We start from the raw sequence: 235,126 nt of genomic DNA, 5'->3' as shown, positions 1-235,126 counted from the left end.
CATTCTGCATGCTAGATGGCACCAGAGGTCATTTTCAGATTTTTTTTTTTGTTTTTTTTGGGGGGGGGGGCTGACCTTTAAATATTCATCCTGTAAGTGATGTGCTAAGGAAAAAAAAAGCTAATTAGCTTTCAGATGCAGTGCACCTTTGGAGTGTAATATATGATATGAATCAAAGTTCTGTTCCCTCACAGCATGCTGCTTTTGTCCTCTTTGTGTTTTCATTGGGTGTGTGGGGGGGGTGGGGGGGTGGCAGGAGTGTGTTTGGGTTTTTGTTCTTTGTCACTGGCGTACTGCTTTGGACTCTTTACTGGTATCTAGATGTTGTTCACTAACATCAGCTGTGTTTTGTATTGGCTATGACTTTGGTTTTTTGGGGGGGTGGGGTGGGGGGGAAGCATATGTCGTGTCTGTACTGATGTCAAAGTGAAATGAATAAAAACACCTCAAAGGTCTGTGGCTTTTATCTGTTTACTTTCATCTGGGTTAGAGCCCCCCCCCCCCCGACCCTGCAGCCCGCACTGAGAGGAGGATTAAAACGTATCCTGATAAAATGTCTAAAATAACAAGATTTGACTTGAGAGGCTGCTGTCTGTGATGGTGTTTGGGTGGGGAGAGGATTATAGTTTCTAATTTTAGGTTGGGCCCCCACTCTTAAAAACATGGTCTTAGTGGGTACATGCTTATTGAACGCCCACTCCCAGCCTGTGTGCCATTACATAACCGAATGAAAGCCGCACAGCAGTAACTCTGCACTGAAACATTTGAGTCAGCTACTGTGTGGACATGCCCTGCCTGTAGCATCAGTCTGTAAAGCAGTTTATTGGCAGCTGAATGTCCTCACAGAGCAGCTCTGCTCCGGTCCTCCAGCACTCTGCAGCAGGCAGCAGCTGCCGGGTGAGGTCAAACAACGGTTTCATGGTAAGCTGCTAACTACAGGAAAAATCAGGAACAACTAACCTGTTATTCCCCTTTAACAGAAATTATTTACTGATCAGTATCAGCCAGTATGACTGTTCTTATACAGCGTGCCTCATTCACACACTCGTTCATACAAACACTTGTTTCTACATCTGAGTGCTTTTCTAACATTCACACTCCACTGAACGCATCAGGGAGCAGCGCAGGGCTCAGTATCTTGCCCAAGGGTACTTTGGCATGCAGACTGAAGCAGCCAGGGATCGAACCACCAACCCTCTGATTAGTAGGTGACCTGCTGAGATGCAGCCACCCCAGACTCTATATCAGTCTGTCCATAACACTGTTAATACTTCTGTTGCTGAGAATCAGTGAACACCTGTGGTGTTCAGGTGGGTTGAGGTCCTGTGACCTGCTGTTATGTTGTATTTATAATGCAGGTACACTTGTTTAATTTGATTCATTTGCACAAAGACAGGTAATAAACTGGACTGTGGAGCTTTATAGTGACTGTTTCACAGTAGGCCTAAATATACTAATTGATATTTTTTCTACCACTTAACAATTCTTGAATTTTATTGGTGATATATTTGATTTTTTTTTTTTGGTTCCATAAATTCAATGGTATCCCCTCCATAAACTGGCATTTATTGTGGTGGAGGGGTTTGTGTGTCCCTGTTGTCCGGAGGCTTTTGGCCTGTGGTAGGGTCTCCCAAGGCAAGTCCTGGGTGAGGGGCCAAACAAAGTGTGAGTCCAACAACCCTTATGGCAGACACACCAAAGAACAGTTTACCCTGCCTGGGATAGAGTTACCGGGGCCCCACCCCAGGCCCAGGAGCCAGGCCTGGGGTGGGAGCTTGAGGGTGGCAGTGCGTATTGGGCGGCAAACAAGGGCAGAGGCCCTTCCAGACGGATCCCCAGCTATCGAGACTGGCTTTTGGAACGTCCTCTCTGTGATGGGGAAAGAGCCTGTGTACTTGCGTGAGGTTGAAGGTGAGGTGGTTAAATAGCTCCTTGGTGGCAGGGCCCCTGGGGTGGATGAGATTCACCCTGAGTTCCTGAAGGCTCTGGATGTTGTAGGGCTGTCTTGGTTGACACACCTGTACAACAGTGCATGGAGATCTGGGGTGGTGGTCCCCATCTTCAAGAAGTGGGACCAGGGGGTATACTCCTAACTATCAGGGGATCACTCTCCTCAGCCTCCCTGGGAATGTCTATGCCAGGACGCTGGAAAGAAGAGCTGGTTAGTCAGGATATTCGAGTGTGCTGGCGAGTTTGCCCATCCAGTCTACAGGTGCTTTTTGGACCCGGACAAGGCATTCGACTGCATCCGACTCGGGGCATCCTGTGAGGGGTGATGCAGGGGTGTAGGGTGTCTGGCCCGTTGTTATTGGCCATTCAGTCCCTGTACAACTGCAGCAAGAGCTTGGTCCACAGGGCCGATGGACTTGTTTCTGATTGGTGTTGGACTCTGCCAGGGCTGCCCTTTGTCACATATTCTTAATTTTTATGGACAGAAGCAGTGGGAGATAAATTACTGAGAGAGGCAAAGATAATATTACAAACTTTGTACTGGAAGAAAGAAGCAAATTCATCACAATTAATTGTTGAACGAAGTGCAGCTGGCACGGTTTTGGAGGGATTAAGTCATTTATTGATGGATGAAAATAGAAAAGCAGGATCAGACTGGTTATTGCTAATTAGTTGGGGGGTGTAGGATTGTCTGCTTAACTGATGTCTGTTTAAATAAATAAATAATAGACTCCTGAAAATATGCAGCAATGATCAGAGACAGCCGTGACAGCGTGTGACCTTTTGCATGGGTGGGTCCGGACCAAAACAGTCTAATGAACTGATGGACAGTTTGGTGTCAGAGTGGTTGAATACTGAAATCACATGAAATAATAAAATGGTCATATTTGCTGTAATTTTGGAAAGTTCACCAGCGTCTTTGAGGGACTCATGTCTCCTTCCAGGAGGATGATCGAAGCCAGTTTACTGCTAGTAATGATGTCATTCATAATTAAAGTCTTATTTGCTAATGATCTGATATTAAGAAGCACCACTTTTAAATTACAGAGAGTGAGACAGGGTGGGTTTAATGTGAACAAGAGCAGAGGGTCTTTGAGGTTTGCTCACTGGCTTGTGGGCACTCCTGTGGGTGGATGTGGCTCAGGAGGTAGAGCAGGTCATCTACTAATCAGCAAGGTTGGTGGTTCGATTCCTGGCTGCTCCAGTCTGCATGCCAAAGTGTCCTTGACTGAGATATTGAACGTGTTGTATGAAGTGCTTTGAGTGCTCGTGTAGAAAAGCTCTATATAAGAACCAGATTACAGTGACTCCCTGTGTTGTGCCAAAATGTGATGTTTGTGTTTTTGATGAGTAATATCTCGGCTTGTTTTGGTAAACAGACTGCAGTCAACAGGATTTATGAAGGGTTTCTATATAAAATGAAGAAATTACATGATCTGCATTATTGTATCTTCATTATAAAGATCCCTTCACATATCTTAATGAGCTGTGATGTTGTGTTTGGTGCAGTTTCTGCTGTCCTGTTGGCCTGATCTGTCCCCACAAAGACATTTTTAATGTCAGTCAGCGTTTTTGCCGTAATACGTGAAGGATACATAAAAGCCACAAACTGACTGCAGCTTCTACCCTGTGGCAGGAGTGCTGTTTCTCCCTCAATCCAACTACTACTATAACTCTGACATATGCCATGATGATGCAGAGAAGATCATCCTGGAAAAAACAGATTTTGGCTGTGACACCTGGAGCGGGTATGCATTGGATTTGGTCACAGTTTTTAAACCCAGCTTCAATGCGTTCTTCAGCCCTGGAGGTTTTATGTAGTTCTTGTACTTTTGAGGCTATGAAGGATCAGAAATGCTGGACTTATAGTTGAACTCATTTCTTATGCTTTCAGCATCCCAAACGACATTTAAAGTGTCAGAGTCACTTTGAGCCCACTGTGTAGACATCCAGCACACTTTATTTGGAAAATAAAAGTCTTACAATTGTACAAATTCTCATAGAAAGACGGCCTCGCGGTACTGAGCATTTATTCAAAGACCACAGAGGAGAGAATGCATATGTCACATGTTGGCCATGTACAGATGAAAGGTGAGGAGAGCGTGAAGAAATAGGAGGAGCTGAGTCATCGCTCCCCACACAAACACAGTAAACACACACACACCCAGGCACATGCATCACATCTCACTTAAACAAGCCTCGTTATTCTTCTCACTGTAACTCATTTTCAAATATAAGTGCTGTGTCAAACCTCTTTATGAGAGTCATGGTTATATCCAAAAACACGAGTGCATGACTATCAAGATTCATCTGAACTCATTCTTAGAAAGTGTGACACTTTAGAAAGGAGCAGTCAGGAATGGGGCCACTGACAGAACACATCATAAATGCTGACATTTTAAAGACAACAACATGTCGAGGAAAAAAATCATAAGTGCTGAATATCATTATACAAGCTATTAAGAATAAAGTCATATTCACTATGACAGGTGTAACATACACTGTGAAAAGAATTGTTAGAATAAATTACACTCACCCGCCACTTAATTAGGTACACCTGTTCACCTGCTTGTTAACACAAACATTTGATTAGCCAATCACAAGGCTTTTTTTCCTGCACAGCCACCTCTGGCTGTGAGCAGCAGCTCTCTGGGAGAAAATGCCTCGTCGATGCCAGGGGTCAGAGGAGACTGCTTTGAGCTGATAGGAAGGCAACAGGAACTCAAATAATCGCTCCTTAAAAACAAAGGTTGCAGAAGAGCATCTCTGAGCAGCAGAAGACCACACCTGTCAGCTAAGAACAGGAAACTGAGGCTACAGTTTACATGGGCTCGCCCAAACTGGACAACAGAAGATTGGAAAAGCGTGTCAGGATCTGATGACTCTCGATTTGTGCTGCGACATCCAGATGGTAGGCTCAGAAATTCTAAACAACATGGAAGCATGGATCCATCCTGCCTTGGTGGTTGGCGGGGGCAGTGTAATGGTGTGGGGGATATTTTCTCAGTTGGGTACCAACTGAGCATCACTTAAACTCCATCACTTAACCTCAGCGTGCCCATCTTCTGCTGAATAACACACCGAGTCACAGAGCTCAGATCATCTCAAACTGAACTGCTGTACTCATGGCCTCCACAGTCTCTGCTGTGGTGGAAGGGGGGGGTCACATCATGGATGTGCAGCTGACAAATCAGCAGGAACTGTGTGTGATGCCATCATGTCAGTATGGACCAGCATCTCTGAGGAATGTTTGCAGCAGCTGGCTACATCTATATCATGAAAACCCAAGGCAGTTCTGAAGGTAAAGGGAGTCCAAACCACTTCTAGCAGACTGTACCTAATCAAGTGGAGTATGCTGGTATTGCCAAAAGTATTCATTCACCCGTCCACATCCCTGAATTCAGGTGTACCACTCACCTCCATGGCCGCAGCCTTACATCACCAAGCACAATACAAAGCATCAGATGCAGTGGTGTAAAGCATGCCACCACTGGACTCTAGAGCAGTGGAGACGTGTTCTCTGGAGGGATGAATCACATTTCTCCATCTGGCAACCTGATGGAGGAGTCTGGGTTTGGTGGTTGCCAGAAAAAGAACTCTTAATGCTTCAGCATACCAAGACATTTGGGACAATTTGATGCTCCCAACTTTGTGGGAACAGCTTGGGGATGAACCCTTCCTGTTCCAACGTGACTCCACACCAGTGCACAAAGCAGGACCATAAAGTCATGGATGAGCCAGTTTGGTGTGGAAGAACTTGACTGGCCTGCACAGAGTCCTGACCTCAGCCTGATAGAACACCTTTGGGATGAATTAGAGCAGAGACTATGAGCCAGGCCTTCTCATCCAACATCAGTGTCTGACCTCACAGATGTTTCTTCTGGAAGAATGGTCAAAAATTCCCATAAACACTCCTAAACCTGTGGAAATCCTTCCCAGAAGAGTTGAAGCTGTTATAGCTGCAAAGGGTGGGCCCACATCATATTAAACCCTCTGGATTAAGAATGGATGTTACTCAGGTTCATGTGAGTGTGAAGGCAGGTGAGTGAATACTTTTGGCAGTATAGTTTATGTTTATGTATACTGCTCAAAAAATTAAAGGAACACTTTTCGATCAGAGTTTAGCATCAGGTCAGTGAAGCTTCTGGGATATTGATCTGGTCAGGTAAGTAGCAGAGGAGGTTTCAGCTGCTTTGGTGTTAATGATATTAAATGCACTACATGGCCAACAATGAGACAAAACAGGAATGGTTTTCCAGGGGGAGGACACTCACATTTTTTCCCTCCTCATCTTTTCTGACTGTTTTTTCACTAGTTTTGCATTTGGCTAGGGTCAGTGTCACTGCTGGCAGCTTGAGGTCATACCTGGACCCTACAGAGGCTGCACAGGTAGTTCAACTCCTCCAGGATGGCACATCAATACGTGCCATTGCCATCTTTCCCAGCACAGTCTCAGAGCATGGAGGAGATCCCAGGAGACAGACAGTTACTCTAGGAGAGCTGGACAGGGCCGTAGAAGGTCCTTAACCCATCAGCGGGACCGTATCTGCTCCTTTGTGCAAGGAAGAACAGGATGAGCACTGCAGCGCTACACAATGACATGTGACAGACACGAGAGGGTCTGGAGAAGCCGTGGAGGAAGCCTGTAACATTGTTCAGCATGACTGATTTGGTGGGGGGTCAGTGATGGTCTGGGGAGGCATATCCATGGAGGGACGCACAGACCTCTACAGGACAGGCAACAGCACCCTGACTGCCATCAGGTATCAGGATGAAATCCCAGGTTGCACCTCAGACTGTTCAGGAGCCCCGATGTCGTCAGGCATGCATACAAGAACATGAGGGCCAAACAAACTGCTGAGTACCGTTCTGACTAGCTGCAATGAAATTCCAACAAACTGCATCATTTTACAGTTTGTGATTTTGGGGTGTCTTAAATTCAGGCATCTGTTCATTCCTAACACTTTACCCAGTCCATATCAGTGTACATATGCAGTATGGTTTTTCCCATTGACGTGTTTAAAAATGTTCCTTTAATATTTTGACACGTGTGTGTGTGTGTGTGTGTGTGTGTGTGTGTGTGTGTGTGTGTGTGTGTGTGTGTGTGCGTGGTGATGTTTCTGCTGTACAGTTTTCTAATTTGACTTTTTCTGACCTCACATCAAAAAAATACTCATTTAAAAAAAAAAAAAAAAAAGTAATATTTTTAAATGTTTTCCACAATCAGACTTCAGTTTTTAAAAACAGTGGCCCCAGTTCTCATATTTCATATTTCTCTCACCTGTACAACCAATCCTGACTCTTACATCAGAACATCAACAGCCTACGTGGAACAAATGAAAAGGGCTGTTGGTGAAAACAGAATCCCTGAGGTATAATTTCCAGGTGAAGAACTGGTTATGGCAGACTTTTCTTTTCCACATAATTAATCTTCAGTTTCCTTTGTTGCATAAACTTTGTCCCGTGAATTCAAAATACAAAGCAGTACCAGAGCTGGAGCAAATGTTTCAAAGTAAAGGCAAAGGTTCAACAGGCTCTGCTCCAGCCACTGAAGAAAAACGTTGTCTCGAATAAAGTAGAAAAGCTGTATATAATTAGAAACAGGGACTGTACAAACCAGGCTGCATCAAAGTGCTTGTATAAAGAAAAAAATAATTCATATTTTCATATATTTACATATTTTTGTGCAGCTTTTAGCTAATAAACGGATGCAGGCCGATGCATGACACAGAATACCTTCGATAACATATCTCATTCTAAAGGGTGGGTGAGAAGAGGGCCTCCTCCTCCTCCTCCTCTGTAAACAACAGATTCAATGGAGAGGTGTGAACCCAGTGACTGCACGCACTTCATTGTCTTCAGCAATAACATCAAACAGTCTCATTCTGATGGAAATTTGGAGTTTAGTACATTTTTGGGGACAAAGTGCCGAGTCACCTCACTACACATGTTCTGATTCACCTTGACGTCTCCAACAAGCACTCGGTTTCTCACTTCCTGAGAGAAGACTCAGGCCCCCAGAACGCCACGTGTAAGTGCTTTAAGTCCAGATACTCCTTAGGTGTTGAAGGAGATCTTTACCATAGCAAACAGTTTGACTTAGAGCAGGAAAAACAATGGCTCATTTATACTAAGTCCTGCCAGTGTGCAGCCGTTTTATAGAAGCATCTGGCCTGTTGTCTGTCTGTGAGAAAGACACTGAGCATTATGAAACTCGGGTGGGGAGATGAAGCACGGCAATAAGAAGAAGCTCTTACATTTTATTGCATATCTGAATCCCTGGATAAGCAGAAGAAAATGGATGGATGGATCTGAATCCCTTTCTTTAAAACTGCAAAACAGGCCATCGGTATTCAAAGTCCTCTCCCGGTTTACCTGACCTCTGACGAGCCGACACGTGAAGTATTAAAGTTTAAGTACTCCACATTCTCATGTACTCAGACCATGAAGCTACTTGTGTTTTTCCTGAAATGGCTCACGTGAGACGCACTAAGTGAACTGCGACCTCAGAGGCAAAGTGGCATTTGTGGGTTTTGGTGCCATGCTGGGACGTTTCCATTGGAAAAAAAAATCGATGTGCTGTTTGCGCTAAAATCTAACAAATATTACTGATGCTAGGAATATTTTAGGTAGTACAAATGATAAGAGACCCTTGGTGAGAGCTTGTACGGTGTTAGCCTGGAGGTGACATCTCTACAAGCAGCAGCTCTACTGAGCTAGCTGGAGGAGAACAACCTGCCAGTTAGCAAGCTCGCTAATGAGGCAAAAGGTTATTGAGGACATAACTGTGCCATTATTTTCTCTCATTTGTGGAAATGATGACTCTGCTGCGGGGCACTTTATTCTCCAGAGGAGCAGGTTCAGCTAAAGCTGAAGGGTGCAACACAGCTAATCTCCTGCAGTTCAGTTTGATTTAGATAGCGCCAAATCACAACAGTCGCATCAAGGAGCTTACAATAATTACAGGGAAAACCCAACAGTCAAAATGACCCTCTGTGAGGAAGCACTTGGCAACAGTGGGAAGGAAAAACTCCCTTTTAGCAGGAAGAACCCTCCCTGAGCCTGGTTCTGCTGGAGGTTTGGTTTAGCGTGTGATTTGGCGCCATATAAATAAACCCAACTGAACTGAATTAAGTCCATGCATTGGTATGAGCTCAGGAGAGCTGTGCTTCTGAGATAAGCATAACTAATAGATTTGGTTGCCATCATAAATGCTGTTCTGTATGCGCCCGTACCCGGGGACCTCGTATGATCCCAGGTATCTGATCCAGGATTGGTGGAGCTGAGGGAGGCTGCTGTGTAACAAATCTAACAAATCCCACCTGTGTGACGCCTTTAAAAGATTAAATCCTAACCAATCGTGTCTCTGTCAGGAATAATTAAAGTGCCCCTGTTTTCCTGTCCTTTAGTTTGTTACACTGATGTTCATTTGAAGAGTTTGCAAAGTGAAAAAGTCTGAGCTAAATTTATTCTTCTCCCACGGAAAAACGCTGCTGCTGAACTGCCTTAAACACTTTGTATTCCAGGCTTTTCTTCCATGACTTTACTGCTCATCACGCTGGCATAATGTCTCCTTAGCAGGTAGTTTGGCCCACCCGCAGACAAAGAATGAGGAGCAGACTAAATTCATATGCAGCTAGCTGCCTGGCAGCTCACTATTATTTCCTTTTTAGAGCCGCTTCTCCTAACTCCAACTCCAAAAATGTCTCCGCTGGAAGCAAAGCACAGATGTTCTGCTGCTGGCTGCCAAAGTGAACAAAAGACACATCTGTTCTTGGGGGGTGAGAAGCTGAAGACCCAGTCGAGTATGTCTGTGTAATGCCCCCCCCCAACAATAGCAACTTCAGTATATGTTTAATGTTAGCCACATTAGGGGTGGCTCAGGATGCAGAGGTTGTTATCTAGTAATTGGAAGGTTGGTGGTTCGATCCCTGGGTGCTGCAGTCTGCACGTCGACGTATCTTTACTGAACCCTGAGTTGCTCATCAGCCTGTGAATGTTAGAAAGCACTTAGATGTAGAAATGCGCGCTTGTGTGAAGCACTTTGAGTGCTCAGAGTAGAAAAGCGCTATAAGAACCAGTCCATCTCCCATTAGCAACAAATGTGGCTACTGTAACCATGTTTCGCTCTCTCCTATTCTATATGGGATTTTAATACAGCCTGATTCCCACTAACACGGTTCTTATTCACACATTTTTCCTTATCTTATAAACCAGTGTTGATGTTCAGACAGGGGTGTAGCTGTTTTCCATAAAGAAGCAGCTTTCAGGATCCCCTTAGATCAGTAAAGATGGTACACACATGGGTTCTTATGCAGTGCTTTTCTACTCTACTTAAACACTTTATCCAACATGCCTCTGTCACCCATTCACAGAAGCACTTCTTTCTACGCTTGACTCTTTTCTAACATTCACACTCCAATGAACAGATCGGAGGGCAACTCGGGGTTCAATATCTTGCCCAAGGATACTTTTGTGTACAGCCTGGAGCAGCCAGGGATCAAACCACCAACTGTCTGATTAGTAGATGTCCTGCTCTTCCTCCTGAGGTGCAGCCACCCCCCAAAAGATCAAATTAGTCTCATTTAATTTCTCTTTAACCTACTTTTTGAAGAGTATCTTGTCATTACTGTACAGTTTTCAGTGCAGATTTAGGGGTTTTATCATTGCTCCAGAGTACTACCCACTAAAGCCAAATGATCCACGATGATTTTGTTTTTATAGTACCTATAGATACAAAGTTAGGAAATAAATACATCAGCAAAACATAAATTTTGTACATTCATACCAATAACTTCTGAAAATCTTGTGAGGTCCTCAGGTAAAACAGGCGATGTGCAAAAAAAGCTTTAGTTTCAAATGAGTGGCTGCACTTTGAGTTTTCTCTTTAGGCTGTGTGATGTTGTTAGATTGTGTCATTTCCTGTGTCGCAGCTGTTAGGTGTCTTGTAGCCACAGCAGTACTCTCAGATGCAGACTTAAAGGGAAATTGCAGTGTTTTACAAATTACAAATACCCAAATTTCCCTTCAAGAAAACAAGTAGAGGGCTCGTTCTGAACGGGGGCTCTGTGGGGGGGGGCCCCCTCTCTAAGTGCCAAAGCGTGTCGGTGTGGGAGCCAGCTCGGTATGTCCATGGTCCCGGGGCGAAAAGCAGTCATCAGAGTGGATGAAGTGCAGGGCAGCCTGGTTGTAGCTCTGCAGGGCCTGCTGTTTCTCCTCTGTGCTGTAATACAGCGAGTGAGGGTGGACCTGCTGAATGTGTCTTTTAATAGTGCTGACCTTCAGTGTGGCCAGAGTGGCTCCACACACCATGCAGATCAGCCCGTGCCTCCTGCAGTCGTAATCCATCAGGTAATCCATCCGCCAGCGCACCTGGTAGTTCCTCCTCTGGTCCTTCCCGGGGTAATGACCGTGACGAGAAGGCGTGGCTGCAACGCTGCCATCCTTTGATTTGCCCCTGCCTCTGCTCACACCTTCCTCCTTTATCACCACTTTGCTGGGCGTTTTGACATCAGGGCAGGCGTCCTCGTTTGTCTCTCCTGCGGCGCTGAAGGTACCGACTTCACTGGGGTTGACTTCTGTGGAAACAAATAAGGAGTAAGGGGGAGGGGGTGCTAGATTCTTGCCCATTTCCAGCACAAGAACAAGCCACACATCTTTGTCACTCACTAGTATCTTTGCTTGTTGTACCTAGAGATGCACACGTGGAAGGTTCTGGCATTTATACAGCTCTTTATTAGCCTGACTGACCACTCAGTGTGCTGATGCAACAACATGAGAACCACATACAGCAGGAGTTCATGAGACTGCTGGAGTTAATAAACGAGGACACGATCATTTTCCTTTTGCATTAAGACTAACAGAACCACCTGGACTAATGTCACACTGCTAATTAGACGTATCTGCTACAGTAGCTAACTTACTAGCTACATTGTTACTTGGAATCTCACTGGAATCTTTTACCGGCCGGGAAAATTTCAGTATTGGCTGGACTCTGTTGATAGTTGCAATGTGTCAGGATTTGTATGTAAAGATGTTTGTTTCCTCAGCAACTAGTGAGGATGCAAAAAAAAAAAAAATTCAGCTCTTTGCTGAAGTTTGGACTCGAGCAGAAATTCATCAATAAATGATCCGTCCATAATAGCAGAATTTCAACAACCAGACCAAATAAAGAATGAAAAAAAAAAAATCATGTAATTGATGCAAAAGTTTATAAAAGCTACAAGTAAATCTGTGCCTCAGCAGTCTGTGCTGATCCCTTTCTTAATGTAAAATCTTTGACTAGCACAGAGCTAACGCGGCGCTGCTCATGCTTTGTGTTCTGTGTGGAGATTTGTCTTAAAATAAACTAAACTGAAGCACCATATCACAGTAGTCTGGTGCATTTGAGTGCATGTAGCTTCTGAGCCCATGTGTTCTGTTCCCCTGACTCTTCTCACTGTGGATATGTGAGTGAGGGCTGGAGGAAGCGCTGGCTGCAAAGTAACACAGGAGCAGATCGAAGAACCGCAAAGCTGACAAAACAAGAAAAATAAGGTTTCTAAAAACGGCCTCTCTGCAGCTGATCCTGTTAAAGAGCCCAGCTAACAGTTTTACAGTGACAGCGGCTGGAAGCTTCTCACCATCTTGTATTTGTGTGCCTTCACTAGGATAGTCTTTGGTCCAGGCTGCAGCCATGGCTTCCCTTTCTTGTCGGCTCAGGGTTGTGGTCTCCGGGTGACATTCCTGGATGTGGCGGCGGAAGCTGCTAACCTTGGTTTCATGCAGGACCTGTGAACACACCATGCAGAACGTGCCCTGGCCCTGAGGCCCGTAGGCCACTAGGTAGTCGAGGCGCAACCGCCACGGGTCGCCCCCGCGCAGCCTCCTCCTCTTAGGCTGCCGGAGGGGCTGGAGACCCTGCTGCAGAGCTCCAACACCTCCGTCCTCACCAATAAGACAAGTGTCCTGAGTTAAAGTGCCATCGTCTTCTGGGTACAAGTCAGTGTTGATCTGGATGGTCTCCACGTCCTCAGAGAAGAGGCCCACAGCGCCATCTTTGGTGTTGGTCTCTGATTTGCTTGAATGTTCTGCTTCTTCTGGTACAGGGCACAGAAACATACACATAACATACAGTTTATTCTGTGACATCTCAAACACATTTCAACTGTCTGCTCACAAATGACAGCTTTCAGTCAGACTTGTGTCATCCTGAGTGTTCCTCACAGCTTCATTCAGGCAGAAGCAGAGGGACAGCGGAGAGAACAGGCCACACGTTCTGGCACAGTATCGCACACCGTGAGGGATCACAGTGACATATGCTCGAGGCCAGAGCTTCCTTACAGTGGTGGCTGTATTCTGATAGTTAATTTGATCATTAGAGAGGTCGTGTAGTGATTACACACGTCTCTGCGCTGTCTGCTCGTTTGTTTTTCCTTAACATCCTCACTATCCTGCTCTCTCACTCTGTTTAGGTTCATCCCTAAGGCTGACTGGCTGTGGAGGCTGAAGTGGATGCAAGATAGAGTGCTAGGTCTCTGACTCTGCCCTCCATCAGCACCATCCCTGCAGTTTGTTGAACTGGGAGTCACCAGCATTCCCATTAGACATGCTAATAAACTTTGACTATGCGGCAGCTCACCTGTCTGAAGTCAAACGTCACCTGCTGTTATAATGTGATAATTTATTAGACATAATTGATGGAGTTCCCATTGTTGTGCTTCCTATACAAACACATGCATCTTTCTCACTATGGAGAAGGATCCATTCACTAATGAACAGATCCAGCAGTTTGAAACGTTGCTCCTTATCCGCAGCGCTAGCTAGATGCTTAAGTACCGCGACCCCCCAGCTTTATTGACATCTGCGCCATGAACGCATCACGGGAATGAGAAGGAAAAAAGAAAGTGTTGAGGGTGTGAGCAGACTGTGGGATGACATTACTTTCATTATCACTGTGCAAACATCTCCATGCTGTCAGCTGGAAGCAATGCCGGGCTGCAGCACATGAAAAATGATCTCACTTGGCATCCATGTGCTAATCTGCCTGTTCTGGATTTATTTGCTCATTAATCGACCCACTTTAACCATCTGACTACAGATGATATTACTGATGGAACACGGTGGACTCAGTAATCAGGATTGCGGAGGGAGCGGGGATGTCCAGGCTGCTCGGCTCTCTCTGTTACCATGCTAATGCTGACCTAATAATCAGTGATAATAAAGATCAAATGACACAAATGAGAAGATAAATTCATCACTCTCTATAATACTTACTACTGTTTTCACTTGCCTAAACCAAACCAATCAGCATCAAGCTCGGCCTCACCAAGACTCCGTTTTGTTTGTGGGTGTGTGAGATGTTGTGCCCACGGTTCTCACCGTGAGTCTGAGCCCAGGCCTGAAGGATGCAGTGTTTCTCCTCAGAGCTGTACACCAGGGAGTTAGGGTGGGTGTCCAGCAGGTGGCTCTTTATGTGGTCCAGGTGAAGCGAGGGCAGCGCTGCTCCACACACCATGCACAGCAGCCGACCGGCGTGAGACTCATATTCCATCAAGAACTCCTGACGGAACCAGGCGTGCAGCGAGTCGTTCAGGTAGCGTTCCAGGATCTGCGCCGATGGTTCGGGCAGGTCCTGCTCCTCTTCTTTGGGCTGCGGGGTTTCACCCTCCACAGAGCAGGTAGACGGGCTCACGGGCTGCTGTTTCTGCTCCTGGGCTGCCACGGGGTCTGCAGATTCTGCTTATAGTTCAGACAATAACTATTAAGATACAACCAGCAGGCAGAATTAAAGCAATGATCACAACAATCCTCTGAGTTCTAACTGCGAGTACTCAGCGTGGGTGTGGTACTGAAGCACCTGCCTTGCTTACAGGTAATGAAGGTGTTGGAGGTTAGCAAAGGGCCTCAAGAAAAACCTTACAACCCTACAAACAGCATGGAGAAATGAACCTTTTTAACTTTAACTGTGAAAGAAAACTGTCGTATGATACTGTGTGAACTTTGTTTCCAACAGACAGGTAACTTGAGGTGTGTGTGTATGCTGGACACATTCACATTTATTCCATGGACAGCATCCTCAATCAGCCTTTTTGTCCTAGTGACAATAAAAAAAGCTGAAAAACGGTCTGTTTGTGAAGCTTTTTACATTTGTGATATTATTTTTCTGCACTCATCCCAATGTTGAATCTACAGGCTGAGGGAGAACTGTCGGCCGGGCCTCGTGCAGCGCTGCTGCGCAGCGAGGAAGGAAACCTGAAAGCTTTTGTTGGCTCGTGCGCCGGAGCAACAATTTTTATTAGAGCGAGCTGGAGCCATTTCTGATGGAAAGACTAACACATGTTTCTACAGGGTTTACAAAAACCCAGACTGCACAAGCTTTTTACTTATTGCTTTATCACGTTTAGCACTTGTATTTATCGGTGCACTTTTCTGCCACCTACTGTGGGAATAGTGAGACCCCCCCCCCCCCTGACAGTTGCTGCCTGACAGGGACGGGGTGATGTCATGGCTGCTGTCCTCTCTTACTGTGTGGACACAGAGTGTATTAGGACTTCCTTTAAAATCTCACTGCAGCCAAAATCCCAGACTCCATGATTATTTTGGGCTGCGTTTGTTGCCTGGATACCAGACACAGCAGAGAGGCTCATCACTAATTACAGGGTTGGGGGTTCAGCCCCTGCTGTTTGCATTTCACAGTATTCTTGCACAGCAGCCCCATTGTCACTGGTGTGTGTGTGTGTGTGTGTGTGTTAACTGTAAAGCATTTACTCTAAATGTGGACCATATGCCATTTCAGATGTCACCAAAATCTGTGCAGCATTATAATAATGGATGTTTTTTTAATTAAACAGAAAGCATTAAAACTTATAGGAAATTTGCAGCATCATTGTCACATTTTAAAATGATTCTATTTTGTCTCCGTAACATCAACTATGCAGCTTAAACTACCTTCAAACGGTTAGATTGCTAATCCAATCAAACATGCCATCATGGATCATTACATCATCCTCTCCTCACACACAATCGTGCCATGATATAAACTTGTACTGCCACCAAGTGTGAGTCTGAGAAAAAGCCATTCTGTGTGGAGTCCTACCCACCGGCAGTATGTTGACCTGAGTGGCTCGTGTCCTCTTCTCCCTGATGTGACGGTCCAGCAGCAGAGCTGTATGACTTCTGGCCTCCCCCCAAACTCAGGTGGCTCTCCCACCCTGAGCGGATCACCTCCTTGTCGGCGGCGCTCCACAGCAGGGAGTCTGGGTGCTTCTGTCTGATGTGCCTCTTGATGGTGCTGAGCTTCAGAGTGGCCAGTGAGCTACCGCACACCATGCAGATCATGCCGTGCCTCTGGGGGTCAAAGTCCATCAGGTACTCGCTGCGCCAGTACTCGTGGTAGTACCGGCGGTGGTCACGGCCTGGAATCCGGCTCAGGCCTGGACGTGAGGCTCTCTGCACCCTGGGTTTGCATCCAGAGGGCCCAGGGGCCAGGGAAAGGAGGAGGGGGTGATTTGGGCCCTCCGTGATGCTCCAGTAGCTGGTGCCGGGAGAGCTGTCAGGTGTGACCACACCACTCTTTGATTCCACCTCACCATGGCCATTGGAAAGACCATCTTGTTTAGACAGGAATGAGAGAGTACAGATCAGACTAGCATGTTTTTGCTGCATGTTGTTTTGTTAATTACAAATCTTTAAGACACGTGCAGGCCTCATTAATACACCCAATCCTTCTAACACCAGGTCTCATAGACGGACTCCTTGTTTTGGTCGATACGACACACGTCCTCTTTGTTTCATATGATTATCTCAAACACAGTGTTGAGGTCTTTGTTATCTCGAGCTGGTACGGGCTCAGAGTTGGTTCAACATCCTTTCTCAGACTGATGCTGAAAAGCTCATTAATGCATTTATTACTTCTAGGCTGGACTATTATAATTCATTATTATCAGGCTGTCCTAAAAGCTTTCTGAAAAGCCTTCAGCTGATCCAAAATGCTGCAGCTAGAGTACAGACAGGGACTAGAAAGAGAGAGCAGATTTCTCCCATATTGGCTTCTCTTCATTGGCTCTCTGTTAAATCTAGAATAGAATTTAAAATCCTTCTCCTCACATACAAGAATAATCAGGCCCCATCTTATCTCAAAGACCTCATAGTACCATATCACCCCAACAGAGCACTTCACTCTCAGACTGCTGGCTTACTTGTGGTTCCTCGGATACTTAAGAGTAGAATGGGAGGCAGAGCCTTCAGCTTTCAGGCGTCTCTATTGTGGAACCAGCTCCCAGCTTGGATTCAGGAGACAGACACCTTCTCTATTTTTAAGATTAGGCTTAAAACTTTCCTTTATGATTAAGCTTATAGTTAGGGCTGGATCAGGTGACCCTGAACCCTCCCTTACTTATGCTGCAATAGGTCTAGGCTGCTGGGGGCGCGATTTAGTAATTAGTTATTATTAATCTCTCTTCCACAGCATGTCTTTTTTTCACTCCTCTCAGCCCCGACCGGTCGTGGCAGATGACTGCCCCTCCCTGAGCCTGGTCGTGGAGCATTCAGGCCACTATCATGAAGTCTTTTTCTGATTGTTTGAGACATTGACACCAGTGACCTGCTGGAGGTCTTTTTGTAGCTCTGGCAGTGCTCATCCTTGTACAAAAGAGTCCTGCTGATGAGGTAAGGAGCTTCTACCACCACTGTCCAGCTCTCCTACTTCCTAACTGACCAGATCAATATCAGTGTTCTAACCAGCAGTTTATTGCCCAGCGCTGCAGCAGGCTGACGTTGTCTCTCGCTGGGCTGACAACTATGTCAAACATATTCACAAAAACGATCGATAATTCACCCGATTTCGACTTTACCTGATGTTTTCAGAGGTGTAGTGTTATTTCACTGCAATTTGTAATCTACCACTAGGCAAGGCCATTTTGGTTCACAATGTGCACGCTTAATCTCACAGTTCTCCTGTTCACGCCCATCTATCTGGATGCAGCTTCATTCCATGAAGCTCTCTCTGTTCCTGAGCTCATTTGAAGGCCACATGAACTTTGGAGGTCTGTAATGACTGTTGGTGACCTCTGTGCACTATGACCCTCAGCATCTGCTGACCCCACTCTGTGTCTTTCCCAATCACTTCCACTTTGTTGTAATCCCGCTAACAGCTGACTGTGGAATATTTAGTAGTGAGGAAATTTCACACCTGGACTTGTTGCACAGGTATCATCCTATCACAGTACCACGCTGGAATTCTCTGAGCTCCTGAGAGCGACCCATTCTTTCACTGATGTTTGTAGAAGCAGTCTGCATGCCTAGGTGCTTGGTTTATACACCTGTGGCCGTGGAGGTGACTGGAACACCTGAATCATCACTGCACAGCTGTGGCGTTATCACCTTGATGAATAATAGCTGTGGTGAATAGTCCTGATAAAACTGAGACACACTGAAAAACTAAGAATTTGTATCGGAAAAATTCTGGCAGCAACTTCCCAAGTACAAAATGCTTCCTTCTCACACTCGCAGTGTAAAGACACCCTGCACTTCTGATTTTCAGACTAAATTTGGGAGCATTTTATAATTTGGAGTTGGAGGAGGCTGTGCTTTGGTGGCATTTATGAGAGAACCATAAATCCTATCACAGTGAGAAGAACACTGGATGAAAGAGGACAACTCTGGCTTTATTTTGAGGTAGTGTGTGTATTATGGATGTAGATGAAAAGGTTTGGGCATGAAACAAACAGAAATCAATTTTTCAGATTATTTTCCCGGGCTCAGAATTTACAGGGGGTGATGTCATCAGACTGTGGCGGGAAAATTCAAGGAAAAAAAAAATCTAATTCTTCTTAAAACGTAAACAGCTGTTTAAACCATGAAAAAAATCAAAACGGAGATTTAATCAATAAAATACCAAAGCTACGATAAAGTACGTCTAAGAGGCGGGGCTCCAGAGTGCCCCGGGTTTGTACGCTCTTTGGGGGGGCTCTCACTTTTAAATGAATGGGAAAAGTTTTCAGGTCTTTTTGCAAAATTTGTAAAAACCTGTGTAAGGAATTGCCTTTCTGATGAAGCCACACATCATGCTGTAACATTTGTGGAGGTACTCAAAGACAAGTTACGCTTTAAAGGAAGAAGGAGAATAAGGAGAGTGCATTTCTTTAAGAAAATCCAGTGCAGATACTGAAAGCTTTGAGTTCAACTGTTATAACTGCTTAAATCATAAATGCTGCTGAAATGCACTGAACTGGTCGGCTAACAGGAAAGTTACAGGAGAGCTGAAAGCTAAAGTTTGCATCCAGAGAAGCGGGAAAGACAGTGACACTGCATCACTCAGTAAAACAAGTGGAAGGAAAACAGTTACACACTGTTTCAAGCAGAATAACACTGCAGGTCACCTGCAAGTCAAAGTGTGAAACTGGTGATAGCTGATATTTGAACTTGTGTTAATGTTTGATTTGTACTTCACGGGAAAGAGACTCAGCGCGTGCTCTACCAAACAGAACAAGCGGCAGCAAAGCACAGCTGCAACAGTCTGATGCAGAGAGCTGCAGGAAGAATGAACACAATACATCAGAATATTAAAAGCTTCAGAGTTGGAAATAATTTCAATATATTTAAAATGTACATTAGAAAAATGCTGGAGAACAGAAACCTCCAGAAAGAAAATCAGCTGTAAGCCCACATGCTTTTAACCCCATCCATGGATCTCGGCACAGCTCTCATTTTAGAGCTTTTTGTTACACCTGATGTAAACAACACAGATCGTTTGCCTGGAGTGTAACCCTGCCAATCAGAACCATCTGACACTAATTGGTTCAAATTTACCAGCTGATCATAACTGTCTGAACGAGCTGCTGTTACCACGGTGACCCCCTTCAAACCATTTGAGGATCATCAACTGAAAGATTTCCTCTTCATCGCTGAAATCTTTCTCTAACTTGCTGTAAGCTGGTAAAAGAAAGGGGAATGCTGCCCTACAGCCGGTTAGTCAAACAGCTGTGGCTCAGGAGGAGGAGGTCATCTACTAGTCAGAGGGTTGGTGGTTCGATCCCTGGCTGGTCTTAGGAGCCATTTTTTTTAAAAAAGGGCTGCTGTTGAAACAAACTCCTCACTGAAAACACAAGTGTGTCTCTGTGCTTCAGCTAGAAGGAAGTCCCTCTGCTCGGATCCACACAGATCCAAAAGTTTGCATCTGTCAGCTTTGAGAGGCACACTGTTGGAAAGAAGACAAACGGTCCTACGATTTGAGGGTGAAATGATGGCTGTAGAGTCAGAACTGAGGGCTCCATCCAACACACACACACACACACACATCATAATTTCACAAAAAGAAGCTTGAAGCTTAAACTGGAACTGAACAAGAAGCATTAAATAGACTGAAAGATGAACACAAGTTCAGTGTCCTGGCATGTTTTTAGAGCTGGAAGTGGAGGCGGGTGAACGAGGATTTGAACATTTCCTCCAGGGAAATACACGGTAAAATTCTGGTGAAGAAATATTTTAATAAGTATAAGAGTTAAAAATGAGCACATTTGTCCAAAAGAAGCCAAATCTAATGGTGGCTGAATGACTTTAGTAAATTAGATCTGCTGAAGTAGTTTGAGTCAGAATAAAAGATCTTAATAATAAAGATCTGCAGCTCAATAATAAAGCTGATAAATAATAAATAATACACCTCAATGTTATTGTGTTGGCACACTAATTAATAATCTTCTTCAGCTCCTCCCTTTAGGGGGCGCCACAACAAGATCATCATCCTATCCCAGCATCCTCCTCTGTCACACCAACTCTCTTCTCTACATCCATGAACCTCCTCTGAGGTCCTCCTCTTTTCCTCCTGCCTGCAGCTCCATCTTCATCCTCCTCTGTGCAGTATATCCTGTCTCCCTCCTCTGCACAGGTCCAAACACTCTGAGCCGCTCTGACTCTGAGCTGTCCCTCTGATGGACTCGTTTCTGATCGTGTCCGTCCTGCTCGCTCCCACACCATCTTCAACAGCTCAGTCTTTGTGTCAGTGCCACCGTCATCACAGCAGGTCTCACTACCATCCTGACACTCGTCTCCACCCACTCCACTCTGCCTGCTCTCTCTTGTTCACCTCCCCTGTGCACTGTCTGTTGCTTTGAATGGTTGACCCCAGGTGTTTAAACTCATCTACCTTTACTACTTCTGCTCCTTGCATGTTCATCTTTCCACCTCTCTCTCTCTCTCTCTCATTCCCACTCATGTATTCTATCTTGCTTCTACTGACTTTTATTCCTCTTCTCTCCAGAGCATACCTCCATCTCTCCAGGCTCTCCTCCACCTGCTCCCTGCTCTCACTACAGATCACAGTGTCATGTGCAAGCATCATAGTCCACAGAGACTCCTGCCTGACCTCATCATCTGCTTTTTTTAGAACCACAAAGACACAGTGAAGCTCCTTCTGACCTTCTCTAACGTCTCCATCAACACTCTCAGAGCAAACATCACATCTGTGGAGCTCTTTCTCAGCATGAAGCCACCCTGCTGCTCACTGATCATCACGTCTCTTCTTCATCGAGCTTCAACAACTCTTTCCCACATCTCCATACCTCCACAGGTTGGTCACCTGGATCAACCGCCTTTCTACTCTTCATAGCTGCCCTCACTTCCTCCTTCCTAATCCTCTGCACTTCCTGATCCATCCTCCTCTCTCCCATTCCATCATCTCCTCAGTGTACTCGTTCCATCTTCTCAATACCCTCTCTTCACTCATTCCATCTCATCTTTATTCACACTAACCTGCTGCACATCCTTTCCACCTCGACCTCTCCTGCCTTAGTGTCCTTTGTCACCTCTCTTTGCAGTAAACCTAGCCTCCCAGCACTCCTGTCCCCTTTCTCCTTGACTATCTTACTTTTTATTTGCTAACTTCTTCCTGTTAAATATTTTCCTGCACTTCCTCAGGAAGTAGACAAGTCTCCTTGTCCTCTTTCCTCTGTCACCAAACACCTTCTTGGCAGTTCCCCTCCTCACTACAGCTGTTCCTTCCCAGTCATCTGCTAACTCTTTCCCACCCCCAGAGCCTGCCGCAGCTCCGTCCTGAACTCTGTGGAACGTTCACCCTTCTTCAGCCTCCTCCATTTAATCCTTGCCTCCATCTTTCACTCGCCTCCTCTTCTTGATGTCCAAAACCCTCCCACAGACCGCCAAGCTACACTCTCCTCTGCCGCTCGCCTGCATTAGTCTTCAGTCTCTTTCAGCTAGCATACTCAATGATAACTGAGAGGAGCACTCAGTATGTATGTGCTGATACTGCGCTGCAATAGATCCCACCCACTGCCGTCACACTCCATCATAAATTATTGGATTCAAATACTAGAAATTCATTTTATTGGCTTTTAAAAATTGTCAAATATAGTTAATTTTAGATCCACATGAGCAGACGATGGCATTTTATATACGGCATGTATATATGCCATTCATACAAGCAACCTCGTTCTGTCTAACATTCACACACCGATGAAAACACTGGGAGCAACTCGGGGTTCAGTATCTTGCCCACGGATACTTTGGTATGCAGCCTGGAGCAGTGAGGAATTGAACCATCAACCTTCCTGATGAGCTGATGACCGCCTCTCCCTCCTGAGCCACAGCCACCCCTAACGTGGTGCTAGAGCAGAGATCCTCACATCCAGGCCTGGAGAGCCGGTGTCCTGCAGGTTTTAGATGTGTCCCTGATCCGTCACACCTGAATCAAATGGCTGAATGACCTCCTCGGTATGCATTCAAGTTCTCCAGAGTCCTCCTAATGACTTCTATCTAAAACCTGCAGGACATTGGGCCAAGAGGCCTGGATGTGAGGATCCCTGTGCTAGAGGAAGGTAAAAGTGTATTTGATTTTCACAGAAAGGTCTGTGTTCTGACCTCGGTGAGGCTGTGTGTGTTGAAATGATAGCGATCTAAAAAGAAAGCAGAGGGATGACCTCAGAGAAAGCAGGAGTAACCTGCTGGGTCTAACACTGGTACAGATGCTGGCCTTTTGGCTGACAGCCTGAGGTTTGACTCTCCAGATAAAGTCATGTTTTGGCTCGCAGACTTTCAGCGTTTATTCCCGTCACTTTATTGCTACGGTAGGTGACAGGCGGCCTGCGCCTCCGCTGTCTGCCCACCAGGGGTCAGCAGTGTGCGCCTCGCCGCCTGCCTGCGTGCAGTTGAGCCTTTGTTTATAGGAGCCACAGAGACGGAGGGGCCATGCTGCTCCATGGCTTTGTCCCTGACACGGATTAACTGGCTGCCTGACAATGGCTGTGTCTCTGACAGCCACGCAGACCCACTTAGCGGTGGGACAAAATCAGGAAAATTAACACTAGTTGTTTTTTTTTCTTTACCTCCCAAGTCGCTCTCCTCTTGCGTGGCTTCCTCTTGTCCGCTTATTATTAATGAGAGCAGCTCCGGCTGATCAGCACAGCGGAGGTTCACGGGCTCCCTCTCCCCCGCTCCCTGCTCTTCCATCACCGGCTTGCTGCCACCGCCGCCGCCGCTGCTGCTGCTGCTGCTGCTGCTTTGGTCGCGGCTGGCGGTCCTCCTTCCTTCACTGGGTCGTGTCGCCGTAGCGGGGCATGTCACCCTCACAACAACAACACGTTCACGCCGCTCCGCAGCGCTCGGCACGCATCTGCCAGGCGCCCTGTACCGAGCCCGTGCTCCGCGGTCCCCCACGCGGGAGCCAAGTTAACTTTTCACAGGATCACACAGTCATGTATCCCACCGGCGGAAAGGGCCGCTGCTCCGCGCCGCTCGGCTGGAAGCGCCTCAGCACAGGCCTCCACTCATGAATTTTAAGGCTCTTGCTTGTCTTCAGGGTGGGGAGCCGGACTAGGGGCCCCTGGGGCTCCTTAAGGGGCTCCTGGGTAAATTTAAAGAGACAGTAGCAGCGTCGACGATGCACACCCACCCCGGGGGGGCAGAGGGAGCAGCAGGCGCTAATGCCGATAAGCTGCTGCTGCTGCCGCTGTCCCACAGCCCTGACATGAAGGCAGAGCGCTGCGTAAACGCGTCGCGGAGGAACCGGGCCCCGACCGCCGGCTCCCCACGGCCTCCCTTCACGTGTCCAGGTTCCGGCTCAGTGCCGCAAAACAAGCCGCTCATCGCGATCTGAGAGGAGCGTTTCTTTCCAACGCTCATTCATTTCTTCTTTATTAGTTGTCCAAGTTGACACATGGAAGCCCACTGACACGCGCATTACACTAATAAAACACACACCTTTCTCAAAAATGAAAACGATGACTTACTGAATTGCCTCTAAATAGTATTAAACTAGTATTAATACTTTTAAAATGATAAATCTTTAATTATTTTTTCAGACCATATCTACATTAAAGGAGATGTTTCTTATTTACAGATTTTAAAATGGAGACTCTGCATTATTATAGAGCTGGTTTTCAAACCCCGGCTGTGGGGCTCATTGGTCACTGTGCGTAACCCAGAAGCTGAAGCGTGTCTCTGTGCTTGAAGCGTGTGCGCATCAATTGAGGTCATGTGTAGAAACAGCCAATAAATCAATGGACCTTTGTGCAGCTATTCCAGATGGGGGAGCTTTGTGGGCCCCTGTATGCCGGCACGGCACTTTGTTTGGCCCGGTCAGGACATGAGTCCTGCCCCGCTGTGAGGCTCACTCAGCCGGGATGGAAGGACCTGCGACAGGTTTGTAAAATCATTTTTAATGCGACTGGATGAATGGATGTGGCATGGCATGGAAAGGAGGGGGCGTTGTATACTGCTGTCTCTATGCACACACACACACACACACACACACACGCACACAGCATCCCACATCCTGGTACTTTTCAGCGTTGTCAGAGCAGCCTGAGCACGGCTGGCAGGCGGAAAGTAGCTGCAGTGTCCGGGCAGAATATCTGTCCAAAAACGTCCCCCAAAGTGTCCCGGAAAGTTAGGCGGAACTCAAAGGTAACGGACGTGCATGTTTTCTGTCGCTCGCGCCTCCACGCGCGCTGCTTTGCGGCTCTAATTTGCGTCTTTCGCACTCAGACAGGCGCCAGTCCGCGAGGACAGGAGCAGGAAGATGTTGTCCATTGTGGCGCGGAGAGACGCGCACATTCAGGCACCATTTCCGCTCCAGCGCGGCTGTTTTTCGCCGGCGCTCCGCGCGTTTGCTTGCGGTTCTTCGGCCAGGTGGCCTGGTGTTGTTTCGAGTGAAACACGCCGAGAATAAAGAAGAAAAATGGCAGATAGACTTTGCGATAGAGAGGGACAGCTTTAAAGGGACAGCGACACGCTGTTTTTCTTCCTGCTTTCTGGAGCCAAAGCATTCCCACACACGACGCCGTCTTCATTTATTTCACAGTTGGGTGATGAAATAGGGCCCAGAAGCGCGGCCCGCGGCGTGTTTCAGTGGGAATGTGCAGATGTGACAGGAGGTGGGCGTTGTGCGCGTATTTATTGTCTCCTGTCTTGCACTGAATCCTGCGGGAGGGAGCGCGTCGGTGCCCGCTGGGAGCACCTCAGCCTGAGGAGGGTTATCTGACCGGAACTGTTCTAGAGACCCACGCGAGTTTGGATCGAACTTACTTGGTTCATAAATAACTTCTAAATTTAGGAAATACTTATTAATACTGTTTTCACAGTGATTACTAATATTATAGTTGGCGTGTTGACATCAGCACGCATACATACAATACTACATGTGTGCCTAATCAGTGCGCCGGTCCTAATGCCTCTCACTGCCAGAATCACACGGGCCCAAATCCCAGCTGTTTACATGTGGCTCTATAGCAGACCGGGTAACCCGCAGAACACGTGTTCAGCGCTCTGAAGCTTGAACCATGGCCACCTCACCTGCCTGCTTATATACTCCTTAAAACAACTATTATAAACGCCAGCCTCAGGTTTGGAGCAGCAGTAGATGCTGCACATTATTTATTAATCATAAACAATATGCATCATTCCATTGTTAACAGCTGTATGTTTAATTTGCTGTTTTACAAAGTATCACCTGGTATTTAGGACCTTTTCATCAGTCAAATATTGGATATATCATAATGCCAGGTTCACTGCAAAGGTTGTTTTCTATTCCACAGGACACCTGCGCACCAATGTGACACCTAAGAGCTATGACAGCCGCTCAGAAGCATCATATAGAAGAAAGCATGCAGTCAACGACAGGGAGGGTCCTGGGCTGAGGGGCCGGCCATTGCTGCTGGGTGAGAACTGATGGGCTGTCTAACCTGGCAACAGCATGCGAACTGCAAAAGGTAAAGGTGGCTCGGCGTGCCACCGTTACCGGCCAGCCTCGGAGTACGATGATGCCACGCTCGCCCTGAAGAGAGAGTACTGGAGAAACAAGAAGCGAGAGCAGAGGGCGCGTCTGTCAGAGCGGAGAGGAAGGCCGAAGCACAACAGCAGCCGGGGAGAAAAGCAGCTCAGTGCCCCCGCAGGGGACATTTCCTCTTTGTCCCGGTCCTCGGGTGCTTTGTCTTCTCCTTTGCAGACTAATGATGATTCGTGCAATTCTGTGTCAAAGCACGGAGACGCGTTAGGGGACGCTTCAGTTGAAACCACCGAAAGCCAAAAGGAGAAGTGGCTCCAGACAATAAAACTTAACAAGCTTCTGCCTCAGTTGCGAACATCATGCTCCTTCTCAGCCAAATCAGCTGGCGGCAACACAGCCACAGGTAAATGTCAGACAGAGAGGGATGCTCTGCACAGAACCGTGTCCTCTCCAACATCCAGTGGACCCCAGCTGAACACCACATCCTCAGTGCCTCCGATCAGAGTGACCAGAATAACCAATGGCAGCTCCACTAAAACAGCACCTCAGCCATGTGTGTCTATGCAGGGTGCATCAGTCCCCAAAAGCCAACGTAAGGCACAAGTTGTATTACCCATTCAGCCCAAAGTCTTACCCACAGGTCTCATTCTCGCGTCCTCTCCACGTGGCCCCATTTCTATTAAAGCAGAGAGCAAAACAGCCATGACGACACCTCAGAGTGGAACACAGAGTGCCTTGGTCACCACACAGAGGGCTAAAGGTGTCGGGAATGCACAACCTTCACTGGAGTCAGATGAGGAAAGAGCGGCCAAGCGTCGGGAGCAGTGGCGGATTAAAAAGCGAGAGCAGCGAGCAAAGCTGGCAGCTCGGTTAGCTAAAGCCAGAGAGAGGACGCAGGGTGCAGAGATGACCTTTCAGAGGCTGGCGCCACCGAAAACGGGACTCGTGGGAAGCGTGGCTCCCCCATCGCAGCCAGTTTTGAGGGGCCAGAAGCAGTGTCGTAACCGGGTCAAAACATCACTGGGGTCGTCCAAAAGTGAAAATAATAAACTGCAAAGTGGGGCAACAACTGTGGCTGTAACTACCCCGCAAACATCTGGAACTGCATCTGTTAAAAAGCCAGCAGACTCTCAGAGAAAGCTTCCAGGTCATTCTCATCTTTTCAGTGTTACCCGGGGCATCGCAAGATGTAGAACATCTAGACAGAGGTTCATCGAAGTGCAGAAAGGTTTCATGAACCAGAGGGGCCTAAGATGTAAATCCCAGATGCTGGGCTCAGCTTTTGGTACCAGATCTATGCCCAAAATCAACCCCGATAACACGCCCGAGCAGATAGTAGCCAAACGCAGAGAGTACTGGCGGATTAAAAAGCGCGAGCAGCGAGCTAAGCTGTCCATGGAGGTGAAGGTTCGGCTGAAAGAGAGAGACTCTCTGATGAGGAGGGTGAAGCGTTATCAGAAAATCCTTGAAGAGATGAGGAAGACTAGAGTGCTGACGCACTCGACTGGAAGTGCCCTCGCCCACGCCTCAGAGACCATCGGAGGCTTCATCAAAGAGGACGGCACAGTGACTGCTAACATCCCTCAGACTTCTGCAGATCACAGCACAGCTGAGGACAAACGTGAAGAAGCTTCTACGAACCCTCCTTTGACTGAACAGCAGCATCGGCCTGATGCTAAACTCAGAGGTATCGCTTCCATCAGGATGAACCGCGCTCCCCCTCAGCTTTGTTTAGCTCAGGTGAAAGTCTCTATTCCTCTTCCTGGGCAGCCAGTCAACAAACCGCCACGACTGCTGACAGTTAGACCACAGGCTCAGCTCGAAAGCACAACTGTGCCTCATTTGCACTCATTAGCAGTCCAAACTGTGGGCCAGCTCACACTTACTCATCCTCAGAGCCCTCAGAATACAGCCTCTGAAGGATCAGCAGGTTCGAACCTTAGCGGTTGTGTCATGAAAATGACCGTCTCCAGCAGCGCGCCGTCGCTGTCAGCACTGTCTCTGGACACGGGGCTGACAGAGGAGGAGAGGATGGCAAAGAAGAGGGAGTACTGGAGGATAAAGAAGCGTGAGCAGAGAGCAGCTCGCGCTGTCCGATTGAGACAGGGTGTTTTACATGCCAGGGCCAATGCAGCCTTACAAAGGAGGAAGGCTCAGAAGGTGTCAGTAACCACTCTGCCGCAGAGCAGAAGTCTCACTGACTACACAGGAAATGCACCACCTCTTCCCAACAGCAGCGTGCCTTTTCTGCAACATGCAAATGAGATCAAACAGGAGAGTGAGTCCATGCCACCGGCTGACCTAAATCCTCGACCGGAGCAAGCCATCTGTCCAGATATCAAACCCCCTACTTCCCCACCTCCAGCGCCTCAGCCGGAGTCTGATCCCCCTCTGAGCGCAGACAGCCAAGCTGCCACTCTCCTAGCTGTGGCCTCTATGAAGAAGCTCCTGGAGGAATCTCTCAGCACAGTGACTGAATGTAAAAGTGAGCAGGATTTTATTAAAATAGAGACAACAGAAGAGGCTTCACAGCAAGATATGAAGCCAAACTTACCTCAGCTAGCTTTTGAAAGGGATGACATGGCTCCTATTGCTGCTGACCTCACTCTGCAGATACAAAGCTGGCAGCCGGATAGCAAGGTCTCCTTAAAGGCAAGTTTACAAAACCATCAACTCAAGAGCTCACCACAGGTGGATGAGCCACTTCCACCTCTTCCTGCCTGCAGTGAGGCAGGTGTGCATCCTACCTGTGAACACTCATCCCAGACCCCTTTGAACTACATAGTAAACACCTCCATGGAAGCACCACGCAGAACCCAGAGGCTTTGCGCTAAAAAAGCAGGATATAAAACCTGCTGCTCTCCAGAGCCCCCGAAGCTGCATCACATCACAGCCGCGGCCCCGGATAACCTACAACAGCAGCAGCAGCAGCAGCAGTGTGAACATCAGCATCAGGCACAAGAACACAACAACTGCTTCGAGTCAACGCAAAGGTGCAGCAGTGTGGCGACGGTGCAGAGCGGCCTGACCAGCTTGCAGAGGAAGAGGGAGTACTGGAAGCTGATGAAGAGGCAACAGAGGGCCAAGCTAAAGGCCAGGCAGAAAGAGGGAGAGGGGGAGTGCAGCAGCCGCCTCTCGCCCAGAAGCATCCAGGTGAAGTAACACGTAGGAGTTCTGCTTCTGCCCGATGTGACATTCATGTGATGCTCATACTGTGTTGGTGTGCAGCAAATAGCTAAGACTGAACATGTTTGATACTGTGTGTAGACGTTCAGCTCTGTCTCCTCCTCCTCTCCATCATCATTATCATCATCATCATCATCAGATGACTCTTCATGTGCACCTGATTTTGCAGAATGAGTCCTAACTCTAACCCATGTAGCATTCAAAACTTTTTTACCTGAAATTGTGCTGCTTTTGTGTTCAGGATCTGAGCAGAAATTAAACATTTAATACCAAGTACCAAGCTTGGCTAAGACTACTGAAATATGCTGCTGAGTGCCACCAGATTAGTGCAGCCTTAGTTTGTATTTAGCTCAAATGATGGGCGCAAAACCCAAAAGAGCATTTGGGGTCTGTGTCTCTGTAAAAGATATTTGAACAGGAATAGTGTTAAAAACTAGGAGCAAGCAGGTTCTGCTGTGATTGTTCTGCCTCAGACACTAATCTGTTCGTGTCTTCCTTCAGGCCCCAGGGCTCGTCATCCCCAACAGTCTTAAAGGGGCGAGTCCTCCAGCAAAGCGAGCCCTCCAGCCCAAATTGTCGGTCACGTCTTTGGACTCGACGAGCAGCATCCCTACGGTCCTGGTTGTCAGCCAAACAACATGTAACGCTCACCAGTCAGCGTGCACGCTCCAGGTCAGACCGCCCATCACCAGCAGAGAGCAGAGCAGCATCAAACTTGGGCCTCCACATGTTGTATCCAGCTGTGCAGGAGCTTGTGAGTCTCCACAGCTGTCACAGTCCTGTAGAAGCACAGACTCGGCCCCCATCCTCTCCATTGTGAAGCCACCGAACAACCCGCTGTCCAGCATCGACATGCAGACCGTCGAACCCCTTGGTCAGAGTCCAATAAAAATCCCCTCTGCTCCTACGCACAAGATACAATCCCCCAGCCAGCTGGCGCCAGTTAGCACCATGGCTCCGCCGAAGCCTATCCCAGGGGAGGCTGAGCAGGACTTTCTGAGGAGGAAGCGGGAGTACTGGAGGATAAAAAAGAAGGAGCAGAGAGCCAGGAAGGCAGTTCAGGACAAAGGAATCACGCCGGTGAGAGCTTCCAACAACTGGAAGGCTATCCTGCCTCCCCTGGATCTGCAGACAGACGTGAGAGCTGCACAGTTACACAAACCGCTTGTAATGATTATAACGCTCATATCACATGGTTAGGATCACAAATGACAATTAATGTTAATGTAATAATAAAAGAATGCTAAATCCTGTCCTCTCCGTCTGATCGCTCCAGGAATCTGGTCACTGGGTGAACTCCTCCGAAGAGTCGGAGCGTCTAATGAGGTGAGAACTGTGTCTCGCTCTCCTTCTTTTGCCCTCGGCATCATCAGCATTAACACAGAAATGTCTCTTTGACAGCGCTTCAGCGGACACAGACTCAGGATCCTTTACATACTCAGATTACACAGCACCAATAGAAGGTGAAGTATGTCACTTTGAACCTAAAGGAATGGACCTAAAATTGTGAAAGTGGCCAAAAATAAACTGTTCTTTCGCTGCCTTCACAGATGAGTCAGAACTTCTGTTTGCCGAATGTGACGACGATCCCGTCTCTGATGCTGTGTGGAGGAGCCGCTACCTCATGGACTATGACCCTCTCAACCAGCTGCTGGTGTGCATGGTGTGTGGGGAGCTGCAGTACTCCCACAGCCTGGAGGGAGTGAAGGCCCACATCGACGAGGCCCACCCGCACACCCTGACCCTGGAACCCGGGGAGAAGGAGCGAATACGGGAGGCCTGGGACGAGCAGGTGTCCCGGCGGGAGCGCTTCTTCACCAGCCAGCTGCAGCAGCACAGCAGACCCGTGGCAGGTACAGAGAGCGGAGGACAGAAAGCCTCAGCAACAGCTGGCTGTGTTCATCACACCTGTTTATGAATATTAAATTAGGAGAAACATTTCTGCTTTGAGTCAGCACACTCAGAGGCTGTCAGCTTCAGTTATCTTCATGTTTTTATGCTGACTTACTGTTTGCTATTTGGCTATGATGGTTTGTGTCTAAATACACACTTTCACAATATTTAATACTTATTTCAAAGTTAGATTTTGTATTTAATGCGAACGTGAAGTGAAGGTTAATGCACCTTAAACTAAAAGAGAGAGGGCCCGCCAGCCATATTAATGGGAGTGATTCCCAATGATAACTGCTCTTTAATGGGCCGATATCATTTGACACAATTGCTGAGTAAAGGTGAGAGCAGAGAGGAATCTCTTTAAGAATAAGAACGTTGAGTATGCGTCACAGTGTGCCTCTAAGCAGCACTTCTGTACGATATTTCAGCTTAAACAGAGCGACAGAGAGGAAGGAGACCTTCAGATCAGGGCAGTGTGCAAACAAAGCCGTCTGCCTTGTTTTGCAGAACCGCACAAGAACTGAAAAACAGAAGAGAGGACTGCAGGAGGTGACTGAAGCCCGCGGAGCAGGAGACACAAACCCTCCCTTCCTTTTTTTTGTCTTATTTATTTTTATTTATCAGTGTGTTTACCTCTGCAGGAGGACACCTTGGAAAAGAACCCCCCAGAGCAGCTTTACCTCATTTCCTGCCAGGGTGACGTGTGTTTGACGTCATCTACGTCCTCGCCCTGTCCTGTTTCTTGTTTTTTCTCTCTTCTCTTTCCTCTCACCCCCCCACTCAGTTGCTGCACCCTCCCAGAAGTCTCTTCCTGTTCAGAGGGAGCTCTTCCTCCCTACTCTCGCTGCTCACGGGGGAGCATCTGATCATTGGAATCCTCTCTCTAATATTTTAGGGTCGGGGTGAACAGCTACTATAAACAGCACTGAATTCCTGTAATATTTAAAGGAGAAGCACTCTGGGAAATGCATGCTGCAAGGCTAAGCTAACAGCATTCCGGATGTATCTGCTTATCAGTCCACGAGCCCGATCTTTGGTTCCTTAATTTATTGATCCATTCACACAGACGCACACAAATACTTTCTTTGACCACATGACCTAACCTGAGGGTTTTCTAGCTGGAGCATAATCGGAACCACTTTGCACACATGCTGCTGGTCTGCACTGTTGGATTTTCCTCCAGGTCAAAGCACTTTGGCATTCTGTGAGGTCACGAGCATACAGTGGATTACAGGGAGTGCCTGGAAGCTCTGCGTAACTGAATCACAGTGCTGCACTATGCTGGACTATTGCTATATGATCTCATATGGGGGCAGAAGTCTTGGTGCACAAGTAGCTCAAAAAGAGAAAGTTATAAATTTACCACCAGCCTGGCTGTTAATTCCACAGTGGGAAGGACAAATGTTCTAGCCCCAAATCTGAGGAATAATCTTGACCGTATGAAGTTCCTGCTGCTCAGAGCACAAACTGACACAGAAGTGCACAAAATCCCTGAATGTACTGAACTGAGCAACATTGTGTTTGATTGCTGAAAATGTTTTTATTAGAGGACGGAGTCGTTTTCTTCTTCTAATGTTAGCCTGGCTTTTAAGGCTTAAAAGGCAGTTAGCAGGTCACACACCCCCCCGTGCAGTTTAAGGTAGAGAGAAACACTTCTCACTGATGAGCAGCTGTGGGCTGTAAAGCTCTCACTGCAAAAATGTGTGATATTTACAGTTAATTCAGCCCCGTGATCAGCCAGCTATAGAAAAACAGGTGTACAGGTGAAGGTTTTCCTACTTCCAGACTGCCGACAGACACCCAATCCCTGCACAGGGCGTCTGGACCTGAGCTGCAGCTTTTTCTACGTGCTACCGGAGCGCACTCTTCTTCTAACCCTGAACCTTTACGACCTCTACGACCTTTTGTATCGAGACTTTTTTTTAGGGAAAATTTCTCAAACCTCTGCAGACGTCTCTTGCAGTTCATATCAGCTTTGTGTGACGTGAACTCTGCACTGTAAATAGATCAGATATAAAGGTGGTTATGACATGCCAAATGTTACTTTTTCTGTGCCGTTCCATAATATTTGGAACACCTTTATTTATTTATTGAATCGTTTCTTCTGTAAGTGATCGTCGATGATGCGTCATTCATATCCGTAGATGTTAGAGAAGACTCTCATTTGTGAATGTTATCAATCCACGGCATTCCTGCTTAAGTTGTAAATGGTGGAAGCGGATGAAGTGCTCTGGAGTGCGTTTCTATGATTTTTGTATAATTTTCACGAAGAGTACAACACTGAAATATTCTTGTATTTGAGCACAAAGCTGTGGGGGGTGAACACTGCCCTGCGGAGCCACAGCGCGGTGAAACGAGCTCGTGGTGACCGAGCGGATTCACCCCTGAAAGAACATCTGATTGTTTACCAATTTAAAAGGAATGTTTGAATGCTTTTCAGTAATAAACCTTTTCTACTGTTCGCTGAAATCCTTTTTTTGTCGCTTTTATTTTTGTGCTGTGTCGTCAAATGTGTCATATTTTGATGCAAGTCAGAAATGCTGAGGGTTTATTAAAAAATCCTCAGACTACAAAGAGCCGTCTCCATCAGGAGCTTCTGGTAGGAGGAACTAGTGGTGATTTCAGGAGTCTCTAAAGCATTTCTCATATATCTGCAGGATGATGGAAGAGGCCAGTTTACTGATGAACTCCAGGTAGAGGTTAGCAAACACACCTCAAAAAACTGCAGAGAGACCAAAGAAGCCACCTGACCTCAACCCCACTGAACATTTATGAAGACCAGCAGCTTTCTGGACCATTATCCAGGGTTCAGTTATCCTGAGTCTGTGGACTGAGCCCCTGCAGAGCGGCATTAAAGCAAAAACCAAAATCCAAATAAATTACATTTTATTTCCACAACTGAAACAACTTCATCTGGATACAGACGCAGGATTAATGAATGTTCTTAGTTATTATTTTCATAGACAGCCTGATGTAGTCGTGCCAGTGCATCTTAAGGGTGTAAGAGATTTGTGACCCAGTGAATTGGCTGAGAGAAGGTAAAGAGCACGCTTATCCGTGGATCACTGCGAGCTCGACACTCTTCCTCCAGTCTGAGGCAGAGCTCTGTGCTCGGGATGATGCGCAGCTACACAAATAAAACACGCTGTGACTTCATCTCCAGCTTGACTGCAGCACACGTTACATGGTCATCCTCACTTATGAGTTAGAAAATGAGGCTGGAATAAAAATGTAGGTAAAAGGGAGGCTCGTTATTATCCTGTCTACTTTGAGGGCTTGTGTGGACCAATAACTTCCCGGCTGACCGTGAAGGGGTCAGGTGGAAACTTTTCCCCACTACTTCACGCCCTGGCTTCTCCTGGGCTCCTCTTCCACTGTAGCCTCATCTTCTTCCCCAGGGTTCGGCTCTTCTCTTTGGATCTCGGCGTCGGCCACGCCTCGCAGCTCCCGGGGTCCGGTGTCCAGGCGGAACAGGGTGGGGATCTGACCCAGGATGGGGTTACTCTGTTGGAGGCCAGAGATCCACTGATTGAGGGTAGCCTGGTCTCCCTGGCTGGTCATACACATGGCAAAGACTGGACCTTCATCCACTGGACACACACACACACACACACACACACACACACACACACACACACACACACACACACCTATGTTACACCCTGGAAGTGAAGGGTTGTGGTAAACAGCAGCGGTGTGAGGAAGGCTGCAAATATCTTACAGTCTTCCACATCGAAGCTCTCGTCGTCTCCCAAGTCGAGGTCCAAATCCAGGTCCAGCTGCAGAGGATAGCTCAAACACCTCTCTGGGTCAGAGGGCTCTTCAACCTGGGGAGGAGGAACAGGCGCAGTTCAGGAGACTACAGGAGAGAGCAGCACATACTCATGGGAGGAGACTGTTGCTCATGGCAACAGATGGATGCAGGGAGGATCCTACACCCTACACAGCACCTTCGTGTGACTGCTGTATAAACAGAGCTGAACTGAATTGAAATTAAACTGAATGAATGAAGGTGAACAAAGAAATATTAGAGAATAAATAATAAAAACAGTTTTATTATAACAAAGAAGATTTCAGAGGGACCCAAGAAACTCCAGCAGCAGCTTGGTTCATGAGGGGTGAGTAAATCTATGAGGCAGACAGGAACGAGCCCATGTAAAGCTATAAAAGTCATTAATATAGGTTTAATATCAACTCCACATCCATCTGGCAGCCAGCGTGGTGCAGCGACAGCAGTGATCCTGCCTGATTCGTGATCACTGACCTGAAGGAGGTTTTATGAAATCTGACATTTAACAGAAAAATTAGAGGCAGTTCATTTCTTTGGAAGTGAGCAAACACAAACCCAGCAGGGGGGTCAAACTATCATTTCCTCCACTGGATCCAACACTTCAGTCTGATCCCTGTGACCTCAGTGAGTCTGAATCTTTACGCTGCAGAACTGACTCTGAATCAGTGGTGTGTGTCACATCTCCTCACTCTCAATTTATCAATGGCACAGAACAAAAACAAAAAGAGACCCATCACCGATGGGGATCTCCTCCCTCCACTGATAAAAAAATAATTAACGTTCAAGTCTGATAACAGAAAACCCTTCAGCAGACGTCTTTTTACCTTCTGCAAAACTGTTTTGTCCAGACGGACATCGCGCTGCACATCTTTGAAGAGTAAAGAACACATTTGCCTGATTTCCTGGCTCAGCTCCTCGTGGTCCGGGGGGTGTATAGACCGGAAAGATAAACCCTCACAGACAGACGCCCGGACGCTGTGACACCAATATCCTCCTGCCTTCTATCAGGCGGGAGGTTAAAAAGTGTTTTCTTGCACCTAAATCCCCAAAATAGAAAGAGAGGATGTGGTTTTCAGTTGCTGTACGCGTGTGTGCTAAACCTGCTGAATGTTCACACACAGTTAAAATGATCTCACACTGTGCAGCGTGCACGCTCTCCGCAGCACTGACCACCACAGCTGACTGTTTCAAACAGATCCCACTCGTATATATTTAAGAACAACAACACAGACTATTATATATTTAATTCAGATCATTCTGATTGCAGAGAAACCTGCTCAGCTGCCATTCAGCGCCTTCCTCGTGAGGTTTGTCTGAAAGGATCTTTGGGGTTTTGTGCTAACACCAGCTCAGACTTTGGGGTGAAATGGTTTGATTCTGTGGAGTGAGCTGAATAAAGATGGGCCAGAAATGTCTCTAAAGGCTGGTTGGTGTCTCATGGGGGGGGTGATATGGATGCCAGTTAAGCTGCTGGCCTGGCACAGCTCCAGCAGAGATGCACTTACTCTGATTACAATCCAAACTGTAAGCTAGCAAGCAACTCTTATTCTCTTTCACCCTGAGACAGAAACAGCATGTTCTTAAAAATAAACTTATTCCCTACACTCCTTAGAAAAGTGCAATCATTTCATAGGTCATCAGCTGCCCCCCCCCCGTTAATACTGTTCTCCCACCTTCTCTTCAGGCGGGGTGGGGTCAGCTCTGAGGACGTAGTAGTGAACACATGTCTTTCTCAGCCACAAAGGGAAGGGGCCCTCCACAAACACCGGCCTCTGAGGGTTGTGTCTGGCTAGCTGCTCCGTCTGGCTGGGGCTCTGGATCCCTGGTGCCAACACAGGAAGGAAAGAAAACAAAGAGTGAGCAGAACTCGGAGTACAGATGGAAATGATGCCTCTAATTGTATTGTTGTCATATTTTTAGCATCCCTTTTCTGATGAAGACACACATGTACCAGAGAATAGCTGATACTGTATATTTCTGTAAGCACATTTATGACATTTTTTTAAGATGCATTTTTGGCCTTTATTCATTTTATGACAGGACAGAAGAGCAGACAGGAAATGAAGGACAGAGCGAAGGGGGGGGGTTGACATGCAGGAAATGACCCGGGGCCCTGAAGTATCCTTTCAGCATATAGGCCACCTGTTCAACCCACTGAGCTGTACTGGCACCCCAACATTACAAACATGATTAAAGTCGTGCTTCCATACCTACTATATGTGGAAGTGTGACCTCAGCCCCGCTCTCTGTGATGTCTGTACAGGGCAGCTGGTGGGAAAAGCATGAACACAGATCGCTGTAAACACTCAGTTCACATCTGATGGCAAAAAGAAGTCATGAGCATCATTAATGATGGTCTCTGCCATTAATGATGGCATCTCAGTTCCAGTAAAACTGAGTGGTTGGCTCTGACAGTTTCTCTAAGGAGGTCATCACTACATCCAATCACCTGCTAAGAACCTCAGGGTCATCTTTGACCAGCGCCTGAATTTTTGAATCTCACGTCTCAAAGCTCATCCCGTCCTCTTCCCTTCACCTCAAAAATCAAACTCTTAATTGTCATTCAATCATCTGGAACTTTTAGCGCACACCTGACTGAAACTCTTCAAATAAACTGTTCCTCTGCAGATGATCAGTTAGCTGTTTAACAACTACTCTTTCAAAAATCTTTGAGAGAAAAGGACTTGTGTCTGAAATTACTATTGCATATATTGAGAGACATAAATAAAGATTCAATATATTAGCTTTAAAGATTATGATGGTTATTTTTAAAAGAACAAAAAGAGGCTAGCCGTTCCCCCCGTTTCCAGTCTTTATGCTAAGCTATGATACCCACACTTGTACCTGGTAGACGGTAACCTTTGCATCAAGGTCATTTGCGATGCGAGTGAGGCTGAAGCGTGCCAGGTCCACTGGGTCTTCAGGCAGTTGCGTGGGCAAAGGAAAGGGGTTTATGTGCTTGAACTTAGGGAACCAGTACATGATACGCTGGTACTTTCTCATAGGGTGGCTCTTTTCTCCAAAGATCCGGACCAGCAGCACTTTGGTCTCAATGTTGGGCATGATACCTGAAGCACAGACAATGACAGACAGATACTGAAAACTGTGCACAGGCTTCCTTGACATCGCCAGAGAATTTCTCAAGAATCTCAACTAATTCAGTGACATTCCAGGTCTTCCACAATCTAACAGACACCCACCAAAATTCTCCAGCTGCTCCAGTAGCTGCACTCCACACTCCTGCTGACGGGGATAGTGGTTGAACATTCGCTGGATAAAGTTTCGGGGCACAAATACCTCTTTGGGAAAAACGTCCAGCAGCTTGTTGTAGACAGCGAGGTCTTTCTCCACGCCGAACTCCGGCATCTTCTTCAGAGCAGCGTAGATAAACTCCACATGACCTCGCCGCCTTATGTCTCCCTTGGTGTAGAAGTCTATCACTTTGTTAAACGTGGCCTTGGTTTTGGCCTCTTTAGCCAACTGCTCAAACAGATCATCATGGGTGACCAGAGACTTCTGCCTCGTCTTGTCCTCCTCGTTGTTAACAAACCGTGCAGGCTGGCTCTTGGTACACGCTGGGCTGCTGTGGAAATGCCTCAGCCCCTAAAACAGACATTTTTTTTTCTTTTGAATCCACATGAAACATTCATTATATACATATTTATTAGAATTCATATGACAGAAATATTATTATTTCCATGGACATGGCTCTTTTGAGTATTTTGGGGGGATCAGATACAGAGGAAAACTCAGACATGTCAGGGTACACCTGGACAGGTCGTCAGCCTGCCGCAAGGCTAACACAGAGAGACAGAAAACCATTCAAGGGCAATTTAGAGTCAGCAGGTCACCTAACCTCACTGACTGCATGTCTTTGGACTGTGGGAGGAAGCCGGAGTACCCGGAGAGAACCCACACAGACACAGGGAGAACATGCAAACTCCACACAGAGGCCCCAGCTCAAACCGGGAACCTACATGCTGTGAGGTCACAAGCACTGCACCACCGTGCCACCACCTTGTCAGACCAGTATGAGCCAAAGCCCTCCGGTTCAATTGATATCATTAGCTGAACAGGTGTGGCCACGGGTCCTCTATTGCACCGTGTTTCTTTTAACTGCTTCCGTTTGTGCTGCGTGTCAAGTGACAAAAAAAAAAAAAATGCAACAGAACCACTAACACTGCTGCTCCCTCAGCGGTTACATCAGTGCAGTGAATGAGTTGCATGTTGGAAAAAGTCCGACTGCTGCTAGAGCTCACCTGGCGCTGCGGCCGGAGCAGAGCGCCGTTCCCGGCAGGAGCAGCAGGAGGACGAGGCCACAGCACCGGCGGCCCCGGCCTCCCGGCGTGTCCGAACAGCTGCAGCAGGCGGCGGCTGCTCTTCATCGTGGAGCCTCACGCTGAGCGTCAGTGAGCAGAGCCGCGGACGGACATGAGGTTCACGAGCTTCACAAGTCTCCGGTGACCCTCAGCAGGGTGGCGATACCTGAAACAAACAAGACGTTTCTGAGTGAAGCTCCGCATACGGACCAAACAAAGTGAGGTTAGTTATTACTGAGAAACTGCATCCAGCAGATATACCTGCGTTAACCCCCGTCAGTGTGTGATTGTCATCATTATCAGCGCAGAGCGTGTAACTGTTGACAGGCGTGAGTCTCCTTCAGGAACCGCTCTCCGGCATCCTGGTCCGTCACTCATCTCCTTCCCCCAAACACTGACAGCAATTATGGTTCCGCACAGATTCCCGGTAGGCCGTAAAATCTGTCACACTTTGTTCTAAAATGAACCCGCAGTGGAGGCGTGTTTAAATTAGTGCCATTATTCACGCTGTGGAGGCAACAGGCGAGCTGTGGCTGTCTCAGTGTGACCCTCGGCAGGTAAAATGAGCTTTAGTTAAGGTGATGGCCAAAGGGGCTGGCTGTATTTAAACTGCTGTGAGTGCCTCGTCGTCCTGTAGTCTGAAATGTGAGTCTAACGTGTCTGACTGGGATGATCTCAGACCCTCTGAGCCAGAAACAGCACCCCCCAAGAGCCTTCATTCTCTCACTTACATTAACCTGTTTTTACAGACAGGCCCGGCCAACAAATGCAACATCACAGCGCTAAAAGGATGATTTAATGACCATAAAGGACCGGACTGCGGTACAATAACAGTCAGAGACTGGTCACCTATAACACATCCTGCTGACTGCAGTCTGTTACCAACATCAAAAACACCCAAGCATCGGAAATCATTTTTTTTGACACATCACCGGAAGTGCATCGAAGTGTGGAAACATGTGACACCATAGACACCGACTCCACAGCGACACCTGCTGGCCTATCTGACAATCGCCGCATGTAGACGACGCTGCCCTGTGAAACTGATGCAAAAACCCTGCGCTGCTCCAAACCAGACCATCCCGATCAGACCGTGAACGCACTGTCGGGGACAGCAGCGATCACACGCTGTTTGCTCCCTCTGTGAACATGCTTCAGTTTCCCGCACGGAGAGGAGGCTGCTGTGGGCGCAGGCCGCCTCCTCTCTCTGAGTTTGGATGTTGGTCTCATTTGAAGCTTTCTGGGGTCACTGTCAGCAGGTTTGTGCTACACTATCAAACAACGCTAGAAGATGGCTCTATTTCCTTTCATTCAAAAATAAATATCTAATAAAACAAACAGACTAAATGTGTTCTCCTGATAAATAGAATAGAACAGAATAAAATAGAATGCCTTTATTTGTCACATACGGAGTGCACAATGAGATTGGAGGACCACTCCTGTTCAGTGCCATGCAGTAGAAAGTCACTTTCTAAAAATATAAAAATAAAATATAATGCATAAAAATATACATTATAAAAAATAAAATAAATAAGTATGTGTATGAATAATATAATATTGCACAATTAGAGTGGGTGTTGCACAGTTACAGTGGGTGAGTGTGAGAGTTCAGGGTGGTGATTGCTCTGGTGAAGAAACTGTTCTGGAGTCTGTTCTGGCTTTGATGCTCCTGTAGCTCCTGCCAGAGGGCAGCAGGTCAGACAGGTCAAAGCCAGGGTGTGAGCTGTCCTTGATGATGTTCCTGGCTCTGCTGAGGCAGCGGGAGGTGTAAATGTCCGTCAGGGAGGGGAGAGGGCAGCCAACGATTCTTTGTGCTGTCTTCACTACCCTCTGAAGCCTGACCCTGTCTGCCTCAGTGCAGCTGCCGTACCATACTGTGATACAGCACGTCATCTCTCAATGGATGAGCGGTAAAAGGTCAGCAGCAGGTTTGAGTCCAAGTTGTTCTTCCTGAGGACCCTCAGGAAGTGAAGTCGCTGCAGAGCCTTCTTGATAACAGCTGTGATGTTATCTGATCAAGAGAGATCAGCAGAGATGCGGGGGGCTGGGTCAGTCCTGTGTTTCCTGAATTCGATGATGATCTCTGAACACCAGGCTGTCAACTTCAGGATCTCCTCTCAGGCTGCCTCATCGCCCCTTGAGATGAGTCCGACCACTTTGGTGTGGTCAGCAAATTTGATGATAAGGTTGTTATTGTGGGCCGGACTGCAGTCACGGGTGTAGAGGCACAGGAGGGGGGTCAGCACAGCCCTGTGGGGAGCCAGTGCTCAGTGTGTGGGTGGAGGAGAGATGGGGGCCAAGTCTCGCAGTCTGGGGCCGTTTGGTTAAGAAGTCCTTGATCCAGGAGCCTGTGAGAGGAGGGAGGCCCAGGGTGTGCAGTTTGGTGGTGAGAATGTCCGGGATGACGGGTGTAGCTCTGCTGCTGCTCCAAGTGCTCCACTGATACACTTTAATGATAAGTTACACAAATAATACAATTTGGTCATGAAAAACTGAAACACGCGTCCCGCCGGTAGGTGCAAGCACTGAGCGGATGGGCCTGTGGAGGTCAGAGCTCATTCATCAGCTGTGCAGCTGGTTATAAGGCTCAAAAACTGCAAAACAAATAGAAATGTGTCGAGACAGTCAGCTGTCCTAGTGCGTGCTGAGTTCACTGACGCTCTTCTGCATCAGAGAAAATCTCCCCCGTCCTGCCTCTGCAAGGCATTTTTACACTTTTATCACTGTGGCTGCATTTCTCCGTGGACTGTGCGTGTATTGTTGTAAACATGAGGGGTTTTTTTTCTTCTTTTTTTTTCAAATGCCCGTCCAGGTCCTGGTCTGCAGCGACCCTGCGGTCAGCGGGAAGATGAAGTCACTCAGTGCTGCAAATATTTTCTGGTGAAAGTAGAGAATAAACGGAGTTACAGATAAAAACACGTTTTATTCTCCTCCTTGAAACCGTGGGCGGGTTTTAATGAGATAACTGATGAGTGAGTGGAGCGCAGCCAGCAGCCTCTGTCTCATCCCTGTGACAGCAGTCATTATTTGGATCTCGGTGTTTAAGTGAGTGGATAGCATATACTGGCCCCTCACAGTCCACAGCAAAAATAATAATGATTTACACGCGCGCGCGTGTCCGCGTGTAATAAAGAGCAGCGGTACCTGCAGGCCGTGGGAACGGAACTGCAGCAGGAGGGGAAACACCAAACACTGTTTAGCCGCGGTCACGTGACCTGCGTGTTTTGTTCGGAGTAGAGCATCGAAACCTCTGCATGGGCGTCCCGTCCTATGTCAAAGGTCACGGGAACATAAAATACACAGAGCCTCTAGTCAAATGCTATTCGAGACCTCTTTAAAGGTTTTATGAGCTATAGTGTTTCCCTGAAACACGGATTATTTATGTATTATTCCTGGTGATGACTGCGGTGCTGGGTTCTGTGGCGGGGCCGGGTCAGGGTGGTGATGGTGCCGCTTCTCTACCCTTCGTGGGGTGAGCTGCAGCGCTGCATGCGGAGAAAGGTGGATGTGAAGGGTTTCTGGTATGCTGCAGTCACGCAGGAGTCCTGTTACCTGAGTCACCGGGACGCAGGTAACTCAGGTGCCTTCCCGCCAATAGTGTCAAGTTAGCCGTAATAAGGGGCTTCACTTCCGGAACAGGTTTTCAGTCTTGTGCGTCTGGTTGTTTTTTGTTATTAAATTATTTTGTCCTTATATTTAAAGTAATTTCAGGATATATTGCACATGTATCCGTCGTTTATTCCTCGGTGTTTCTGTGTGTGTGTGTGTGATCGGCTGCAGCGCTGCATGTAGCGGAAAATTCCGTTTCCGGTATTCTTCTCAGACCTGCTGGTCTCCGGAGTGAGACTGTCCTCTGTCAGCATGGAAAACACACCTTAGAGCTGCCGCTGCTCTACGGAGGAGGCACCGTGTGAACGTGGGTCATGGACTCGTCTACGAACAGCCTGGGTGAGTACGGCCGCGGCTCTGCGGCTTCGCTGGCGGCGCAGGGAAAGTTCAGGGCGCTCTAAGATGGCACTGTTCAGGCTGCCACAGGGTCCCGCACTCGTCTTGCTCTGCCGTACAAACGTGTCGGCCCTCGGAGCTGCTGCTGCGCTCTCCGGGCGCACACAGGCTGCGAGCTGAACGCGTAAACGCAGTTTTCTTTAGTTTGACCGCCGCAGTTTTTGCGTCTGTCAGCGGACGGTGGGAGTAGCAGGCGGGCTCCCGCTCACTCCTCACTGTAAAGGGGATTTTGGGGCTTGACTGGAGCGAAAGGATGTGGCTTTCCCAAAGTTGCCCGTGTTTCGTTCAGCGTTAGCAGAGACAGAAAGTCTCCGTGAACGTCGGCGGAGGCTGTAGGTGGGACCGGCAGCGCTCAGCCCCGTGTCTGCGTTACTTTTGGAGATTCACACTTGTTTTGATTTTTGCCCGAGCGATCAGGATTCGCCCGTGACGGTTTGATCGTGTGTTGCAAACGTCGCTGTGCGCTGCTGTCAGACTGCTGTGTTTATAGCTGCGGCATTGACGGACCACCAGCAGCGCTTTCAGGCGCGCAGCGGCCCAAAGAGTGTAATAAAAGTGCGTGAAACAACCAGCCCCTCAGATTGAAGCGGGAGCTGCACGTCCTGCTCTCCAAGTCACACGGACTTTTTTGCAAGCGAGCAGCAGCTGTGGGTGTTTGAAAGGCTCCACCCCATCTGCCTCCGCAAAAATTACTGTGAGGCAGAAGCTGGAAGCTTGTCGCCCAATGCCGCTTTTCAGTCACATCTGTAGACCCACGACCTGCCTTACATGCTCCCGGTGGACCGCCAAACACCGGGAACTGTAAATATCATTCGGGGAAGTTTAACAGCAGATCTATTGTGGCTCAGTGCTGAAGGGGAACCTTTAAGAAGCAGCCATTTCTCTTAATAAAGGTAATTATGTTTCATAATGAAGATGGTCACTGTTGTGGGTCACTGCGCGCTGAGCTGGAGCTTCGGAGAAACGCGTGTGCTTCAGTGTCAGCTGACTGACTCACGCCGTATCATGAGTTAGATCCACTCCACTCAGTAACATGCAGGGACTGAGATCCACTGATCCAGCCAAACATGCTGTACAGGAGTCAAACGCAGGCGCACACTTTGAAGTAGACAGAAAACAATTTGAACAAATTCATCATTTTTTAGGGAAGAGGAGTGGAAGAAATGTGCAGATTCCAGCCACACAGAAGAAACCGTGTGGCTTTTCTAACAGCTGAAGGACTTTAAAGATCCTCACTTCAGTGTTATTACATTTCATGTGGAGCCCGATGCTGGGATGTTAGGACTGACACCATTTTTAGGTGTTTAAAAATGTTCTATCAGTGCTGAAAATATAAAACATGCCTGTTTATCTTAATGCCTTTTCATCTGTCATACGTTGACTCTTATTTCCATTGCGTGGGCCAGGATTTCTATCAGTAACAATAACCGCACCATCACCAAGTGGAAGCTGTAGCTGGCAGCAGTTTGGGAAACCACCAAAAATCCATCCAGATTTGAGGATGCATTGTTCAAGCTGCTCCCACCGGATGAGCTTGAACACATGCACGCTTTGAATGTGTGCCCAGTACAACCAGAACAGTGACATTAGCTGCAGTTGTGGGCCTGTAACTGTGTGTGTTGTGTATAGCTGTAGCCTGGTATTTTCCAAATGACAGAAACTGTCTTTGTCATTTGCTGCTCCTCTGACATGTCATCAGTCATTCTTTTCTGTGCATTTTTGACAGTTTGCACCACGTGGGCGTAAACCTGGATTTTTGTGCGTGTGCGTCACCCTTCTGCTAGTCTCCGCTTTGCACCCGTCACCTTATCAGACGCCGTCGCACAATCCACAGAAGGGTCCTGCTGTCTCTGCTTCAGAGCCTGTGTGTTTTTGAAGTGAGCGTACTTGTTGCTGTCAGTCAGGGCCTGTGATGTGTCACGCTCCTGAGCAAGTGCATGACTTTAGCTATTACAGCCCAGGTGGATGACCTTTGTTTCAGTGTCCTGTGACAGTCGTGCTGAGGTCTGTGATGTGTGGCTCAGGTGGTTTTTACTAACCAGAAGGTTGGAGGTTCGGCCCTCTGATCTTCAGCTCGTGCTCAGGGTGTAAAAGCACTTTGGTCAGGCCAGACTAGAACAGCTCCGTAGACATGGCAGTAGATGTGATTTATGTCTGGGGTGTAACCTGGCCTTACCTGGTCCTAGCCGCTGCAGCAAGGGTGGAGGATCCCACCCTCAACCCTGCCTTGTTGTTTGTAGCGTGCTGCAAACACGCAGTTGTTGCCAATGCTGGAACGGGAATTTCTCCTACAGGAATTTTCACCACTTAATCAGACTTTCCATCATCTGAGGAGACATGCCGCCTTCTGTCACGGGTTTGATTCTCAAACAGCAGAGGTGCACAAACCTGCTATCTCTCTCAGACCCGTACTGTTTACTGTACCCCAGTAAGATCAGCTGGAAGTTTAACACCTGAAAGGCGTGACTGCGCTGACACACACACACACCTTTACACAAGCGTTATGGAAGCCATCAGAGGACTCACAGCAGTTACAATGTAACCGGTCATACGTACAGGAGGCTGTGGAGTGTAAACTACACGCAGCAGCATAACATCCTGTTTTTGTTTATTGTCTATGCTGTAGCACAGACACACTTGCTGCATGACCGTACCTCTGCACAGAGAGGCTTAGACCTCCAGCCTGTTGATGGTCAGAGCCTGCTGTGTCTGTCAGGGTGGTGCAGTAAACACCACACTGAGAGCGGCAGTTGAAATTGGCGCATACGTCAGGTAATAAATTAGCGGCACCAAACTGGGACCGGCGCTTCGGTGCGTTGCGGTTTTGGTGTCTAGAACGCGTGTTGTGAGGATTTGGGACGTGGTGCAGTTGTGCAGAGATCAGCAGGAAGTTGCATCAGCACATGGCAGCTATTTCAGTGTTTTTCCCAGAATGTTGTAATAGTGCTTCTTTTCAGAAACACACACACACACACACACATGCTCTGTTGCTGGAGTCTGGAGGTAAACACTGTTTGTGTCTCAGGGCTGGAAGTTAAGCTTCAGTGCTTTCTCTGACAGACGCTGAAGGACGTCTGGAGCGCAGGAAAGCTCAGCGTCGGTTTGGCTGCTGATCTAAATAAAACTTTAACTTTTCGAGCGTTGGCTTCCTTTGGTGAATGATGCCCGGCGTGACCCCTCAGCTGTCAGTACACATGTAAATTAGGATAAAAAAAAAAAAAGTGTGAACACAAACTTCCGCCTGTACGGTTAAAGGAGTTCTGATTAATAAATCAGTTTGCCTGCCTCCCTGAGACCATAATGCAGCAGAGATTTATGTTCAGGCGGGCTCACGGCTGTGTTGTGTGTATGCAGAGCAGGCACGGGCTTGCGTCGTGTTTGTGTTTGCTTCAGTCGGGCCTGACGGTTACGTTTGTGACAGCATGTCGGCTCGCTGGCAGCGCCGTAAGCCGTACCATCTTTCTGACAGTTACTTCTTATTTGGTTTTATGCTCTGAGATCGCAGCGCTGGCTTAACCGGTTTCGGGGCCCCTCTTGTAGTTACAACATTTTTTTATCAGTGTGCGAGCACAGTGGAAACAAAATAAAACGAATCCAGCTTTTTATGCTGCTCATAATGTTTAATGACGAGATAATGTTATTGAATTGGATGTGCGTGTGTGCATAAAGATTTTCTAATGTGTATGTTTAGCTGGTAGGGTGCGGCTGAGCGTTATTATTGTACTTGTATCTGTATATTTGTTTAATATTGTGTTCACCTGCCCAGAGCCTGCAGATGGAAATGATCTAGCAGCTAAATCTGGTACACGGGATGTTTTGTGTGATGAGCTCGGTGTTTCTGCTCGTGGTTCCTGACCAGTAAAAAATAGAAATGAAACGAGGCTGAAGGACTGTGTTCCACTAAGGCCCACACGGGAAATGAGACAGGCCAGACGTGCTGACATGCTTTAGCACAGCGCTGCCACACTGTCAGCTTCTGAGCTACTTTTAAAATGAATTCAGAATGATCTATACTGATTATACCTTATTATTATTATTATTATTATGGATGCTGTTGCTGCTGTTCTTCTTCTTATTACCACTGGATATTATGTATTTGTGTCTTCAAAGTATTATTGATGAGGATTGATGATGTATGTACAACAGATCTCTTCCCTCAGTGCCCTGCATAAATGCATGGACCCATATGGCCCAGTCTAACTCAGTAACCCTTTTTTGACCTTTATATGGTCAAAATATAATTTTCAGCATATTGGCTCATTAGATCCAGACTCGTCCTTCAATCATGAACAAACTTTGCTATTTGACAGAACATACGGTCGCGTTTCACCCTAATTCTTCTTAGAGAAATCTGACCCGTCTCACAGAGTCTCGCTCAGGGCTGAATGTGAAATCTTATTGTTTTTGTGGGAAACGTGCTTGCAAAAGGGAAACATAAATGATCTGTGACAGTTAACTGTAAATAACAAAAGCTAAAAACTGCAAGTCATCGTCGCCTTTCTGAAAACGCCCGAGTCATCTGTTCCCTCTGCTGTGATGAAACTTGCTGTCACAGCTCGTCTGCAGGAGGCTTGAAGAAACGCTTTGTTGTAAGAGCGTCTGTCATCACTGTTCACCTACTTTCTGCAGCCTTTGTGGAGCCAAGGACACAGATGGATCCTCTGAAAACACGTTCTGGTGCTCCCACTTCTCGTGAGCTTGTCAGCATCAGCTTTCAGTTTTCTCTCGTTCTGTGTCAGCTGGCGTGTTGGCTTGCAGGTTTAGTGTAGGAGTGCCTACCGCTCTGGTGCCCAGGGCACATTTTGCTGTGCAGACTTCAGTTGGTTAGTTTCAGTTATAGTGTGATCCTTTCATAAATTCTCTTACTACAACTGCGGCAAAGGAGCGTACCCAGAGGGAAGCCGCGCACGCGCAGGGAGAACGTGCCGCACAGAAAGGCCCAGGCAGCGCCAACCACTGTGTCGCTGCGCTGCTCATTAGGTGTAATTCAGATACAATTAACAGCAAAGCGCTCCATAACAACAGCAGTGCTGTGCCCTCCCTTATCTTGCTGGTGGGGATGGGCACTGCGTGCTGTTGCCGTCAGTGGGGTTACTCATTTGCAGAAATGTTGGGGTGTAACATCCATGCATCCCCGCTCCTTGCTGTGGTCATTTATTTATTTTTTTTTCAAAGGCAAACATATTTATCCCTCAAGTTTTTCCACTTCTTTGCTCATTCCCTCACATCCATTTGATAGTTTCAGCAGTCTCCCTCCAGGGATTTGCTGACATTTGTGAGTCCTTATACTGAGACGGTGATTGTTATGCTCTCACGGATAAAGCCAAACACTGCAGTGAAACAGTTGTGGGAAATGCTCAGGAGGCATCGATGGTCGGGGGCTGCACTGACCTGATGTGCAGTTACATTTTGGGAGGTGTGCGTCAGGTTACGGCGTAGTCCTCAGAGGGGTTTGTGGTTAAAGTGTAGCTGCAGCATGAATTTCCTGCTGAAGCGTAAATCCTGATCCTGCACGAATATAAACAGACATCAGAGCTAACGTGAAGGCCTGTAATGGAGGTCAGCTCATCTCTAATGTATGGTGCTGATGAAGAGAGTGTGCAATGACACAAACTGTGCAGACAGTCAAATGTGTGCAGCAGAGTGGGGGGTGGGGTGGGGTGGGGGGGGTGTTTCTCACAGATGCTGCTGCTCTCTGTTTCACTTCTCAGACGGGACCTCAAACACTTGTGCAGGGGCGTGCAGGATGTTGAGCAGCAGCAAAGCATCTAAACCAAAGCAGAGAACCAACGCAGTGAGCGCCGTGCTTTGGGACAGGCGGCAGCCGTAGGTGGCTGAGGTCATCATGCAGCCTCTTTGGGGAACAGGTAGAAAGAGTGGGCGGCCACTACGAAGATCTGTTTCTGATCTGCTGCGGGAGAGACATGATCTGTTTAACAGGATTTGAATACACGGTGCATGCAAACAACAAGGAAAGCAGCTCTTTGGGGCATTTTTCAAAAGCGAAGCCACAGAAGAGCAGAGACGTAATCTCAGATTAACTGTAGATTATTAAACAGGAACTTGAGCTGGGCTGATTATTGCTGCTGGTTTCACTCTGAGTCTGGCTCTAATCAAGCTCAATGAAGAAGTGTTTTGTTTTTTTTAACTTGTGCACCAACAGGAGGACAAAGACTGTGTAGCTGAGACTCAAGAGACTTGAATCAGACCAAGACAGTGCAGCTATGCAGCTGTCCTGGAGCCAGCTTCCACGAGACCTGGAATGACCCTGAGCCTTTCAGAAAAGTGAAAACAGGGTATCTTTAAGGATCATTAGATACCAACAAACCCTCTGAGGCCTGACTCTCATACATGCAGGATGTTTCACACGCCACTCAAAGCCTGAATCACAAATTAACTATAACCTGGATTAAACTTGTGGGTGGCAGTGGACAGGTGCTCACCTTGCAACCGGAGGGTTGCATGCTGTCATGGTGTCCCTGGGCAAGACACTTAACCCACGTTGCCCAAGTGTGAATGCGTTTGTGTGTTTGGTCGGAGGGGCTGTAGGTGCAAATTGGCACCCACGCCTCTGTCAGACTGCCCCAGGGCAGCTGTGGCTACATTAGTAGCTTACCACCACCAAGTATGATTGAGGTGTGAATGAATAGTGCATGAAATTGTAAAGTGTCTTTGGGTGTCTAGAAAAGCGCTATATTATTATATGCATTATTATTAACCTGCGATAGAGGTTAATTCAACTCAGTTTTATTTACAGTACCAGTCAAAAGTTTGGACACACTTATCCAATGGGTAATCTTTGATGCTTTATACTGTAAAGACCATGCAGTAATATAGAGAAACCCCCTATGAGCAAGCACATAGTGACAGTGGGAAGGAAAAACTCCCTTTTAACAGGAAGAAACTGGTTGGGCCTGAGGAGAGAGAGAGACCGGACAAAAGACACACTGTGGAAAAGAGCCAGAGATTAATAATAACTAATGATTAAATGCAGAGTGGGGTATAAACAGAGTTAAAGAGGTGTGAGAGGTCAGCTGTAGTGGCTCAGAGTGGGGAACAGAATCACAGCTCACAATAATTTCAGGTTTTCTTGGTGTGCAGCTGTGATCAGCTGAGCTGTGCTGCTGCTGCTGCTGCTCTGTGTGGATTTAAACAGCTGAGTTCAACAAGACGTAAAGCTGACCCCCCCCCACACTGACACTATACTGTTGGTATGAAAGTGGAAGTCGGTGACTGAGTCTCAGCACCATCAGCTTGAATTCAAAGCCATCTCTGCTACACGTGATAGCTGCAGTGAATGTGATGTGGACCAAATTCCTGCTCCTCCTGAGCCGTTTCCAAACAGCTATGAGTCACTCAGTCTTGGCTTGTATGTGAAAAATGAAAACAAGAAAACCAGACTCTCAAAGCAGAGCGAGAACGTGCTCACTTATGCAGATGTGTGCCTGCGCAGCAGCTTTTACAATAGTTTTCAAATACAGTATTAATAAGTCTGATGTTGGCCTTTTATTATATCGATTTGATATTAACTGTAGAATAGTCCTGAGGAATGGCCTCAGGATCTCTTTCCAAGTACAACTGTAATACCAGAATAATAAAGAGTTCTTGGGTAAAATAGCCTTTATTACAGTGCACATTAAAAAAAAATCCAGTCACTAAGCTTAAAGTTAAAATGATGTCATGTGAGCTGCTAATTTTGGGCTCAAGTTAAAGATTACGTCATTGAGAAAACAGAATCTGCAGATTCAATGAGCCCACATGGCAGCAAGTGGAGTGATAAAGCATTCTCGAATTGATCTGATCCAGATCAATTCGAGGACGTGGGGCCCTCAGGCCACTTTCATGAAGTCTATTTCTGGTTGTTTGGTCAGAGACATTCACACCTGTGGCTGCTGGAGGTCATTTTGTAGCTCTGCAGTGCTCATCCTGTTCCTCCTTGCACAAAGGAGCAGATACCAGTCCTGCTGATGGGTTAAGGATCTTCTACGGCCCTGTCCAGCTCTCCTAGAGTAACTGCCTGTGTGCTGGAATCTCCTCCATGCTCTGAGACTGTGCTGGGAAAGATGGCAGTGGCACGTATTGATGTGCCATCCTGGAGGAGTTGGGCTTACCTGTGCAGCCTCTGTAGGGTGCAGGTATGGCCTCATGCTGCCAGCAGTGACACTGACCCTAGGAGGGAAAAATGTGTGACCTCCAGTGACCAGATCAATGTCCCTGAAGTTTCACTGACCTGATTCTATTAAATTATTAAAGGAATAATTAAAGTAACATTAAGAAGTGTTTCTTTGTGTTTTTTGAGCAGTAAATGTGATGTAAAGAATTCTGAGGTTGTCATTACAGTAGTACATTACAGTACTACAGTAGTGGTAGTAAGACAGCATCATTACATTAAACACTGTCTAATGCTTTAGTGCTGATGAATGAAATCTGCAGTGATGACATCAAAAATGTTGCTACAAAGTGTTTCTTACATTTATAGCAAAAGAAAACGGCATATAGACAAACCCCTGTGAAAGGATAGTGAGTCATATTTATAGTGCGTATATTAAAGGCTTGTCGCTCTCTGTGGCTGCCCAAACATGCACTTTAACAGAAATAGCGCGAACTAAAAAAAGACTGTTCAGAGCGTGAAGAGACTCTTGTGTTCTTCAGTTTTAGTTGTGTCACTTTAGTGTTGGCCCTCCACAAATTCATTTCCAACCGCCACATTTCCACTTCCACAAACCAGTAAAACCAGACGATAAAACGCTCCATCCATCTAGTCCATCTATAAAACCGGCCTACTAAGTACAGGATCCCGCTGCCAAAATCGGATCCTGTGAAGATGTTCTTCTCCAGCAGCAGTGGGTGGGGCCACCAAACTGCCAGTCATGGTCTCAGCAGAACCGAGATAGACGGCACAGAAACAGAACTCGTTTATGGATCATTTTTGTTGGCTCATGTGATGACCCAGATATCACGGAGCTTTAGGCCTCTCTCTGTATTGCTTCGCTGGCTGTTGGATAATTACACGAGTGACCAGCAGCTGCACATGGATCCAAGCTATGATGTTGTGCCCACATGTTTCCAATTACCCGCCATAAACACGAGTCTCATCGTAACATTTCTAAAACCTTCATACTTTTTTTTTTTTTTTTTTGCGAGTGTAACTTTTTGAAAGAAAAACTATGTAAGAGAACTTAGTTTTTTCTTTGTCGCTCGACATGACACATGGAGAAATGGCATCAAATCAATGTCACACTTTCTCCTGTTCAAGCCTGCAGAGCACTTACAGCTGAAAGGGCGACAGAGTTAATGATTAAATGCAACTGTGGTGTATAAACACATGGGATGTGAGGAGATGTGAGTGGAGAAATGCTCAGTGCATCATGGGAAGTCCCCCGGCAGCCTCAGCCTGATGGTTCAGGGTCACCTGATCCAGCCCCAACTGTAAGCAAAAAGGAAAGTTTTAGGCCTGATCTTAAAAATAGAGAGGGTGCCCGTCCCCCGAATCCAAACTGGGAGCTGGCTCCACAGATTTTAGTGGATCTCTGCTGACTAGATCGAACCTGATTGTTACATTGGGGGCGGGGCTTGTTTTAAAGAGAGTGGTACTCAAACCGATCATGCATAACATTATGAGCACCTGCCTAGTATTGTGTTGTCTTGACCTGTTGAGGCACGAACTCTACTAGACCCCTGAGGGTGTGCTGTGGTATCTGCACCAAGCTGTTAGCAACAGATCCTTTGTGAGGTGGAGCCTCCGCGGATCAGACTTGTTTGTCCAGCACATCCCACAGATGCTCCATTGGATGGAGATCTGGAGAATTTGGAGGCCAAGTCAACACCACAGACTTGTTGTTTTGCTCCTCGACCCATTCCTGAACCATTTTTGCTTCGTGGCAGGGAGCATTTTTCTGCTGAAAGAGGCCGCAGCCATCAGGGCATGCCCTGGTCTGCAACAATGTTTAGGTAGGGGGTACGTGTCAAAGTAACATCTACATAGATGGCAGGACCCGAGGTTTCCCCAGCAGAACATTGCCCAGAGCATCAAAAACAGCAACTGAAGGTGACTGCAGTAAAGGCCTGGCAGAGCGTCTAAATACCGCATTTAGCCACATTCATGGCTTCTATACTTCAAGCAGTTATTGACTGCCAAGAATTTCCGTCCAGTTATTAAAAATGATCCTTATAAATATGCAATTATGTTAGTTTGTCCTATTATTTGTCAGCTTCTTAAAATGTGCGATAGTGTGTAAAAATTGCTGTAACTGCTAAAAGGTTAATGTAGTACTTAATTATTTGATTTAAATGTATATCTGCCTCGTATCCATGGCCGAATTTAGACTCAGCAGCTAGCTTAGCATGCATGTCTGTAGACTGTGGGAAGACATACCTGGAGAAAAGCCTGAGCATTTCCTTTGCTGTGCTTTTAGATTAGCTCCAGGTGTTATGCAATAGCACTGATGATGAAACGCCTCTCCCGCTGAAAAGGTTGTGCCAAAGGAAGACGTTTTTAGAGGTTACGCTGTTTTTATAATCCTGACATGCCACAACATCCATGAGGCCTCGGGCTGCTTTTACATCACCCAGCTGGGAAACAGAGTTGCACCTTCTGGTTTAGTCAGTCAACTGTGGGTGAATAGCAGCCTTTCAGGCTGACCTTTGAGTTTTTCAAAATGCCACCATTTCATAACTTTATCTAATTTTTGTGAAATTTTAGCATAAATGGGGTATGAATTAGTTTGGTGATCACTGACCACCAAATCAATCCATTTTTGAGTCCGAGCCTGCTTTTTTCCCCCAAATTTGGAGAAAATCCCTCAAGATGTTCATGAGACGTTGCTTTAACAAGAGCCGTAAGAATGGCTGGATTACAACAGCTTTGTCCTGGAGGCGCCTCCAGGACAAAGCTGTTGCCAGTCGAGTAGCTTAATTATTGCAGTGTAAACTTACTTTTTTTTTTTATTTTAATGACATAGTAGATAAAGTCATACATCTACAAGAACAGACAGGTAGAGGCAAAGTCACAATAAAAAGGAAGATCATTTGTTGCCAAATGCAGATTGGGGCTTGAATTTGCAACGTTTGCTAAAGAAGAGAAAACAGAAGACATGCTAGAGTTGTTTTTGTCATATGTTTAAAGAAAATTTAAAGAAGTGGTGTTTTGCCTAACTAGGAAACATAGCAAAAATCAAAGCTATATTATAAGCCAATAACTTCAAACTTTTAGTACACAGTTTCTTTTTTTAAGCAGCCAAGCTGAAAAATAAATTTCAATAAAGCAGATGGCAGAAAATGAAAGTATACAGTGATTGCATATCACACCTATCATAACTGGCTCCACTGAAATTTAGAAGTCATCTTAAAATTGGATTAATCCCATACTAATCGTTAAGGTTAGTGTATTAAATCTCACCACTAGATATCAGTAGATTGCAGTCAGCTGTTTCCTTACGCCTCCCAATCCAAGTGCATAACCCTAGCTACTGTAGCCACTGCAGGACAAACGGCTCTGGTTGCCATTCATCTGTAGTGAGCGCAGGCTGTCAGGTCACTCCTTACTCTGGAGGAGGCTGGAGATCTTTACGAGAGCAGGCCGATATGAGTCAGTGAAGCTTCTGAGCGATGACAGCTAGTTGAGTTCTGGAGGATATCTTGCGCTGCTGTTTTGCCGCTGTTAGCTGTGTTAGTGGAACTTCCTGTGACGTGGATCTAACACTGTTGGACTCGGACACTTGGCGAATAAATTCTCATACGATGTGAGAATGTGATCAAACTGTTTATCAGAGAGAAGGTGTGTTTTTTTTAGGACACTCGAGCCTAACGTTAGCCGGCATAGAGTTCATTATATCAGTGTTGTTGTTGTTTAGCTGGCTGACTGTAGTTCAGGTGAGGAGGTTTGAGGTGAGGAGGAGGACGTTTTATGCAGATGCAGTTGGATCGTCCCTTCCCTTCACATTTTCACTTCTTTGGTGAAGGGAGCCTCTTTGTCACATGACAAAAACAAAGGTGTGATCCTTCATATCTGAAGTCTGAAGGTGCAGACACGAATTACAATTCGCCTCCGCGGCGCACGAATGCCCACGAGTTCTCTTCCCTTCCGACTTTGGTGAACTAGGTATGTAACCGGTCTCTATCCACATACATAAAATGTGATTAGGCAGAACTCGGCCACTGTATTCAAGATGGCGGGTCAACATATCAGCTTCTGCACATATGAAACATTTGTTGGTTCCTTTGTAGATGATGCGTCGGCCGACAGCAGTGCTGAATTTCCAGACCGGGCGTCCATGATGGAGGTGCGTCTGCAGGCACAGGAGGATGAGATCACACTGCTAAAATCCTCGCTGGCCGATGCCCTGCGCAGGATCCGGATCCACGATCAGGTTCTGCAGCTGCTGAAGCAACAGCTCGTAGCAGGTGGGCGATGTTTACTGAAGACCAACATTAGTGTCAAAATTTTCCGAAGATGCTCTATCACACACCGTCTTTGGCTCATCCATTGTTCATATAGAATAGCTAGACTTGCAGAGTACAGCAGAACACTCAAAAATAACTAACAATCTGTTTTTATCCACTCAGCGAATCCAGGTGCTGCACGGTTACTGAGCCAAGCCTGCTGTCCAGATTGTTGCACCAGCAGCAGGAAGTTGTCCTCCAGCTCAGCCACCGATGGGATCCGCCACCCTGCTATGAGGTACTGCACCTTCCAGCCGAGGGCTTAGAGGCACAGGAAGGATAACAAGGGCCTGTTGTGTTTCACCTGATGCGTAGCTATTTTGCTTGTCCAGTCAAAACTCTGGTTGTGTTCATGTGTCTGTGTGAACTGCCTGTATGACTGCTTTGTGTTCTCAACCTCAGCCAACTGTCAGACACAAATGGCCAAGTAGGAAGTTCAGCATCTGTGGAGCTCCAAATCAGACCAGCAACACTGGACAGGTCAACCCAGACAGAGTCCACCTTGCTGGACCGGGACGCTGAGCAGGACAGGGTCCCTCTCCACAGACGGGTTCAGAGCCTGTCCTTGGAAGATGCACTGCTGGAAGGTGAGCAGCCTCCTGAACCTGAAGGAATCCGGGCCAAACTCCATCGTGCCCCAGGTATGGAGGAGGAGGAGGAAGAGCTGGAAGAAGATGAAGGGGGACGAAGAGGGGAGCACGAAAAGGACCTAACTTGGGTGTCATCAGTTGAGGAACCCATTCAGCCCACCACTATCAGAGGCCTCCAGAGCGAGGACTTCCTGGATGGAAGCTGCTCTCCTGAGGAGCCAGGCTCGGCCTCGTTCAGATCTTCAGACCAAAACCCGAGCCCCCGCTCTGGACCCCTGTCTCCCATCCACGAAGGACAGAAGCCTCTGTGCGTGATTCTGCCTCATTGCCGCACTCTTCATAACCTTAATCATCTTTCCTAACGGCTGATTGCATGACTTTTAAGAACAAATCAACTCTAACACTGTTTTTCTGGTCCTGACTCTGCAAAGCCCAGTTCTGCTTTATGAATCAGTGATCCTCAGGTTGCACGGGTATGTTCACGCTGTGTTAGAGCCTGCCATCTCCTCCGGCTTTCCTATTCTGTCGTCTTGGTCGCTGAAGCCTCCGTGTGTTTTCGTTTCCGACTGTTTGAGCAGGGAGCCGGGAAACCGAAAGCTGAAGTGGATCAGACTGTTTGGATGATTCGGGTTCATGGTTATGTAAGATGACAGTGCCAGTAAGGATCTCAGCTGGGTTTTGCAGAGTCGCACAAACTGCTTTAACATTTTTTTTCGACTACAATTCTACTGGAAGCTTGTAATCAATCTTAACATCTTTTCATAAACCATAATCTCTTGCAGCAAATAATTTCTTCTCTGCAGCGAACTTTTCAAAGGACTGCCTTTCTAATAATGAGTGGGAACCACAGTGCAGGAGCTCTGCTTTTGTTTACTTGCACATGTGCACTTTCTTTTTCCCTACCTCCCTATTGTGGCTTTTAAAAGGGTTTCTGAATTACAGACCATCAGTTTGGCCCTGCCGCCCCCCTCTAAAGAAAGCTCAGTCTGGCACAAATCAGCATTCACTACTTTATTCAGTGATTAGTTACAGGGAACACACAAGAATGCAGCTTTATTTGGTAGACTTTGGTGTGGCCCTCCCACATTAGATGTTGGACTGTGGATAGAAGCGTCAATAGAACTCGCTTGAGTTTCACTTCCTCGTTCTGAGGCCGCTGACGTAGATAGATGGACTGCAGAGCTTCTTTTTTTTTTCTTCTCTTCCTCTGCTGATGCTTCTTTACGATGGAATGTCATCAGGAAATGGGGTGTGTCCTCAAAACCATTAGAAACAGTAAGAGGATGACTTTTATTTTATGACTGCATTTGCATTGCATATGCAGTAAATTAGGGCATCCAGCATGGCTGTTACAGGCGAGCTTTTATTCAGACTGAAAAAATGTAAAAATTGATGCAGGAATCAAGTTTTTGAAAAGCTGCAGAGCTTCTGCTCATTGCCTGATAAACAGACATCGCCCGAATGTCCACAGCAGCACTAAGGAGTTCATTCATTTACTAACTCCACAAAAAAACAAAAAAAACAAACAGAAAACAGCTGTTCTGCCTCTCTGGCTCCGCCCTCTCTGTAGGTGTTGACAGAATGATAGGCGTAGGAGGCGGGGCTTGGCAGGAGTTATTTACATTGGTGTTATATTTCCAAAAACACAGAAACAAATTTATCTTTGATGGAGAAAAAAAATCTTGTAAAGATTCCAGGCATTGTAAGACAAACACGCCTCCTCCCGTGTGTGAATGAGTGCAGTCTTGCTGGTGATTTATGGATGCTTTGCATGAATAGTGGGATGATTACGTTCATCTGTGTTGAGTCTGTGTGGATTGTTTGGCTGTGGAGGCTGACTGTTTGTTTCTGTGGTGCTTCAGGGTTCGTAGAAACAGTGAGAAACTAGGGAACCCGGATAAGCAGAGAAAACGTCTGGACAAGAAGGCGGCGTCTTCGGCAAACCTCCTCACCCGCTCCCCCAGCCTGGAGAAGTGAGCCCACCCCGCCGTCACTCACAGCTGGCACCCACCACACACTCACACAGCTCACTTTTCCTGTGGTTGCTGCAGCCTCACACATCTCACCAAAGAGACACTTGCAGTCCAGTGGCTCCTGTGACTCACCCTGTGAAACCCTCACAGATAAACACAGTGTGACAGTGAGGTCAGCAGCCAGCGGATTAAATGGTTTCTAACGTCTCGATTTTTCTCTCCGCAGCCGAGCCAAGGAGCTTATCGCCAGTGCAGGTGAGGTCATCATGCTTCTTCATTAACACAGAGTTTGGGCTCTGGAGTTTAGTGCTCTTCTGCACAGCACACAGCTCAGCTGTTACACACAGATTTCAGGTTTACAGTAAACGGTGGTATAGTGTGTAATCCTACGCTCCACCTGAGCCTCAGTACTGAGGACTGCGCACAGCAGTTTCTGTCAGAAGAGATCACCTTTGTGTCCAAAACACAAGGATCGGAACTGTTTGCAGAGAGTTATCCTGCAGAGGTTAAAGTTGCAATAACTGTATAATAATACAGTGTGTGTTCTGTGGGTTTAGGCTCATGGTTAGGGTTAGGGTAATGCACTTGATTTTATATGGTGCTTTACTGGCCGTACTGACCAATCAGAGCACTTCAGACTGTAATTTTCATTTTTTCTGACTGATTTACAGTCACCAGTTAAACTAACCTGCTCGTGTTTGAGCTGTGGGAGGAAGCCCACACAGCCACAGGGAATTCTCCATACAGAAGGGCTCCAGCTGGGGGTTCAAACCAGGAACCGCTGCACCACCGTGTCGCCCAACAGCGCTTTGTAGAATTCAAAATGGCGTCTGCGATCACTATCACACGCTTTTGTGTTTAATAGAGGTATTTTTCCCACGTGTTGGTGTGGCCCGGCTCCAGTGCTGGACGGGCCTGAGCTGGGCTGTACTTGTGTAATTGTGCCAAAGCCGACCTCATTGGTTCACACATGTAGTCATTTGTGCAAAAATGAGTGGATTTCCCCGCCAACCACACTTGTGGTTTGCACGGCATTTATGAGTGTTGGCCTTCAGTCTGGTATTGGCTGCTCATTCATTCCCTCTTCCAGTCAGGCTCAGTCACTAGTTTCTATCTGTTACAGCCTGTACAGTGTCCATATCCATCTCTGTAAAAGATATTTTACCAACATTTTTTTAAAGTGAATGACACCTTATATGTTAACTGAATAAAACATATTTTACTCAGTATACAGGTTAAATACTGGGGGGTGACCCTTTTGATAGATGGAGCCTTTTAAAGTGTCTGTCAATCTAACGGTTTTTGCAATAAAATATTCTACACATTTCATAGACCTCAGACAAAATGAGGTATTTCATTCTGATTGTGATTGTGTGTTTGTCAGACCCTTTCTGCTGATTTGCACACTGCACTAGGAGAATGGCCAGACTGCTTTAAGCTGATAGGAAGGCAACAGTAACTCAAATAGCTGGTGTCCAAAATCCAGTGGGTGCAGGTGTGCATTCAGAGATGCTCTTCTGCATCAGTGTGTGCAGAAGAGCATCTCTGAATGCACACCACATCGAATCTGAAGAAGGTGGGCTGCAGTAGTGGAAGACCACCCCGGGTGTCACTCCTGTGAGCTAAGAAAAGGAAACTGAGGCTACAGCTTGCACAGGCTCACCAGAATAGGACGATAGAAGATTGGTACGGGCGGCTGCTTGTATAGCATTTTTCTGCTCTCTTTGAACACTTGAAGCACTTTCTTTATTCAAGCCTCATTTACTCATTTACACACACACACACGTTCATACAAACGCTTTTGTCTGTGTGTAAGCACTTTAAATCAAACATCCACATTGATGGATGCATCGAGGGCAGCTCGGGTTTGCCCAAGGATGCTTCGACCTACAGACCAGAGGAGTTGGGGGTTTAACCATCACCCTTCCAACTGGTAGACAACCTGTTCTTCCTCCTCTGCCTGATATTAATAATAATACTAATAGTAATAATCATAAAGTAGTAATAATAATAATGGTTATTACAGTAAAAACAGTAATTATAGTAGTAATAATAATAATAATAGTGGCTTATGGCCATGCACGCCTGAGCTTGTCTGATCTCAGAAGCTAAGCAGGGTCAGGCCTGGTTAGTACTTGGATAGGAGACCGGCTGGGAACACCAGATGCTGTAAACTTTTCACACTGCTGGCTTACTTGTGGTTCCTCGGATACTTAAGAGCAGAATGGGAGGCAGAGCCTTCAGCTTTCAGGCCCCTCTTCTGTGGAACCAGCTCCCAGTTTGGATTCAGGAGACAGACACCCTCTCTATTTTTAAGATTAGGCTTAAAACTTTCCTTTATGATCAAGCTTATAGTTAGGGCTGGATCAGGTGACCCTGAACCCTCCTTTAGTTATGCTGCTATAGGCCTAGGCTGCTGGGGGGTTCACATGATGTGCTCAGTGTTTCTTTTCATTCACCTCTTTCACTCTGCATTTAATCATTAGTTATTATTAATCTCTGGCTCTCTTCCACAGCATGTCTTTTGACTTGTCTCCCTCTCCTCACCCCCACTGGTCACAGCAGATGACTGCCCCTCCCTGAGCCTGGTTCTGCTGGAGGTTTCTTCCTGTTAAAAGGGAGTTTTTCCTTCCCACTGTCGACAAGTGCTGCTCATAGGGGGTTGTCTGATAGGGTTAGGGTCTTTACCTTACAATATAAAGCACCTTGAGGCGACTGTTGTGATTTTGTGCTATATAAATAGAATGGAATTGAATTGTGTAGTAATAATAATAACACGCAAGATTGAAGGGAAGGAAAAACAGGGAGAAAACAGCCTCAACACATGCCGCAGTCTTAGCTCTGACCTGAGATCAGTGTAGCTGCAGTTTGACTCGGGTTGTTTTGTGCTCAGTCAAATTTGATAGACTGTGACAGACCCTGAAATGTTTCCACAAATGTATTCTAAAAATGGCATCAGGTATAGCTGAGAGTGCTACTGCAGTACAGGGTGTGAATACTGCACGACTACCAATTAACTGTAACCACAGGTTGTATGTCTTTAACAAGAACAAATGTAAAAATTTATATTCTAAAGAATTTAAATCTGTCTCAGCTGATGTCCAGCTGAAGGTTGTAGGGCATTTAGAGGCTATCTTCATGGATTAGCATTCCCTTTAACCTGTGGAAATGTCACTGAGTTTCCTCTCTCCTTCTCACGGCCTGCTTTAGTTCTTTTTTTTTTTTTTTTAATGGGAGCGCTTGTGAAGTCAAACACTGCAGGGCCTGTTTGGAGCGTGGGCACTGCCTGGAATCAAGTCCACTGTGGTTAGCCTGTAAGAACGAATGATGACTCTCCTGTGTAGGATGGCAAAAAGGTTTTTTAAACATAGACTTTCAACTGATTTCCGCTCCTGTCCATGTGAGTGGAACTTGTAGACAGCGAGATCTATCTTTTCAGATTCCTGACAGCATAGCGCATCAGGACTGTTGACTGAGGACTTATTACAATGGTGCCAAATATGTTTAATTACTACCCAAAAATGTCAGTGGCAGAGTGTTAAATATTAGAGCTTTAACTGCCTGTAGGTTGTTTTGAATGCCTAAGGGTTGGCTTATTGAAAAGTGAAAAACAGCTACTTCTGTCAAAGCTCTCAGGGTGTAATCCCCATTCACAGAAGGTGAGGCCAACTCAAAATGTTAGTGATTAAGATCTCTGAACAAAAACTGCAATAATTTTGAGAAATGATCTCTAGCCTTTCTCGCTACTTTCTGGGCACTCAGACATAGGGTTGGACTCAGTCTGAACATTTATATTTCATTCATCTTTGCTGCTTACTTTTACTCTGAGTCCTATAAAAGAAACCAGCGGTTTACAAGATAACAGAGGCAGATTAAAAGCCCCTAAAATAAATGCAAAAGGGAAACAGGACCCAGCCTGGAATCCAAAGTTTGTGACTGGTGTTAATGGCGGATAGATCCTTACAGTAATGTGGGCTGTGATTTAAAGCACAGGGGGGGGGATCTGTGTGTTTGTCTGGCTAACCTCATGCTTTCATTTACACACAGGATCCCCTGGCTCCAGAAGAGGAACCTACAGCCAAGGTAGACTTGCTATTACGTTGCCTTGTATCTTTACAGTCTTTTATGAAGGAAAGTGGATAGGGCATGCTGTGCTTTTCCAGCAGTATCCCACTCAGTGTTCTGCTGCTGCCAGTTGGCAGCTGTAACCACACTGAGAACGAGTGAAACCAGAACTGAAACTCCTGCCACGAAGCTCCCAGCACACAGCACACTCCTTTTTTCTTTTTTTAAACTGATGTTATTGCCAGAGGAGGTTTGGAGCGCTGCAGTTACTGACTAATACCATCAATACCAATACCATTAACTGCAATAATACCACTTACAGCTGGTTGTTGAATATCTTGCAGGGAAGCAGTAGTGGGCAGCCCACTGTAGGTCTCACTAGTGTGAAATGTGGGGGCCCAAGTAGGCCAGTGGGATAGCCCATAGTGTGAGCTGCTCACACTTTGCAAAGAAGGGCCCATTGTGGACTTGCAGTATACCCACAGTATGGCCGTACTCCAGCTGTGGGCTGCTTCGGTGTGCTCCACATTTCATGCTGCTGCCAGAACCCACAGTCAGGACCCCCCCCCCATGGTACATTACTGCTGTAAATTGGTCTGGAGTATGGACCCGAATGTTACTTCACGAGCTGTAACCACAGTTTTATTGTTTTACTGAGGTTTTGAATCCGTCGCGGTTTCCCAGCTTCAGATTGCTGACAGTGTAATAAAACATGTTCTTTGGTTTCATCTTCTCCACAATAGTCATATTTCCCAGTGTGCTGTTTCCTTGTTACAAATAAATGTGCCAGCAAACACTTCTGTGCGCGCCCACCTACCTGAGTGGGTAGGTGTGGGTGAACTGTGGGGCTGTTTGGGCAGGGCAAACCCACACTTGTCCCACGTGGGTCCCAAGTGTGTATGCCTACACAGGGCCAACATAACAGTTTTGTTTTGGGGTCCCTGTGAGGGTTTTCTATGGGCAAGCTGATGCCCTCACAGGGACCCCAAAAACTCCAACGGGCTCCACATGGGTGGGCCTACATTGGGCCCACATGGGTTTTCTGTGAGCAATCCTACTGTATGGTGCCCACAGAATTCCCCTTTTGGGTGCCACAAAGGTCAAAACTGCTGTGGGCTTTATGTGGGCACACCTTTTTGGGGGTCATTATGAGATGTGTGGGCTTGCCCTGGCCAAACAGCCCCTCAGTTTCCCCACAGCTACCCACTGTGGGCCTGCACTAGCATGTTTGCTGGATTAGAGCAACCCATTCTTTCACAAATGCTTGTAAAGGCAGACTGCATGGTTTAGGTGCTGGATGTTGTGTACCTGTGGCAATGGGAGTGAAAACACCTGAATTCAAAGATCAAGAGGTGTGGCTCAGTACATTATAATGTATTCACTAGATGTGGTGTTTGCCAACCCTGTCATGAAAACAACCTCAGAAAATTCACTTTGTTGGAGGCACCTGGAACTCATATAGGGGAGAATGAAAATCCCAAACAATGATCTGTGCCAATGATTGGCCTTCACCTCCCTCATGTGCTCAGGGTCATCAAGGGTGGCATCAGTTGTGTTGCAGCACACACATCCAGGGTCACTCTGCAACCTCCTGATACCCCTGCAGCTTCAGAAGTGCTTCCTCATCTTTGATTTGGCAAAATAAACAGCATCACCAATTAGAGTAAAGAAAAAACAAATCAAACTGGGGAAATGAAATGAGCCAATGTGAAGTAAAGTCACGTAACTTGGACACCTCTTTTGGTCTCCTCGTGTGTCACCTACAGCTGCATCACCGCTGTGCTTGTTTTTCAGGACAGTCAATCAAAATGTTCATCCGAGGCCGGCCCATCACCATGTACATCCCCTCTAACATCCAGAACTATGAGGAGCTGAAGATGGAACCGCCCTCTGAGAGACTCGAGCTCGACTGGGTGTATCCTTCTATCGTCCCTCTGTTCATGACGGCGGTGTATATTGAACAGTCTGGTATTTCTGAGTTCACAGTGAGCAAGAGAGAAGCTTTGAGCTGTGAAGATGTGGGTGCCGTGTATGTGCTGTAACTGCTGAACTAAAGCAGTCGTGTTAGTGTTGTTTGGTTCTTTCTTGAATCACCTTAACCCTGCTCTGCTAGCTATGGTTACCGGGGACGGGACGGTCGGGCTAATCTGTACTTCCTTCCGACGGGCGAGGCAGTGTACTTCATTGCCTGTGTCATTGTGCTTTATCACATCAACAACCGCACACAACGCCACTACCGGAAACACACAGACTGCGTCCGCTGGTCAGTAGAATGAATGCATATGTTAAATAATATGTTATTGAGCAGACTGATTATTTTAGCTATAAACCAACCAGACCTCAGAGGCTCGAACTCATGGGTTTAACTCATGGTAAAGAAAATGTACTGAGTTGTGGTTTTAGGTGCAGTTACAGGCTGGAATATCCATCCATCCATCCATCCATCCATCCTCCCTCCACCAGCTCATCCATTCCCAGGCCAGCCGAGAGATCTCTCCAGCGTGTCCTGGGTCTACCCTGGGAGATCCTTCCAGTAGCACATGCCTGGATCACCTCACCCAAGAGGTGCCCAGGAGGCATCCCAGTCAGATGCATGAACCACCTCAGCTGGCTCCTTTTGATGTGGAGGAGCAGCAGCTCTACTTTGAGCCCCTCCCAAATGGCTACGCTCCTCTAATGGAGAGGCCAGCCACCCTCTGCTCATTTCTGCCGCTTGTATTTGCAGTCTCGTTCTTTTGGTCACTACCCAAAGCTCATGACCACAGGTGAGGGCAGGGATGTAGATCGACCGGTAAATCGACAGAACAATTTATTTATTTATTTTTTTTGCAAACCAGGTGGAGTGACGCTGTGCAGCTTTCACAGTTAGGTTGTCAGGTGTGCTGCTGACAGTCAGACAGAATAGCTTCATTCAGCACTCACTGACTCCATAGTCGGCCCACGGTCACCAAAGCATGATGGAAATAATGTTAGCAGCAGATGACATTTCAGTCCAGCAGCACGCTGGTCCCTGAACTTCTGCTGCTCAAGAAGTGCTCAATAATAGACTGGTAGGTTTAGTCTCCCCCTGCAGGGAACAAACCTTCACCTGGACTCAAGAATGAACTGAGATGTTGGTGGTCAGAGGTCAGAGGTCAGTGTGATGTGTTTTTACCACCACTCAAGAATTCATTATGAAGAAAACGTAACGCAAATATTGGATATGATTAAACGCTGAAGTGATGACACTTTATATCTTAAAGATTCACATGACTCAAAACCTGCATAATGAATAATGCAGGACAGAAATGTAATGGAGAGAAAAACATGAAACCAGGAACAGACCCGACTGTCTGCTTAACCTGCGTCTGAGCTCAGCTCTCTCATGTTGACACTTGAGTATTTGCACTGGAGCCTTTGGAGGGGACCGGCGTGCTCTCATGGTACTGCACGGCTGTTAAACTCATCAAGCACACCACCAAAATACTGAGGCCAATGACGTCTCTCTCAGCAGATAAATTAAAATGAAAACATTTTCTGCAAACAAATCGAAACGAATCTTCAAAAAAGGAGGAAACTGGTGCAGGCAGTGTGAGAGAGCAGCTGGCAAAGACAGTGGAGCACTGAGCAGCTGAAGGGTCTCCAAGGGTCGTGTAGGTGACAGAAATATTGCCATCTGCCAGGGTCAGCTCTGACTCTGTCCGTGTTTAACCTGTGTATCAGTGGAAGTCACCAGTCAAGTCTGAAGATAACTGTGTATTTTTTTTCCATTGTTGGAGACAAAGATGGAGCTAATGGGAAAGTGTAAGTCCAAATGAATCTTAATGAGACTTTGTGTCAGCCCGACATGTAAAAATCACCATATATCTGACAGTAAGAACAGGTTTGTCATTTCGCCGTGATGGATGCGATCCATCGCCCTCGTGTTTCTGTACGGCGAGCATACAAAAGCTTTATTCAAGCCCTTCTTCTCACTGAGTAAGTAAACGATCTGCTTCTCTGCAGTCTCACCATCCATCCTGACAAAGTGCGTGTGGCGTCTGGGCAGACAGCAGGGGTGGATAAAGATGGCAAGGTGACTACAGCCGCTTTTAAAATACCATTTAAAGCCTTTGAGTACTGCATGTGTTCATGTCTCGATCATCTAACTATTAAAGCGACACGTCTCGCTTCCTTTGACCTATATTCACACATTTAGTGCAGCTTGGTTTGTTCTTAAAAACAATCTAAAGCCACAGGAAGAGTCAGTGTTTGTGTGCTTGTGTGTTTGTGGTGTGCATCAGCCTCTGCAGCCGTGTGTTCATATCTGGGACTCCACCACGCTGGTCACCCTGCAGCAGATCGGCCTGGGGACCTTCCAGAGGGGAGTGGGATCAGTGGCGTTTTCCTTTGCTGTGAGTTGATTGCAGCGTGACGTGCTGTAAATTCCTACTTTCATTTACTCCAACTAGAACAAGAAACCGGCTTCTTTTGTTTAAAGGTTTGCTGACCTTCATTCTGTGGCAAGAAAGTTGTATTTTTCAAAACTTCAGGATGAATTTAGAGTTATAACAAGCATATGAATAAAACTGGGAGTCTTTGATTCAGACTCTTATCTCAACATCTATAACGACTTCTGTGAATCACTGTTAGTGATTGTGGGGGTTCATGGTGAGCTCCCCTTGCTTGGGGGCTGCACTGTGACTCTCCTGCTGGGGGTGCCTGGTGTGTTTCCTTCGCCGTCCTTACGTGAGAGCGGTGAGGATGGCTCAGGGTTGTGGTGCTGACAGATTCAGTATCGTGGCTTGGATTCAGTATGATTTCTTTCTTTTTGAGCCAAGTGCATTCTCTGATTCTGCTGTGATGTGTTTTAGGACTCTGGATCCTTCCTGTGTGTAATCGATGACTCTAATGACCACATGCTGTCGGTGTGGGATTGTGCTAAGGGCACCAAGTACACAGAGATAAAGGTAAAGGAAATACAGACTCTGGGTGAGCTGTTGATGAGATTATTGAATTACTGATCTATGCTGATGCTAACCTTTGACTCCGCTCACACAACTTTCAAACACGGTTATTCAGCTGTAAGTTGGATGAGAAGCTGAGGACACATCATTCTACTGTACATAAAATTTTGCTCATGGTATGTGCCATCTGGAAATTACAGGAGAGCAGTTCAGTGGATTTTTCTCAGGTTTGGCAGAAACACTCTTTGGGGTTCTGATTGAGTATCTGGAGGCCCCACGGGGCCCTCAAAAAGAGTAAAAGTAGCACATTTTCACACATTTAGCTTAAATAAAGAAAAACTTTTCAATAACTTTTTTCTAAGTTGCCCTGATTTGGGAATGGGAAGTAATAGGTTGGTGTTTGAACTTGTTAATTAGCTTGTTTCAGGATATTTTGTGGACTGTAGCATGTAGAGTGCACGGACTGAAACACAATGTATAAACATATGAGTTCATTAAACAGAAAAAAAGATAAAGATACCCCCCCTCCCATGTCCACATCAGTGGATTATTCCATATGAATCATATAAAGGAAACTTATTGTTGCATTTATTGTATGTAAAACGTTGGATCTATGCATTAAAAGTGGCCAATTTATGAAATTCAGTTAAATTCAGTTCAGTTTTATTTATATGGCACCAAATCACAGCAAACAGTCGCCTGAAGGCGCTTTATATTATAAAGACCCCCCAAGGCGGAGAGACCCAACTTTGTGAACACAAATTGATACCGTGGGTACATCTCCTAGAAATAAGTTCAAATCTCAGTCACCTTGATCTTAAGGTCAGAGGTCAAGTTTGTTTTTTGCTTTTTTCCCAGCCACACTGTAGGTGTGTTTACTGAGGAAGGATACAAGCTTCTCATACTGATGACTGAGCTGCATCAGAATGATGACGGGGGGGGGTCAAAGGACCCACTCAGATGGTGCAGATTTATGTGTTTTTTGACTACTTGTCACCAGTTACAAATAAGGAGGCTTAAATTGATTTTTGAAAAATAACAGGCGAGTGTGAAGTTTCCTTAGTTTAATTTTTGTTTTTTAATCATGACTGGTGGGTCTGAAAGTCACCCGGCAGGGTCACCAGAAGCTGAGTGAGTTTACAGTTATTAGGATAATAACACTCATTTCCTGATGGGGTTTGAATTACATATTTTTATGTTCCTGCATGCATCAGTAAACATGTCAGTTAAATCTTGAACACCTGGTGAAAGATATGAAAGGAACAGTAACACAGTATCACTGCTTGGACATTTAAAGTGGCGTGATGATGCAGTTAAGAACGCAATGATACCTGAGGAATATTCTTTTTTCATTATTGTTTATTTGAAATGTCACTGCCAGAAGGCTGAGGAGCAGCACTTTCTTCATATCCTCGCTGTTTTATTCCCGTGCTTTAGAAAACACAGGAGACTCGTGGAGCGAGGAGTCGAGACTCGACTGATGCACTCAGATCATTTTGTACTGCAGTCGTGCTAACTCTGTTTATGCTGCTGTGTGTTCAGAGTACCAATGAGGCTGTGTTTGCTGTGGAGTTTAACCCTCGCGACAGCACCAACATCATCACCTGTGGAAAATCCCACGTCTACTTCTGGACGTTAAGCGGAGGACAGCTCACCAAAAAGCAAGGCATCTTTGGAGTAAGATGAGCTTAAGCCTTGTTTATCCTGAAATAACGTTTAGTATCCTTTAACCTGTTTAACTTGCCTGACTGCACTGGTATGAGGAAGTACTGGAAAATGAAGTTGATAGCTTCCTTATTTAGAGGCCAAAAGAGGAAGAAACATCGGCAAAAAGAACTGAAAATTTAGAGCAAATATTCAACATCCTGTATAATGACAATGACGGCATTCTGTTCTACATTTTATTAACAATAGTTCCAAAAAACTGTTTATTATTTTCAGAAATACAAGAAGCCCAAGTTCATCCAGTGCTTTGTGTTCAGCCTGACCGGAGATGTTCTGACCGGAGACTCTGAAGGGAACATCCTGACTTGGGGAAAATCAGCTGCAGATATCAAAACTCTTGGTAAAGGAGCCAAAGGTTGGTACTGTAGATCAGTGCATAGTCTGTATGAACCTCATCTTTATGGAGAAAATCACTGTCAGATGTACTAGATTGCTATTCTTGAAGCCTGAAAAAAAAAATGAGGAAATTAATGAACGTTTAAAATCCGTGAAGGGATCTCAGGACAGTAGAAATACTCTCCATTGTATGGTTTCTAGTGAGAAGGCAAGCAGCAGCATTTTGGGCCCAATGAAGATGTGAAAGAGAAGCATAATTCACACCAACAAGGGCATTATAAGTCAGGTTTTATAAAAAGCATATATAACTCTCATAATTGGTAAAAGATAGGAAGGGTTTGACCTCGGGAAGAAGCTGTAGTTGGTAAAAACCTGATTTTTACAACACAATTAAGGAGAAGAAAATTGGCCCCAAAATAGAACCTTGTGGAACTCCACATTAGAGCGGTGCAGAGGAAGAAGCTGAGCCTCTCAAACTGACCTGATGAGTACAATCTAAACCACTCTATAAGTGTGCCTTTGAGCCCAACATAGTGCTCGCAGCGAGAAATAAGAATACTGTGGTCGACTGGGTCAAAGGCGGCTGTAAGATCTAAAAGCATTAAAATAACTGAGCAGACAAAGCTAGCATGACATATCACTGTCAGCAAATGAATGACTGACTTTGAAGGTAGGCGTGCATGTCCACAAGTGCGCCTTCATTTGACTCAAGTGATGCGTGTTAGCTACTCAGAAGCTTTAAGGGTCAGTAAATTAGAACTACAGTGTATTTGTGGCTGTATTGTTTTTAATTTTGGAAGGGTTTAAGTTCTTTTTATTTACCAATGGTTTTTCCGATTAAGTGAATTTTTGTGTGCTGTGACAGCCTGTTTTATTTGGTCCCACAGAAACCTTCCAGATCATGCGACAGACCAAAGCACACGAAGGCAGCGTGTTCACCCTGTGCACCCTGCACGGAGGAGGTCTGCTCAGTGGAGGAGGGAAGGACCGTAAGATAATCCGCTGGAGCGCTGACCTGGCACCTGAGAGAGAGTGTGAGGTGAACTACAGCTGTGTGTGCGTGCGCGCGCGCGCGTGTGTGTGTGTGTGTGTGTGTGAGACAGCTAGAGAGCTTTGTGAAGTGCCTTTCAGACAAGAGGGAAGAGGCTTGTTGATTAATAGCGTTTGTCCAGATTCCAGAACAGTTCGGGGCAGTCCGCACCATTGCAGACATGGACGAAGAGGAGCTGCTGGTTGGTACGACTCGAAATGCCATTCTCAGAGGAACCTTCTCAGACGGCTTTGTGGCCATAGTGCAGGTATGCTAATAACATTAGTGTTCAGTTTTCACATGCTCGCTGAGAATTGTTGTAGTACCAAGAGATAAAATTGCAGATAAGCAAATACACGGTGCACAATTAAAGCCTCAGTCAGTCTGGTTGGCAACCTCCGGCCACTGGGGAAAATGTATACGCCCCCTAGGAGTTGGAGAGGGGTTATGGGAGGTGCCTGGCTGTGAAATCAAAGAGGGTGCTGCTCTAAAAAGCCTCCTTGCAATTCCTTTGGGCACTAGCAGATTGCCACAGTTGCCCATAGTTTGCATGGAAGACACTGACCTGTCTGCAAACACTCACCAACTCTTTGCCGTTCGACGGTGAAACTTGAAAAAGTGTGACTGTAAATGGAGAACAGGGAACGTTTGCTCCGCTTTTTAAAGTAAAAATGTCAGAAGGAGCAATTTTTTACTTTGGAGCCAAACTGTCTTTGTTCCTGGTTTGCGTCACACTTTCCAGTGAAATACAGGCAACCGTGGCCTAAGCAATTGCAACCAGGTTTATGGTGCGAGACTGTACAGCCACCAGCAGCCCAGCAACCAGTTGCCAACAGGTTAAGGAATACCCATTTTTCTCTAGCGAGGACTCCCTAACATAGTGCGTCTCAGGATGCCGGTGATACAGGGAGCAGTTCGCGTATAGAGGAGCTTTGAATGGGAGTCTGTGTTCTGGCTTTAATCCTGCTGAGGCTCTTTTAGAACCACTTTGCTGCATTTTTTTAGTAAAATATTTACTTTGGGTGAGTGAGCTCTAACAAGTAGTGTTTTTGCCGGAGTAACACTCAGAGCTTCGGTTTCCGTATCACGCAGTGAGCTGAAAGTGAACGCATCATGGTAACCGTGCTGCAGACCATGGTGCTTAATTAGGAACATGGCGTCGTGAGAGTTTGTCCTGCAGCATTTACAGTCCCATCAGCACCGTGTGCAGCACATTTAACAGAGCAGCGTCACACGTTTGGCCCCTTTGGGTCCCAGTTAATCTCACTTAGCGTCATTCTTAATGTGCAAAGTGATCTTTAACGTAACCACGCAGCTGTGGGGCTCAAATTCAAACCTGTAACACTATCAAAATTTCTTTACTGCTTTTTACTTTCTAAAACGATGACCCAGCATCAACCTCGCTGTCGGTCAGGCTCTGACATTTAGCCTGAGACATTTCAGCTCATATGTTTGCTGCACGTATTAAAGGAAGCCTCATTTTAGAGCTTCCTGTTGTTTGCAGTCTTACAAAGTGGGACATAATAAGATTTGCCTGAATAAAAGTGTAGGGGGAACACGCTGATAACATTTTACATACTGTTGAATATTGTAACATTATTCATCGAGCATGAGTCACTTTGACAGGTTTGTACTGTTGTGATTGGATGGAAAATTCCTGTAACTGTGGACTGTCCCAGTCACCACTTCACTGTGGCAAATACAGCTTTATGATGCTCCCTGAGCTTAAGTAGCTGTTGGCCCAGGGCTTTCTGTGCACTGTGCTTTCCACGTAATGGGATAAGGGGCGAGATGAGTACCTTCTGCCTGGCTGACTGGAGTTATTGAACAAGCTTATTGGGAGGCATTAAGCACAACTGCCCATGACACCAGCAGCTGGTGTCCTTCTTCTACCAGTCTGGTTGTTGATGTCAGGCTCCTGGGACACCTTGGTACATGTGGCTGCCTCTGCAATTAACCAGCCCCCACCGCTCCCCATAGCCAGTGATTAGCGTGTGTGACAGCTGGGTCAAAATACTGTTAAAGCTAACCCGACATTTGCCGGGTTAGCTTTAACAGCTAGAGGTGGCTCTCCTCAACAGGACAGCTGTCAAACATGCTGTCACATCATACAGTTTTACTGATGCTATGGATGTGTCAATTATGGGAGCCTGAAACCCCGACCACAAAGCAATAATAATATGATAATGATAACAGTAACAACTTTATTTGTAAAGTAGTGGGAAGGAAAAACTCCCTTTTAACAGGAAGAAACCTCCAGCAGAACCAGGCTCAGGGAGGAGCTAAGAACGTCTGTAGTAATTTTGAGCAGTGGGTGTTTCTATATATAGATATAAAACCTGGTTTTTATAGGGGGTCAAAGTGGCCCTTTAGTACATGTAATTGATGCAGTGTGTTGAGACTGCAGCTGGCATCAGAATTTTAGAAATGTCTCAGCTGACCACTGGAATTTGGCCCGCTGAGCACAGCTCGGTGTATTTGTGGAAAACAAACTGCACTCTCACAGTACACAGAATGCTGTAGCCTAAAGCACCACTGGCAAATCATTAGAAACCACCGTGTCATAGAAGCCACTCACAGGTTTAAACGACCAACAAGGGTGCTCAGAGAGGTGTCCAGTAGTACAGCTCTCTGCCTATGAGATATTTCTGGAGCAACATTTAAGCCTCAGTGCTGATGTTGTTGCTTGTGTGCGTGTGTGTGTGTGTGTGTGTGTTTCTCAGGGGCATGTTGATGAGATGTGGGGACTGGCTACTCACCCCTCTCAGAACATCTTCCTCACCTGTGGCCATGACAGGCAGGTGTGTTTGTGGAACACAGAGACGCACAAGCTGGACTGGTGTATCACCCTGGAGGTAGGGCTCACTGCTCCTGATGCAACCCTGATTCTTGAAGTTCTTCTTTTATATTCAAGACATTTTCAGTTTGGATGAATTCCTGCGTGTCTCTGGCAGGAGTACGGCCTGTGTGCTGATTTCTGCCCCAATGGATCCGTGGTTTCAGTCGGCCTCAGCACAGGAAGGTAAAACAGCAGCAGTTACACATTAAGTGCTCTAAGCTCAACACTGAGAACTGCGGCATTGATGGTCACCTGCTCATCCTCTGAGTCACCCCAGCACCCCAGAGAAAATGCAAAATAAGTTCAAATCTGTGCACCCAGTTCTTGCTTTTTAAAGTCCTTAAAGATTCATGCTGTACAATCACCACCCTGAAAAAGAACAGTTCAAAGGAATCATTAAAAGCCTAAAATGACCACAAGTCCATGATGAGGGTAGGTAAACTTCTGCAGCACTGTTACCACGCTCAGTTTATCGGTTTATAACGGTTGCTGCTGTTGCTGCCGGCAGCTGTCCTTCCCTTCTCCCTCTCACCACGTACATGCCATCAGACAGGTCCTTATAGACAGTTGATTGGGTGCCAGTTTAGCTCACGGGGGTGAGCAGGCAGTCTGACCAGAGGCCCATTGCTGCGTTTCTTCCCTGATTCTTTCTCCTTGTCTTCCTCTCCACTCTCCAATATCTAATAAAGGCAAAGGGCAAAAAATATATATTTAAAAAAGTGAATGAATACAAGCTTAATCATGGCTAAAAGAAACAAAATATTTAACCACCTTAATCAGTTTAACATGACTGAGATGTTGCTCTTCTGTCTCATATTGATTTTTTTTTTTTTTTTTAATGTCAAACCCAAATGTTTCCAGGCGACATCAGAAAGGGATTGGCCTCACCGAGTGTATGTGAGAGTAGGGACGTAGATCACCTGGTAAATCGACAGAGTAGAAAAGCTCTATATAAGAACTGATCCGTTTACCATTCAGCTCTTTCAGCAGTTGTACAAGGACCGAGTGGCTCTCAGCAATGGGCCGGACAGCCCATACTCTCGAAGAACCCCAAACAGGATACACTGAGGGACACAGTCAAAGGCTTTCTCTAAGGCCACAAAACACTTGACACTGGGTGGGTAAACTCCCACACACACTGAAATATCCTCGAGAGGATAAAGAGCTGGTTCTGAGATACAGGATGAAAACTGCACAGTCTCCTGAATCCGAGGTTTGACTAATGCAGTGTTTCTCAAACAAGGAAGTGTTAGCAGGTACAGCGACTAGCAAAACTCTCCACAGTCACCGTCTGCTGCGTACATAGAGCCTCTGCCAGGTGTTCCCAGTGCACCCTCACGCTGCGTTTAGGTGCGCCCAGGTCAGTCCAGTATCTCCCACTGCTGCCTGATTCAACTCACCACCAGGTGGTGATCAGTCGACAGCTTAGCTCCTCTCTTCACCTGAGTGCTCTGAACATACGGCCTCAGATCTGATGATACGATTATGAAGAAGCCTAATGGACTTGCCTCTAAACGCAATACCATGAGCCCCTTCTCAGGGTGGGGTCTCAGTAACCCTATCCCAGGCAGGGTAACCTGCTTTCTTGCTTCTTATAGGGGCTGTCTGAAGTGTTCTTCATCTTGCTCCCCACCCAGGACCAGTTTGAAACTGAAAAATCCTAAAAATACTTGAAATATTCTACCCTAAATTGTACACATCAGACAGTAAACCATGTCCCAAATGAATTCCAGAAATTAGTCTTACAACAATGACAGAAGAACAAGCAGAAGCAGTAGAAAAGTCTCCCCTGCAGAAGAATTTCACAAAGCCCTCATGATAATATGTCCAGATGGTTTCCCTTCTGACTTTTACAGTCTCCCTGTTATTTCTCAGAATGACACAATAACTCATACAAAATGCTAAAGTTCCACCATACACTAAAACTGAGAATATTAGAGTAATACTCACTAGTTATTGCCTCATATCTGCCCCATATACTGACATAAAAATCATTAACAGAGCACCGTCTGCCAGAGTTGGAATTGTGACTCCACCTTTAATCCACAGAGAGAAAAAGTTAATGAGCCATACCTTGGAGATGTGGGAAAGAGTTGTTGAAGCTTGATGAAGAAGAGAGGTGATGATCAGTGAGCAGTAGGGTGGCTTCATGCTGAGAAAGAGCTCCACAGATGTGATATTTGCTCTGAGAGTGTTGATGGAGACGTTAGAGAAGGTCAGAAGGAGCTTCACTGTGTCTTTGTGGATCCAGAGAAAGCTGATGATAGGATGAGGAAGGCAGGGGACGTATGTGAGGTTGGAGCAGGACATGTACGAGGACAGAGAGACAGAGGTGAGGTGCGCAGTAGGAGTGACAGATGGATTCAAGGTGGGGGGTGGGATTTCATCAGGGATCTGCTCTGAGCCCCTTCCTGTTTGTGATGGTGATGGACAGGCTGACAGATGAGGTCAGGCAGGAGTCTCTGTGGACTGTGATGTTTACAGATAACATTGTACTCTGTAGTGAGAGCAGGGAGCAGGTGGAGGAGAGCCTGGAGAGGTGGAGGTATGCTCTGGAGAGAAGAGGAATGAAAGTCAGTAGAAATAAGATAGAATACATGAGTGTGAATGAGAGAGAGAGAGACAGGTGGTAATAGTGAGGCTGCAAGGAGTAGAGGTAGTGAAAGCAGATGAGTTAAAGCTCCTGTGGTCAACCATTCAAAGCAACAGACAGGTGCACAAGAGAGGTGAAGAAGAGAGGGCAGGCAGAGTGGAGTGGGTGGAGATGAGTGTCAGGGGTGATGTGTGTTAGTAGGACTGCAACAAGAGTGAAAGGGACAGTTTAGAAGATGGTTGTGAGACCTGCTATGATGGATGGTTTGGAGATGGTGGACTGACAAAAAGACAGGAGGCCGAGCTGGAGGCTGCAGAGTTGAAGACTGGGAGTGAGCAGGATGGACAGGATTGGAAATGAGTCCATCAGAGGGACAGTTAGAGAGGCAGAGCTGGTTTGGACATGTGCAGGGGAGCGATAGTGGATGTATTGAATGAAGGGTGATGAAGACGGAGCTGCCAGGCAGGAGGAAAAGAGGAAAACCCCAGAGAAGATTCATGGATGTAGTGAAGGACATGCAGAGAGTTGGTGTGACAGAGAAGGATGCTGGGATAGGGTGAGATGGAGGAAGGTGGTCCCCTAAAGAGAGCAGACGAAAGAAGAAAACTCCTCCAACAATCCCCATTAATCAAAACAGGTTTCATTACAGGAAGACGAGCCAGTAATTACACCCCCAGATTGTTCAAAACACCGAGGACCAATAGTATTATCACGAAATGCAAAAAGAGCTTTTCCTGACACATCACACAAATTTGGATTTGTGGTAAATCTGCCATTAATTGGATCAAAATCACAAATAATGTGTTAACATCTTCAAGCTTCACACTTCAGAGGCCAAGAAAAGAAACCTGCCCGTTCTCTCCTGTTTGCTGTCTGTGCACCGAACACCTCACTGCAACGATTACAGTGAGTCATAAAATAAGCTTATGTGCAGATATTTTATTTTTGTTATGACACGTGTTATTACAGGAAATCATGGAGCTGTTCAGCAGATTCTCCAAGGTTTCCAATTATTTTATCAGCTGATCAAAAATCAATTCTGTTGCAAATCTCCAAAAACAGCTTCGAGACTGTAGCACACACACACACACACACCGCTGGACTCGCTATGCTCGCTTCTTTATTCTTGTGTTCACACGCTGCTTTGAATGGCTCTCAATATGTTGTCCAGTCTGCTCGGTCAGCCCTCCGGCGACTCCACACACACCCACACACCCACCCGCGGCCCCAGCGCGCTGCTGCATAAATAGGAGAGACGTGATGAGATAATGACCGACAGCTGTGGCAGCCGGCCTCTCCTGGCACTGCCCCGAACCCTCTGCTCCACCCGTCCCCTGCAGCTCAGCCAAAACCACAGCCAGTGAAAACTGGCTGTGAACGTCTCAGTATGGACACACTTTTATCACATGACCAAAAACTGACACCTTCTGTCAGTTAAATACATGAGTTTGTGTGCAGGCCTGGGAGCCGTTCCTCAGTTCACTGCGTGAAGAATGACACATGCACACAGAACTAAACTAAACCCTTTTGCTACAAGCCATCCTAAACCTGCTCAGCCACCTGATAAGACGCAAAGGATGTGATAAAGCACGTTTGGGGAAACACTGATCTGTGCCTGTATCCTGCTGACCCTCCTCCACCCCCCCCTGTAACACTGACAGGTGGATGGTCCTTGACCTGCTGACCAGGGAGGTGGTTTCTGAGTCCACTGACGGGAATGAGCAGCTGTCTGTCATGAGATATTCACCAGGTCAGTTGTCATATCTAGAGTTACACAACAGACATCAGGTAGGAGATGATCCGAGCAGGCTGTGTTCATGTCCAAGCATGTGGTTAATGAGCTGCTTCACACAATAAAAACATGCATTTTGAAATATTCCTGCAAACTTTAAGGTGTTTTTTTGTTTTTTTTGTCAAGCTATTGTTCCCAGATAAGATGCATACTCTAAAGCACAGTTTTTTATTTATTACTGAAATTCAGGAAGCCAAAGAAATGATGGTCATAAACAAAGCTCAGCCACAGTTATTTGGGCTCTGGTTTCGTTTATTTGTCAGAGTAGACACCAGAGAGATGACAGGAAATGAACAGAGCGAGGGGGTTGGCATGCACCAAAGACGGGGTGGAAATCCCCTCTCCGTCTCTGAATGACCCCTTGTTTTTTCAGATGGCAGCTTCCTGGCCGTGGGATCTCATGACAACTTCATCTACATCTACCATGTGACGGAGAGCGGCCGACGTTACAGCCGCTGTGGAAAATGCAACGTGAGTTAAACTGGTACATTTATTTCATGGATTTTCACTTGATCCGAGGTTGTCGGCCAACAAATTAAAGCACATCACCATCAAATCCAAGTCCGGTCGTGTGCAGTGTTTCCCCTTCTTGTCCACAAATGTGTGCAGATGTAAAGCAACGCTCCTGCTTTGTGCCACAGAGTGTTACTGTTGTCCACATATTATTACAAATCACAGCTGTCGGCGCAGTGACGTCTCCCTTCATTAACACAGACACACACTCCGCAGGCTTTCATACATTACCTGCTCCCAGAAATACAAACTGGAACACCAAGCGGGGATTAATCTGTTGCTGGAGACCACAGTGCTCCTCCTGATGGAGTGACGTTCATGCACATTAGCCTTCATCTCCAGTCAGCCCAGCTTCCTGTTAGCTGCCCCACACATGAACGGTCATGTCATTGCAGTGAATGGATGAACCTGCAGCGTGTCCTGCTCAGAACAAGCTAGAGCTCTACTGCTACTGTATAAACAGGATGTGTCATTAGCTCTTGGTTTTATATTTAAAACAAGACGTGATGAGCAATGAAGAGGGTCTGACTGCAAAACTGAGGCCCACTGTGTACTCAGACAGTGGAAACTTGTAGTCACAAAGTAGACCTGCCCTAAATCACCTTTACCTGCTCAAACATGTTTTATTAACCTTAATGGGACCATCATTTACAAAGTGACCCCATTGTAGTGAATGAGACTGTAAACTAAACACAGTTGGGTCATTTACTGTGTGAGTCGTAAATGATTGAGTCACCTGTGCTGGCTGTTAGAAAGAATGCAGGTTAAGGCACTTCACTTTTAGTGCCATGGAAACTCCGTCCACTTTTTATGTGTAATTTATGGTATGGAGCAGTAAACCAAAGACAGTATGGGGGCCTATAAAGCTACTTCATGGAATTTGCTGACAGCGAGGAAAATCCTGAATAAATGCTTTGCCAAAAGCTCTAACAAAGGTGGCACTGTCTGCTCTTCTGTCCAATCAGGGCCACTCCAGCTTCATCACTCACCTGGACTGGTCCAAAGACGGGAAGTACATCATGTCGAATTCAGGCGACTATGAGATCCTTTACTGTGAGTGAGCATCCAGCACTTTACAGGAAGGCCATCCATGACTGGATGGGAACAAACAAAGCTCGCCCATCTAACTCTGACTGTGTTTCACCAGGGGACATAGCATCAGGCTGCAAGCTGCTGAGGAACCGCTTTGAGAGCAAGGACAGAGAGTGGGCCTCTTACACCTGCGTGCTGGGCTTCCACGTGATGGGTGAGAAACACCAAGCAAAATGTTTGCTATTCATCAACACGGTAGAGTTCTGTGATCGCGCTGAGTGTGGTGCTGTGGTGTTCAGGTGTGTGGCTGGAAGGCTCAGACGGCACAGACATAAACGCGCTGTGCCGCTCTCACAGCGAGAAGATGGTGGCTGTGGCTGATGACTTCTGCAAGGTTCACCTGTTCCAGTACCCCTGCCCCAAACTCAAGGTAACACTCCCACGTCTGCTTTATTTCAGCTTCTTCTTTAAATTAAAATAAAATAATTAAAGCAAGCCTGTTTTAAGATTTAGGAACATTTCAATTTATCCTCCTCTGGAAAGACGAGGAGGTGGAGGACGACCGGCTTTCCTCTAAACCAAAGCGGACTCGTTTGCTTATTTTCTCTTCAGGCACCGAGCCACAAGTACGAGGGCCACGGCAGCCACGTCACCAACGTCTGCTTCACACACAGTGACTCTCACCTGCTCTCCATCGGCGGGAAGGACACCTGCATCCTTCAGTGGAAGGTGATCGGAGGCGTGGTGGGGAACAGCCAGGAAAGGCTGGCCTCGGCCTCATCCACCTCCACCAGCTCTCCAGAACCTGCAGCCAGCTAAGGCGGGCGGGTGCTTTTAAGAGTGAAGGAAGGCGGGCTGTTTTCTCAAAGCCACAGAGGCGGAGAAGTGAGTTAGTTCTGGGCTCAGTTTAGCCTCTGCTCTGCCGCTGCCAGCAGTTTCATGCAGGACATGTAGAGGAACTCTCTCCAGGAGGAACATCCATATTAATGTTGTGCTTTAATTCCATGAATCCTTGTGGAACTGGACAGATTTCCCATAACACAGATGCCTTGTCATTCTGTCGTGTGTGTGTGTGTACGTGCGTGCGTGTGTGTGTGTGTGTGTGTGTGTGTGTGTGTGTGTGTGTGTGTGTGTGTGGCGAGGACCATTCCTGTGGGTTTGCTGGTACAGAACATTCCTGTCTTCTTTACTAAAGTGCTGCACGGTGGCGTTTGCCACGGTACTCGTGCAGATGTTTTAACCAATGTTCGGATGATATCTCAGCTTTTAATGCTTAAATTAGACTGTGACAATCCTGTCCCGTGGAAATCAGCTCAGCATCTCCTGCTAACTAATCTCTATAACAGTAGATCAGTACACTTGAAGATGATTACTTTAGTGCAGTTGTGTATGTATTTAAGAAACATCAGCCAATACTGTGATGTCGTATCAGCCGAGCTCCCAATAAATGAGTGAAGACTGCAGGGTGTGTTGTGTGTGAAGTGTCACTAGTGGGCAGTGCCACTCCAGAACTGGTGAGTGTGTTCTTAAACATCAGGTCCCAAATGAGATCATTGCGTCCCCCCCCCCCCCCCCCCCCCCCCCCAGGCTGAGGTCCTAAAAAAAAAATTGGTTTTCATGGAAGACAGCAGGTAAGTCTGTGGTGTCCTGTTTGGGATACATTAAAGGTTACAGCAGCGGTTTAGTGTAGTTGTCCTGTAAATGCTTTCAAGTATAAAGGCAGAGAAAGTAATAGTTAAAATATAAATCATTTCTAACAGCCTAACGGTACTTATGTAAACCGACTTGCTCTCACCGCTGCCATCCAACATTTGTGTTATATCTCCTTTTTTCTATGAAATATTCCCTTTCTGCTGGAGCTAAAAAATATCCAAATCTTTTCTTGTATTGATCAAATATCAGATGTTAGTGGTTTTGCAAATCAACATTGTGGGATACCAAGTCATAACTTCAATAAAGACAAGAGAAAGTCTAAGCAGCGTTGTGATCATGATTTAAAAATATTCCCGACTTGCTTTCTTGGAATATTGAGGGAGGAAATCCACTGACTGACCCCGTTTTTTTTCTGTCCAGTGGTGGACTTGAACCCTGAGCTCTGCGGGCACACTCCTCACTTCATGTTCCTCATCCTCTTACATAATTCTCACTGTACAGACTTTAACAGGATTTCTTAGGTCCTTTGAAGGTTTCCTGTTGATGCGGCGCGTTTGCTGTTATTACTACATTATTACACACAGTGAAGGCTGTTCATGAACCTCCTTCCTCTGACCGACTCTAAATAAGCGGCAGTTCCCCCGTAAGCGCCCCGAGGCTCTACAAATGGTTTAACAGCTGATGCGGTTCGTGACGGTGACGTGTCGGTGATTGCCGACAATCTCCGAAGATGACGATTTGCGCACGAGCGAAGGGGGGCAGTGAGCGTGTGCGCGCGCGCGTGTGTCTGTGCGCGCGCGCTGAACTGAGCGGAGGTGAAGAAGAGGAGGATGAAGCTGGGAGCGGAGGATGGGAGGAAGAGTGGAGTAAGAGACAGGCTAGCTGAGTGTGAATGAGTGAGTGAGTGAGGAAGAGGAGAGGAAGGCCGTCCGAGGGAGCGACAATAAAGACCCGTGTTTTTGGAGACCACCTCCGGAGCATCGCCAGCGGAAACTTTGAACTTTTTACCCGCCACAGCCTCGCTTGTTGTGCCCGGAGCCGGCTTTGTTTCGCGGCGGGGGTGTTTACGATAAATGAAGGAATAAAACAGACCCCCATCGACCTGTTTCTACCCAAGCGGGGAATACCCTGGGACTGCTTTTGATAAAGGTTACGAGAGAATGGCGGCCAACATGTACCGAGTGGGAGGTAAGGACGGTGCCCGTTTTTGAGGCAGCCCTCAGCGCGATTGTTCGCCTCTACATCGCGCTGCTAGCTAGCCGCTAGCTGTCTGAGCCGTTAGCACGTAGCCTCGGTTAGCCGCTGTGCGCGGGTCCCGTCGGCTCTGCGGAAACAATGTGCGGCGGAGTTTGCAGGCTGGCGGCGGTACCGTCACCGTCGGCTCGGTTTTCACTCGGCTGTAGTCAGGTGGAGCTGCTTCTATGTTCGGATCTAATATAACACACTGAACAGTCTGTATTCATTCCTTTAAATTCAACTTTTAGGACAGATCTGTGTAATATCCCAGCCAGCTAGTCCCCCCCCCCCATGCCCTACCGGAGGGCGGCTGTCGCGCAGCGTGTACCGGTTCTGAAAGTTTGCATCTACGTGAGTCCCTGCAGCCGACCGGATCCAGCACAGCCAAACATCTGTCCCGGTGATAAGGGAGCGAAATAGCAGCCATCTGCCCGGCTTTCTGGCGTGAAGTCTGCACGTTTAGGAACGTCCTCAAAATCAACTCAGTGCTAGCTCGCGTTAGCGGCTAGCTGTTGAAGCGAGCACCCAGCTGCGTTTGGTGACGCTGCTCCGCGAGCTGTGGCAGCAGGGCCGGCTCGCTCCGTCACCACCTCCGCCATAGCGCTTACCTCCGACCAGCTAATCCTGTTAGCTTAGTGCCAGAGCGTCACTACCCGAGCCTAGCTAACATTGGGGCAGCTAAGAGTTTCAAACTAAAATCTTAACTACGAGTTTAGTTTGAAACTCGTCGCTAAGACTTTCAAGCCAAACTCTCAGCTGCCTCCAGACTGTTTTTAACACCGGCAAGTGAACGGCTGAATTATTCCAAGTTAACTTCACTGCCTGGAAGCGGGCATGTCGGCGATATTAACCTTGTAATTAGGAATTATAGCTCCCCGGGCGTTTATAAGACGGTAAGATCTGAAACGCTGGGATATCTGCTGTTTACTGCCGCACGTCTCCCGGCTGTGTCGGGCGGATCGTGGGGACAGTTGATGGTGTGCTTCGCTGTGGATTGTCGGGTCCTTGTGCTTGTGGCCATCGACTGTAGCCTGTAAGCATCCGTAACGATGCTAGCCCCGGGTGTCTGCTTTAGCCGGGGGCAGTCCAGTCATGAGTGTGGAGTATTTGGGTCATACCGATTAAACTTAACGTGCTGCATAATGTCTGAACAGCCAGAATTTCTAAGACCACACTACAGGGTCAAGTTTCTTTGTTGTTGTTTTCTTGCACTGTGCAGCAATTTCCAGTGCACCGTTAGTTTGATGGTAAGAGTCTGTTGTCTGCTGGCACCCTCAGCAGACAACCTCTCATCACTTGGAAGTGTCCCATTGGCTTTATTTGAGGCTTCAGGGAAACGGGGATTTTATTGATTATTAACACAGCTGTAATGTATGTGTCATATGTCTCTGCAGAGGGCAAACCGAAAAAAATGGTTCAGTAAGCATCCAATTTAGCATCCAAATGGGGGGTCCAAGAGAGGCTCCCAGCTGATACTTCCACTGACTCTTGTTGAGTGCTGCTGTTTTTTTGTGAGCTCTGTGCAGTTGTGTATTTTTGAAAACAGAATGAATGTTTCCGGCACAACTTCCACCTACTTCCCAAAGTGCAAAGAGCAGAAGGGTTTAGGCCCTTGGCCTTCATCAGGGTCATGATCAAGTAATAAAGCTGTCCTTAATAAGAGTGCTGCAGGAGCTTCAGTTTGTCCCCTCTGGTTTCTGTAATGTGGCGTCATGAGTGTGTGCATGATGCTGCTTTAGAACCCTTCCCACTGCAGCTATTATCTGTGTAAAGATGTGCGAGGTTTTATTTGCTTGGAGACCAGCAGAGTGGTCTCTGGAAAGAGAGGCAACTTAGAAATATCAGCTACAAAACTGTGGTAATTATTGTATTAGGGGGTTTGTGGGGGTGGGATCCTGGAAATAAATGATGTTCCTTGGAACTAATTATTAGAGCTATTCAAGCTATTCATGTTTAAGCAGAGATGAAGGTTTCCCTTCTACAGTGTCAGACTTTGATGCTTTTCTTGCCCGACAATGCTGCATCACACATTCAACATCTTGAAGGTTTGGACTGTTGTGTGGACAAAACCCAGCATTGTATATTCTCTCATGCTCTGGGAAATTATGATTTTTTTATTTTTTATGTTTTATAGACCAGCAACTTTGAAAATGAATTGGTGTGAAATTGTTAGTTACACCCCAGCAGTTGGAAACTTGCAGCTTGTTTAAAGTGAACAAAAACAGGTGATGCACCTTTAACCCTTGTAGGGTCAGGTGACTGAGACCTGTTGAGCTGGACAGAAGCAGAGGCTTGCTCTTGTTTCTCACACTGTAAAGGACCTATCAGTATTATATTGTGGGGAAACAGTCAGTTTGTGGTTGGACTGCGGGGTGGCTGAAAGTTGCTGGATCTCTCCTACGTTTTGCATCACAGCCACCTTGCTGGATCAGGTTTGTGCAGGGTAATCTGGGAAATAAAAGGCTGCTGTGTGATGCCACCGAGCGCTGAAGCAACGACTCCCAGAACCTAGACAACTGGCAAAGGTTATTCAAAGCATCACTATCAGTATTTTACATGAGTTATGGGGTAAAATTAAACACCTGTACAATTGTATTTAAAAGTTATAAAGCTAAGTTTTAGCATTCCAGTTTTCTTACCAGTATTACCAGTTAGTTACCTGTTAGTTTTAGGCATCTGGTGAACTGGTCTGGCCCTCCCTGTGCCTGCATTGGTTCTCTCTGGGTACTGGCTTCCTCCCACAGTCCAAAAGGCATAAGTTAATTAATACACAAACTGGTGATTCTGATTGGCCGTAGGCGTTCTCTCTGCGTTAGTCCTGTGATGGACTGGTGACCTGTCCAGGGTGCAGCTCGGCTCTTGCCCAGTGATACCTGGTAAAGGTTCAAGCCTCGCATTGCTGAATTGAATAAGCGATTAAGAAGATGGATGAATGTGAACTTGGACATTGCTGCTGAGCCTGCTTTCACCCTCTGTCTGAAACTCTCGGTTTGAGCTCGCGCCTTCCCCTTCCACAGTGTTGGCAGTTTGAAAATGAAGTAAAATTAGTTACACACATAATGGCCGTAGGCTAAAGACATGTCAACTCTGAAACTTCAGTATATCTAAGACTGAGCCTCCACAAGCCTTTAGACTTTCTCTAGGAGTCATTTAACATGTGAATATAGCCAAAGTCATGAAAAGAACATGGTTTGAAAGTGAGTGTGAATTAGTTTTAATGGGCTGTGTGTGCGTGTGTCATTATTTTGTGCTCGTACAGTGGTCTGTACATACATGAGAACAGCTTTAGTGTTAATTCAACTGGACTGTAGTTGATGTCCATCTATCCATTTTCTTCTCGGGGGGGGCAGCAGGCTGAGAAGAGAAACACAGACCCCCCCCCAGCTGCCTCCTCCAGTTTATCCGGGGGAACACTGAGGTGTTTCCAATCCAGCTGAGAGATATCATCTCTGCAGCGTGTCTTGACATGCCCAGGAGGCCTCCGAGCCACCTCAGCTGGCTCCTTTGGATGTGGAGGAGTAGCAGCTCTGTTCTGAGCCCCTCCTGAATGACTGCACTCCTCACCCTGTCTCTAAGGGAGAGGCCAGCCACCTTCAGAGAAGGCTCATTTCTCCCTTTTATATCCGCGATCTCAGTCACTACCCAAAGGTCGTGACCATAGGTGAGGGTAGGGCCGTAGATTGACCAGTAAACCAGCAGCAGCCCTGATCTGTCTGTCAATCACCCACTTCCCTTCCCAAGATACTTAAACTCCTTGACCTGGGGCAGCAACTTGTCCCTGAGCCGGCGTTCTTCTTTTTTTCTTTTTTTCTTTTTTTTTTTTTACATTTTTGGCCACAGTGGCTTTATTTGCAGTAGAGGAGAGACAGGAAATTAGGGAAAGATACGCAGAAGACACGTGGGAAAATTGGCGACAGGCCGGGACTCGAACCTGCGCCATCCGTACTGCAATGCGGCATATGTATGTGGTCGCCAGCTTTAACCACTAAACTTCAAGTGTTAATTCTTTAGTCAGTTTCAAATAAATAACGTAGGTGTTAATACAAAAAAAAATCTCAGGCCATACTGTATCATTTCTTTTAAGTTGTTAGGAAACAGCTCCACAAATAAACAAAAACATTGTGTATATATATATATATATATATCATCTGTATAAATTCAACAAACTTTCACATGTAAACAAAGGAGAACATAAATAAAACTGATATTCACTAGCTGTGGCCCGCTCGTGCTCCAAGGCAAAACTAAACAGAGTTTCAAACAAAGGCACAAGTACTGCAGTCCTGTCTGCAGTGAGGCTCATATGTGTGTGTGACCCGACCACAGAGCCAGTGTGTTAGCAGAGTGTGACACAGCTGTCCTGCTGCAGGTCTGCACTGTGTGTAGCTGGGAACGCGCCGTGTCAGAGAAATGTTTATGGCCAGGGAGCCGGTAACATTTTAGCTCTGCTTACTGCCATCATATCTTCTGCAGTAAAGTAGACTGTTGCATTTGTCATCAGTGTGTCTCTTCATTTTCTGTTTGGCATGGGAGAAGGTGTCTGGGAGTGTGTAGTTGTATGTGTGCTCAAAAGGATGGCACTGCTTCTTAAGAGCTTTAAAGAAAGATGTCTCATCTGTCAGCAAAGAGGCTTCTTCAGTTCCAAAACCAAAAGGTGGAGAGACCCAGGTATTTAAATCTCAGTGGGGTTATCTCCTTTGGAGGTGGTTGTTGACTTGCTATTAACCACGTGACTCATCACATGACCTGAGTAAGTTAGTGAGTTGGGGTTGAGGTGCCCTAGGAAGGGCTCACAAGACTGCATTGTAGGTGTCTGACAGCTGGAGAATTTTCTCCCAGCATGCTTCAGACCCAGCCACACTCTAAGACAAAAACTGCTCCATCCCAGGGACAAAACTCAAACACAAGCTAAGCAACACAGTGTATGCTGTGCAGTGCAGCAAGGAGTGCTTGGACCGCTACACTGGAGAAACCAAACAGCCCCTCCACAACATTGCACTTAAAGGTTAAAGGTCAATCTCTTAAGGATGCCAGTGTTCACATTTTGGACTGAGAAGACAGATGGCTTGAAAGAGCAGTTAAAGAAGCGTATTTATTCTTTGTGTTCTGTTGTGCATCTGTATGTTGTATAGTTTGGTGACCTGTCCAGGGACTACACCTGTAAGTGACCAGTTTGGCCTTGTTCTTTCACTGATCGGCTAACGTGCACTGTTCCAGCTGAATAATGAGAGAATGTAACCTTAAATCAATGAAGCTGCATTCGCTCGTGAAAATGATCTTGCTGGGTAAAAAACTGTCAGTGGGTATCATGGCATTTGATTTCCCACAGAGATAATTTTCTGCAGTAATCAAAATAAAAAAAACTTCTTTTTGTTGCTGATTTGAGTTGGCCTACAAAAACCTCATTCTGCACCTTCTTTTTAAGTAGCCTGCACAGTAACAAGGTTAAGTTGTTTGCTTATGTAATGCAGAAACAAGTGAATTTTATGACATGTGCATTACTGGCAGTTTTTCTTAAGCTTCCTTTAAGCGTGTTCATATTCCTAAAAGCATCTCTATGGATTTTTTTGTTTGGTCACAGCAAGCAGGCGCTGGCAGTTCAGTATGAGCTAGTTCCAATATTACTAGTCCTCCAGAAGCACTTAGTGTTCAGCCTGCATAAGATCATTATCCTCCCCAGAGATTAGTCAAAGGGCTTCCTCCTCCTTATTCACCCTCAAGCACCTGACAGACTGCACCACTCCAGCTGCAAATGTCCACAGCGTACACTCACGGCTGCCTCCACGCACACCTTCACTCTTGATCCGTTTTCTGCTTTATCGTGTTTACATATTACCCGAACACAGAACCAGCTACTCTTTTGGAGTGCTGTGCTTTTGAGGTAATGTGGCAGGCTGAACTGAGATCTGAGTAGACGCTAAAGTCCAGCATGTCTCACCCGGATCAGTGATCCACCAGCTGGCCTCAGTGTAACAGAAGCATTATTATTTTTCCTCAGGGCAAAAAGAAGTGAGAGATGATTTTAGCATGAAAAAAAAACAAACCGAACCCGCTTTCACTACGTCGATTATTAGTCACGTTGGGCACATGAGTGCTCATCCCCATTTGGTGTTTCAGCCACTGTTATGAAATGCCGTGATGTGTTTTTTCACTCTGAACAATGAGGTGATGCCTCTCTTTTCGGGCTCCCCGTCATTGTGCTAAGTAGAGCAAGAAATCCTCTCCCTGTCTGAGTCTTTTCTTCCCCATCTCTGCTTGCAGCGCGGCATCAGAAACCCACTGATATCCTCCTGAGGCGCTCTGTCTCTGCTTGTGGGAGGACCAGATGGAGCTTGACTTGAAGGAACGCTGCTGTTAGTAATCACATCAGAAGATACAAGGAAGCACTGTGCCTGTTGGTAGTGGTATGATGAATGACAAACGACTCAAAAGTTTGATTAACACCAGCTCGTGTTGCTCAGGTCATTCTGCTATTCTGAGCCCACAGCGGTGTTTAATATTTATTCAGAAGTTAATTCAGCTGTTCTTGAAAATCACTAATTTGCACAAAATCAGATGACACTGAATAAAGTCAGCCTTGCTGCAGTGTTGGATTAACTGTAAAGCTGTTTGTGCGTGAGCAGTGTTCTGCATTTTTGTGAGTTACAATTACACATCAGTGTATTAAACAGCAATAAATGGGTTCTTGGACCACGGTCATATTCAAACCTGACCTTCAGTTTTATTTCACGATAGTGTCGCACTGTTGTGGTGCTGTTATACATGGTACAGTCCGGGGAGCTAAGCTGAAAATGCTTCTTCAGTACAGCTGTGCATTTTATCTGTTCTCTAGTCCGTGGCCAGTAGGGACGGGACAGCGCACCGGCATTAAATTGGTTCTATGCTGGTAAGTAGTGAAGCAGTCTGTACTGCTACCAGCATTTCTGTAGTATTTCTCTGCTGTAACACTATCCTCCGTGCAGCCTCCCAGCTCTGATGCTGATGGGATTTGCTAAACTAAAAATGATCAGTGGATCGCACTCAGACACACAAATCTGTTCTTAATAGATAGGTACGATTACATAACATAGCTTAGATTACTATAAAATCAATAAGTCAGGAGGATGACTGACAGTAGAGCGCGCCAACCCGGATCAACTTTTGTTTTCAGTTACCGTATTTTTCGGACTATAAGTCGCTCCGGAGTATAAGTCGCACCAGCCAAAAAATGCTAACATGCGGTTATTACGGTAATTTCAATCAGGCTGTTGCAGGAAGCCCGCGGACGCTGACACATCTGAAAAGCATGTAGTAGGTCCTGGTAGAGCCAGTGGGTTAACTGCAGTTATACTTGAAGCACAGAGATGTAGAAGAACATATTTTGCCTGCTCTCATCCACTGTTGCTGTGTTTTACACAATAACTGTGGTTTGCTGGCTGATAGTTGTTAAATGGGCAGGTTCTTATAGCACTTTTCCACTCAACTTAGACCTTTATACAACATGCCTCATTCACCCATTCACACGGACACTTATGTCTATGCCTAAGTGCTTTCTAGCTAACATTCACACGCCTATGAACACATCGGAGAGCAACTCGGGGTTCAGTATCTTGCATGCAGGGATTGACCCACTGACCTTCTGATTAGTAGGTGACCTGCTCTACCTCCCGAACAAACTCACCCCAGGGTCAGACCGTGCAGAGCTCAGTCATGGGGTGGACGTGGTTTTTCATGACTGAAGAAGAAGAAGAAGAAGAAACATCCTTTATTGTCCCACAGAGGGGAAATTTGGGTGTCATGTGGAAGCTTTCCTTTTCTCATTACTGTTGAGTAGTAATAAGTAATGGTATTAAAGGCATTATTAATATCAGTACTGATGAAAGCCTAACATTACCTGTCCCTACTTGTGGAAAAATCTGTGTGCAAATTTAATAGGTGGATCAGGTGAACTGATAAAAGGACTATTTTAGCTTGTTATGAACGCCCTCTGCTGCTGTTTAACGTGCATGAAATATTTTCAGTGCTTAAAAAAAATTAAAATGACCACTTATGACCTAAAAAAGCTATTATTAGCTTATGTGTGAAATAGACTGGGTTGATGGTAGTTGGTGGCAAGCCAGAAATTTTCTGTTTGAAATAAATAAAATCTAACAAAAAAAAAATGGAATCTGCTGCTCTCGGTTCTTCTTCCCAGTGGGAAAGAGGAAAGGGAATGTTAGCTCGTTTTCACGTGTTTCTGACAATAATTAGAGAAGAAAGAGGCGGAAAACACTTTGTGGACAACTTCCAAAAGACCTGCAGATATCATCCATCCCTGCATATCCTCCTTTACATACTTCTCTCTTTACCTTTTTTTTTTTTTGGAGTAATCTCTAATCTGTAAGAATCTGAAAGTCTTTACTTTCAGATTTGAATTTCCTCATCATTAAATGATGATTTTTTTTTTGACTAAAACAAACAAAACCAGAACTTTTTTATTCCTTACAAACCATAAACAAATAAAAAATTGAATAAAAGAAATAACTGTTATTGTTTCACTGCTAAAACTCACTACTAAACATGCAGTAAGCAGTTATTAACAACTGATATCTAATTTATGCATTTTCTGCATCCTTTCTTGTGATTGTGTCATAAAAGCGACACCTGAATGTCTCTAAGTGGAAACAACATGTCTTGTGAAAATATTCAGCAGTAAGTTCCTGAGGTGTGGGTATGCTGTGTATTCTGAAATGCAGCATTCATGTGTACTGCAGTGCTGATCCATCAGTTTATCTTCACTGGCAGTACACACGTGCTTTATGAGAAGGCACACCTGGCTGCAGGTGGAAGGATGGTTGCGACAGCACAAATCAGGTCTGGCAGCAGAAGTGGGATGTGGCAGAGTGGAAGGTGTGCCCATTACATATTTATGCTAACGACCCGTTTTAAGCTACCTTCAGTTGGTAGCTACCAGAGAAGTCAAAATTTGTGAAGAAAGCAAAGAAATCTCTTGGTGACACTCAGCAGGGAGAAGGGAAGGGGTGTGTTCATGGTGGGAAGTAGATAAGCTCCAGGAGAAGGGGGCGGGGCTCTCAGTGGTTGGGAGCCGGCTGGGAGCCGACAGTTTTAAGTGGCTGTATCTGTAAGAGTTTTTCATCTGCTGCTGGTGGCTTCAAGTATACGTTCATGTGGTACTCTTTAAAGAGTATTTCTCTGGGTTCATGCATTCATCGTTTTGTCTGAGGATCTCTGAATAGTACTAGAGGCTTGTTGTGCACAGCCATTTCATATTGTCTGCAATAATACGGGTATAAATTTTTACTTGATTTTAAAACGGGACCATGATTTCATTGCTATAGCAATGCCATGCCTTTTTTATTGAGTGAGGGCAGAGCTGTTGTAGCAGCTGCACTAGTCGCCATCTTCCACCTGTATTTTTTAGTGTTTGTAGGCTTCCTCCTCCTTCAGCATATAAGGATCACCTAGAACATGTGTAGGTGTGTGCTGCCTGTGGGCTCCAGAAGAATTGCAGCCTCGGTACCTGAGGTACTTTAAAAAAAAACAAAGGTTTTCTGCATCTCTATCTAGCATTCTCTGAATTTTTTATATTCAGAGGAATCATAAGTATCTGTTACAGTGACATCCTGCTTTCTATTACTCCTCAGTCCAGCAGTACATGCTGTGTGCTGCATTATCTGCTCAGCAAAGTAGTGCCGCTTCACTTGGTGTTTGACAGCGTTGATACGGTTGTATTTTCTGCTACAGAATTTAATCCTACTTGTTATCAGCCCAGTCATATAGTGCAGACTGCCGGTTTAAACCTAAGGGCCGTGATGTTACTGACACAGCTGCCTGCCTTTCTGTCTGAACTGGGGTCAGTAGTTTAAGCAGTGATTTCTGTATACATTACGTTCCAAGTGTATTTCAGTCGATCTGCTTCTGCCTCATTGGCTTCACCGCCGCAGCTCAAGTCTAAACTGTGTCAGCACTCACTGTGACGAGGGTTACTTGTGGTTAGCATAATGGGCTGTGAAGAGCTCCTGACTGAACCAGGAAGGCAGAGGCTCGTTGACACTGTCACACCTTTGTGTGCAGCATGTTTGGGTAATATCTAAGCTGTGTGTAATACTGGTCACTCCAGTGAGGCAGAGACTTAGGACTTTGAAGAATATTAATAATACTTGCTTTTATGAGAAAATAGTGTTACAATATTAGGACTTTGTTGTTGAACATCTCTGAAAACACAACATTAAAAACATCTGCATATGCCACCCACTGCCTCACTCTAGGGACTGTAAAAATTTTTAACAATATCTGTAATTGACAATGTATAATAAAATTTTATAATTTTTTAAAAAATAGTTTAAGGACTGCCAGGTCTGTTTTCTCTGCTGTCACCAAGCCTCATTTAATATTTTTAAATATCTTCAGCATTAAAAAATGCAGAACCTGCCGGTTTAGCTTCTGCTGCGTTTTGAAGGGTGAGTTCAGATTTAGTTTGGGCTGTTCAGCCTTTATAGGCGGGATAAGAGCAGACAGGAAAGCAGGGAGCGAGCAGGGGGAATGATGTGCCGTAAATAACCCGGTGATGATGATTTTGGATTGAACAGTGAAAGTCTTCAGCAGGTTTCTGGCCTTGCTGCCGAGGTGACATCAGTCAGGAGATGGTTCACAAACAAAACAGCACACAGTCTGAGTCACGTGGGTTCTGCCGGTTCTCGGCCCTTTTGGGAGACCAGCAGCATGGCCTGTGTGTACTCGCTCCAACCGGAGCAGATTCTAAAGCGCTCTTTGACCTCCTAGTCACCGTAGGATATCACACGCCTGTATTTCACAGCTTTGTGAGAGACCACTCTCAGTCTCAGCAGCACACTGCTGCCAGATCTGCCAACACAGCTCCTCCAAAAATATATTATGCTAATAAATCCTAGATTTACATGAAGTCTGACGTTTACGCGTAAGCCCACTTCCCTCTACCAGTGACATCATCTTGACACACAACCAGAGCTACTTTCAGGCATCCACACAACATTGAGAGCACAGCCAGTCGCATTATATGAACTCAGAAGGCACCTAGCACAAGCTTAGACAGTTGCGGCTAAATTAATATTTGAGATCTAGTAGGGATATCTGCTTCTTTGGACTCACCTGAATCACATTAGTGTTACCTGTGTGAGGATCCTGAGGGTGAACACTGAGCTAACTGCTGTCTGGTGTGTGTTTGCTCTGTGCGAGTTCCTCGTTAGTTTAGCTAGCAGCTCGTGTTTGCATGCCTCTAACTTTGCACCACGGGGTGGGTGGTTGTGGCTCGAGAGAGAGCGGGTCATTGGGGTCGGTGGTTCAATCTCCTGGCTCAGGCGGCTTTGGGGGGAGATCATTAATATGAATGCTTTAGACCGGGAGTACAGTTTGGCATGTAGTCACCTCACCCAAACCGGGTTAAAATGACACAAAACTGGAGCAGGGGTCGTGCAGTGCGGGAGGGCTTGGTGCAGCACATAGTTAGAGCAGAAAAGCACTGTAAACATAGCAGCAGTCCAGCCTACTTGTAAAAGTGTCGTAGAACACTGAACTGCTTTATAGGTATGAATCCATTCACCATTAGCAGTTCCATGTTTGTAGTCTGTCTGTGCATGCTAGCAGGCCTGCCTACGTGGTGCTGCAGAGGGAGGGAGAAAGCTCACTGTACTGGATAGATTTGCAGGAATCAAAGTATGTGGAATGTGTTGAACCCTTCACCAAACTTGAAGCACTGGCTGGTTGTGTGGAGCTGGGGGGGGGGGGGGGGGGGGGGGGGGGGCTGAAGCTGGTTAGCTTGCTTTTTTTTTTTTTTTTTCATTATTTTATGTTTACAAGACAAATAACAGCATTGGTATGATGTCATATCCTCTACCGGCCATGGATTTTTACAAAATGTGGGAACCTTAATGGAGCAGCAGCACTTTTTAAACTAAGAGCAGGGGGCTTGTCCACTAGTAAATCAATCACAGATGGCTTCACTCTAACTGTGGAGGGACTTGGTTGGCCGTGGCAAAGTTCACGCCTGTCCAAGCGTAAATGTGTTTGAGAAACACTGCCGAGTCTACGGTGTGCAGGTTTAAACAGTCACATCAGAGGGGAAGGATCTGTGAATGAATGTGAAAATGAAACACGGCAGTCACATGAGAGCGGGCCCATTACATGGAACTACAAGTAAAAACAGTGGAGCTTTGTTCTCTGCTCTGGGGTGGTAACCCTGTGTGGTTCTGCTTCTGTGCAGCAAATGGACCGGCACACACAGCAAAGCGTGGAGGCCTGGTGTTCCAACACAGACCGATTAATAACACAAAGGTGGAGTCCAGGGGAGACGTCGGCTCTGACGTGTGTTTGATGCTGCTGTGAAGTGTACCGTTATGGTCGCTATACTTTGATGAATATGGGGTCATGGGCTGGCATGCGAACTGATGTTTTTCCCCCTTTTTGTTTCAGATTATGTGTACTTTGAGAACTCCTCCAGCAACCCTTACCTGATCCGGAGAATAGAAGAGCTCAACAAAGTAGGTTGTCGCCTTCCTTCTGCACACTGTTTTTGTTTTTCCATCTGTCTGTACTGTACAGCCGAACCATAACCAGGTGCTACGCAGAACTGTCAGTCACATTCATCGTGAGTGAAATCTTGCTTCACGTGTTGCTGGAAGGTGCAGCACTTGGCGCCACATGTAACGCTGCAGACACACACACTGAGAGATTGGTGCTAGCAGCAGTAGCCTTGGTTTGCTACGTAGCAGCGTCCACATCTGCTTTTGTTGTTTTGTTTTTGCATTAACATCAAATTATTGCAGAACCGTTCTGGTTAGTGCTGCTGTCATCTGTTTACTTCCCCCTTTGCTGTTCTCCAGCTTCCCTACACCGGGAGAGAGAGCGAGGGGCTCAGCCGTCTATTAGAGCTGCAGCTCATCTTTGAATCATTAACTAGTATTACACATTAATAAAATAAGAATAATACATTTAACCATCTAGTAATTCTAGTGTCAACAAGCAAGAGTAGCAGTGTTTTCAAACCTCTGTAGTTAACTGCACATGTACATATATCGTGTATGTCCCTAATTAGGACACGTTAAACATCCTGTACACACATCATCAGCCTCTCTTCTTTCCTGAACACTGGTGTCCCAGCTCAGCACTGGTTTGTAATTCGTAGCTGTTGGTAGAAGCTGCTTATATAATGTTAGCAGCAGCAGCAGCAGTGGTATATGACACAGGCTTGTTTCCCAGTGAAAGGATTAAGCTCATTTATGTAACACTCTTACATTGAAGAGCCTGTGCTGAGCACCAGGAGGACTGCATCATCCTGAGTGCTAATGACTGTTGAGTCCACTGACTGAGAGTGGCTGGTTGACCATGCCCAGGCTGGAAAGCACTGTGATCAGTTAACCCAAGGAGAATAAAACCTCTTGCTATCTCACCTTCATTGCTGTTGTTACAAGTGTCATATCGCACTGCTTCAGGGCAACATACAGTACTGTGCAGAAGTCTTGAGCCACCATTCATTTCTTTATACCTTGCTTCCAAGGAGCCAGACTTTGTTGTACTTTTTTAATGTGGTCTTGAGCAATAATTTATCAGACTTTCTGAAGGTCTGATGAATCTTCTGAAGGATGGCACTGCTTTAGATGGTAAAAACCATTTGTGGTGTTTCCTGCCTTTGTGGAAACATGCTTTCAGCACATGCTACGCATGCTTTAAACTCTTTGGACATTGGCTGCTTTTTTTTTTTACTCATTTTCAGTGCGGTCCTTGTACCTGACCACGGGGAGCTTGTCAAAACTGATAGATATGAAAGCAGAAAAGTGTCATCAGAGTTTGGTCCACCATGCAGTACCACCTAGAAAGCATCTGATTGGCAGCAGCTTCATTTTTCAGCATGGCAATGATCCCAAACAAGCTGCCAATTAGGGTTGTGCCATATCATACTGTCCGTGATAATACTGGTATAAATTTTGCATGATATAACAGTGCCATATTGCAGTTTTGTTGCTATAGCAATGGCATGCAAGAAGCCTGAAGAACTATTCCTGAAGACTAATAAAGAAATTACAAGAACGCTGCCTCAGAGTTCAGGCTGGGCTGAAGGGCAAAGGTGGTCATATTAAATATTGACTTTCAGGCTGCTTAGAGTCATACACACTCTGTTTTTGCCTTATATTGAGGATTGTAGACAGGTGGCCTTGTGACCTTGTGACCTTGTCACGTTAACTACTTTGCCAATTGGACATGTGGTAATAATGGTGACAGTCATGGTGGGTCAAGTGAACGAGACCCCAGTCACACAGGCAGAGCAAAATCACTGACCTGCTGGTAACCTGGTAAAAATCTATAATCCCAGACCGGTTGGCAAAAACCTTGTTGGGATTGTTTTGGTCACTAGCAGATTACCACGGTCGCCCGTAGTTTTTGAGGAAGTTGCCGTCTCAAAACACCAGCCAGTTACTCTATGAGTGGCAGTGAAAAGTGTGACCCAATATGGAAGCTGAGGCCATTTCCTTTCATAGTGAAATGTGTGCCTTTTGAAATGTGTTGGCTTCAGAGCTGAGGTGCAACGTTTACTTTGAAGGGGAACATTAAAATTTCCAGTTGATGTCACACTTTTTCATCTTTCATGCAAACTAGAGCCGACTGTGGCAATCTGCTGGAAACCAAAGCGTTTTCATCTACTGACAGGGCCCAACACGGCAGACAATGTGCATGACATCATGTGAGAAACCTCTCTTTCCTTGTATGTTTGCACGTTTCAGTAAATTCCCGCACCTGGTTCTCCTCCTCCTGGCAACATGTAAAGAAATGAGGGGTGGCTCAAGACTTTTGCGCAGCACTGCACACTTTTTACATCATATTACGATTAAATTTAAAGACTGCCGAATTTGGCTGAACACCAGTGCAGCTCCAGTCCTGGTTTATACAAAAATGCTCCAAGAAGGAAACACTTGAGCAGGGTGAAAGTTCAGAGGGCACAGCGCAGTGTTCCTGACAGAAGTGGATTGTGTTTGTGGAGGTTCCTCCGGTTCCAGCTCCACCACAGTTGGAGAGCAGTTAGCGGCGGCAGCGCTCGTCACGCTCTGCAGACTCTGCTTCCCGTCTGGAGGTGCTTGAACCGGTTTTACACCTGCTGCAGACGGGAGGCGCGTTAGCAGCAGCTGAATCGATCAAATATTTGTGAAGGTGCTGTTTGCTGGTGATTTGGACCGTTTCAAGAGAACTGGGTCAGGACGTTTTCCATAGCTGTCCTTTCTCATATTTAGGGATGCCCAGCTTTAAGCATCAGAGAAAAAGAGCACACGGCTACGTGACACAGCAAAGGCTACACACACACTTTGGTTCGCCAGTCTAAACAAAACATGCCAACAGTTTATTCAAACTACTGCAGATAAACTGTTGGCTTGGATCCAGCTGATCGTCTGTTTTCCCCACAGCCCAGCATTTACTTTGAGTCCAGCGTAATCATGACAGAGCTGTCGTGGTTTACAAGCAATAATTTAGTCTTGATGACGACCAGATTCTGAAACAGACTTTAATACTTGCAGGATTTGCTCATAAAAGTAGAGACTGGGTGACTGTATGAATCTGATGGAGAAAAACACAAGAGTCAGAACGGAGATGAGAATGTATGTCCATATGAATCAAATGTTATTTTGTAGTTGTGTAATTCTGTGCTTCTGAATAAGCCGGCGGCACCTTTACCGACTTGGCTGAAGAAATAAGGGGGACGATATACAAGCTCACAGTTTTCAGATCATGACGAGGAGGAAGTTACTGCTTCATTATGGTGCTAATTTGTAACCGCTAACTCTCCACTTGCAGACGGCCAATGGGAATGTGGAGGCAAAAGTGGTGTGTCTGTTCAGGAGGCGAGACATCTCAGGCAACCTCAACACTCTGGCTGACAGCAATGCAAGTGAGTAGCAACCAGTGATCTCAGAGATCCTCTCTGTACCCCTCCTCTCCAGCCTGACTGATATGATGTCTTTAATGAACTTTATTATCCATGCATCCATTTTCTTCTGCTTAGCCTTTTCAGGGTGGGGGGTGGGGGTGGGGGGTGGAGCCTATCCCCTATCTTGGTGAACTCGATTGTGTTTCATGCAAGATGCTTGGTTTGACTTTGTGCTGTGCTTGTGGTTACCTGATGAGAGAAACACAAACCTGAGGTGGAGCGATACTCTTGTTACTAGCTGAGTTTTTCCCGTAAGCTTTGTGTGCTGTGTTGTGTACAGTGTTGTGTGAAGTGTAGCTGCAGACACTGTAACTGCAATCGTCCATGGAAGTGTGACCGTTATCTGGTCCCTGTTAGACTGGTGTTTTGTTATCCACCCTCACTCTTACTGCGAACAGCTCTGAGACAGCTGAGATGTAATGTGGTCGTTACCTTTCTATGAGATCCCACATGTGTGAACAGCTGTAGCAGTGTCAGCTGACTGATCTGCAGACTCTTCACCACTGTGGAAACAGACAAACATCTTTGTCATGTATCCATGGATGTCCCTGTGACTTACTGACAGGCCACGGTTGTAACAGAGAGGCTAATATGCAACAATTAGGGCTGTCATAAAATAGATTCTCATATATAATTGATACTAAAAAATGGATTAGATGCTTGTAACGGAACTGAAACCAGCTGTGCCGTCTTTGCCTCCTCGAGTCGATGCACAGACTGACACAGCAGCAGCGCTACAGGCTGGCGGGCACACAGCCTGGCGGGCACGCAGCCTCCCCTCACTCACAGCTGAAGAGTGCTGAGAGGCCAGTAAAGCTCCTGTTTCACTAACATTCAAGTATAGACCAGTTAACTTGGCCAGTTTAATGTTAGCCTCTCAAGTGTTACCTCATAGTTACCTCATAGCTGACACCCCAGCCTCAGGGAGTCAGAAGGTATTGTACCCAGAGTGCTGGCAGCAAGCCTGGGTAACCTGGGTAGGGCTGCGTCTGGAAGCGCAATCAAACATGGAGACCTTCATCCCATAGCCACATTAGCCACCTGTTAAATTACGATTAAGGTAGCGGCTATTATCTATGGCTAATAATAAAACAATAATGTTAATGTGGGATTGAGGCAGTAAACCCTGGCTGTCCTTTGGTAATGTTATAATAGACAGTGGTAAGAGGATAGCAGCCAGTGATTTGTATCTAAAAACTGAGGAAACTCAGAAGCATCAACTAGAGAGAAGACGTGTCGGCTCACTTTACAGCTCGGTTTGATCAGCACTGGAAAACACAGCACTACCTCAGACAATCTTAAAATATGTCACCTGTACACTTCACAGTCATGTTAATATATATATTTTATATAGTGTGGTCGCTGGTATTATTGTTTGTATTGCTCTAATCTTTATTTTATAAAAAAAACAACTGTTTTTGTCTTATCCTGTGGTCTCCTAAATGGTATTTTCCTGGTTATTGGTATGAAGCTTGATATTCATGTATTGTTACAGCCTTAGTAACAATATGTTGAGCCTGTATTTAACTGGCATTTATATAGAGCTTTTCTAGTCTTACTGACCACTGAAAGTGTCTTCATTGAGAACAAGCATCCTCTGAAAATGTATCTGTACTATTTCTAACACAGATTTTCTTTCGTGTCTCAGTGTGTAGTTTTTGCCACACCCACCTCCCCCCCACCCTGTCCTTTTTTGTGTGCGATCAGAGCCAAGGAGGTGGGAGGGTTGAGGCAGTGGGGTGCTGCTAATGGCATGCACGCTGCTGGAGACTGATCACAGTCACTCATTACCCCCTCCCCAACACCAGCTTCCCCTCCGTACTCCTGGGGCTGCAGTGCTACAGACAAAGACATGTACACACATGGATGCATTAATGCTGCTTTTCCCCCTCTGTATCCAACACACACACACACACACACACACAGATGCTGTATTTTTCTTCACTGTGGACACTGAACATTTGTCCATGATTTGATTACGTGCTGTCACTGTTTGCTGGCAGCCTTTGCGTGTCCTCTTCAAGGCACGCTTTCTTTTAAAAGGATGCTGAGCCATCTACCCACTGAACACGCTGGATTCAGGAGATGCTGCAAATGGGCTGAACGGCACCAGGTGACCACTGTTACACAATCATGCCAGGCTTTCTCTCTATATTAACAAAGCTAACATAGAAAGCTGGATTGGTGGTTTCTGGTACATTTAATTTCTGCTGGCCTCCGATATTACATCTGTCATAGAGGGTTGGATGATCTGCTTCACAGTCTGATCGTTCTGTGAAAGGAGCTAAAAATCACCTTGATTGGTTAGCTGTCACTGATCACTTTGACCAGAGCAATCAGCTGGCACAGCAGATGTCTGCAAGATGCCATCAGCACTATTTTATGCAATAAAATAGTCTTTTTCAGTACAAAGTCTTGAGCCACCCCTGATTTCTGAATGGTTTGCTTCTAGGAGGTCAGACGTTCTCAGGCTTTCTGAAGTTTTTCTTTGGACATTGGCTTCATTTCCACCCAGTTTGAGTCCAGTTCGTGTACCTGACCATTTTCAGAGAATGATCTTTTTTTTTTTTCCTCTTTTAAACCAGTTAACCCCGACCTATGAATCATTCAAGCAGAAAAAGACTCCTAACTCAAGGGTTGAAACAGTGTTGTGTCTGCACATAACTTAGTAAAAAGCCAGTTTTATATTGCATCTTTACAGTATAAAGATACTTTGTTGCTAGAAGCCTGTCACAAAAACACATCATTTGCTCCAGTTTCTTTAGTTGAATCTATGAAAAATGGAGGACAAAAGAAGAAGTGACAGGCTTAAAAAAAACTGCCTACAGCAGACGAACAGTATCTGAAAGTTGTGTTAAGAAATAGCAATAAATGTAGTTAATACTGGACACAGGAACTGAGAGATTCATCTGGACCTTCAGCTGATCCATCTACTGTTCACTGAAGCCTGAGCTGCCCAAAGTCATTCTTAAGGGAAACGGGGAGGTGGTCTGATGGAGCGATGTGTCCAAATTTGCAGAGAGGTCCAGCCACCTGTAAAACACAGTGGAGGCTTTGTCATGGTGTGGGGCTGCATTTCAGCCAGTGGTGTTGGAGATTTTTGATGAAATTATGGACACCTAACAACATAAAGAAATGACGGGTGGCTCAAGACTTTTGCACAGTATTGTAAGCATCCCAGGCCCACCAAACACCACTTAACCCAGAGGAAACACTGGCCCCGTTCATATATGGCAGTAGCCACAGGTCAGAGGTCACATTTTCTTAAAATCCTGTGAATGTGATGACTGGAGAATGATGTCACCTTCTTCATAGATGTAACTACTAGAAATCTTGGGTGAGTTGGTTGTTACCAGAACAATGCCAATCACAGAAAGTGGCAGTATTCTCAGTGGTTTATAGTTATTATAGTTATTCCTGGTTCTTAGCCCTTTGCAAGTCACTGAGGCTCATATGCATGCCATTGCGATCTCCTGAGACCTGGTAATGATGTGTTGTAGAGCGTGTGCTTCCAGGTTAGTACTAAAGCTTCTACTGCCGGGAGGCTGAGGGGGAGTGCGGGTGCAAACATACGTTTGTCCCTCAGGCTTTTCCACTTCTTTGTGCATTCCCTCTGATAGCTTCAGCAGTCTCCCTCCATGAATTTACTGACATGCTAGGATTATTATTCCTCATACTGAGGCGACGATTGTTATTCTCTCACTGATAATTTAAAAAAAAAAAAACCTGCAGCAAAAATGTAGCCAGAAATCCACGGGAGGAATCAGTGGTGCTGAACAGGCCAATCAGAATTGTTCCGGGCTGCGTTGACCTGACATTTAGTTACATTTCTCAGGATGTGAACGTCAGTAGATTTCCTGCTGGAGCATCAATCCCCGGTAACGGCTCTGTGTGCTGCTCGTATTCATGCTTGTGCTGTTGTTGCTCGTTTAGCTTAGCTCCTGCTGTTCTATGTAGTGTATTGAAAACAGTAAAACTTTCCTCTGCAGCCACTGTTAACACTACTCATGCTGCTTTTTTATGAGCTTTACCCCCCCGCGCTTTATCCTCATCCCGGTGAACTCTGCTGCTCCCCCCTTTTCTGTTCCAGCTGATTTTCAACCAGTCAGCATACTACTTACATTACATGTTATCATCACTGTTTGGCTACAAACTGTTGTTTATTTGTTTTTGGAGGACTGGCACACATAACTGTGTATGTTGCATACACATAGTCTCACTCTGCCAAATACCTGCGCTAACAGACGCAGGACGGTGAGTTCTGCTTCAGCGTGAATGCACCTCTCTGCAGCTCCTCACACACAGACCTCACCTGTGGAGGGAGGCAGACAGGTGAGGTGAAATGACAACTATATGGATCTGACCGCATGTTATGTTGTTGTAACTCCTGAACAGACTCCAGAGCAACAGTGTAAGAGCGACTGAGCGGGTTTGTTATGGGAAGTGAGTCTTTCCTGGTGTGAATGTTGTTGCCTAACTTTGGTTATCCATAATGTGTGTAGATAAGCTGCAGAGTAGTTACAGAGGAGAGCGCCACAGGAATTTTTCTTTAAGTATCACTGTTATCCTCAGTGCCAGTATGTTGTGACATGCTGACTTCTGAGGCCATCGCTTGACGTCTGACATTAGACTGCATCTCCACAGGAGAGTGACCACTTGTGATCAGGTCCCTGCTCTTTATGCAAATGATCTGTTTAGACCTACTACGCACAATTTTGGCCAAGTCAGAACAGCGGCACTCTTTAAAGTGCTGTATTTATAGTTGCTTTGACAGCCTTATGCCGAAGACTCAAATGGCCACTGCAGGATTCTCCTGAATTCTCTTGCGTTGTTGTTTTTAGCTGAGTAGGCAGGACACATTCACTTACACACCAGGGATCTAAGCAGAAAAGTTCGCATCCTGGTGGTAGTGGACGGCTGCTTGTTAGTGCGAGTAGCTGCTCCCGCATTGTGGTAATAATCGTGGTAATAGCAAACCAGAGAAATTCCCAGCCCGGCCCAGTGCCGGGCAGTGAACCGCTGGCTAGAAGCCTGCACACTGCTAAAAAATGTGGCTACACATGGAGCAGCTGGGTCAGTCTGCAGGTTTGGACAGACCCACTGTGTGTATGTGTGTGCAATACAAAAAAAAAGAGGCTTTCAAACCAGTTTTTCTTTACCTCGTTTTGTAAATTGGTTTGATTTCCAGTTTTGGTCGTTAGGTTATGGCCTGTATTTGGTTTGCAAATACTTCCTGTTAGCTGTTAGCAACAGAAAACTGTGTTCCTAATGTGACTGCATGTATACCCCGTCTCTCACCCTGTGGCAGCTGGGATAGGCTCCTGCCCCCACGACCCTGAATTAGATCAGCAGAAGAGGATGGACAGATGGACGGACGGACGGGTGGGTGGATGGAAAATGGCCTGCTCTGCACACAGATACATAGCCCATCCATGTCTCTCAGAGACACATTGTGGCGTCTCATTGACCTTTGTGGGTGTGAGAGATCCTGGTGCACGTCCTCTGCTGCTGCTGCTGCTTTGTACCAAACCTCGTTAATGTGACTCATTTTTGCATTACTGCTCCGCTCCTGTTCCTCCTCCTTCATACACGGGTTCTTTGTGCAGAACAAAAGGCCCTTGATCTGCCCCCAAGGGCCACAGCGTACAGTCAGTTAATTCTGACTTGTCCTGTGTCTGTCAGAGCGAAGAAATGCGTCTCGCAGAAAGTATGGGTTTGTCTCTAGAAATGTGCCAGACGCTCCTCCCGTGTATGTCGTTTCTTCTTTTGTGTGTGTGTGTGTGTGTGTGTGTGGAGTTGGGGATATATGTTGTCGGGGGGGATGGGCGCCTTAGGTTTGGCACACAGGGTTTCCTGCTTTGTCTGGCAGGGACTAGCCGGACAGGGGGAGGAGGGGGAAGGGGGGTTGAGAGGTTAACGAAAAGGGGTGTGGCTTAAGGTACTCTCTGTGTCGTGTGCCCTGGCTGATAGGGTTTCCTGTGGCTGAGTGCAGGGGCGGAGTCCACAGAGATGGGGTGAAATAGTCCCTCCCCTCCAGCTCACCCGCCTGAAATTAGGAATGCGCAATCTAGTGGCCAAACTCTCTCTCACACACACACACACACACATGCACACACACACACACACAGTCATCTAAGGCTTAGTTTGTTATCACTTCTCTTACTGTCTGAAAAATACGTGTCACGTGGTTCTGCTGGTGTCACATAATCATATTGATTTACAGTAAGTCCATTAATAACTAGCCAGTGTCAGCCTGCAGCACCACTCAGATACAAGGATCTTTGTATAATAGGTGATCGAGGTCCTTCATCCCTCCAGAAATGACACTGATCCCTGCTGTGACCCAACAATCTCTGCTGCTTAATTAGTGATAATCTAAAACATCTAAATAAATATGCATTTCAGTTATGCAGAAAGTGCTTTGTGTCATCTCAAATGAGACTGTTACCAACTAAGGAGGTTTTGTCAGTATTGCAGTTTTAATAGGAAAAAACTAAACTTGACGTTTTAGTGTGCGTTTTTTATATCATCTAAACCATTTTAAGCCACCGTGCTGCAGTCTTTGTTGTTCACTTACCGCGGTTGTGTCTTTTTACCTGTGCACACACACACACACACACACACACAACTGTTCCTGTTGCGCTGCACATCATTGAGGCTTGAGTTCAGTCACACAGCAGACCTTTATATTAACACCTACCGAGCCCCAGATGGAGGCAGGCAAGTGAGTGTGAGAAGGCTATCTGCCACATGGATCTGTAAATGTTCCTACCAGAATAGCTGTGTAATAAAAACCTGTGCTGAGAGCCACTCATACATGTGCAGCTCCTGTCCTCTGCTGTCTGTGTAGGAGTTTAGTACACACACACAGATATTATTGCTCGTGACTGCAATGAATAGCCGCTTTTGTCTTATCTGCTTTTATAATATGACGACCACCATCTTTGAGCTGATGTGACTGTTTTCTAGGCCTGTTAGGTTGTGTACAGGGTTTTTTTTTTTTTTTTAAGGACCCTTGCAGGCTGCTGCCCCATAGCTTCGCCGATTTCAAAACACTCAAAAGGACCACTCTAACTTTTTATCAACACAACAATGGCTCCTGTTTTTTTTAATTTTCTTTTTCTCCCTCCAAGATGTGAATGAGTAATGAGCTAATATAATCACTGAATCTTTGTGCCACCCACTCACACAGTGTTGTGATCCCAGAAAGCAGCAGCTGCACCTCTGACACCCTGCAGGCCCATTATACTGCAAGTGTGTGTCTTTGTGTGTGTGTGTGAGGACCAAGTCATGAGCCTCTTGCTGGTGATTTTTGAAGTTTGGAGATGTTGTTTTCTAGGTTTTAACTAATGTGTGAACATGCAGAGTCTCATTTGAGCTTGTTAACAATAAGCTATATGCGATTAGCTTATGGGTAAAGTGATGATTTCATTATCGGCCTGAATATGTGACACATGTGACCATTTAAAAAGGCAAGTTGGCAAACGGGGATAGAAGAGAGTCGACTCATCGGGTTAATATTATAGGAGGGTTAGGGGGTTACGCGTGGTCGGGTTCTTCAGTCACAGGTGGTTTTGTTTGGTCCAAGCTCTCTGCTCTGGGGTTTGGTTGATTTGTTCTTGTCGTCTCCGGTCGCTGCATGAAGGTTCACCCAAAGAGCACTTTCTGACTTGTTTTTCTCTGCTTGGTGGGTTCTGAAGTTACAAGTTTGCATTTGAACGTGTAAACTTGAAGGAGATGTTTCTTCAGCAGTGAGCGGTGACCTGTGCTCATTGTGGTTTCTGTCTGTAGGAGAGTTCGAGGAGGAGTCCAAGCAGCCGACGCTGTCTGAACAGCAGAAACACCAGCTCAAACACAGAGAGCTCTTCCTGTCTCGACAGTTTGAGTCTCTGCCTGCTACTCACATACGGTAAGTGATTACTAGCAGACGCTGCTGTCTGCAGCTCAGACAGACATTTGGGATTGCTGTGCTGAGAAAATGGTCCCCGCTGTAACCATTCTCACCCTTAAAGTAGGGATGAAGTCGGTCCCCGCACACGCCGTCTCCTTTTCTTTTCTCTTTAGGAGGAGCTGATGAAGTCATACAATTAAAGCTAATTCCACAGACCTCTAATTTGACTCATACCTCTTACAGCCATTTCAAAGCTAGCGTTTAACTCTACAGCCAATTTTATGTGTTGTCAGGCAGTAATGTTAACTGGCCTGCTGTCGTTGAACACACATTAGCGTGGACCCAGATCTACTTAGCTGAGCACCACCGGCAGTGTGAACCTAAAGCAGCTGCACCAGTCATGGCTGGTGGTGGAGTGAGGAAGTGCAGGAAAGTATTCAAAGGAAGAGGTTAGCAAAGAAAAAGTGGGATAGGCAGGGAGATGAAGGAAGACTGGAGTCCTGGAGCACTTTAGATGTGATGTTTGCTTTGAGAGTGTTGATGGAGAAGTTAGAGAAGGTCAGAAGGAGCTTCACTGTGACTTTGTGGATCCAGAGAAAGCAGACGATAGGTCGAGGAAGGCAGGAGTGGCAGAGAAGAATGTGAGGGTGGAGCAGGACGTGTATGAGGACAGAGAGACAGTGGTTTGGTGTGTGGTAGGAGTGACAGATGGATTCAAGATGGGGGTGGGATTACATCAGGGATCTGCCCTGAGCCCCTTCTTGTTTGAGATGGTGATGGACAGGCTGATAAATGAGGTCAGGCAGGAGTCTCTGTGGACCGTGATGTTTGCAGATGACACTGCTCTGGAGAGAGGGGGAATCTGTGTGTGAATGAGAGGGAGCCAGGTGTAACACTGAAGCTCGCTACCATTCAAAGCAACAGAGTGCACAAGAAAGGTGAAGAAGAGGGTGCAGGCAGGGGGGGGGGGGGTGCAGACGAGTGTCAGGGGGGATTTGTGACAGAAGGAGAGCAGCAAGAGTGAAAGGGACGCTTCACAAGATGAAAGTGAGACCGAGCTGGAGGTGACGGAGGTGAAGATGCTGAGAAAGCAGCGGTTCTTAGTTTTATTGCACTTCTTTAGTTCTGCCATCGTTTCATTATGAGCCCTCTCGTCTTATGAGTTGTTCTGAGTGTTCATCTCAGTCAACATAACTAGAAAGGCCACCACAGACCTCTGTTTCAGTACGTGTGACTGTGCAGCCCCCTCCCATTATAGGTGTGCATGTTTTTTCAGAAACAATTAAGATCTGCACAATATAATGAAAAAATCAGGGAGGTAGCTTTTGATTGACAGATGCTTAAATGACAGTGACCGTAACCTCCACAGAGACACTGCTTCCCTGGTGGAGATGATGTAGAAGATGTTGCCTGGGCAGTGGGGGCATTGTGTATTGCTTGTGATTCCCATTTTAAATTTTAATGTCGTAAAATGTCATGTTGATGCAGCGTTAGTCACGAGAGCTGGACGGCCTTCAGCTACAGCAGCGGTTCCATGCAAGAGGCCAAAACTTTAGATTGCTTGAAAATGGCCTTCTCTTTTTTTTTTTTTTAGCTCCTTTTTCTTGAAGGTGGCAGTAATGTTATCAAACCTGATCTTTGCTTTTTTTTACTTACTGAGGAGCTGGATAGTCTTTCTGTCTGTGACACCCTCTCTGCTCCTCACTGTGTCCTCAGGGGAAAGTGTAACGTGACCCTTCTCAATGAAACAGATGTCTTAGCTGGATACCTGGAGAAAGAGGTAAGATGCCATCAGCACATTTCTCTGATATCTGAATTATTTGCCTCACGGTATTTCATAAAGAGAAAGAACTGTGAAGGAGCACACAGCTCTAACTTCTCCTCTGCTCTGTCTAGGACTGTTTCTTCTACTCGCTCGTGTTCGACCCTGTCCAGAAGACCCTGCTGGCAGACCAGGGCGAGATTCGGGTGGGCTCCAAATACCAGGCAGAGATTCCTGATAAGCTAGCTGAGGGTGAGGGGCTAGCTTATGTTCACTGAACTCACTCACTATTGGAGTTGCTTTCACACATAAAATAATGCTAATCATTCAGAAGCAGGTGTTGTGGTAGTGAATGTTGAAGCCACTCGTCTCTGTCTCAGGTGAATCGGACACCCGGGTCCAAGAGAAGCTGGAGACCAAGGTGTGGGACCCCAACAACCAGCTCAAAGACCCGCAGATCGACCAGTTCCTGGTGGTAGCAAGGTAACGCTCGCCTGCCGTCTGTCACCCGGCTACGCCGTCATTGCTGGATCTTGTTTCCATGGCAACTTCTGAATCCGCCATGAGCAGGACCGCTTTTTTCTGGAAGAAATGCATAAAATGTAACCACTTTGTTGATCGTGTGTGATCAGCTGATTGTGAGAGCTGACCGTGGTTGTAAAGCTGTGGTTGGTGGCATCACATTAGAGTTTTTTTTTTTTTTTTTTTTAATCAAACTGTGTGAATATGATGTGAGCTGTCACAGTGCTGTAGTGGAATTCAATACCACATAAAGTTTGCTTTCAAAGGGATTTAAGTTGGAGTCGAGCCATCAACCAAACACGCCCCCAAGTGGACGTTTCATGAAGTGTTTCCTGGCTTTGAATGTGGTTGTGATCTGTTTGTTTCAGGGCTGTGGGTACCTTTGCTCGGGCCCTGGACTGCAGCAGCTCCATCCGCCAGCCCAGCCTCCACATGAGTGCAGCCGCAGCATCCCGAGACATCACACTGGTGAGACATGCACACTCTTTAAGGGCCCATTTTGTGCCACTTTAAGATATACCTCGCATGTCCCCAGAATATATATATATATATATATATATCAGGTTTAAGCCCAAAATACCACACAGATCACTTTTTGTATACACCTGGTGGGCGCTGTGTTTCAAACCATCTGATTCAGTGTGTGTAGCTTTAAATCAAATGGCTGCTGGCCCCGCCCTTTTCAGAAAGAGGTCTGTCAGTGACAGAGAAGCAGCCAATGGGAGGAGCACAGCACACACCCGCTGCCAGGGTCCCGAACGTGGCTTCTAACTTCCTGTGAGCGGCGGCTCTCTGCTTTTAGGTGCAGCTGAATTCTCAGCGTGTAACATGTGAGAGTAGATGTTATCAGGCGGCCTCTCCAAATCTGGAGCAGCAGCTTGTTGGACAGCTCGAGTTAAAGGACCACGTTAATGTCCATATTTCTTAGTCGCTGTGTTGTCTGACAGCAGGAACAGAGAAATATGTAGATGATGAGTTTAGCTGCTCTGGAGCATATAACACACACCCAGTACTTCTCTGCGTGCCGTTAGGATTTCCACAGCTCACGGTTGTCTGTGCAAACAGACTCCGAGTGTTCGGTTGTTCAGGTGGCAGCAGAACATCAAAGTTTAGTTTGGGTATTTGTAGAACACGATTCGAGTATTTTCATCGCTTCACTTGCTGCCACGTCTTTTAATACTTTACCAGAGCTGTTATTTTCCTGCCCTTGAAGCCAGCAGACACCATTGATTTTAAAATAATAAACGATAATAATAATAACCTCAGAGAAGATGAGTGTTTGACACGGTAATCTGATTCAGAACGAGTGTGTTAAAGTACCAGTCACACACACACACACACACACACACACACAGACTGACTCAGAGAGGCAGCAACAGGTTGAATGCTCTGCAAGGTGAAGTATTTATCAGCTGAGGGAGGTGCAGTAACACATTTCAGAGTAATGCATTCCTGTAATCACATTACTTTTTTATAGCTTCATTTGTATTTTATACCTTTATAATTTATCTCAGCCTCATAACACTGTAAATATGCGTTTTTGTGATTTGGGACCTTTTACGTGTGAGGCTGTGTGTGCTGTTTCCATGAGGTTGTGTGCTGATGTGTTTAGAGTCGTGTGTAACAAGAAGCCTTGTAGTCATTGTTAGGAAGCGCCTCGGCTGATAATGCTCCTAAACTGACATCAGGGTTTATGAAGCCTGGCCCTGTTTGGAGCTGTGTGCCATAAAGGGGGCTTCATGCACGTCGGCTCAAATGTTATTGTTATTGTGCTGTTTGTATTATGTGTGATGTCACTGTTTGATCAGCTGTCTCACTCCTTGTCTCTGCCCTCAGTTCCATGCTATGGACACATTGCAGAAGAACAACTATGACCTGGCCAAAGCCATGTCCACCTTGGTTCCTCAGGGAGGTCCGGTGCTCTGCCGTGACGAGATGGAGGAGTGGAGTGCCTCTGAAGCCATGCTGTTTGAGGAGGCTCTGGAGAAATACGGCAAAGACTTCAATGATATCCGCCAGGACTTCGTAAGCTCTCCTCATTGTCTTGTCTCCCACAGTATACATGTGGCTGTACTCTGTGTATCCTGGCTTCAGTACAGGTTTGCCTTCTCTCCCTCAGCTGCCCTGGAAATCTCTAGCTAGCGTGGTCCAGTTCTACTACATGTGGAAGACTACTGACCGTTACATCCAGCAGGTTTGTCTGCAGCGCGCTGTGCCCAACAGCAGCAGCAAAAAGCACTGTTAGATGTTCTGTTTCCAACAAGATTCTCATAAACTCAACACATTTTCTCTCAGAAACGACTAAAAGCGGCAGAAGCAGACAGCAAGCTGAAGCAGGTGTACATCCCTACCTAGTGAGTATTGCTGCTAAACGGGGTACCTTTGCCTCTAGAATAAAATAAAGCACAATAAGATGTACTTTATTTTTAGTTTCACAGCCACCAAAAATTCAGTACAGTTCAATTTTATTTATATAGCCCCAGATCACAACAGTCACCTTAAGTTACTTTATATTGTAATGTAAAGAGACCCTACAATAATACAGAGAAAAGACAACCCCCTGAGCATGCACTTGGTGACAGAGGGAAGGAAAAGGAAAGACACACTGGAAGAGAGCAAGAGATTAATAATAACTAATGATTAAATGCAGAGTGGTGTTGGGTATTGCAAAAAAAACCCCAACAATTTTGAGGTTGTGTGAGGTGGTGCTGTGCTTCCAGCGACCATATTTTCATGGCTGATCAGACTGCCTCCATCTAGCTGCTGGCAGACTCCTCTCAGACACAAACAGCTCGGCTGTTTGGAAGAAAAAGTTGAGGTATTGTGGCAACCTTGGCGGCGGTGTCTTGTCCACAGACATGTGACCGAGCGTGTTCAAATTCACTCCATGGATGCATCTACTAAAAATCTCACATGAGTTTGAATCTTGGCATCCCTGACCTGAAGGTCAAGGCCCAGAGGTCAAGTTTTCTGAAAAGCTTGTGAACGCGATAACTGGAGAACAGTGTGACTGATGCCACAGTTGGGCGGCGGGGTGGCTCAGTGGGTGAGGAGGCGACTGTGTACGCCGCGTGGCTGTGGTGGAGGCGGCACGGGTTCGCGACCTGTGGCCCTTTGCTGTGTGTCTCTCCCTCTCGCTCTCTCTTTCTCTTCACTTTCTCTTCATATCTAATAAAGGAAAAAAGGACAAAAAAAAATCTTTAAAAAAATTTTGATGCCCCAGAAGCATCTCATCAAAATCTTAGACAACCCAGCTCTTACCACATTAATGCCAATCACAGACAGTGACAGGATTGTCAGTGCTTTATATTTATTATGACTTTAGCGTTTCTTACTCCTGGTTCTTACTCACTTGCTTTTGAACTGATGGGGTGAATAACGTCACCGAGGCCCCATAAAGATCTACTGAGACCTGTAATTATGTGTTTTAGAGCTCGTGCTTCCAGCGGAGGACTAAAGATGCTGCTGCCAGCAGGCGCGGGGGGGGGGGGGGGGGGGGGGCAGTGGCAGCTGACAGGATTTTTTTTCAGTTTTTATAATTATGGCTTATGTCTCATGAAAGTCAGTGATCCGGTATCCCAGATTATTAGAATATTTAATTTTGTAATTTTGAGTTTTAGAAAGTTCAAACTGTATAAATACCAGTAGGTTTAGTTTGGTACACACTGAGGTCATGCAGATGGACGCTGATGTCTGGGTTCGACAGTGGAAATCAGGGTCATTTTTAGCTCATTTCCCCACTGATGTATTAAATTATATAATTGTTGTGAGATTTATAGTAAATTGAATCTGCCTCGTTATACTTTCATGTCACATCTCCACATATAACTGCTGCTGACCGGTAACTGTTCACTAACTGTGTCCTTCTTTAACCAGTACCAAACCCAACCCCAACCAGATCATGGTGCCTGGCAGCAAGCCTGGGATGAACGGAGCCGCGGGCTTTCAGAAAGGACTCAGCTGTGAGAGCTGCCACAGTAAGTCCACACTCTGAAGGCCGCGCACATGCTGGACCCAAGTCTCCACAAACTGGACATAAAAAAGTGTGAACCAGAATCTTGCTGGGAAAGTGCTTTCCTCTCATAAAGTGACATGAAGCAGACAGTTAGATCTGATTATAGGTGATCACTGGAGACCCATGTAAAGATGTGCAGTGCTGGCAGGTGTGAGCAGTGCTGGAGCAGCCGGTTACAGATGCTAACTCACTAACTCCTTTCTCTCCAACCCAGCGGCTCAGTCTCCTCAGTGGTACGCCTGGGGTCCCCCAAACATGCAGTGCAGACTGTGCGCCTCCTGCTGGATCTACTGGAAGAAATATGGAGGTCTAAAGACTCCCACGCAGCTTGAGGGTGCCACTAGAACTGGCTCTGTGAGTCTCTCCCAGTCTGATCTCTCTGTGACATCAACAGAGACTCTGAATATTTCAAGGTGTCTTCTTATGATTAAATCCCGTCTTCCTGTCCTTCCAGGAGTCAGGCCCCCGTGGTCACATGACACGCCAGGAGGTACAGGGAATGTCGCCGTTTACCCGCAACGAAGGTCGAGCCAAGCTGCTGGCCAAGAACCGCCAGACATTCATCCTGCAGACCACCAAGCTGACCCGCATCGCTCGACGGGTGTGCGAAGACATCCTGCAGCCTCGGCGTGCCGCACGGCGCCCCTACGCCTCCATCAACGCCAACGCCGTCAAGGCCGAGTGTACGTACACACACGCACAGACCCTCTCCTAAATTCTTCTTTCTGTAAGCCGTTCTGAGCTCAGTTGAACCTACGAACAAGTCAAAATGTAGCAGTCAGAGTCAGACAGCTTCATCGTCCACTGATGTTTTCATGTGAATCACAGTTTGACTCGATGTTTTTCTTTCATCAGGTATGATCAGGCTGCCCAAAGCCACAAAAACTCCTCTGAAGAGCAAGCTGGTGCCTCGACAGTCACTGGCCACCATAGTGAAGGATTTGGGTAAGAGCACGTCACGTGACCAGAATGTTGTTCAGTGCAGACATGCTTCCTCTGGGTCATACAATATCCATCTATATAAAACTGTTCTCCAGCTGACTGTGCTGCCATATGAGTGGGTGTGTGGAATAAAGTCATTAGAAACTGTGTGCCTCGATATGTTCCACCGAAACAAACTGTAACTGACTGGTTAAAGGTCAGGGGTCAGCTTTAGTGGTCCTCCACCAAGAGCAGCTGCACCGCTCTGTTGTTCTCGGGGCTTTGCGCTGCCATGAAGTGTGTTTCTCTCCCACTGCACTGTAATTTGTTTCCCTTTGTCATTCGTTCCATTTTTGCTTCGATTTATTTGTCTTTTAGAATCTTGTTGCTCTTCATCGAGCCTTTCGTGTCTCGTATAAAAGCACCGTTTGTTGGCCTTGTTCTTGGAAGACGCTGTGCAGATAAACGTGCCTCGCTGCTTTTGTCTCCTCTGAATGTCTGCAGCCATCTCTGCTCCTCTGAAACTGAAGGCAACCAGAGGACCCCCGACGCCCATCAACAGGAACCAGGCCAACCAGCCTCGAGTGGGCCAGAGCCTGCTGGGCAAGAGAGGCTTTGAAAGCGTCAGTTTTCTCCTCACACACACACACACACACACACACACACACACACACACACACACACACGACCACACACTGCTTACAGCACGCCGTGTCGGTTAAGAAAATATGCTCACTGTTTTCCTCACATGTGATTTCACTGCTCACGGTGCTGCTAATCACTCTTCTTTTGGGGCCTTACCTTTGCTGGACAGCTTATTGTTTCCAGAACATTAGAATATAATTTTCTGTAATTTAATTAGAGGGGGAGGGAAACCCAGCACACTTGACCCCACCTACAGCAATGTTTCATTTGCATGTTCACTCAGACTTCCAAGTCCACATTTTTATGTCTTTTCCATACCAAACCTGATTTGCTGCTGAATATTCTGGTATCTTTTTTGCACCACTCTCTTCTTTTTCCCCCCTTTGTTGGTTTACAGGCTGCAGGGGTGCCATACCCAGCCAATGGGAGGCCATATACTTCAGGTATGAGAACCACGTCTCAGTCAGTCATCAAACGGCAGAAAGTCAGCCAGGGAGAAGCTCCCAACCCTGTGGTGTTTGTTGCCACGAAGGACACCAGGTATATGGCACCACAGCACCTACATTATGCCTGTTCTCCACCTTTACAGCCTCCATCACACCAAGTATCCATGCAGCTGAGTACTGAACACGGTGAGGACATGATAGATGGAGGAGGAGATATTTAAACATTTGTTCAGGAGCAGAGGTCAGAGTGCTGTTGGACAGGATGGATTCATCAGCCGCTCTTAGCTGGCTCGTACTCTTAATGTTCTTTCTGCTTCTGCAAAGACTTTATGGAGGAAAAACAGAAATAAGAAAGGCTTCAGAGGAAGAACAGCCGTGACTGCTCTAACAGGAGAACGTTTAACTTTCATTTAGATCTGACTGCATTTACTCTCTTTCATTACTCGCATTAAATTCCCTCTCTGAGTAACTTTTAATATATGCATTTGCAGCACGTTACTGCACAGGAGAGCACCAGTGTTCAGGCACCATTTAGAGTTACAGAAGCGTGTCAGCGCTCTCCCTTTGTAAGAGAATATTTGTTAGTGAACATCAGGACCAGAGACGCTCTCTGTAACGATCGTAGTAGCTCATTCAGGCCTCACCTAAGCTAAAAGGCGAGCGTCTCTTCCTGATCAGCCCTGTCTGAGCACAGACGGCTCTCTTCTGATTGGGTTGGGTAGGACACACACTGTTAGCATCATTCTGCCTTCATCAGCAGCAGGTCTTTCCTAACTGAAACATGATTGTGTCACAGTAGATGAAGAGCAGCTTATAGAGGTTAAGAAGCCTTGGAATGGATATGTCTTCTTATCACTGGTCTCTGTGAACCAGGGCTCTGAGGAAACATCTCACCCAGTCTGAGATGCGCCGGGCAGCAAGGAAACCTCATCTCCTGGTGCGGATCAAACTGCCACAGCCACCACGCTCCCTGACCATGCCCCTCCTCCCCTCCAACACCAGCGAACCCATCGTCCTGGAGGACTGAAAAGGAGGGATGCGGGGTGAGGGCGGTCTTGTAACAGGACACGGGGGTGGGGGTATGCGATGGAAGGGGCTGTGTTTAAGCCATCACTTACAGGCAGCACAGTACACCATACAGTAGTCCTTTTTTTTTTTTTTTTTTTTTTTTCTCCCCCTATTTTCAGTGTCATCTTCCTTTAGTCCTCTGTCACTTCCTATAAGTTGATGTGTTCAACGCACACACGCACACACAGACTTTACATCACATTAACACACATAGGGCCCCAGTATACCCACCACGCTGGTTGCTCTGCATGCCCACGGTGACGTCGCCACAGCTCCGTACCGTTTAAACCAGCACGAGTCCCCGCTGCAGCACTCTCCACTCAGACAAAGCCTCCACATCGGTGCTGGTACAGGAGGAGTCGTCAAAACCGGAGCGTCTCATCTTTTCAAACTGCTTCCAAATAATCTGTGCGTCTCTGAGCGTCTGCGCTCAGATATTGTACACCTGCGTCTCCCAACACGGAGGTGACGGCAGCGGCACGACGCCTGAGGTCACAAAGGTCGAGGTGACGTCACGTTGTTGCGCAGCAGCCAGGGTGAGAGCGGTGAGCATACTGGGGCCCTTTCACACCCACACAACACTTTGGGCTTTGTAGTGTTTTTTTTTTTTAAATTCCAGACCCTTGATTACTTAATGCACCCTATTTTTAAATGTGTAATTTAAATCCAGATATTTTTCATCCTGAAACAATGGTGATAAAGCACATGTTGTTACTCCTTCATGTCTCTTATCTTTGTGTAAATATATGCATCGTTGAAGGGGTGACACCCTCACAAGACTGTGGGACAGCTGGAGCAGGCCCAAGGTCTGCTTCAGTTTCAGGATTCCTCTTGAGCCTCCTCTCTCCCGTTCTAGCAGAGCAGAATCCACTGGTGGGCTGTGGGGGGGGGGGGGGGGGGGTGGCGACAGAGGTGTGATGGTGCACGGCCCGTTAAAGCTCTTTCCACATGACGTTGCTGCTTCATCAGTCTGTTAAAGTGACTGCATTCTGTCATTCACGGGACACTTTTGGTATTTTAACGGCTGCTTCGTGGAGAAAAAGCCGCCGCAGTACGTATGCAGTAACTGCTAAATGTGCAAAAGCCGCGTTGCATGTGCTGCAGTGGCTGCTGTCTTCATCGGCTCTGAAATGTTCAGTGTTTTTTCAGTTGTGCCCTCACACAGGTTCACGTCTCTTCAGCAGTGGGAATACCAAAATAGACGACTGTTTTTACTCCCGCGGTGAGGCGAGCGTTGCGGTGCTGTTGCTGCCGCGTAGGCCGCCGGCTGGTGAGCTGAGCAACTCTCCAAGATTGTGGAGAAACGTGCAGAGGCTGCGTTTATTCCCACCTGTGCCATGATGAAAGCAACTTGTAAATGTTACTAGATCTGACCTAGTGAACCTGACCTGAAGATTTTACAGAGAATCAGCAGAAAGGAGTCAGCTGTTTGATTCTTCATCCCACCTGAATCCCCTCACAGCCTCAAAGCCTCGGTGTCCAAGTATAGAAGAGCCTGAGCTGTGTGAAAGTGCGAACTGAGAACACTGAATATGTTCACTTTCCATCCTTACTTTGTCTCCAGTTCTTTTGGGATCTTCCAAACACACACGCTCACATCTGTCATCTGACAGAGGGAAGATTTAAAGCTAATTTTGGCAGCATGCATTTCACATCCAATTATGTTCCTTTGGAAAACATTTAAACAGCCACGTCATGCTTTGCTTACTGTAAGTTGTTAGCAGATGCAGCGGGAGGGTCACAGTTAAGGTGCAGCTGCATGCAGAGCGTCCTGTGCTGCCACAGAGCGGTTACACCCACCTCAGAGGGGAATAACCCGCCCCCTGGGCTCGTGTCAGAACAGGCTGCGTACCCAGAGCCGCGGTGCTCATGGATCTGCGTCACCTGCCAGAATGCGTTCGGCTTTGAGATAATGTGTCTGAATTCCAAAACGAAGCCATGATGTGCATGAAAGCAGGCCGACACTCACTGAGACAGACGCTTATACTAGCAGTCAGTTCATAAATGCCTGTTGGCTAAAGCAGAAAACTGGGGCTCCAGGATTGTTGTCACATGTGGAAACATTCTTGCCAAACTTATCGGGACCTTTTTTTTATTTTATTTTCATCCAGCCTTAATCCTGTTCTGCAGGTGTGTGATGGAGCAGAGCAGGAGCAGTGTTGTGGTTATGACTGGATGTGAGGGCTACATGGAGGACTCTGCTGTTCTTTTCCTCCCTCTGTCTGCACCGCCATCAGAGGGCGAGTGCTAAAATCAAGCTCTCTAACCTGATAGTTGTATTTCCTCTGAGTCCCCACAGCAGTGAGGACTTTAACTGCTTTTAGAAGCAGGTTTGGTCCCAGTCTGAGCTTTGTCATAGTTCCTCTCAATAAAGAAACCCAACTGTCAAGTTTGTAGCAAATGCTAATGTGTGTAAAGAAAATTGCAAAAGTGGAATATTGAAAAGTTGTTTTTTTTTTGTTTGTTTTTACATCTGAAGTGTGTAATTCTGCTCTGTTATTAAGGAGATGGCTCCAGTAGGCTACTGTACATGTGAAGCATCTCTCCTTCATAGGGTGGGTGGGCTGCTTATTTTAACCAGGGGGGTGACCTTCAAAAGGGACAGGGTGCTGATTTTTGTATGATGGAGAGACAAACATGCCACAAGTGAAACTTTTTCTCAAGTGTTTTTTATTCCAATGTCTCGTATCCTTTAATGTATCTTGATAAGAAAAGAAATAAAGATTTTTTTTCTTCGTGGTCAGACGTCTCGCTCCTTCTCGTGTTTCCTCTGGTGTTCCCCTCAGCACCGACACACACAGGAGACTCAGCCGGCTGCTCTCTGCGCCTCGTTCACACCGTCACCCTTATAAAGGTCGTAGAGATGTGGGCCGACTGCGGGAGACACCGCCGTGTATTCCTGCTTCTTTTTGACATCATGGAGGTCATGACTGACTGCGAGCTGGGGTCCCAGCAACAATGATCACTTAATGTGACACAACATGAGTCCAAATTCAAGTTTCAGATCATTTCAGTCTGATTAAAATGCCTTTTCTGTTGTTTTTTGAAATTTGGCTCTCCTGCTGGGTTATCGTAGGTTTGACAAAAACACAGGGCAGAGAGGATGATGGCCAAAGATCGGAAACTCGGACACGTACAAGAGGGAAAAATGGAAAACTCTTTCTGTGTGTTATTACTTGTGATTTGAGATTTCTAGTTAACAAATGAACTTCTTTTCCACTGTGACTGGATTGGGCTGCGTGAGGCTCCCAGCTGCAGGCAGAAGCTGCCAAACGGCACCATTCAGGTTTTATTTAGAGTCAGTTTTAGCTGCGACTGCAGTCAGTGTTTCTTTTAGGGCACAGAAGCCATCATATGAGTCAGGACCATAAATAGGCTTTTGGATAATTACACTCTTTGTAGTTTTGCTTGTGCACACCACCACAGTAAAAATAAAAGCTCTGATAGTGATTCCAAGTGTTAAACTTGTATTTAGAAGCTGCTCACTGGAAGTATAAGTTTCAAAGAGATATTAATGCGAAGGAGGTCATCAGGAGGCAGCTGAATGACCCAAGTAAACCTCTGAGCAGTAGCAACAACTTTAAGGGTGGCTAAAAAAAAAGAGTTGATGATCATAGAAGTCTTTCTTTGGTCAACACAAACCCCTTCATATTCAGCCAAGTCAAAGGCACTCTCCAGGAGGCAAGAAGAACCTCAGTCCAACTGAAACAGAGGAAATGGTCAGATTTGAGGTTGTTTCTGCTTTCAGCACTGCTGGTATTTGTTTAGACTCTTTCGCTCCAGTTGATCTTTTGGAGTTAATATCAGTAGTTACTTCCTATAAACCATCAACATGTCTATGAGACCACATTCCTACAAGAATACTCAAATAAGTCCTTCCATTTATTAATGCATCAATCTTAAATATAATCAATCTGTCTTTATTAGTTGGATATGTACGTGGCTGTAATTAAACCTCTACTTAAAAAGCCATCACTGACCCAGCTGTCTTAGCTAATTATAGGCCAATCTCCAACCTTCCTTTTCTCTCAAAGATCCTTGAGTAGTTGTAAAACAGCTAACTGATCATCTGCAGAGGAACGGTTTATTTGAAGAGTTTCAGTCAGGTTTCAGAATTCATCACAGTACAGAAACAGCATTAGTGAAGGTTACAAATGATCTTCTTAGAGCCTCTGACAGTGGACTCATCTCTGTTCTTGTCCTGTTGGACCTCAGTGCAGTGGTTTGAATCATATTTATCTAATAGACTCCAATTTGTTCATGTAAATGGGGAGTCTTCTTCACACACTAAGGTTGATTATGGAGTTCCACAGGGTTCTGTGCTAGGACCAATTCTATTTACATTATACATGCTTCCCTTAGGCAGTATTATTAGAAAGCATTGCATACATTTTCATTGCAATGCAGATGATACTCAGCTTTATCTATCAATGAAGCCAGCCAACCATGATGCACTGAGTGTTTCTTCTTCTCTCTGTGTTTATACCCCACTCTGCATTTAATCATTAGTTATTATTAATCTCTGTCTCTCTTCCACGGTGTGTCTTTTGTCCTGTCTCTCCTCCCTGAGCCTGGTTCTGCTGGAGGTTTCTTCCTGTTAAAAGGGAGTTTTTCCTTCCCACTGTCACCAAGTGCTGCTCATAGGGGGTCGTTTTGACTGTTGGGTTTTCTCTGTAATCATTGTATGGTCTTTACCTTACAATATAAAGTGCCTTGAGGTAACTTGTGATTTGGTGCCATATAAATAAAAATGAATTGAACTGACTATTTTTGGTGTACCATCTTTTTCTGTAAGCACTGTTTCAAAGGATCAAATGTTTGCATTAATCTCAAAACTAAGAATTATATTAGTGAATCCATGCAGCCCTCAGTCATTTGCTGGCTTTCTTAACTGGCACTCAGTCGTCAGTTTTTAAGAACTCCTGGGTTGAATCCGAGGTGGCCTTAGAGGGGGAGGAACTAAAGTGGCTTGTTTCAGACAGCGCATGAACTGAGGGGCTACACCAATGCCCAGGCAAGAATTATTATTTTTGAACTGCAGATTGTGCAAATTTACAGTAACAGAGTCCAAGAAAGCAAATGTGTGGAGCTGGAAATGAACAGGTCCTCAATAAAAGCTGGTGTTGCTGCTACTTTAGCTTGCTGGAAATTCTAAAGAGAACCTGATGCCATTGAGCATCTACTGTACTCAGTGAGTATCTACTGTACTCAGTGAGCATCTACTGTACTCAGTGAGTATCTACTGTACTCATGTGACTGCCTTCATGGCTGCACAGCTGGGAGCAGCGTGTGCTGGACTGTCTCAGCCGTGGGGAGCAGCAGGCTGATGTCCTGACGCAGCGAATCTGTCGCTCTGTTTAACAAACTCACAGCACACTCACTGATATCTCTCACATTAGCTCCTACATGTTGCTTACTTATGTTGTACTTTGTCTTTTTTTTAATGTAAATAAGACACACTGAACCTCATAGTTTTCCACCATTGGAGCACTGTGAGGCAGCAACAACCATACAAGGTCTTATTTTCAGAAAATAAAATAATTGTTTTCTGAAAATTATTTTATTGTTTGACTGATCTCAGTCAGAAAAGACTGAAAATCATGTTTTCATTCAAAGGTTCACTTAAAAATTGAAAATATTAATAGTACACGACAATTGATCACTTCCCAGGACTCGGGACCTGCACTCATCGTTGACCGGACGGGTACCTGCGCACTTTTGGAGGCTATTGGTCGCTGGTGACGCCCCTGTGACGTAGAGCACACCTGAGGCGCATTTCAGCTGAAGGCGGGAAAGTGAGGGGCGGTTTAAAAGAGAAACGCAGGGAAGTTGTCTTTGCTTGTGGCTCAGAAACAAAGCAGGAGTGTGGAGGGTCCTGGCCTTTTTCTGTTTTTTGGTTTGTTGGTTCCTGTTCCTCAGACGCAGCATTACGAGCGGCTCCACGTTTGCAGCCATGTCTAAGGTAATCCTCTGGCCTCTGAAACTGGCTGCAGTCTGCGTGCAGCTGGTACCTGTTGTTATAGTCACTGAGTTCTCCTCTGCATTAGGTCACTGTCAGGTTTTCCTGAAGCTTCCTAGAGCAGAACCCGCCTTTCTCTAAGTGTTGTTATTCCTTCAGATGGATACTTTCTGGTTCTGTGGGGTTCTTGAGAAGCCTCCACATCACTGCTTTAATTTTTCAAACAGTGGTTACAGTGCATGCAGACTGGCTGGAGCTGCCTGCACTGCACTGACATGCTGCTCAGCTCAGGTTATATAAAGGTAACTGTGCGCTTTTTGTAAGGTGTGTAATGTTCTTCAACATTTATCTTGCTTAAAAATTGAATTCTTTTCAGTGGACAAACTCTGGCACTCTGTACAGGCCGAACTTGCTCATATGCATTTTTAAGGGAGTTCTTACAGGAGTCATTTTTCTAGACTGTGGATTAATTTGCATTTCAGTGAGATCTGGATTGATTTTGCTGAACTGACTGCAGTGCTGATTTTTGAATGGATCATTACCTTTCAGACATCAAATTCCTTAACGCAAAGGCTGAAATTGATAATGCTCGACTGAAACTCTGACCTTTTTATTTTCAGACCAGTAACGATGACTTGTTCCTGTCTTCATCTGATGACGAGCTGTTGGACAGACTGCTGTCAGTGGAGGGATCTGATGGCGATGGTGGTGGTGTAGGCACAGCCTCCTTGGCGGAGGCCCTGCTGCCTGTGGCAGAGCCTTCACCCCACCTCATCCCCTGGGTCTGCTCAACCCGCTACAAGACAGAACTCTGCACCGCCTACTCGGACAGCGGTTTCTGCAAGTATGCAGCGCGCTGCCAGTTTGCCCACGGCCTCCACGAACTCCACGTTCCCTCCCACCACCCAAAGTACAAGACGGAGTTGTGCCGCAGCTTCCACACAACTGGCTACTGCTACTATGGCAGCCGTTGCCTGTTTGTCCACAGCCCCACAGAGCAGCGTCCCACCCTCCGTCGCCGCAGGAATGTCCCGTGTCGCACCTTCCGTGCCTTTGGGATCTGTCCCTTTGGCACCCGCTGCAACTTCCTGCATGTGGAGGGTGGAGATGTAAGTGGCCAGCAGGATTTGTCCAATGTTGATGGAAAAACCTTGCTTTCGCCCAAACCCCAATGCCATCAAAAGAACAAGGGGGGGAAGTCTCGGGGGGCTCTGTGCCGTACCTTCAGCACCTTCGGTTTCTGCCTGTATGGAACCCGCTGTCACTTCCAGCACGGCCTCGCTAACAGGATGAAAGCCTCCAGCCAAGGGTTGCTGTCCCCTCAGCCATCCCCATGCAGCTCACCTTTCCCCTCCATCTCAAACTCTTCTACCTCCTCTTCTCCTCCAGCAGCCTCCCCCTTCTCCACCTCGGAAGAACCGGCGCACAATGCTTTCACCTTCTCCAGCCAGCACTTAAGTGACCTCCTGCTGCCACTGGCCCTCCACCTGCAGAAGCTGGAGAGCACCAAGGCCCAGGAGATCTGGGCCAACAGGGCACTCTAATCTCAAACCAAAATCAGCACTGAACACTACAGTTCAGTTGTGCAGGCTTTATTTTATTTTTATTTTTTTCTTGTTTTTAAAACTACCCCAGGGCACTTTTTTGTATATATGTTCTAGTTGAAATGAGCTTGTTTCAGATGGCCCAAGCAGGCCTTGACAAACATGACTGTTCAGTCGTGGCTCAGTCTGGAGTAGCTCTGCAGAGACTCCTACAGGTGCAGCTATAAATGTAATATTTTTTTAAAACTGTACATATCTAAATGTCTGCCCTTAACACTGTGAATAAACTAGCTTTTTACTAATCTTTGTGTGGTTTTGGTTTTATTTATTTTTGGGGAGGGGGGTAAATATGCTAGTAGTTTTTTGAAGTCTTTTGGCTGATGGGTGAAACATTTTCATGAACAAACTCAAATTGGAGCCTTCCCCTCAGGCAGCGTGGTACCGTGACCGGACATCAAGCCTACAGATGGAAATGGGACAGTTTGTTTAAAAACTGGAAGGGTGGCCTGTAACAGGAGCTGTCTGGGCCAAAAGCCTGCAGTTAGTTTGATCTGGAGTCTATCAAAAAGCCACGGTACGAAGGTTTTTGAGACGGTTTGTGTTGTTGGTGTGTGTGTGTGTGTGTGTGTGGGGGGGGTTTTTTTTTTTTTTTTTTTTTTTTTTTTTTTTTAAAAGCTAAACCTGAGCTCCAGTCAGCCAATCAACGTTTACTAATGCTCAGCGACCAATCACGGAGCGTCAAAGGTTACCGGATGTTGTCTGCTGTCCTCAGTGCCGCGGACCGGAAACAGACGGCCTTATTTTGAAGGCTCTGCCGGATGTCATGACTGCTAGCCTGGCTGCGGAGCGGCAGGGGTCTCTATTGCCGATGTAAAGGCGCTTTCTGATGCTACAGGTGTCCAGTCTGCAGCGTTCCTGTCCTGAAGGTAAAGTCTGAAGTTAAATGATACGTCAAAGGCGTCGCGCTGTATTCTCTGCCTCCTTCTGAGGCTCGTTAGCATCTCTTGCTAACCCACAGCACTCGGCTCGTTTGCTGCTTCAGCTGCTACCGTGACACACTGACGACACACAGAGGTGTCCGGCGCCTCCGTGGTTGGTGTTTTCTTGCAGCGCTACCTTGTTGTCGCGCCGCAGAGGCAGTTTGATTCCGTAGGTCACACCATTCTCGGCCCATCGTACACAATCTGCGCTCTGAAGACCTGCCGGAGGAAGATGTAGAGAAGCTGGGACGGGTTTTGTTGCAGTCCGTGAGTGTCCTCGGTGAGCATGGCGGACCGGGAGGAGCGCCGCTTCGCCGAGGTGTCCCGGGAGTCAGTCAGGCTGATGGCAGAGGGCGCAGGTGTGGAGCTCGGCGATGATGTGGCGGCGCTGCTGGCCGAGGACGTGTGCTATCGGCTTAGGGAAGCGACACAGGTGAGTGAAGCCTGACTGCGTGGGTAATGCTCTGGCATTAAAGGAAAGCGTGGGTTTAATGAGCTGTCGTTTTGTTGTGGCCCCACAGAGCAGCTCTCAGTTCATGAGGCATGCCAAGAGGAGGAAGCTGACAGTGGAGGACTTCAACCGAGCTCTGCGCTGGAGCAACGTGGAGGTAACCTGCAGTTAAACCTTTAACCTCTCAGTGGGCAGCAGGTCTGACTGGCCAGTCACCCCTTTATGTGTCTGCTGTTTTCCAGGCCATCTGTGGCTATGGGGCCCAGGATGCTCTGCCCTTCCGATCGGTGAAAGAAGGAGAGCTCTTCTTTGTTGAGGACCGGGATGTGAATCTGGTTGAACTGGCTCTGGCCACCAACATTCCCAAAGGCTGTGCTGAGACCTTGGTGCGAGGTATAGCCCAGTACACCGCTGCAGACACAGGCTCCTCCTGGAGCATTTGTGATGCCACCTAACATGCTCCAAGCCTTCTTATGGTATCATTTACTAATGATGTCTCATGTTTGCTCCCAGTGAATGTGTCATACCTGGATGGTAAAGGTAACCTGGAACCTCAGGGTACAGGTAAGACTTAAACACAGCAGGCATAACCCAATGCACAGCCACTGTACTTTGGCCTGTAGATGGAAAAAAAAAACAGCTAATATCCTAAAAGCTTTAAAAATTCCTTTGGTTTACAATTCTGACCTCCACCTCTGAGAGCACCAGTGTAATCCTGTTGGAGAATGGCAGTGTGTTTGCCTGACTGTGTGTTAAATTGTCCCAGTTCCTACTGCAGTACAGTCTCTATCAGATGATCTGCTCAAGTACTACCAGCAGATCACACGGGCCATCTTAGGAGAGGACCTGCACCTGATGAAGGTAAGCTGCTGCTGAACAGAGCAGACTTTCTGTGGCTGAACAGTCTGTCACTTTTCTCATTTTCTGTGTTTCAGGTGGCTCTGCTGGACCTCCAGTCTAACTCCAAGATTGCAGCCCTGCTTCCATACTTTGTTTATGTCATCAGCGGAGTAAGTTTTAGAGTTGCACAAACCCAGCTTTTTGCTGTGAGAACTTGGCTCCAGCTAAAGAGAGCAGGAGGAAATATGAGAAAATGATGTAAATTTTGTAGCATGAATGAACCTGTTGACTAGTGTTTCAGTGTGTTTCTGGCAGCTGATCAAGTCCCAGCACGTGTTCCATTTGTCTTCCAGGTGAAGTCGGTAAGCCACGACCTGGAGCAGCTCAACCGACTCCTGCACATGGTGAAGAGCCTGGTCCAGAATCCCTACCTGTACCTGGGCTCATATGTGCGCAGCCTGGTCTCCAGTGTTATGTACTGCATCCTGGAGCCACTGGCCGCCTCCATCAACCCACTCAATGACCACTGGACCCTCAGGGACTATGCTGCCCTGCTCCTTAGCCACATCTTTTGGTGAGCAAACAGTCCATCACTGTTTAGTATGACTGCTCGCTGAAGAGGTCCCCATTCAGAACCAGTGTTGGCGTGTTTTACAGTAAATATGGAGGCTTGTTTAGCAAAGGGCAGCAATGGGCTTCCTGTCTTAATGTTGGCAACATTAGCATTCACTCGGTCTGCCTTACAAATGGAAATCCAGCATTCACTGTTTTTTATGGTGTTTCTTCTCCAGGACTCACGGGGATCTGGTTAGTGGTCTCTATCACCAGATCTTGCTTTCTCTCCAGAAGGTTCTGTCTGACCCAGTGAGACCCCTGTGCTCCCACTATGGAGCTGTGGTGGGCCTTCATGCTCTAGGATGGAAGGTATGATCACAGCTCCTGTCTCTGCTTCTGCATCTGAGCTGGTTAGTCAGTAAATATTTCAAACTGTTAGCTCGGCTTTTTCGGTCGAGGGATTGTCACGGCTTCGGTGTCTGTTCCACAAAAACTTTAACGTTGGCCGTAACTTGATAACGATGTGACCTAGGATGTTCAAATCCACACCATAGATCCACACTTCAGCCTAGACCCATCAAACTTTACAATAACAGTTATCAGCCCCAGCTTGTCCCAGCAGATGACTGCCCCTCCCTGAGCCTGGTTCTGCTGGAAGTTTCTTCCTGTTAAAAAGGGAGTTTTTCCTTCCCACTGTCACCAAGTGCTGCTCATAGGGGGTCATTTTCTCTGTATTATTGTAGAGTCTTTACTTTACAATATAAAGCACCTTGAGGTGACTGTTTGTTGTGATTTGATGCTATAAAATTAAATTGAACTTCATTTGTTTGGAGGTATTGTGGTAGTACGTTCTATATCCAGTCATGTACTTATTCAGTTATTTCAAAACAACACATTTATTCTCTAAATGAGAAATCCTACATGTTTTGATGATTCAGATACAGCTTTCTGTGTGGTGGCTCCGGGTCATTGCTGTATTGTTGTCTTGCTGATTTAAATGCTGTCCTGTGTTTTTGTTGGCAGGCTGTTGAGCGGGTGCTGTTTCCTCACCTTCCCGCGTACTGGGCCAACCTCCAGGCTGTGTTAGATGACTACTCTGTGTCCAATGCCCAGGTGAAAGCAGACGGACACAAGGTCTATGGAGCCATCCTGGTCAGTGCTGCTGCTGCTTTGGGTGCTGTCATACAGTGATGAGCTGGATGAGTGTAATTGGTCGATTTATTGAACAAGTTGATCAACAGGCGACGTCCGTCTGGTTTTTGCTAAATTTGTTTTAAACACAGCGCTGAGGTCAGCTGGTTGTTAGTAATTAAAAGGCCTGTGATCATTATTTGGAACGCATAGATATTACAGTAAAAGATCGATCACAGACTCCAACAGAAAAGGCTGTCACTGCATAAAACATCATCTCTTTATAGTTGTTAATAAAAGTGCATCAGAATCTTCTTGAGCCAGTCTCACTTTGGGGGTTACAGGTCTTAATGCTTCCACATCTGCTCCAGCTGTTCCTCCTGCACCTGGTATTTTTTGGATGTTGCTGGCAGCTGGGGTTGCCACATGTACCACAGCTGTGGTCTCGCGTCCTTTATCAACCGCCACTGTCTGCTTAGCTGGCCAGCAGCTGCTTGAATTTGAAGCCCTGCAGTGCTTTACTCTGTCACTGATCTCAGATCCTCTTAAACTGGTTTCTGGAACATGACAGTGAGGTCACTGTACTGAAGTGGCCTCCACAGGCACCAGATCCCAGTCCAGCAGAGCACCTTTGGGATGCGGTGGAACGGAAGAGTTGTTTCATGTGCTCACCAGCTGAGTGATGCTGTCATGTCGGTGTGGAGCAAACTCTCTGAGGAGTGTTTCCAGCACCTTGTTGAATCTCTGTTAATTAGGGCAGTTATGAAGGCAAAGGGGGTTCAACCCAGTACTAGCAAGGTGTAGCTAATAAAGTGGCTTATATAAATTTCTTCCCAGAGAGCCATGAAATTCCCAGTCATTGATTGTGAAATATAAATGGAGTGGTTAGCACTGGTGCCTCACAGCAAGAAGGTTCCTGGTTGGAACCCCTGCGGGAGTTTGCATGTTCACCCTGTACCTCTGCACAGTACAGCTTCCAGTTCAGAGACATGCATGTTAATTGGTTAATTGGTGATTCTGAATTGGCACTGAGATAGATTAAAGCACTGTATGAATGAATGTGGCTTTAATGAAAATTTGTTTGTGCTCTGAGAGTAACTAAAAGGATCACTGTGCCCTGACCTTATGCCTCATTATAGTACTAGAGATAAAAATAAATAGAATCATGATTTGATGAACGTGAGTATTCATGTAATTTACTGGAAACGAGTAGAAAGACAGTTTGGGCCCACCTCACTCTGCACTTCTTCTGTTTGTCCTGCAGGTGGCAGTGGAGCGCCTGCTAAAGATGAAAGCTCTGTCTCTGTCTCAGCCAGCAGAGGGAGGCTCCGGTGCTCAGCCGGGCTCAGTGGTGGGAGCTGTGAACCACAGGGTGAGCTCCCCGGGCCTCAGCCCACCTCCGGAGCCTCTGTCAGAGGCTGCCCTCGGAATCGCCAGCCACCTCCAGGTGGGCGGGGCCGGCTGTCCCTGGGAGGAGTGGACCCCGGTCCCTCTTCCTGCCATGTACTGTGAGCTCTACTCGTTCTTTGGAGACAGCCTGGCTGTCCGCTTTAGTACAGGACCAGGTTTTGGCAACTACCCGCCCTGCACTCCATCCCAGCTCAGCGACACCAGGAAGGAGCCCCTGGGCCCGACCTCCAAACTCGACACCACCCGGAAGATGCCACAGCTCACCGCCAACCTCAACATCAGCCCCAGACAGGATGGGAGTCCGCGCACTGATCCACCTCCGCCCAGCCTTGCAGCCACCGGGTCAGGAAGGTAAAGCAAAGGGGGAGTTGTTGTTTGGGGGTTTGTAGGACTGACCGATGCTGATGCTTTTGTTTTTTTTCCCCCCACCTCCCCACTAGGCCTCTGGCTCGCGCCTCGTCCGTGCAGCGCTCCAGATCCTCCTCATCACGTTCAAGCCAGCGTTCAGCCGGTCTGTCTCGTGAAGTGTTCCCCAAAGCGCGGTTCACCTCACCTCAGACCACGCCTCCAGCATTTTCCTTTCTCATTGGTGGGCGGCAGATGGGTCGTCGTTGTCAAGGCCGCCGCCCCTTCCAGACCATGTTTGCTCCGACGACTCCTATTTCTGCCATACCACCACGTACCTACGCTCACAAACTGCCAGTCATCGGCAGGGTGGGCAAACCTGTACGCCGCTGGACGTGTTCTCATTACTCCCTTCACCTGCCTCTTTAGAGAGCGGGCCGCAGAGGAGCTTACAGTTGGGCTGGACTGCTGCAGACTCCTCCAGGCAGGCGCCGCTCTGACGAAGCTGCCACAGTTTGTAGGTGATGTTTCATGTGGTTGGATTTTGCGTGTGCGCCTCCATGTAACAGCCCCAGTGCACCCATGCTGTAAGCACACGGATATTTTCTGCTTCATCATTAACAGCAGGTGGCGTCATTATTGCAGCAGTAAAATGACCATTACACCAGTATTGAACTAGTGCTGTTACATTTATTTTTATTAATCTGTTAGTTTGTGGTGAATCAGTTTTCCTGTATAACCAAACAGCTGCATTGACTTTGCATTAGCCGCCACCCTGTTTCAGTGAAAACCATAAACTCACCTGAGGAGGTGAGGTGGGAGGACCAAGTTCTGAGTGTGTCTATGAAAAACTGTTGAGTGCATGACAGAAACAGAAAGCAGTCTTGAAGCTTTGGAGCTCATAGCACTGACGTTTCCACTGGAAAATGGACGAAAACATGTGAAACTGTGTGAAACTTCCCCAAATAAATCTGTGAAATGAGCAGAAATGTTTTTTCCACTGTTTGATCTTTGCCTGGACTGATTAATGTCTAATTAATGTCAGACTGAGGACGCTGCTGAAGCAGCTGCATGGCATTCGTGACATTTTGATTGGGATGAAAAGGAGAAATTATTTAACGGCTAAAAAGGGGCTTCACCTAGCAATTTAGTGTTAAGTTGCTGTTTACTACTGTACAACAGCCCAAAACTCACAAGATACAAAAGTTTAGTTTTCCACAGCAGAAACCCCTCTGAGCCCTGACCTCGCCCAGCTGAGATGTTGAGGCCTGAGCTACAGGAACACTGATGAGCTGAACCAGTTGTTCATCAGTTCATTCTTCTCCAGGGCTCATAAGCTGCAGCAGGAAACAGCTGCAGCTAAAGTGAGCGATTTAAATCCTGCAGCTGTGACTCACACACTTCCAGATCAGATGACACCGAGCTCTTCTGTCTGTTGCACCCTGGAGATCCCCCCCTCCTCACAGTTGTCAGCCACGCTCCTTCCACCACCTTCGCTCTCACTGGGGTTTGCTCCATGCCTGGGCTGCTCATCTCCATGCCGTGCTCTTCTCTGTGCTTGTCAGCGCCCTCTTCCTCCTGCCTGCCCTCCCGGTCTCTGTGAGGACAGTCTGGAGCCACCTGGACGCTCTCCTGTTGTGTCCTGCTGAGCACCGTCTGCCAGGGAGGAAACGCTGAGGGCCAGCAGCAAAGGAGGCAGTCACACTCCTCAACACATGATACTCCAAAGATGTGTGCAAAATGTCTTTTAGAAGTGTATCATAACCACCTTTGGTTGGAAATTTTTACTATTACAGAAGTGTGCAAAAATCAAAGACCATTTTGGTCATTTTGCCTCTGTACATGACTGCAATGGACTAAATCAATAAGTACATGGATAATTTCAGCTTTAATTCAAACCTTTGCATAAACTGGCAAATTACAACCATTTTCAGAGGGTCTGAATGAAGGAGGCAGTTGACTGATGAGCAGTTTTTTTGGTCAGGTGAAATCTGCTTCCTCCTTATTTCATGACAAAAGACACAGATATATCTGAAGTTGATTCAAACTGTTGAATTTATATTTTATAGACTTTCACTGTAATGTAATTTTAAATATGAGCCCCAAAGAGATGTCAGTGCAAGTGTCAGAAGGCCATCATTAGGCTGCAAAAACCCAAATAAACCTGTCAGTGAGATGGCTCAAAGTTTAGAAGTGTCCACATCAGAAATGTGGTGCATCGTTCTGAAGGATCAATGCTCAGAGCAGCTCAGCAAGACCAAAAGGACTGAAAGACCACAGAAGACTAAAAGTGACTAAAGTACATGATGGCAGAATTATTTCCATGTTTAAGAAATGCATATCTGACCAAGTCAGGAACGCAACCAAAGAGATGCCTTCATGAATGGAAATTAAGACAACAAGGTGCAAACCACTGATCACACTCAAGACCTGGAAGGTTGAATTAGACTTTGCTACAAAATATCTAAAAGAGCCAGCACAGGTCTGCAAAATAAATCTTTGAATAGGAGAAACCAAGGTCGACTTGTGCCAGAATGATGGGAAGGGAATCGGCCAATGATCCACAGCATACCACATTATCTAACATGGTGGAGGTAATGTTATGGAATGGGCATGTACAGTTGTGTTCAAAATAATAGCAGTCCAACACGAGTAACCAGATCGATCAATGTTTTTGGTAGAAATCATATTACTACATGGCAAATAATTTACCAGTAGGTGTAGTAGAGTCCTAGAAAACCAACAGACCCAACATTCATGAGATGCATGCTCCTGAGTCTGTGTAATTGAATAATTAATTGAAAGGGGTGTGTTCAAAAAAATAGCAGTATAGAGTCCAATCAGTGAGGTCATTCATTCTGTGAAAAAACAGGTGTTAATCAGGTGGCTCTTATTTAAGGATGAAGCCAACACATGTTGTACATGCACTGAAAACCTGAGAAAAATGGGCCGTTCCAGACATTGTTGAATTAAAAAGGAGAAAACATATAAAGAAGTGCAGAAAACGACAGGCTGCTCGGCTAAAATGATCTCCGGTGCTCTAAAATGGAAAGCAAAGCCAGAGAGACGTGGATGAAAATGGATGGAAGAACAGCCAGGATGGCAAAGACTCAGCCAATGATCAGCTCCAGAGTGATCAGAGACAGTCTGATGTTACCTGTGAGTACTGTGACAATTAGAAGACACCTGTGTGAAGCTAATCTGTCAGCAAGAAGCCCCCATAAAGTCCCACTGTTAAAAAAAGGGCATGTGCTGAGAGGTTACAGTTTGCCAAAGAACACATTGACTGACCTGCAGAGAAACGTAGAAACATTTTGTGGACTGATGAAAGTAAGATTGTTCTTTTTGGGTCCAAGGGCCCCAGACAGTTTGTCAGAGGACCCCTAAACACTGAATTCAAGCCACAGTACACAGTGAAGCATGGTGGTCATGATATTCAAATGTTTCTCTTACTATGGTGTTGGGCCCATTTATTACATACCAGGGATCATGGATCAGTTTGTATATATCAAAATCCTTGAAGAGGTCATGCTGCCTTATGCTGAAGAGGAAATGCCTTTGAAATGGGTGTTTCAACAAGACAAAGACCCCAAACACACCAGTAAGCGAGCAGCATTTTGGTTCCAGACCAACAAAATTAAAGTTATGGAGCGGTCAGCCCAATCCCCGGACCTTAATCCAATAGAAAACCTGTGGGATGACATCAAAAATGCTGTTATTGAGGCAAAACCTAGAAATGCAGAGGAACTGTGGAAAGTTGTCACATCATCCTGGGCTGGAATACCTGTTCACAGATGTGAAGCAGTTCTCAAAAACAGTGGTTATATAACTAAATATTAGTTTAGTGATTCACAGGAATGCTGATTCCTAAAGATTTTTCAGTTCATAAAGTGAATGTTTGAGTTTATAAAGAAAAATGCAGACACTGCTATTTTTTTTTGAACATTCATTTTTCTTCATTTCCTGTTAAGTAATTGGAAAAATTACACATTTTTCTTCACGTTTTGATTTAGAATATAATGTGCAGTGTTCCCAATGCCTGGAAATAAAAACAGTTTAAGGATTCAGAGCTTTACTCGTGCGCTGCTATTATTTTGAACACAACTATATGGCTGCCAGGGGAACTGAGCAAGTTTTCTTGACCTTGGATTTTGGTAAATATGACAGTTCGGAGGACATTCGGTGAACTTTCCCCAAACTTTCAGTTTCATCATTTGGGTTAACGCTGTCCGTGGTGGCAGCTACTTCCCTCTCACTGCTGCCATCCTCAGCAACACTTACAGCTCTCAGGAGGAGTTCTGGCTTAATTGCTGAGTAGAGTGAGCTGTACAAAAGGGTGGTACCTAAGGCTGGAGAAAACAAGACAAACCCACCGGGTAAAAATCCCAGCAGGCCCTGTTAGGGCGGAAAAGTTCAGGATATCCTCAGTAACTCACTTCAGTATTGTTGTCTTTGGACAGCAGCGACCTTCACTAACTCATCAACCTGTATTGGATTCCTTTAGGGAACGTTCCCTGAAGGTTCCTGCTTGCTTGAACAAGCACCGAGCCCTGTTACGTTTATACTCGGTGTTAGAGCAACAGCTGCAGCCTACAGCTTTAAAATAATGATTCAAATGCTGTCTGTAAACAGTCACATCAGTCCAGATGTTACCACATTATTTTCTGGTGCTTCAGAGTGATTGCAGTGATAGCTGTCAGTCCAGTCATTCCTTGTATCACTGCCCTCTGCCGAGGCAAAGACTCGAGATGACACGAGTGCACACGTTCATTCATCAATGCCCACACGTGCAGCTTTCATTTTACATGAGACCTTCATTAATGCCCTTTGTAAATATACAACAGATGGAGGTTGTTCAGATCTCGGCTTCTTCAATGCAATATGGTGAATCTAAGCAATCAATGCCAGCATATCTCAAAGAACAGCATTTGCAGTGCTTACAACTATTCAGATGTTTGATAAAGATCCTGATAATCAGTCAGGTTTCAGAATTCATCACAGTACAGAAACAGCATTAGTGAAGGTTTCAAATGATCTTCTTCCAGCCTCTGACAGTGGACTCATCTCTGTTCTTGTCCTGTTGGACCTCTTTGATACTGCTGATAACATTTTATTACAGAGATTAGAGCATACTATAGGTATTAAAGGTACTGCACTGCAGTGGTTTGAATCCTATTTATCTAATAGACTCCAATTTGTTCATGTAAATGGGGAGTCTTCTTCACACACTAAGGTTAATTATGGAGTTCCACAGGGTTCTGTGCTAGGACCAGTTCTATTTACATTATACATGCTTCCCTTAGGCAGTATTATTAGAAAGCATTGCATCAATTTTCATTGTTATGCAGATAATTCCAGCTTTATCTATCCATGAAGCCAGATGACACACATCAAATAGTTAAACTGCAGGAATGTCTTAAAGACATAGAACTGGATGACCTCAAATTTCCTGCTTCTAAATTCAGATAAAACTGAAGTTCTTGTACTCGGTCCTGCAAATCTTAGAAAGACTCTCACTCAGTTCCAATCCAGCCTTCATCCCATTCCTCAGAAATTTTCTTTTTAACTGAATAAAGAAAATGAGGTTAGGAAGGAATTGCTCTCCTTAAATTCTAAAAAAAAAAAAGGGCAGGCCTAGATGGACTTCAAAACAGCTGCTCTGATTATTACAAGACCATTGACAAGCATTTTCAGTCTCCCTCTTTTAACAGCAGAAATTCCTGCTGATTGGAAAGCTGCTATTGTTCATCATATTTTGAAGGCTGGTAATCAATTTCCGGTAACTGCTATAGACTAATATCCATTCTTCCATGTGCATCAAAGGTTTGTAAGAGTATAACATCTTATCCAGTGTCCAGTCTGGTTTCTGTTCAGGGCACGGCTGTATTGCAGCTGTTTTACAGGTTCTTGATTATTTAACCTCAGCATTAGACTCTAAGGAGAACTATGCAGCCATATTTATTGACTCAGCCAAAGCCTTTGACTCTGCTGATCATTTAATCCTATTACAAAGATTAGACCGTATCAGAATTTCGGGTCAGTCACTGAAATGGTTTTCTAATGATCTATTTAACAGGTCACAGCAAGTAAAGATTGATTCTCATATTTCTCAGCTGCTTCCTGTTCTTGCTGGTGTGCCTCAGGGCTCAGTTCTTGGTCCAACCCTTTTTTCAATATTTATTAATGATATTCCACAATCTGTCACTAGGGCTACGGTCCATCTATATACTGATGATACTATTTAATATGCAACCAGTCCCACTGCTGATTAGGTCATAGGGTCACTTGCTTGTGCCTTCCATCAAATACAGCTGGCCTTTACTGAGCTGAATTAGTTTTTAAATGTTAAGAAAACCAAAGTCATGTGGTTTGGTGATGGGGATGGGGCCGCCTCGCTCTTTATCACTATAGATGCTGTTACTATAGAACAGGTAACAGCTTGTAAATGCTTAGGAACATGGTTTGATCCTGCTTGATCTTTTTCACATCACATTAATGTACTGCAATCGAAGGTCAGAACGAGACTTAGTTACTTGTGCAGAAATGGTTCTTCATTTACCTTGGCTGCAAAAAATAGTGTTGAAAAACTATCCTTTGTCACAAATGCTTCTTTTTCAACGTATCATTGTCAGTTTTACCCTCGGGTTAAATGGCCCTCCTTACATACTCACTGTAATATACCTATGTCAGTTACTGCAGCCGGGGTCTGTCATGAGATACAACACTCAAAGGACCAAGTCTCAAATGACTCCGAATGACTGGAACCTGTTTCAGAAAACACTGAGACTGACTGCAGTTGTTTCAGTTCCTGTTTTACAGAGTCATCTGGAAAAACCTTTTTAAGGATGTTTGTGGATTTTTTATTAGTTGGTGTGCTTACTGTGATTTTATGATTATCATTTGTTGTTCGTTGTTCTGTATTGTTTGTTTGATTCTCCACATTTCCTTCCCCTCAAAAGGCTTTGAGTGAGAAGAAATTGTTCCTAATCTGTTTGCCTGGTTAAATAAAGGTTTAAATAAATAAAAAAAAAAAACGTGTCTAACCAGATAGTCTGGATGGTATTACCTTGGCCTCCAGCAACACTGTGAGGAATCTCGGAGTCATTTTGGACCAGGATATGTCCTTCGATGCACATTTTGAACAAAATATGTAGGACTGCTTTCTTGCATTTGCTCAGTGTTAGGCCCCTCTTCTGTGGAAGCAGCGCTCAGTCTGGATTCAGGAGACAGACACCCTCTCTGTTTTTAAGATTAGGCTTAAAAATTTCCTCAGAAAAATACTGACAGGTACCCTGGTCATGTTTGCTGGTGTTGTTCTATCTAAATGTTTGCTATGAACAGATCAGTGTTTTATCTCTGTCTCACTCTCCTCCCTGCCAGTTATGCCTCGCCATGGTTGTTGTTGAGCTCTGAAATATTAACATAAAGATATCTCTGCTGTTTGCCAGTATTGACTTATGTCCTTCTTAATAATATAAAATAATTCATTAGAAACCTGTACTGCTTTATTTCAAAGCATCTGTGTTTTCAAGGCATCATCTTCAGTTTACATGGAAGAAGAGACACATGATTCCACTGAGAAAAAATGGACTGATGGAAAAAAAAATGCCACTGCAGCACACCCTCAGGGGTCGGGGCTGTTTTAGCAGCAAAAGGGGGACCAACACAACATTGGGCAGGTGGTTGTAATCTGTGCTGGTCGGTTTGGCTCATTTTTTGTTTTGAACTCTGCGTTTGGGTCTGTAACACTCAAAACACGACACTGTCTGATTGTGTGACTGATTGTGTGCCCTGATCTGTCAGATTTTGTTGCACTAATGTGTTCCCACATCTCTTTTTTAAATTCCTTATTTTTCAGTTTATGAGGCAAATAACAGAACCGGCACAAAGTCGTATCCTCCTCCGCCCAAGAGTTTTCACAGAACATGGGAACTTTGCACATTTTTGGAGACACGAAGTGCACACACGAAACAATGAGGAGCCTGTCAGAGGGAGAAGAAAACAAAGGGTTTAACAAAAAGAAGAAAAAAACAGATTCAGACTGTTATTAACTCAATACCTGCAGGAAATCTGCTCATATAGGGTTAACATGTTTGAGCTGATTATCCCACAGTTTAATAAACACAAAACTGATCCTTTTCACAGTATGAATATAATTTATGATCCACTCTTGAACTGGTGGTGGGCGTCAGGAAGCAACGAGTGTGTCACGAGAATCAGGAATCAGGATACCAAATATGTATTCATCAGGGCCTCTTGCCTGAAAATTGACATTTCCTTAAAAAATAAAGTGTTAAACTTCAGAGGCAGATCAGTGTTAGGTACGTTTTTTAGCACTTTGTGCCTTATCACTGGGCGTTCCCACAATATATGCCAGCGACCGGCTTCCTGGAACTCACAGTGCTGTTTACAGTCTCCTCCTGCAAAATGGGCTTTCTGTCTGAGTGAGATAAACAAACATTTCCATCCAAATTCTTCCATGCATGAGAGTACTGATCTCCCTGATGGGTGTGCTATCATAAAAGACAGTAATGAGGAACAACATGGTGATAAAGTGGAATAATCATTTAAGAGCACCAGAAATGATCCCACCAGTAGTTCCCACAGACACCTTATTACAACCAGCAGACGGTGTGTGCTCATTTTGTCACTCTAAGAAGAAACTCCAAGTAACTGCTGAGTTGGAGGAGGTGTTGACTTTTTGGGATGAACGCCCCTTTAATGAAGCAGCTTGCTGAAGGTACGGGCTGCTGTAACACAGGGCTGTTTGTGTCCGCACTTGTACAAGACTCCTGACTCTGAGCTGGTGCCGAGCACGCCTCGCTCTCACCCCTCCTCAGCAACACACCCAGCTGTGTGTCCACGACTTCGGAGATCACGCTGACCTACATTCATTCGCTGGAGATTAACTGTCATCTCAGGCACAACAGCTACTGCTCACCCATCCTGAAACACGTCCTCACCCCGAAATGAGCACAGGCAGGGGCTTTCTTGTCGTCTACACAAACACACACACAAAAAGAGACACGGTCACATTTTACTGAGTTCAGCCGAGTCACCGATGAGAACCTCCTTTGTCCTTTTCCTGCAGTCAGCACACTTCAGTGCTGAGGTGTGCTGTGGTGATGAGACACGATGATGACGGATGGTCACGCCGGCCTCGTGACGGGCAGTCAGAGCGGGGTCAATCACGGGGTTAAATACCACGGCCAACTGCTGAGCAACAGAGACAGCGTGCCTAAAAACTCAGAGCACTGGCTGGCAGGTCACATGATCAGTTTTTGTTTAGTTTATCTAAATGTAAGAGTGTTAATGTAATGTTAATGTATGGGGGGGGGAGTCTCTGAATATGTCACGCTCACATGTGACTGAAAGGCAAACTGCTGCATCACGGCTGGAAGGGCCACGCGCTGTTTTGTAACCTGAATATTTGAGCGTGTGCGCCGGACAGACAGCTCACAGGTGTTTGGCTTAGCCGCGCTATATTTACAAGTGTGGGGCAGCAGGGATCTGATTGCTGTGACCTCTGCAACAAGTTTCCAAGTATGTGTTGTGATCACTTTGAGCTTCAGCTCTGTGCAGGGTTTTAGTGAACGCCTGCTGGAGAGCAGAATTCTCAGACTCTTCTTAAACGAGCTGAGTCGCTGTTTAACTCCTGAGGCGCTGACCGCATTTTAATGTGAATGGTTGTACATACCTTTGTTGTTTGCTAAATCTGTACAACTTATATTTTTTATTTTAAGTTGTTATAACTGTGCAGTCACACATGTGAGGCTGTGCTGAGAAAACAATGATACCAAACAAGCAAGGCAAACAGTTTGAAGGTGAAACATAAAAATAAAAGGTCAAAAACAGCCAATTATTCCCCAAAGAAATAAATATAGATTTGTTTAGGATTTAGTGACATCACAGGGACTGCGCACACTATCAATGCCTGATCAGAACCCACCACAGGCGGCTGAAACCTACAAAAATAAGTATTAATAAACAAAAACCTGAGTATAATTATCTGCTAATCAGTTCCTTGAGTAATGTTCATGTAACTCCAGATCTTTTTCCCTGTTTAACTTGCCATGGAATAATGAGGGAACGGGCCTCACCTGGCTCATTGTTCAGTTACTTGTGAGCATCTGAAAATGGGAGGCTATGTAAAAATACTTGTAATTCATAGAGAGTTGATGCAGTACTTTTGTTAAACTCTTTGGCTTAAAGCTAAAGTCTGCTCTTCAATCACATCTCGACTGTTTGATTTCAAATCCAAATTCCAAAAATTGTCACTGTCTAAAAAACCTGTGGGCCTAACTGTGTCTGTGATGATGAACATGCAGGTGAACCCCAAACTGACACAAGTTTACAGTTTTATTGCACAGATGATGTCTAAGGGAGAAAGAAGAGGGTCATGGGGCAGTCCTGGGATCGAGCAGAAATGATGGAGCGTGGGCAGGCTGGCAGTATTCCAAGAGAAGTGGGGTTTTCCAGGGGAACAGGGCAGGTGACTCTATTCCAGGGAGAGCTATTTTCTCTTCCAGAGCTGAGCTGATCCAGAGAGGGATGGCTGGGTGGAGACTAACTGATGCACAGGGGAATACTGAAACAAGAGAGGACAAGATGAAGTACCTGCTAGGAGGAGTTGTAATGATCACAGTTATTACGCCTGAATGCTTTTACCACTAATGTGGCAGCATGATCTGAGAATAGATGGAAGGATTGGTCCACATTAAGTGTAATCTGTGGTTCCACAAATGTGTTTCCATTTGGACAGCAAACAGAGAGTGGGTTTCACCCACTGCAAACATGCTCCTATGCAGTCTTCCAAATTTCCAACTGCATACTGCTGTTGACAAGTGTGCTGGAATAGGGAAGGGAAGGGGTTCAACCAGGAATGTGAGACACACAAAAAATAATCAAAGACTAAAAACACAGCATGAAAAGTGCAGTTTTCACTCGTTTTCCCTTCAGCTCTTTGTATGTTATAACTTGGCTCTTCTCCGTGGCTGGCTGACAGACCAACAACAGCAGTAGCCACAGACCGGTTGTACCACATGTTTTTGACACTGCCTCCACGTGACGGCAAACACTCTGCAGGAAGACGGGAAATCAAAAGCCTTCGCTCATGCATCAGACTAACTGGGCATTTATGCTTCAGCAGGAAACCCACGCTGCTGCCATGTTGTAACTGCAAACCACTCTGAAACCCTACAGTGTGACCTGATGTGTGCCTCCCTGGAAATGTAACTACACATCAGGTCAACACACCCCCGCAGCTGCTGTGATGGGCCCTGTTCAGTCAGTTCCTCCTGTGCATCTCTGGCTACTCTTTGGCTGCAGTGTTTCAGTGAGAGAATGACAATCATCATCATAATCATAGCATTAATACAAGGATTCACAAATGCCAGCGAATTGAAACTATCAGAATGGATGTGAGGGAACGAGGGGGAAAACTTGAGGGACAACAGAGATCTCTGCAGTGCATTTGCAGCCTGCTGGCAGTCCAGGGATGGCCTGCAGAGAACTTTGTTGTGGATGGAGGCACTGCATGAAGTATGTGGTACAACTGCTTTGTAGGCTACTGCTGTTGTTGGTCCATCAGCCAGCTGCAGAGAAGAGCCAAGTTATAACAGACAAAGAGCTGGAGGGGAACCGAGTGCTAAAAACAATGACTGCTGCCGCTGACTGTGCTGTATTATTTGATCTTTGAAGGTTTTATGAACTCTGCTGCTGCTCCCGTCCCTTTTCTGGCCTACTTGTCAACCAATCAGCAGACGCACACGTCATCCACTTCCAGTAACGCGCAGTTAGGATGTTGGAGGTCTCGTGCATGTACACTGCAATAACATGTCACTGCAGTGTTTCCCCCACTTTCTTTTGTGTGTCAGCACCAGACGCTTTCTATGACAAACCTGTTTCATTTTGTCTTTCACCAGGAGTAGTAAAAAGCACTCTGGCCTCTTTGTTTTCCAGTATAATTACAGTGTAATTAGCAAATGATCAGTCACAATGCCATGGACTCACAAACAGATCACACACCATACAAATGATGTGTTTAGAAATGACTTCACCTTATATTCCCCTCAAACTCTGACCCAGTGGATAAATGAAGGCTTCTTTCAGCTGCGTCCTTATTCACAGCGGGTCACCACCGTGGATGGATGCACACGTTTCACTGGACAGATGTTTACACCAGATACCCTTCATGATGCAACCATCCCAGAGCTTTGTGCCTTTTCTTGGTCTCAAACTGGAAATCAGTTTAGAAATCAAGTTGGAAAATCAAGTCTTTAAAGCACTTTGATAATATGTGAAGCATATAATTCTATTTTTGCCATTTGGTTAATCTAAACACTATTCAATCAGTTCCACTTTAGGAGCTGTCAGCGAACCAGAGGAACCAGGTCAATTCAATTCAATTCAATGTTAATTACAAAGTTTCAAAAATCTAAACAAACAGTCGCCTCAAGGTGCTTTATATTATAAGGTAAAAACCCTACAGTAATTCTACTGTAAAACAGAAAACCCAAATATCAAACAACCCCCTATGAGCAAGCACTTGGTGACAGTGGGAAGAAAAAAACTCCCTTTTACCAGGCTCAGGGAGGGGCAGCCATCTGCTGGGACTGGTTGGGGCTGAGGGTAGAGAGACAGGACAAAAGACACGCTGTGGAAGAGAGACAGAGATTAATAATAACTAATGAAATGCAGAGTGGAGTATAAACAGAGTGAAAAAAGGTGAATGAAAAGAAATACTCAGTGCATTATGGGATCTTCCCAGCAGTCTAGGCCTATTGCAGTATAACTAAGGGAGGGTTCAAGGTCACCTGATCCAGCCCTAACTATAAGCTGATCACAAAGGAAAGTTTTAAGCCTAATCTTAAAAATAGAGAGGGTGTCTGTCTCCTGAATCCAAGCTGGGAGCTGGTTCCACAGAAGAGGGGCCTGAAAGCTGAAGGCTCTGCCTCCCATTCTGCTCTTAAGTATCTGAGGAACCACAAGTAAGCCAGCAGTCTGAGAGTGAAGTGCTCTATTGGGGTGATATGGGACTATGAGGTCTTTGAGATAAGATGGGGCCTGATTATTCAAGACATTAAAAGTATACTCGGCTCTACAGAGCTCTGACTCTTTGTCGGCCTGGCTACAGCGCTGAAAAGAAACCTGGGGTCGTAGATGTCCCAGCTTTACTGAGAGCTTTGATACAGAGCAACAAATTCTTTTTCCAGGCTAAATGAAGATCTTCATTTAGAAGATCTTCTAAATGATTTGACTTTCTCTCCAGCTTACAGGTTATCTTCTTTAAGCTGCACATTTGTGAGTTATACCAGGGAGTCAGACACTTCCGATTTTAAGTTGTCTTTTTCAGAGGAGCCACAGTATCCAGAGTCATAGGCAGTGAGGATGCAACAGTATTAACAAGATAATCGAGAGTTTAGGTAGCTGCTCTGCACTGTGTTGGCACACGGCACTGAAGAAGATAATAATGGAGGAATTGTATCCTTAAAAGTAGTTACAGCACTTTCAGAAAGACTTCTACCGTAATTAAAATTTTCCCCACTACTGTTATTGTGCCTGCAAAGCAAACTGCTGGGACAGATGGAGGCTGGAGGGACACTGAAAGAGAAGTTCAATACCTTAAAGGAAACACCAGGTACTGGCCTGGAAAATGGACGCCTCACCAAACAACGGATGGAGACTTGAACACCGTGTACATGGTGTTCAAGTCAGCAGTACATCTGTTTCAATCAGTGCTCCACCTTGTAGTCTCTAATATGATCACTGATTACAATGGAACACATTAACAGAATTCCTTACTTATGCATATGATGACTAAGAGGATTGTGAATGTGATCTTGGTGTCATGACTGAGTGGACCTAGCTCTACTGCTTCTATTCTAGTCTGGACTGGGTACAGTTGGAAAGGCTGCAGAAAAGAGTCTGTGGAACATCTATTGTAACATAAAAAAAACAACAGTTTCAGAGAGAGAACCCTGAAGGTTCAAGCTTTTATAGTGCAAATGTTTGTAGACTTGAGATGTGGAGGGTGGTCCTAAATCCATGCTGTATAGCTGCATACTGTGGCTGTGGAAAAGAATGATCATTGTGCTGTCTGATATTATCTGCATGTATAGCGAGAAAAGCAGGGGACCCAGACAGCTTCCTTATGCAGCTCCAAAACAAAAGTCAAGACAGAGACTAATGTAAACATTCCTCTGTGTAACGTTCCAAATGTTTGGATCCAGATAAGAACACATTTAGAAACCAGTAGGTTCTCAAGATGGTTTGAATGGATACTGTGGTCGACTGTGTCAGCTCAGACTGTGCAGTTAGAAAATGATCATCCAACCTACCAAAAGCCAAACAGAAGCTTGGCCTCATCTTAAAGCTGATTGGTTTGTTTTAAGATGGTTCTCTTTGCTGCAAATAGCTGTAAAAAGCCACTGTAGAGACATCCATCCATCCATCCATCCATTTTTTGGTGCTTACCCCTGTTCAGGCTGCAGGGCAGCAGAGTAAATAGAGATTCCCAGTGGGGCTCGAAAGCATTTCTAAGCTGGCAGACAGACATAACCTGTCCGCCGTGTCATGGGTCTACCCTAGTGTCTCCTCCCAGTTGGACATGTCCAAAACACCTCACTTAGGAGGGGTCAAAGAGTCATCCTAATCAGATGCCATTTTGTTGTGGAAGAGCAGGGGGTTTAGTCTGAGCCCATCCTGAGTGACTGAGCTCCTCACCCTCGCTTGGGTTGCCATCAATAGTCTTGGTTGTCTGATCCCCAGTTGCAACTAAAGTGAGGCGTTATTCTCACAATGTGGTGATGTGTGTCTGCTGGTTCTGGAAAAATGGAAGTGTTTGCTGATACATTTGGTATAAACTTCATAAGGTGGAGATGGAACATATTGTTGGTGTTGCCCCAAGTGACAGTTTTTACTGTAAACTTCTGACTTTAATCTTAAACAAATTATAAAGTATATTTCTCATTAATTTGTCATTTTTTTCCCCTTTAAAAATGTGCAACTCTTTGGGCATTTCACAGCCCTCCTAGCTCTCTGTGTTCTTATGATTTGCATATGTCATCATTCTTTAGTGTGTGCAAATCTAGAAGGCCTCTGTATGAAATGAAATCACCAGTGCTTGATGATGGGATTTGTAAATGGTCCTTTATCATTCAGCGTGTGTGTGTGTGTGTGTGTGTGTGTGTGTGTGTGTCTTCTTGGAAGCTGCATTATATTCTGAGCTGCTTCCTATGCCAGTGACACATTATAAATAGACTGAGACCTAAAGTGGAAAAGTCCCTCCAGCTGAAGGGGACTCGTGGTGGTGGGGGGAGAGGTCCCTGCCAGGCTCACGGGTAATTTCTGTTTTTGCGTTCAGTCCTCGATAACTTCCCTAAACACGGCTTCATGGGAACTTACTAATCACCGTTTGGCTACACTGAGGACAGTCTGTGTCCAAGCCCGCGTCTGTTATTTAACAGGCCCCATCATGTTAGACAAGCAGCCTGCAGCAGTCTGACAGCCAGGTAACCTCCGGCTGCATTAGTCTGAACATCTACAGCAGATCTCCTGTCACCGACTTGATGCTTTGTTGGTCACATGTGAAAAACATCCTGTTATTATCAGTTTATCCTGCAGGACTGCAGGAGTGAGTGTGAAATTCATCGGAGCTGTGTCAAGGCAGCCACAGTTAACTGCAGTGAAACAGGAAGTCCTGAAGTCCAATAGAGCTCAACGAACAAACAAACAAAACTACATCCGATTTTATTTTGAAGGTCCCAATCACGAGTGTTCCGGTTTGTTTGTGTTAGCTTGCTGGTGCGTGTGACAGTTTGTGGCGTGTGAACTGAGGCGTGTTTGTGTCAGCCAGCCAGGCGGAGGCTCTCCATCCATCCCCCCCCCCGCCGGTGAAGGACCGCGGCAGCGGGGACGCCGTGTCTGTCGAGCCGGCCATGGCTTCGGTTTGGAAGCGGCTCCAGCGGGTCGGAAAGAAAGCGTCCAAGTTCCAGTTCGCTGCTTCATTTCAAGAGCTGGTTATAGAGTGCACCAACAAATGGTAAGTGCTGTAATACTTTGGTTTATGGAATATAACTATCCATCAGTTTGCACCGTTTTCTCTGTCAGAGACAGCGGAGACAAACTCTGCCTGTCTTTGGCCGGCGGGTCAAACACGGCGTACCATCATCTGAATCCCGATCAGCTCACACCAGCAGGCGGGCTTATCAATAACCGACCAATAAACGATCAATAAACGGCAGACCTGTGTAATGTCATCATGTAATCATGTAATTAGTCGGTACAGTCCCTCAAGCTTTATTGGTCATAAAACTTGAGGATGTTAAAACCAAGTCGTGCTTCGGGAAGTAACTTAATAAATAGAAAAGCAGAAAAGTCTCGAAGAGTGTTTCCCTGCAGAGAGCACGCCCCATCACTTCCGCGTTTGTTACTCCCCCAGTGCTGTGGCTGTCTCCGTCCTGTCACCTGGGGCACCTGTCAAGGTGACGCCAGAGACCGTCCCGGCTGTGTCTGGGCTTCACCTGTGACTGTGGGGTCTTCACCTCACATCACAGGCGCCGCTGTTGTTGTGATCTGTATGAATACAGCTGAATGGAAACCGATAGTGAGGGGCGGTGCAGTGTGGAAGGAGGGTTGGTGTCAGGCGTGCAGGTGGAAGGAGGATGGAACCATCTACACCTTCACCACTGTGGCTGAAGCTACAACTTTAGAGCACTGAGGTGCTCTAAATTGGCTGTTGGCCAATTACAGTTGTGTGAATGCAGACCGCTGTGAGACTCTGTGGGATCAGTGCAGTGAAAGACCAACATGCAGATGTAGAAGAGTCTAAATATAACTAAACAGCTCCTGATCCAAAGCATACAGCATCATCTGTCATACATGGTGGAGGTAAAGTTATGGTGTGGGCATGTATGGCTGCCAGTGGAACTGGGTCATTAGTGTTTACTGATGATGTGACTGCTGACAGAGGCAGCAGGATGAACGTGTACGGAGCTGCACTCTCTGCTCAGATTCAGACCGGATGGTGCTTCACGCTGCAAACAGGTAATGACCCAACGTAACCTGCAAGAGTTACCCAAGGCCAGGAAATGGGATATTCTTCAATGGCCGAGTCAGACACCAGATCTTAACCCAGTTAAGCATGAAGAATAAGCTTTTGTGCATGACTAACAACTCATTGTTGGATGAACAAAAACAGAAAGTCATTCAGTCCAAGAAAGGTGATAGTTGGATTGACTAATGATCAAATAACAATAACATTTGATTTTTTCCAGTTAATTTGTTGTGTTTGGGTCTGGATCCTGAGCCAGTCCCCTATTCAAAACATTATTTTCACATACAGCTGAACGATATTCTTAATTTTATTTGCTCCTCAACAGAAAACTAATTAAAAGACCAAACAAGTCTGTAAATAAATAAAAATATAGTTTTAGTATCGGTGCCACTTTCTGTGTGGAATTTGCATGTTCTCCTCATGTCTGCGTGGGTTTCCTCCCACAGTCCAAAGACATGCAGTTAGTAGGGTTAGGTTAGGTTAGGTTAGGTTAATTGGTGATATATATATATATATATATATATATATATATATATATATATATATATATATATATATATATATATAGCAGTGCTCCAAATAAATATATATATTACAAAGTACCATGTTTACTGAAGCTTGTGAACAGCAGTTATTGCTCACCAAGTATTGCAAACACAGTGTATATTGCACATGTAGGTGCTATTGCACCACTGACTGTTATGTCAAGCAACAATATTGCACAGTGGATTTTGGTTGTGAACGGTTCTTTACTCTGAGTTAAGGACGCCATCGGTGCGACTGTGGCAGGAAAGAAGCTTTTATGGAATCAGGTCCTGTGTGTGAGGGTGCTGTCTGCTCCACGTGTCCTCAGGCTGCCTGCTGGGTGTTTGGGCCTGAGGAGAAAGTGGGCAGGGTGGTGTGAGTCTCTGATGATGAGCTTTGCCTTCTTTTTGCATCGTTGCGTGTAAATTCTGTCCATGGATGGAAGTTCAGTCGTATTAATTTTTTCATTTCATTTATGACTCTCTGCAGAGCCTTCCTCTCTGTCTGAGTGGTGTTGCCATCCCACAGCAGAGAGGATGATCTCCACCAGGCCCTTGTAGGCTTGCATGAGGGTGTGGCGGCTCAACCCAGCCTTCCTGAGCAGTGTGATGAAGTGCAGCCGCTTCTGGGCCTTTTTCACAGTGGCTGCAGTGTTTGTCGACCAGCTCAGATCACATGGCACATGAAGCCAGTGGTGATTTCACTTGTCTTTTCTGCACTGAGGATGAGGTCATTTTCCCCTCTGTAGTGCTGTCAACCTCCGCCCTGTACCCGGGTTTGTCCCCACCCTTGATGAGGCCCGTGATGGTTGTGTCGTCATGATGATGATGACGACTGTGTTGTCCATGTTGGATACACAGTGGTGCATGTGTAGGGTGAAGAGTTTGGGGCTGGGGCAGTCAGGTTTCCTGGGTCGGTTGGTTTTCCAATCAGCTTTCCTGGTCAGCTGGTGTTGAAAGGAGAGCTGTAGTTGAGGAAGAGCAGATCTGTGTCTGGACCTGCTGCTTTTACACCTGAATGACAGAATCAGGGCTACAGGGAGGTTTTTGGGAGTGTCTGTGTTAAATCTGTCAAATCTGGCATGAAACTTATTGAGACAGCCTGGAAGGGTGTTGTCTCTGACCTCCATGTCCGAGTTTCTCCTGTAGTTAGTAACCGATTGGATTCCCTGCCACATACTACATGTGTTGTTGTCCTGGGAGAAGCCCTTTTAGCAGCTCTGATGGATTTACGCAGCTCATAACAGGCCCACAAATATTCCTGCTGCCTCCTGACTTGTAAGCCTCATATCTATTCCTGATTTTCCTGTGGACATCTGTGTTAAATGAGGATTTTTCATTTGGGAAAACACGGACAGATCTAGATGGGAGACAGATGGACATAGAGACCCGCTGATGTAATCACGAACTGTCTCTGTGTACTCATATATACTGGCTGTGGCTTCTTTGAATACACTCATATCTGTTAGTTATAGACCGCTCTTAAGATTGGCCAGTGCACTGTCAGACCAGGTGTTGGCTTTCTACAACAAACTACTGAAGTATTTCCTGTGTGCGTAAGAAGAAGCTGTCCTTAGTCTCAGAGCTGCTGTTTCAGTCTTGGCACCGTAAGAGTTGCTTTAATTCCATTATCATTAGTCATGGTGCAGGCAGCACGTGTTCTCAGTCCTCCAGCCCTGCCTTCCTGTCACACTGTTTGTGCTCTTTTCAACAAGTATCAACATGTTTGTGTTCCTGTTAGATCAGAGTCACAGATTGACACATTTTGCATGTTTTATATTGTGTCCTTTGAGGCATACGGTGTTACTGGATATCACGTGACAGCACACGGGAAACAATTATTTTCGTGAGCTTTCTTTGGCACTACTAAAACTACATTTTTAGTTATTTGCCAGTAAAAACCTTTTGAAACTTATGAAATCCTTGTGGTTGTTCCTCACTATATCGTGGAAGTGCGTGAAAAATAAAATTTGTGCCACTGCCAGAGTGTTTGGCCCTGACTGCAGGCTGTGTGAGTGATACACTGCACTAATTTATGTTCAAAGACACAGCCAGTTCATTTCAGTAATAACCAGCATTATACCAAGAGCAGTGCAGATAAGCAGTTCAGAGAGGGACTGACCAAAGTAGTGCAGTGTAAGCACAGGACTTTTGTGAAGGAGAATCAGTGTGTTTTTGATGTAAGGTCGGCTCTTCAGTTAGAAATTGCTGGGTATGGGATGTGGTCCTATGATCTGAGGCTCGGTTGGAGTCCGGACTGTTTCCCAGTATTACCCTGAAATCTGTGCGTGTTACACCTGACATACACAATGTGCAAAAGAACACAAAACCGGCGCGGCATGGGGAAGAGTGTCTGTGAGGGTAAAGTCTTACTTTGTACATCCATTGTGCAGGTAAACCATCAGCTGCGCGCTGTGCATGGATGATGGCACTGCTTCAGAGGGTTAAAAACAATTTGTGGTGTTTCCTGCCTCTGTGGAAACATGCGTTCAGCACATGTTACGCATGCTTTAAACTTTAAATAGCCAAAAATGTAAGCTGTAAATTCTGTTTCTTTGGACATCGGCTGCTTTTTCAGTCAGTTTCAGTCCAGTCCTTGTACCTGACCATTTTCAGAGGAATGTTTTTTTGTTTGTTAAACTACTTAACACTGACCTATCAATCACTCAAGCATAAAAAAGGCTCCTAACTCAAGGGATGAACCAGTTTTGTGTCTGCACAAAAGAGACAACCGAGCAAAGAACCAGTTTGAAATTGCATCTTTAGGCTCTTTGTTACTGGCAGCCTGTTGCAAAAACACATCATTTGTTCCCGTTTCTTAAGCTGAATCTATGAAAAATGCCAAACATGGTAGATTGACAGGCATAAAATTGTGTGTTTGCACCAACAAGCTGATCCAGCTACTGTTCGCTGAAGCATCTTCAATAAAACTTAGAGAAGTCCAGTTGCCTGTGTTCAAGCTCCAGAGACTGCTATGATGTGACATGATGCTGTATTTCCATGTATGTTTGCAGATGTTTCCTAACAAAATATAACAAAATTACTCAAGACTTTTGCACAGTAATGTATATTCCAAATTCCAACCTTTTTAAGCGAGTAATATTTTCAACCAGTTGCTCTTCTTCAAATGACCTGCATAAAACAACGGGATAAAAGCACATTGGGGTGAAGTAAGATGCTTATTGTATAGTTATCTTCTGGAAATTGTTGTTTTAATATCAGGCAGCTGGCGTCACATTGTTAAGGAGTCGAGTTTTTGCCAAGTGCCACTTTGCCAAGTGCCAAACATCAGTGACTTTCTTGGGTCTGCTGCAAATCACTTCCTGTCTGGATGCCCCCTTCAGTGACCAAAATGTACAAAGTAGACTTTTATTCCATATGACTGTTCAGCTGCTTGAAATCCTCACTGTGCAGGGTGTCAGGCAAATCTACTCATGCTATCTGATCAAAAACGTGCCTATTGTGAAGCTCAATCACTAGTTTAAAATGAGGTAACCTAACTATGGACTATTCAGCCTCTACAAACCACTGATTTACCAAGCACCACTGCCCTGGAGCTAAACACACTGTTGTACATTCATAGGTCAGCACAGAAATATGTCTGTTATAAATAGTGCAGCAGGTGTTGCTCTAAGCTCTGTAAAGTTTAGTGTGGCAAGTGTTGTCCATTTCTGTTCGCTGTCACTTTCACTCTCAGTCATAAACCCCACCTTTTCAATCCACACACTCATTTTAAAAGTGCAACACAAGGAGGGAGACAATAGTGACATTGTGTATTTTGGGGTTGAAGCATGTGGTTAGTTGATAATTTGCACCAATATTCAACAGTTTTATGCTGTATCATTAAACCTCCCTTTATTCATTGTGTTTGTTATTTGATTTAGAGCCATTTGGTTACGGTTTATGACAACTTTGCACTTGAATGGGTAGTTCTGGCTATCTTTTCTGTTATGATCAAATCAGTTGTCTCAAAAGTAATCACTGAAGCCAAACCAGTCTAGTATGATCTGTATGGTCAGTGTGGTTATAAACTAACCAACAGTTTATTCAGTTTATCAACACCATTTTAGTGGGAGGTCAAACTGAAAAAGTATATTGTTAATAATCTCTTGTTGCACATTAAGCAGCATGGGTGATGCATTTAGATCAGACCTGGGCCTCATCCAGACTCACATATCTTTGGTTGTCCTTGACCAGCCTGAGGTTGGTGAGAAATTAGGATTCAAATGCCTCATTTCAGCACCCAGACCCACTTTGATAGAGAAAGAGAAAGGTTTACCGCTTTTTTTTGTGGGAAATCACAATGCAACTGTTGCTTTTACTTTGAAGGCAACTGCAACTGAAAAAAAAAAAAAAAATTCCATTCATGTATGTATGTGTGTGCAAATGAATGCAGCATCGCTGTAAATGTGATAACCCTGAGAGATGTCGGCTCACTTTAAAAAAAGAAAGATTGATGAAGAAAGACGTGGACTTCTAAGATAGCCAGAGATAAAGCAGTGTGCTTTTATCGTTACACCGTTACAAGACTGAACACGCGGAGAGACACAAGAACACCTTCAAGGCCTTGGATGTAGGAAGAAGGCAGAAGAAGCCAGTATGGGAGAAATCTGCTCTCTCTTTCTAGTCCCTGTCAGCACTGTAGCTGCAGCATTTTGGATCAGCTGAAGGCTTTTCAGGGAGCTTTTACAGTAGTCCAGCCTAGAAGTGCATTTGATACATTTCAAACATCTGAGTGTTGTTGCACAAAATGATGACTACATAGGAAGTGATGTGAGACACAGCCTGTGGTTTATTACAGTCATGAAATTGTTGTGATTTCACCATTTATACACAAGAGTTCAGTCTGGCTAAAATGAAAGTGAAGCTTGTTAGCCTGTCCACCTGTTTGTGTGTGACAGTGTCTGTGTTATACCTCTGCTGGTCCACACACACACACAAAAAAAGATTTTACTTATTGTTGTGATGTATATATAAGGTATATTAGTAGAAACACTAAATGCATTTGTTCTATATGCTCTGCTTTTATTCAGGCAGCCGGACAAAGTGAGAGTGGTGTGGCTCAGGAGGAGCAGACGTCACAGCACAAAGGTAATAAAAGGAAACACAAACGAGGTTCTTTACAAAGCACTCGGTGCAGCCAGCTGGTCCTCAGGGCTCCGGGAGCCAGCTGTAGCAGTGGTTCTAAAAGTTTGCAGAAACCAGTGTTTCTAAGTGTGCATTTGATGCACGGTGTAGTTTTTAAATGGGGGATTTGACATTATTAAATATTTAGACCTATTACATTAAAGCTGCATGGGAGTGCCTGCTCCTGCAGTTACACTTTACTACAGTACCCACTTCTGACTGGTGTAACCCACTTTAATGACTTGCTGGTTTGCTGGAACACAAGAACGACTTTAAAAGAAAGGACTAAAAAAAAATCACATTTGATTATTGATGCTTCCTGGATGAAAGGCTTTCTTATATATAAAGGGCTGCTTGCTATTTTCTACAGGAAGCTTAGTCACAATGTTTAAATTCAGTTACTTGTCTCTGTTCTGCCTTCTGGCAGCTCCACAGCTGGCAGCCTGGGATTAAGAACCCCTACAGAGGCTTGGTGGTCTGGCAGGTTCCCGAGAGTTTAGACATTACAGTGACGCTCTTCAAGGTAAGGAACTGAGTCTCTGTGTAGCTGCAGCTGATATAATATATGGGGACTATAGTATGTAATTTAGAGATTCAGCTAATTGTTCACTCATCAACAGGAACCAGCTGCAGAGGAATTTGAAGACAAAGATTGGACTTTTGTCATTGAAAGTGTAAGTCTGGTTCATTTGTGCTGTCTTTCATATTGCTGTTCCCTTTGGTTGATGTTTGATTGATGAGAGATAGCTGTTTGTCATTAGGCTTCTCAGTTATTTTTGGGATTAAGGAATGTGTGTTTGAACCTGACATCATTGTTCTTTTTTTTTTTTTTTTAAATCAGGAGACAAAGGGTTGCAAAAAGGTGCTGGCATCAGCTGATATCAATATGAGGAAGTATGCGAGTGCCACACCAGCCCAGTTTGATCTGACACTGAAGCTCAAACCACTCTCTGTGAAGGTGGTAGAAGCCACACTGAAACTGAACCTGTCTTGCATCTTTCTCAAGGAAGGCAAGGCCACGTAAGTGAACTCCAGAAGCATTTTCGTGTCGCTGCAGCATTCCCACCCAGCATGAACTCTCTGAAAGCACGATGAAACAGTCACTTTGCCGGTTGAGAGGACTGCTCACCTTACAGTTTCCAAACAGATCTCTCCATGATGAAGACGTGCCTCAAAGTATTCTGTGGAGGCTTTTCTGGGTGGGCTGTGAACACAGTTTCATGGCTGGATTAGGGCTGTCTTGGGTTAAGTTTGTATCAGATCAGTTGCACACAGCCCAGTTTGGACTAAATAATGGCCACCAGAATATGTCCCAGGACTCAGTGTCCATAGGACGGCTGTGCTGCTGAAAGAAGGGTTGGATCATAATAAGTTTTGAAGGATTATGTTTCTTTCATACTGCTCATGTGTGTAATCTGCAACTGTTCTGATTGGATGTGAGTCACTCATATCCCCAAAACATCAGAATCTAGGATTTATCCTTAATTAAATGGTCAATCATTAAAACCAGCAATTTGTGTCATATGTGGTGTGACATCAGCAACAGCTTGCTCTTAGATATGTGTAGATATCACTGGAACTGGACAGAGGCAGCGACGTCTGAATACCTGTGACGATTGGTTCTCTTCTCACCACAGGGATGAGGACATGCAGAGCTTGGCCAGTCTCATGAGTGTCAAACAGAGTGATATTGGTAATCTGGACGACTTCAATGACAGCGACGATGAAGCCGGCGAGGAGAGAAGGGCGATCTTTGGAACAGGACAAGCTACTTATGGTACTGGTAAGACTTGGGATACCTGCGGTCTGATTAAACCGAGTTAACGATGACAGTCCAGGACAAAATACTTGTTTGGGTTTTTTGTTAAAAGCAAAACCTGGAAGGTGTAAAGTGTCTTGTGGGTCTTAGGTATCACACTGGAATAAGCCCCAGAGCATGGGAGGGCCTGAAAACTCTGTCAGGGCCTTCACCACTACAAATAGTAAAGCCAGTGGGTGATGTCGTTTTGCAACCACAGTTAGTGAATGTGACAGAAATAATGCACAACAGTCCAAGACGGTCAAGACTGCTGGGCTGCTAGATGTTCAGAGGTATACTCTATATCAGTGGAGGGTGTGTGCTTACTTTTGGGCCCAGCAGGGGCAGAATCTCAATACCATTTCTCCACCTTCTGGTCTCTGCTGCAAGGTGGCAGTGCCCATATCTGAGATGATGTTGATTTTACCCGTTAGCCACAGCGTTAAAATCGCTCAAAGGTGAAGTGAGTGACATCACAATGGCACCTGTCAAATGGGGGGAAGTATTAAGCAGCAAGTGGACAGTTTTGGAGCTGATGTGTTGGAAGCAGAATAAAAATGGTAGCATGTGGGCCAAATCTGAAGTGGTCCAAAGAAGGACCGCAGGTGAACAGAGCTAATGGGCGATCAACTGATGCAGGCTGACCAGCGTGGATCTGCTCGGGCACAAATGACCCTTAATGCTGACTGTGTTGGAAGGTGTCAGAGTGGCCGTGCTGGTACATGTTCACCACCAGAAGTTCCTGCAAAGGCTTTGGCAGCATCAGAAGCAGTTGAGGCAATGGAAGAAGGTGGTCTGGTCTGATGAATCAGGATGAATACCTACTTTCCATACGGTGAGGTTATACTGGGCAGGCCTGCCAGCGTTTGCGTACTTCCAAACAGATTGTTCTGCCACATGGATGAAGCATTTGAGACCCTGTTGTCAGCCCAGACTCTGGATCCCTTCTCACAATGCTATTTCTATTTGAACTGCTTTCCCTAAACTGCTGCTACTTCCTTTATGAAATGTACTTTCCATTTCTCCTGAACCCTCTTGCCTGCTCTTTCCTGTTCTTCTTACAAAGCGCCTGCTTCCTCCACTGCAAGAGTACACGATCTGGCTTGGAGGCCTGCAATTGAATTAGGCCCCACAGGTAATTCTCACTTCCCTGAAGTTATTACATTGTTTCAACACCACAAAAACACCATTTCCACTTTCACATGTGTACCAGGGTCTTTCTGTCTCCCACCTGACCTGTTACAATCAGTTTATTTGGTTGCATAATAATATATACCACGCTATATTTAATGAAGACTTGCAGCATCTTTAGAATTAATTTTTTTCTAGCATTCCAGCATGAAATTACCAGGGTTTAGAAAGACGCTCTCAGGAGCTCAGTGAATTTCAGCGTGGTACCAGGATAGGATGCTAATTCTCACCCTATGGCAGCTGGGATAGGCTCCAGCCCCCCCCCCCACGATCTCTCCATCAAGGTCAACAGATTGATCATGAGGTCAAAGGTTAAAGCATGTTAAAGAGATCATTTTATCTGCATTCTGATACCAGCCTGATTTCCTAGCCCTAACTGCTTATGTGTCAACAATAATTTTCTAATATAATAAAATTTTAACACTCATAAAATGTTAAATTTGTTGCTCTGAAGGAATTCAAAGGTCAGGTCATGTGGGAGCTTTTTTTTTCATGTTTTCATGTTTCCCATGTACACTATCATATAATTGTTTATACAGATACAGCCTCTTAAAATGGCCGGCTGGTCCTTGATCCTTGGCCGACCTTTGGCCTTTAGCTCTCCCAGACGACAGTTTTCAACCCCCATCGCAAACATCCGCCTATATTATTTCTGAATCACTGTACATATGTCTGATTTACTGTACAGACAGATGCTTTCTAACTGCGCAATCAAGAGATTTCTTACATTTCCTATATTATTTGTAGTCAGCATGATAACCAGCTGATACAGTATCATCATGCATCCCTCAACCAGACTGTAGGAATAACGCACTACTACAACCTCCTGAAGCATTTCCCAGCTTTCTTAATACTGACAATAAATAAATAAACACATTAATAACACGATGTATAAAAGGTATTACACAGATTTACAAATAATGTGTGGACTGCATCATTTTAAAATGATCATAAAGGAAAGTTTTAAGCCTAATCTTAAAAATAGAGAGGGTGTCTGTCTCCTCAATCCAAGCTGGGAGCTGGTTCCACAGAAAGCTGTAGGCTCCGCCCCCTTTCTGCACACCTGTAATCTCACACTGAGCTGATTAACTCAGCGGCTTTGAGAGAATTCCTGTGTGTCACTTCCAACTAAACACCTCATCATTTTAACACTTTCTTGCACTTGTCTGCTATTTTTTGAGGCCCGTGTCACTCTCTCATCAAACCACAACCCCCCCCCCCCCCCCAAAAAACTGAAATTTTAAAAACTTTTTTCAACTCTATAATTTGAGCTTGATTCTTTTCTTTTGATTCTTTTTCTTGATTTTCCTTGTAAGAAACATTTTAGTCTTAGCTGAAAATTAAACCCATGCATGCATGGATTGATGGAAATAAATGTTATGGGTAAATTTTGTGAAGTTTTCTTTTTAAGTATCAGATTTTGGAGGTTCTGTACTTGCGGCTGTGTGCTCGTGACCACAGAAGTTAAAACTTATTTGGATAATGCTTCAGAATGAGTACTTGGACTCTTCTCCACGTGGCTGCAGAGATAACTAGAACAAGGGTAGGCAACATTTTATTCCCTCAGTTTCTCACTGATTTTTAAAAAATATATAAATATATATAAACCAAAAACTCTGTTTGAAAAGTTTGACTTCTTTGTATCACTCTGGTGTGCAATCGAGACAAATGAACTAAAACCTTTTATGTTTTGAAACAAACAATTTATTCCTCTGAACTTTGTACAATATTTACAGATATTTATAGTATTTGAAGTATTTACAGAATTGGTTTCACATCTGTTTCGTAGCTGCTGCTTCTCTTCTTCCATTTGCTGCTTGAGCTTCTTCTTCGCTGCCTTCATTTCACGTTTCAGCTGCTTCTTTGCTGCTTTTTCTTGCTCTTTCAGTTGTTTCAGTGCTTTTTTGCAGTCTTTCGCTGTCATTGCTGTCTCTGTCATTTCTGCAACTTGAAATCCTTGTTTCTTGCCATTCAGAGCTTTCTTTAGATTTTCCAATTCCTCCTCGGCCATCGGTTTATCTTTTTTTTCCTGCTCTAACTCTCTCTGCACTTCCTGCAGTTTGTGCGTGACCTTTTCTGCTTTGCTCTTCAAATTTGCCGCTTCTTCTTGTGCCTGATTTTTACTTTTCCTCTCTTCTTCTAAGGCTTCCTTAACTTGGGACAATTCCTTTTTCAATATTTCCACTTCCTTCTCTGCATTGCGGCTGTCAATTATTGACTGGCACATCTCCCCTTCCTCCTCTTGCAGCGCTTTCATTATTTCTCGGAAGCCTGTTTTTATTTTCTCAATTTCCCCTTCTGCCTTCAGTCTTCCTTCCTGTTCCTCTTGCAGCGCTGCTTTCACTTCCAGCAGTTCCTCCTTTAATTTAATATTTTCTGCCTCTATGGCTTTAAAGGTCTCTCGCAGACTGATCAGCGTGGTCACAATCGCGCAGGGCGAGGCGTTCACCAGGCCCGCTGTCGGGTTGTGTTCGCTCATTGTTGTCTTCACGGAGGAACGACAGATTTATTAGCCTCCCTATGAAAATGTCATTTTTTTTAAAGTGCTCTTACAGTTTCTTCTCAATCAATTTGCAGCAGTTCTCACAGCAGAAAAGTCTTTCCTCCATTCCAGGAAATTAATAACATTTCAAATAAATCTTTCACATTTCATTTTTGTGCCTGCGCACCTTTTACTCTGCATTACACCTGCATTTTTGCAGTACTCTTTTCTTATGGTTTTGATCCAAGTACACAAAAACCAGGTGCCTTTTGCACAGGTGAGTGCGAGTTATGAAAAATGCTTTACCTGTTTGGAGAAGTACATTAAGCACTTTTCTGCTGTGAGAATTGTGTCAAATCAGCTGAGAAAAGTTTTAATGAGAGGAAGGATTTTGCATCAGGAAATGAAGCTACCTTGTAGAGTCTGGGAGCAGTGGGTACTGTTCTATGTCGCAGTAGTCTGCAGTACTTTCTGTGGTACTTTCTGTTGTATTAGTAATCATTAAATGCACAAAGCATTGTCAAGAAGTCATATCTGTGCATATGTTCTTACTCTGATTCTGCCTGCTACTTCACTCAGATATGTATCCCATCTGTCCAAAACTGTCAAACGGACCTACAGTGTGTCACAAAAGTAAGTACACCCCTCACATTTCTGCAGATATTTATCTTTTCATGGGACAACACTGACAAAATGACACTTTGACACAATGAAAAGTAGTCTGTGTGCAGCTTATATAACAGTGTAAATTTATTCTTCCCTCAAAATAACTCAATATACAGCCATTAATGTCTAAACCAGCGGCAACAAAAGTGAGTACACCCCTAAGAGACTACACCTGTAAATGTCCAAATTGAGCACTGCTTGTCATTTCCCCTCCAAAATGTCATGTGACTCGTTAGTGTTACTAGGTCTCAGGTGTGCACAGGGAGCAGGTGTGTTCAGTTTTGTAGTACAGCTCTCGCACTCTCTCATACTGGTCACTGAAAGTTCCAACATGGCAAAGAACTCTGTGAGGGTCTGAAAAGACGAATTGTTGCTCTACATGAAGACTGTTATATAAGCTGCACACAGACTACTTTTCATTGTGTCAAAGTGTCATTTTGTCAGTGTTGTCTCATGAAAAGATATACTTAAATATATACAGACATGTGAGGGGTGTACTCACTTTTGTGATACACTGTACGTGAAAGTCTCTCAGTGAGACATGTAGCGTCCAAGTGTCCAAGGACAGGAAACGCTGCACAGAGCATATTGTAAAGTTATGTCGCCATCACTGAAGAAAGACACGCTGCATGACTTTTCTAAACACACTTGTAAAGTCAAAACATAAATGATTTAGCCCCCATTATGATGTCATATGCAAATTTAGACAAAACCGCACGTGAATACTGACTCGTGTTTTTAGGTCGCCATGAGTAACATGTTAACTGTTTGTAAGTTTGCTTGAACATTACCCCTGCTCTCCCCTGGCCAAACACACTGTATGTGGTTCTATTTACTCTAATCTAACATTGTTGATTTCAGCCACTGGACCAAGTGTGGCTCGAGCCAAAGCTAAACCCAAAGACGAGCCGAGACATAGACAGAGCGAACGTCAGCACAGATCAAAGGGGTTTTAACAAGCCTGATATCTGTTCTTTATATATATATATATATAAATAAATGATGCGAGAACTCTTATTGTGATTTTGATTCAGTCCTTTGAGCTTATTTGTGTTAGCCTCGGGCTGAAGCGCGAGATGGGAACACAAAATATCAGAGCAGACCAAAATTAATTTGGATGGAGACGAAAACATGTCCACAACATCTGTGTGGTCTCTGTGCCGCTGTGATGTCGGGGTCTCGTCGCGTGATTTCAGTCTCAATAATCTGTCATCGCCCTGCAGTGGGACATGGTGTGAAATCATTTACATTAAAATAACCAGATTTTGAAGAGTGAAGATGACAAGGTGTGTGTGTGTGTGTGTGTGTGTGTGTGTGTGTGTGTGTGTGGTGTGTGTGTGTGTGTGTGTATGTTTTTGCTTCAGGTAGCTTTCATTTGACTATTACAGACAATTATAGTCTCTCTCTCTCTCTCTCTCTCTCTCTCTCTCTCTCTCTCTCTCTCTCTCTCTCTCTCTCTCTCTCTCTCTCTCTCTCTCTCTCTCCTCTCTCTCTCTCTACACACACACACACACACACACACACACCAAACCAAACCTGGCTCTTTTTCTAACCTTAAACCTAAAGTTGTATGATTTAGAAGGGAGGCAGATGCTCACAATGTGACTACGTAAACAGACTTATGTCCCCACAACACAAGTGATACAATCATAGCAACGTATGCACACATAAATGCACACAGGGTGGTGTTTATCACACATGACTGAACACAGCATGTGCGATGACGCCTGTCTAAGTCTAAGAACCAAAAGCAAGACACACAGCTGCAGCTGAGCACAAATATTTAAGTCATACTGGTGTGAAACTGGGACATGGTGCTGATCATCATACATAATTAAATGTAAATAATGAGTTATTCAGTTAATAAACTGTGTAAACCATTTAGTTCAGGTATGTATCTGTGGATAAGTCATTTCTTAATTTGCTTTTAAAATGCCAAAGGGAAGCCTGATAGATGAAAGACAGATGTGAGGAGTTTTTGGAACACATTATTTATATTCTGTAAACCACACAGCTGGATTAAAGTCTGTTTGCATGACCCTCCCCTTAAAATCCAGCATGTCAGAGTAAAAGTGAGTTATTTAAATCAGAAATGACATAAAGAAGATAGAAATAATTCATAGTTGGAGAAAAAGGAGACGTGATGTTCAGAAGAGGAGAGAAATATAATGAAAAACCACAACTAATACAGTTTACATACTCTTGAGGAACCACAAGTAAGCCAGCAGCCTGAGAGCGAGGTGCTCTGCTGGGGTGATAACAGTACAACGTACAGGCCCTCTCTCTACCCCTGCAAAACTCAGCCCTAATACACACCCCACCCACAGCTGTCACATTAACACTGGTCTAACATGCTTTCATTTACATGGCTCAGTCTTTATACAGTACTGTGCAAAAATTTTGAGCTATGACTTATTCCTTTATATTTTACAGGAAATAGATTCAGCCATTTATTGAATCGTGCAAACATATATGGAAATGCAGTTTGTTAAAACAGAGCTTGAAAGTCAGTAACTGGTTCAACCACCTTCATTCTTCAGCACAGCCTGAACCCTCTGAGGCAGCTGTCATTTCTTTAAGCGGTCTTCAGGAACAGTTCTCCAGGAACAGTTCTCCAGGAACAGTTCTTCAGGAACAGTTCTCCAGGAACAGTTCTCCAGGAACAGTTCTCCAGGAACAGTTCTCCAGGAACAGTTCTTCAGGAACAATTCTCCAGGAACAGTTCTCCAGGCTTCTTAAAGCTCTTCTTTGGATGTTTCTGCCTTTTGTTCTGTTCTCCGTCAGGATGATCCCACACTGCTTCAATGATGTTGAGGTCTGGGCTCTGGGGAGGATGAACCATGACTGATACTTTTACTGTGTGTTGGCAGCTTCTGCACTCATAAGTCCATCCGTTTTCCACTGGCTGAAATGCCCCAAAACTGTGACAGAGCCTCCACTGAGTTTTACAGACAATTTGAACCAAAATTTCCAATTTGGATCCATCAAATCTATAAAACACATTGGCCTTTTTTGAGTACTTCATAGTTCACTGTTAAGTGGTTTAGTAAACAAACAGGTAGAAGGACTGGACTGAAAATGAATGTAAAGCCACTTTCAGAGACCTTCTCCTATGCAAAACATATAGAAATGATGGTGGCTCAAGACTTTTGCACAGTACCAGCATAAATCAAAATCTTGAAGTGTGACCTGGCAGGAAGATGCAGGTCTGAACATATAACACAGCAGCAAAAGCATAAATGAATAAATGAAGTGCTTCCGGGACGTCTGCGTTTGGATCCAGTTTGTGTGCAAAAACGTTTTCCTTTATTTCATCAAATATTGTATCCATTTATTAGATTAAACTGAAATGGATGAGGGAAGAAATGTTTGGCAGTTTGCAGACTGAAAGGTTTTCCATTTATTTTACATTTTCAAAACTTTTTATATTTCAGCAGGTGAAAATATTTTTAAACTATACAAGTCACAGTTTTTGTGAGGACAGCGCCATCTCTTGGTGACACTGTGCAGTCGAGTCAAAGGGGTGTGTTTATAGTGGAAAGAAGATCCGCCCCTGGAGAACGGGAGTGGGGTGGGGGGTCGAGGGGGGACTGAGTGGCAATTTGAAGTGGCTGTATCTGTATCTCATTATCTTCACTTCTGCTTGTTCCATGTTTCCTTCTGACCCTTATTTAATGTCTTTATTCTCCATCTTTTCCTTCACCCTCATGCTCCACCACCACCTCTTTCACTCAGTAACCTCAGAGACGGACTGGAAAAGGTCCTCTGGCATTTCTGCGACCATTTCAACACCATCTTATCCTCCACCGCCTGAACCCCCTGACCTCTCTGTTCCATCCCTCATATTGCGAACCCATACACAACCGCTGAGCAGTACCCAGCAGGCTCGGCACTCTCTCTACGCCTACTCGTTGCCAGCCTTTACGCATGCTCATCCTCCTGTGCTCCCCAAAATCTTCCAGCCCAGTCCTGGATCAGGTACTAGTCTACAGAGATTACTTTGTGTGCCGCCCTTTCTTTTCAGGGTCACATAGTTCAGGGTCACTGATTATTTCCAAATTTGTATCTAAGAAGTCTCTGCATGGCAATATTATCTGTATTGATTCAGTACTTCCTGTTGCACCAGTTGCAGAACTGTAACCTTTTCTCTCCAAAGCTCAATGTATTGTCATGGATGTGTACCTGTTCCCATTAGAGTTAGGATAAAAAGCTCACCAACTCAATGGTGACATTTCTGTCTCATTATATCCTGTTATGAGGTTAGAAGTCCTTATTATACATAGTTAGTTGCAAGCTAAAACTCCCAGTGTTACTGCTGCTTCTCATCCTGCTGCTGTCAAATAGTGTTGCCAAGGTTGTTCATTGGGTTGTTCTTGGTATCCACCTGCATCAGGTTTCAAACACGTATACATGTTCCCGAAGAAGTGGACTTTTCTGAGTAAAGGGCAAGAACAGGAAGTGAAACCACTTGTTTGTTTTTGTAACCTGAGAGCTGCCAAAGCTGGAGAAGCTTTCACAAGCTGGCCAGTTTGTATCGAGTGAGTTCTTTGATGTTCACAGAGACGCCAGATAAAGTGATGTTTCAGACGTTCCCCTGCGTGAAAACGTGTAATCTTCTACTATGTAGTGTGTGATCCAAATCTGGTCTGTGGCACCTCCTGCTGAGGTGACTTAAAGTGCTGGAGTTGAAGGCAGCTGGACTTCTTTCAGGTTCTTGAAGATCATTCACCTTTCATCTCACACACCTCTTCAGGTCTGAACTGAGTGCCACGACCTGGACGACTGAGAACCTACAAATTTAATTTCTCTGCAGTGAGACCCACTCCATACCCTCATTTTGAATCCTGGAGCTGTAACCCAGCCCAGGTCATTTTCTCCATCAGTGTGCATTATAAATTTCTTTGCTGGAAAGAAATTCACCTTCTTGTGAGTTTTTTCATTTGAGCAGCAGCAGGCCCCGATCACAGTACCAGTCTGCGTGCAAAAATGTGTTTTGGCTATGCTGTATCCACATCTATACAGAGCTGTTTCCAGGCCAGTCAAATACATTCAAACTATATGCTGATCTTCTTCTTTTGGCTGCCACTATTAGTTGTCTCCACAGCTGATCATCTGCATCCTTTTCACCCCATCACAGCATCCCCCTCTGTCACACCAACTCTCTGCATGTCCTCCTTCACTGCATCCGTCAGTCTTCTCTGTGGAGTTCCTCTGGCAGCATCAGCTTCAACACCCTTTGACCAACATGTCCACTCTCCCTCGTCTGAACATGTCCAGATCATCTCAGCCTCTCTAACTTTGTCTCCAAACTGCTCAACCTGAGCTGCTTCTCTCATTTCTAATCCTGTCCATTCTGGTCACTCCCAGTGAAGATCTTAGCATCTCCTCCTGTCCTTTTGTCAGTGCCACTGTCTCCAAACCACAAATCACACCAGGTCTCACTACCATCTTTTAAACCTTCCCTTTCAGTCTTGCTGCTCTCCTTCTGTCACAAATCACCTCTGCTGCTCGTCTCCACCCACTCCACCCTGCCTACACCCTTTCTTGTGCACTATCCATTGCTGGGGATGGTTGCCTCCAGGCATTACCTCTGCTCCGTGCATCTTCACTTGTCTGTCTCTTGTTCACACACATGTATTCTGTCTCACCTCTACTGACATTCCTCTTCTCTCCAGAGCACGCGCTCCCCTCCAAACGTACTGGAACATCGAGGCCAATCCCTTTGGGTGAGAGAAATGGGTGGCTTCAGACCAAAGGTGCTATCTTCTGAACTGTGGCTCAGATCCAGATGGAAATACTGAGATGTTGATCTTCTGTCTCATATTCATTATTTTTTTTATGTCAAACTCAAATGTTTTCAGTCCACAGCAAAAATAAAGGGGTTGGCTTCACAGTTCCAGTACTTCTGGAGGGGAGCGCAGGTCTCCAGGCTCTCTGCCACCTACTCCCACTAATTTGCAGCATCGTCTGCAAACAGGATGGTCCAGGAGACTCTGGCCTGACCACAGCTGTCCACCTTCATGCCTCAGTGACAGCTGTGGCCAGAGGCTGCACAATATCTCAGGAATGACGGGAATTTCTTCAAATTGGGAGCAAAGAGAATTCAATGTGATGATTTTACATTAAATCCTGCAGTTGTTTGGATACTGAATTTGTGATGCAAATATTTGATGACTTCCTACAGAATGTCTTTATGGTCTTCAGTCCATATGAGTGTGGACAGACGTGGATGCAGACTTCAGTGTGACTGGTTGGCAGAGGCATGGTTGGCTGAGCTCAGTGAGAAGACTGGAAGCACAGGGGCAAAGCTAACATACTCACTTATTAACAGCCGTGGGGCTGGTGTCAATGATTATATCAGTTACGTATTAATGTCAGTATAACTGCTGCGGCAAAGCTTTGATGATTTTCATAAAAGTCGGTTCAGTCAAAATATTAATTCCTGCCCTCTGGCTGTAGTGTAGGTAGCAGTCTGGATATTTTCAGTTGCTGTCATTATTTGTCTTTTGCTTCACACTCTTCCCTTTCCTCTTCTCTTTCTGGCACTTCCTGAACATATTCTGCTGCCTTCTTGTGGACATTTCAGCTCCTCAAAGGCCCCAAAGCTTCCACAGTGACTCCTCTCCAGCTGAAGGCTCGGAGGCCCAAACTTTCTCCACTTTCATTCCTTCAAGAACACTCTCCACGTCTTCCCTCCCTCGTTTACCCTCTGAATCCTCTAAAACAGGTTTGTTTGTTCCCCAAAATTGTGATTTTGTCTCATCGACATTAGAATAGCTGCAGATCTAAAGCTAATGCTGCACTTCAGTGAAAAACACATGCAAGCTCCTTCATAAAGAAGCCACGTGAGCCTGTCAACTTCGATGACCTCTGGCCCTGCTAGTCACTTCCTGTGTGGATGCAGCTTTAGAAGTGTAGCCTTCTTATTGAGAACGAGCTAAAGTGAGAGCTAAAATAATCATTTAGTGTTGGGATTAAATGATCTGATTTGATTTTGATATCTGACAGTAACGTTTTTGGTGTGATATGCTGGGTGTTGTTACTACAACATCATAATTAATGTTGCTCCAGGAGTGTCAGTGCAGCTGCGCAGTCACAGTGTTGCGATGTCATTGCTCAAATATTAACCTTAAATAATAAAAAATTCAGAAAGCTTTAAATGGCTGATAACATTTACATTTGAGAAATTCAATTTAAAATACAAGGCTGTGGTTCTGGAGGAGATTTTAACTACATGAGGGTGCAGACGTAGTCGTGCATGGATTTAGATCACTGACCAGATAAAGTTAAAATCACTGACATCCCTCTTTTCTTTTCTTTTCTTTTCTTTTCTTTTCTTTTCTTTTCTTTTCTTTTCTTTTCTTTTCTTTTCTTTTCTTTTCTTTTCTTCTCTTTTCTTTTCTTTTCTTCTCTTTTCTTTTCTTTTCTTTTCTTTTCTCTCGCAGCCTGTCCCAGTGTACGGAGAAGACCCCCTATTCCTTCCTTTTCCTCTGTCTCATCATCCACAGCTCCACTCAGCTCTTTCCCTCCGATGCCTCCATCACATTCTGCTGCTAAAGCTTACCGCACCTCTGATATGGGTTCTGTCCATATCAGACCTACAAGTCTGCCGTTTTCCCCTGAAACAGGTAAAGGCACAGAGATAAAGTGTAGACCAGGCAGGTGGTTTTCACACCCTTTATTTTGCCTTTCCTGGTATTTCTCCTTACTCTGTCCCCCCCCGTGTCTTTTCCCTTTTTTTTTTTCAGCTCCCTGGCAGACTGAATGGAGACCTCCTAAATCTCAGGTCCCTCTAGCGCAGCCTGCCTATTCTCCTACGTCTGTGCGCCACTCTGTCAGGGATCCTGGACAAGCTGCAGTGCTGCAGAAAAAGCAGAGAATAGAGATGCCGTGTAATTCTGCCTTCCTTTAAACCAGGGATCCTCAAATCCAGGCCTCGAGGGCCAGTGTCCTGCAGGTTTTAGATGTGTCTCTGCTTCAACACACCTGAGTCAATTATAGAAGTCATTAGCAGGACTCTGGAGAACTTGACTGCATACTGAGGAGGCAATTCAGCCATTTGATTCAGGTGTGTTGGATCAGGGACACATCTAAAACCTGCAGGACACCGGACCTCGAGGGCCGGATTTGAGGACCCCTGCTTTAAACCGACACAGCCTGCTTGCTGTACTTCTTTCTCTTTCATTCGTTTTTTATGTTTTCCCCTTTTCCTCCCCTTCTTCTTTTCTTCCCTGTCAGCTTCATCCTCTCTGCTCGCTGCTCAGCCTTTAGATCAGAACTCCAGGGGAGGCTCTGGATATAGTTCATCTTGGAAACCTCAGGTCACATCCACATTAGAGACCTCCTCACCTTCTCCACTACATCCTTCCTCTGTTAATGTGTTTTCTGGGCTTCCTCGTCTTCCTCAGCTTCACATGCACCAAACTCCCACAGTCTGCACCAGTGAACAGGATGCAGGTACACGCAGCTGGTTAGGTTCTGCTTTCCCATGCTGGTGTTTTTTGTTTTTTTTTAAATTAATGCAGCTAAACTCTTGAATGTGCGTGGTAAAAATATAGTGGACCCACTGTGCTAGTGTGAAGGCTGGTGGGGTATTGCTGTCAACCCGCTGTTGTCCCGCTGGACAGGCGGGTGGACGGGCAACTTTCACCATTGTGAATGTGATAACTTGAGAATAACGTCACCCAGGATGTTCATAAACAGAAGCATCTACAAAAACCATAATAATGCTGTTCACAGAAAGTGACAGGATTCTCAGTGGTTTATATTTATTGTGATTTTGCTTAGCCATTTGTAAGTCACTAAGGTTCATATGCACCCCATTAGGAGCTGCTGGTACCTGGTAATTATGTGTCGTAGAGCTTGCGCTCCCAGGGAGTACTGAAGTTCCTACTACCAGGAAGCTGAGGGGGAGCGCTGGTGGATGACAGGATTTTTTTAGATTCCATCCATCCATCCATCTTCTTCCGCTTATCCTGTTCAGGGTTGTGGGGGGGCTGGAGCCTATCCCAGCTGCCACAGGGTGAGAGGCAGGATACACCCTGTACAGGTCGATTTGTGAAATCTTATCTTTGCTTTTCTTTTCTTTTAGAGTTCAGAAGACAGCTGAGTACTCTGAGTGAAGAGGATAACCAGTGCACCACAAGTAAGCATGTAGTCAGTATTCAGCGTAGTAATGCCTGTACCCACTGACTATACGGCTAACTTCCTGTACATTATTTAGCCTCTGACCCCAGAGCCCCAGCCAGCCAAAAGCAGTTCAGAGCGTCAGAGCAGAAAGGAGCTGCAGCATTTGGATTGGTCAAAGCATCACCAGGGTAAGTTGGTCCAAAAGGCTGCTTTGGTTTGGCATTTCTAAACATTTGGTGTGTTTGCATGCAATAATCCATCCTCCCATACTTCAACATTGTTGCTAATGATGCTATTAAAATTGTAGTTTTGGGAATATTTCATGAGCTGTTATTAATTAGGACGTTTGAGCGGATGGACATTCTCTGGAAGTTTGGTTCTGTCCATTTGTACTTTGTCTTGAGTGCTCCTTCGACCCAATTTTCATCTCTGGCTCGGCTGTTTCCAAGGAAAAGTTTTTGTGATTTAATGAAACTTTAATGTCAGGCATAACTTGATGCCGATGTGACCGAGGATGTTCAAATTCATGCCATAGATGCATCTACTGAAAATTTCAAATAGTTCAAATCTCGACAATTTTGACCTGAAGGTAAAGGTCAGAGGTCACTGACCTGGTTTCACATTTCAGCTGAGGTTTTAGCCTTTTGGCTCGGAAACTGTGGATTTTTCAGCTAAAAGAGGTGAAAATGCTCAGTTGTAGCTGGAGACCTTGAAACACACATTTGTTTATCCTCCACAGTGAAACTGCAGCTTTACAAGTACAAGTGGTCAAAACAGGAGTTACTTAAAGCGATCTAAAAATAGCACCTGCACTGAAAATGGTTTGGCACACAAGAAGATGATCCCGGTGGGGGAGACTGACCAATGCAGCACGATGCTGCTAAAAAAACACCAAAGACAGAGTCAACTGTAAACGCTGTCTCCAGGAGGAGGGGTGGGCCCCTCTGTCTGTGGTGGGCAGGAACACTTTTTTTGGAGGGGCACAAATAATTTGTGTGGCATTTTCTGGTGACACCTGATTGTTCTGTAAATAGCTGTACAAATATGCCTGAGGCTTTGCCTGCAGTATATAACTTTGCTTGCTAAATTTGTACCTAAGTTTTTGAAAATTGCAACTCATATTTGTTCATCCATCCACTCTCTTCCGCTCATCCTGTTCAGGGTCGCTGGAGCCTATCCCAGCTGTCATAGGGCGAGAGGCAGGGTACACCTGTACAGGTTGCCAACCTGTCGCAGGGCCAACACAGAGAGACAGATAACATCCACACTCTCATTCACACCTATGGGCAATTTAGTGTAACCTAACCCCAGTGAGTGCATGTCTTTGGGCTGTGGGAGGAAACCGGAGTACCCGGAGAAAACCCACGCAGACACGGGGAGAACATGCCAACTCCACACAGAGAGAGAGGGAGGGAGGGGCCTGGGCCAAGGTGGAATCGAACCCAGGCCTTCCAAAAATATTTGTATTTTAAGTAATAAAAATGGAAATAGTGAGGACATTTTATGACTGGACTTGTTGCGTTTGTCCTATCACAGTACCACACTGGAATTCACTGAGCTCCTGAGAGCGACCCATTCTTTCACTGATGTTTGTAGAAGCAGTCTGCACGCCTAGGTGTTTGGGTTATACACCTGTGGCTGTGGAAGTGACTGGAACACCTGAATTCAATGATTTGGTTGGGTGAGTGAATACCTTCAGGACAAATAAGGACAAATAAAACACACAGCTAATATGGTATCATCTTGTCCTGGGAAGCAAACCCAAACCATTCCTGGACTTTCCTCTGTGCTGCTCAAAGAACCCCGCCTACTTGTCCAAGAAAAAAGATGGTCATTGGTTTCAAGGAATGAGTCATCTGTATAAAAAGTTTGCTCATAGTATAATGGAGAAGCCACTCCATAGAGATAAGGTCAACATCAAGCTTTCAGGCTGCGGACAGTGAAATACCTGGTATTCCTGGGCATAAACTTGGTTTGTCAACCTGCAGGACCTGGTTTGCGTATAGAGGTTTGCTGTGGCTGAGTCCTATTATCAAAAGAGAAGTGCAGGTTCTAAATAGAGGCTTGTGTTTTGATAAGATTATTGCTAAACGTGTGTGTGTGTAAATATGATGTGCATATTAGTCACCTGGTCTTGAACAACCTGTTAGGCAGGTTTTCCATCAGTGCCATGTCAGATATACCATGTATGTACAATGTAAGTCTGCTCTGTACTTGTCAAAGAGTAGTTATCAGTAATACATAAACATACCATGTATATTAGAGAAATTAGAGAATTTAGTGTAATTGTATTAATGTTGCCGCCCTGTCCCAAGTAAATGGTAAATGGACTAGTTCTTATATAGCGCTTTTCTACTCAATCAGCGCACTCAAAGCGCTTATACAACCTGTTTGCATTCACCCATGCACTTCCATTCATACAAGCACTTCCATCATTAATTAAGCTAAGTGCTTTTTTAATTAACTTTAATTTAATTAATTCACACGCATTCATACTCCGACAGAACGGTCGGAGAGCAACTTAGGGTTAAGTATCTTGCCCAAGGATACATTGGCATGTAGCCTGGAGTAGCCAGGATTTGAACCGCTGACCTTCCGATCAGTAGGTGACCTGCTCTACCTACTGAGCTACAGCCACCCCAAGCATTCTAATATTCCAGAAATTCTATCTAAGTCAAGAGAAAGGTCTGATGAAACAGGCCCCGAGGATGCTGAAATCTGTTGTCTCGTTCCCAAAACATAATAAAAGTCCAGGCCTACCTGCAAAGAACACTGCAAAAGATTATAATGCCAGTGTTTGGACAGGGGTAGTTTGTAAAAACCCATCCAGTAGAAGGTGTGGTGTCTTTTGGAAGGATTATATGTCATACAGGGACAAAAACATAATGCTGAGCATGAACCCTGGATTTCCATCAGCCCCACGATCCTAAGCTACTGTAAAAAGAAGTTCAGACACGGTACTGCTGATCTCATGTTACCCAAGAAAGTCAATAATCATTTGTTATTTTTTCCATTTTGTCAGTTTTTCCTGATTATAAAATACGCTGGGCAATGTGGATGATAATGCAATGACACAATAAATGTCACAGAAAATATGGTTCTCCCCATAGTCAGATAAGTTTATTTTTTTCTTGAACCTTCAGGCCCACCGCCTGATGTTTAACCAACTTAAAACATGCCAAAACATACGCAAACCTTTTAAGTCAAGGGTGGCTAGTAAGGACAACCTGATGAGTCAACAGCTCGAACATTTCTTTTGTAAGGTTTCCGTTAAAAAGAGATACAGATATTAGCTAGAAAGGACTTAGATGTAGAGAAAGTGCTTGTGTGGATGGGTGAATAGAAGCATGCTGTATATATGTTTGGAGTGCTCAAGTAGAGTGTTTGAGTTCTCTGTGTGATGTTAGTGGGTTAGTTTTTGAATTATTGCCTTGTTTTGCAATGTGATGCATTCTTACTGTAATGCATCTGCATCTCTACACCAATTGACTTATATGTGGCAAAATTGGTATTTGCCATCTGTATTATTCCTATAGTTGTGATTTATTTTGCAGGTCCCAAAGTTATAAAGTTTTTTATTTATTCCTTTTGCTGTTTCAGTCCTGTGGGTCAGAATGATATTGAAAGAGGAGATACTGTTGCTAAAGGAACAGGGATCTCTGAGTCATTGGATGTCACTACTTCACATTATGGTACTGGGGGCCAGGGGTGTGCTAGAAACAGTGAGAGTAGGTAAGTGTGTGAGAGAATAGAACTCGATCTCTTTTCAGTTTGTTCTCCGTGCTGTAACGTGTGTTGCATGCCGGTAATTACGCTCTGCCTGTGAGGTAGGCTTCAGTTGTTGGTGTCAATAGTCAAACTGTAGTGATGTTACTGAGCAGCATGGGTTGCAGCTAAATGTCGCTGGGCCAAGGACTATGAATTGGAACAGAAGTCAAAAACCAAAATACAAACTAAATTGTTTCTGAAGTTCTTAATGGTCAATTTAAATCTCTTTTTTGCTGCATATACCAGGTGCTTCCTAATTGCCACAATTATTGTGGAGTCATCTAAGTAAAGCTTGTTGTTCGGTGCTTTGTTTGTGGAATGCAGCTCATGAGTGACGATGTGTTGTCTTAATACTCAGTGGAGCAATTTTGGTGTGAAATGCATGTGTTGAATTACCAAGCACGAGACAATAATGTATCAAAGATAAAGTATTTTAAAGTATGCTATTACTTTGAAGTAGAGTTTTATTTCTCTCTAAGCGATTAAGCTAAACTGCCAGGCTTCCTCTTTATTGACATGAAAATATGTTGAATTACATTGTTCTTTGATAGAATTATTTAATACATGTATTATTCCTAGAGTACAAATTGACTTTGTAGAATATTGACTATAACTTTGTATTTACCTTCTCTTTAGTGATGAGAACATGGTTTTACTACAGTCGACATGCTCAATTGGTGCTGCAAAACCACTATTCCAAACCCAAATAAATAATGCTGAACAGCAGTCACAGAAACATGCAAAAACTATAGAATGGGAGGAGCTGCCAAAAGTGACTGCAGAAAATTATCCTACAGACAGAACCATTCTGTGGGAGGAGCTACCAAAGGTGACTACAGAGGAAGTTAGAAAAGCACCACAGAAAGAGGTTGAGATGATCAAAGAAATGATCGACACACATCCATCGTTTCCCTGTTCATCCATGTCAAACATTGCTGGTGATGAACTGAAAAAAAATAGAAAAGCTGGGATGCTGTTGCTTTGCCCAACAGTCAGCGGTACATTTGGATTTTCTACTACTGCTAAACAAACAACTGAGTCCTTTTTGGATAGCGAATCTACCTGGGAAAAAACATCAAACGATTTTGAAATTGCAACCACAGAATGTGGTCTTCAGTTTGAAGGACATGAAGTAATGGTGGATAAAAACTCTTCCTGTCCTAGTGCACAATGTGTACCAACTTATGTGAAGCCTAAAACTGACTACAGACAGTTCACTTTCTTGGGAACCTGTCCCAGTATGACAAATATTGCTGGCATGCCATCCAAACTGCCTCTAGATGAAGATAAACAGTGGCATATTGGTCAAAAGCTAATTTGGAAGAAACAATCTGAAATGAAGGTAATATTGCCACCATCTGCCGTAGAGGAGAACGAAAGCCAAAAGAAGAAAATGTTTTTACTGGAACCCTCTTGCCCCAAGGAGGCCAGAAATCCAGGATTCCCATCTGTATTGGAACACAGTTGTGTTTTTCATGAACCAAGTCCAGTGGAAATTAGTGGTTTGGCCCAAGTGTATCCTACTGCACCCAGTATCCCTGGCTCAGGATCTGTTATTGATAACAGATCATGGATATCACAAGAGGAAGCACTTTTGGAATTTAATGCCACACCACTGTCACTAAAAGAGAAGGATGGAACTAAACAAATGGGAGCTTTGACACCAACATGTCCAGAGCATTCCTCAATAACAGACATCACATTGAGTCCACAAACTACTATAGTAAGTTGTGGATTATCTAAAACAAGTATTTTAGGTCCTTGTCCAAAAATCTCTCTAATTGAGGGAATTCCCTCATTAGTGGAGAATCCTTTCAGCAACAATTGGGTAACAGATTGCAAACCTTTGGCAGTACCACAATCAAAACTTAACATAGTAATGACTGAATATAGCCTTCGCAATGATGAAATGAAGTCTATGTTAGCTTTAGCTCCAATTTGTCCAAAAAAAGCTTGTATCCCTGGGTTTCCATCTTTCTTTTCACCGACAGTAATCCATAATGAGGCTAGAATGCTCAGTCTCCTTCCATCTTGCCCCACTGTTTCCAGCATAGCTGGTTTTCCATCAATCCAGAAAGTGGACAGCAAAAACTGGAACACCGTTCATCTGCCACTGTGGGAGAAGCTGACTGAAAAAGAGCCCGTGTTAGTACTGGAGTTTAATAAAACAGATAAAGACATGAAAGGAGTTGTTTCTCTTGCACAAAGTTGCTCAAGGAATTCATTAATCTCTGGGTTTCCCTCTGTACCAAATCCAAGAATACATAATATACCATCTTGTTCCAAAGTTTCAAGTATTCCTGGTTTCCCATCTATTCCACGTCCCAAAATTCAGAATTCTGGCCTCAGTATGGTCAACCTTCTGAATTTGTGCCCACTAATTTCTACTGTACCTGAATCCAAACTGCCTCTAGATGAAGAAAGACACTGGGATATTGGTCAAAAGCTAATTTGGAAGAAACAATCTGAAATGAAGGTAATATTGCCACCATCTGCCGTAGAGGAGAACGAAAGCCAAAAGAAGAAAATGTTTTTACTGGAACCCTCTTGCCCCAGGGAGGCCAGAAATCCAGGATTCCCATCTGTATTGGAACACAGTTGTGTTTTTCATGAACCAAGTCCAGTGGATATTAGTGGTTTGGCCCAAGTGTATCCTACTGCACCCAGTATCCCTGGATCAGGATCTGCTATTGATAACAGATCATGGATATCACAAGAGGAAGCACTTTTGGAATTTAATGCCACACCACTGTCACTAAAAGAGAAGGATGGAATTAAACAAATGGGAGCTTTGACACCAACATGTCCAGAGCATTCCTCAATAACAGACATCACACTGAGTCCACAAACTACTATAGTAAGTTGTGGATTATCTAAAACAAGTATTTTAGGTCCTTGTCCAAAAAGCTCTCTAATTGAGGGAATTCCCTCATTAGTGGAGAATCCTTTCAGCAACAGTTGGGTAACAGATTGCAAACCTTTGGCAGTACCACAATCAAAACTTAACATAGTAATGACTGAATATAGCCTTCGCAATGATGAAATGAAGTCTATGTTAGCTTTAGCTCCAATTTGTCCAAAAAAAGCTTGTATCCCTGGGTTTCCATCTTTCTTTGCACCGACAGTAATCCATAATGAGGCTAGAATGCTCAGTCTCCTTCCATCTTGCCCCACTGTTTCCAGCATAGCTGGTTTTCCATCAATCCAGAAAGTGGACAGCAAAAACTGGAACACCGTTCATCTGCCACTGTGGGAGAAGCTGACTGAAAAAGAGCCCGTGTTAGTACTGGAGTTTAATAAAACAGATAAAGACATGAAAGGAGTTGTTTCTCTTGCACAAAGTTGCTCAAGGAATTCATTAATCTCTGGGTTTCCCTCTGTCCCAAATCCAAGAATACGTAATATACCATCTTGTTCCAAAGTTTCAAGTATTCCTGGTTTCCCATCTATTCCACGTCCCAAAATTCAGAATTCTGGCCTCAATATGGTCAACCTTCTGAATTTGTGCCCACTAATTTCTACTGCACCGGGATTTTCAACGATTGAAGGGCATCTAGAAGGGGACTGGTCATCTGAAACAGGTTCATTGATGCACAGACCACAAAAGAATACTCATCTTAGCATAAACTGCTCACCAATGATCATAGACAAACCAAGTCACATGCTTCCTTTGGTTCCCTCTTGCCCAAGATCATCATTGATTCCAGGCTTTCCTTCTCTCCCCCGATATAATATATTAAGTCTCCTACCTGCTTGCCCCAAAGAATCAAGTTTGCCAGGGTTTGCCTCCCTCGAAGGGCCTTTAAAATTCCAATGGCTTTTAGATCCAGACAGTTTGTGTGAAAAACATCCAAAGGAGACAATTTTTGTCATAGATGTTCCAAATCAAAATGAAGAAACTATGAAGGCGATGGTAGCCTTAGCACCAGCTTGCCCACAAGAATCGAAAATCCCTGGATTCCAATCTGCACCCCATCCCAAGATTGAAGCCAATATAAGTTTTGTATCTTTCTGCTCCATAGCTTCAAGTATCAAGGGATTTGCATCCATGAGTACAGTACCAAGCACAGGTTGGCCAAGAGAAACAAAACCCATTTTGATAAGACCTCAAAAGGAAAGGGCAGAAATGATTATGGTACTTACTCAACAGAACCACTTAGATTGCTATAGAATAAAAAACATGCTGAGACTAGTGCCATCTTGCCCAAAAGAAGCTAGAGTATCTGGTTTTCCTTCTGCTCAAATTGTGAACATGCCACCAAACATGGTTAGCTTATACACATCTGCTCCATGTGTTTCATGCATCCCAGGTTTTCCATCAGCAAGAATGCATAGCACTGAATGTATAAATATTCAAACTGGGACAACATACAACAAGATATTGTTGAAAAACCTGCAGAACGAAAAAAATAGTATTGCAGAGTTTCCAGCAAAACAAGACCATAAACAAGATGGAATTAAGAGCATGGTAGCAATGGCTCCATCATGTCCAAATCTGACTCAAATTCCTGGGTTCCCCAGTATTTTGCAAATGAATCCAACAGACAAAACAATGACTATCCCATTACCACCTGCAACTAAGACGCAAATATTACAAGAATTGCCTCATGCACAGTCATATCTCAAAGACACAGGAATTCCTGGTGTTCCTTCTGCATCTGGTAGCAGTCCAAGCACAGATCTTGCATATGGTGAGACATTAACAATGTTAAGATCAAGGTCACGTTTACTTTTCTTTGCCATATATTTTGATGTATTTGATTTTTCCTTTAAACAGAGGAGAAACTTAAAAGCGAGGCCAAGCAAAACATAGAACTTAATGTAGATAATAGGTAAGTGGAAGTGCCCAGTGCACTTTTTGCATGTTGTGTTTGCCTAACATGAACTGTTTGGACCAACAAATGGCACCTTTAGGTTGCATGGTAAATTGAGCACAAATACAAGATTGAATTTCATGACATCATAATTTTAGTGCTATATGAGCTCTCTGGACCAAGCTTTAAAATCCTTTATATTCGGGTCCTCAGAAAATCAGAAATAGAGGGGACAACAACAGAGGAAGCCCAAACAGTGAAGAAACCACTGGAAAGATCTGAGGTGGTGGGAGTCTTAGGTTGGGAACTATTGGAAGCTGAAGGAACAGAAACAGAAAAACAAAGAGAATCCTCTCTGTCAGAAAAGGAGCAAGAGATCTCTGGATTAGTAAATGCTATTGTGGGTGTTTTCCACAAAGGGTAAGTGTAAGTGTGATCTGAAAGTGTGAAGCATGGATTGCTTATTGATAATTGTAGGTAGAGACTGATATTTCACTGTCCAGTTTGTCACACATTAAACACCTTCAATTTTCAAATGCTGATTTTAGTTTTAAGTAAAGTGAAAACTTTACTGGAGTGTGTTTGCATGGGAATATAGCACCAATATTTACTGGTTTCTATAATTAGCTACATTCTGATTTTGCATGGTTTCATCCTTCATTCACTCAGTCAACCTTTCATTCATTTCTCACAGTTATGAAACCGTAGCATCAATCTTGGGACCGTCCAACTCTGCTTTAGCTGAAGTTGATCACCAACCCAAGGCTGTTTCTTCTAAGGAAAGAGCAGTGACTCCTTCAGATGAGTTTTTTCCCCTACTTACAAATAGCACTACTCCTGTAGAGGGGACGTTTGAAGGCATTCACACAGAACACAACACTGAATATCTAAGACCTGCTGAGCCTAACATGTGGGACTTAGTAGATGATCAGTCGGCATCTCCATCACCCAGTACCAGCAACAGTGATGGGTTTTTATTTTGTGCAAGCGAGCAGAATCAGCCGCCATCGTCAGAGGCCGATATCACTGAAATATCAAAGGAAGATTGTGAACAAGTAGAGGAGAAAGAGGCTTCTCTTGATCACACCAAGGAGCATACAAAGGAGAGCTTGTTCACAGGGAAGGACACTGTTCATACGTCAGTGTGCATTGAAAGTTTGCTTGGAAACCAGCAAACTGAAGTAGAACAGGATGAGGTTAGAGTGGTGTTGTCTTCTTATGAGCTGGAGAAAGGGTGAGTGCTCGTGGACTTTGTATGGTTGTACAGTGTGGACCTGTTCTGCATTTTTGACGATAACATTTTTGTTGTTTTGTGTACGAGTGCTTACTGCTCAGGACATTGTGATGGTAAAGTCAGCCAGTATTGACACTGAGCTGTGGAACTTTGCTTTGTATATTAAGGTTAACCTTGTCTTTGTTTCCTTTATGTGCTGCTTTGCTCTAATGACTTGTTTCTATCTTAATTGTGGCAAAGATTAATAGCTGGTTGGGTGCATGGTAGAAATATATGACAAAATCAGGAACAGCTGATTCTGAAGTTTGTCCTTTCTTTTTCTTAAGCCCCCAACACATAAGCATGGAAGAAAATAATGCCACCTCCCAGCAGCCCACATCAAATGACACACTAACAGATGTCAATAAAGATAGAGACGTAATCTCGGATGTTGTCTTGGACAAACCCTCACATGATCAAAACACTAGTCCAGATGGACAACAGGGTGACATTTCTGTACCTCAACGAGTCAGGAAGCCAATAAGAAAAGCTCAAGACCCACAACAGAAAGACTGTGATGGAGAAAACGTTCCTAAACGGCCTCTTAGAAGGAAAGATAGTTTAACCCCGGAGCGCAAACAACACGTTGATTGTGTGATTGAGTCTGTGAAGAAGGATGCTAATGCTGAAATAACTTCTACACGGCCTGCTGCTGACCCTGCCTCAACTTCCAGCATAGAGAATGGACATGCTGAGGTTCAGAGCAGTCACAACGAAGAACATATTCAAGTGACACCTTACACAGGAGTTCATAAACACAAAGAGGAAGAGACAGACTTAACACAAATAACACAAATACAGCCAGATCAAACCTCTTGCACTTTGAAATTGCCTGAGAAAGACACTAAAACACCTCTCCAGGTCTCTACTCATGTAAGTCCACTCAATAAAATTGAGTCCATTGCCCCAAAGCCAGAGCTTGTTCACTATGAGCAACCTGCCACTGTGTCAATCATCAAGAAGATACGTCTTCCTCAGCGTGGTAAAAAAGTGCCTTCAAGTGAGAGTGACAGGGGAGTTACAGCACAAAATGTAAATGTTGCACTCAAAGAATCTGTTAAACCAGTTCAGTTTGATAAAACTGCAGTCGATGTGCAAGAATTAAATCAACCAGCAATAACTTGTGACACATCTGTTGATGCACTCAATATCAGAACTTCTCAGACGTCAGTGGATGCACTAATGACAGCAGAAACTGAAAGCCCCAAACAAACAACTCATCCTATCCCAAGGCCTCGTATGAAGAAACGTTGGAGCGGTGCCTTCCCAAGTGACTTTTCCGCTACAGAGAAAGCCTCTCAAGCTTCCCATGGAGAAGAGGCACAATCAGGAAGTCATAGTAACAATTCACAGATTTCTTCAGCGGCTAAAGAACTGTCAGAGGTGGAACATCATAAAGACCTTCCCCTTCTTTCCCCGGCTCACCAACCTTTAACATCTACAGAAGAAGTGACTAGTGTACAGATGAGGAAAAGCAGATTAACCAGTGAGAGAAGTGTTCGAGCAGAGGATGGTGATTCTTCATGCACGACAGTAAAACCCTCAAGCTTTCCTGTACCAAAGCCAAGAGCAAAGAAGTGTCATAATGATTTGTTGCCAGATGACGCTGGAATTCCTGGTTCACCACCTTCCTGCCAGTCAAATACCACAGCAGATACCTCTGAGCCTGAAACAGCACAACAGAATAAACCATCTGGCTTGCCTGTTCCATTGGCTCAGACTAAGAAATGTCTTGGTGGAATTTATTCAGATAGCCCGCCTCCTGCAGAAGGTTTATTGCCTGTAGAAATGGAATCGTCTCAAAAAACCTCAGATAATTCAACTAACAAGGAATCAAAGGAAGGCTCAGCATCGCTGGATTCAAGTGTGATCTCTGAGTTAGATTTTGTCAGAATTCATGAAGAAGATGAGGATACATCACAGCTGGAAAAGGAAGTTCTAGCAGCAATGCGAGAAGAATTTAGTCAGTCACATACTGGAGATGATACAGAGCAGGCCTGCAGTGAAACCACTGAAGGCTGGACCTTTACAGATGAGCATGCTACAGATGACTGGGAGAAGGCTATCGAGGCAGTACCTGAACAGGATGACACGGAGAAAGTCCAGGAAGCAGAGAGTGATGGGGACCTTGCGCCCACTGTTGCTTCTTCTCAGGATGACTGGCTGCATCTAGAGAATGATAAAGACAGTGAACAAATGGAAGTTAATCTAAGGAAGGAAGTGAGAGATGAAGAGTTGGACTTTGGCTTTGTGTCTGTAGCTGCAGGTTGTTCAGAGTTCAGGTAAGATTAGTGAGTACATATTAGGATGTGTGAGGGGTGGATTATAACTTAGATACGTGTATGTTTTGCGTTCTTTCTCTCTATTCATTAGAACTTGTTTCCATTATTAAAAACCTCAAACTGTCTATGTATGTTACATTAGCAGCATGGTCTGGAAACTCATTAGTAACTAATAAATCATTTCTTTTAGAACAATTATACAGTTATACTGGAATTTGCTTGGTGTCTGTGTGTGTTTCCAGGGAAAAGGAAAGAGGAGAAAGCTCGGGCCGCCCTGTACCTGTGCCTCGTGGTAAGAAGCGTTTGAGTTGTTCTTCTTTAGACGACAGCAAGTCACAAGTTGTTACCCTCCAGCACGCCAGTGAACCAACAACATCCCAGGAAAGATTTACCGATGGGGCTGCACCTCAGGAGGTATATTTAAGCCACGCCTATCAGTGTATTTGTATTTTAACAACTGATCAAACAACTGTGTGTAACTCACTCCTTTGGAGATTGTATTTAATGTTTTGATTGTATTTAATGTTAGTAAACCTTGGCATAAAAATGGTCCCCCCCCTTTAGGTTCTCCCCTGGTTGCTGCAGGTATCCCTGCCATGTAAAGCAGGACGGCTGCCTGATTTAAACATCACGCCAGACTAAGTTTTTTTTTTATTTTTGGCCACAGCAGCTTTTTGTGACAGTGGAGAGAGACAGGAAGTGGGGGAAAGATACAGGGGAAGACACACAGGCAAATCGGCGCCGGGCCGGGACGCGAACCCGCACCGCAGCGCGGCATGTGTATGTGGTCGCTGGCTTCACCACTAAGCCACCCAGGCGCCCACGCCAGACTAAGTTAACAGTTAATAGCAATGCACTTTTTTCTCAGAATGAACCAAACTTTAATCGAATAGAATAGAATGCTTTTATTGTCATTATACAGGATGTACAGGATGTACAGTGAGATTTGTGCACTCCTAATGTTCCACTATCTGTGGATGGCCTGTTTTATTTGATTGGGTTTTCCTTTGTTAAACCACAGAAGCAGTTTCCAAATGCCACATTTGCAATCAACCCCAGACCTTCAAACTGGTTGATTTAGTTAAAAAAAAAAGCTTTTAACCCCTTAATGATTAATGCGCATTGGACCTATTGAATTAAAGGTTTTGAAAAACTGCATTTCAGATGGAATTTTAATTTCCAGATATTCTTATTGTGTTTTCTAGACTCCGCTGACAAGCCCATCCTTAGTTACTTCAAGTCAGTCTCTACTGGAATGGTGTCAAGAGGTCACACAGAATCACAAGGGAGTGAAGATCACCAATTTCAGCACTTCCTGGAGGAACGGCCTGGCCTTTTGTGCCATCTTACACCACTTCCACCCAGAAAAGATGTAAGAAACAGCTGACATATGGCCCTTACTGCAATAGTTTCAGGACTGCTAGCTTGATGTTCAGTTCAACAAATGCATGTAGCTTTCTGGCTTCACTGCACAAATGTTAAGCTACTCTTCAGCCTGCTTTAATGATGAAGGTGCATTGGGGACCAGGAGCGCTATACCACTGACAACAAACCAGTAGTTGTCATAGCCAGCAAGGCCCCTGTATTCAGGGGCCAAAATAGCTTAGCCCCTGTTAGCCATCCCCCAGGTGTTGCAGAGTAGCCAGTATCTGTCTGGGGTGGCTGTGAGGAGGAAGCCCGATCTGGAACAGTAACTCGTGGTTCACCATCGACTTCTTCTCAGCAACATACCTAGTGAGGAAAAAGCTAAATAGTTAAATGCATTCCAGGGGTCAGCGCAGGCGACACTGAATACAATTTAAAAGTGACAGCTAGGGATAAACATAGATTTGGTAAGCTTGTAAGCCACATTGGAAGTAATGACAGCTGGTTGTGCCATTCAGTGTTCAGTTAATATTGAATATAAATAATGTTAATTGTAGATAATCAATAATATTGATTTGTAACTTTGTCAAAATATGTCGGGCTCTGTAGTTCCCCCTGGTCCCCAATCTGATGATACGTTTAGCTGCGTGTCGTCTGGCTGTGAAGGTGGAGTCCAGAAGGTGGAGTGGACTTAAGAGACACTCTTAAGATATTCTGTCTTCTCCCCAAACCCTCATCCCCACAGAAGCTGTGTCTGATCCCAGACCCCCGAAAAATGAATATGCTGTCCGAATCCTCAAAGTACAGGCCGAGGATGAATAGCACACCACTGTGCACTAAATATAATTATGGTAGACGTCTGTATGAAACTGATGTAACTAAATTTGGGGTTGTGCCAACACAATGCAGAGCAGCTAAACTCTACAGAGACTGATTACTTTGTTTGCTGAAGCCTCTCTGGTTATGAGGATGGACACTGTGGCTCCTCAGAGGATGAATGCAACAAATCAGAGAGGCTTGACTGGTATAAATTCATGCCTTTAAGCAGATTATGCATAAGCTGGTGAGGAAATTGTGTCATTTAGAAGAGCTTTGTCAGGCCTTGAAGAACATTATTTTATTTAAAAATAGCCCTGTATAAAACAGGAACAGGTTTCTGTTCAGCTCTGTAGCCATGCTCTGCTGAGCCCAGTATTCCTTTAGCTCAATGACTTCATGAATTTCTTCACAAATAAAATCTGAATCATTAGAGAAAACACATTCAGCGCCCTCCAATAATGTTTGGAACAAAGACCCAGTTTTTCTAGTTTTGGATTGCAGACTTCAGGCGGAGATTGTCTGCAGAGGTTTTTCATCCAGAGTCTTTATATTTAAATGTGTGGTACTTTGTCCCATGCCCACATGCTTCCACATGCAAGCATGCATTTTTATTGCTACGTAGATGATACCCAGTTACATTTGTGTAAAAAAAAAAAAAAAAATTAGTGTCAATGTACTTTTTGGTCAGTTAAAGGTTCAATGAAACATTAAGAAATGTGGCATTTATTTTGTCCTTTTCTAGTAATTATGAAATGTTGGATCCATATGACATCAAGCAAAACAACAAAAAGGTGACTAACAGTTTTCTATGTTCTTATTAAATTACCAGTACTGATTACTTACTGGTTGGGAAGTCCTGATTTAATCCATCCACCTGTATGTTTCAGGCCTTTAATGGCTTTGCTGAGCTTGGAATTTCAAGGCTGATGGAGCCGTCAGACATGGTCATGCTCGCAGTGCCTGACCGCCTCATTGTCATGACCTACCTTAACCAGATCCGCACACATTTCACTGGCCAGGAGCTAAGTGTGCTTCACATAGAGAAGAACAGCAGTGAGTCCAGTTATGTGGTAGCCGGGGACCGGGAGGACCAAGAGGACCCCGAGGCAGCTGTTCGCTACTGCGCCCAGAAACTCCAGGAGGAGGGGATAAGTCTTGAGGCTAATGGGAGCGCGAGCGCTGCAGAGAAGGACGGTAAAGCCAGCAGGGATGTGGTTCCCCCTCCCAGAACCAAGCGCCTGCAGGGTGCTGGGGCGAGTGGGGCTCAATCTCCGGTGGCACCACCGAGGACTCATTTCCTGTCCAAGTCAGGGTTCTCTCATGTCAGAGATGCTGATCTGGTCAAGAAGCGCAGGTCACAGCGCAGAAGTGGGTCAGTAGATGAAGGAGAGGTATCAGTGGTATGTTGCTTTATGACCTAATTTGTTTATTCCTTTGAATAGTCGTTGTTTTTCTATCAGCAGTGTGTGAGGATTATTTTCTTTATCTCTGCAGGCTGCTGTGGGGGATGAAGGCCAAAGGAAGTCAGAAACTGGTCAGTTCTCTTTGAGTAAAACAAAAACTGGATGATTGGCTCCCTAATGATTGTGTTTTATGTCTTTACTTTTCTTGCAGAGAGATTGGAGGCGGGGGTTGAGGCAGGAAGACCAGAGGGCCAGGTCAGTTAGCAAACAGCTGTTTCATTATCATTCATAAAGTGCAGAAGAAACTCTGGAAAAAGTGCTTTCTTTCACCAGTTTTGTTCCATTATGTATCATTAATGCTAAACCAGAGTGAATAATTGTATGCGCAATTGTATCTAGGACCCCAGCCAGTATGTGTTGAATCAGATGGAAGCCTTGGAAGCAGAACAAAATCACATTGATAACAGAGCAGGTGTGGTGGAGCGGAAACTCAGACAGCTGCTGGAAACAGGTAGAATCCACGACACTGAGCATGCGTTACAATCCAAGAAAGGCAAAAGGACCACAGCCAAGACAGGAGACTGAAGGTGATACTGATGCTTTTCTCCTGCAGGCAGTGACAAGGTGGAGGAGGAGAGACTGATTCAGGAATGGTTCACGCTGGTCAACAAGAAGAATGCTTTAATCCGGAGGCAGGACCATCTGCAGCTGCTGTAAGACACATGCGCTGCAGATGCATTCACGGTGCACCGCAGAGGGCTGCACCCAGTCTGCCTCTGCAGCCATCCTGATTCGTGCAAACTTTAAAGGCAGCTCATTCATACCTCTGTAGCCATTGCAGGGTCTTTACCGAACAATATAAAGCGCCTTGAGGTGCTATAAAAAAAAACTCAATTGAACTTGCACAATTTTTGTAAACCGTAAAGGTGCTGTGCAAGATCTATACTTAAATGAAATCAATATTATATCTGATTTTGTTGCTATGCTGAAACAGAGCTGCACTGATGGTAAATGACTGGAAAATGCACTGATCAGCATGTCCCACTCCAACTTGCAACACTATAAATGAATGCCAGTATAGTTTGTGGTAGATATAGGAGAAACTGAAAAATGAAAATGGATCTTTAGTTTAATAACTATGTTCTGCTGCCAACTTCTAAGTGGTGCTTCTATAGCACTTTCCTACTCTGAGTGCTCAAAGTCCGTTTTATCATAATTCACATTCACACACACATTCGTTATTCTGTGCCTCAAACATATTCAAACACACACACACACACACACACACACACACAACTTGGGTACTTTGGTATTTTGCCCAAGGAGATGTCAACATCTGGACTGGAGGAGGTGGGGATTGAACCATTGACCCTCCGAGATGGTGTGATAGTGCAACGGTTAGCACTGTCACATCATAGCAAGACGGCTCCTGGCGGCTGTGGCTGAGGTGGTAGAGCAGGTCATCTACCAATCTGTAGGTTGATGGTTCAATCCGTGGCTGCTCCAGTCTGCATGCCAAAGCTGAGCATGATACTGAACCCTGAGGTGCTCTCTGATGTGTTCATCGAAGTGTGAATGAGGCATGCTGTATAAATCGCTTTGAGTGCTCAGAGTAGGAAAGCACTATATAAGAACCAGTCCATTTACCACAGGTCAGATTCTGGTTGGGGGTTTCCACCCATCCAAAAACAACAAAACAAATAAAGATGTGGCTGCGTCACATGTTATTATCCATCTGTTGTGATTAACAGGCTGGAAGAACAAGACCTGGAAAGAAGATTTGAGCTGTTAAACAAGGAGCTGAGAGACATGATGGCCATTGATGGTATGACTTTATTTCTAACAGACTCCTGAGTGACTCTCTCATATTCCCATATTGTAGTTTAATGCTCAGAGTGTAGTCAGCTTGGTTAAAGCCTCCTTGAAAAATGTTGCTAATACATAAAATTTCTCCTTTAACAAGTGATAAGGTTGAATTTAGCTTCTCAGATAAGCCAGTAGAGCTAAGAAATGGGAAACGACAGCTTCTGTAAAAACACCTCTACTGAGTGAGAACACTGTGGCAGCCAAAAGTGAACTTCTGTTTTAAGAATCAGGCCACCTGCTGTCCAGCTTAAGGTTTCCAGTGAATGCACTGATTGTGTCTGCCAGTTGAGGAAGAGGAAGATTTACTGAGACAGGCCAGCTTCAGCACTAAACTTGCTTCCAACTTCACGGATGCGTTCCTCCTCCAAAAACATCCAAATTTCCCGTCTGAGCTCAAAGACTCACATCTGCGCTTCACCTCACAGACGCCACCTCGCCTCGCTGTGAAACTCAACACCTGCTAGTCTCCATCTCCACAGTCGTGCTTTCAGGGGTTGTGTTTTGATGAAATTTCCAATGCTAACAATATCATATAAAACCAGGCTGAGCTCCGGGCTTATTAGTAGGTGACCTGCTCTGCTGCCTGAGCTGCGGACACCCAATGTGGATTTCTTTGTTCCACCATGAAAATGACTCCAATATTAAATGTTAGTCGCAGACAGGTCGCATGTGCTCCGTCTGTCATGACTGGGGTACGCTGCACACTGGGCTAAGTGAAGGCAGACAGTGATATCCTGGTATGTTGAACTTGCTTTGTAGTACAGCACCCTGATTGTACATGTTTACTGATACCTGGTGTTGGGATCTCTGTTGTTGACCACCTGATTGTCAGGTTCCATAAACTTTCTCTGTACAGAAAACATTTGTAAACCATCTTGTTAGGGTTGGTGCAAAATCCCTCATTTCCTCTCTAAACTTTGTTCCTCTGTGCTGCAGAATGGCAGAAGACTCAGGCCCATAAACAGAGAGAGCAGCTGCTGCTGCAGGAGCTGGTGTCACTGGTGAACCAGAGGGACGAACTGGTCCACAGTATAGATGCCAAGGAAAGAGGGTGAGACGCTCACTGTGTCGGCTGGACTGTTACCAGCATTCATGTGAACGCAAACATTATAAATTATTCATAGGCTAAACTTTGATCTGCAACTAAAAACTGCTTTTTGTTATCAGTGATTTTCTGTTTATGTGGACTTAATGAGAACTGCAGCTAAAGCAGGACGGTTCTGAGTGCACCTTAGCATGCGTCTCTGTTAGCGACATCACTGCTAGCCTGGGAGCAAATCATCCATCCATCCATCCATCCATCCATTCTCTTCCGCTTATCCTGTTCAGGGTCGCGGGGGGGCTGGAGCCTATCCCAGCTATCCCAGCTGTCACAGAGCTAGAGGGAGGGTACACCCTGAACAGGTCGCCAGCCTATCGCAGGGCCAGCACAGAGAGACAGACAACCATCCACACTCACATTCACACCTATGGGCAATTTAGAGTAGCCAATAAACCTAACCCCAGTAATATATGCATTATATCCCTCCTCTCTGGCTACACAGCACATCTTAACACTGTCACCACTGATATATAAACTGTATATAATTAATTAAAAGAAACTTTAAAACAGATAAACAGGCTGTTTCCACATCATGACAGCACAGGAGCAATTCCCACACATCACTGCACATCAGACCTGAATAATCAGCTCAACCAGCTGAAACATCACAGGAATCTAACTACCCTCAGCCCACTATCAGTGTCACACTGTAAGCTTTCAGGTTCTGCTCTGTTGTGGGGATTTTGAGACATGATGACTGTCACCACACACAGAGACCTAAACACATAGCCTGAGAGATTGGTAAGGATGTAATCTGTGTGCAAGTGTATGGATTGAAATGGAAAAATGCTGGATCAGTTAGCAGAAATGAGCAAAGTGAAAGGCTTCAGACGGCCTTTAACTGTCTGCTCTCTTCTTGTCCTCAGAGCTCTGGAGGAGGATGAGCGTCTGGAACGCGGCCTGGAGCAGCGCAGGAGGAAGTACGCTAAAGAGCAAAAAGAGAAGTGTGTGATGCAGTGACTCCAAAAAGCTCCAAACGTCGGATGAAAACACTCGTGTCCCTTTCACCTAATGTCAGAATGAGTGGTGTGGCTTTAAGTCAGCAGCGAGTGCACGCCGACACTGAACCAGCGTAAAATCTGTGACGAATCAGATGATCCAGAGCCAGAATGTACATTAATGTTTGGCTTCAGTGGTAGTTTTGGGTTGCTTCTTGCAGTAGGCACCATTGTGCAGTAGTCAAACCTTATAAAGTGCTTCAGCACTTTGCAGATTCTGAGGATGGAAATGCTTGTATAGCCAAATACAGCCTAGACTAGTTGTTGCTCCTGGAGAACTGAAATCAAAACTACAGCAGTGCTAACACGTCATCCTTCCAACATAAAGCATTCACTGGTTATTTTCTAATGTGGTTAGATTTTATTTATTTATTTATTTTTTAGGTAAATGTTCACGTTGAGCTTTTATGCTAAATTAACCATCAAAAAGAAAACACATCATCACCATTCAAGTGAACTACAAGGGAGCGTTATGAGAATACAGCCTGCAAAATAAATCACACAGTGCAAAATACTGTTGATTTAAAATACTAGTGAGTGCGTGGTCGGTTGAGTGAAAGGATTAAATCTGACACGCACGCACGCAGTGACTGATGTGTGTGTGCTGACGTGGTTGCATGTAAAGGAATGGAGAGAAACGCTGCACTGAGTGTTTAATGGAAGGATATCGCAGATTTAGGAAGCTCTTATTGTGAAGTTTGTCTGGCCAACTTTTATTTTGAATTGTTCAAATATGTACTTTTCCAAAATATAAATGGGGTTGTTGTGTATTCATTAATAATTATATAAGTTTAACAAATATTGCGAAATTTAATCAGTTAATTTCATGTGTGAAATGCCACTGATTGTAACGGGGGTTTCAGAAATGTAACTGAAAGGACGTGATCAGAGATGAATATTCATGAGCAACATTTTTTGAATGTGCATTATTGTCACTTCCCTCTGTTCAGTAAGTGAGCGCAGCTTCCTCCGGCTCTTTGCTCTCCAAAGGTTTTATTTAAATGTTTATCTTGTGTGAAAGTTCAGTTTGCAGTTCTCCTTTGTGTGCACGACTCACAGCCAAACGAATGCCTTTTTGAAAAGTTTTATTGATGGATTTTGTGTCAAATTTGCAACATTTTTAAAGACTGGAAAATAGAAAATATTTGAATACACGTTTGTGCGGTTTTTTATTCAGTGTGAATGGTTTGTATGGATTGTATTTGCTGTTCTACCACTGAATTCAGGTCAGTACGCTTCTCTGACACAAAACAAATTTTGGTATTTAGTTGTAACTTTGTTGTTAATCTTGATGATTTAGCAACATTTACTCGTTATTTCGCTACATAAACAGCTCATAATTATGACTACAACAGCAGAAATGGGACTTCAAACACGTTTAGGTCACTTTATTCACAGTGATGCAAAACTCAAAGGATAAAATTGTGAAGAATAAGCCAGATATTATAATACGATCATCTTACAAAGTAATGTTTTACTGGAAAAATGTGGGTCCACCCTTTCTCTGCAGCAGGATGATACGCCTGCTACACTGAAAAATAAAGGGAGGGAAGTGCTTGAGGAATATAGTTCAGAGCCCGAGCCCCCCCGAACTCCACAGGCTGCATATGCCACAGTAATTCTGCTCCATGGACAGACCACCATGCCCCCACTCCCGCCACAATCCACAGCATCTAAAGTATCTGCTGCCGGTGTCCCAGTGACACACATCACAGGTGACCTCCAGAGGTTCAAGTTCCTTTTATGACCATCAGTGAACAGGAGGTAAGTTTTGTCAGTCAGCTGGTTAATAATGTTGATGGCTTGTAATGAGTGGGTAACTGTGGGTGTTTGACATGTATGGATACAGGAACAGGTCATGTGTTCTTGGGCTGTAAACATTACCAGCTGCTCCTAAGCTATTACTGACTGATGTATCTACAGTCATATGCATATTACACATGACACATTATTGAAGCATGACCGAGGAGGATGAAGTTAACCCTCTAAAATGCCTCCCAACTGTGGGAGTCATTTTTCTTGCAAAGGCCCATTGAAGCCCGGGAGCTCATGCAAAACCAACCTGTTGTATCGCTGTTGAAACACTGAAGGACTAATCGCTTAACAGGTCCTCCCTTTTTGATTGTGAGACCAACACTAACTACTAACCAGGTAAGAACAACCTTCAGTGTCAAAGTAACAAACAGATGAGAGAAAATTTGTCGAGCACAGGAATGAAAAAAGGTTCCAACACTGCTTTCATCCCCTGTGGCTGACAACACTGACCCAAAGCACAGTGGTCTTCATTGAACTCCTTAGACTCTGTTGGGATAAATGTTGTATTAGTGGATCACAGCCATGGAGCCACATAGGCCACTCAGTATGCCACAGTAAACAGGCTGTCCTGTTGCAAAGTCCTCTGCCTGACATGATGGTGAGAAGCTCAGGAGCAGAAAAATTGGATCCTGTGCCATTCCCGTTTATCTTTGTCAGCAATTACTCAGTTTGGGGACGTGTACTATTCAAAAAACAAAAGTTTTATCTTGTGAAATACATTTTTGATCTTTGGTTTAAATCTGAGTGCATCATTTTATTCTCTTTGAATAAAAGCACCGTGAGCGCTTTGATTGGTTTTAGTCACTTGTACACCTCAGACTTGCATTCTTAATCCAGTGGTTACACAATGTGCGCGCTGCCACCACGTTGTGATTGACTGAGGTTGACTGAGGCCAGGTTATGGGTGTGCTGGATGCTGGACGTAGCTGCACCCTTGCATGTCAATGAGAGCCCCGTTTCTGACCTGATTGCTGTTGGTGGGAATCTGACTGCACAGACGCACCGAGACAAAGAGCTTCTAACTGTACGTGTACCATTCTTGCAGCAGCACCTCGCCCACTGTTCAGCAGGACAGTGTGACTGCATGAATTATGTCTATAGGAGGCCATTCAATGAACATATACTGCTAGAACATGAAATCTATTTAAAACACATACACGTGTTGCTTTTTTTGACCAGTATATAGTCTGTTTGCCTGTCTGTGCAGGGAGATGGTGGTGGGTTTTGTGAAAAGGATGAAAATGGCTGTGATGAACATGAGCCACAAGAAGAGAGAGGGACATAGAGTGGAGGAAGACGCACACAGGTGGGCAACATCTATGCAGAAGCTCCAGTCTGAAAGAGATAGGAGACTGCAAGTTGGTGTCGGGAGAATGTAGCTAGGGAACATGACTGTGGAAGCAGAGGCAAGGATACAATGATGGGAACTGAAGAAGGAAGAATGATGCAGAGTTCAGGGAGGAGTTCTTACTGACCTCTTGAACCGATCCCTGTCCCTGCCTAAAGGTATCCACCATAGTGCCGGTCCCTAAGCACACTGCAGTCACCTGACTTAATGACTCTTAATGACGGCGGTCATCGTGAAGCGCCTGGAGAAACGGAGTCACATCAAGTCAGCTCTCCCACCCAGCCTGGACCCTCACCAGTATGCCTGTAGGGGAAATAGGTAAACTGCCATCTGCACTGCACTTCACACCATCCTGCTACACCTAGAATGGTGAAGATCATACACCAGGATGCACTTTGTGGACTACAGTTGTGCTTTTAATACCACCCTCCCTAACAGACTGTTTTCCAAGCTGTCCAATCTCAGCCTCCAGTACAGCACCTGCTGATGGATTCACAGACCGGCCACAGTCAGTCAGGATGGGACCCCATCGCTCTACAACACTGTCTCTCAGCACTGGGACCCCTCAGGGCTCTGTGCTGAGCCCCTTTCTCTTCTCATTGTACACACGACTGTGTACCAGGCCACAACACCAACGCCTTTATTAAATTTGTGTATGACACGGCAGTGGTAGGGCTGATCACTGACAGCGATGAGACTGCCTACAGAGAGGAGGTTCAGAGACGGACTGACTGGTGTTCAGATAACAACCTGAAAAAGAACTGATCATTGATTTGAGGAAACAGCAGGAGGAACTTTGGCCACTTTTCATAAACAGGGACAGAGCGGAACGAGTCTCCAGCTTCAGGTTCTTGGGCACACATATTTCTGAAGACCTCACATGGACAATAAACACAAACTCAGTGGTCAAGAATACAAAACAGCAACTTTATTTTCTGAGAACACTCAGAAAACGTGGTCTGCCACAACATAGATGTACCATTGAGAGTGTCCTGACCCATGGGATCCTCACACGGCACAGCAGCAGCTCAGCAGCAAACAAGAGGGTAATGCAACGACCATAAAGACTGCTGAGCGCATCATCAACACACATCAGCCCACCCTGAAAGACAGTTACACCTCCGGATAGCATCAAGAATCACCAGAGATTCACCATCCAGCACACAAACTGTTTAATCTTCTCCCATCGGGAAGAAGACGCAGAATAATCAGAGCACGAACCACAAAACTGGCAACTGTGGTCACTTGGGTCAAGTCACTTTATTTTTCCATTAAAAAAAAGGAAGAAAAAAACCCCCCGCAAAAATTAAAAAAAAGAACATGCATCCATGCTTCACTTATGTGCAGTTGCATTTGCACTCACACACCCTGTCCACAAAACAGCAGTTATAAACAAAAATGCACAGCAAGACCTGTTAAATTTACTCCCAGGGGCACTTCAAGAGTCAGTCCCACGATTAATAAATCTATGCACTCGGCCACCTTTACAGGCTACACAAACTGTCATGCAAAACTATCTGCTGTCAAAATACTACATCAGTTTTATTACTTCCTGAGGCACCCAGCAACCAGCCACAGCTGCAGAGCCTGGCTGCCAATCCAGGCTTGGATGCACTTAGCATTAAATACTGAAGCTATAATAAAACACGTGACTCAAACTCACTTTAAGTATCCTGCGTGTGTGAGCATTTTCCCAACATGGACACACTTGTCTTTGTTGCCCATGTTTGTAACGCACTTACTGCAACAATGTATACTGTGTGGAGCCTCCGGGGGTCGCTGTTGTATTGTTATCATGGGCTCACCTATAGATGGTTATTGGTAAATAATTCTTGACTACACTCTGACCTCCAGAATGATGCATTCAGGGGGGCAAATAAAACATTAAATCCCATTTTGTTATACTTTTATAGCAGCTTTCATGTAAAACTACCACTCAGTGACTCAAAAATGATAGATAGATAGATAGATAGATAGATAGATAGATAGATAGATAGATAGATAGATAGATAGATAGATAGATAGATAGATAGATAGATAGATAGATAGATAGATAGATAGATAGATAGATAGATAGATAGATAGATAGATAAATGGACATTTCTCTCTGATAGTTTGAATAGATGCTAAAAATGTCCTGTGATAAAAAAGCAGAAATGTGCCATTTTTAGATTATCTATCTGAATATGACTACATCTTTTGTTGTTTTATATTTTTTTTGTATTATTTTGTAGTGCCTGTCACATTTTATTTTCAGGTAAAATGAACAAAGATGTTGTAAAAAAAATAAAAAATAAAATTAAAAAAGAAAAAGAAGAAGTGAGCTATAACAGCAAATGTGATCTGCACAGGGGTTGTGTTGTGTAGAGTTTCATTCTCACAGAGCAGATATGAAAGTGAAGGAGAGAGGGCAAGAAGGAGAAAGGGGAAGATTGATGTGTTATGCCCAATCAGTGTTGCTGCAATTGCAATTAGATAAAAGGTCTGGCTCAGCAGCACACAGCCTGCTCAACACCATTAGAGATTAGCCTGAGAAAGCCATTTCACTACCTGCTCAATGCAGACCTGTCCTTGGCCACTTGGCTTTATGTATCTCATCTGTACACATTAAAGAAATGCCTCTGAAATTATTAAGAAATGCATTTCATAGGTTTTTTTTGACAGTGGGACCAACTGGGCCTCAGTGATGGTTGTGTTATGGTGACAGGGAACTTGAGCTGCCTACTCAGGCCCACAAGCACATGCCAGTTGGTCAGGCTTCCACTGGACTGTGGTTAAGGTGCTCGCTGACTCATAAAAGTAATACAGTATATCATATGTGTGAATAGAAGTGCTTGATGCCTAAGACAGTGTGCTGTTGCTGCTGTCAGCACCTGGTCATGTGCCAGAAGCATCTGCATCCTCACATGGCTGTTTTGAGTTGGTTCTGAGTAAGCTCTAATGATCAAGACAAAAAGGACATGTCAGTGTCTCACTTTTGCCTCCTGCATGGAACATGTAATGACTGCTCCCTGCAGCAACTTAGTGAACTCTGAAATGATTCATGAATTTAAAACATTACCCACTCGCCCTCAAGCTCAGGTCCTCTGCCGGAGGCCTCAGAGTTTGAGGGTCCTGTGCAGTATCTTAGCTTAGGATTGTGCTCTTCTGGACAGAGGTCTCAGATGTCATTCCTGGAATCTGCTGGAGCCATTCTCCCAGTGTGGGGGTCACTGCCCCGAGTGTTCCAATTACCACAGGGACCACTGTTTCCTTCACCTTCCACATCCTCTCTAGGTCTTCTCTCAGCCTTGGTATTTATCGAGCTTCTCATGTTCCTTTTTTGCTGATGTTGCTATCACTTGGTACTCTAGTCTTCTTATCCAAGAGGATACTGCTCCTTATGGCTGATCATCCAAGCCTCTCAACGATCACCGCTGTGTGGTACACACTGTGTATATATTGTGTACATTTTTTAGTATATATTGTACATTTCACATTTTATACTGAACACGCTCTTGCACACCGTGGGTTGAATGAATGAATGAATGAAGTTTTATTGCCATGTGGGTGAACAAGTTCACACATTGGAAATTGCAGTTACAGAACACCATCCAAGAGTACACAAACACAACACACATAGGGGGATATGTGTCCTCGGGTCATGCAGCCGACTTGCAGCGCTACCTTTGGCAGGAGGAGAAAACAACACATCATGGGGAAGTTAGGTTAAAAAAAAGTCATCTGGTACAGTGCTCAAAAAGAGCACTATACCAGGGTCCAAAAAAACCACCTTAGCAAAGCATTTGCACATGTAAAGCAAGGACAGCGGCGGTAGGTGAGGTCAGGTCAGGAGGGGATGCAGACGGAGACGAGAGGTGGGGGCATTGTGGAGCCAGATGCCAGGTTCCAGCCAAAACAGTTCGCTGATAGTGGTGGAATTTCATCAGCGGCCGTGATACACCAGACCCAGCTTCACAAATCACAACGCGGAGTGGGGGAGAGAGCAGCCGCACACAGAGCCCTGGAGAGAGATATGGTTGCCAACCCAAGGCCGGCAGGGGAGCCGAATTCCTGATAACAAATGTTGTTTTGGAACAGGCTGCTTGTTTTTCCAACAGCCTTCAGTCTTACTGGGAAACCATTCGAAAATCAAATATTCCAAATTCGTTGATTGCCGTCCTCACTGTGCAGAACCGAACTATATCTCCTGATCTAACCCCTCTCGCCTGCGAGCTCGCTAATCTTGCGGCTCAGGTCCACCAGGCTTTGAGTCTGAGTTTGTACGGCTCTGCTCAGCCCTTCCACCTGGGTCGGCAGCCTCTGCAGATGTCGAACCGCCGTCCAGATTTTCTTAATTTGCCAGTAAAGCAGGTATCCACCGAGCCCAAACAGAGAAGATACCGCTACCAAAAAGCCGAATATATATGCGTCTTCCACGTCTTCCACTCCAAGGGCTGAGAAGCACACCGGTCTCCACGAGCTCCAAGAGTCGATGACGTATCCAACCGGGTCTGTTCCACTCGGACACGCAGGCTCCCCTGTCCCGGATCTCATAGTGGAAAAAATTCGATCAATGATGGAGAATGCCCAGTTTGCCAGATCCATGGTTCAATCTTGTTCTTATTCGGACAGTGTGTAAAAGACGCTCTCACAGCAAGCAGCAAGCGGAGAGATGGGGAGGGCAGGGAGAGAGAGATAGTGCGACCGTCTCCGACAAGAGCAGTTGTGGGAAACATAATTTCAGTTCTGCGCCTGACTTGTACATTTGGCAGCAATTGACAATAAAAGTTGAGTTGAGTTGAGTTGAGTTGAGTTGAGTTGAGTTGAGTTGAGTATAGGTCAGCTGGTTGGCTTCAGTGATGGTCACAGTAGGGATTGTTCATAATGCTGCATTCCCATCTTCTAGTAGACTTCATGTAGTCTTGGTCTGGGTTTCCAGCTTAGCCATGATCTCATCTTTCAGGTCAACTGTTCTGGCATTCAATGTACCAGTTATTCTTGGGACTCGGTACCCAATTTCAGAGTGTGGGGATAATGATATCGCCTACCTGACCGATGTCCTGGCTCCCCCTTGCTGTTGCATTTGTGTTGTACCTCCTCAATCTCTAGTTGCAATAGCAGTTGCTTCTTGCGGATGTTGGAACACCGAGTTACGAGTTGTTTCAGTCTGAAACTTGGGTGCTGAAGAATCCATAGGTTCCACATCCTCTTCATGCAGCCCCCTTCAGCTATACCCTTATGGACATGGACTTTGTTAATCTGGGCATATATATCCATATCCTGTAGCTCAGGAGGTCGAACATGTCACCTGCTAATCGGAAGGTTGGTGGTTCAATCGCTGGCTGCTCTAGTCTGTATCCTTGGGTACTGAAGATACTGAACCCCGATGCATTCATCAGAGTGTGAATGTGTGTGTGAATGTTAGATGTAAAGCACTGAGGCTTAGAAAAAGGGCTTGTATGAATGGATGTGAATGGGTGACTGAGGCATGTTGTATAAAGTGCTGAGTGCTCAAGTAGAGTGGAAAAGCACTGTGTAAGAACCAGTCCAGTTACCATTTATCCTTGTTCCAGTAGCCCACTGATCAGCTGATGCAGACCACGTTAATTCACCCATCCAGCCATCCATCCATTCGCTTCCACACATCCTGTTCAGGGTCGCGGGGGGGGCTGGAGCCTATCCCAGCTGTCATAGGGTGAGAGGCAGGGTACATCCTGAACAGGTCGCCAGCCTGTTGCAGGGCCAACACAGAGAGATAAACAACCTTTCACACTCACATTCACGCTCTCATTCACACCTATGGGCAATTTAGAGTAGCCAATTAACCTAACCCCAGTAAGTGCAGTTAATTCAGTTCAATTCAATTCAATTCAATTTTATTTATATAGCGCCAAATCACAACAAACAGTCACCTCAAGGCACTTTGTATTGTGGGTAAAGACCCTACAATAATACAGAGAAAACCCAACAGTCAAAACGACCCCCTATGAGCAGCACTTGGTGACAGTGGAAAGGAAAAACTCCCTTTTAACAGGAAGAAACCTCCAGCAGAACCAGGCTCAGGGAGGGGGGGTCATCTGCTGAGACCGGTTGGGCTGAGGGGAGAGAGCCAGAGATTAATAACAAACGCAGAGTGGAGTATAAACAAAGTAAATAAGGTGAATGATCCAGCCCTAACTATAAGCTGATCATAAAGGAAAGTTTTAAGCCTAATCTTAAAAGTAGAGAGGGTGTCTGTCTCCTGAATCCAAGCTGGAAGCTGGTTCCACAGAAGAGGGGCCTGAAAGCTGAAGGCTCTGCCTCCCATTCTACTCTTAAGTATCCGAGGAACCACAAGTAAGCCAGCAGTCTGAGAGCGAAGTGCTCTGTTGGGGTGATATGGTACTATGAGGTCTTTGAGATAAGATGGGGCCTGATTATTCAAGACCTTGTATGTGAGGAGAAGGATTTTAAATTCTATTCTAGATTTAACAGGGAGCCAGTGAAGAGAAGCCAATATGGGAGAAATCTGCTCTCTCTTTCTAGTCCCTGTCAGTACTCTAGCTGCAGCATTTTGGATCAGCTGAAGGCTTTTCAGAAAGCTTTTAGGACAGCCTGATAATAATGAATTACAATAGTCCAGCCTAGAAGTAATAAATGCATGAATTAGCTTTTCAGCATCACTCTGAGAAAGGATGTTTCTAATTTTAGAAATATTGCACAAATGCAAAAAAGCGGTCCTACATATTTGTTTAATATGTGCACTGAAGGACAAATCCTGGTCAAAGATGACTCCAAGATTTCTCAGTGTTACTGGAGGCCAAAGTAATGCCATCCAGAGTAGAGATGGTGATGTCTGAGCCAGAATGACTTCAGTTGTGTGTCTCTCACCATCTTGGAAGGACAGTATGTACCACTGGCAGATAGAAGAAGTGGCTGATATTGAAAAATCCTTCCAATGGTTGGACAAAGCTGGGCGGACAGACAGCACTAATCATGGCAGCACAGGAACAAGCTCTGAGTACAACATAGGTAGAGACCCCAGGTGGAGACTGTGGAGAGATGCCCCTGAGACAATCCAGCACAAAACAGCAGGGTGCAAGATGCTAGCAGGCATCTGGAACGCCATAACGAAGTTACCAGCATAGTATACAGGAACATCTGTGCCGAGTATGACCTCACGGGTGGTCGAGAATGACAGAGCTAAGATCCTGTGGGACTTCCAGATACAGATGGACAAACTGGTGATTGGCTGACCAACCGGACATCGTAGTGGTGGAGCAGTATTCACAATCCTAGTGGATGTGTAGTTACATTTCTTGAGAGGTGCATGTCAGGTTATGTTGTATGTTACAGCGTAGGGTTCAGGAGAGTTACATTTACATGTCATGGATTCAGTGTGTCCCAGAGCGCCGTTTCCTTTCTCTAATTGCTTTGCAGAAATCACCAAAAACATTATAATCCAGATGTTTTATTGGTCCGATCAGCTGCTAAAAGCACGCCCTACATTCCAAAATCCATCATCATGTTGTCAGCATGACAGGGCCTCTCACAGTCTGTGTATGATAACTTACACAATTGAAATATGCTAACATATTAAGTAGAAAGTAAAAACATGACCAACATATCATTAGAACCCAAGAACTACCAATCTCTGCAGGCCTTGGTTAACATGTTAAATGCTAAAGTTCATGACAGTACAATCAGAAAAAGACTCAAGTTTGGCTCGTTTAGAGAAAGCTTGTCTTCTTTAAAAAGAAAATGGCAGCATAGGGTTTGCAGGTTTGCAACATTGTATCTGAACAAACACAAAGCTTGTGGAACAAGACCACAGTATAGATGTTTGGCTGTAACGCACAGCGCTGCATTTAGAGAAAACCAAACACAACATGCATCTATAATATAATTCATATTTTGAAGGATCTCACAGACCATTTTGAGAACTTTAGCAGAATTAAGACAAAGTAACTGGGAAGTGGCTGCTACTGCATCTTTGTCAGTATTGATTTTTAAGGCAAACAGCACAACATAACCCCAGTTACACAGAAACAGTAACTCTGATTGTCCATATATTTCATAACCTGACAGTCTGCTTTGTTAGGGGCTGGCAGACAAACAAATAGATAGACTGACCTAATAATGTATGTTTAGGTTATTTAGCAAGTGGATGAATTCCTGTTTGCAGCAGTGTGGATGGTAGTGAACACTGTCTGCACTTTTAGCTCAGACCGTATTGATTATGTAATTTACAACCAGTAGTGCTGCAGTGTCTCCTTAATTCTCTGAGAGCCATTATGCTGAGGCAGACACTGTAATTGAGAGAGTGAGGGAGAGAGGGATGGGGATGAAGAGGAGGACAGAATTAGATCAGTTCTAAAAATTCTAGTGTGTTGCATGTTGGGATTGAAATTATATGTCTAAATACAATCCTACCATCCGATGGTGTGTAACATTTGTTAAAACCTCTAATAAGGAGTCACTGAAACAGAGAAAAAATTAGTCAAAGTTTTTATACATTATGCAAGAGATCAAGTCACTGCCATAAAAAGGGACGGGGATGACATTCAAACATGAAGCAGCATTTCTCTTTATAGTTGCACACGCCATAACGGTTGGCTAGCTGGACCCAAGAGGCAGACTCGACAGAGATTTTAACTAAGAGAACTTTACTGCTAAGAAAAGGACTAAATGAGGATTTGTGTCTGGGGAGTCTGAACAGCTTTACTGCATGAGGCACCATAGGAGCTCTGTCAGAGGAGGGAATGAGACTCATTTTGCTGTCCAGGAAGTGGGTGTAACCGGTTGGTGTAAAACCTGATTCTGATCAAGCCTTACTTGACATTGAGAGGAGGCACAGGTGGGTGAGTATTCACAGGAAGCAGGTGCAGAGGAGGCAGTGCTGAGTAGGAGTTGCTGACGTCCAGGTGGTGGTCAAGAAGAGAAGCAAAGCAGTTTGAGCTGTCGCAGCACTGTGGGGAGGAAAAGGGAAGAACAAACGGAACGTCAAACGGGATGCAAACTGTGGGAACCTGAGCGTCACCATAACGATGGGAATGGTCCTTCTTGTGTGGCGCCACCTGTCCTTCTTATACTTGTAGCCTGATGAATCAATTCAATTCAATTTGATTTATATAGTGTCATATCAAAGTAGTCACTTTATATTGTAAGGTAAAGACCCTACAATAATATAAAGAAAATCTCAGGTTTCTCTGCACTTTCCATAGTTTCAATATAATTCCTTGCACTGTATTTCTTTCATAAAATGTAAAAAGAAACAAAAGTTTCAGGACCTTTGAACACTTATAAAGGTGCCTAAGATGTTCTTATAACATTTTGGGAACCAACAGAACACTATTGAGCACTTTTACTGACTTTTAGTCCTTCAGATTTCAGCAAATGAATCGCACTTACACGCGACAAACCCCTGTAGAACAAACCTGATGAACTGAAGGGGAAAAAAGAGAGTCATACATATTGATATTAAAAAAGCAGCAGTGGAAGATCAGGGAAGGTGCTGATATTCATGACTGTCTCTGGCTGGAGATGACATCATCTATAGACAAAAGGAGAATAAAAACATGGGGCGATGATGCATGTGGGTCCGAATATTTGACAGTGATGGCTCAACTCAATGACACGATTATTTATAATGTAATTACAGCAAATATTAAGGTGGAGTTAAATAATTTATGAGCTGCCTTGAGAAGAAGCTGCTTTGGACAGACTGGCAGTTATATCCAGGACAGATGCCACCTGACTTCATCCCTCGTGGAGGAGATGATATATTTGATATATTTGTCAGATACCTTCCATGTGTCTACCCGATGCCTTGCATCACCGTATGATGTATTTGTGTGTGTGTGTAGGTGCGTGTGTGTGAGTGAGACAGAGACAGAGTGTTTTTGCGTGTGCACGTGTTTTAATGTATCATGAGCAGAGGAAAGAGGTGGGGCAGGTCAGATTCAAGGCACTTAAGTTGATTAAAATCTCTCTCTGCTACAGTGCATCCTCTCCTCTATTTCTTTCTTACTGTTCTACACTTTCTTCTTCTCCCTCTTTCTACTCTCTCTTTCTTTTTGAGAGATTGCATCCATACACCAACCTTGCTGACCAAAGGCAGCAGAATTATGAATCTTTCTAAAGCTCAGAAGAAAGGCTGCATGTATAGATAGATTTATTGTCTTTTATGCAGTTTCAGCTGAAGACAGATATTCTACTGCAGTCAGTCTCCTTCACGGCTATGCAAAGAATGGTAAATGGACTGGGATTGAACTACCAACCTTCCTATATATATATATATATATATATATATATAAATAGTACCTTCCTTTTCTTTTAACAGGGGCAGTTGAATAAAACCCAGGCTGGAATGACCCCCCAAGTAATAAAATGAATCTATGCTACCCACAGTGAACACACAATATGGAAGTTTTGACCATTTATTAACATAATTTTTTGTTTAAACAGAAATGGCATTCAATATTTGGTGTGACCACTCTTTGCTTTAATGGTTGCATGTAGCCGTCTCGGTACCCCCTCCACGAGTCTGACGATCAGGTCACTCGGTATTGTCCTCCAGGCGTCTTTGCAGTGTGGCCCAAAAAGCCTCTTGCGATGTCGACCTCCTCTTCTCCTTCTCGCGTTTGACGTGGTCCCAGATCGACTCGATCATGTTCAGGTCCGGGCTCTGCGGGCTGTCCTCTTTCCTCCGGAGAAACCTTTGGACCGTGGCTGCTGTGTTCTTTGGGTCATTGCCCTGCTGCAGGATGAACCCGTCTCTGATCAGGTGCCTGCCGGATTGAAATGCATGGTGAATCAGGACCTTCGCCCACTGGACAGGTGTACCTGCAGGTCGTGGGTTTGGTGCAGAATCCCTGCAAAAGCGTTGCTGGTTAGCTTGACGTGTTGGTCGTTGGAAGCGTTTAGCTTCCGTGGACGCCCGGTTCGGTCGCGGTCCTCCACGGAGCCCGTCTCCTGGTGCTTCTTGATCAGAGCTTGGATTGCACACCGTGACGCCCGAGTCTCACGAGAAATGTGCCTTTGGGACAGGCCGAGCCGGCGTCGAAGCACCATGCTCAGTCTTTCCATGATGCACAGTGAGGCTGTATTGTCCCCCGTGTCCCTGTATTTATCTTAGCTGGACTCCACCCAACACAGGACCAATTAATCCTTAAAGTGGGGTCAGTGGCGGGAGAGAAAACGGCCTAGTTTTTATGCACAGTACTAATATATATATATATATATATATATATATATATATATATATATATATATATATATATATATATATATATATATATATACACACACACACACACACACACACACACACAGTTGTGTATAATAATGTGTAAATAATAGCAGTGCATTTAAAAGCACTCCTTAAAATGTTTTTATTTCCAGGCATTGGGAACACTGCACATTATATTCTAAATCAAAACGTGAAGAAAAATCTATAATTTTTCCAGTTACTTAACAGGAAATGAAGAAAAATGAATGTTGGGCTGTTCAAAAAAAAATAGCAGTGTCTGCATTTTTCTTTATAAACTCAAACATTCACTTTATGAACTGAAAAATCTTTAGGAATCAGCATTCCTGTGAATCACTAAACTAATATTTAGTTATATAACCACTGTTTTTGAGAACTGCTTCACATCTGTGAACAGGTATTCCAGCCCAGGATGATGTGACAACTTTCCACAGTTCCTCTGCATTTCTAGGTTTTGCCTCAATAACAGCATTTTTGACGTCATCCCACAGGTTTTCTATTGGATTAAGGTCCGGGGATTGGGCCGACCGCTCCATAACTTTAATTTTGTTGGTCTGGAACCAAGATGCTGCTCGCTTACTGGTGTGTTTGGGGTCTTTGTCTTGTTGAAACACCCATTTCAAAGGCATTTCCTCTTCAGCATAAGGCAGCATGACCTCTTCAAGGATTTTGATATATACAAACTGATCCATGATCCCTGGTATGTAATAAATGGGCCCGACACCATAGTAAGAGAAACATTTGAATATCATGACCACCATGCTTCACTGTGTACTGTGGCTTGAATTCAGTGTTTAGGGGTCCTCTGACAAACTGTCTGTGGCCCTTGGACCCAAAAAGAACAATCTTACTTTCATCAGTCCACAAAATGTTTCTACATTTCTCTGCAGGTCAGTCAATGTGTTCTTTGGCAAACTGTAACCTCTCAGCACATGCCCTTTTTTTAACAGTGGGACTTTATGGGGGCTTCTTGTTGACAGATTAGCTTCACACAGGCGTCTTCTAATTGTCACAGTACTCACAGGTAACATCAGACTGTCTCTGATCACTCTGGAGCTGATCATTGGCTGAGTCTTTGCCATCCTGGCTGTTCTTCCATCCATTTTCATCCACGTCTCTCTGGCTTTGCTTTCCATTTTAGAGCACCGGAGATCATTTTAGCCGAGCAGCCTGTCGTTTTCTGCACTTCTTTATATGTTTTCTCCTTTTTAATTCAACAATGTCTGGAACGGCCCATTTTTCTCAGGTTTTCAGTGCATGTACAACATGTGTTGGCTTCATCCTTAAATAAGAGCCACCTGATTAACACCTGTTTTTTCACAGAATGAATGACCTCACTGATTGGACTCTATACTGCTATTTTTTTGAACACACCCCTTTCAATTAATTATTCAATTACACAGACTCATGCATCTCATGAATGTTGGGTCTGTTGGTTTTCTAGGACTCTACTACACCTACTGGTAAATTGTTTGCCATGTAGTAATATGATTTCTACCAAAAATATTGATAAATCCTGCACAGTACCTGTTCCCAGGACTGCACTCTTCTGGACTGAGAGCTCGGATGTTGTTCCTGGAATCTGCTGGAGCCATTCTCCCAGTTTTGGGGGTCACTGCCCCGAGTGATCCGATTATCACGGGGAACACTGTTCCCTTCACCTTCCACATCCTCTCTAGCGCCTCCCTGAGCCCTCGGTATTTATCGAGCTTCCCGTATCCCTACTTCTCGATGTTACCATCACTGGTATTGCAACGTCCATCACTGCAGCCTTCTTCCTCTGCTTGTTCACCACTACTATGTCTGTTTGGTTAGCCAGCACCATTTTTTATTTTGTAATGCATCTAAGCAAGCTATTTTAATTTGCTATTTGAATGTTCATTTTCTAGTATTAAATTATATTCATATAATTACATTTATATTAATATTAGACTCATTGATGATGATAAACCAAAGGGCTGTTTACTGTTGATTAAGCATTTGCTTTGCAGAGCAACAACAACTTGTTTTGGTCTTTGGTGTATTTTCATCGAAAGATAAACACACATACACACAAACCGTACACCTCATGTTATTGTGCAGGGGGTTTGTTACACAAGCAGAAAATCTCCAAGCTGTAAAGAGGCAAATCGCAACAGCTGTTCTGACAACCATCCCATACGCTGCAGCAGACGTCATGCTTAGAGTTGTTGGAATGTGAGTCTGCCATGGAGTGTATGTGAAAGCATTGCCTGACACTATGCACTGCTGAACTACCTCTTTCATTCTGGTTGTGGGACACTGGATCAACACTTCATCCAGTCGAGTGCGGCTGTGTGGCAGGCAGAGTTGGACCCAAATGCAGGACGCAGACGCAAATAAACTCAAAATGCAGCTTTAATGCTGAGTCTTTATCGAATGTCCAAAACCCCTGAGTCAAGGTGGAGCTGGAGAGAGTAACTCTACACCAGAGAGACAAGAGGGACCATCACTAACAAGAGGCTCACAGAGATCTTAGACAACAGCACAACAAGGACCTGAGAAGAGGGTTTAAATAAACACAAAGTAATTAGAGAGAGTGGAGACAGCAGGGGAGCACAGGTGAACCAAATGAGACTCATAACAAGGGAAGCAAAACTGAACACAAAGCACATGGAACAAGGGACTGTCAAAATAAAACAGGAAGTGACCAAACATGACACAACGCAGACTTGACACAGCACGGGGAAGCAGGTACACAGAACAATACAAACACACAGAGACCCACAGAGACAAGACACCATAACTAATTTCTAGACATAGTTGAGTGGTGGACAGTCTCTGGTTTGGTTGCCTCAGGATCATCTACCTGCTGTTTGGAGATGTGGTTCATTTGACTTCATGAGTCAGTGACCTGCAGCTCACACTGGGACAGTTTGCAGTGGAGTGTGAATGAGAATGAGCACTTCCAAATCTGAAACCGTGGTTCTCAGCCACCTCATCCAGGGCTGGATGAGGTGGCTGGGGAAAGGGAGGTATGAGTGCCTCTGCACAGACTGCTGCCAGTGGCAGAAAATGTACGGATGCATGGATTGATGTTAGAAAGAAGGGCCGTGGATATGAGGAAACATCTGACGTATGGTGGGGAGAAAGAACAACCTTCTGACAGGAAAAGACCTCTGGCAGGACTGGCTGGGTGATGAGCAGCCATTTGTGAGGGGGGAGAAAGAAAGGAGAGCATAGAGAGACAAAACACCAACTATGACTCAGAACGGCTCTTGTGGTGGCCTAGTTTCACGTCATGAAATCTCTGGTGGATGATTATTTACATTTTATTACTTCCACGTTTCAGGGTGAAGCATTAACCACCATCAGTTTCCTTAATTATCACACTTTTGCCCTACAGAGTTAAGCAGCTACTGTGATTTAGTAAAAAGCTGAAGAACAGTGATCACAGCTTTTATCCTTCGCCATGGCTGCACAATAGATCTGCCCCCACGTGACCTTCCTAAAACACGTGGCCTGCCAAAGACCTCGCTATGGAGGTGTAATAGCAGAAAGAATGACAAATTATTATTCACAGTGACAGCTGTCCTGTAGTAGCTCAGTAATCTGTGAAATGCAGCTACACGCGTCCAGGTTGACACACAGCATGTATCTGTTGCTCAGCACAACAGTGTTAAAGCCATAGATGCTCGGCCTAATGTGACCACATATGTGTAATCTGGCACCACATGCTTTTCCATAGGGAGTGTTTTGACAGAAGCACAGGTGCTCTCGCGAGAGTGCCTGTCAGCTCCATGTTTACAGGCAGTATTTATTAGCAGCAGTCTCCCCCTGCTGTCACAGCTGCACGGTCCAGCCGAGTGAACGCGCTCTGTGAAGCCGCTATCAGCGACATTTCGTTGTTGACAGCCTCAGACTGCTTCATTCTGTCCGGACACAGCGAAGAAAGAGAGAGATCAGCTCGTCGGCTCGGCTTTTCTCCGGGGGGAGTAGGCGGGTAAGACCGACACTGATGCCCATCTTTCAGCTGTTATTGCTCGACGAGCCGCTTGACAGTTGATATGAAGCGGCAGCGTGCTCTTTGAGTCTTTGACGCCGCGGTAATCTTTGCTAGATCAGGCCGTTTCTGTGGCTCCATAAAACCGGCACCATGTTAAACTGAACGCTGTATGTGCGGCTCTCCAGCGCGGGCAGGCGTCAGGCCAAAACTCCTTATAATATACCGGCAATTTAAGGCTACCTGGACAGCAGAGCTCCTGAAAAAGGCAGGGGATCAGCTGAATGGTCAGGATTTGTGGGTTATTTTGTGGCATACATTTAAGTCATGTCAGTAAAACTGTACTGCACATTTGTTGACGTTGCTCTCTGTCCCCAAGCTTGTGGGAATACCAGGTGTAGACATTGTAACTGTATGGCTGCATATGTGCGCAGGTGCAGGTGCGACCGAGGGAAATGTGTGATAAGAGTGCGGTTAAAGCTGGAGGAGCCTCAGCCGCGCGGAGCATGTATACCCTCTGTGTGTGTGTGTGTGTGCGTGTGCGTGTGTGTGTGTGCACCCTCTGTTGTTGTGCACTTGCTGCATCGCACACGTACACTCGCAGCATTAGATGTGCAGAGGTTTGGTTTGCAGGGCGCTCTCATTGAGCCTTTGCTGATTACAGTCTGGTGTCAGTGTCTTCTTTCCCTTTATCTCTTGATTACATGCACAACACTTTAACAATGTAACATTTTAACCAGATTGATTCATTGTGGCAAATGCAGTTGTAGATCAGTGTGTTGTCAGAGCAGTTACTGAATTTGTGTGTGTGTATTTTTAAGATGTATCCCATGAAATGTGCGTAAAACAGTCCGTTGATTTGTGTTTCTGGGTGCACATTTCCCAGAGTCATCCTTTTCCTGGACACAATTTAGCAACACTTATGGTGGTTGATGGCTCATTTTTATATTTCACTTATATAACTTATTATTAATGCATAATTATTCATCATTATTCATTTAAAACATGTTATAAAGATTAAAAACAACTTGACAAATCATGCATTTAGGTTTGGGCATTAACAATGACTCAGATTTTATTAAATAAAAGCTCCTTGGTGAGGTTTAGAAAAGCATCCCATCATGGATCAGAGTTTATGTGCTGCAGATGGGAACTATAGCTCCTATTAAAATAGATCAGTTTCAAAGTCGTGCTGACTGTCACGGAAATACCTGGAAATTTGTGTCCATGAATACAAACAGAGTCGTTCAAGGCTGTTTCTCCCCATGAAGAGCGGGGTGTGGTGTCATGGCAAAAACTGAACCATCGAGGGACACATGTTGACATCACGTTCATGTACAGGAGAGGTCCAGCCAGACCATCATATTAATGCAGCCCAGAAGTGGACCAGTTACTTAATGGCTGTGAACAGCCACGCATCTGTCCACAACACGTACGGATAGATATCACCAGGGAGGCATGGTGGTGCAGTGGTTAGCACTGTTGGCTCACAGTAAAGAGGTTCCTGGTTCTAACCCCGGGTGAGGCCTCGCTGTGTGGAGTTTACATGTTGTCCCTGCACAGGTTTCCTCCCACGGTCCAAAGACGCCTCAGGTTATTTGGTGATTCTAACCTGGCACATAGACAAAGGGCTTAGAAATGCACAGAAAATCTCTGCATGAATGTACGGTTAAATGTGGCTGGTAGTCTAAAGTACTTTTAGGTGGTCAGTAAGACTAGAAAAACACTATATGTCCCACCCAAACAGCTCTGTATGAGGTGGCAGATCAGATGCCTGCTACTAAAATAATTAGTAGTAGTATTGGGTTGCATATGACACACGCAGCGCGTGTTAATCGAGAAGCTTGACAATAAGGCAGGACTCACAGGGATGTGCTGCTTCAGGGCTTCACTGTGGGCGTTCCTGATGTTTTGGTGGGCTTCTTTGCTGACGCAGTCGTCATAGCAACAATAGCCTATTATCAGAAGGTACTTTAGTCAAGTTTTAATTAGCAGGTAGCATTAGCAGAGCTAGCTGCCTGCTAGAAACTTTGTTCCTACATAACAAACTGATTATTATTCACTGTAATTATCACTTTCTCCTATACTTTGATGCCATACTTGTTAGGTGAGAGGTCACTCTCTCAGGATATTTGCATAGTGGGATTTGCTTGGCTAACAGCCACAGTGGGACATTTGAATAAGCATGATCTGATTGGCTGATGCCTGCACTGGCACCTCAGAAGCTGAATTTCTCCCAGCTTTAGGCACAAGCAACGCGATCAAGACGAAGGAGCCGTAATTCAGTTTGGCAACGTGTGACACACCACGTTCACAGTGAACGAGGCGCGAGAAGCCCGGAACGCTTCTGTGTGAGTCCGGCCTTAATTAATGATATGTGTGGTTAAAAACAAAGCAGTGGTTTTCTCCTCCCTCTGCATAGCTGGAGCTCTCTGGGGCTCTCTGCAGCTCCACTTTAATGCTTCTCTAAGTCATAACAGTAAAAGCAGTTTTGGCAGCAGGCAGTGCTCATTCTCAGTGGGACGACTGCCAAGGTTTAATCAGTGTTGCAGGTTTTACTGAATCTACTCTTTTAATAAATGCATGTGCTTGCAGTTTCATCACATGAGCTAATATCTGTAAGTGAATTCTGGCTCTGCATTTTTAATATCCTGCTCCAACACTAGCTTGTGTGGCATGCTGCTTTTCTAGTTTGATGAGCCTAGAGGATTAAGGAATAAGACAGGCAGCAGGTCCAAACAAAAGGACCAAAACGAAAACCACCTCCACCCCAGTTCTTTCCACGCTTCCCTCTCTGTTTTAGCTGGGAATCTATCATTTTTGCACTCTTATTACAAGAGAAGAGCACAGGTAAGAGTGTGGGTGCTAGGACACTAGCACCCACACTCCACTCAGGCAGCACTCTTACTTAAACCAAACTGAATATTTCTTTCTCACTGCTGCATGTGAGAAAGAACAACTTAATACAGTGACCAGATAAACTCTGCCACTGATGTGAAATGCAGTTATTTCATGCCACTGGTAATTGTCTTCCGTTTGAGTGGGTGTGTGTTTATTCCCACTGTGGGGGAATCTTTGGGGCAGATGGAAAATGTGAACAGTGAAGAAAGACGTGTTTTCCTTTTTTCTACAAAGCATGCTTTTATTAGTGGAGCATCAGGCTGCTCAGCAGTGTTGCTCTTTTCTTTTTGTTGAGCTTTGCTTGATCTGCTGTGTTGTTCGTGTTCCCATTATCGCATCGTGAATGCAGACTGCGTAGATTTGGTCCTTTTGAAGACACAAATAGATTTTGTGAATTGTATGACATTTATCAAGCTATTTCTAGCTGTTCCAGTTTTCCAGCACAGACAGTACTTGTACAATATATTCAAGACAATTTTTGGTCTTTTTTGTGTAATTTAAAAGAAAAAAAACAGGTATATTATTTGACTTGTTTGGAATGAGTTACTAATCCCAAGTGCAGCACCAGAAATTTCCACTTTTTTTGTGACCTAAATAATCATTTCTTTTCTTAAATCCCTTTCACCCCATTTATCTGCTGTAAACGATCTTAAATCTGGTTTTGGTCTTTGACAGATTTCACAGTAAATAATGCAGTCGAGATACATTTTGTGACAGAAAAAGGTTCTGATAGATTCTGTGCAGTGGTGTCCGATTCTGCGCACTGACACACCGCCATCTTCTGGAGCCAGAAGGCCTAAAAAAGATAATCGTAATCATTGTTGTAATGATGTAAAATCACAGTGTGAGATGGAGAGAGTAATATCATTGCACTGAATTTCAGATTATTGGCTGTAAACAGTGTAAATCAGCATTGATGTTCATAAATGTCACAAAGGTTGGAGGTATTTTACAGCTGGAAATTTAAGTTACAAGCAGAGCTATTTTACCTTTACTTGTGACTGTAATAATGAAAGTTGATGTTTTTTTTTCAATCATTTGCAAATGAAGAATACCAGTTAAATACCAAGCTCTTTCTCTTTCCCTTAGTCCACGCTCGGAGGTTTTCAACACATGCCCGACAAACCGAATGAAGTGCCCGTGGTCTGTTCCGGTCGCCCAATTTCATACCAAAACAAGCAGAGTCTGTTTTGCCGCTGTTTGGATGAAGTGAAGCATCCACAGATATAGCAAAAAACCTCTGCATCATGTTTACAACTGCCACTTGTGAAAAAATATGATGAGAACTAAATGGATATTATTTCTGAATCAGCACCCCAAAATTCATAATGTGTTAGATTTCATTCAGCAAATATGACGCAAGGGCGGTGTTATCAGTACATTTATGAGATGTTAAATATGGAAAATGGACTGGTTCTTATATAGAGTGCTCAACCATCAGTTGTGCGCATTACTCGTTTTGTGGCTACAAACTCGCCCCAGCAGTTTTCGCTCAGAATCAACAGACCCCATCAGGTCAGAGGTCAAGTTGCAGCACTAAAGATACAGCACCTGATACTACAGAAGAAAGTCCCCAAAATAGGTGCTCTCTTCCCAAGAAAAGGCAAAGTGCAATCAAACCCCACATGCAATAATTTCTGCATATTTTTGTTCATAAGAATCAGTCAGCGTAGTCCTAGTGCTGATCCCAAACCCGGATAAATGGCGAGAGTTGCATCAAGAAAGGCATCCAGTGTAAAATCTTAGCCAAAACATACGGGCTGGTCATAAAGAATGAGATTTCCATCCCAGATTGGTTGGGCCCAGGTTAACAGTGAACACCACTGGTGCTCTTGGCCAAACAGGTGCCAATGGAAACTGTTTTACTGTTGGCCAAAGACAGAGGAAGAAGAGAGTGGGACTGTGTGTTAGGAGGCAGCCAGAGGCAACGGTGAGAATGGGGACTCTAGATGTAGGGACTGTGACCGGGTAAGGCAGAGCTGACTGATGTGATGGAGAGAAGGATGCTGATGAAGTGGTAGAGAGTGCCCCCGGGGGTAGAGACTGGCGATTGGAACAGATTTTAATGGAGGTGTAGGTGACGGGAGCAGAGTTAATGAAAAGGTAGGTGTGGCATTAAGGAGAGAAATGCAGACAGACGGGTGGATTTTGCAAAAATGATGTAAATGGCTGTCGTGAACTTCTATAAGAGAGGAGGGGAGTGGAGATGCAGGTGAGCTACATTTTATGCAGAAGGTACACTGAAAGAGATAGGCAGACGAGAAGATGCCAGAGGAATGGAGAACAAGTGTACTGGTACTGATTTTCAAGAGCAAAGGTGATGTGCAGAACTGTAGTTAACAAGAGGGATGAAGCTGGTGAGCCATACGTGAAGATGTGGGAAAGAGTTGTTGAAGCTCTGTTAAGAAGAGAGGTGATGATCAGTGAGCAGCAGCGGGGCTTCATGCTGAGAAAGAGCTCCACAGATGTGATGTTTGCTCTGAGAGTGTTGATGGAGACATTAGAGAAGGTCAGAAGGAGCTTCACTGTGTCTTTGTGGATCCAGAGAAAGCAGATGATGAGGAAGGCAGGAGTGGCAGAGAAGAATGTGAGGGTGGAGCAGGACATGTATGTGGACAGAGGTGAGGTGTGTGGTAGGAGTGATAGATGGGTTCATGGTGGGGGTTGGGGTTCCATCAGGGATCTGCTCTGAGGCCCTTCCTGTTTGTGATGGTGATGGACAGGCTGACAGATGAGGTCAGGCAGGAGTCTCTGTGGACTGTGATGTTTGGCATGATGTGATCTGCAGTGAGAGCAGGAAGCAGCTGAAATGGTTTGGACATGTGCAGAGGAGGGATGGTGGAAATACTGGATAAAGGAGGTTGAAGATGGAGCTGCCAGGCAGGAGGTTCAGGGTCACCTGATCCAGCCCTAACTATAAGCTTGATCATAAAGGAAAGTTTTAAGCCTAATCTTAAAAATAGAGAGGGTGTCTGTCTCCCGAATCCAAGCTGGGAGCTGGTTCCACAGAAGAGGCGCCTGAAAGCTGAAGGCTCTGCCTCCCATTCTACTCTTAAGTATCCTAGGAACCACAAGTAAGCCAGCAGTCTGAGAGCGAAGTGCTCTGTTGGGGTGATATGGTACTATGAGGTCTTTGAGATAAGATGGGGCCTGATTATTCAAGATCTTGTAGGTGAGGAGAAGGATTTTAAATTCTCTTCTAGATTTAACAGGGAGCCAATGAAGAGAAGCCAGTATGGGAGAAATCTGCTCTCTCTTTCTAGTCCCTGTCAGGACTCTAGCTGCAGCATTTTGGATCAGCTGAAGGCTTTTCAGGGAGCTTTTAGGACAGCCTGATAATAATGAATTAATAATGAATTACAATAGTCCAGCCTTGGAGTAATAAATGCATGAATTAGCTTATCAGCATCACACTGAAACAGGATGTTTCTAATTTTAGAGATGATGTGGAGCGCAGTTTGTCCTGTCGGACAAATTCAGATGGTTTCTGAAAGATGAGAAATTATGTGGTTATTATTGTAATTGCACTCACATTGTTGCAGGAAGCCCACAAATCCACTCTTTTGCTCACAGTATTGTGCAGTACTGTCAAATACAATAAGGTATACATACAGCCTAATAAGGCATCAAATAAAACAGCCTTTACTCCGTCCTCTCTGAATGCTTTCTTACATTAGTAAGAAATTATGACAGTGTTGCGTCTACTGGATGAGGTAAATTTGATGTGTTCATGTGCGTATGTTTGTGTGTGTGAGTGTGTGTGTGTGTGTTTGTGCATATTTAAGTGTGCTAGCGTGTGAGTGTCTGTAAGCCTTCCTCAGAACTGGGGTTTGTCCTGTGCTTTGATGCAACGTTTCCTGCTGCAGAAAACAGGCGTTCTGATAGTGTACATGCTAACAATTAATGCTAACCATCCATCCATCCATCCATCCATCCATCCATCCATCCATCCATCCATCCATCCATCCGTTTTCTTCCACTTATCTGGGGCTGGGTCACGGGGTCAGCAGCCTAAACAGAGAAACCCAGACCTCCCTCTCCTCAGCCACCTACTCCAGCTTATCCAGAGGAACACCGAGGCGTTCCAAGGCCAGCTGAGAGGGTTGAAAAGTTTCCACATTTAACATCTTACTTAACATCAACATAGCAGGTGTGCATGGCACCACAACATTCAGTATTTGCACTGTGTAAATTAAATATTTTCCATATACGATTCTCAAGGGAATAGACCACAAAATTTGCTATTTTTTGTGGCTTCTTCTGCATCATCTTTCCTCCTCCTCCTCCTCCTCCTCCTCCTCCTCCATCTTTATACTGGAGAGCCACACTCAGTAATAATTTGATCACCTAATCCTTTTAATTTCCTTCTGCTCATAGAGTTTTTCACTAATTGATTTTAATAAACTAATCATTTTCAATATTCCATTATCCAATCAGGACTGATTTTTCCAATGAATTGATCTCGCTCACAGGGATATTGATTTCCTTCTCCATGTTTTATCCTGAGAGCCATGAGCCATAACTTGAACATGCCCCCAGTGAAACCAATCCTCCTGTGAACCTTATGTGCAAATTCCTCAGTCTAAATTGAGAAGTGACACACTTTCTCCCCACCCATTCCCTGGCCCCCCTTCTCAATGTCTTCCTCTACCCTTCTTTACCCTACTTGAACCACTCTTTCTACCTTCCCGTTTTTGTGTTTATCTGTTCTGTTTTCCTTCCCTCGGCTCGGTGATTTTCTCTGTGTTAGCCCTCTGCAGCCAGTCCTGGGCGTCTGTCCCAGTGAGAGCTGAGAGAGGTTCCAGTATAATGAGTTGAAGCTCGTTGATTTAATTTCATTTTCACAGGAGTTGTGTATGGAAGGACATGTTGTATAGCATCAGTCATACACAGTGTGTGCAGTTCCTAGAAGTTTTTGCAGTGACGCCAAAGTGCACTTGTAGAACCATTTGCAAGGGCAAGAACTGAAATCTTTTACTGGGCAGAATTTAAAAAAATTGTTAGGTATCATTTGTCCTTTCTGGTAATATTTACCCCTACCTGAGGATTCACCCACTTTGGATCCCACAGAAGTCTTTTCACCTATTTTCTTTAGCTAATATGGTAAATGGACTAGTTCTTATATAGCGCTTTTCTACTCAGTATGAGCACTCAAAGCGCTTATACAACCTGTTTGCAGTCACCCATGCACTCCCATTCATACAAGCACTTCCATTTTTACGAAGCTAAGTGCTTTTTTAATTAACTAACATTCACACGCATACATACTCCGACAGAACGGTCGGAGAGCAACTTGGGGTTAAGTATCTTGCCCAAGGATACATTGGCATGTAGCCTGGAGTAGCCAGGATTCGAACCGCTGACCTTCCAATCAGTAGGTGACCTGCTCTACCTACTGAGCTACAGCCACCCCAATGTTCCCTATAAGTTCCCTCTTGGCTGTCTAATTTACAGGTGTGCCTTGATGTCCTATAACTATTGTACTAATTTATACCAGTTTCACACACCAATCTGGATTCCCTGCATGCCTCACTGCCATTAAGGACCGTAACACTTCTGACTTGGTACAGCTCAAGCCAGATAAAACTGAAGTTCTTGTTTTTGGTCCTATTGATAACTATAAAAGTGTGACTCCCAGCTTGGACAACTAATAACCTGCTGAGAGCAATCTGTTAGAGACCCGGGCTTTATTTTTGATCAGCGCCTGCCCAGTAACAACTGAACAACTTATTGGCCAGCCTTGTTATCTATTTCTGCTGAGTGGGGTGGGTGGAGTTAAGCCTGTCCCACTTGAGACTGGGCAAGTGTTGTGACTATACATAACAGATATATCAAAGAACCAATATTAAATTAAATCTTAAGGCACTTTGCTACTCGCAGCCTGTGTTTCAAAAATATGTCATTTGTCCCCGTTTTTGTATTTGAGGAAACTGGAAAAGTGGAGGAAAAAAGAAGTGACAGTACTGTATATGGATAAAAGTATTGGGCAAGCTACACAGTATACCCACAATAGCCTTTTTGGGGTCTCATTCGAAATCCATAAGCGTGAATGTAGAGTTGGTCCCCCTTTGCAGGTATGACTGCATCCACTGTTCTAGGAAGACTTTCTGCGGTGTGTCTGTAGAAATACCTGCTCATTCATTCAGATTGAGGCCTGTCTCTATCCTAGTGGGGTTAAGGTCAGGACTCAGGGCTCTGCACGGCCAGTCAAGTTCTTCCATGCCAGATTCATCTAACCATGCCTTATGGACCTTGCTTTGTGCATTGAGGTGTAGCAAGGTCAATAAGGTCCATATTGTTGTGCTGGAACAGAAAAGGATCTTCTCCAAACGTTTTCTACAAAGTTAGAAATATGGAATTGTCCAAAATGTCTCGGTCAGCAGAAGTATTTAGGTTTTCCTTCAGTGGAACTGAGGGGCCCAGGCCATCCCCGGAAAACCGACCCCACATCCCTCCTCCAGCAAACCTTAGTTGGCACAGTGCCGTCAGGCAGGTAACATTCTCCTGGCACTTGTCAAACCCAGGCTCCTCCATCAGAGGTCCACATGGAGGAGTGTGATTCGTCATGCCACAGAAAACGTTTCCACTGCTCAGGAGTCCAGTGGCAGTGTGCTTTACACCTCTTCATCCAATGCGTGGCATTGTGCTTGATGATGTAATGCTTTTATGCAGCTGCTAGGCCATGGAAACCCATGCATTGCTAGGAAAACGGGTGCAATGACTTATTGGCACATGCAGACATGCATGGAAATACAGTACATAAGGTAAAAACAGAGTTTTCACAAGTCTAACAAACTTGAAAGTGAATATTTGGTATAAGCACCTTTATTCTTCAACACAGTCTGAACTTTCTACGGCACCTTTCTTGTAATTTCTGTAAGTAGTCTTCAGGAATAGTTCTCCAGCCTTTTTGAAAGACTTTCCAAAGGGTGTTTCTCCAATTTCAGAATGGCTTATTACAGCCACCCTTCCATTGAAGTTTCTGTTGAGGCTTCAGCATCTGAAGGGCCATCTTTCCAGTGTTCTCAGTTTTTTAAGGACACACAGCACATCAGATATGTGTGGGGACACAACACAAGTTCGTCCCTTGAGTTAGGTGCTGTTTTATGCCTGAACGATTCATAGGACAGTGTGAAGTGACTCAGGTACAGGGACTGGACTGAAAATGACTGAAAAAGTAGCCAGTGTCCAAAAAACAAACAAACAAACAAAAAAAACCACTGAAATGCTGGACAACTGTTGCCTTGGAAACAAAATATAAAGAAATGAGGGGTGGCTCAAGACTTTTGCACAGTACTGTAAGTAAAACCATTTCTAGCATTAGTTCTAAAAGTCATATCACGAATGTCATAAACACAAATAGATTTTCAGAATTAAAGCCACATTTATAACATCACGCATATAGGAGCAGAAGAATGCCCAAATATGTGCGGAAGAAAATAGAATAATAAAGAGGATAGAAATGCACGCAGCAGTCAAACTAACACGGATACACAGAAGGCACAAGTGTGTACACTGTACTGCCAAAAGTATTCGCTCACCCATCCAAATCACTGAATTCAGGTGTTCCAGTCACTTCCACGGCCACAGGTGTATAAACCAAGCACCTAGGCACGCAGACTGCTTCTAGAAACATTAGTGAGAGAATGGGTCGCTCTCAGGAGCTCAGTGAACTCCAGCATGATACCACCTGTGCAACAAGTCCAGCCCTGAAATTTCCTCACTACTCAATATTCCACAGTCAGCTGTTAGTGGGATTATAACAAACTGGAATCAACCATGAAGTTATAGGCCACATAAATCACAGAGTGGGGTGAGTGGTGTAAAGGTTGGTGGAGGGGGATTATGGTATGGTTTTTCAGGAGTTGGGCTCAGCCCCTTAGTTCCAGTGAAAGGAACTCTTAATGCTTCAGCATACCAAGACATTTGGGACAATTTGATGCTCCCAACTTTGTGGGAACAGTTTGGGGATGGCCCCTTCCTGTTTCAACGTGAGCAGCTCCATGAAGACGTGGATGAGTGAGATTGGTGTGGAAGAACTTGACTGGCCTGCACAGAGTCCTGACCTCAACCTGACAGAACACCTTTGGGATGAATGAACAAATGTGCGTCTGATAAAATGGTTGAAAATTCCCATAAACACTCCTAAACCTGTGGAAAAACTTCCCAGAAGAGTTGAAGCTGTTATAGCTGCAAAGGGTGGGCCCACATCATATTACACCCTATGGATTAATAATGGGATGTTACTCAGGTTCATGTGTGTGTGAAGGCAGATGAGTGAACACTTATAAATAGTGTATACGCAAAGCTGGAACTCGCACTGCTATCAAAAAAATGAATCCAGACACGAACCAAAGCTCAGCATCCTAATTATAATTAAATTAATAAACAAGAATCCAAAACTCAAAAGCCACACAAAAACTTGGGACTGACACATTACATGTTTACTTATAGTTGTACTACAGTACTGTACACAGTTGTCACACACCTGTCAGGTTGGAGGCTGCTGTTTGTTTTCCAATGTATGGTCATGTGACAGGATAAACTTAGAGGGGCTGTAAGGGATAGGAGGTGGCTGTGTTTTTGTGTGGCTGTACTTGTGTGCATTAATGCTATTTATGAGCTCTCACTAGATCCAGTATAGAGAATCTATCTCACCTTTCTCTTTCCACCACACTCACTGAAAGGTGCTTCACAAGATCAGACGTTTTCCACCTGATATATTTACTCTAGCATCAGTGTGTGTGTGTGTGTGTGTGTGTGTGTGTGTGTGTGTGTGTGTGTGTGTGTGTGTGTGTGATAATACTGTATTTAGCTTATACAGAGTGTATCTTACTTTATTGGTGCACCAGCTAATAAATTCCAGGTATCAGGTGTGTTTTTAATTTTGTTGCACATTTAATGTTCAAAAAAAGTGGGAACACAGCAAAATAAGATTAAACGTTTTAAGTACATGGATGTGCTTGTGCAAAGCTTTTATTGTGAAAGATGGTTGTTCAAACTCAAGAGTTTTGCTGGTTGTAGAAACTGAAGCCTCTCAGCAGAGTCGTCCTCCTCAACATCTTCCAGTCAAATCCAGCTGCAGCTCCACTCTGCCTCACACAGCAGCTGTGAATGCAGCCACTACTGACAACTATTACTGCGCAGTGCACACTGTGCTGACTCAATGCACCTGGTGGAGACTAGTCCATGTGCACATTTTTACTCAGAATCATTTCATAATATTCACAATGTGATATAAAAAGTAGCTAATTTAGTCTTAATTAGTTGTCCAGCTCAAGGTTAGCTCCAGGCAGTGGGCATCATAAATGAGCTTCCTTGGAAACTCTCTCACTGACTTATCCCAGCCTATCCCAGCTGTCACTTGGTGAGAGGGGGGGGATACACCCTGGGCAGGTTGCCAGACTTAAATAAATAATAAAATTAATGATATTTGAACTTTTTAAGCTTGATGTTTGTCTGACAGTTACAAAACCGTTTCCCCTTTCAGTCTACTGCCACAATTTCCTGAAATTCTGCAATTTCCAGAAATTGCAGAATAGGTTTCTAGCTATGAGGAGATGCATATCTAGCGTGTACCCAGATCCCCATTAATCCATCAAATGGTGTGGCATTTACTAGGGTTTTACTCTGATGCCTTTTTATAGTGGCTCTTGTGACCAGACACCTGTCTCAGCCTTTGTGGCTTAGCTATGAGGGTCTTTGAATGCCTGCATGGATATAGAAAATAACTTTCCCTCCATCACAGTGGAAACTTGGTGTGTCCAAGCTGGAAAGACACGAGGGACACATGGAAGTTTGGAAACTCGGGCTTTATTTATCCCCCCCCCCCCCCCCCCCCCCCCACCCCACCCCCCACTCTGAGAGTCTAGATCTTTATAGGTTCTAGGCTCCAGGCTCGGGTGATCAGACCAAACTAGAGCTTCAAGGAAACCAGGTTTAAAACAAAGCAATAACACAGCAGTCTAATTACAGTAACTTAGCTTGGTGTGTGATCAGTGTTTAAATATGAAATAACCAGCATATTTAAAGTTAATGACTGCAGGCTGTTGGTTTATGCTTTCTTTGTTCCTCAAAGGCCAGATGACCTCAGCAGCGCGGCACACACTCCCACCACCAGCACAAAAATTATTATGACATAACTCAAATGAATTTAACAATCCTGAATATGCCATCAAAGCTGTCAAACAGTGTGTGCTACAAATACATATGTACTTTGTACCTGTACTCACTGGCCTCTTTATTCAGGTCACCTGTTTAACTGCAAATATCTAATCAGCCAATCACATGGTTAAGACAACCATCTGAAGTTCAAAGCAAGCATCAGAGTGGGGAAGAAAGGTGATTTAAGTGACTGTGAAGGTGTCACGGATGGTTGTTGGTGTTGTATTTCAGAAACTGCTGATCTACTGAGATTTTCTTCTGCCCCACCTGCATCAGTCCCTGCACCTGAATGTGGGTGTGAAACACTACATGTATAAAGGCTAATTTACACCATGGAGTCCTGCTCTAAAAACTGTCATAGGTTAAACTCTGCCTGTGAAGCTGGATTTAAGTTTTTAGAGCATGTGTTGTGCCATCTAGTGCCTGTACAGAATGTGACGTCACTGGGATGGTTGGCTGGTTAATTGGTTGCAGCTGATAGACTGACAAACTTACATAGAAATGTATAAAGTCTGTGATATTGCAGTGGATGTAATCCGTTCCACGTTCCATAGGAAGGCAGGTGTAACTCAAATAACCATTTGTTACAACCAAGAAGAGCATCTCTGACCACACGACACATTGAATCTTGAAGCCGTTGGGCTACAGCAGCAGAAGACCAGTCTGGGTGCCACTCCTGTCAGAACACAAAACTCAAGTTACAAGTCACACAGGCTCACCATGAAAGCATGGATCCATACGGCCTTGTATCAGTGGTTCAGCCTGCTGCTGGTGGTGGTGGGGTATTTTCTTGGTATACCTTGGAGCCCTTAGTACAAACTGAGCATCACAGCGCCTTTGGGATGTGGCGGAATGGGAAATTTGCATCATGGGTGTGCAGCTGGCAGATCTCTAGTAACTGATACCATTATATCAATATTGATCAAAATCTGTGGAATGTGCAGTACCTTGTTGATATATATATATATATATATATATATATATATATATATATAAATTTTTTTATGGAACTCAGTCATTTCTAATAGCTGCCACTAGCAGTGTTTATAGGGAGAGTAATATGCACACTCCTACAATACAATAATTAAAGACTGTTGAAACTAACGAGGCTTCTTCAGACGCCTTCAGCTGAGGACTTGATCAGTCAATAAAGAATGGGGCATATTTTTGGCAGCCACAGTAACAGGAAAGCCAGCTAAAGTTATAGGTCATCTTTATTGTACACTTTTGAGTATAAATGTGAACAATACGCTTCAAATGAAAACAAGATGAGATGGTGAAGTTAATCATTAAGCTATCCCGTGGGATAGGTGACTGGAGTACACAGAGGGAATTCAAATGGAATGTGGTTATGAGATTTTTCCAGACACCAGTAGTAGCAGCAAACATTAATGTAACAGTCGACTGAGTGTCGGAGAACATGCGGGCCAGATATTGGTGACCATGCTCACACACTCGAATCATGCTCTAAACTAAGAATATTTTGGCACATGCTATTTAAGGCAGTCTAAGAGGTGTTCCACCAAAAATGTATAAAGGACCCAAAGACACATTGGGCATTAATGGAAGAGCCAAACAATACTGCACACTGCACTTGAACGGCAATCAAGTGAAATAGGTCCACAAAGGATGGGGGGGTGTATCGGATGGAGCAAATAACTACTGCCTGACACACATATATATATATATATATATATATATATATATATATATATATATATATATATATATATATATATATATATATATATATATATATATATATATATTCATCAGCTGGTGGGAGCCAGCTATGGTGATCCTCACTTAGTGTACTGATCTGAGCAAACTTTCAAATCCAAAGCAGTACGCATATCTGTGTCCTATTAAATTACTTAATAGGACACAGTGTGGTTATACACCCTGTGGTGGGTTCTTTTCTCCTTCTTCTGTCGCCCTCATGCTGTTATTCTTGTTGCCTCGAAGCGATTTTGTCTTCTTTAATTATCCGTTCTAATTGAATTTTCTATTCAATTATATCTCCATCTCCCTAATCTATATTCTTCTGTGTATCTAACCGTCCACATACAAACAGCTTTAAATGTAACCACAGAAAACAACACTCTGAATTGTACTTGTAAATGCATCAGGGTTGAAACTGAACTAAAAATGAAGTGTAACAAATGCAGCCGATCTGAAGTGTCTTTGATTAATGGGTGGACCTTATAGAGGCGGGAATCAGCAGATGCCAACATGCGGTATTCTTAACTCATGATGTGACGTTATTGAGACTTTAAACGTTTTGTAGTATTCTGAATATTGTGACAACATATTACAATACACTGCATTTTCTCACCTTTTTTCAAACTTTGTCTGTTTTAGGTAACAAGACAAAGTTCTGTCTGTTCGTCTCACTGATGTCAGAAATGTTGTTTCTAGTGCAACTTCACTGAACATGTGTGCACTACTTTAATATTACAGGGCATGAGACGGTAGTCATCAGTCCTCTGTGAGATAATGAGCTCACATAGTCACATATGAATCCACGGCCCATGGTGTTACTGCAGCACCGGGAGGCTGTGACCATGAATAAAGGTCAGAGCGGGTCACACACCTGGCTCCAGCGTGTGCAGCATGTCACAGAAGCCCTTATTCTCCACAACATTGTGTGGATGCAGGTCTGGTCACATCCTGGATTGTGTCAGTTTTTCAGTCTGGACTGGGAGGCGGCTGTGCCGAGCTAAGTGTGCCCAGTGCCGTTTTTTATGGTTGAGCTGGTTTAATGTAATGGGATGAGAGTGTGTGAGATGAGCCCTCATGTTTATAGTATTCTGTCTTCAGTCTAATATGACACTCTTTGCGAACCTCATGTGTCATATTCTTTGTCCTTGTCACAAAAGAAAACCATGTGAAGTCCACGTGTTTGATTCTTCAGTGCCTCCATCTTTGCTTTTTCAGTCCTCTGCTGGACTGAAAGACTGAAAAGTTCAATTTGAATGACCGGTTTATAAAATAAGATACTAATATTGACTGCAGGCTGACATATTGTAGCATGCAGAAGGAAAAAAATCAGCACCACACATTTACGACACAGTAACAGTAACTTATTCTTGTCTGTATTGATCAGTAAATAATGCTCGGGTGGGAGACACGCTTTTCTGCTCGAGCTCTCACAGCGCTGTGATTCTAATTTAGGAGCTTGTTAGTAGAGCAGTAGTGGAACATTTCCACAAATGTGGTCCTAAATTTGCTTTCTTGTTCTTACCTCTGCAGAATATGAGCACAGAATTAGAGAAAATGCGATGCAGAATGGTCAAAGTGGCTTTCACAGGTCCTCTCGTGCCAGAGCTGTAAAATCGATTTCTGTCAGCCGACTGCAATCAGACTGTGATCAGTAACTACACCAAAAAGCTGCGGATTTCAGCCACCGCTGAACACGTTAGCTTTCGAATCTGCTGTAGCACTAACATAATAAGTCTGTGCTGAAGAGCAGCAGGGCTCTGTCAGACTGCTGTTGTCTTGGTGTTGTGTTGAATATTTAATAAGTCTTTTCTGGGAAGCCGCAGCCAGCCTACACATCATCGCCTGCCATACTCCTCACTGATAACCTGCACCAGGATGTGGAGACGCACTCAGAAAGCCTCACCGAGCTTTAACTCGTCGCCCAAATCCGAGATAATAAGAACACCTTCGCATCCAGGCTGCAGATTATTATTTTAGACGTTATTTTATTAGATATGATTGTTTTGAGTTTTAGAATATTTTGTTGTCAAGATATTTGAATCTGCATCCGTTCTGCTTTAACTTACTAAATAAACATCATTACAGCTTTTTTATTTTCTGTGTTGATTTCGTACGTTTTCTATATCATGATGCTGACCACCTAAATATGTACAGCCACACCCTTTTTTTTTTCATTTTTTTGATCAGATTTTGTGTGTTAATGAAATGACTCAGTGCGCTCTGTTCCCACCTTGCTTCCACAGTCCTTGAAAAGTTGTAAACATTTTCTGTACATTATTCTTCATTATGACTTGTTAAAAATGTGATATGAAACCTGACAGATGTGATTATTGCTGCGTGAGTCACAGGATTAGAGAGTACCGTGTGCTTTGCCGTGGATCAGACCTCCCAGTCGTGTTCAGCCTTGTCTGTGATCTTAAAGACTTGAGTGCAGGTGATATTAGAGAGATGTGTGACCAGTTTTAAGAATGTAAAACTGAACAGTTCAGGTTTGTCTGCCTATCTTATCAGATCTTCAGTTTACAGTGGTGAAACTTTCAGACTTCCTAGTTTCTGTCTTCTGTTGCCATTCCTCGTCTCATTTCTCCCTCCCTCGTTCTGCCTGTTCTCCGTCACGCTCCTGTACTATAATCACATTACTCTCCCTGTCTCTGTCTTCTCTGTAGATCTGAGAGGAAACAGAGCATACCCTGCCCTCCTCGACCGGCGAAGGAATCACGACGTCTGCTTCGGTGTTACCGACCTTTTTCACTTCCAAAGATGCAGCCCTCCACGCTTCTCCTCTTCTCCTCGATCTTCCTCCTGTCCTTCACCATCCCCACCTGCTTTTCTCAGAGTGAGGGAGACCTGATTGTTCAGACACATACTGGTCGAGTTCGAGGCATCCGCCTGCCGGTGCCGGACCAAAGCTACATCACTGCTTTTCTGGGCATCCCCTTTGCTGAGCCCCCGATAGGGAAGCGCCGTTTCCGTCCTGCGGAACCCAAGCGTCCATGGACTGGGGTGTACGAGGCCAAGGAATACCCCAATGCCTGCTATCAGTATGTGGACACAGCGTTCCCGGGCTTCCAGGGCAGTGAGATGTGGAATCCTAACAGAGAGATGAGTGAGGACTGCCTCTACCTCAATGTCTGGGTGCCCTCCTCGCCCCGGCCTCATAATCTCACTGTCATGGTGTGGATCTACGGAGGAGGTACTTTTAGGCAATGATAAAGAGTTCTTCTTCTCCTCATATTACAGTGAGATTTCTGTAACCATTAAACTTTCTTCAGATGTGCCTGTTGTGGGTTATTCTAATAATGCAGGTTGATGTTATAGTGCGGGGTTTCATGTTTCCAGGGTTCTACAGCGGTTCTTCTTCTCTGGATGTATACGATGGTCGTTACCTTGCTCACAGTGAGACAGTCATCGTGGTTTCCATGAACTACCGGATCGGAGCTTTCGGCTTCCTCGCTCTGCACGGCTCCTCTGAGGCTCCTGGAAATGTCGGTCTGCTCGACCAGAGGATGGCGCTGCAGTGGGTACAAGACAACATCCATTTCTTTGGTGGAAATCCCAAACAGGTTTGTTTCTCATTGCATTGTTTGTCTAGCTCCTTTTACACCAGAATGAATATGAGCCAGTTTTGATAATCTGTTTTTCCCCTGTGAAACAGGTGACTATCTTTGGCGAGAGTGCCGGAGGAGCTTCAGTAGGCTTCCACCTGTTGTCTCCTGACAGCCGGCCTACTTTCACTAGAGCTATCCTCCAGAGTGGGGTCCCTAATTGTCCCTGGGCCTCAGTCAGCCCCGCTGAAGCCCGTAGACGTGCCACACAGTTGGCCAAGTTTGTTGGCTGCAACGGCGGCAATGACACCGAGATGGTTGACTGTCTGCGCAGTAAAAATCCACAGGAGCTCATTGACCATGAATGGCAGGTAACTTAGACTGACATCATCTTCTTTTTGACATGTCATGGTTTGTTACCAGTGGTACACAGTATGTACCAGTGTGAACATACAGAGTCAGGTTGGCCTTTTAGTATTGCTGTGTCATTTCACAGTCTCTCAAATCATCTCTGTGCTACCTGTGGCTTTGTCATCCATTTCTGAGCAGGTTCTGCCATGGTCAGCTCTCTTCCGGTTTTCATTTGTGCCTATGGTGGATGGTGAGTTTCTTCCTGACACTCCTGAGGCCATGCTCAACTCGGGCAACTTTAAAGACACGCAAATACTCCTTGGGGTCAATCAGGATGAAGGCTCCTTCTTCCTGCTATATGGAGCACCAGGCTTCAGCAAGGACAATGACAGTCTGATCTCCAGAGAGGACTTCCTGGAAAGTAAGGTTCACGTAGCTGGAAAGAACCCTGCAAAATTATGTTTAGGAGAAAATTCTGTGTAGGCTGAACTATAATCTTTGGTCTTGTCTGCGAGTTGTTTGGTTTGGCTGATAGCGACAGATCCATGTTGAGCAGTAGAGTCTCATCCGTCTCCTTTGTGGTCATGAGAGCTACAATGGCTCACAAGTCTATTTGCCTATTCAAAATTCATGGGCGCTTATCACAAGGATAACTTCCAGGTGCTGATGTCCGTTCCCTTTGGCAGTGACAACATTCCTGCAGTTCTTTGATTCGACTCTCCTCAAAAATAGCCAGTCCAGCCTTCACTGCTGTTCTCCACTGGACTCTGTTCTGGGCGAGTACTTCAAAGTCTGATATGCTGCATTTGTCCGCGAACTCTTTAGAAAGTCCTTAAAATGCCCCCAACACCATCAGACAATTCACCATATGAAAGTGACACTAATTATGATAATTATGAAAGAGACACTAATTACTACAAAAACTGCCCGCACACGTTATAGCAAGGGTGGATTGTGCTGGCCCACCGATGATCTCTACATCCTACCAGCTTGACCACCAGGTCCAATAAAAACTGAGCATATGTTCTCCACCAGTAGAATCACAGCTCGTTAACCTCATATTCCATATCGGGAAAGAGCCGTTTGTTGGAATGTCTGCCAGCGGATACCAGGTTTGCATGCTGGCCGTTGGCTCCCGGGGAGCTCCTCCACCCTTTCATAGGTCTTGTTTTAATCCTGCTGGGTGACATGTCACCCTCCTCACCAGCATTGTTGGAGTAACCAGTTTAGACACTGACCGCCCATCAGTACAGCAGCTTGTACTGTGTTACCAGTAGTAGCCAGAAATTATGCAAAGCTCATTAAAAATATGGACCGGAGGTAGCTCTTTGCTAACAGCACAGCTGTTGTTGAAAATTCAAGCCCACTTTGCAGTTTTGACTGATTTAATACAGAAAGTAAGCTAACAGCTTTCTCTCTACAGCTTCTGTTAATGTGACTCAACAGAGAGAACTGTAAAAAAATACAAATGTAATTCTGCTTCAGTTCATCTACAGTTCATCATGTGACTTTTCCAGGTGTTAGGATGAGTGTACCACATGCTAACGATATTGGCGTGGAGGCAGTGGTGCTGCAATACACCGACTGGATGGATGAGAATAACGGGCTCAAAAACCGTGATGCCATGGATGACATTGTGGGTGACCACAATGTCATCTGCCCGCTGGCCCACTTCGCTCGCTCCTATGCCCAGCACAATGCCCTGAAGCCTAACACGGGTGGAGCTGGCTTCGGGGGCATGAACAGTGGTGGAAACTCGCAAGGTAAGATACCTGAGTGGTTGTGTGTTCTATTTCACACAGCCAACAGTGGGGTCTGTGCAGCTCTGGAAGCACACTCCACACTAGAAGTACTGAAACAGTGAGGAGTTTATTTTTGACTGAAAACATTTGTATTTCACATTAAAAATAAATACAAAAGAGCAACATCTCAGCTTTTATTTCCAGGTATTCACATCTGGATCTGATACACAGTTCAGAAGATAGCACCTTTGGACTGAACCCACCTATTTTTCTTGTGAGCAAAGGTATTGGAACATGTGAGTGACCGGTGTGTCCTGTTAGATTTATTATTCAAACAATAAATCACTCTGAATGTGTCAGATTTGGGTTTGCCTGTGCAAACTATGTATTTATAGTTTGTGTCTGAGGGTGAAAAACAAGCGGCTGTGAAGCTGAGATGGAAAACCAGTCAGTCATTGCACAAACATCAGCCATAGCCAGTAACAACCGTTTAGAACGTCATCACGGGTGTACTAAGTAACAGATGTGGAACAGGTAGACTGAGGAAAACAGCAGCAGCTGATGACAGAAACATTGTAAGTGCTGTAACCAAAGACCCTAAAACAGCTGTTAGCAACAACCTCCAGAGGTCAGGAGTGAAGCTATCACAGTCTACTGTCCACAGAAGACTTCATGAACAAAAGCACAGAGGCTTCAGCAGAAGATGCAAACCACTAAGTAGCCAGAAGAACAGGAAGGCCAGGCTGGAATTTGCCAACAAGTACAGAGACGAGCCTCAGGAAGTCTGGGACAAAGTTTTATGGAGTGATGAGACAAAGATGAACCGTTACCAAGGTGATGGAGAAGCTAAAGTTTGGAGAAAGAGGATCTGCTCATGATCCCAAACACACAAGCTGTGAAACACAGTGGAGGTGATGTCATGGCTTTAAACCAAAACATACTGACAAAACTACAAAGGAGTTCATCAGGGGCAGGAAGTGGAAGGTTTTAGACAACTGAAAGAGGCTGCGGTGAAAGCCTGGAAAAGCACCACAGAAGAAGAATGCAAACGTTTGGTGATGTCAGTGGGTCACAGGCTTAATGCAGTTATTGCAGCAAAGGATTTGCAACTAAATATTAAATCTGTTTCACTTTAATCTATTTTATCTGTTCCAATACTTTTGATCACAAAAAGAAAAAACGGGTGGGTTCAGACAGAAGGTGCGATCTTCTGAACTCTGCATCAGATCCAGATGGAAATACCTGAAATAAAAAGCTGAGATGATGATCTTGCCAAATCCAAATGTTTTCATTCTACAGCAACAATAAAGGGATTGGCCTCACTGTGTTCCAGTGCTTGTGGAGGGGAGTGGATATATATCACAAATTTCAGCTGGACACTCATTTCCTCATGACGTCAGGCTACTTGTGCAGTTCTAAGCGAAGTAATATGTTTGCAGTCTTTTACTAGAGTTTGAATAACCTGCTTTTGACCTGCATTCACGTGTCATCAGAAGAGCTTATCAAGTCCACATTCATCGTTTACATAATGCTGATAAAATGGTACCTTGAATATAGACATTTATAATATTCCAGTTGGAAAAACAATTTGTTTAATTTATTTTTTCTGCCCTGCAGGATGCAAAAAGATTCATAACATATCTGTAGTTTTAAGGTAACAATAAAATAAGGTCTGTGCCATTAAATCACACTCTTTTCTTTTTTCTCCACCTATTTGTTAAGGAGGGCTTTACCTTTACCTGTTCGACCACCGGGCGTCCAATCTGGCCTGGCCAGAATGGATGGGTGTGATCCACGGCTACGAAATTGAATTTGTTTTCGGCTTGCCGCTGGAGAAGAGACTCAACTACACACGAGACGAGGAGAAGCTGAGCCGGCGCATGATGAAATATTGGGCTAACTTTGCACGGACTGGGTGAGGCCACAAAATGGAAAAAATAATCTGCAATTTCAGGGTCTATGTCCAAAGGCAGTGTTTTTTTTTGTTTTTTTTTAATGTCAGTAAGCAGTGCTGTAAATTGCTGTGGACCTGCAGGTTAATGACTGTTGACATGAATATGGAAGCAGAGAGCTTCTCCTGCTCCTCGGCCTAAAGGAGACTTGAACGTGTAAATGGTAATGCTGTGTATAGTGGGAGAAATGTTATTAAGTATTTGACCTCCTGTTGAATTCATTAGACAGTTACAAAAAAAATGAGCAGTCCATAATTTCAGCATGTACATTTATAAATTATACTGGAAAGAAGCATTCATGTGCATTTTAGTGAGTCTTCAGTGTTTGATCCTCTTGGAAAACATGATTTAGTTCTCGGTGGAGTCACCGAACAGCTGCCAGACATTTCAAACACTTCCCTTTGCAGATCTTCTCCAAATCCTTACAGCTGTATAGGTTGTCACTTTAATTCACAAAACTTCAGTTCTCTCTAAAGGTTTTCTGTTGGACTGAGGTCCAGAGGCTGGCCAGGCCGCTCCGTGACCTCATGTGTATGTTCTTCAGCTAATCCTTGGTTGCCTTGACCTTATGCTTAGAGCTGTGTCTTGCTGGAAGACCCACCCACAGTGCATTTCCAGGGACTTGGCTGAGTGAGTTTATGTCCAAGATCTTCCCATCTTTGCCTCAGTGCGATGCAGTCTGCCTGTGCCCTTGACAGAAAATGCTTCCAAAGCTTTCACTCCCACATTTATTAGGAGGGTTCTTGAGGAGGTGGTCTTGAGGTCGTAATCATAGTTCTTCTCCCTCCAAATGTGGCAGGTTTATTGAAGCCAAACAGCTCAGTTTTGGTCTCATCTAACCACAAAGGATGGATTTTACAATAAAGCTGCCATTTAAATTATAGGCTGCTCATTTCTTTGTAAGTGGTCAAAATTATGAATTCAACAGTAGTTCAGAAACACAGCTCCAAAAAATAAAGGAGCTCTTTTTAATCAGAGTTAAGCATCAAGTCAGTGAAACCTCTGGGATATTGATCTGGTCAGGTAAGTATCAGAGGGGCTTGTTAATCGCTTTCAGCTGCTTTGGTGTTCATGATATTAACAGTATTGGGAATGGCAGTAATAGGTGACATAACATTTTACTATAAGAGCAGCCAGGATTCAGCTGCAGTGGTTGTGCTGAGAGATGTTCTCAGTAAACCTGTCAAAAGCATTTGATTCAGTAGATTGTAGAATTTTGATAGGAAAGTTTTGCTCAGTGAGTTTAAATGAGCAGAATTCAACCCCCTCGCCCTCCACAAACAAAATTAATTCTCCCAGAGCTCTCATATATATTCATATATAGTTTTAATATGCCACTGGCTTTTCCCTCAATCTACAGCCTGATTTTGGTATATTTAATAAAACTTTAATTAAACCTAATATTCAAAAGACGTAATTAGACACTTTCTGACAAGCAGTTTCATAGTCAGGTGAGATGTGTTTCCTAATTATAAAAGATCCTGGAGTTGATTTCATGAGTTAAGCTGGCAGCTGTTTATTAGAACTTAATATGAGGTTCAAAAAACTGTCAGTGCAAGTGAAGGAGGCTGTGATCCAGCTGGAAAAACCAAATAAACCTACTAAAGAAACAGCACAAAATTTATTTAGGAGAGGTAACAATTTTGGTACATTCTTAAAAAGAAGCCAGTTTAGCAAAGACCCTTCGTGACATCTCACCAAGTCCAGAATGCTCTTCAGGAGGTCGGTGCATCATTATCAGAATCTACAATCAAGACATCAACAAGGTGCAAACTGCTAGTTACACTTCAGACCACGAAAGCCTGATTAGACTTTGAAGTGTTCATTCATCTGCCTTCAAACACAAACGAACCTGAGTGACATCCATTCTTAATCCAGAGGCTTTAATATGACGTGGGCCCGCCCTTTGCAGCTATAACAGCTTCAGCTATTCTGGGAAGGCTTTCCACAGGTTTAGGAGTGTTTATGGGAATTTTTGACCATTCTTCCAGAAGCACATTTGTGAGGTCAGACACTGATGTTGGATGAGAAGGCCTGGCTCACAGTCTCTGCTCTAATTCATCCCAAAGATGTTCTATCAGGTTGAGGTCAGGACTCTGTGCAGGCCGGTCAAGTTCTTCCACACCAAACTCACTCATCCATGTCTTTATGGAGCTGCTTTTTGCACTGGTGTGCAGTCATGTTGGAACAGGAAGGGTTCATCCCCAAACTGTTCCCACAGAGTTGGTATGCTGAAGCTTGGTGATGTAAGGCTTGGATGCAGCTGCTCAGCCATAGAAACCCATGAACTGCTCACTGTTCTTGAGCTGATCTGAAGGCCACAGGAAGCTTGGAGGTCTGTAGTGATTGACTCTGCAGAAAGTTGGTGACTTCTGTGCACTTTGACCCTCAGCATCCACTGACCCCGCTCTGTGATTTTACATGGCCTACCACTTCATGGCTGAGTTGCTGTCATTCCCAATCGCTTTGACTGTGGAAATTTGAGGACTGGACTTGTTGCACAGGCATCATCCAATCACGGTACCACACTGCAATTCCCTGAGCTCCTGAGAGCGACCCATTCTTTCACTAATGTCTGGAGAAGCAGTCTGCATGCCTAGGTGTTTGGTTTATACACCTGTGGCCGCAGAAGTGATTGTAACACCTGAATACTTCTGGCATTATATCTTGTTGCTGACAGTGACTGGAGTCTTTTAAAGTTACCGGTTAGGCCAGCTGTTTACAGCTGTGTTTGCTGTTTCTGTTGTGTTTCATTAAAATTCTGACCCTGAATCAACATCTTCCTCTTAAATGTTTTTTTTTTTTAATAATAATAATTCATGTCACTGATTATAGTTTAATCCACAGGATGACAGTAACGTTAATAATATAAAAGTCACCGGATGACATCTTCAGTCACTGTGTATAAATAGTGTTATCACTGTAAGGACGGGGTTCAGTCAGGCCTGTATTTTAATGGCAGATCTCCCAGGAGACCCAAAGGGAATTTTCATGCTGCTTTCTCCCGTACTGGAGCGAGCTGCACCTATTCAGATTCTAATTAATCATTCACACCTCGGCCAGACCCTGGCACTCAAAAGCACTGCCTGTGGACACAGACCCTTAGAGATGTGATTGTCATCTTAAAAAGTAGATGTGTTATTTGGTTTGTCTTCACACAAGTAGAAATATACGTTTCAGTGTGTTATATTTGTTCAGATTAATACACAAAAAAATGTCTGATGGTGCTAACCTTGCTCATTATTTTCTTATTTAAATGTCAACATTTTATATGATGTATCTTTGGTTATTTCAATGAAATGTAATTAAAAATCTTCCAAATTTACATAGTCTGTAATTATCTCAACTATTTTGTGTGGTGCAATCTGTCTTCATTCAGTGATACTTCGTGAGCACTTACTCGACTAAGAACAAGTTTGAGCTTGAAACAACTCAAATACGAGGTCAGGCTGATGTAAGCCCACACAAACGTGCTTCCCATTGAACAGCATGGCTTTGCCCTGTGCCGTGCCCATACTGCAGTGGCCCAAATCGAGTAGTGGTGTATAGCCAGTACTGACATTGACTGTTAGTAGAATTGATGTGGATCTAATAAAGTGGCAGGTCAGTGTGGAGATAATATTACTGTTTTTCCTTTGGATTTATTTGCAATTGTAATATCCTTTTTTGTTCTGTCTGCGTCTCTTCCTGCCCGTCAGAAATCCCAATGACGTGCAGGGGGACAGAGGGAAACGCTGGCCTGTGTTCACCATCAGCGAGCAGAAACATGTCGGACTCAACACCGAATCACTAAAGATTCACAGAGGTTTGCGGAACCAGATGTGCGCATTCTGGAATCGCTTCCTGCCACGCCTGCTCAACATTACTGGTGCGTACCATTAAACATCTCTTCATCTCAGTAACTCTTCACTGGCTGAAACCAAACGAGGGTTTATTGCAGCACTCGTCAGTCATACGGGTCTGTCTGCCTCTGTTTGTTTTTTAATGTAACTCATTCTGATTGGTATCAGGTGATTGGCTCAGCCATTGCAGAATATTTCACTTCCTGACCTTAAAAACACTGAGTTTACATTAAAGTTCAGGTCATTAGCTGTCTGTTATATAAAGTGCTGTTTAGACCATGAAATGACTTTGTCATATATATATATATACACTCCCCTCCATTAGTACTGGAACAGTGAGGCCAATCCTTTTATTTTTGCTGTAGACTGAAAATATTTGGATTTGACATAAAAAAAATCAATATGAGACAAGAAGATCAACATCTCAGCTCATCTCATTACCTTGCTGCACGATGAAGGATCTCCCGATCAGTTTGGTTGCATCTTTCTTTAGATTGACAGAATGTTTCTGTCGACCTCTGAGTTCATTGTACTGCTGCCCTTCATGGTGACATCATCAGTGAAGATCATTGAGCCCGTCTCAGAAGAAGCCATGCAGCCCAAGCCATGACATCTCCTCCACTGTGTTTCACAGATGAGCTTGTATGTTTGGGATCATGAGCAGATCCTTTCTTTCTCCAAACCTTAGCCTCTCCATCACCTTGGTAACAGTTTATCTTTGTCTCATCAGTCCATAAAACTTTGTCCCAGACTTCCTGAGGCTCGTCTCTGTACTTCTTGGCAAATTCCAGCCTGGCCTTCCTGTTCTTCTGGCTACTTAGTGGTTTGCATCTTCTGCTGAAGCCTCTGTGCTTTTGTTCATGAAGTCTTCTGTGGACAGTAGACTGTGATACCTTCACTCCTGCCCTCTGGAGGTTGTTGCTAACAGCTGTTTTAGGGTCTTTCTTTACAGCACTTACAATGTTTCTGTCATCAGCTGCTGCTGTTTTCTTCAGTCTACCTGTTCAACATCTGTTACTTAGTACACCAGTGACGACTTTCTTCTTCAGGACCTTCCAGACGGTTGTTACTGGCTATGGCTGATGTTTGAGCAGTGGCTCTGATTGGTTTTCCATCTTCTCTCAGCTTCACAGCAGCTTGTTTTCTAATGTAAATAAAACAAAAGAATACAAAGATTTTCAGATCATAATTTTATTCACGATAGAACAGAAAACAGATGTTTAAAATGAGACATTTCACTATTTCATGAAAAATATGAGCTCGTGTTGAATTTTGATGGCAGCAACACATCTCAGTAGTTGGCACAGTGACAACAAAAGGCTGGAAAAATCAGTGCTGCTAAAAACAAAACAGCTGGAGGAACAACTAATTAGGTTAATTAGCAACAGGTCAATAACATGATTGGATATAAAAAGCATCTTAGACAGGCAGAGGTTCACCAATCTGCAGAAAACATTGACTTCATTACCCCTGGACACTCTTACAGATAATCCATCGCATGTTCTGTATGCTCAGGGGTGGCTTTACATAAAAACAAACAAACCTGGAGACCTTCATTAACTGGCATCTCATTGGGTGATGGTTGTGCTGATCCCCCTGTGGCCTTTAGTGCTTCACTCACCAGCCAGCGTGACAGTGACCTTGTTGTTTTCCATTAATGTAGTTTATCAGAAACAAGGCCAGAATGCTTCAGGGAGCGCACATTAAACCCTTCTTGAGCCGCTCTAATCTCCTCCCCTCGCACTGCGTCATCACACCTAATCATAAAGAATAACCAGCGGCCTTGACATCATCAGCAGGGCGGCATTTGCATGAAACTCTGCAGCAGGTTTGGTATTAAAGCTCACCCGCTGCTCTGTCTCCGTTTCTCCTCTCAGACAACATAGATGAGGCAGAACGTCAGTGGAAGGTGGAGTTTCACCGCTGGTCCTCCTACATGATGCACTGGAAGAGTCAGTTTGACCACTACAGCAAGCAGGAGCGCTGCACTGACCTCTGAGGCGGTCGCTGAGGAGGATCGCAGAGAGAGCGTGGCCGTTTTCCTCCGTAGCCCCTCAGTGAAGTCCGACACCTTTTTATGTTTTTTGGTTTCACAGCACACACAGGCAGAGGCACTGCTGGTGTTTATTATTTATAATATTTATTGATGTGGGGTTTTTTTTTTGTGTGTGTGTGTTTGTGGAACTTTAGGGCTGTGGAGGAAAACTTGTCATTAACATGGAGGAGAAAAGATGCGTCATTACCTCGAGTGCGTGCGTGCGTGTGTGCGTGCGTGAGTATGTGTGTGGCTTGGAAACCCCCCACTTTAACTTGGATAACTTGACTGACCCATGACACTGCTCCACTGTGGGTTTACTGTAACTTCACTGTCTCCGTGGTCATCTCATCACATCCAGCATATCAGAGGTTTAATCTTTGGACTCAAACACCTTTTTATGTCTCCTTTCTCTTCTATCTTTTAGGCTCGTTTGTTTAATTGGTTCTGTTCATTAGTACCGTAACCACTATTTCCATTACCTGTCATGGTTTTATCTGTGTGTTTCTCCTGTGGGAAAGCCATACGCTGTGTTACATTATATCCAAGCGCTCCTGTGTGTGAAAAGACTCCGTGAACACATCAGATTCCTCACATTTTACTCGTCGCTGTTTAAACCGCTTTAGCTTGATGTGACGTCTTGGTGTGGATGTGGGTTTGCTCTGTTTCTGCTGTATATGACATTCAGACCAACTGACTGGTGCCTAATTCACATTATATTACGAGTTCACGTTGAATCGGCTTCAACAGAAACAGAAACGAGTCAGTTTGATGTTCGTGGTCCTCCTCAGCTTCGCCTGCCTGTCAGCCTGTAGAGCGCTCAGTTCTTCTAAAGCCTCAGCTGTATCCTGTGAGGGTCATTGCTTCTGAACACTGCACTGAAGTGTGTGTGTGTGTGTGTGTGTGAGCCTCCCTCTCTGCCCCTTCCTTCTTTTCCTCCTGTCGTCTGAGCCTTTCCCGCGTCCTTTTTTATTTCTATTCTTTATTCTCTTCTTCCCTCTCATTCCTTTTTTCTGACCAGTCCTTCATTTCATCGGTCCTCCTCTTCTCCTCCTGCATCCGCTCTTCTCCCTCCATCTCCCTCACCCTGCTTTCTACCCCTCCATCTTCCTTCCCTTTTATCTTCCCCTCCACTCCGGCTGCCATCTTCATCTCTAATAAACCTCCACCCACCCTCCTGTCTTCCTTTCATCCCTCACTCCTGCTTCTCCCTTCCTGTTTCTCACTCTTCTGTCAGGCCTCGCTTTTCCACTCTTCCACCTCTCTTTTCTATCTTGTTTCCCATCTCTCCTTCCGTCTTCTGTTTTTCTCTTATTCATCATCTTCGTTTTCTCTACTTCCTTCCTTGTCCGACTCTGTTACATCACTCTTTCCCCTCCTTTCCCCTCCTCCCTCCTGCGCTCTGTCCCATCCCCCTTCCTCTGTCCTCCTGCTTTCTTGTTAGTCTAATGGAGGCAGAGTAATTCAGTCAGCTGCAGGATAATGTGACAGAGCACTGGCTCAGCCTCTGGCCAGCTAGCCAGCAGGACCTGGTGAATGGAGAGGTGGAGATGTGATGGGAAAATGAAAAGACAGAGAAATGCACTCTTATGTAACTAAAGGAGACTGTGTGGATGTGGCTTACAAATATTACACATCTTGCACTGATATAGTGACAAACACAGTGACAAGGGAGTGGTTGAATTTATGCTAAACTATAATATCCTGCTCAGATTTGGATTTCTTTACATCCAGGCCCTAAAGACGGAGCTCACGCGGTCCAGCCTGCGATGTGGTTTCCCTTCCTCTAAGATACAGATGTGCTGAGCTGCTGTGAACACCACCAGCATGAGAAAAAGGGGTTTAAAGATGAAATTACAATTAACAAACATCTGGCTAAAGGCTTTTCTGTGTGTCTTTTAAACATCAGGACTATTTCATGCATGTTTTATTTATGGAAATATTTATATTCATAGAGACGGACTCAGGTTATTTATTTATATCAGGACAGTAAACCCTTTTATTTAGCAGCATTCACTCGCATTTGAAATATTGAGAAAATGTGGGGAAAAAAATCAAATTTCTGGGTCCTCAGGGGACCCGAGGAGCCTCGCGCTGTGCTGATCTTTTGGGCTGTTCTCGACGTCAGTCCTGGAGGACGTATATTTGCTTATCTTATGAAGACGCGTGCCTGAGACGGGCACGTTAAAGTAGTTGGAGCATGCATTGTTCCGCGTGTTGTAAGCATGTTTTTATGCTGAAGGCTCAAGACGGTTTACTCAAGAAGATCTTGTTTGCAGATCCTTGTGTCACACCCAGTGTTTTCTCTTATCTTTAAGATAGTTTACCTCATAAGTTGT

General features: G+C 44.9%; 9 protein-coding genes across 17 annotated transcripts; 7 read left to right on the top strand and 2 right to left on the bottom strand.

Annotated features, from left to right (window-relative positions):
* Positions 1 to 10,067: 10,067 nt before the first annotated feature.
* Positions 10,068 to 23,407, bottom strand: zfta (zinc finger translocation associated). The gene is made up of 5 exons (XM_030723213.1): positions 23,268 to 23,407; positions 16,032 to 16,541; positions 14,311 to 14,670; positions 12,573 to 13,028; positions 10,068 to 11,528 (listed from the first exon to the last, which is right to left on the bottom strand). Exons 1-5 carry the CDS (start codon positions 23,389 to 23,391, stop codon positions 11,038 to 11,040), a joined length of 1,941 nt encoding a protein of 646 aa, XP_030579073.1. The 5' UTR covers positions 23,392 to 23,407; the 3' UTR covers positions 10,068 to 11,037.
* A 1,331-nt stretch (positions 23,408 to 24,738) lies between these two features.
* Positions 24,739 to 33,704, top strand: LOC115775715 (uncharacterized). 3 transcript variants are annotated; one of them, XM_030723194.1, is made up of 8 exons: positions 24,739 to 24,846; positions 25,977 to 29,320; positions 29,855 to 30,490; positions 30,630 to 30,679; positions 30,755 to 30,816; positions 30,904 to 31,206; positions 31,754 to 31,795; positions 31,888 to 33,704. In XM_030723194.1, exons 2-7 carry the CDS (start codon positions 26,135 to 26,137, stop codon positions 31,768 to 31,770), a joined length of 4,254 nt encoding a protein of 1,417 aa, XP_030579054.1. In that variant the 5' UTR covers positions 24,739 to 24,846; positions 25,977 to 26,134; the 3' UTR covers positions 31,771 to 31,795; positions 31,888 to 33,704. The 3 variants fall into 3 exon arrangements, with proteins under 3 accessions (XP_030579054.1, XP_030579053.1, XP_030579055.1); XM_030723193.1 differs by having other exon boundaries at positions 31,754 to 33,704; XM_030723195.1 differs by lacking the exons at positions 31,754 to 31,795; positions 31,888 to 33,704 and having other exon boundaries at positions 30,755 to 30,821; positions 30,904 to 31,200.
* Positions 33,705 to 34,151: 447 nt separating this feature from the next.
* Positions 34,152 to 39,741, bottom strand: ecsit (ECSIT signaling integrator). The gene is made up of 8 exons (XM_030723221.1): positions 39,617 to 39,741; positions 39,296 to 39,521; positions 38,237 to 38,639; positions 37,881 to 38,104; positions 37,247 to 37,304; positions 36,710 to 36,858; positions 34,968 to 35,073; positions 34,152 to 34,836 (listed from the first exon to the last, which is right to left on the bottom strand). Exons 2-8 carry the CDS (start codon positions 39,419 to 39,421, stop codon positions 34,583 to 34,585), a joined length of 1,320 nt encoding a protein of 439 aa, XP_030579081.1. The 5' UTR covers positions 39,422 to 39,521; positions 39,617 to 39,741; the 3' UTR covers positions 34,152 to 34,582.
* A 3,408-nt stretch (positions 39,742 to 43,149) lies between these two features.
* On the top strand, positions 43,150 to 80,777 carry eml3 (EMAP like 3). 3 transcript variants are annotated; one of them, XM_030723201.1, is made up of 24 exons: positions 43,150 to 43,303; positions 55,586 to 55,762; positions 55,925 to 56,039; positions 56,204 to 56,698; positions 58,254 to 58,364; positions 58,591 to 58,619; positions 62,412 to 62,447; positions 64,224 to 64,344; positions 64,543 to 64,692; positions 66,414 to 66,483; positions 66,692 to 66,802; positions 67,262 to 67,357; positions 68,897 to 69,031; positions 69,296 to 69,434; positions 70,303 to 70,454; positions 70,588 to 70,713; positions 73,169 to 73,300; positions 73,400 to 73,467; positions 77,539 to 77,627; positions 78,043 to 78,140; positions 79,148 to 79,235; positions 79,330 to 79,428; positions 79,514 to 79,644; positions 79,827 to 80,777. In XM_030723201.1, the coding sequence occupies exons 1-24, from the start codon at positions 43,279 to 43,281 to the stop codon at positions 80,031 to 80,033; spliced, it is 3,000 nt and encodes a 999-aa protein (XP_030579061.1). In that variant the 5' UTR covers positions 43,150 to 43,278; the 3' UTR covers positions 80,034 to 80,777. The 3 variants fall into 3 exon arrangements, with proteins under 3 accessions (XP_030579061.1, XP_030579063.1, XP_030579062.1); XM_030723202.1 differs by lacking the exon at positions 43,150 to 43,303 and adding an exon at positions 44,116 to 44,253; XM_030723203.1 differs by lacking the exon at positions 56,204 to 56,698.
* Positions 80,778 to 81,672: 895 nt separating this feature from the next.
* On the top strand, positions 81,673 to 118,044 carry mta2 (metastasis associated 1 family, member 2). Of its 2 annotated transcripts, none has more exons than XM_030723211.1 (18): positions 81,673 to 82,055; positions 94,530 to 94,597; positions 97,899 to 97,992; positions 105,823 to 105,940; positions 107,639 to 107,702; positions 107,819 to 107,936; positions 108,065 to 108,167; positions 108,575 to 108,674; positions 110,043 to 110,231; positions 110,326 to 110,400; positions 110,502 to 110,560; positions 112,083 to 112,183; positions 112,436 to 112,575; positions 112,676 to 112,904; positions 113,077 to 113,166; positions 113,647 to 113,765; positions 114,185 to 114,327; positions 115,107 to 118,044. In XM_030723211.1, the coding sequence occupies exons 1-18, from the start codon at positions 82,028 to 82,030 to the stop codon at positions 115,258 to 115,260; spliced, it is 1,992 nt and encodes a 663-aa protein (XP_030579071.1). In that variant the 5' UTR covers positions 81,673 to 82,027; the 3' UTR covers positions 115,261 to 118,044. The 2 variants fall into 2 exon arrangements, with proteins under 2 accessions (XP_030579071.1, XP_030579072.1); XM_030723212.1 differs by lacking the exon at positions 81,673 to 82,055 and adding an exon at positions 88,375 to 88,456.
* Positions 118,045 to 121,169: 3,125 nt separating this feature from the next.
* cth1 (cysteine three histidine 1) lies at positions 121,170 to 123,059 on the top strand. The gene is made up of 2 exons (XM_030723229.1): positions 121,170 to 121,263; positions 121,881 to 123,059. The coding sequence occupies exons 1-2, from the start codon at positions 121,255 to 121,257 to the stop codon at positions 122,802 to 122,804; spliced, it is 933 nt and encodes a 310-aa protein (XP_030579089.1). The 5' UTR covers positions 121,170 to 121,254; the 3' UTR covers positions 122,805 to 123,059.
* Positions 123,060 to 123,618: 559 nt separating this feature from the next.
* Positions 123,619 to 129,497, top strand: taf6l (TAF6-like RNA polymerase II, p300/CBP-associated factor (PCAF)-associated factor). The gene is made up of 11 exons (XM_030723214.1): positions 123,619 to 124,217; positions 124,306 to 124,392; positions 124,478 to 124,628; positions 124,749 to 124,799; positions 125,002 to 125,096; positions 125,171 to 125,245; positions 125,429 to 125,649; positions 125,867 to 125,999; positions 126,654 to 126,782; positions 128,026 to 128,522; positions 128,612 to 129,497. The coding sequence occupies exons 1-11, from the start codon at positions 124,071 to 124,073 to the stop codon at positions 128,943 to 128,945; spliced, it is 1,920 nt and encodes a 639-aa protein (XP_030579074.1). The 5' UTR covers positions 123,619 to 124,070; the 3' UTR covers positions 128,946 to 129,497.
* Positions 129,498 to 144,315: 14,818 nt separating this feature from the next.
* ehbp1l1a (EH domain binding protein 1-like 1a) lies at positions 144,316 to 187,333 on the top strand. 4 transcript variants are annotated; one of them, XM_030723196.1, is made up of 25 exons: positions 144,316 to 144,558; positions 151,130 to 151,187; positions 151,651 to 151,746; positions 151,844 to 151,897; positions 152,065 to 152,243; positions 152,861 to 153,000; positions 154,088 to 154,156; positions 161,096 to 161,338; positions 163,947 to 164,087; positions 164,806 to 164,988; positions 165,109 to 165,252; positions 165,599 to 165,817; positions 166,452 to 166,505; positions 166,584 to 166,677; positions 178,869 to 179,040; positions 179,832 to 179,998; positions 181,553 to 181,601; positions 181,698 to 182,210; positions 182,305 to 182,344; positions 182,425 to 182,468; positions 182,613 to 182,724; positions 182,827 to 182,926; positions 183,965 to 184,038; positions 185,016 to 185,130; positions 186,048 to 187,333. In XM_030723196.1, exons 1-25 carry the CDS (start codon positions 144,455 to 144,457, stop codon positions 186,139 to 186,141), a joined length of 3,258 nt encoding a protein of 1,085 aa, XP_030579056.1. In that variant the 5' UTR covers positions 144,316 to 144,454; the 3' UTR covers positions 186,142 to 187,333. The 4 variants fall into 4 exon arrangements, with proteins under 4 accessions (XP_030579056.1, XP_030579060.1, XP_030579059.1 ...); XM_030723200.1 differs by lacking the exons at positions 154,088 to 154,156; positions 161,096 to 161,338; positions 163,947 to 164,087; ... (1 more) ...; positions 165,109 to 165,252; positions 165,599 to 165,817; XM_030723199.1 differs by lacking the exons at positions 154,088 to 154,156; positions 161,096 to 161,338; positions 163,947 to 164,087; ... (1 more) ...; positions 165,109 to 165,252; positions 165,599 to 165,817 and having other exon boundaries at positions 152,861 to 153,006.
* Positions 187,334 to 204,324: 16,991 nt separating this feature from the next.
* On the top strand, positions 204,325 to 233,952 carry ache (acetylcholinesterase (Yt blood group)). Its single transcript, XM_030723218.1, has 9 exons — positions 204,325 to 204,533; positions 221,987 to 222,513; positions 222,660 to 222,883; positions 222,976 to 223,236; positions 223,415 to 223,637; positions 224,734 to 224,979; positions 226,681 to 226,873; positions 230,609 to 230,778; positions 232,630 to 233,952. Exons 2-9 carry the CDS (start codon positions 222,081 to 222,083, stop codon positions 232,749 to 232,751), a joined length of 1,872 nt encoding a protein of 623 aa, XP_030579078.1. The 5' UTR covers positions 204,325 to 204,533; positions 221,987 to 222,080; the 3' UTR covers positions 232,752 to 233,952.
* Positions 233,953 to 235,126: the final 1,174 nt, after the last annotated feature.

The sequence above is a fragment of the Archocentrus centrarchus genome, unplaced genomic scaffold (genome assembly GCF_007364275.1).
Source record: "Archocentrus centrarchus isolate MPI-CPG fArcCen1 unplaced genomic scaffold, fArcCen1 scaffold_24_ctg1, whole genome shotgun sequence".
NCBI lineage: Eukaryota > Metazoa > Chordata > Actinopteri > Cichliformes > Cichlidae > Archocentrus > Archocentrus centrarchus.
The sequence above is the reverse complement of the archived record's forward strand: the minus strand, read 5'-3'. Positions and strand labels throughout refer to the sequence as shown.

Bases quoted from the DNA above. Each gene is read 5' to 3' on its own strand.
- zfta (XM_030723213.1), bottom strand. From the start codon at position 23,391: ATGGAAGAGCAGGGAGCGGGGGAGAGGGAGCCCGTGAACCTCCGCTGT. The intron at 16,542-23,267 runs GTAAAGAAAAAA...TGTCTAAACAAG, and splicing joins AGAGGAGAGCGACTTGGGAG to ATGGTCTTTCCAATGGCCAT. The intron at 11,529-12,572 runs GTGAGAAGCTTC...TTGTTTCCACAG, and splicing joins AGGCACACAAATACAAGATG to AAGTCAACCCCAGTGAAGTC.
- taf6l (XM_030723214.1), top strand. From the start codon at position 124,071: ATGGCGGACCGGGAGGAGCGCCGCTTCGCCGAGGTGTCCCGGGAGTCA. The intron at 125,097-125,170 runs GTAAGCTGCTGC...TCTGTGTTTCAG, and splicing joins AGGACCTGCACCTGATGAAG to GTGGCTCTGCTGGACCTCCA. The intron at 126,783-128,025 runs GTCAGTGCTGCT...TTTGTCCTGCAG, and splicing joins AGGTCTATGGAGCCATCCTG to GTGGCAGTGGAGCGCCTGCT.
- ache (XM_030723218.1), top strand. From the start codon at position 222,081: ATGCAGCCCTCCACGCTTCTCCTCTTCTCCTCGATCTTCCTCCTGTCC. The intron at 222,514-222,659 runs GTACTTTTAGGC...TCATGTTTCCAG, and splicing joins GGTGTGGATCTACGGAGGAG to GGTTCTACAGCGGTTCTTCT. The intron at 230,779-232,629 runs GTGCGTACCATT...TTCTCCTCTCAG, and splicing joins ACGCCTGCTCAACATTACTG to ACAACATAGATGAGGCAGAA.
- eml3 (XM_030723201.1), top strand. From the start codon at position 43,279: ATGGACTCGTCTACGAACAGCCTGG. The intron at 56,040-56,203 runs GTACTGCACCTT...TCTCAACCTCAG, and splicing joins ATCCGCCACCCTGCTATGAG to CCAACTGTCAGACACAAATG. The intron at 69,032-69,295 runs GTAAGATGAGCT...TATTATTTTCAG, and splicing joins AAAAGCAAGGCATCTTTGGA to AAATACAAGAAGCCCAAGTT.
- LOC115775715 (XM_030723194.1), top strand. From the start codon at position 26,135: ATGCGAACTGCAAAAGGTAAAGGTGGCTCGGCGTGCCACCGTTACCGG. The intron at 30,491-30,629 runs GTGAGAGCTGCA...TGATCGCTCCAG, and splicing joins CCCTGGATCTGCAGACAGAC to GAATCTGGTCACTGGGTGAA. The intron at 30,680-30,754 runs GTGAGAACTGTG...TCTCTTTGACAG, and splicing joins GAGTCGGAGCGTCTAATGAG to CGCTTCAGCGGACACAGACT.
- mta2 (XM_030723211.1), top strand. From the start codon at position 82,028: ATGGCGGCCAACATGTACCGAGTGGGAG. The intron at 108,168-108,574 runs GTAACGCTCGCC...TGTTTGTTTCAG, and splicing joins CAGTTCCTGGTGGTAGCAAG to GGCTGTGGGTACCTTTGCTC. The intron at 114,328-115,106 runs GTATATGGCACC...TCTGTGAACCAG, and splicing joins GTTGCCACGAAGGACACCAG to GGCTCTGAGGAAACATCTCA.
- ecsit (XM_030723221.1), bottom strand. From the start codon at position 39,421: ATGAAGAGCAGCCGCCGCCTGCTGCAGCTGTTCGGACACGCCGGGAGG. The intron at 37,305-37,880 runs GTACAAGTGTGG...TTTTCCCACCAG, and splicing joins CAAAGGTTACCGTCTACCAG to CTGCCCTGTACAGACATCAC. The intron at 36,859-37,246 runs GTATGGAAGCAC...TGTTGGCACCAG, and splicing joins CACACTTCCACATATAGTAG to GGATCCAGAGCCCCAGCCAG.
- ehbp1l1a (XM_030723196.1), top strand. From the start codon at position 144,455: ATGGCTTCGGTTTGGAAGCGGCTCCAGCGGGTCGGAAAGAAAGCGTCC. The intron at 144,559-151,129 runs GTAAGTGCTGTA...GCTTTTATTCAG, and splicing joins ATAGAGTGCACCAACAAATG to GCAGCCGGACAAAGTGAGAG. The intron at 161,339-163,946 runs GTACTAGTCTAC...TGGACATTTCAG, and splicing joins CCAGCCCAGTCCTGGATCAG to CTCCTCAAAGGCCCCAAAGC.